This window comes from Oncorhynchus gorbuscha, linkage group LG16 (assembly GCF_021184085.1).
Source record: "Oncorhynchus gorbuscha isolate QuinsamMale2020 ecotype Even-year linkage group LG16, OgorEven_v1.0, whole genome shotgun sequence".
NCBI classification, from domain to species: domain Eukaryota; kingdom Metazoa; phylum Chordata; class Actinopteri; order Salmoniformes; family Salmonidae; genus Oncorhynchus; species Oncorhynchus gorbuscha.
Window position 1 is genome coordinate 88,560,143 of NC_060188.1, and position 288,358 is coordinate 88,848,500.

At 44.9% G+C, this 288,358-nt stretch overlaps 2 protein-coding genes across 3 annotated transcripts; one reads left to right on the plus strand and one right to left on the minus strand.

The window, feature by feature from the left end:
* Positions 1–19,509: 19,509 nt before the first annotated feature.
* LOC123999858 (CBP80/20-dependent translation initiation factor-like) lies at positions 19,510–159,497 on the minus strand. Its single transcript, XM_046305866.1, has 13 exons — positions 159,261–159,497; positions 158,773–158,964; positions 132,249–132,483; positions 130,833–130,904; positions 117,578–117,706; positions 114,849–114,922; positions 111,494–111,598; positions 109,817–109,895; positions 60,650–60,726; positions 45,767–45,847; positions 30,842–32,138; positions 27,244–27,543; positions 19,510–20,718 (listed from the first exon to the last, which is right to left on the minus strand). Exons 3-13 carry the CDS (start codon positions 132,426–132,428, stop codon positions 20,476–20,478), a joined length of 2,637 nt encoding a protein of 878 aa, XP_046161822.1. The 5' UTR covers positions 132,429–132,483; positions 158,773–158,964; positions 159,261–159,497; the 3' UTR covers positions 19,510–20,475.
* A 76,639-nt stretch (positions 159,498–236,136) lies between these two features.
* Positions 236,137–279,846, plus strand: LOC123998711 (zinc finger and BTB domain-containing protein 7C). Of its 2 annotated transcripts, none has more exons than XM_046303805.1 (3): positions 236,137–236,305; positions 276,995–278,332; positions 278,936–279,846. In XM_046303805.1, the coding sequence occupies exons 2-3, from the start codon at positions 277,023–277,025 to the stop codon at positions 279,657–279,659; spliced, it is 2,034 nt and encodes a 677-aa protein (XP_046159761.1). In that variant the 5' UTR covers positions 236,137–236,305; positions 276,995–277,022; the 3' UTR covers positions 279,660–279,846. The 2 variants fall into 2 exon arrangements, with proteins under 2 accessions (XP_046159761.1, XP_046159762.1); XM_046303806.1 differs by lacking the exon at positions 236,137–236,305 and adding an exon at positions 265,049–265,384.
* The last annotated feature ends 8,512 nt before the right edge of the window (positions 279,847–288,358 follow it).

The following is a 288,358-nucleotide window of genomic DNA, read 5'->3' on the forward strand; positions in this document are numbered from 1 at the left end:
TGCCAATCGGTTGTGCAGCCAGAGTACCCATTCCTTTTGCCTCATCCCTCTCAACCATACCCTTTTTCAATTCCTCATCAATCCACAGGGATTTAACAGTTTGTACAGTTCTTTTTATTTTAAATGGTGCATGCTTATTAGTAAATGGAATAAGCAATTTCATAAATGTGTTAAGTGCAGCATCTGTTTGCTTCTCATTACACACCATGGACCAACAAATATTCTTTACATCAACACCATAGGTATCACTCCAACACGTATTGTATGACCCCTTAAACACTATATCAAGCCCAGCCTTTGGATCTTTGGTTTTCCTAGATATGGCTACTATACTGTGATCACTACATCTGATGGATCTGGATACTGCTTTTAAACACATATCTGCAGCGTTAGTAAAGATGTGATCAATACATGATTTCATTCCTGTGCTGTTTGTAACTACCCTGGTCGGTTGACTGATAACCTGAACCAGGTTGCAGGTACTGGTTACAGTTTGAAGCTTTTTCTTGAGTGGGCAGCTTGATGAAAGCCAGTCAATTTTTAAATCACCCAGAAAATATACTTCTCTGTTGATATCACATACATGAGATCAAGCATTTCACACGTTATCTAGATACTGACTGTTAGCACTTGGTCTATAGCAGCTTCCCACCAGAACGGGCTTTATGTGAGGCAGATGAACCTGTAGCCATATTACTTCAACAGTATTTAACATGAGATCCTCTCTAATCTTTACAGGAATGTGATTCTGAATATAAACAGCAATACCACCACCACTTACATTTATTTGCCGTAAATGTTATAACCTTGTATTGCTATCACTGTATCAAAGGTAATGTCTAATTGAGTTTCAGAGAGTGTCAGGATATGAATGTGATCTGTTACTAGCAAGTTATACATTTCATGAACCTTGTTTCTTAAGCTACATATGTTAACGTGGGCTATTTTGAGTACTTTTCTGGGATGCTTGCTTGTTTTCATTTCTTTACTGAGAAGCTTAGCAGAAGTAGATATTATCATGTTATTTAATGTTACTGTGTGCAGGGTGAGCTGCACACAGTGGACATCCTACTAGGGCACACCGCCTTAGTGCTAGCAACATAAATCTGGTTCATAGACACATGATTGCTGCATACAATAGCTGTAGGATCAGCAGAGGCATTTAGGGCAGTTGGAGGTACATACATTAGGTTACTTACATTGTGTCTACCAACGCCACTGGTATAATGTACAATTACTGAAGCATTATGATGACTCAGCAACACAATGGTAGGGATTAACTGAGCTGGGGTCATTGATAAGTCATGGTCTCAACGCAGCCTTATAATGCAGTGAAAGGATCCAGGAAACCAAGTGGGTGGATCCCATCCTCCTAATAAGGTATCGATATTGTCAACAAAAAGTTACACCCATTGAGCTGCAAAATTCACGTAGCCATTTGTGAAGAGAAAAAAAATCCTGCTAAAGCGTTCAATGACGCAATTCAGAGAGGGCACATGGCCAGATATGATGGGTCTTATATTAGTGTCTAGCAGAGAGTCAATCAGCTCTTTGAAATCCAGTTTCAACTGCTTAGTAATATCATTTACCCGAGCTCCGTGGTAGGACATTGTTTCAGCACCAGGAACTGTCACATTCCTTACCATGGAGCTGCCCAAAACCATGGCTGGTGAGAATGACTTAGAAATCCAACCACTCCCACGCTTCACAGGATGGTGCTGGCATCCACAGCTCGTGACATGCAACCATCGTTGATTGTCATGCTCCTCTTGCTGTGCTCCTTCGACTCCGCTATCAGATGGGGGAGGAGAGGCAGGAGTTGGCTCCCCTGGCGAACCAACTCCGGGCAACACCGGCCAGTCGGTGCGAACACCATCCAAGGAACAGGCGTAGAAATTTCCTCAGTTTCTTATGTAGGCTGGCGACCTGTGTGATCAAGGAAGCCACATCAAGCCTATAATCCTCGGCAAGCAAACAATTATCGCACTGGAACTCTGAGTGATCCGGTTTGTCCCGAAACAAAGCGTAGTAGATACAGCTCCTACAGCCCAGGAACCATTCATTTACCTCTCCAGACAACTCATCAGGAATCATTCATTTACCTCTCCAGACAACTCATCAGGAATCATTCATTTACCTCTCCAGACAACTCATCAGGAATCATTCATTTACCTCTCCAGACAACTCATCAGGAATCATTCATTTACCTCTCCAGACAACTCATCAGGAATCATTCATTTACCTCTCCAGACAACTCATCAGGAATCATTCATTTACCTCTCCAGACAACTCATCAGGAATCATTCATTTACCTCTCCAGACAACTCATCAGGAATCATTCATTTACCTCTCCAGACAACTCATCAGGAATCATTCATTTACCTCACCAGACAACTCATCAGGAATCATTCATTTACCTCTCCAGACAACTCATCAGGAATCATTCATTTACCTCTCCAGACAACTCATCAGGAATCATTCATTTACCTCTCCAGACAACTCATCAGGAATCATTCATTTACCTCTCCAGACAACTCATCAGGAATCATTCATTTACCTCTCCAGACAACTCATCAGGAATCATTCATTTACCTCTCCAGACAAAGAGGGCTCCATTGGAACTCTAATCTGGAATCATTCATTTACTTCTCCATTGGAAAACTCATCTCTGACTTCATTAGCTTGATGGCTAACGTTAGCAGTTAGTTTATTTCACTTTTGCTTATTATGTATTTCACTGGCTTTGGCAATGTAGACATGTGTGTCCCATGCCAATAAAGTCATTTCAATTGAAATGAGAGAGAAAGAGCAAGATGTGAAATCTTGGCTCACTAACAGCTCAGTCCAAACAGAACAGGGTTGTAAAATCCAGTCAGGACCAAACTATGGTTGGGCGGTAGCTACCGAATGGCATATTTGGAGAGTTGGACATTTTACAAGCAAATGTGACTGAGAGATGATGTGCAAATGAACAAAGTTTTAACGCATGTAGTTCTGGCTCTCCAGCAGCATGTCTACATGCCTTTTCTATGTGTAGTCTGGAGTCACTAGGAGAAGAGGGGGGGCAGAAGGGTTGAGAACAAAGAGGAGAAAAAAAACAGCAAGGAAATCAAAATGGCCCCCGGCAGTAATACAAAAAACGAATCCAAAAAGGGCTTTGCCTTCAACACTGTGGACGACTACCGCCACCTTATTCATTCAGCCACTTAGTTACAGCAAGTTAGACTAGGAATTGTGCCTTTTACACACCAACAACAACAAATGGACACAAAGCATAAGAAATATCTTGCTGCCTTTTGTAAACACAGATCTAAAATGTTTCATATTGTTATTTCTGCTCAGCATTAGATTCACTTTGTTCATTTGCACAACATCTCTCATTCACATTTGCTTGTAAAATTTCCAAACTGCATCAAAGCAGGGACCGAGAGACTGAAAAACAGCTTCTATCTCAAGGCCATCAGACTGTTAAACAGCCACCACTAACATTGACTGGCTGCTGCCAACATACTGACTCATCTCCAGCCACTTTAATAATAAAAAAAATGTATCACTAGCCACTTTAAACAATGCCACTTTATATAATGTTTACATACCCTACATTACTCATCTCATATGTATATACTGTACCATGTACCATCTACTGCATCTTGCCTATGCCGTTCGGCCATCACTCATTCATATATTTTAATGTACATATTCTTATTCATTCCTTTACACTTGTGTGTGTACAGGGTAGTTGTTGTGAAATTGTTAGGTTAGATTACTTGTTAGATATTACTGAATGGTCAGAACTAGAAGCACAAGCATTTCGCTATACTCGCATTAACATCTGCTAACCATGTGTATGTGACCATTAACATCTGCTAACCATGTGTATGTGACCATTAACATCTGCTAACCATGTGTATGTGACCATTAACATCTGCTAACCATGTGTATGTGACCATTAACATCTGCTAACCATGTGTATGTGACCATTAACATCTGCTAACCATGTGTATGTGACCATTAACATCTGCTAACCATGTGTATGTGACCATTAACATCTGCTAACCATGTGTATGTGACCATTAACATCTGCTAACCATGTGTATGTGACCATTAACATCTGCTAACCATGTGTATGTGACCATTAACATCTGCTAACCATGTGTATGTGACCATGCTAACCATGTGTATGTGACCATTAACATCTGCTAACCATGTGTATGTGACCATTAACATCTGCTAACCATGTGTATGTGACCATTAACCATGTGTATGTGACCATTAACATCTGCTAACCATGTGTATGTGACCATTAACACCTGCTAACCATGTGTATGTGACCATTAACATCTGCTAACCATGTGTATGTGACCATTAACACCTGCTAACCATGTGTATGTGACCATTAACATCTGCTAACCATGTGTTTGTGACAAATAACATTTGATTTGATTTTGTGCTTCAGTTGCACTTCAAACTTGAATGAGAATTCAAGACCGGGCATTCTGTCAGTAGACAGTTCTCCTACTGATGTGTAGTTCCAGTACTTTTCTTGGTCTAGCCTATTTTTCCCTGGTAAAATGCAAGGTTATCTTTAGGCCTAAACATTAGAAATATGATGGACATGTGTCCTTTTTGCAAAAAAGAGCTCATTTATTTATGTGGCTGCCAGCCAAATAGCATTTCTGTTGTCTTCTGATGAAAATGAAGCTATTTTATGTCGAATGTGTTGCACTAATGTATTTTGTGTGAAGGGAAACTATAGTTGCACGTCCCTGATCACTCTATTGAAGCAGAAAACCACTTGACGTCCGTAATAAAATGCGACCCCTGACCCCTGTCAATGCACAGCTGCTTTCTCCTGCTATTAACAGACAAACACGTGACTGGCTCAACTGTGCTGGGGAACTAAGTAAGCTTCATAATGTCAAATAATGTGACAGGTGAAATAAGAATCTGCTTTATCTCCTAACGTATCGCACAAGTTGACTGCATGTATTTAATAAAAAACAATTAATAAAAAAAAAGAGTAAAAAAATATTAAAATGATTGAAAAACCATCCCACGGCTATTTACAAATATCCCTGTATATGGTACAGTATATGCGATATACCGCGTGGTTGTCTTGGCAGGTCTTAATTGGCTGCGTAACTATTACAGTACATTCAGACAGTATTCCTCCTCCTTGACTTGTTCCAAATGTTTTTAAGTTACAGCCTTAATCTAAAATGAAGAAAAAAATGTAATAAAAAGATCCTCAATCTACACACCTTATAAGAACAAAGCAAAAACGTTTTTTTTTAGACATTTTTGCAAATGTATAAAAGTACTCCGTACTTTGTTCAAGCATGTTGGCAGAGATTACAGCCTCGAGTCTTCTTGGGTGTGACCCTACAAACCTGGCACACCTGTATTTGTGGAGTTTCTCCCATTCTTCTCTGCAGATCCTCTCAAGCTCTTGTCAGGTTGGATGAGGAGCGTCGCTGCACAGCTATTTTTCAGGTCTCTCCAGAGATGTTCGATCGAGTCCAAGTCCGGGCTCTGGCTGGGCCACTCAAGGATACTCAGAGACTTGTCCCGAAGCCACTCCCGCGTTGTCTTGGCTGTGTGCTTTGGGTCATTGTCCTGTTGGAGGATGAACCCTCGCCCCAGTCTGAGGTCCTGAGCAGGTTTTCATCAAGGATCTCGTTGTACTTTTCTCCGTTCATTTTTCCCTCAATCCTGACTAGTCTCCCAGTCCCTCCCACTGAAGAACATCCTCACAGCATGATGCTGCCATCACTATATTTCACTGTAGGGATGGTGCCAGGTTTCTTCCAGACGTGACGCTTGGCATTCAGGCCAAAGAGTTCAATCTGGTTTTCATCAGAAAAAGAGAATCTTGTTTCTCATAGTCAGAGTCCTTTAGGTGCCTTTTGGCAAATGACAAGTGGGCTGCGCAGAACTCTAACCCGGAAGCTTATAAGAAATCCTGCTATGCCCGCCATGAACAATGAAACAGGAAAAGAGTCAATACAGGGCTAAGACTGAATCGTACTACACTGGCTCCGACATTCATCTTATGTGGCAGGGCCTGCAAACTATTACAGACTACAAAGGGAAGCACAGCCGCAAGCTGCCCAGTGACACGAGCCTACCAGACGAGCTAAATCACTTCTATGTTCCCTTTGAGGAAAGCAACACTGAGGCATGCATGAGAGCATCAGCTGTTCCGGACGACTGTGTGATCACGCTCTCTGAAGCCGACGTGAGTAAGACGTTTAAACAGGTCAACATTCACAAGGCTGCGGGGCCTGACGGATTACCAGGATGTGTGTTCTGGGCGTTTGCTGATGAACTGGAAGGTGTCTTCACTGACATTTTCAACATGTCCCTGATTGAGTCTGTAATACCAACATGTTTCAAGCAGACCACCACCACCGTGCCCAAGAACACGAAGGCAACCTGCCTAAATGACTACAGACCCGTAACACTCATGTCCGTAGCCATGAAGTGCTTCGAAAGTCTGGTCATGGCTCACATCAACACCATTATCAAAGAAACCCTAGACCCACTCCAATTTGCATACCACCCCATAACAGATCCACAGATGATGCAATCTCCATTGCACTCCACACTGCCCTTTCCCACCTGGACAAAAGGAACACCTACCTGAGAATGCTATTCATTGACTACAGCTCAGCGTTCAACACCAGAGTACCCTCAAAGCTCATCACTAAGCTAAGGATCCTGGGACTAAACACCTCCCACTGCAACTGGATCCTGGACTTCCTGACGGGCCGCCCCCAGGTTGTAAGGGTAGGTAGCAACACATCTGCCACGCTGATCCTCAACACAGGAGCCCCTCAGGGATGCGTGCTCAGTCCCCTCCTGTAATCCCTGTTCATGACTGCATGGCCAGGCACGACTCCAACACCATTATTAAGTTTGCAGACGACACAACAGTGGTAGGCCTGATCACCGACAACGACGAGACTATAGGGAGGAGGTCAGAGACCTGGCCGGGTGGTGCCAGAATAACAACCTATCCCTCAACGTAACCAAGACTAAGGAGATGATTGTGGACAACAGGAAAAGGAGAACTGAGCACGCCCACATTCTCATCGACTGGGTTGTAGTGGCACAGGTTGAGAGATTCAAGTTCCTTGGTGTCCACATCACCAACAAACTGGAATGGTCCAAACACACCAAGACAGTTGTAAGGAGGGCAAGCCTATTCCCCCCTCAAGAAACTAAAAAGATTTGGCATGGGTCCTGAGATCCTCAAAAGGTTCTACAGCTGCAACATCAAGAGCAGAGTAGGGGAGCAGAGTAGAGAGGAGCAGAGTAGAGGAGCAGAGTAGAGGAGCAGGTCAGAGCAGAGAGGAGCAGAGTAGAGGAGCAGGTCAGAGCAGAGGAGCAGAGTAAGTCGCTCTGGATAAGAGCGTCTGCTAAATGACTTAAATGTAATGTAAATGTAGAGAGGAGCAGAGTAGAGGAGCAGAGTAGAGGAGCAGAGAGGAGCAGAGAGGAGCAGAGTAGAGAGGAGCAGAGTAGAGAGGAGCAGAGTAGAGAGGAGCAGAGTAGAGGAGCAGAGTAGAGGAGCAGAGTAGAGAGGAGCAGAGTAGAGAGGAGCAGAGTAGAGAGGAGCAGAGTAGAGAGGAGCAGAGTAGAGGAGCAGAGTAGAGGAGCAGAGCAGAGGAGCAGAGCAGAGGAGCAGAGTAGAGGAGCAGAGAGAGAGGAGCAGAGAGGAGAGGAGCAGAGTAGAGAGGAGCAGAGTAAAGAGGAGCAGAGTAGAGAGGAGCAGAGTAGAGAGGAGCGGAGTAGAGAGGAGCAGAGTAGAGCAGAGAGGAGCAGAGTAGAGCAGAGAGGAGCAGGGCAGAGGAGCAGAGTAGAGCAGAGAGGAGCAGAGTAAAGAGGAGCAGAGTAAAGAGGAGCAGAGAGGTGAGGAGCAGAGAGGCGAGGAGCAGAGAGGCGAGGAGTAGAGAGGAGTAGAGGGGCAGAGTGTTCTTTCTATCAGAGAACAAAAGGAAATTGACGACTGTGCTGCCAAAAAGTTGAAAAAATACACACCACAGACATGCACTTCTCATGAGCTACGAGCCATAGCAGGAAAATAACGGTACGTAGTGCTGAAGAAGTTAAGTACACAAATTCCACCCTGAAAAAGTATGTGTCCCAAATGGCACCACATTCCTTATAAGTGCACTACTTTTGACCAGGGCCCACAAGGTTCTGGTTAAAAGTAATTCACTACGAAGGGAATAGGATGCCATTTGGCACACGTGCCAGAGATATTTTCCAAACACTAAAGACCATTAAGAGTGAAGTGGTTGGAGCATTATGCCTAAGCTGCTGAACCAATCCATGGCCAGCCCTCACAGAGACATTGACCTTTCACCTCTGAGGGATTTGTGTGGGTGGGAGCCGGGGAGATGGGGCCGCAGGGTCCAGAGATAATTGCCTTCCTAACTTAAACAGCGCCAGTTCAGAAAAAAATATCCACACGGAAGGGAACATCATTCATGAGCCGTGCAGAAGAAGTAGAAGAAGTGTGGTGATTGGTCAGGAAAGCACCAAGGGTGACGGGGTTGGGCTGAGGTGGGGGAAACAGAGGGTGAGGAACTATTTTGTACTAGAAAACACATCCTAATGTTGTATGTTTTTGTTGTGGGTGCTTATATTTGTCATATTTCACAAATACTAGTGTAATAACATGTAATTGTGCCCTTGCCTAGGCACACTCAAAGCCTTGCACTAGCTACTGGGCCTTATGAAATTCAAGTCAGCAGGAGAGACTAGCTTGGTGTAACTATGTGCTACAACAAACACACATTAAGCTCCATCGGTAGACATGGCTGGAAGGGCGGTAGGTCGCTTGGCACTAACCTTGGCATGTCCCCCAGGGTTGCTGGGCGGGGAGGTGAATGTTGTGTCTGTCTCTGAAATGGTACCCTATTTTCCTACAAAGTGCACTACTTTTGACCAGGGCCCATGGGTCATTACTTTCAGATGCAGGTTGAATCTCCTAGCTTGGACCTGAGGGAATTACTTGGCTGCCTGTTAACAGATGGTCTGGGCCTCATCACTCCATAATGTGCCACGCTGCAGCAGAGCGCCAAGCCACCGCTAAGCCCACCCTCCCTGAGCTTAGCTCCCTGCAGTTTGTCTGGGAGGGTGTGTGAGAGAGGAGCATCAGACAGGATAGCGAGGGGAGCATCAGACAGGATAGCGAGGGGAGCATCAGACAGGATAGCGAGGGGAGCATCAGACAGGATAGCGAGGGGAGCATCAGACAGGATAGCGAGGGGAGCATCAGACAGGATAGCGAGGGGAGCTTCAGACAGGATAGCGAGAGCAGAATCAGACAGGATAGCGAGAGGAGCATCAGACAGGATAGCGAGAGGAGCATCAGACAGGAAAGGGAGAGCAGAATCAGACAGGATAGTGAGAGCAGAATCAGACAGGATAGTGAGAGCAGAATCAGACAGGACAGCGAGGGGAGCATCAGACAGGATAGCGAGAGCAGAATCAGACAGGATAGCGAGAGCAGAATCAGACAGGATCGCGAGGGAAGCATCAGACAGGATAGCAAGAGGAGCATCAGACAGGATAGCGAGAGCAGAATCAGACAGGATAGTGAGAGCAGAATCAGACAGGATAGTGAGAGCAGAATCAGACAGGATAGCGAGAGCAGAATCAGACAGGATAGCGAGGGGAGCATCAGACAGGATAGCGAGGGGAGCATCAGACAGGATAGCAAGAGGAGCATCAGACAGGATAGCGAGAGCAGGAGCAGACAGGATAGCGAGAGCAGAATAAGACAGGATAGCGAGAGCAGAATCAGACAGGATAGCGAGAGCAGAATCAGACAGGATAGCAAGAGGAGCATCAGACAGGATAGCAAGAGGAGCATCAGACAGGATAGTGAGAGCAGAATCAGACAGGATCGTGAGAGCAGAATCAGACAGGATAGCAAGAGGAGCATCAGACAGGATAGCAAGAGGAGCATCAGACAGGATAGCAAGAGGAGCATTAGACAGGATAGTGAGAGGAGCATCAGACAGGATAGCGAGAGGAGTATCAGACAGGATAGCGAGAGCAGAATCAGACAGGATAATGAGAGCAGAATCAGACAGGATAGCAAGAGGAGCATCAGACAGGATAGCAAGAGGAGCATCAGACAGGATAGTGAGAGCAGCTTCAAACACTAACCGCTGTTCAGTAAACACACTATGCTACGGCACGGTGCTGTTCAGTAAACACACTATGGTGCAGTACGCTGCTGTCCAGTAAACACACTATGCTGCGGCACGGTGCTGTCCAGTAAACACACTATGCTACGGCACGGTGCTGTTCAGTAAACACACTATGGTGCAGTACGCTGCTGTCCAGTAAACACACTATGCTGCGGCACGGTGCTGTCCAGTAAACACACTATGCTACGGTACGCTACTGTTCAGTAAACACACTATGCTACGGTACGCTGCTGTCCAGTAAACACACTATGCTATGGTACGCTGCTGTTCAGTAAACACACTATGCTACGGTACGGTGCTGTTCAGTAAACACACTATGCTACGGTACGCTGCTGTCCAGTAAACACACTATGCTATGGTACGGTGCTGTTCAGTAAACACACTATGCTACGGTACGGTGCTGTTCAGTAAACACACTATGCTATGGTACGGTGCTGTTCAGTAAATACACTATGGTGCAGTACGCTACTGTTCAGTAAACACACTATGCTATGGTACGCTACTGTTCAGTAAACACACTATGCTATGGTACGCTACTGTTCAGTAAACACACTATGGTGCAGTACGCTGCTGTTCAGTAAACACACTATGGTGCAGTACGCTGCTGTCCAGTAAACACACTATGCTACGGTACGGTGCAGTACGGTGCTGTTCAGTAAACACACTATGCTACGGTACGCTACTGTTCAGTAAACACACTATGGTGCAGTACGCTGCTGTCCAGTAAACACACTATGCTATGGTACGCTACTGTTCAGTAAACACACTATGGTGCAGTACGCTGCTGTTCAGTAAACACACTATGGTGCAGTACGCTGCTGTCCAGTAAACACACTATGCTACGGTACGGTGCTGTTCAGTAAACACACTATGCTACGGTACGCTACTGTTCAGTAAACACACTATGCTACGGTACGCTGCTGTCCAGTAAACACACTATGCTATGGTACGCTGCTGTTCAGTAAACACACTATGCTACGGTACGCTACTGTTCAGTAAACACACTATGCTACGGTACGCTGCTGTCCAGTAAACACACTATGCTATGGTACGCTGCTGTCCAGTAAACACACTATGCTACGGTACGCTACTGTTCAGTAAACACACTATGCTACGGTACGCTGCTGTCCAGTAAACACACTATGCTATGGTACGCTGCTGTCCAGTAAACACACTATGCTACGGTACGCTGCTGTCCAGTAAACACACTATGCTACGGTACGCTGCTGTCCAGTAAACACACTATGCTACGGCAGTACGCTACTGTTCAGTAAACACACTATGCTACGGTACGCTGCTGTCCAGTAAACACACTATGCTATGGTACGCTGCTGTTCAGTAAACACACTATGCTACGGTACGGTGCTGTTCAGTAAACACACTATGCTACGGTACGCTGCTGTCCAGTAAACACACTATGCTATGGTACGGTGCTGTTCAGTAAACACACTATGCTACGGTACGGTGCTGTTCAGTAAACACACTATGCTATGGTACGGTGCTGTTCAGTAAATACACTATGGTGCAGTACGCTACTGTTCAGTAAACACACTATGCTATGGTACGCTACTGTTCAGTAAACACACTATGCTATGGTACGCTACTGTTCAGTAAACACACTATGGTGCAGTACGCTGCTGTTCAGTAAACACACTATGGTGCAGTACGCTGCTGTCCAGTAAACACACTATGCTACGGTACGGTGCTGTTCAGTAAACACACTATGCTACGGTACGCTACTGTTCAGTAAACACACTATGGTGCAGTACGCTGCTGTCCAGTAAACACACTATGCTATGGTACGCTACTGTTCAGTAAACACACTATGGTGCAGTACGCTGCTGTTCAGTAAACACACTATGGTGCAGTACGCTGCTGTCCAGTAAACACACTATGCTACGGTAAATGCTGTTCAGTAAACACACTATGCTATGTCATGCGCTATGTTCAGTAAACACACTATGGTGCAGTACGCTGCTGTTACAGTAAACACACTATGCTACGTATGTCATGCTGTTCAGTAAACACACTATGCTATGGTACGCTGCTGTTCAGTAAACACACTATGGTGCAGTACGCTGCTGTTCAGTAAACACACTATGGTGCAGTACGCTGCTGTTCAGTAAACGCATTTTGGAACAAAATATCATAAACGGTGCAATTTGAACAAGAGTTCTTCCATTGGCCATTTTCATACGTGTTGTAGGACTAGAGGTCCATGACCGTTTGGGTCCCACAGCTTAAAAAGGCTTCATAAACACTACATAAATGCTTTACAAATCTATAACCCTATGTCATGCTCTATAAACACTACATAAATTATTACAAATCTATAACCGTATGTCATGCTTTATAAACACTACATAAATGCTTTCCAAATCTATAACCGTATGTCATGCTTCATAAACACTACATAAATGCTTTCCAAATCTATAACCGTATGTCATGCTTCATAAACACTACATAAATGCTTTACAAATCTATAACCTTATGTCATGCTCTATAAACACTACATAAATGCTTTCCAAATCTATAACCGTATGTCATGCTCTATAAACACTACATAAATGCTTTCCAAATCTATAACCCTATGTCATGCTCTATAAACACTACATAAATGCTTTACAAATCTATAACCGTATGTCATGCTTTATAAAGGACTCATAAATGTGACATAACTGTGTGACATAAACCTGTTCTTTATAACAGGTGGCATAAGCATCACTTAATAAAGGCCTTATAGGTCATGTTAAATTGAGGCTTCACAAATAATTTATTACCTTGTCATCCATCTTGGCAGAGCATTGCAAGGCCAGGATATTGGGTTTGATTCCTGGGACCACCTACACGTAAAAATGTATCCACACGACTGTAAATCGCTTTTGGATAAAAGTGTCTGCTAAATGTTAGAATATTTCACTAAAACATTTCTAGGATGGCCCAATCTCTTTTGGATGCATAGTCAATATTAGACCGTACATTAACTTCCCCCATAATGGGGTGCTGCAGGATGACAGGAAGTGCAGTCATGCACAGTAGAAAACTGACTTCATATTTTCTGCCTACGTCTGTTTATTCCCAAATTAATTTTTTTTTGCTGAAAAGAAACCACTACTAAAGGACAGCAAAAGAAGAAGAGACTTTCTTGGGCCAAGAACCACAAGTAATGGATATTAGACTGGTGGAAATCTGCCCTTTGGTCTGATAAGAGCGTCTGCTAAATGACTTAAATGTAAATGTAAATGATGGGTCCAAATGAGATTTTTGGTTCCAACCGCCGTGTCTTCTGTGAAACGCAGAGTTGGTGAACGGATGATCTCCGCATGTGTGGTTCCCACCGTGAAGCATGGAGGAGCTGTGATACTGTGTGATTTATTTAGAATTCAAGGCACACTTAACCAGCATGGCTACCACAGCATTCTGCAGCGATACACCATCCCATCTGGTTTGCGCTTAATGGGACTATCATTTGTTTTTCAACAGGACAATGACCCAACACACCTCCAGGCTGTATAAGGGCTATTTGACCAAGAAGGAGAGTGATGGAGTGCTGCATCAGATGACCTGGCCTCCACAATCACCCAACCTCAAACTAATTGAGATGGAATAGGAAGAGTTGGACCGCAGAGTGAAGGAAAAGCAGCCAAATCCTTCAAGACTGTTGAAAAAGCATTCCAGGTGAAACTGGTTGAGATAATGCCAAGAGTGTGCAAAGCTGTCATCAAGACAAAGGGTGGCTACTTTGAAGAATCTAAAATCTTGATTTGTTTAACACTATGTTGAGGTCTTCACTATTAGTCTACAATGTAGAAAATAGTAAAATAAAGACAAATCCTTGAATGAGTAGGTGTCCAAACTTTGCCTGGTACTGTACATACACACTGACCGCCTGCAGTACCTCCACGCAGACCCAATGTTGAATATACCTGGTCTAGTAGTTAAGAATGCTAAGTGACCATGAAGCAGAAAGTTCAACCTTGAAAATGTATGGATTGATTAACTTTAGCAAGTTACTAAATGAAGCATTGTGTCAACAGGTTTCTTAGAATGTTGTGGGAAAACACCCCAGAGTTGACTATAATCAAAATATCTATTACTTTTAGATTCAAAAGTAACTGAGCAACTGCACTACAAGGGTTTACTGTCATACCAGTTTCCCAGTTGACTTCAGCTGCTGGAGGGCATGTGATCACTATGTTCATGTGTGAGATGAATTCTAGGAAGGATTCCTGGTGAACTGCAGTAATTAGTGAAGGCTTGTCATTCCTAGAATGTGCATCAGTGGGACTGGGGATGTAAGCTGAGACGTCCCACATAATGACACCCCTGGAGACGCACTACACTGACGTTTGCCAGGCTCTAACGTTACTGACACCACAGCCAACCTGCATAAGTGGCACAATCCCTCAACCACCCCTCCCACTCCCCCAGTCCCACCTCCTTTCCAAGGAACACTGAGAACTCCCAGACGTCCACAAACATTCCGCTCCGGAATCCTGTGTGAATTCTGACATCATCCATTATGGCATTGCCACTTCCCGGCCTGTGACCTTTATTCTCATTGGGAGGCTTTTCCTAGTTATACGTAGCAATACCACAAACACATATCATTCATTCTTTCACATCATTCAATCAAACAAGGCGTAGCATTTTCTTAACTTTTATAATTGTGGTTTGTGAAGCAGTTCCACCTAAAGTCCTCTTCGAAGACCATCCATTCAAACCCCATCATTCATACCTGGATTTAAATACATAATACTATACACCTGTCATGTTTTTTTAGTACCTCCAGAAACACACTCAACACACCTAAACCTGCTCTGCCAGTCCATAGACAGCCAAGAATATATAGGCTACATCACACCAGGCCTGCATTTGAGCGAGTGTAATATGTAATCTGACTGCCGTCAGCCAGACCCGTGTCTACTGCAACCTGGAGCGTTGCGCTAACAGCCCTCAGCCAGACCCGTGTCTACTGCAACCTGGAGCGTTGCGCTAACAGCCCACTGCAACCTGGAGTGTTGCGCTAACAGCCCTCAGCCAGACCAGTGTCTACTGCAACCTGGAGTGTTGCGCTAACAGCCGTCAGCCAGACCAGTGTCTACTGCAACCTGGAGTGTTGCGCTAACAGCCCTCAGCCAGACCCGTGTCTACTGCAACCTGGAGTGTTGCGCTAACAGCCCTCAGCCAGACCCGTGTCTACTGCAACCTGGAGTGTTGCGCTAACAGCCGTCAGCCAGACCGGTGGCAGCATGTTGCTCTAACAGCCCTCAGCCAGACCAGTGGCAGCATGTTGCTCTAACAGCCCTCAGCCAGACCAGTGGCAGCATGTTGCTCTAACAGCCCTCAGCCAAACCAGTGGCAGCATGTTGCTCTGACAGCCGTCAGCCAGACCAGTGTCTACTGCAACCTGGAGTGTTGCGCTAACAGCCCTCAGCCAGACCCGTGTCTACTGCAACCTGGAGTGTTGCGCTAACAGCCGTCAGCCAGACCAGTGTCTACTGCAACCTGGAGTGTTGCGCTAACAGCCCTCAGCCAGACCCGTGTCTACTGCAACCTGGAGTGTTGCGCTAACAGCCCTCAGCCAGACCCATGTCTACTGCAACCTGGAGTGTTGCGCTAACAGCCCTCAGCCAGACCCGTGTCTACTGCAACCTGGAGTGTTGCGCTAACAGCCCTCAGCCAGACCCGTGTCTACTGCAACCTGGAGTGTTGCGCTAACAGCCGTCAGCCAGACCGGTGGCAGCATGTTGCTCTAACAGCCCTCAGCCAGACCAGTGGCAGCATGTTGCTCTAACAGCCCTCAGCCAGACCAGTGGCAGCATGTTGCTCTAACAGCCCTCAGCCAAACCAGTGGCAGCATGTTGCTCTGACAGCCCTCAGCCAGACCAGTGTCTACTGCAACCTGGAGTGTTGCGCTAACAGCCCTCAGCCAGACCCGTGTCTACTGCAACCTGGAGTGTTGCGCTAACAGCCGTCAGCCAGACCAGTGTCTACTGCAACCTGGAGTGTTGCGCTAACAGCCCTCAGCCAGACCCGTGTCTACTGCAACCTGGAGTGTTGCGCTAACAGCCCTCAGCCAGACCCATGTCTACTGCAACCTGGAGTGTTGCGCTAACAGCCGTCAGCCAGACCAATGTCTACTGCAACCTGGAGTGTTGCGCAAACAGCCCTCAGTCAGACCAGTGTCTACTGCAACCTGGAGTGTTGCGCTAACAGCCCTCAGCCAGACCCGTGTCTACTGCAACCTGGAGTGTTGCACTAACAGCCCTCAGCCAGACCAGTGGCAGCATGTTGCTCTAACAGCCCTCAGCCAGACCAGTGACAGCATGTTGCTCTAACAGCCCTCAGCCAGACCAGTGGCAGCATGTTGCTCTAACAGCCCTCAGCCAGACCAGTGGCAGCATGTTGCTCTGACAGCCCTCAGCCAGACCAGTGACGGCATGTTGCTCTAACAGCCCTCAGCCAGACCAGCGACAGCATGGTGCTCTAACAGCCCTCAGCCAGACCAGTGGGAGCATGTTGCTCTAACAGCCCTCAGCCAAACTGATCCCAGTGTCCTCTAGGTCCTCCAGCCTGCTCCCAGCATCCTCTAGGTGCTCTGTCCTCCAGCCTGCTCCCAGTGTTCTCTAGGTCCTCCAGCCTGATCCCAGTGTCTTCTAGGTCCTCCAGCCTGATCCCAGTGTCCTCTAGGTCCTCCAGCCTGCTCCCAGCGTCCTCTAGGTCCTCCAGCCTGCTCCCATAATATATAATAATATATGCCATTTAGCAGACGCTTTTATCCAAAGCGACTTACAGTCATGTGTGCATACATTCTATATATGGGTGGTTCCGGGGATCGAACCCACTACCCTGGCGTTACAAGCGCCATGCTCTACCAACTGAGCTACAGAAGGACCACTAGTGTCCTCTCGGTCCTCCAGCCTGCTCCCAGTATCCTCTCGGTCCTCCAGCCTGCTCCCAGCGTCCTCTAGGTCTTCCAGCCTGCTCCCAGCGTCCTCTAGGTCCTCCAGCCTGCTCCCATAATATATAATAATATATGCCATTTAGCAGACGCTTTTATCCAAAGCGACTTACAGTCATGTGTGCATACATTCTATATATGGGTGGTCCCGGGGATCGAACCCACTACCCTGGCGTTACAAGCGCCATGCTCTACCAACTGAGCTACAGAAGGACCACTAGTGTCCTCTCGGTCCTCCAGCCTGCTCCCAGTATCCTCTCGGTCCTCCAGCCTGCTCCCAGTGTCCTCTAGGTCCTCCAGCCTGATCCCAGTGTCCTCTAGGTCCTCCAGCCTGCTCCCAGTGTCCTCTAGGTCCTCCAGCCTGCTCCCAGTGTCCTCTAGGTCCTCCAGCCTGCTCCCAGTGTCCTCTAGGTCCTCCAGCCTGATCCCAGTGTCCTCTAGGTCCTTCAGCCTGATCCCAGGGTCCTCTAGGTCCTCCAGCCTGATCCCAGGGTCCTCTAGGTCCTCCAGCCTGATCCCAGGGTCCTCTAGGTCCTCCAGCCTGATCCCAGGGTCCTCTAGGTCCTCCAGCCTGATCCCAGGGTCCTCTAGGTCCTCGAGCCTGATCCCAGGGTCCTCTAGGTCCTCCAACCTGATCCCAGGGTCCTCTAGGTCCTCCAGCCTGATCCCAGTGTCCTCTAGGTCCTCCAGCCTGATCCCAGTGTCCTCTAGGTCCTCCAGCCTGATCCCTGTGTCCTCTAGGTCCTCCAGCCTGATCCCAGTGTCCTCTAGGTCCTCCAGCCTGATCCCAGTGTCCTCTAGGTCCTCCAGCCTGATCCCAGTGTCCTCTAGGTCCTCCAGCCTGATCCCAGTGTCCTCTAGGTCCTCCAGCCTGATCCCAGTGTCCTCTAGGTCCTCCAGCCTGATCCCAGTGTCCTCTAGGTCCTCCAGCCTGATCCCAGGGTCCTCTAGGTCCTCCAGCCTGATCCCAGGGTCCTCTAGGTCCTCCAGCCTGATCCCAGGGTCCTCTAGGTCCTCCAGCCTGCTCCCAGTGTCCCTCCGTGTAACCCAGTATAATGGTAATAATACAGAGTATAGGAATGTGAGAGGTGTGCCTGCCTGCCTGCCCGTCACTGTTTAACAGCCCTACAGTCTATGGATGTGTTAGATTGCCTTGCTCCATGGGGAGTACCTGGCTGGCACATGCCACTGGTGTGTGTGTGTGTGGGGGTGGGGTGTATAGGCGGGGGTGGCAGGCTCCCTGTTGTGTGACCTTGAATGAACAGTAGAAGTGGGAGGTACAGCCTACACCTCTGCTCAATTCACGCTCCCACTCTCTGGCAGGCGTGTGCGAGTGACAGTCGCTGTAATGTCACTCCTCTGCTGAAAGGAGAGAAGCCTGACAGACTCGAGGTCGGCAACAGGAGGCTACTGTTTTTTTATTTGCCCAAAAAATATTTTTGTAAAAAAATAATCTAAATTGTGATTTAAAAAAAATACTAAAATCAGCAGGAATTCAGCTAAAATTACTTTAGTTTAGGAAATCTGTTCCCAAATATTCCCAAAAATAAAGAGACGTGTATCAGGAAGACCACGGCTGTCACTGCAGACACCAGAGAGCCTGCTGAAGTGCAGCGTGTGCGTGTGTCTGTGTCTGTGTCTGAGTGTGAGTGTGTGTGTGTGTGCGCGTGCGCGTGTGTGTGTGTGTGCTTGTGCGTGTGTGTGTGTAGTGTATTCAGATCCAGTGACTTTTTCCACATGTTGTTACATTGCAGCCTCATTCTAAAAATACATTCAATTTTTTTTTTCTGAATACTTTTTCAGAATGCACTGTATCTACACGAATGGCTGGATATAGGATGTCACCATGGAAACCGGATAAACACATCTTTCATCACTGAGATAGAGGGGGAGTACTGGCAGGGAGGGAGGCCGGCAGGCAGAGAAGCAGCTCTTTCTCCTCACACTAGCCCCCCCCCCCCCCCCCCCCCACTATAACATGTTATTGTATCACTGGCTAGGAATACAGAGGAACATTACTAGCCTGGAACCCAGATCTGTTTTGTACAGTCTTTCACAACACCTACGGTCAATTGTTTGACATGACATCAACTAGAAGTTGGCTATACTGCAGAAACTGATCCAGTGCCCTCTAGGATCCAGGCTATGATAGGCTAAATGCTGTACTGTCTTGGTTGCTTCTCTGGTAATTGATTTCATGCTAACCATTAATCTAAACCCTCTATGGGGCGGCAGGGTAGCCTAGTGGTTAGAGCGTTGGACTAGTAACTGGAAGGTTGCAAGTTCAAACCCCCGAGCTGACAAGGTACAAATCTGTCGTTCTGCCCCTGAACAGGCAGTTAACCCACTGTTCCTAGGCCGTCATTGAAAATAAGAATTTGTTCTTAACTGACTTGCCTAGTTAAATAAAGGTCAAAAAAATATATAAAAAAAATAAAATAAACCCTCCATGCTCCACTCACTGTTTTGACCACTTCTGCTTTCTCTACCGGATAAAGCCCCAGTTTATTACCGCGTCTGCCTGCGGTCTCTGGTTCCTATGGAAACGGTCTGAGCCAATGTGACAGACCTCCTCCGCTGATGGAAATTGGAACTCTGAGGTGAGGCAGGTGTTACCGGAATCATCTTCCCCCCAATTACCCAGAGTACTATGCTGTGCTGTGGGATTGACGGACGGATGGAGTGGCCTTCTGAATAAGGATGCTTTGTTATCGTAGTGAATTACTGGTTGAGGATATATCCACATAGCATGTGTGACACACCCAGTGACCGAGAGACAACCGAGTCTGTTCCAATATCCACATAGCATGTGTGACACCCAGTGACCGAGAGACAACCGAGTCTGTTCCAATATCCACATAGCATGTGTGACACCCAGTGACCGAGAGACAACCGAGTCTGTTCCAATATCCACATAGCATGTGTGACACCCAGTGACCGAGAGACAACCGAGTCTGTTCCAATATCCACATAGCATGTGTGACACACCCAGTGACCGAGAGACAACCGAGTCTGTTCCAATATCCACATAGCATGTGTGACACACCCAGTGACCGAGAGACAACCGAGTCTGTTCCAATATCCACACTAGAAATAATTTCCGGCCTATAAGTGGTACTGCTAGAGTGGATATAAGAAGATATCCAACATTATAGATTGTAGATTAGATGGCTACATAGTTGAGCAGAGGTGGAATGTCCGTGGGTGTGTGTGTGTGTTTACCCGGGACAAACCAATACCCTAAACGGTTCTCCAGGTGGAGGTGTGTAGGGAACAGGGGACTCACCTCTCGGAGACAGTTGTATATAGGACAGACCAACACCCTAAACGGTTCCCCAGGTGGAGGTGTGTAGGGAACAGGGGACTCACCTCTCGGAGACAGGTGTATATAGGACAGACCAACACCCTAAACGGTTCTCCAGCGCTGGACCTCATGGTTCCAAAAACCTCACACAGGAAGGTGATGAATCCCAACCAAAGCTCCACGTCAGACGCCTGCAGCTCCACCCGACGAGAGAAGTCCTTCTGCAGAGGACAGAGAGATGGGTGAATAACATATTAGCATAATGTAAAATCAGGTTCTCCTCAGAAAAGTCCTTCAGAGGACAGAGAGAGGGGTGAATAACATATTAGCATAATGTAAAATCAGGTTCTCCTCAGAAAAGTCCTTCAGAGGACAGAGAGAGGGGTGAATAACATATTAGCATAATGTAAAATCAGGTTCTCCTCAGAAAAGTCCTTCAGAGGACAGAGAGAGGGGTGAATAACATATTAGCATAATGTAAAATCAGGTTCTCCTCAGAAAAGTCCTTCAGAGGACAGAGAGGGGTGAATAACATATTAGCATAATGTAAAATCAGATTCTCCTCAGAAAAGTCCTTCAGAGGACAGAGAGATGGGTGAATAACATATTAGCATAATGTAAAATCAGGTTCTCCTCAGAAAAGTCCTTCAGAGGACAGCGAGATGGGTGAATAACATATTAGCATAATGTAAAATCAGGTTCTCCTCAGAAAAGTCCTTCAGAGGACAGCGAGAGGGGTGAATACTAGAGGTCGACCGATTATGATTTTTCAAAGCCGATACCGATTATTGAATTTTAAAAAATGTATTTGTAATAATGACAATTACAACAATACTGAATGAACACTTATTTTAACTTAATATAAAACATCAATAAAATCAATTTAGCCTCAAGTAGATAATGAAACATGTTCAATTTGGTTTAAATACACAGTGTTGGTGAAGTAAAAGTGCAATATGTGCCATGTAAGAAAGCTAACGTTTAAGTTCCTTGCTCAGACCATGAGAATATATGAAAATTGGTGGTTCCTTTTAACATGAGACTTCAATATTCTCAGGTAAGAAGTTTTAGGTTGTCCTTAATAGTATTTATAGGACTATTTCTCTCTATACCATTTGTATTTCATATACCTTTGACTATTGGATGTTCTTATAGGCACTTTAGTATTGCCAGTGTAACAGAAAAGCTTCCGTCCCTCTCCTCACCCCTACCTGGGCGCGAACCAGGAACACATCGACAACAGCCACCCTCAAAGCATCGTTACCCATGCAGAGCAAGGGGAACAACCACTCCAAGTCTCAGAGCGAGTGACGTTTGAAACGCTATTAGCGCACACCCAGATAACTAGCTAGCCATTTCACATCGGTTACACCAGCCATTAGGCTGATAGGCTTGAAGTCATAAACAGCGCTGTGCTTGCGAAGAGCTGCTGGCAAAACGCACAAAAGTGCTGTTTGAATGAATGCTTACGAGCCTGCTGCTACTCAGTCAGACTGCTCTATCAAATCAGACTTAATTATAACACAATAACACACAGAAATATGCGCATTAGGTCATTAATATGGTCGAATCCGGAAACGATCATTTCGAAAACAAGACGTTTATTCTTTCAGTGAAATACGGAACCGTTCCGTATTTTATCTAACGGGTGGCATCCATAAGTCTAAATATTCTTGTTACATTGCACAACCTTCAATGTTATGTCATAATGACGTAAAATGCTGGCAAATTAGTTTGCAATGAGCCAGGCGGCCCAAACTGTTGCATATACACTGACTCTACGTGCAATGAACGCAAGAGAAATGACCATTTCACCTTGTTAATATTGCCTGATAACCTGGATTTCTTTTAGCTAAATATGCAGGTTTAAAAATATATACTTCTGTGTATTGATTTTAAGAAAGGCATTGATGTTTATTGTTAGGTACAGTTGTGACGACCCTCCCACTCTGTCTGCCGTATTCTCTCTTTGTTCTGGTTTCCTTATTAGGATGCCGGTGGGCGGAGTTTGGAGGGTCGTCAGCTACATGGGAAACACCTGGGCCAAGTGTCTCCCAGGATAAATAGACCTCTTCCACATTCATGGAGGAGACTCTCTCCATGCAGACACCTTTTGTAGATTGTGTTGTGGTTCTTGGTGGCCTTTTGTTTGTTTGCTTTGGCACCTTTCATCACCCTGCATTATCACATTCATGCATGCAAAACACTCACTTACACTACTGATTACTGATTACACACACCAGTGTATATTATATATTATATTAGTTGCTTTAGTTAATAAATCTATATTTTGCTACTCCTTATCCCCACGTTGTCTCCCTTTGTTACGGGCTTTGAGCCGGTTCGTGACACAGTCGTTCAACTGTTGTGCTCTTTTCGCAAATGACCAAATCCCCCAGCGTTGATTATATGCAGCACAGGACACGCTAGAGAAACGAGTAATATCATGATGTATTGTTGTCTCTACCTTCTTGCCCTTTGTGCTGTGCCCAATAATGTTTGTACCATGCTTAGTGCTGCTACCATGTTGTGTTGCTACCATGTTACTGTCGTGTGTTGCTACCATGCCGTAAAGTTACGTGTTGCTGCCTTGCTATGTTGTCATCTTAGGCCTCTCTTTATGTCGTGTTGTATTGTCTATCGTCCAAAATTTGAATTTTTTTAAATCGAACCTTGTCTCCGCAGGAGGTCATTGTAAATAAGAATTTGTTCTTAACTGACTTGCCTAGTTAAATAAAAACTGTGTCTGGGAAGCAGAGAATCTGTTGGGAATGAAAGACACGGAGACAATAAACAAATAAAAAAAACGTTTTGAGAGAGAGAGAGAGAGAGAGAGAGAGAGAGAGAGAGAGAGAGAGAGAGAGAGAGAGAGAGAGAGAGAGAGAGAGAGAGAGAGAGAGAGAGACAGAGACAGAGAGAGAGACAGAGAGAGAGACAGAGACAGAGAGACAGAGAGAGACAGAGACAGAGACAGAGAGAGAGACAGAGAGAGAGACAGAGAGAGAGACAGAGAGAGAGACAGAGAGAGAGACAGAGAGAGAGACAGAGACAGAGAGACAGAGACAGAGAGACAGAGACAGACAGACAGAGACAGAGAGAGACAGAGAGAGACAGAGAGAGACAGAGACAGAGAGAGAGAGACAGAGAGAGACAGAGAGAGACAGAGAGACAGAGAGAGACAGAGAGACAGAGACAGAGAGACAGAGACAGAGAGACAGAGACAGAGAGACAGAGAGACAGAGAGAGACATACCTGGTTGGGTTATAGGGTGGCATCCTTGGCTGTACAACTCGATTCTGTTCGTCAATGAGGAGGTACAGGTGGTAATTGGTTCTGACAGATCTCCTACACACAGCTGTATGGTACAGTACCAGTACAGTGGTGGGACAGTCAAATGCAGGTTTATAAAACCAAAGTAATGCTCATGTCTTAGTGGGCAAAACATTTGCATAAAAAGACTAACCGTTGTGGGTGTTGCATGTTAACAGAAGTGAACTAATGGATAATAACTACACTTTAAATCAACTTGACAATGACAGAGTTCAGCATGAAACGATCTAATGTAAGAGTTAAACAACCTGTGCAGAGGTGTATACAGATCTAAGGTTAATGGCCACTATGCATTTATACAGACATGACATAAGAAGGGAGATATAGATGCTTAACATGAAATGCTCCTGTAGATGACAGAGAAACTGAAACGTGACACCAGGGTGAGGAAACAAGCATAGCACCCGCTTCCTAAAAGACAGGTACGGGCGCTTAGCAACCAGCCGACAAAACCAAACCACCGCCTGGCTACACACAGAATGACCACTGTAGGGGGAGAGGAGAGGGGGAGAGGAGAAGGGGAGTGATTGGGAGAAGGAGACTAGAGAGGGCGGAGTGAGAGGGGGAGAGGAGAGGTAATGGGGGAGAGGAGAAGGGGAGTGATTGGGAGAAGGAGACTAGAGAAGGGGGAGTGAGAGGGGGAGAGGAGAAGGGGAGTGATTGGGAGGAGAGTAGAGAGGGGGAGTGAGAGGGGGAGAGGAGAGGTAATGGGGGGAGTGATTGGGAGAAGGAGGGTAGAGAGTGGGGAGTGAGAGGGGAGAGGAGAGTGAGAGGGTAGAGAGGAAGGGGAGTGAAAGGGGGATTGTGGAGGGAGGAGAGTGAAGAAGGGGACAAGGAGAAGGGGGTAGTGAGAGGGGGTGGGGGAAGAGAGGAGGGGGGAGTAGAGGGGGAGGGGGGTAGAAGGGAGAGGGGAGGGAGGAGAGGAGGGAGGAGAGGAGAGTGATTGGGAGAAGGAGGGTAGAGAGGGGGAGTGAGAGGGTAGAGAGGGAAAGGAGGGAGGGGGAGAGGAGAAGGGGAGTGATTGGGAGGAGGGAAGAGAGGCGGGAGTGAGGTGGAGAGGAGGGTAAAGAGGGAGTGAGAGGGTGAGTGAGTGAGGGTAGAGAGGGGTAGTGTGGGGGAGACAGAGGGGGAGAGGAGGGTAGAGAAGGGGAGGGGAGAGGAGAGGGGGAGTGAGGGGGTAGAGGGGGAGAGGAGAAGAGGAGTGATTGGGAGAAGGAGAGTAGAGAAGAGGGGGAGAGGAGGGTTTAAAGAGTGGAGATTTGGCACCATATCCATCAGTAACAAGCTATTTGAGGAGCCATACTCTGCTTAGATCTGTGTCCCAAATGGCACCCATCACAAAGCCCTGACCTCAATCCCAGAAAGAATGTGTGGTCAGAACTGAAAAGCGTGTGTGAGCAAGGAGGCCTACAAACCTGACTCAGTTACACCAACTCTATCAGGAGGAATGGGCCAAAATTCATCCAACTTATTGTGGGAAGCTTGTGGAAGGCTACCAAAATGTTTGACCCAAGTTAAACAATTTAAAGGCAATGCTACCAAAAACTAATTGAATGTATGTAAACTTCTGACCCACTGGGAATGTGATGCAAGAAAGAAAAGCTGAAATAAATCTCGCTCTACTATTATTCTGACATTTCACATTCTTAAAATAAAGAGGTGATCCTAACTGACCTAAAACAGTTATTTTTTTAATAGGATTAAATGTCAGGAATTGTGAAAAACTGAGTTTAAATGTATTTGTCTAAGGTGTATGTCAACTTCCGACTTCAACTGTATCTTTCAGCACTTGACTTGCAGTGCATTCCGAAAGTATTCAGGCCCCTTGACTTTTTCCACATTTTGTTACATTACAGCCTTATTCTAAAATGGATCAAATTGATGAAGGAAAAAAACAATCTACACACAATACCCCATAATGACAAAGCAAAAACAGGTTTTTAGAAATGTTTGCAAATTTATTGAATCACCTTTGGCAGCGATAATAGCCTTGAGTCTTCTTGGGTATGACGATACAAGCTTGGCACTAGAGGTCGACCGATTAATTAGGGCCGATTTCAAGTTTTCATAACAAATCGGAAATCGGCATTTATGAATACCGATTATGGCCGATTATATTGCAACCCACGAGGAGACTGCGTGACCACCTGTTACGCGAGTGCAGAAAGGAGCCAAGGTAAGGTGCTAGCTAACATTAAACATATCTTATAAAAAATAATCAATCTTAACATAATCACTAGCTAACTACACATGGTTGATGATATTACTAGTTTAACTAGCTTGTCCTGCTTTGCATATAGTCGATGCGGTGCCTGTTCATTTATCATCATCGAATCACAGGCTAATTCAACTTCGCCAAACGGGTGATGATTTAACAAGTGCATTCGCGGAAAAAAGCACCGTCGGTGCACCAATGTACCTAACCATAAACATCAACGCCTTTCTTAAAATCAATACACAAGTATATATTTTTAAACCTGCATATTTAGTTACCATTACCTGCAAACATGAATTTATTTTAACTAGGTAAATTGTGTCACTTCTCTTGCGTTCTGTGCAAGCAGAGTCAGGGTATATGCAGCAATTTGGGCCGCCTGGCTCGTTGCGAACTGTGTGAAGACCATTTCTTCCTAACAAAGACAGTAATTATTTTGCCAGAATTGTACATAATTATGACATAACATTGAAGGTTGTACAATGTAACAGCAATATTTAGACTTATGGATGCCACCCGTTAGATAGCATACGGAACAGTTCCATATTTCACTGAAAGAATAAAACGTCTTGTTTTTGAAATGATAGTTTCCGGATTCGACCATATTAATGACCAACGGCTGGTATTTCTGTGCGTTTATTATATTATAACTAAGTCTATGATTTGATAGAGCAGTCTGACCGAGAGGTGGTAGGGCAGCAGCAGGCTCATAAGCATTCATTCAAATAGCACTTTCCTGTGTTTGCCAGCAGCTCTTAGCTTTGCTTCAAGCCTATCAACTCCTGAGATTAGGCTGGCAATACTAAAGTGCCTATAAGAACATCCAATAATCAAAGGTATATGAAATACAAATGGCCACTACCATAAAGGCCTGATTGGTGGAGTGCTGCAGGGATGGTTGTCCTTCTGGAAGGTTTTCCCCATCTCCACAGAGGAACTCTGGAGCTCTGTTAGAGTGACCATTGGGTTCTTGATCACCTCCATTCATTGGGTTCATGATCGCTGGGCAGCCAGCTCTAGGAAGAGTCTTGGTGGTTCATTAGCTGTCACATTTACCCCACAGCCACTGACAATTATGACCATCCACACCTAAACACTGACTGTGTGTGACTGGTGTCAGACGGACGGACGGACGGACAGGCAGACAGACAGGAATGCATGCACGCACACACCCCCTCCCTCCCTCACCCTCTCCTCTCACCTGTAACATGTTGAGCAGTAGTGACCTAAACTTGGTCCCCTCCACCATGAACAGGGCCATCTTGTCACAGAGCCTTGCAGCAGTAGCAGCAAAGCTCCTGTCGCTGAGGGCCTTGTCGTAGATGGTGCTGACTATCTGGGCCAGGGTCTCCTCTGACTGGGTGGAGCTCTGGGCCTCCTCCATGAAGGAGCTGAGCTGGCTGTCCACCCCGGCTCTGTTGCTCCTCATGCTGTTCAGGATCTCCAGCAGGCGGTGCATGCGGCTCCGCTGGGGCCCGACCGGAGACACCACAGCCTCCTCCTGGAGAACAAGCAGAATAAATAAAAAATCCTGATCAATGGAGAATCACAGCCTTTCAGTCTGGAGCTCATCTTAATTGTGTCTGGGACTCTGCCTGGTCATAAAACCCCCAGCTTTGTTATCATGTATTTGAGCTGACATATGAACACGCATGGTGTCTTTCTCTGCTCAAACCAAACCGCTTACACAGGAAGTGAAACCCCTGAGAGAGGAAATATGGTTTGACAACAGATACAGGATATGACATCATCAAAATGCTTCTTAACACCGTGTCAGTGAGTCTACAGGGGAGGGTCAGGGTATTGTCACCGTAAAACGCAGCACACAGAGCTAGCCTTAATGAGGAGCAGGCTACACTGCAGGGGGTAGAGGCAACCCTGGCCGTGTTTCTGATGTAACCAACCTGGAAGACTAGGTAGGTTGAATATAGGCAATCACTGAACTGACCAATTAGCTCAGTTGGTGAGGTGTGGGGCCTAGGTGAAACAGTACATGCTGCATTTCCAGGAACAGGGTTGTCTACCTCTGCTATAATGGTCTTATTCATTTGGCATCAAATGAAAGAAAGTGTCCTGAATCAGGTACTACCTGGAATTATTCAATTAGAAGCGCAGTTTTCGTTCTACGTTGCAAACAGTTTTGCTACGGTGTGCCTTAATGAATACAACCCTGAACCACAAACGTGACAGGGATCTGACTGTGGATAATGTCCCATGTTTCCTCCCATTTAGGTAAATTCCTGTCTCTGGTCTCGTTCCAAATTGCACGCTATTCCTTCTATAGTGCACTACTTGACTCGAGCCTATAGTCAAAAGGAGTGCACTACATAGGGAGCAGGCTTCCATCTGAGCCTCAGCCTGTGTTTGAAGCAGTCTGTTAATCTCTGTCTGGTTGTCGCAGGCTGTAAGGGGGAGAGGAGCGGCCGCGCCTTAGCTACTTAGGTTAAGAACTAAACAGACACAAGTAATGAGTCATGCTACAAGAGAAGTTGACCCACGACATCAGAGTCTACATACAAGCCTCCACTGTTTGTTTATGTTTAACCCCCTGTTTCATGATATCCAATTGCGATTCAATTTCAATCTTGTCTCATCGTTCCTACTCCCCAACGGGCTCGGGAGAGGTGAAGGTTGAGTCATGCGTCCTCTGACACATGACCCACCAAGCCGCGCTTCTTAACACCCACCCACTCAACCCGGAAGCCAGCCGCACCAATGTGTCGGAGGAAACACCGTTGAAAAATCAGGCCCCCGGCACGCCACAAGGAGTCAGCTTGCAGGCCCCCGGCCCACCACAAGGAGTCAGCCTGCAGGCACCCGGCCCACCACAAGGAGTCAGCCTGCAGGCACCCGGCCCACCACAAGGAGTCAGCCTGCAGGCACCCGGCCCACCACAAGGAGTCAGCCTGCAGGCACCCGGCCCACCACAAGGAGTCAGCCTGCAGGCCCTCGGCCCACCACAAGGAGTCAGTCTGCAGGCCCCCGGCACGCCACAAGGAGTCAGTCTGCAGGCCCCCGGCACGCCACAAGGAGTCAGCCTGCAGGCCCCCGGCCCACCACAAGGAGTCAGCCTGCAGGCCCTCGGCCCGCCACAATGAGTCAGTCTGCAGGCCCCCGGCACGCCACAAGGAGTCAGTCTGCAGGCCCCCGGCATGCCACAAGGAGTCAGTCTGCAGGCCCCCGGCACGCCACAAGGAGTCAGTCTGCAGGCCCCCGGCACGCCACAAGGAGTCAGCCTGTAGGCCCCCTGGTCCGCCACAAGGAGTCAGCCTGCAGGCCCCCGGCCCACCACAAGGAGTCAGCCTGCAGGCCCTCGGCCCGCCACAAGGAGTCAGTCTGCAGGCCCCCGGCACGCCACAAGGAGTCAGTCTGCAGGCCCCCGGCACGCCACAAGGAGTCAGTCTGCAGGCCCCCGGCACGCCACAAGGAGTCAGCCTGCAGGCCCCTGGCCCACCACAAGGACTCAGTCTGCAGGCCCCCGGCACGCCACAAGGAGTCAGCCTGCAGGCCCCCGGCCCACCACAAGGAGTCAGCCTGCAGGCCCTCGGCCCGCCACAATGAGTCAGTCTGCAGGCCCCCGGCACGCCACAAGGAGTCAGTCTGCAGGCCCCCGGCATGCCACAAGGAGTCAGTCTGCAGGCCCCCGGCACGCCACAAGGAGTCAGTCTGCAGGCCCCCGGCACGCCACAAGGAGTCAGCCTGTAGGCCCCCTGGTCCGCCACAAGGAGTCAGCCTGCAGGCCCCCGGCCCACCACAAGGAGTCAGCCTGCAGGCCCTCGGCCCGCCACAAGGAGTCAGTCTGCAGGCCCCCGGCACGCCACAAGGAGTCAGTCTGCAGGCCCCCGGCACGCCACAAGGAGTCAGTCTGCAGGCCCCCGGCACGCCACATGGAGTCAGCCTGCAGGCCCCTGGCCCACCACAAGGACTCAGTCTGCAGGCCCCCGGCACGCCACAAGGAGTCAGCCTGCAGGCCCCCGGCATGCCACAAGGAGTCAGCCTGCAGGCGCCCGGCACGCCACAAGGGTTCGCTAGAGATCGGTGAGCCAAGTAAAGCCCCGCCAAACCCTCCCCTAACCCGGACGACACTGGGCCAAGCCCTCCCCTAACTCGGACGGCGCTGGGCTAAACCCTCCCCTAACCCGGATGACACTGGGCTAAACCCTCCCCTAACCCGGACGACGCTGGGCTAAACCCTCCCCTAACCCGGACGACGCTGGGCTAAACCCTCCCCTAACCCGGACGACGCTGGGCTAAACCCTCCCCTAACCCGGACGACGCTGGGCTAAACCCTCCCCTAAACCGGACGACGCTGGGCTAAACCCTCCCCTAACCCGGACGACGCTGGGCTAAACCCTCCCCTAACCCGGACGACGCTGGGCTAAACCCTCCCCTAACCCAGACGACGCTGGGCCAAACCCTCCCCTAACCCAGACGACACTGGGCCAATTCTGCGCTTTATGGGACTCTCGGTCACGGCCGGTTGTGACACAGCCTGGGATCGAACCAGAGTCTGTAGTGACGCCTCAAACACTGCAATGCAGTGCCTTGCGCCGCTCGGGATGCCCCCACTGTTCTTTAATGAATTAGAGAGTTGCACCCCCAGCTACCAAACAGACTCAGCAACCCATGTGTGTGTGTGTGTGTGTGTATATGAATGTGTATTTATCTAAAATGATTACTGTGTGCATGTTTGTGTGTGTGTTTATGCATGTGTGTCGAAAGGGGAGGGCGTGGCCATGGCCTGCCTAAGACTGATGGTGATTGGCAGATAGATAAGACAGTAAAGATATTTAGTTTACCTTATCTTTTAGCCTCCTCCTCAGCCTCTCCTTGGATGACTGCAGCAGGCTAACTTTAGGGCCCTCGTCCAGCTGGCTGTCCCTGTGCTTGTCACTCCCCGTCGGGCTCTGGCCCTTCTCCTGGCCCCCAGGCTGGCTGGGAAGCCCCTCACTGGGGCCCCTGGAGCTCTCAGTCTCCAGCCTGGTGCTGGTCTCCTCTGCCTTCACATTCTTTGTCTCTTTGGTGTTTCTGAGTGGTGCCCCCCCTCGGTCCCTGTCTCCCGTTGGTGCCCCCCCTCGGTCCCTGTCTCCCGTTGGTGCCCCCCCTCTGTCCCCGTCTCCCGTTGGTGCCCCCCTCTGTCCCCGTCTCCCGTTGGTGCCCCCTCTGTCCCCGTCTCCCGTTGGTGCCCCCCCCCGTCTCCCGTGTCCCCCTTCTGTCCCCGTCTCCCGTTGGTGCCCCCCTCTGTCCCCGTCTCCCGTTGGTGCCCCCTTCTGTCCCCGTCTCCCGTTGGTGCCCCCCTCTGTCCCCGTCTCCCGTTGGTGCCCGCCCTCTGTCCCCGTCTCCCGTTGGTGCCCCCCCTGTCCCCGTCTCCCGTTGGTGCCCCCTCTGTCCCCGTCTCCCGTTGGTGCCCCCCTCTGTCCCCGTCTCCCGTTGGTGCCCCCCTCTGTCCCCGTCTCCCGTTGGTGCCCCCCTCTGTCCCTGTCTCCCGTTGGTGCCCCCCTCTGTCCCTGTCTCCCGTTGGTGCCCCCCTCTGTCCCCGTCTCCCGTTGGTGCCCCCCTCTGTCCCTGTCTCCCATTGGTTCCCCCTCTGTCCCTGTCTCCTGTTGGTGTCCCCCTCTGTCCCGGTCTCCCGTTGGTGCCCCACCCCTGTCCCTGTCTCCCGTTGGTGCCCCCCGTCTGTCCCTGTCTCCCGTTGGTGCCCCCCCTCGTTCCCTGTCTCCCGTTGTGGTTGCCCCTCTGTCCCTGTCACCTGCCGGGCCCCCTTGCCCATGCAGTCCCTGTCCTACCCCCTGCCCCTTCTGGTTGTGGTGCCAGCGGCGATTCTGGCTATAGCCGTGGTGGGGAGGTCCCTGACGCTGCCCGCCGTGGCCCTGGAACTGTTGCCCGTGGCTACCTCCACGCTGTCCTCCCTGCTGCTGCTGTTGGTCACGAGGGTATCTACCATGACCCCCCGGGACTGGCTGCTGCTGGTCATTCTGTTGCTGATTGACCGGTTGTTGTTGAGATGGAGGTTGTTGTCGTTGTGGCGACTGCTGCTGAGGATTCTGGGTCTTCCTGTCTCCTCCTCCTCCCGGAGGTCTCTGCTGCTGCTGTCTCCTGTAATGAGAGGAGCAGGGGGGGGGGGGGGGGGGTAAGGGTTCTGTTACCCACATGGCAAAGCGTGACGCGATGACGCTACTCTGCCTGGCAAGCCTGAACCAAGCCAGCCACCCCTGTCAGAATACCATGGCTGAATCCACACCCATCTGTTCTGTTCAGCTCTGTGACATCATCACTTCCTCTCTCTGTCTGTTCTCTGTTGACCGTCTATTGTAACAGTCCCACTCTCTCAGTCTGCCTGTTCAACACGCCTGGTCTCCCCGACACAGGTCTATCAGCCTAGTGGTCACTGCTTTCAGATAGGACAGACACTAATGATAGAACCCAACACCACAGACACTAATGATAGAACCCAACACCAGACACTAATGATAGAACCCAACACCAGACACTAATGATAGAACCCAACACCACAGACAGTAATGATAGAACCCAACAGCACAGACAGTAATGATAGAACCCAACACCAGACACTAATGATAGAACCCAACACCAGACACTAATGATAGAACCCAACACCACAGACACTAATGATAGAACCCAACACCACAGACAGTAATGATAGAACCCAACAGCACAGACAGTAATGATAGAACCAAACACCACAGACAGTAATGATAGAACCCACCAGCACAGACACTAATGATAGAACCAAACACCACAGACAGTAATGATAGAACCCACCACCAGACACTAATGATAGAACCCAACACCACAGACACTAATGATAGAACACCACAGACAGTAATGATAGAACCAAACACCACAGACAGTAATGATAGAACCCAACACCAGACACTAATGATAGAACCAAACACCACAGACAGTAATGATAGAACCCAACACCAGACACTAATGATAGAACCCAACACCACAGACACTAATTTACATTTACATTTAAGTCATTTAGCAGACGCTCTTATCCAGAGCGACTTACAAATTGGTGCATTCACCTTATGACATCCAGTGGGACAGCCACTTTACAATAGTGCATCTAAATATTTTAAGGGGGGAAGGGGGGGTGAGAAGGATTACTTATCCTATCCTAAGTATTCCTTAAAGAGGTGGGGTTTCAGGTGTCTCCGGAAGGTGGTGATTGACTCCGCTGTCCTGGCGTCGTGAGGGAGTTTGTTCCACCATTGGGGAGCCAGAGCAGCGAACAGTTTTGACAGTTATGACAGACCAGCTAGATCAATGGTCTCTATTATATTATGACAGACCAGCTATATCAATGGTCTCTATTGTATTATGACAGACCAGCTATATCCACCCACTCTATTATATTATGACAGACCAGCTATATCTACTGTCTCTATTATATTATGACAGACCTGCTAGATCTACTGTCTCTATTATATTATGACAGACCAGCTATATCTACTGTCTCTATTATATTATGACAGACCTGCTAGATCTACTGTCTCTATTATATTATGACAGACCTGCTAGATCTACTGTCTCTATTATATTATGACAGACCAGCTATATCTACACCCTCTATTGTATTATGACAGACCAGCTATATCCACCCACTCTATTACATTATGACAGACCAGCTAGATCTATTGACTCGATTATATTATGACAGACCAGCAAGATCTACTGTCTCTATTATATTATGACAGAGCAGCTAGATCTACTGTCTCTATTATATTATGACAGACCAGCTAGATCTACTGTCTCTATTATATTATGACAGACCTGCTAGATCTACTGTCTCTATTATATTATGACAGACCAGGTAGATCTACTGTCTCTATTATATTATGACAGACCTGCTAGATCTACTGTCTCTATTATATTATGACAGACCTGCTAGATCTACTGTCTCTATTATATTAATATACTTATACTATTATACTTATACTATATTATACTAATGATAGAACCCAACACCACAGACAGTAATGATAGAACCCAACAGCACAGACAGTAATGATAGAACCAAACACCACAGACAGTAATGATAGAACCCTATTATATTAATATACAGCACAGACATATTATACTAATGATAGAACCAAACACCACAGACAGTAATGATAGAACCCACCACCAGACACTAATGATAGAACCCAACACCACAGACACTAATGATAGAACACCACAGACACTAATGATAGAACCAAACACCACAGACAGTAATGATAGAACCCAACACCAGACACTAATGATAGAACCAAACACCACAGACACTAATGATAGAACACCACAGACACTAATGATAGAACCCAACACCACAGACACTAATGATATAGAACCCAACAGCACAGACACTAATGATAGAACCAAACAGCACAGACACTAATGATAGAACCCAACAGCACAGACACTAATGATAGAACCAAACACCACAGACAGTAATGATAGAACCCACCACAGACAGAATGATAGAACACAGCACAGCCACTAATGATAGAACCCAACACCACAGACACTAATGATAGAACACCCACAGACACTAATGATAGAACCAAACACCACAGACAGTAATGATAGAACCCAACACCACAGACACTAATGATAGAACCCAACAGCACAGACACTAATGATAGAACACCACAGACACTAATGATAGAACCCAACACCACAGACACTAATGATAGAACAAAACACCACAGACAGTAATGATAGAACCCAACACCACAGACACTAATGATAGAACCCAACAGCACAGACACTAATGATAGAACCCAACAGCACAGACACTAATGATAAAACCCAACACCACAGACACTAATGATAGAACAAAACACCACAGACAGTAATGATAGAACCCAACAGCACAGACACTAATGATAAAACCCAACACCACAGACACTAATGATAGAACAAAACACCACAGACAGTAATGATAGAACCCAACAGCACAGACACTAATGATAGAACCCAACAGCACAGACACTAATGATAGAACCCAACACCACAGACACTAATGATAGAACCCAACACCAGACACTAATGATAGAACCAAACACCACAGACAGTAATGATAGAACCAAACACCACAGACAGTAATGATAGAACCCAACACCAGACACTAATGATAGAACAAAACACCACAGACAGTAATGATAGAACCCAACAGCACAGACAGTAATGATAGAACCCAACACCACAGACACTAATGATAGAACCCAACACCACAGACAGTAATGATAGAACCCAACAGCACAGACACTAATGATAGAACACCACAGACACTAATGATAGAACCCAACACCACAGACAGTAATGATAGAACCCAACAGCACAGACACTAATGATAGAACACCACAGACACTAATGATAGAACCCAACACCACAGACAGTAATGATAGAACCCAACACCACAGACAGTAATGATAGAACCCAACAGCACAGACACTAATGATAGAACCCAACAGACAGTAATGATAGAACCCAACAGCACAGATAGGTCTTAAGCTATGACAAGGGAGGCCTGTTTGTTTATATAAACAGTAGGTGCGTCCCCATGTGACGTGGGTCTTCACTAGATGACTGACGCAACAGGATTAGGGACATTTCCTGCTGTTATCTTCATTAGTCTCAGTCCAACTGGCCCTTTACATTACATGTCTGCTTGGGGTCTAATAGCATGTCCTCTGTCAGGTATCAACCCGTTGACTGAAATGTATTAGTTTACAGTATGACATTCAACTGAAAAAATGACTTTTTCAACATGCCTTTATTTATTATTTATTTTTTAAACTATCAAACCATCCTGAAAGGCACTCCAACATCATTCTAACCCTTCAGGCCTAAACAACAACATCCAATATATCTGATCTTTCTACTGCTCGTCTTTAAATTCACCAGCGCGCCTACTCTTATAGAGATATGGAAAACATGAAGCAGACCAATCCAATCGCACATCAATTCTACTCTCCTTCTCTTTAAACATGGGCCAGCCAGGATGTAGCCTGTGTTTCCAGTACTGCAGTGATATACAACCAGCCAGTCTGTCTGTTTCCAGTACTGCAGTGATATATAGCCAGCCAGCCAGCCAGGCTGTCTGTTTCCAGTACTGCAGTGATATACAGCCAGCCAGCCAGTCAGTCTGTTTCCAGTACTGCAGTGATATACAGCCAGCCAGTCTGTCTGTTTCCAGTACTGCAGTGATATACAGCCAGCCAGCCAGTCAGTCTGTTTCCAGTACTGCAGTGATATACAGCCAGCCAGTCAGTCTGTTTCCAGTACTGCAGTGATATACAGCCAGCCAGTCTGTCTGTTTCCAGTACTGCAGTGATATGTAACAAGTCATCCAGTCAGCCAGTCAGTCTGTTTCCAGTACTGCAGTGATATACAGCCAGCCAGTCAGTCTGTTTCCAGTACTGCAGTGATATACAGCCAGCCAGTCTGTCTGTTTCCAGAACTGCAGTGATATGTAACAAGTCAGCCAGTCAGCCAGTCTGTTTCCAGAACTGCAGTGATATGTAACAAGTCAGCCAGTCTGTCGGTTTCCAGAACTGCAGTGATATGTAACAAGTCAGCCAGTCAGTCTGTTTCCAGAACTGCAGTGATATGTAACAAGTCAGCCAGTCTGCCTGTTTTTCCAGTGCTGCAGTGATATGTAACAAGTCATCCAGTCAGCCAGTCTGTCTGTTTCCAGAACTGCAGTGATATGTAACAAGTCAGCCAGTCAGTCTGTTTCCAGAACTGCAGTGATATGTAACAAGTCAGCCAGTCAGTCTGTTTCCAGAACTGCAGTGATATGTAACAAGTCAGCCAGTCTGCCTGTTTTTCCAGTGCTGCAGTGATATGTAACAAGTCAGCCAGTCTGCCTGTTTTTCCAGTGCTGCAGTGATATATAACAAGTCAGCCAGTCTGCCTGTTTTTCCAGTGCTGCAGTGATATATAACAAGTCAGCCAGTCTGCCTGTTTTTCCAGTGCTGCAGTGATATGTAACAAGTCAGCCAGTCTGCCTGTTTTTCCAGTGCTGCAGTGATATGTAACAAGTCAGCCAGTCTGCCTGTTTTTCCAGTGCTGCAGTGATATATAACAAGTCAGCCAGTCTGCCTGTTTTTCCAGTGCTGCAGTGATATACAGCCAGCCAGCCAGTCAACCTACCTGTGTTTCTAGTGCTGCATTGCCACTGCCTACCGTTCCCCCATGACCTTCATTCCATTCTCTAGGGGAGCCGGCTCCCTACGCGGCCGGCTCCCTACGCGGCCGGCTCCCTACGCGGCCGGCTCCCTACGCGGCCGGCTCCCTACGCGGCCGGCTCCCTACGCGGCATCTACAGCTTTTGATTAGTAGACCATTAGTATAATATTCTGGGTGCTCAGTCCTCTGCTCTGCTACCGTGTTATGTTTCTCTGGGCTATTTCTACCATTACGGGGCTAGGCAGCACCCAGAGCTATGTTAGCGTAGCCTAGCGTAGAGGAGGGGAGTTTCTACCATTACGGGGCTAGGCAGCACCCAGAGCTATGTTAGCGTAGCCTAGCGTAGAGGAGGGGAGTTTCTGCCATTACGGGGCTAGGCAGCACCCAGAGCTATGTTAGCGTAGCCTAGCGTAGAGGAGGAGAGTTTCTGCCATTACGGGGCTAGGCAGCACCCAGAGCTATGTTAGCGTAGCCTAGCGTAGAGGAGGGGAGTTTTTGCCATTACGGGGCTAGGCAGCACCCAGAGCTATGTTAGCGTAGCCTAGCGTAGAGGAGGGGAGTTTTTGCCATTACGGGGCTAGGCAGCACCCAGAGCTATGTTAGCGTAGCGGAGGAGAGTTTCTGCCATTACGGGGCTAGGCAGCACCCAGAGCTATGTTAGCGTAGCGGAGGAGAGTTTCTGCCATTACGGGGCTAGGCAGCACCCAGAGCTATGTTAGCGTAGCCTAGCGTAGAGGAGGGGAGTGCTGTGTGTGTGGTGGTTATTAAACTGATATGTGACAGTAGACATGAGGGTCACATGGAAGAGTCGTGGTGCCCTGTGTAACGGTAGTAGGTACTAGCTAGCTTCCTGAACCCACCATGTTTATATCAAACTATATTGAAACCGGAGCTCCGCCTGTCAAGGACACTCAAGCAGTACAGAGGCTATACATGTCACAACAACAGTCCAAATACAACCATGTCCTATAATCTAACACACAAAATGAACGTTGTTTTCGAAACACACTGGGTGTACAAAACATCAGGAACACCTTCCTAATACTGAGTTTCAACCCGTTCTCCCTCAGAACAGACTCCATGTGTCAGGGCATGGACTCTACAAGGTGTCGAAAGTGTTCCACAGGAACGCTGGCCCCATGTTGATCCAATGCTGGTCCAAATGGAATGCATGACCTTTGGGTGATGGACCATTCTTGACACACAAGGGAAACTGATGAGCATGAAAAACCCAGCAGCGTTGCAGTTCTTGACACACTCAAACCGGTGCACCTGGCACCTACTACCGTACCCTGTTCAAAGTCACACATCTTTAGTCTTTCCCATTCACCCTCTGAATAGCACACATACACAATCCATGTCTCAGTTGACTCCAGGCTTAAATATCCTTCTTTATCTTGACGGATTGAAGTGGATTGAACAAGTGACATCAATAAGGGATCATAGCTTTAACCTGGACAGTCTGTGTAATGAAAAGAGCAGGTGTCCATAATGTTTTGCAGTATATATCAAAACAATAACTGAATATCCACATCTCATTACAACTCTGATATAGAGCAGTACATTTCACAGAGACTAGTAGTTGTGGATGTGGTTGGTTCTAGTCTAGTATAAGATCCTAATACCATGTCTGTCTGTCTGTCTGTCACGCTGACCTTCTGTCAGATGTTTTGTGACAAGGTCCCCGGGACTGGAAAAGGAATCTTAACGATCACGTCTGACGGCCAGACAAGCAGAAACACATTGCAGCAAGCGTGCACATACAGACCTTAGTTCTCCTTCACTTGCATAATAATTATGACCATAATAATTTAATGAACTTACGTAACGCCCCCAGACACTCGTAGTGCTTAACATAATGAGGGGGATCCTCACCTGACCCTGCTTTAACATTGCTCCCGAGTGGCGCAGTGGTCTAAGACACTGCATCTCAGCGCAATAGGCATCACTGCTGTACCTGGTTCAAATCCAGGCTGCATCACATCCGGATGTGATTGGGAGTCCCATAGGGCGGATTGGGAGTCCCATAGGGCGGATTGGGAGTCCCATAGGGCGGATTGGGAGTCCCATAGGGCGGATTGGGAGTCCCATAGGGCGGATTGGGAGTCCCATAGGGCGGATTGGGAGTCCCATAGGGCGGATTGGGAGTCCCATAGGGCGGATTGAGAGTCCAATAGGGCGGATTGGGAGTCCCATAGGGCGGATTGGGGGGCGGATTGGGAGTCCCATAGGGCGGCGCACAACTGTCCAAGCGTGGTCCGGTTTTGGCCGGGGTAGGCCATCATTGTAAATAAGAATTTGTTCTTAACTCACTTGCCTAGTTAAAAAAAAAAGGTTCCATTAATATAAAAATGAATAAATGCATCTACCCCATCCTGTCCTTCTCAACACCAACAGCACTTAACCTTTGTGCCCTCCAGCCCTCTCTGTTCATGAAAACATGCACCTGCCACCCGGAACAATCTCAACCTTTTCACCCCAAAGCTTTATAGTGAGCTGTGAGTTTCGCCATTGTCAGACCAACGGAGGAGAGGCTGGGGGTGTCAGACCGACGGAGGAGAGGCTGGGGGTGTCAGACCGACGGAGGAGAGGCTGGGGGTGTCAGACCGACGGAGGAGAGGCTGGGGGTGTCAGACCGACGGAGGAGAGAGTGGGGGTGTCAGACCGACGGAGGAGAGAGTGGGGGTGTCAGACCGACGGAGGAGAGAGTGGGGGTGTCAGACCGACGGAGGAGAGGCTGGGGGTGTCAGACCGACGGAGGAGAGAGTGGGGGTGTCAGACCGATGGAGGAGAGGCTGGGGGTGTCAGACCGACGGAGGAGAGAGTGGGGGTGTCAGACCGACGGAGGAGAGGCTGGGAGTGTCAGAGCGACGGAGGAGAGGCTGGGAGTGTCAGAACGACGGAGGAGAGGCTGGGAGTGTCAGAGCGACGGAGGAGAGGCTGGGAGTGTCAGAGCGACGGAGGAGAGGCTGGGAGTGTCAGAGCGACGGAGGAGAGGCTGGGAGTGTCAGACCATTAGAGGAGAGGCTGGGAGTGTCAGACCATTAGAGGAGAGTCTGGGAGTGTCAGACCATTAGAGGAGAGGCTGTGAGTGTCAGACCGATGGAGGAGAGGCTGTGAGTGTCAGACCGATGGAGGAGAGGCTGTGAGTGTCAGACCGATGGAGGAGAGGCTGTGAGTGTCAGACCGATGGAGGAGAGGCTGTGAGTGTCAGACCGATGGAGGAGAGGCTGGGAGTGTCAGACCGATGGAGGAGAGGCTGGGAGTGTCAGACCGATGGAGGAGAGGCTGGGAGTGTCAGACCGATGGAGGAGAGGCTGGGAGTGTCAGACCGATGGAGGAGAGGCTGGGAGTGTCAGACCAATGGAGGAGAGGCTGGGGGTGTCAGACCAATGGAGGAGAGGCTGGGGGTGTCAGACCAATGGAGGAGAGGCCGTGAGTGTCAGACCGATGGAGGAGAGGCTGGGAGTGTCAGACCGATGGAGGAGAGGCTGGGAGTGTCAGAGCGATGGAGTAGAGGCTGTGTGTGTCAGACCATTAGAGTAGAGGCTGTGAGTGTCAGACCATTAGAGGAGAGGCTGTGAGTGTCAGACCGATGGAGGAGAGGCTGTGAGTGTCAGACCAATGGAAGAGAGGCTGGGAGTGTCAGACCAATGGAGGAGAGGCTGTGAGTGTCAGACCAATGGAGGAGAGGCTGTGAGTGTCAGACCGATGGAGGAGAGGCTGGGGGTGTCAGACCGATGGAGGAGAGGCTGGGGGTGTCAGACCAACTGAGGAGAGGCTGGGGTGGGACTGACAGGCTCAAAATGACGACGGTCCGAGGGCCCCAGGTTCCATGCTATTCTAAGACTTTATGAGCGTTGACCCCGACCCATCATGTGTGTGTGTGTGAGACTTGTAATTACATCTCCAGAGTGTTTCATGGTAATACTCAGACGAAGAAAGACAGCACATAGTCCATCACTGTCTTCAGCTAAACAAGCACTCAATTTACAGCATAAGGCCAAAGACACACCAGAAAAGCTTTTCAAAAGGTGTTCAGTGTTCCTGAGTGGTCTAGTCTCAGTCCTCGACAGTGTTTCATGGTTTGAATAGCCATGGGCAGAAAGATAAAGAGAGAAACCGCACACTGTCCAGTAGTCTTATGGATTCACCAAATAGACAGGAAGTGGAGAGGTGAGTCGCCATGCATAAAGATGGTCAGAGGATATTCAATAGGACGATTCACAATTTGAAGAAGAGGTGTTAAAATGTTTTTCACGTCACATGGTAGAAAGAGAAGTTCAGGTGCTGCCGTAGTTTTGATTTCAACTTTCCCACAAAAGGCTCCGTCTGAACCTTGAAACATTCAACTTTAATAACGCTTTTAACATTTTAACACTTTTCAACAGGAGATGAAAAGTCCGCTTTTTTACAGACGTTTTCCTTAACAAATGTTTTGGAACTTTTCTTAGCTTGTAAAAGCACACTGTCACTGTCTGGCAATATCAAAACAGAGGGAACATTTTAGAAGTGTCTTTTTTTTTAAGCCACTTGAGTGGTCAAAGGGAGAATTTTATAATAAGAGACCTTGAATATGTTCTCCTGATGTCAATACAACAGCATCACGTTGATGTCTTTATTGGCTGCCTGAAAAGTAATGATCTATCGAGCAGGACATTAAATAAAGTGCAGAATCATTCTGCCCACAACATTTATTGGGCTTTAAACTCAGCTGCAAATGTACAAAGACTCGGATGAATAAAGGTTGCTAACGTTCAACGCATAATAATAGGTCTCCAGGCCGACTACACCAGGAGGCCGACTACACCAGGAGGCCGACTACACCAGGAGGCCGACTACACCAGGAGGCCGACTACACCAGGAGGCCGACTACACCAGCAGGCCGACTACACCAGGAGGCCAGACTACACCAGGAGGCCAGACTACACCAGGAGGCCCGACTACACCAGGAGCCCGACTACACCAGGAGGCCAGACTACACCAGGAGGCCAGACTACACCAGGAGGCAGACTACACCAGGAGGCAGACTACACCAGGAGGCAGACTACACCAGGAGGCCAGACTACACCAGGAGGCCAGACTACACCAGGAGGCCAGACTACACCAGGAGGCCAGACTACACCAGGAGGCCGACTACACCAGGAGGCCGACTACACCAGGAGGCCGACTACACCAGGATGCCGACTACACCAGGAGGCCAGACTACACCAGGAGGCCGACTACACCAGGAGGCCGACTACACCAGGAGGCCGACTACACCAGGAGGCCGACTACACCAGGAGGCCGACTACACCAGGAGGCCGACTACACCAGGAGGCCGACTACACCAGGAGGCAGACTACACCAGGAGGCCGACTACACCAGGAGGCCGACTACACCAGGAGGCCGACTACACCAGGAGGCCGACTACACCAGGAGGCCAGACTACACCAGGAGGCCAGACTACACCAGGAGGCCGACTACACCAGGAGGCCAGACTACACCAGGAGGCCAGACTACACCAGGATGCCGACTACACCAGGATGCCAGACTACACCAGGATGCCAGACTACACCAGGAGGCAGACTACACCAGGATGCCGACTACACCAGTAGGCCGACTACACCAGGAGGCAGACTACACCAGGAGGCCGACTACACCAGGAGGCCGACTACACCAGGAGGCCGACTACACCAGGAGGCCGACTACACCAGGATGCCGACTACACTAGGACGGTGCTTCCGTGTCCCCTGAGGCACTAAGCTGAGCGAGAAGAGAGCAGGAGACAGGTGTCAAGGTGAAGAGAGAAAAAGAGAGGAGAGCTTTCTGTTATCTGGTTGGTGCTCTTAGGGGTGGGGGGGGCTAGACAGAAATGGGGTGGAAAAGGATGGTGTTGTAAAGAGATGCAGGTGATTTAGTCCTGAGCTCCAGACGGCTGTGTGTTTGAACATTTACAGCATGTCTATCCATCAGCCTCTCTGGTCCCCTCTCCTTGGGGGCCAGATCAGTGTATAGTATTCTAGTAGGTAGGTAAGATAAAAGCTTTGAGGGGGACGTGTGGAGTCCGTCTGCTCCTATTATTCATATACAGCAAAGACCCAGCCATGGGGATAACTCAGCAGGAACTGTTCTGGTCGAGTTAATGAACTAAAGCATAGGACCATGAATAATAGATCAGCAGGAAATGACATGACAGAGCCAATGATCTATGCATGCCCTGGATTCTAACTTACATACAGAACATGTACCATAGTGTTTCTTAGTCTGGTTAAGAGTCTAATCAGGTTTTTTCAATTGTTATCTCCCATGAGTCTGATGCTTATCATGCCGTGTGTGTGTGTCTGTGTGTGTGTGTGTGTGTTTCCATCCGGATAAAGAGGTTAATAAAAACTTGATGAAGATGCACTTCCCTCCTGTGCTATCTTCTCCCATCTACCCTCCTCTCCTGTCCTCTCCCATCTACCCTCCTCTCCTATCTTCTCCCATCTACCCTCCTCTCCTATCTTCTCCCATCTACCCTCCTCTCCTATCTTCTCCCATCTACCCTCCTCTCCCATCTACCCTCCTCTCCCATCTACCCTCCTCTCCCATCTACCCTCCTCTCCTCTCCCATCTACCCTCCTCTCCTCTCCCATCTTACCTCCTCTCCTCTCCCATCCACCCTCCTCTCCTCTCCCATCTTACCTCCCTCCTCTCCCATCTTCCCTCCTCTCCTCTCCCATCCACCCTCCTCTCCTCTCCTCTCCTATCCACCCTCCTCTCCTCTCCTATCCACCCCCCTCTCCTCTCCTATCCACCCTCCTCTCCTCTCCTCTCCTATCCACCCTCCTCTCCTATCCACCCTCCTCTCCTATCCACCCTCCTCTCCTATCCACCCTCCTCTCCTATCCACCCTCCTCTCCTCCTCTCCTATCCACCCTCCTCTCCTCTCCTCTCCTCTCCTATCCACCCTCCTCTCCTCTCCTCTCCTATCCACACTCCTCTCCTATCCACCCTCCCCTCCACCCTCCTCTCCTCTCCACCCTCTTCTCCTCTCCTATCCACCCTCCTCTCCTCTCCTCCCCTCTCAACCCTCCTCTCCTATCCACTCTCCTCTCCTATCCACCCTCCTCTCCTCTCCTATCCACCCTCCTCTCCTCTCCTATCCACCCTCCTCTCCTCTCCTATCCACCCTCCTCTCCTCTCCTCTCCTCTCCACCCTCCTCTCCTCTCCTCTCCACCCTCCTCTCCTCTCCTCTCCACCCTCCTCTCCTCTCCTATCCACCCTCCTCTCCTCTCCTATCCACCCTCCTCTCCTCTCCCATCTTCCCTCCTCTCCTCTCCCATCCACCCTCCTCTCCTCTCCTCTCCTATCCACCCTCCTCTCCTCTCCTATCCACCCCCCTCTCCTCTCCTATCCACCCTCCTCTCCTCTCCTCTCCTATCCACCCTCCTCTCCTATCCACCCTCCTCTCCTATCCACCCTCCTCTCCTCCTCTCCTATCCACCCTCCTCTCCTCCTCTCCTATCCACCCTCCTCTCCTCTCCTCTCCTATCCACCCTCCTCTCCTCTCCTCTCCTATCCACACTCCTCTCCTATCCACCCTCCCCTCCACCCTCCTCTCCTCTCCACCCTCTTCTCCTCTCCTATCCACCCTCCTCTCCTCTCCTCCCCTCTCAACCCTCCTCTCCTATCCACTCTCCTCTCCTATCCACCCTCCTCTCCTCTCCTATCCACCCTCCTCTCCTCTCCTATCCACCCTCCTCTCCTCTCCTATCCACCCTCCCTCCTCCCTCTCCACCCTCCTCTCCCTCTCCACCCTCCTCTCCTCTCTCTCCACCCTCCTCTCCTCTCCTATCCACCCTCCTCTCCTCTCCTCTCCTATCCACCCTCCTCTCCTCTCCTATCCACCCTCCTCTCCTCTCCTATCCTATCCACACTCCTCTCCTCCTCTCTCAACCCTCCTCTCCTCTCCTATCCACTCTCCTCTCCTCCCTCCTCTCCTACCCACCCTCCTCCTCTCTCAACCCTCATCTCCTCTCCTATCCACTCTCCTCTCCTCCCTCCTCTCCTACCCACCCTCCTCCTCTCCTCCCTTATCCACCCTCCTCCTCTCCTCCCCTATCCACCCTCCTCCTCTCCTCCCCTTCCCTATCCACCCTCCTCCTCTCCTCCCCTTCCCTATCCACCCTCCTCCTCTCCTCCCCTTCCCTATCCACCCTCCTCCTCTCCTCCCCTTCCCTATCCACCCTCCTCCTCTCCTCCCCTTCCCTATCCACCCTCCTCCTCTCCTCCCCTTCCCTATCCACCCTCCTCCTCTCCTCCCCTTCCCTATCCACCCTCCTCCTCTCCTCCCCCTTCCCTATCCACCCTCCTCCTCTCCTCCCCCTTCCCTATCCACCCTCCTCCTCTCCTCCCCTTCCCTATCCACCCTCCTCCTCTCCTCCCCTTCCCTATCCACCCTCCTCCTCTCCTCCCCTTCCCTATCCACCCTCCTCCTCTCCTCCCCTCCCCTATCCACCCTCCCCCTCCTCTCCTGGGCGTGTCTCTACTTTACCTGGTACTGACCAGTCGTTTCCCCCCGGGCGGCAGCAGCACGGTTAGGTCTAGATGGTCCTGGATGATGTGGTGCAACCCTCTAAAAGCAGCATGACAGTGTGTTGGAATGGAGGATGACCGAGGATGGAAAACACAAGAGGACACAAAGCAAGAGGGGAATGGAGAGGGAGGAGAGGGAATTGGGAGGGGAGGAATGGGAGGAGAGGGGAGGAGGAGGAGAGGGAATGGGGAGAGGAGGAGAGGGAATGGGGAGGAGAGGGGAGGAGGAGGAGAGGGAATGGGGAAAACCAGAGGGAATGGGGAGGAGAGGGAATGGGGAGGGCATATGGGATGGGGAGGGAATGGGGAGGAGAGGGAATGTGGAGGAGAGGGGGAGGGGATGGACAACAAAACCAACAGGCAAAACAACTACAGATTTAATTACACACTTCTACATGGCAACTAAAAAGTGGTATGAGAGATGACAGACAGACATAAACATGGATCTGCAGCTGGTTGCTGATAGCTGCTGTTGCCGTGACGACAGAGATCCGAGGCTTGCTGCCCTTACCCTTTGATTAGGAAACACCTTGGGTGTGACCAGAATGGCACCCTATTCCCTACATAGTGCACTACCGGGTCACTTCACTATATGGAAAAAGTTGCCATTTGGGACACAGCCTTCTTCTCTGACCCAGACCAGCCAATCGATCCAACCAGCAGAGGGGAACCACTCAATACAACCACCTCAACGTTTAGATGTTTTATTATGTTCCAGACAGGTGCTTTATCGACTGGATTCACTACATTTCATTAGCAGCAAAGACGGCTAACCTATTCCTGGTCCAATACTACTGTGTGTGTGTGTGTGTGTCCCCTCATGTGTCAACAAAGCAAACGGGAGGTCATCCTGGTTAGTCGGTAGTTGTAAGAGGAAAGGAGGCAGATTCAAACCATGTGGTGAGACAGACATTCAGAGAGACAGACAGGCAGAGAGACAGACAGGCAGAGAGAGACAGGCAGAGAGACAGACAGGCAGAGAGACAGACAGGCAGAGAGACAGACAGGCAGAGAGACAGACAGGCAGAGAGACAGACAGGCAGAGAGACAGACAGGCAGAGAGACAGGCAGAGAGTTCTACTCATCCACAACTCGTGCACACACCTGCATGCAGCACACACACAAATACACTGACATGCCAACCACCTGCCAACCAATCAAATCAACGTTTATTGGTCGCGTACACAGATTTGAGGATGTAATGGCAGGTGCAGTGAAACGCTTGTGTTTCTAGCTCCAACAATGTAGTAATAATACCTAGAAATACACACATAATACAAAAAGTACAAAGAAATTAAGAAATAGGATAGGATGGTGTGTATAGACAGTAGTTATATAGGATGGTGTGTATAGACAGTATAGACAGTAGTTATATAGGATGGTGTGTATAGACAGTAGTTATAGAGGATGGTGTGTATAGACAGTAGTTATATAGGATGATGTGTATAGACAGTATGGACAGTAGTTATATAGGATGGTGTGTATAGACAGTAGTTATATAGGATGGTGTGTATAGTCAGTAGTTATATAGGATGGTGTGTATAGTCAGTAGTTATATAGGATGGTGTGTATAGACAGTATGGACAGTAGTTATATAGGATGGTGTGTATAGACAGTAGTTATATAGGATGGTGTGTATAGACAGTAGTTATATAGGATGATGTGTATAGACAGTAGTTATATAGGATGGTGTGTATAGACAGTAGTTATATAGGATGGTGTGTATAGACAGTATAGACAGTAGTTATATAGGATGGTGTGTATAGACAGTATAAACAGTAGTTATATAGGATGGTGTGTATAGACAGTAGTTATATAGGATGGTGTGTATAGACAGTAGTTATATAGGATGGTGTGTATAGACAGTATAGACAGTAGTTATATAGGATGGTGTGTATAGACAGTAGTTATATAGGATGGTGTGTATAGACAGTAGTTATATAGGATGGTGTGTATAGACAGTATAGACAGTAGTTATATAGGATGGTGTGTATAGACAGTAGTTATACAGGATGGTTTGTATAGACAGTATAGACATTAGTTATATAGGATGGTGTGTATAGACAGTATAGACAGTAGTTATATAGGATGGTGTGTATAGACAGTAGTTATATAGGATGGTGTGTATAGTCAGTAGTTATATAGGATGGTGTGTATAGTCAGTAGTTATATAGGATGGTGTGTATAGACAGTAGTTATATACGATGGTGTGTATAGACAGTAGTTATATAGGATGGTGTGTAAAGACAGTATGGACAGTAGTTATATAGGATGGTGTGTATAGTCAGTAGTTATATAGGATGGTGTGTATAGTCAGTAGTTATACAGGATGGTGTGTATAGACAGTAGTTATATAGGATGGTGTGTATAGACAGTAGTTATATAGGATGGTGTGTATAGACAGTAGTTATATAGGATGGTGTGTATAGACAGTATGGACAGTAGTTATATAGGATGGGGTGTATAGACAGTAGTTGTATAGGAAGGTGTGTATAGACAGTAGTTATATAGGATGGTGTATAGACAGTATAGACAGTAGTTATACAGGATGGTGTGTATAGACAGTATAGACAGTAGTTATATAGGATGGTGTGTATAGACAGTAGTTATATAGGATGGTGTGTATAGACAGTATAGACAGTAGTTATATAGGATGGTGTGTATAGACAGTATAGACAGTAGTTATATAGGATGGTGTGTATAGACAGTATAGACAGTAGTTATATAGCATGGTGTGTATAGACAGTAGTTATATAGGATGGTGTGTATAGACAGTAGTTATACAGGATGGTGTGTATAGCCAGTATAGACAGTAGTTATATAGCATGGTGTGTATAGACAGTAGTTATATAGCATGGTGTGTATAGACAGTAGTTATATAGGATGGTGTGTATAGACAGTAGTTATATAGGATGGTGTGTATAGACAGTAGTTATATAGGATGGTGTGTATAGACAGTAGTTATATAGGATGGTGTGTATAGACAGTATGGACAGTAGTTATACAGGATGGTGTGTATAGACAGTAATTATATAGGATGGTGTGTATAGTCAGTAGTTATATAGGATGGTGTGTATAGACAGTAAATATATAGGATGGTGTGTATAGACAATAGTTATATAGGATGGTGTGTATAGACATGAATGGAAATAGGATGTACGTGATCTCAATTTTGAGTCTCATGGCATAGGGTCTGAATACTTATTTCAGTTTTTTATTTTTAATACATTTTCAAAAGTGGATAGGAAAAACATTTGTGTAATCAATTTTAGAATTGTGGAAAAGGGGAAGGGGGCAGAATGCTTGGCAAAAGCACTGTATATAATATCTGAAACATTGCAGTTTGGGGTTATATAATATCTGAAACGTTGCAGTTTGGGGTTATATAATATCTGAAACATTGCAGTTTGGGGTTATATAATATCTGAAACGTTGCAGTTAGGGGTTATATAATATCTGAAACATTGCAGTTAGGGGTTATATAATATCTGAAACATTGCAGTTAGGGGTTATATAATATCTGAAACATTGCAGTTAGGGGTTATATAATATCTGAAACATTGCAGACAGGGGTTATATAATTTCTCTGAAACGTTGCAATGGGACAACAGAAACAAATTTCCTGACAGGAAGATGAACATTCCTGTAAATCAGATCTAATCTCTACCCAGTTGACATGTCGGCAAAATTCAAAACACGTGTGTGTGTTTCCCCTACATGCACTTACCAGCGGCGCACCGAAACATGCCACCGCTAACACTGCCACCGCTAACACTGCCACCGCTAACACTGCCACCGCTAACACTGCCACCGCTAACACTGCCACCGCTAACACTGCCACCGCTGCTGAAAAAAATCCTAGGGGAAACACTGTGTCTCCCTTCAGAAAGCAGCCCGAGCAGCTTCCCCCTCCCTTCCTCTGCAATCCACCGCAACTTCCTTCCACTGAACATAAGCCAGCAAAACAAGCCTTTCAGCAGAGCCATGGTTATGATGGGGTGTACACGTTCCGTCTTACTGTCAAGCAACAAATCAGGAACAAATTGCATCTGTAAATCATTCTAGATGCATGTCCGTGTGTTTACTGTGTGTTTACTATGCACTGTGCGTGTACTGTGTGTTTACCGTTTACTGTGTGTTTAGTGTTTACTGTGTGTTTAGTGTTTACTGTGTCTTTACTGTGTGTGCTTAGTGTTTACTGTGTGTTTAGGGTTTACTGTGTCTTTACTGTGTGTTTAGTGTTTACTGTGTACTGTGTGTTTCAAATCAAGTCAAACTTTATTTCTCAGCGCCGAATACAACTAGTGTAGACGTTACCGTGAAATACTGAACACAACTGGTGTAGACCTTACCGTAAAATACTGAATACAACTAGTGTAGACCTTACCGTGAAATACTGAACACAACTGGTGTAGACCTTACCGTGAAATACCGAATACAACTAGTGTAGACCTTACCGTGAAATACCGAATACAACTAGTGTAGACCTTACTGTGAAATACTGAATACAACTAGTGTAGACCTTACCGTGAAATACTGAATACAACTAGTGTAGACCTTACCGTGAAATACTGAATACAACTAGTGTAGACCTTACCGTGAAATACCGAATACAACTAGTGTAGACCTTACCGTGAAATACTGAATACAACTAGTGTAGACCTTACCGTGAAATACCGAATATAACTAGTGTAGACCTTACCGTGAAATACCGAATACAACTAGTGTAGACCTTACCGTGAAATGCTTCCTTACAAGCCCTTAACCAACAGGGCAGTTCAAGAAGAGTTAAGAAATATTGACCAAATAAACTAAAGTTAAAAAATAAAAATAAGTAACACAATAACAATACTGTGTGGGGCTATACACAGGGTGTACAGGTTAGTAATGAGGTTATACACAGGGTGTACCGGTTAGTAATGAGGTTATACACAGGGTGTACAGGTTAGTAATGAGGTTATACACAGGGTGTACCGGTTAGTAATGAGGTTATACACAGGGTGTACCGGTTAGTAATGAGGTTATACACAGGGTGTACCGGGTGAGGTTATACACAGGTGTACCGGTTAGTAATGAGGATATACAGGTTAGTAATGAGGTTATACACAGGGTGTACCGGTTAGTAATGAGGTTATACACAGGGTGTACAGGTTAGTAATGAGGATATACACAGGGTGTACAGGTTAGTAATGAGGATATACACAGGGTGTACAGGTTAGTAATGAGGATATACACAGGGTGTACAGGTTAGTAATGAGGATATACACAGGGTGTACAGGTTAGTAATGAGGATATACACAGGGTGTACCGGTTAGTAATGAGGTTATATACAGGGGATACAGGTTAGTAATGAGGATATACACAGGGGATACAGGTTAGTAATGAGGTTATACACAGGGTGTACCGGTTAGTAATGAGGATATACACAGGGTGTACCGGTTAGTAATGAGGATATACACAGGGTGTACCGGTTAGTAATGAGGATATATACAGGGGATACAGGTTAGTAATGAGGATATACACAGGGGGTACAGGTTAGTAATGAGGATATACACAGGGTGTACAGGTTAGTAATGAGGATATACACAGGGTGTACCGGTTAGTAATGAGGTTATACACAGGGTGTACCGGTTAGTAATGAGGTTATATACAGGGGATACAGGTTAGTAATGAGGTTATACACAGGGTGTACCGGTTAGTAATGAGGTTATACACAGGGTGTACCGGTTAGTAATGAGGTTATATACAGGGGATACAGGTTAGTAATGAGGTTATACACAGGGGGTACAGGTTAGTAATGAGGATATACACAGGGTGTACCAGTTAGTAATGAGGTTATATACAGGGGATACAGGTTAGTAATGAGGTTATACACAGGGGGTACAGGTTAGTAATGAGGATATACACAGGGGGTACAGGTTAGTAATGAGGTTATACACAGGGTGTACCGGTTAGTAATGAGGTTATATACAGGGGATACAGGTTAGTAATGAGGTTATACACAGGGTGTACCGGTTAGTAATGAGGTTATACACAGGGTGTACCGGTTAGTAATGAGGTTATATACAGGGTGTACCGGTTAGTAATGAGGTTATACACAGGGTGTACCGGTTAGTAATGAGGTTATACACAGGGGGTACAGGTTAGTAATGAGGTTATATACAGGGGGTACAGGTTAGTAATGAGGCTACATACAGGCTAGTAATGAGGCTACATGAAGGTTAGTAATGAGGCTATATACAGGGGGTACCGGTTAGTAATGAGGTTATATACAGGGGGTACCGGTTAGTAATGAGGATATACACAGGGGGTACAAGTTAGTAATGAGGTTATATACAGGGGGTACAGGTTAGTAATGAGGTTATATACAGGTTAGTAATTAGGTTATATACAGGGGTACCGGTTAGTAATGAGGCTATATACAGGTTAGTAATGAGGTTATATACAGGTTAGTAATGAGGTTATACACAGGGGGTACAGGTTAGTAATGAGGTTATATACAGGGGGTACAGGTTAGTAATGAGGTTATATACAGGTTAGTAATGAGGTTATACACAGAGGATACCGTTTAGTAATGAGGCTATATACAGGGGGTACCGGTTAGTAATGAGGTTATATACAGGGGATACAGGTTAGTAATGAGGTTATACACAGGGGGTACAGGTTAGTAATGAGGTTATATACAGGGTGTACCGGTTAGTAATGAGGTTATATACAGGGTGTACCGGTTAGTAATGAGGTTATACACAGGGGGTACAGGTTAGTAATGAGGTTATATACAGGGGGTACAGGTTAGTAATGAGGCTACATACAGGCTAGTAATGAGGCTACATGAAGGTTAGTAATGAGGCTATATACAGGTTAGTAATGAAGTTATATACAGGGGGTACCGGTTAGTAATGAGGTCATATACAGGGGGTACCGGTTAGTAAAGAGGATATACACAGGGGGTACCGGTTAGTAATGAGGTTATATACAGGGGGTACCGGTTAGTAATGAGGATATACACAGGGGGTACAAGTTAGTAATGAGGTTATATACAGGGGGTACAGGTTAGTAATGAGGTTATATACAGGTTAGTAATGAGGTTATATACAGGGGTACCGGTTAGTAATGAGGCTATATACAGGTTAGTAATGAGGTTATATACAGGTTAGTAATGAGGTTATACACCGGGGGTACAGGTTAGTAATGAGGCTATATACAGGTTAGTAATGAGGTTATACACAGAGGATACCGTTTAGTAATGAGGCTATATACAGGGGGTACCGGTTAGTAATGAGGTTATATACAGGGGGTACAGGTTAGTAATGAGGTTATATACAGGGGATACAGGTTAGTAATGAGGTTATATACAGGGGGTACCTGTTAGTAATGAGGTTATATACAGGGGGTACAGGTTAGTAATGAGGTTATACACAGGGGGTACAGGTTAGTAATGAGGTTATATACAGGCTCGTAATGAGGCTACATGCAGGTTAGTAATGTTGTTATATACAGGTTAGTAATGAGGCTACATACATGGGGTACTGAGTCAGTGTGCGGGGGTACAGTTTAGTAATGAGGCTACATACAGGGGGTACTGAGTCAGTGTGTGGGGTACAGGTTAGTAATGAGGCTACATACAGGGGGTACTGAGTCAGTGTGCGGGGGTACAGGTTAGTAATGAGGCTACATGCAGGTTTCTAATGAGGCTACATACAGGGGGTACTGGTTAGTAATGAGGCTACATACAGGGGTACTGAGTCAGTATGCGGGGTACAGGTTAGTAATGAGGCTACATACAGGGGTACTGAGTCAGTGTGCGGGGGTACAGGTTAGTAATGAGGCTACATACAGGGGGTACTGAGTCAGTGTGCGGGGGTACAGGTTAGGAATGAGGCTACATACAGGGGGTACTGAGTCAGTGTGCGGGGGGACAGGTTGGTTGAGGTACATGTAGGGGGGGGTCAATGTAATAGTCTGGTGGTCATTTGATTAATTTACTGTGTATGTGTGTACTGTGTACTTTATGTGTACTGTGTGTGTAACAGGGCCTTCTAAGTCGCTCTGGATAAGAGCGTCTGCTAAATGACTTAAATGTAAATGTAAATGTGTGTACGAGAGGAGCATTTACATTTAAGTCATTTAGCAGACGCTCTTATCCAGAGCGACTTACAACAAACCCTATCAAATTAAATAAAAGCACTCCTTTCTCTTTCTTCTGAAAATAAATTTACATTCCCGCCCCCTTGGAGTTGAAACATGAAATATATACGGAACTAAACACTACATTTATTGTGTTGGTTCCGTGTTTCATCAGCTGAAATAAAAGACCCCAGACATTTTTCATAAGCACAAAAAGCTTATATCTCTCAAATTTGGTGAACAAATGTGTTTATATCCCTGTCAGTGAGCATTTCTCCTTTGCCAAAAGAATCTATACACCTGACAGGTGTGGCATATCAAGAAGCTGATTAAACAGTGTGATCATTACACAGGTGCACCTTGTGCTGGAGACAATAAAAAGCCTCTCTAAAATGTGCAGTTTTGTCATACAACACAATGCCACAGATGTCTTAAGTTTTGAGGGAGTGTGCAATTGGCATACTGACTGCAGAAATGTCCACCAGAGCTATAGGAAGAGAATTTCATGTTAATTTCTCTATTATAAGCCGCCTCCAATGTCATTTTAGAGAATTTGGCAGTACGGCCAACCGGCCTCACAACTGCAGACCACATGTAACCACACCAGCCCCAGGACCTCCACATCCGGCTTCTTCCCCTGCGGGATCGTCTGGGACCAGCCACCCAGACAACTGAAGAAACTCGAGATTTGCACAGAGACTGTCTCAGTAAAACTAATCTGCATGCTCGTCATCCTCACCAGGGTCGTGACCGGACTACAGTTTGGCTTTGTAATCAACTTCAGTGGGCAAATGCTCACCTTCGATGACCACTGGCACACTGGAGAAGTCTTCTCTACCTGGATGAATCACAGGTTCAACTGTACCTGGCAGATGGCAGACAGCGTGTATGGCATCGTGTGTGTTAGCGGTTTGAGTTCCCCATGGTGGCGGTGGGGTTATGGTATAGGCAAGTATAAGCTAAGGACAATGATGGCAATTTGAATGCATAGAGATACCGTGACTTGATCCAGAGTCCAGTTGTCGTGCCATTCATCCACCACCACCACCTCATGTTTCAGCATGATAATGCAAGGCCCCATGTCGCAAGGATCTGTATTCCTGGAAGCTATACATGTCCAAGTTCAGTCACCAGACATTGAGCATGTGTGGGATGCTCTGGATCAACGCGTACGACAGCGTGTTCCAGTTCAAGCGAAAATCCAGGAACTTCGCACAGCCATTGAAGAGTAGTGGGACAACATTCCACAGCCATTGAAGAGTAGTGGGACAACATCCCACAGCCATTGAAGAGGAGTGGGACAGCATTCCACAGCCATTGAAGAGTAGTGGGACAACATTCCACAGCCATTGAAGAGGAGTGGGACAACATTCCACAGCCATTGAAGAGGAGTGGGACAACATTCCACAGCCATTGAAGAGGAGTGGGACAACATTCCACAGCCATTGAAGAGGAGTGGGACAACATTCCACAGCCATTGAAGAGTAGTGGGACAACATTCCACAGCCATTGAAGAGGAGTGGGACAGCATTCCACAGCCATTGAAGAGTAGTGGGACAACATTCCACAGTCATTGAAGAGGAGTGGGACAACATTCCACAGCCATTGAAGAGGAGTGGGACAACATTCCACAGCCATTGAAGAGGAGTGGGACAGCATTCCACAGGCATTGAAGAGGAGTGGGACAACATTCCACAGCCATTGAAGAGGAGTGGGACAACATTCCACAGCCATTGAAGAGGAGTGGGACAACATTCCACAGGCCACAGTCAACAGCCTCAACAGCCTGTCCTGGAGGTCACACAGACACTGGCTGGTGTATGCCCCGCCCCTATTGTTATTCTTTCACTAACAGATGATGCACATCTGTATTCCCAGTCATAAAATCCATAGATTAAGTCCTGGAATTTATTTTTAATTGACTGATTCCCTTATGTGAACTGTAACTCAGTAAAAAATATTGCGTTTATATTTTTGTCCAGTGTACATTAGCAATCCTGTCTCTGTAACCAAATGTGATAGGAGAGATGAATATTCATTATCACAAGCGGAGGTACGCCATCATACCGAAAACATTCTGTTGGACTCTCTCTCTCTACCCTGCTGTCACGACCTCTGAATGCTCGGCTGTGAAAAGCCAACTGACATTTACTCCTGAAATACTGACCTGTTGCACCTCCTACAACCACTGTGGTTATTATTTGATTCTGCTGGTCATCTATGAACATTTGAACATCTTGAAGAACTATCTGGCCTTAATGACCATGTTCTCTTGTAATATCCACCCGGCACAGCCAGAAGAGGACTGGCCTCCCATCAGAGCCTGGTTCCTCTCTAGGTTTCTTCCTAGGGAAGCCTTTTCATCTACATCTGCATTGCTTGCTGTTTGGGGTTTTAGGCTGGTTTCTGTACAGCACAGGCAGGAATCAGCAGGCAGGCATCAGCAGGCAGGCATCAGTGGAGAAGAGGGACTGTATCCCAAATCACACTATTCCCTATATAGTACACTACAAATAGGCAATCGGGTGCCATTTGGGACTCTGAATATGCTGCTGTGTGTGTGTGTGTGTGTGTGTGTGTGTGTGTGTGTGTGTGTGTTTATATGCGGTGTGTTCTGCAGCAAAGTGTTCCTGCCAGGGGAAAGATTTGTCCTTTAGCCAGAAAACTCTGACAAACAAGACCGCAGTGTCCTCCCTGCAGCAGCACACACACACACACACACACACACACACACACACACACACACACACACACACACACACACACACACACACACACACACACACACACACACACACACACACACACACACACACACACACACACACACACACACACACACACACACACACACACACACACACACACACACACGCAGCAGTTCACACACACCTCACAGAGACACAGCAGTGTATGTTGAGTACACATTCATCACAAAGAGAGAGAGGAGAGAGAGAGGGGATAGAGGTGGGGGAGAGAGAGAAAGAGGGGAGAGGGAGAGAGGAGGTGAAATAGAGACGGGAGAGGAGGGCGAGAGAGAGAGAGAGAGAGAGAGAGAGAGAGAGAGAGAGAGAGAGAGAGGGGGAGAGAGAAAAGAGAGAAGAGAGAAAAGAGGAGAAGAGAAGAGGGATGAAAGACCCTGGTCCTTGGTCCTTCTGTAGCTCAGTTGGTAGAGCATGGCGCTTGTAACGCCAGGGTAGTGGGTTCGATCCCGGGACCACCCATACGTAGAATGTATGCACACATGACTGTAAGTCGCTTTGGATAAAAGCGTCTGCTAAATGGCATATATATATATATGAAAGACGAGAGAAGAGAATAGAAGAGGGAGAGGAGAGATTAAAGAAGAGACGAAACGAGAGAAGAGAAGACTGGAGAGAAGAGAGAGGAGAGAAGAAAGAAGAGAAGAGAGAGAGGAGCAAGGAGGGGAGGGGAGAGGAGAGAATAGCGAGAGAAAAGAGGAGAGAAAGAGGTGATGAGGGGGAGTGAGAAGGTCATAGAGAGTGAAGGAAGGAGAAGGGCCACAGATGACAGAAAGAATAGAGGAAAGGATCGAGAGAATTGAGGTAGAGAAGGAGAGAGAGTGCCACCAAAGTAAGTCAGCCAGCGATATGTGAACTGTAGAGAGATGACAGAGAGAGAGGAGGACATCTGGACAGGTGTACTAGTAGCGCCACACCAGAAACCGTTCAGCAGACACTTCCCGACACCTTTCTATACCGGCCCCCGTCTCTCTCTACCTCTTCCCCTACTACTACTCTCTCTCTCTCTCTCTCTACCTCTTCCCCTACTACTCTCTCTCTCTCTACCTCTTCCCCTACTACTCTCTCTCTCTACTACTACTCTCTCGCTCTACCTCTTCCCCTACTACTACTCTCTCTCTCTACCTCTTCCCCTACTACCTACCTCTTCCCCTACTACTACTCTCTCTCTCTACCTCTTCCCCTACTACTACTCTCTCTCTACCTCTTCCCCTACTACAACTCTCTCTCTCTACCTCTTCCCTACCTCTTCCCCTACTACTTACTCTCTCTCTCTCTACCTCTTCCCCCCTACTACTACTCTCCACCTCTTCCCCTACTACTACTCTCTCTCTCTTCCCTCTCTCTCTCTCTCTACTACCACTACTCCCTCTCTTCCTCTTCCTCTACTACTCTCTACTCTACTCTCTCTACTCTTCCCTACTACTACTCTCTCTTCTCTACTACTCTACCTCTTCCCCTACTACTCTCTCTACCTCTTCCTCTACTACTACTCTCTCTACCTCTTCCCTCTACTACTCTCTCTCTCTACCTCTTCCTCTACTACTACTCTCTCTCTACCTCTTCCTCTACTACCTCTCTCTACCTCTTCCCTCTACTACAACTCTCTCTACCTCTTCCTTCTACTCTACTACTACTCTACCTCTTCCCCTACTACTACTACTCTCTCCTCTACTCTTCCCTACTACTACTCTCTCTACCTCTTCCCTACTACTACTCTCTCTACCTCTTCCTCTATCTCTTCCCCTACTACTCTCTCTCTCTACCTCTTCCTCTACTACTCTCTCTCTCTACCTCTTCCCCTCTACTCTCTTCTTCTTCCCCTACTACTACTCTTCCTCTACTCTCTCTCTACCTCTTCCCCTACTACTACTCTTCCTCTACTACTACTCTCTCTCTACCTCTTCCTCTTCCTCTACTACTCTCTCTACCTCTTCCTCTACTCTCTCTCTCTACCTCTTCCTCTACTACTCTCTCTCTCTCTACCTCTTCCTCTACTACTACTCTCTCTACCTCTTCCTCTACTACTACTCTCTCTACCTCTTCCCCTACTACAACTACTCTTCCTCTACCTCTTCCTCTACTACTACTCTTCCTCTACCTCTTCCTCTTCCTACTACTACTCTCTCTACCTCTTCCTCTACTACTACTCTCTCTACCTCTTCCTCTACTACTACTCTCTCTACCTCTTCCTCTACTACTCTCTCTCTACCTCTTCCTCTACTACTACTCTCTCTTCCTCTTCCCTACTAGTCTAAGTAGTTTTTACATTGGATGTCAATCCACCACATCCCTGAAGTCTCTGCATCTGTGGTGAACGGTGACAGAGTCAGAGCGGTGTTCGTCAGACCATGAGGCATCCGGTAAAATCGGTAATTCTCACAAAAATGGTCTGTAGCGTCCGAACGGCTCGGCCAACAAATGATTATGACCCGTGTTTTGTTAAAAGGTGGTGGAAAACTCTGTCTCAGGCACCGCTCCAGAATCTCCCATAACAATTGAGTTGAGATCTGTGCACTAACACACACACACACACACACACACACACACACACACACACACACACACACACACACACACACACACACACACACACACACACACACACACACACACACACACACACACACACACACACACACACACACTTTAAACCCCCTGTGCTCCATTGAGACCCCTCTTTCAAAGGCATTAACACCTCTTCTTCTAGTCACGGAAGACAAGGTAATGGGCGACTGGGTGTTGTTATTCATGACCCTAAACATGATCACCTCATGTAAGTTGGGCTGCAGGAGTGACGCGCCTCACGTTTGACTAATTGTGGTTCTTTGTATAAAAAACTATATATATATATAAAAAAAATAAAAATATTTTAAAAACACACGTGGCATTAAGTTATTTTGGGAAACTGGTACTGTCAAGTTTCATTATTAAAAATAACCTAACAGATGAAATGATGAAAGATACCTACTTTATAAACTACCTAGTTCACAGGTTGACCGCAAGTATTTGTCAAAATAGTACTAATATTCACTTTTATTCTAAATGGAATTGGAAAATAATACCGAGGGTATTTGGAGAAGGCACATACGGTATGCCGTACAGCCCAGAGCCATAGAACTGCAGTAGTATCATCAGTCAATCTTTAAAAAGTCAATCGTATCCATCATGTTCAGCAACAACTACCTCATACGACCATGCAGTAGTACAAGACAAACCACGGGCAACATTACAATCTAACCACAGCTATTTAACCCACAACAACAACAACACACAATCACTGTTTGAAATCAATTACCTAACGCAGCTTAAAAAAGGGAAGAAAGGATAGAAAAAGAAGAGAAGAAAGAGTCAGTAAAATCTCTCTCTCTGTGGCTCAACTTTCCTCTTTTCACAGTCAGACACCCAAATATTTTCTTTCTCTGTTGTTTCTTAGCAACAGGGGAGAACTTTCCAGTGACGTCATGCAGAGACATTTTAAGCAGATTAAACTGCGATTAAACTCATTTAATTGAGTGAAGGAACGTTGAACGCTGCAGTGAGAGAGAGAGAACTCAGAGGCTCATGTCAACAGTCACGTGTGATTGGAGATGACAGCATTTCAATCCAAAATTGCACCCTATTCCCTATATAGTGCAATACTAAAAACCTTTGAGACACAGACATCTAGACTCACACACGCAGACCAGAAGACTTTTCTGTCTGTGTGTAAGAGAGTCTGGAACCAGGATAATTCCTGTTTTTACATTGCTTTGGCTGGAGAGAAGAGTTAAGGGTTCTGGGCTGACAGGGTTTCATCAGCGCTGCAACAACGCTCCTGGAGGAGTGTGTGTGTGTGTGTGTGTGTGTGTGTGTGTGTGTGTGTGTGTGTGTGTGTGTGTGTGTGTGTGTGTGTGTGTGTGTGTGTGTGTGTGTGTGTGTGTGTGTGTGTGTGTGTGTGTGTGTGTGCTTACCGTCGGTCGTTCCTCCTGCGTCGGAAGAGCGTTTTGGTGTGTGCGATCTCTGCTTCATTAGGCAGGGGCAGGAAACCCTGCAGACAGAGAGAGAACTAGGAAACACGTATCTAAAGCAAGTCACAGTACACCAACAGAGTGTGCAGTCTACAGCCACAACTTCATCCATTAAACAGTGCTACAGTATGGTTGTTGTGAGGCAGGACTGATCCGTCTGTCTGGTGTTGCCTTGGTTACAGATGCTGAACTACAAGTGTAAGGAGGAGGAAGGCCGAGGAAGGGTGTGTGTGTGTGTGTGTGTGTGTAAAAGTGTTGATAAGGTGTGTGCATAGTGTGTGTGTACGTCTGAGTAATATGTGGATAAAATTGTAATATATAATATATTTGAATATGTATGTGGTGGGTTGGTTGCCTGGCAACCCATCTACATTGCTCCGGCCAACTGACGTTTCTTCTCCACAATGAATCTGGATTTGCTTTTTGTCCCAGAAACCAATGGGTTGGGCCAGAGCAGGCCTATATGAAATTCAACTCTGATTGGTTAGATTTGATAGAGATGATCCAATCGCTGATAAAACTTTTTTATTTTTTACAATGTCCTCATTTTAAAGTCACACAAAATACTTATACTGTAGGATGGCCGTTTCAGACTAAATGTATGTAGCGATCGATGGAGCACCGGAATTCAATTCAAGGCGAGTCGTCAGGCAAGGTGAGTCGTCAGGCAAGGTGAGTCGTCAGGCAAGGTGAGTCGTCAGGCAAGGTGAGTCGGCAGGCAAGGTGAGTCGGCATTGCGGGTGTGAATGAGTGTAGAATGTGAGTTTAAACACCTGCAGTGTGACGGAGAAGTCCATCATTGGCTGCGGGCAGCATTTGGCACACTGACACACACACACACACACACATTCGTGCTCCGTTATCAGCTACGTTAACAATGTGGGTCGACAGTTAACTTCTCGTAGTACAGACATTGCACACTCTGTTCTTACTCCATGTCAGTAGGTTTGGGATTGTGTCAATGTGTTATATTGGTATATATTGTATCATGAGGAACGTGTTGTAATGTATATAATTCAGTATGTTTAGCTGAGTGGAAAATGTAGGCTTTGACGAAGGGAATTGCTTAATGAATTAGTGCTGGGTATGTTCTGAGGGTCTTCCCCTACAAAAGGAGCCTCTCTCTCAGGTCAAGGGGGAACCATATTGTATGGAGCTGGTGATGAGGCAGCGTTGTTTATTAGCTGGCCCCATAATGGTTACTTTGGATGGCAATACTGTTGTTTTTCTTCTGGATTCACTCTGTAAATAAACACCCTGGGATTCACTCTGTAAATAATCACCCTGGGATTCACTCTGTAAATAATCACCCTGGGATTGACTCTGTAAATAAACACCCTGGGATTCACTCTGTAAATAAACACCCTGGGATTCACTCTGTAAATAATCACCCTGGGATTGACTCTGAAAATAAACACCCTGGGATTCACTCTGTAAATAAACACCCTGGGATTCACTCTGTAAATAATCACCCTGGGATTCACTCTGTAAATAATCACCCTGGGATTCACTCTGTAAATAATCACCCTGGGATTCACTCTGTAAATAAACACCCTGGGATTCACTCTGTAAATAAACACCCTGGGATTCACTCTGTAAATAAACACCCTGGGATTCACTCTGTAAATAAACACCATGGGATTCACTCTGTAAATAAACACCCTGGGATTCACTCTGTAAATAAATCTGTACACCTGGGATTCAATCTGTAAATAATCACCCTGGGATTCAATCTGTAAATAATCACCCTGGGATTCACTCTGTAAATAATCACCCTGGGATTCACTCTGTAAATAATCACCCTGGGATTCACTCTGTAAATAAACACCCTGGGATTCACTCTGTAAATAATCATCCCGGGATTCACTCTGTAAATAATCACCCTGGGATTCACTCTGTAAATAAACAATCATCCCCTGGGATTCACTCTGTAAATAATCACCCTGGGATTCACTCTGGGATTCACTCTGTAAATAAACACCCTGGGATTCACTCTGTAAATAATCACCCTGGGATTCACTCTGTAAATAAACACCCTGGGATTCACTCTGTAAATAAACACCCTGGGATTCACTCTGTAAATAAACACCCTGGGATTCACTCTGTAAATAAACACCCTGGGATTCACTCTGTAAATAAACACCCTGGGATTCACTCTGTAAATAAACACCCTGGGATTCACTCTGTAAATAATCACCCTGGGATTCACTCTGTAAATAATCACCCTGGGATTCACTCTGTAAATAAACACCCTGGGATTCACTCTGGAAATAATCACCCTGGGATGCACAGAAGTCACTCTGTTTGAAATAATCACCCTGGGATTCACTCTTTTCAATAATCACCCTGGGATTCACTCTAAATAAACACCCTGGCTTCTCTGTAAACAAACACTCTGGGGTACTGTGTAAATGACACAGGATTCACTCTGTAAATAAACACCCTGGGATTCACTCTTGAAATAATCACAGTGGTACTGTTCACTCTGAAATAATCACCCTCTCTGATTCACTCTGTGAAATAAACACCCTGGGATTCACTCACCCTGCAGGGATTCACTCTGGTAATCACACTCTGGAAATAAACACCCTGGTGATTCACAGAAATCCCTGCAGTGGTACTTGTGTAAACACACAGGGATTCACTCTGGAAATAATCACCCTTGCACAGAAGTATTTTTATTTGATAGAGGTTAGGTTTTTTAGTTTAGCCTTCTGGTCTACTCTACGTGACTGTCTGGCTATCTCTGCAGTGTGACCTACAGGCTCTCTCTGCAGTGGTACTGTGTGTGACCACAGACTCTCTCTGCAGTGGTACTGTGTGTGACCACAGACTCTCTCTGTTACTGTGCAGTGGTACTGTGTGTGACAACAGAATCTCTCTGCAGTGGTACTGTGTGTGACCACAGACTCTCTCTGCAGTGGTACTGTGTGTGACCACAGACTCTCTCTGCAGTGTGACCACAGGCTCTCTCTGCAGTGGTACTGTGTGTGACCACAGACTCTCTCTGCAGTGCAGTGGTACTGTGTGTGACCACAGGCTCTCTCTGCAGTGTGACCACAGGCTCTCTCTGCAGTGTGACCACAGGCTCTCTCTGCAGTGTGACCACAGGCTCTCTCTGCAGTGTGACCACAGGCTCTCTGCAGTGTTACTGTGTGTGACCACAGGCTGACCACAGGCTCTCTCTGCAGTGTTACTGTGTGTGACTACAGGCTCTCTCTCTGCAGTGTACTGCAGTGTACTGTGTGTGACTGTGTGTGACCACAGGCTCTCTGCTGCAGTGTGACTACAGGCTCTCTCTGCAGTGTGACCACAGGCTCTCTCTGCAGTGTTACTGTGTGTGACCACAGACTCTCTCTGCAGTGGTACTGTGTGTGACCACAGACTCTCTCTGCAGTGGTACTGTGTGTGACCACAGACTCTCTCTGCAGTGGTACTGTGTGTGACCACAGACTCTCTCTGCAGTGGTACTGTGTGTGACAACAGAATCTCTCTGCAGTGGTACTGTGTGTGACCACAGACTCTCTCTGCAGTGGTACTGTGTGTGACCACAGACTCTCTCTGCAGTGTGACCACAGGCTCTCTCTGCAGTGGTACTGTGTGTGACCACAGACTCAGTGGTACTCTCTCTGCAGTGGTACTGTGTGTGACCACAGGCTCTCTCTGCAGTGTGACCACCATGCTGGTCATTTATGGCTCTCTCTGCAGTGTGACCACAGGCTCTCTCTGCAGTGTGACCACAGGCTCTCTCTGCAGTGTTACTGTGTGTGACCACAGGAACTCTGAACATCTTGGTCATGTTCTGTGACTCTCTCTGCAGTGTGACTCAGGCTCTCTCTGCAGTGTGACCACAGGCTCTCTCTGCAGTGTTACTGTGTTTTAGTGACCACAGACTCAGCTGATGTACTGCAGTGGTACTGTGTGTGACCACAGACTCTCTCTGCAGTGGTACTGTGTGTGACCACAGACTCTCTCTGCAGTGGTACTGTGTGTGACCACAGACTCTCTCTGCAGTGGTACTGTGTGTGACCACAGACTCTCTCTGCAGTGGTACTGTGTGTGACCACAGACTCTCTCTGCAGTGGTACTGTGTGTGACCACAGACTCTCTCTGCAGTGGTACTGTGTGTGACCACAGACTCTCTCTGCAGTGGTACTGTGTGTGACCACAGACTCTCTCTGCAGTGGTACTGTGTGTGACCACAGACTCTCTCTGCAGTGGTACTGTGTGTGACCACAGACTCTCTCTGCAGTGTTACTGTGTGTGACCACAGACTCTCTGCAGTGTGACAGTGTACTGTGACCACAGGCTCTCTCTGCAGTGTGACCACAGACTCTCTCAGTGCAGTGCAGTGGTACTGTGTGTGACCACAGACTCTCTCTGCAGTGGTACTGTGTGTGACCACAGACTCTCTGCAGTGGTACTGTGTGTGACCACAGACTCTCTCTGCAGTGGTACTGTGTGTGACCACAGACTCTCTCTGCAGTGGTACTGTGTGTGACCACAGACTCTCTCTGCAGTGGTACTGTGTGTGACCATGTCCCAGGACTACCTGACATGAGGACTCCTTGCTGTCCCCAGTCCACCAAGGCCATGCTCCTGCTCCAGTTTCAACTGTTCTGCCTTACTATTATTCAACCATGCTGGTCATTTATGAACATTTGAACATCTTGGTCATGTTCTGTTATAATCTCTACAGGCACAGCCAGAAGAGGACTGGCCACCCACATATGCTCTCTCTAATTCTGATCATCTTTTGGCTTTCTCTCTGCTGCCTGTTACTGGAGGACCTGAGCCCTAGGACCGTGCCCCAGGACTGTACCTGACATGATGGCTCCTTGCTGTCCCCAGTCCACCTGACTGTCTGGCTGCTGCTGCTCCAGTTTCAACTGTTCTGCCTTATTATTTTGCATTTGACCATGCTGGTCATTTATGAACATTTGAACATCTTGGTCATGTTCTGTTATAATCTCTCTGCAGTGTTACTTTGTGTAACACAGCCAGAAGAGGACTGGCCACCCCAGTGGTACTGTGTGTAACCACAGCCCTCTGGTTCCTCTCTAGGTTTCTTCCTAGGTTTTGGCCTTTCTGCAGGGTTTTGTGACCTAGTGGTACCACCGTGCAGTGTTTACACCTGCATTGTTTGCTGTTTGGGGTTTTAGGCTGGGTTTCTGGTACAGCACAGGCTTTGAGTGTTACCACAGGCTGATGTACGACCAGGGCTATATAAATAAATTTGATTTGATTTGAGTCTGTGTGACCACAGACTCTCTCTGCAGTGTTACTGTGTGTGACCACAGACTCTCTCTGCAGTGGTACTGTGTGTGACCACAGACTCTCTCTGCAGTGTTACTGTGTGTGACCACAGGCTCTGCAGTGGTACTGTGACTCTCTCTGCAGTGTGACCACAGGCTCTCTCTGCAGTGTGACCACAGGCTCTCTCTGCAGTGTGACCACAGGCTCTCTCTGCAGTGTGACCACAGGCTCTCTCTGCAGTGTGACCACAGGCTCTCTCTGCAGTGGTACTGTGTGTGACCACAGGCTCTCTGCAGTGTGACAGTGTGACCACAGGCTCTCTCTGCAGTGTGACCACAGGCTCTCAGTGTGACTGCAGTGTGACCACGGGCTCTCTCTGCAGTGTGACCACGGGCTCGGGGGATCCAATCTTGCAACCTTATACAGTCCAACGCAATAACGACCTGCATCGCTCTCGTTGCACTCCACAAGTAAGCCAAGGTAAGTTGCTAGCTAGCATTAAACTTATCTTATGAAAAACAATCAATCATAATCACTAGTTAACTACACATGGTTGATGATTTTACTAGATATTATCTAGTGTGTCCTGCGTTGCATATAATCTTACTGAGCATACAGTATCTAAGTATTTGACTGAGCGGTGGTAGGCAGAAGCAGGCGCGTAAACATTCATTCAAACAGGACTTTTGTGCGTTTTGCCAGCAGCTCTTCGTTGTGCGTCAAGCATTGCGCTGTTTATGACATCAAGCCCATCAACTCCCAAGATGAGGCTGGTGTAACCGAAGTGAAATGGCTAGTTAGTTAGCGCGCGCTAATAGCGTTTCAACCGTCACTCCCTCTGAGCCTTTGAGTAGTTGTTCCCGTTGCTCTGCATGGGTAATGCTGCTTCGATGGTGGCTGTTGTGTTCCTGGTTCGAGCCCAGGGAGGAGCGAGGAGAGGGACGGAAGCTATACTGTTACACTGGCAATACTAAAGTGCCTATAAGAACATCCAATAGTCAACGGTTAATTAAATACAAATGGTACAGAGGGAAATAGTTCTATAATTCCTATAATAACTACAACCTAAAACTTCTTACCTGGGAATATTGAAGACTCATGTTAAAAGGAACCACCAGCTTTCATATGTTCTCATGTTCTGAGCAAGGAACTGAAACGTTAGCTTTCTTACATAGCACATATTGCACTTTTACTTTCTTCTCCAACACTTTGTTTTTGCATTATTTAAACCATATTGAACATGTTTCATTATTTATTTGAGGCTAAATTGATTTTATTGATGTATTATATCAAGTTAAAATAAGTGTTCATTCAGTATTGTTGTAATTGTCATTATTACAAATAAGTTACTTTTTATTTTATTTAAATTGGCCGATTAATCGGTATCCGCTTTTTTGGTCCTCCAATAATCGGTATCGGCGTTAAAATCATAAATCGGTCGACCTCTACTACAGACACTTTAATCCCCCACTCTGCTGGGGCAGGCAGACGCCCTCAGTCCCACACTTTAATCGCACTTCAGTCATCAGAAATCAGGCGTGCCGCAGCGCCAGAGGAGCCAGCCAGGGTCGAGCAGAACCACGTCAGATGTTTTCCATCACAGTGTTCTTTCAGATTCCCCCTGCATCACTTTGACTGACAGCTCCAGTCACCAATGAGAGAGAGAGAGAGCCATATAAACACACCCAATACTCGTAGGCTTTACAGTCACACAAGTGTGATGCTAATGCTTGTCACCAGTAACACAATTCAAAACAAAACAGGTAATATTGAGTTTCATCCCGTTGGCCCTCAGAACAGCCTCAACTCATTGGGACATGGATGCTTGAGTCGAAAGCGTTCCACAGGGATACTGTCCCCATGTTGACTCCAAGTTGGCTGGATGTCCTTTGGGTGGTGGAGCTTGCTTAAGACACGGGAAACTGTTTTGTGTGAAAAACCCAGCAGCATTGTATTTCTCGACCCAAACCGTTGCGCCTGGCACCTACTACCATACCCTGTGGAAAGGAACTGAAATATTTGGTCTTGCCCATTTACCCTCTGAATGGTACAGATACACAATCCATGTCTCAACCCGTCTCAACCCCTTCATCTACACAAATCCTATTACTGTTTGCTTTAGAGTGACAGGTGAGGGTTTGCACTTTTCAGATGATTATTTCCATTGCTCAATCAAGCACCACTAAAGGGTTTGAAATGACTTCAATTCATATTTGAATCCAGGTCTGTTCAGTTCAGATCCATTCAGAAAGAAGTGAAACTTTCCAGAGAGTCTGGGCTCGGAGATCTGGAAAGTTCCATTTCTTTATGAATGACCTGGATTTGAATTGTACAGACTTGGGTTCCTTCCCTCCCAGAGTCCCCTGGGCCAGCAGAGAGAGAGAGTTGGACAGAGCAAGACAGAAAGAGACAGAGCGCGAGAGAGAGAGTTGGACAGAGCAAGACAGAAAGAGACAGAGCGCGAGAGAGAGAGTTGGACAGAGCAAGACAGAAAGAGAGAGCGAGAGAGAGAGAGTTGGACAGAGCAAGACAGAAAGAGAGAGAGAGAGAGAGAGAGAGAGAGAGAGAGAGAGAGAGAGAGAGAGAGAGAGAGAGAGATGGACAGAGCGAGAGAGACAGAGAGTTGGACAGAGCAAGACAGAAAGAGACAGAGAGTTTGACAGAGCAAGACAGAAAGAGAGAGCGAGAGAGAGAGTTGGACAGAACGAGAGCGAGAGAGAGTTGGACAGAGCGAGACAGAAAGAGAGAGCGAGAGAGAGAGAGTTGGACAGAGCAAGACAGAAAGAGAGAGCGAGAGAGAGAGAGTTGGACAGAGCAAGACAGAAAGAGAGAGAGAGAGAGAGAGAGAGAGAGAGAGAGAGAGAGAGAGATGGACAGACAGCGAGAGAGACAGAGAGTTGGACAGAGCGAGAGAGACAGAGAGTTGGACAGAGCAAGACAGAAAGAGACAGAGCGAGAGAGAGAGTTGGACAGAGCAAGACAGAAAGAGAGCGAGAGAGAGAGAGTTGGACAGAGCAAGACAGAAAGAGACAGAGCAAGAGAGAGAGTTGGACAGAGCGAGAGAGAGAGTTGGACAGAGCAAGACAGAAAGAGAGCGAGAGAGAGAGTTGGACAGAGCAAGACAGAAAGAGACAGAGCAAGAGAGAGAGTTGGACAGAGCGAGAGAGATAGTTGGACAGAGCAAGACAGAAAGAGACAGAGCGCGAGAAAGACAGAAAGAGACAGAGCAAGAGAGAGAGTTGGACAGAGCAAGACAGAAAGAGACAGAGCGTGAGAGAGAGTTGGACAGAGCAAGACAGAAAGAGACAGAGCGTGAGAGAGAGAGACAGAGCAAGACAGAAAACAGAAAGAGAGACAGAGAGTTTGACAGAGCAAGACAGAAAGAGAGAGAGAGAGAGAGAGAGGACAGAGACGATGCGAGAGAGAGTTTGACAGAGCAAGACAGAAAGAGAGAGCGAGAGAGAGAGAGTTGGACAGAGCAAGACAGAACGAGAGCGAGAGAGAGTTGGACAGAGCAAGACAGAAAGAGAGAGCGAGAGAGAGAGAGTTGGACAGAGCAAGACAGAAAGAGAGAGAGAGAGAGAGAGTTGGACAGAGAAAGACAGAAAGAGAGAGAGAGAGAGAGAGAGAGAGGAGAGAGAAGACAGAAAGAGAGAGAGAGAGAGAGAGAGATGGACAGAGCGAGAGAGACAGAGAGTTGGACAGAGCGAGAGAGACAGAGAGTTGGACAGAGCAAGACAGAAAGAGACAGAGCGAGAGAGAGAGTTGGACAGAGCAAGACAGAAAGAGAGCGAGAGAGAGAGAGATGGACAGAGCAAGACAGAAAGAGACAGAGCAAGAGAGAGCGAGGACAGAGCGAGAGAGAGAGTTGGACAGAGCAAGACAGAAAGAGACAGAGCGAGAGAGAGAGTTGGACAGAGCAAGACAGAAAGAGACAGAGCAAGAGAGAGAGTTGGACAGAGCGAGAGAGAGAGTTGGACAGAGCAAGACAGAAAGAGACAGAGCGCGAGAGAGACAGAGAGTTGGACAGAGCAAGACAGGAAGAGAGAGTTGGACAGAGCAAGACAGAAAGACAGAGCGCGAGAGAGAGAGTTGGACAGAGTAAGACAGAAAGAGACAGAGCAAGAGAGAGAGTTGGACAGAGCAAGACAGAAAGAGACAGAGCGTGAGAGAGAGTTGGACAGAGCAAGACAGAAAAAGACAGAGAGAGAGTTGGACAGAGCGAGAGAGAGAGTTGGACAGAGAGAGACAGAGAGTTGGACAGAGCAAGAGAAGAAAGACAGAGCAAGACAGAAAGACAGAGCGAGAGAGAGTTGGACAGAGCAAGACAGAAAGAGACAGAGCAAGAGAGAGAGTTGGACAGAGCAAGACAGAAAGAGACAGAGCGAGAGAGAGAGTTGGACAGAACGAGACAGAGAAAAGAACGAAAGAGAGTTGGACAGAGCAAGACAGAAAGAGACAGAGCGAGAGAGAGAGTTGGACAGAGCGAGAGAGAGAGTTGGACAGAGCAAGACAGAAAGAGACAGAGCGAGAGAGAGAGAGAGTTGGACAGAGCAAGACAGAAAGAGAGAGAGTTGGACAGAGAGAGAGTTGGACAGAACGAGAGCGAGAGAGTTGGACAGAGCAAGACAGAAAGAGACAGAGCGTGAGAGAGAGAGTTGGACAGAGCAAGACAGAAAGAGACAGAGCGAGAGAGAGAGAGTTGGACAGAGCAAGACAGAAAGAGACAGAGCGAGAGAGAGAGAGTTGGACAGAGCAAGACAGAAAGAGACAGAGCGAGAGAGAGAGAGAGTTGGACAGAGCAAGACAGAAAGAGACAGAGCGAGAGAGAGAGTTGGACAGAGCGAGAGAGAGAGTTGGACAGAACGAGAGCGAGAGAGAGAGTTGGACAGAGCAAGACAGAAAGAGACAGAGCGTGAGAGAGAGAGTTGGACAGAGCAAGACAGAAAGAGAGAGCGAGAGAGAGAGAGTTGGACAGAGCAAGACAGAAAGAGACAGAGCGAGAGAGAGAGAGTTGGACAGAGCAAGACAGAAAGAGACAGAGCGCGAGAGAGAGAGTTGGACAGAGCAAGACAGAAAGAGACAGAGCGAGAGAGAGAGTTGGACAGAGCAAGACAGAAAGAGACAGAACGAGAGAGAGTTGGACAGAGCAAGACAGAAAGAGACAGAGCGAGAGAGAGTTGGACAGAGCAAGACAGAAAGAGACAGAGCGAGAGAGAGAGACAGAGCAGGAGAGAGCAAGGACAGAGCAAGACAGAAAGAGAGAGCGAGAGAGAGAGTTGGACAGAGCAAGACAGAAAGAGACAGAGCGAGAGAGAGAGAGTTGGACAGAGCAAGACAGAAAGAGACAGAGCGAGAGAGAGAGTTGGACAGAGCAAGACAGAAAGAGACAGAGCGAGAGAGAGTTGGACAGAGCAAGACAGAAAGAGACAGAGCGAGAGAGAGAGTTGGACAGAGCAAGACAGAAAGAGACAGAGCGAGAGAGAGAGTTGGACAGAGCAAGACAGAGAGAGTTGGACAGAGCAAGACAGAAAGAGAGAGCGAGAGAGAGAGTTGGACAGAGCAAGACAGAAAGAGACAGAGCGAGAGAGAGAGATATGGACAGAGCGAGTCAGAAAGAGAGAGCGAGAGAGAGAGCGAGAGAGAGAGAGAGAGAGAGAGAGAGAGAGAGAGAGAGAGAGAGAGAGAGAGAGAGAGAGTTGGACAGAGCAAGACAGAAAGAGAGAGAAAGAGAGTTGGACAGAGCAAGACAGAAAGAGACAGAGCGAGAGAGAGAGAGTTGGACAGAGCAAGACAGAAAGAGAGAGAGCGAGAGAGAGAGAGTTGGACAGATCAAGACGGACAGAGCAAGAGAGCGAGAGCGAGAGTTGGACAGAGCAAGACAGAAAGAGACAGAGCGAGAGAGAGAGAGTTGGACAGAGCAAGACAGAAAGAGAGAGAGAGTTGGACAGAGCAAGACAGAAAGAGACAGAGAGCGAGAGAGTTGGACAGAGCAAGACAGAAAGAGACAGAGAGCGAGAGAGTTGGACAGAGCAAGACAGAAAGAGAGAGAGAGAGTTGGACAGAGCAAGACGGACAGAGCAAGACAGAGAGAGCGAGAGCGAGTGTGTATTGTGTATGAAGCCCCACAGCCCCCAGAAACACAGGGATTATACTTGGCGTAACAGAGAGACACACAGAGCACTGAGTCGTTCACCTGCACTGAAACACCATCACACTACTTGAAGTTACACCTTTAATAACACAGTCTGTCTGGGAGGTTTCAACTATAAAAGTGGAACTTTCAGCGTTTTAATTAGTAGCCAATATCAAATTAAAATTCCCAGTTTATGTTACAAAACCAACTTTATAAGAGGTTTTAAAAAATAGTTTCTATTTGACTCAGCGTTCCATGACGTACACTAAGGCATTGTTGGCAGAATAGATGGAATAGATGGATGCAGAATAGATGGATGCAGTTCAATGCATGATTAATATAATTCAGCAATACATGTCTTGGTAGTCCAAAACATATTGCTATCAGGTTGTAGATCACAGCTACAGCTACTGGTACATTGTTTACTGCCTCCACACATTCGGGATGCACTGTTTCACTTTAAATTACTCAATATTTTTTAACACAAACTGTAACTAAGGCTGGGAATGTCAATACAATCAAACTAGCAAGGGCAATGATCACAAGTCAGATTGGTGGAGACTGATTGGATACATGTGTGTGGAGGGAGGAGAAGGGAAGAGTGCTCTGCCCTGGGGACTGAGAGGAGGAGAGAGGAAGAGAGCTCTGCCCTGGTGACTGAGAGGAGGAGAGAGGAAGATAACTCTGCCCTGGGGACTGAGAGGAGGAGAGAGGAAGAGAGCTCTGCCCTGGGGACTGAGGAGGAGGATAGAGGAAGAGAGCTCTGCCCTGGGGACTGAGGAGGAGGAGAGAGGAAGAGAGCTCTGCCCTGGGGACTGAGGAGGAGGAGAGAGGAAGAGAGCTCTGCCCTGAGTACTGAGGAGGAGGAGAGAGGAAGAGAGCTCTGCCCTGGGGCCTGAGAGGAGAGAGGAAGAGAGCTCTGCCCTGGGGACAAGGGGCAGAGTTGCATGTTTAGCTACTGTTGTTTTCCTATAGGATATCATTAGCTGTAATCCAGCTTCCAGATGGTTACCAGGTGACTGTCTCAACTCCAGTATACTTAGTCATCAAAGCTAGAGGGAAAAAATGTCAATATTTAGACAAATGTTAGATTTGGGGGTTGCATGAGAATGTGTTGTGCCTCTTTCCATCATAATGTAAGAGTTTTAGGAAATAGAAGAAAAAAAATACCCTTTTCGATATTCCAACTCAGACTGCAGTATTTTGTTTATAGATAGACGTTATCTCCCTGAGCAGCTTTCAGACTCAGCAGACGGCAGTATTTTTTGCTGGAATAGCATTTTTCAAAACCTGTCATCGGTGCAGATTAAAATAAAGAAATAAACATTTGATGAGAAACGTAAGGTTTCTCTCCAGCCTCATTCAGACCAGACTTGATAGGAAAACAGTAACATAAAGCCTATAGGAACATGGTAACATATAGCCTATAGGAACATGGTAGCATAAAGCCTATAGGAACACGGTAGCATAAAGCCTATAGCAACACGGTAGCGGAACACGGTAACATAAAGCCTATAAACACGGTAGCATAAAGCCTATAGGAAAAGCCTATAGGAACATGGTAACATAAAGCCTATAGGAACATGGTAGCATAAAGCCTATAGGTAGCATATAGGAACACGGTAACATAAAGCCTATAGGAACATGGTAAAGCCTATAAACACGCCTATAGGAACATGGTAGCATAAAGCCTATAGGAACATGGTAACATAAAGCCTATAGGAACATGGTAACCCTATAGGAACATGGTAGCATAAAGCCTATAGGAACATGGTAGCATAAAGCCTATAGGAACATGGTAACATAAAGCCTATAGGAACATGGTAAAGCCTATAGCATAGCAAAAGCCTATAGGAACATGGTAGCATAAAGCCTATAGGAACATGGTAACATAAAGCCTATAGGAACATGGAACATGGTAGCATAAAGCCTATAGGAACATGGTATAAAGCATAAAGCCTATAGGAACATGGTGGTAGCATAAAGCCTATGGGAACATGGTAGCATAGCATAAAGCCTATGGTAGCATAAAGCCTATAGGAACATGGTAACATAAAGCCTATAGGAACATGGTAGCATAAAGCCTATAGGAACATGGTAGCATAAAGCCTATAGGAACATGGTAGCATAAAGCCTATAGGAACATGGTAACATAAAGCCTATAGGAACATGGTAACATAAAGCCTATAGGAACATGGTAACATAAAGCCTATAGGAACATGGTAGCATAAAGCCTATAGGAACATGGTAGCATAAAGCCTATAGGAACATGGTAACATAAAGCCTATAGGAACATGGTAGCATAAAGCCTATAGGAACATAAATGGTAGCATAAAGCCTATAGGAACATGGTAGCATAATAAAGCCTATAGGAACATGGTAACATAAAGCCTATAGGAACATGGTAGCATAAAGCCTATAGGAACATGGTAGCATAAAGCCTATAGGAACATGGTAACATAAAGCCTATAGGAACATGGTAACATAAAGCCTATAGGAACATGGTAACATAAAGCCTATAGGAACATGGTAACATAAAGCCTATAGGAACATGGTAGCATAAACATAAAGCCTATAGGAACATGGTAGCATAAAGCCTATAGGAACATGGTAACATAAAGCCTATAGGAACATGGTAGCATAAAGCCTATAGGAACATGGTAACATAAAGCCTATAGGAACATGGTAGCATAAAGCCTATAGGAACATGGTAGCGGTAGCATAAAGCCTATAGGAACATGGTAGCATAAAGCCTATAGGAACATGGTAGCATAAAGCCTATAGGAACATGGTAACATAAAGCCTATAGGAACATGGTAACATAAAGCCTATAGGAACATGGTAGCATAAAGCCTATAGGAACATGGTAGCATAAAGCCTATAGGAACATGGTAACATAAAGCCTATAGGAACATGGTAACATAAAGCCTATAGGAACATAACATAAAGCCTATAGGAACATGGTAGCATAAAGCCTATAGGAACATGGTAGCATAAAGCCTATAGGAACATGGTATAAAGCCTATAGGAACATGGTAACATAAAGCCTATAGGAACATGGTAGCATAAAGCCTATAGCAACATGGTAGCATAAAGCCTATAGGAACATGGTAACAAAGCCTATAGGAACATGGTAACATAAAGCCTATAGGAACATGGTAGCATAAATCCTATGGGAATATGGTAGCATAAAGCCTATGGGAATATGGTAGCATAAAGCCTATAGGAACATGGTAACATAAAGCCTATAGGAACATGGTAGCATAAAGCCTATAGGAACATGGTAGCATAAAGCCTATAGGAACATGGTAGCATAAAGCCTATAGGAACATGGTAGCATAAAGCCTATAGGAACATGGTAACATAAAGCCTATAGGAACATGGTAGCATAAAGCCTATAGGAACATGGTAGCATAAAGCCTATAGGAACATGGTAGCATAAAGCCTATAGGAACATGGTAGCATAAAGCCTATAGGAACATGGTAGGAACAAAGCCTATAGGAACATGGTAACATAAAGCCTATAGGAACATGGTAGCATAAAGCCTATAGGAACATGGTAGCATAAAGCCTATAGGAACATGGTAGCATAAAGCCTATAGGAACATGGTAGCATAAAGCCTATAGGAACATGGTAACATAAAGCCTATAGGAACATGGTAGCATAAAGCCTATAGGAACATGGTAATAAAGCCTATAGGAACATGGTAGCATAAAGCCTATAGGAACATGGTAGCATAAAGCCTATAGGAACATGGTAGCATAAAGCCTATAGGAACATGGTAGCATAAAGCCTATAGGAACATGGTAACATAAAGCCTATAGGAACATGGTAGCATAAAGCCTATAGGAACATGGTAGCATAAAGCCTAAATAAAGCCTATAGGAACATGGTAACATAAAGCCTATAGGAACATGGTAACATAAAGCCTATAGGAACATGGTAACATAAAGCCTATAGGAACATGGTAACATAAAGTAACATAAAGCCTATAGGAACATGGTAGCATAGGAACATGGTAAAGCCTATAGGAACATGGTAGCATAAAGCATGGTAACATAAAGCCTATAGGAACATGGTAGCATAAAGCCTATAGGAACATGGTAACATAAAGCCTATAGGAACACGGTAGCATAAAGCCTATAGGAACATGGTAGCATAAAGCCTATAGGAACATGGTAACATAAAGCCTATAGGAACATGGTAACATAAAGCCTATAGGAACATGGTAGCATAAAGCCTATAGGAACATGGCCTATAGGAACATGGTAAATAAAGCCTATAGGAACATGGTAACATAAAGCCTATAGGAACATGGTAGCATAAAGCCTATAGGAACATGGTAGCATAAAGCCTATAGGAACATGGTAGCATAAAGCCTATAGGAACATGGTAGCATAAAGCCTATAGGAACATGGTAGCATAAAGCCTATAGGAACATGGTAACATAAAGCCTATAGGAACATGGTAGCATAAAGCCTATAGGAACATGGTAACATAAAGCCTATAGGAACATGGTAGCATAAAGCCTATAGGAACATGGTAGCATAAAGCCTATAGGAACATGGTAGCATAAAGCCTATAGGAACATGGTAACATAAAGCCTATAGGAACATGGTAGCATAAAGCCTATAGGAACATGGTAGCATAAAGCCTATAGGAACATGGTAGCATAAAGCCTATAGGAACATGGTAGCATAAAGCCTATAGGAACATGGTAGCATAAAGCCTATAGGAACATGGTAACATAAAGCCTATAGGAACATGGTAACATAAAGCCTATAGGAACATGGTAGCATAAAGCATAAAGCATAAAGCCTATAGGAACACGGTGGTAGCATAAACATGCCTATAGGAACATGGTAACATAAAGCCTATAGCCTAAAGCCTAGGAACATGGTACATAAAGCCTATAGGAACATGGTAACATAAAGCCTATAGGAACATGGTAACATAAAGCCTATAGGAACATGGTAGCATAAAGCCTATAGGAACACGGTAACAAAGTGTTGTGAAAAAGTATTTCCCTCCTTTTTTGATACTGAATGTTATCAGATCTTCAACCAAAACCTAATATTAGATAAAGGAAACAAATACTTAATTTCTTTAATTAACTAAGTTATGCAACACCAAATTCCCCTGTGTGAAAAAATAATTCCCCCTTTTACAGTCAATAACTGGTTGTGACTCCTTAAGCTGCAACGACTCCAACCAAACTCTTCCTGTTAGTTGTTGATCAGTCTCACGTCGCTGTGGAGGAAATTTGTCCCTCTCTTCCATGCAGAACTGCACAGGTAGACGACAGACAGGGTATAGCTGATAAAATCAGTTGAGGATCAAGTTCGGTATGACAATATCATGTGTACTACATATAAAGACCCGCGTCTTTAGTGAACTCCAGCGACTTGATAAGAAACACTGTAGTATGGTCTCTCTCATAGTATAACCTTGTGTTACGTGAGCAGAGGAGCAAAGCCAGGCTCAGGCAGCAGACTCAGGCAGCAGACTCAGGCAGCAGACTGTAGATAGACAGGGGGGGGGCAGACTATAACAGGTAGAAAGGGCCAGACTGATCAGAGTATGCTCAGCACATCTCCCCCAGCTAGGCCAAGGAAAGAGAAGTCATAAGTCATTGAGAGCAAGAAAGCCTGTTATAATATATATTGTTATAATATATATTGTTATACACACATCTATATGTATTTTACCAGGGAAGTTGACTGAGAACACATTCTCATTTACAGCAACGACCTGGGGAATAGTTACAAGGGAGAGGAAGGGGGATGAGTGAATCAATTGGAAGCTGGGGATGATTATGTGACCATGATGGTATGAGGGCCAGATTGGGAATTTAGCCAGGACACCAGGGTTAACATCCCTACTCTTATGATAAGTACCATGGGATCTTTAGTGACCACAGAGTCAGGAAACCCGTTTAACGCAACATTGGAAAGACAACACTCTACACAGGGCAATGTCCCCAATTACTGCCCTGGGGCATTTTGAAATATATGTTTAGGCCAGAGGAAAGACCTCCTACTGGCCCTTCAACACCACTTCCAGCAGCATCTGGTCTCCCATCCAGGGACCAACCTGGACCAACCCTGCTTAGCTTCAGAGACAAGCCAGCAGTGGGATGCAGGGTGGTATGCAGGGTGGTATGCTGCTGGCAGGGTGGGATGCAGGGTGGTATGCAGGGTGGTATGCAGGGTGGTATGCAGGGTGGTATGCTGCTGGCAGGGTGGTATGCAGGGTGGTATGCTGCTGGTGTTTGGATAGGGACAGAGCATGTCATACACACATGACAAAATAATTATGAATTCCTACAATAGCCAATCCCCCATCAGAAATAGCAGGCAGAAAAGTTCTGAAATTCAGACCTCCCTACACTGGGTTGAGCTGAGAGGGACACGCGTCACAATGCATGTTCTGTTTCGGTCACAACTCTACTCTCTGCACATGATCGTGATGCTCCATGGCCAGGTCACAATGTGGGGTTGGCAGAGGAATTCCAGATCCCGACGACCTCTTAACCCTCACTGTGTAATGATCCTGCTCGATTAAGATTCATTCACAAAGCCCACAACTCCATTGTTCCTCTCTGCTTATTGATATTTGTTAAGTCTCTGTCCAAAAGCAATACATTAAGGAGAGACACAAAACGCTCAATGTAGGGTAACACAAAATCACTGTTTCTGTCTGCCGTCTCCAGTCAGCTCAAGGTGAAACGTGATAGAGATGCCATCCTCTCTGGGCAGGAAGGGAAAGAGTTGATTTATTCTTATTATTTGGTTTCTTAAAAGGGACCATGTTTTTAAAAAATTGTTATTGAGGAAAACTGGCACTGATTGACGACCGTCTGACACATGAGAATTTGGAAGGGAGGGGGGGGGGGGCAGGATTTTATATATTAAGAAAGAAAACATGGTCCCTTTGAAGAAACCAAAATATATATATATATATAAGGCCAATAAAGGTATTATAAATATGTATACACACACTAATGGGCCAATAAAGGTATTATAAATATATACACACACACACTATTGGGCCAATAAAGGTATTGTAAATATATACACACACACACTATTGGGCCAATAAAGGTATTGTAAATATATACACTGCTCAAAAAAATAAAGGGAACACTAAAATAACACATCCTAGATCTGAATGAATTAAATATTCTTATTAAATCCTTTTTTTTATATAGTTGAATGTGCTGACAACAAAATCACACAAAAATTATCAATGGAAAGCAAATTTATCAACCCATGGAGGTCTGGATTTGGAGTCACACTCAAAATGAAAGTGGAAAACCACACTACAGGCTGATCCAACTTTGATGTAATGTCCTTAAAACAAGTCAAAATGAGGCTCAGTAGTGTGTGTGGCCTCCACGTGCCTGTATGACCTCCCTATAACGCCTGGGCATGCTCCTGATGAGGTGGCGGATATGAGGTGGCGGTCTCCTGAGGGATCTCCTTCCAGACCTGGACTAAAGTATTCGCCTACTCCTGGACAGCGTTGGTGGATGGAGCGAGACATGATGTCCCAGAGGTGCTCAATTGGATTCAGGTCTGGGGAACGGGCAGGCCAGTCCATAGCATCAATGCCTTCCTCTTGCAGGAACTGCTGACACACTCCAGCCACATGAGGTCTAGCATTATCTTGCATTAGGAGGAACCCAGGGCCAACCGTACCAGCATATATGGTCTCCAAAGGGGTCTGAGGATCTCATCTAGGTAACTAATGGCAGTCAGGCTACCTCTGGCGAGCACATGGAGGGCTGTGCGGACCCCCAAAGACATGCCACCCCATGACTGACCCACCGCCAAACCGGTTATGCTGGAGGATGTTGCAGGCAGCAGAACGTTCTCCACGGCGTCTCCAGACTCTGTCACGTGCTCAGTGTGAACCTGCTTTCATCTGTGAAGAGCACAGGGCACCAGTGGCGAATTTGTCAATCTTGGTGTTCTCTGGCAAATGCCAAATGTCCTGCACGGTGTTGGGCTGTAAGCACAACCCCCACCTGTGGACATCGGGCCCTCATACCACCCTCATGGAGTCTGTATCTGACCGTTTGAGCAGACGCATGCACATTTGTGGCCTGCTGGAGGTCATTTTGCAGGGCACTGGCAGTGCTCCTTCTGCTCCTCCTTGCACAAAGGCGGAGATAGCGGTCCTGCTGCTGGGTTGTTGCCCTCCTACGGCCTCCTCCACGTCTCCTGATGTACTGGCCTGTCTCCTGGTAGCGCCTCCATGCTCTGGACACTACGCTGACAGACACAGCAAACCTTCTTGCCACAGCTCGCATTGATGTGCCATCCTGGATGAGCTGCACTACCTGAGCCACTTGTGTGGGTTGTAGACTCAGTCTTATGCTACCACTAGAGTGAAAGCACCGCCAGCATTCAAAAGTAACCAAAACATCAGCCAGGAAACATAGGAACTGAGAAGTGGTCTGTGGTCACCACCTGCAGAACCACTCCTTTATTGGGGGTGTCTTGCTAATTTCCTATCATTTCCACCTGTTGTCTATTCCATTTGCACAACAGCAAGTGAAATTTATTGTCAATCAGTGTTGCTTCCTAAGTGGACAGTTTGATTTCATAGAAGTGTGATTGACTTGGAGTTACATTGTGTTGTTTAAGTGTTCCCTTTATTTTTTTGAATATATATATATATATATATACCTTTATTGGCCCAATAGTTACATCATTAAATTAAACTTTTGTTCATTTTCAAATCAAATCAAATTTTATTTGTCACATACACATGGTTAGCAGATGTTAATGCGAGTGTAGCGAAATGCTTGTGCTTCTAGTTCCGACAATGCAGTGATAACCAACAAGTAATCTAACTAACAATTCCAAAACTACTGTCTTATACACAGTGTAAGGGGATAAGGAACATGTACATAAGGATATATGAATGAGTGATGGTACAGAGCAGCATACAGTAGATGGTATCGAGTACAGTATATACATATGAGATGAGTGTGTAGACAAAGTAAACAAAGTGGCATAGTTAAAGTGGCTAGTGATACATGTGTTACATAAGGATGCAGTCGATGTTGTAGAGTACAGTATATACATATGCATATGAGATGAATAATGTAGGGTAAGTAACATTATATAAGGTAGCATTGTTTAAAGTGGCTAGTGATATATTTACATCATTTCCATCAATTCCCATTATTAAAATGGCTGGAGTTGGGTCAGTGTCAATGACAGTGTGTTGGCAGCAGCCACTCAATGTTAGTGGTGGCTATTTAACAGTCTGATGGCCTTGAGATAGAAGCTGTTTTTCAGTCTCTCGGTCCCAGCTTTGATGCACCTGTACTGACCTCGCCTTCTGGATGATAGCGGGGTGAACAGGCAGTGGTTCGGGTGGTTGATGTCCTTGATGATCTTTATGGCCTTCCTGTAACAACGGGTGGTGTAGGTGTCCTGGAGGGCAGGTAGTTTGCCCCCGGTGATGCGTTGTGCAGTCCTCACTACCCTCTGGAGAGCCTTACGGTTGAGGGCGGAGCAGTTGCCGTACCAGGCGGTGATACAGCCCGCCAGGATGCTCTCGATTGTGCATCTGTAGAAGTTTGTGAGTGCTTTTGGTGACAAGCCGAATTTTTCAGCCTCCTGAGGTTGAATAGGCGCTGCTGCGCCTTCTTCACGACGCTGTCAGTGTGAGTGGACCAATTCAGTTTGTCTGTGATGTGTATGCCGAGGAACATAAAACTAGCTACCCTCTCCACTACTGTTCCATCGATGTGGATAGGGGTGTTCCCTCTGCTGTTTCCTGAAGTCCACAATCATCTCCTTAGTTTTGTTGACGTTGAGTGTGAGGTTATTTTCCTGACACCACACTCCAAGGGCCCTCACCTCCTCCCTGTAGGCCGTCTCGTCGTTGTTGGTAATCAAGCCTACCACTGTTGTGTCGTCCGCAAACTTGATGATTGAGTTGGAGGCGTGCGTGGCCACGCAGTCGTGGGTGAACAGGGAGTACAGGAGAGGGCTCAGAACGCACCCTTGTGGGGCCCCCGTGTTGAGGATCAGCGGGGAGGAGATGTTGTTGCCTACCCTCACCACCTGGGGGCGGCCCGTCAGGAAGTCCAGTACCCAGTTGCACAGGGCGGGGTCGAGACCCAGGGTCTCGAGCTTGATGACGAGCTTGGAGGGTACTATGGTGTTGAATGCCGAGCTGTAGTCGATGAACAGCATTCTCACATAGGTATTCCTCTTGTCCAGGTGGGTTAGGGCAGTGTGCAGTGTGGTTGAGATTGCATCGTCTGTGGACCTATTTGGGCGGTAAGCAAATTGGAGTGGGTCTAGGGTGTCAGGTAGGGTGGAGGTGATATGGTCCTTGACTAGTCTCTCAAAGCACTTCATGATGACGGAAGTGAGTGCTACGGGGCGGTAGTCGTTTAGCTCAGTTACCTTAGCTTTCTTGGGAACAGGAACAATGGTGGCCCTCTTGAAGCATGTGGGAACAGCAGACTGGTATAGGGATTGATTGAATATGTCCGTAAACACACCTATAAAGGCCTATAAAGTTTCAGGGGAGAGCGAGGAGGAAGGAGAGCATAGTCAGGGCCGTCTGATAACAGACCTTTGGGAATTATTTTAATTTCACTGCCGTGTGTGTGTGTGTGTGTGTGTGTGCGTGCGTGCGTGCGTGCGTGTGTAGCCAGCCAAGACAGCTCACCCTGCCAAGCAGCTATATTCCATTTGCTGCATCTTGCACTTCAGGCGGCAGACATTTTGTAATCTCTGTTTGCAGACTTTCCTCTTTGGGGGACCTTTATATCACTTACAAAAGGGACTGCGGGGAATGTGTGCATTATATAAAACATGTTCTTGAAATGACAGTACTGTACGTCTGCATTGAATTATTATAGTCCAATGACAAATAATGACCTATTCTAACACTGAAAAATACACTGGTAATATCCATCTTTGAACACAAGAATGAAGTCTGGTCAATAAATATCTTCTTAAAATGACAGACACGTGTATTGACAACACAAGAAAACAAGTGGAAGTTAAATGAACCAGTTCTTCATCTCTTGGAGGAGGATTTTCAGGGCTTTGGGCTACAAAAAGGCACAGAATCAGACACGCCTTGTTACTACAGCACGTGTCACTTCCTTTGACACATTTATGTGTTTTGAGACTAAGTCTATGTCCCAAATAGTGCACTACTTCTAACCTGGGCACAAACAGCCATTTAGGACACATCCTTGAACTATCCTCCCAGTTCAAATCAAATCTAATGGTCTTATACACATATTTAGCAGATGCTATTGCAGGTGTAGTGAAATGCCTGTATTCCTAGCTCCAACAGTGCAGTGATATGTAACACTACACAACAATAGAATTAAGAAATATATAAATATTAGGACGAGCAATGTCGGACTACCGGAGTATAAATATATACGAAGGAAAGTTGTAAAGTATTCAGACCCCTCAACTTTTTCCACAATGTTGTTACGTTACAGCCTTATTCTAAAATGGATCAAATATATTTTTCTCCCCCAGCAATCTACACACAATACCCTATAATGACAAAGCGAAAACAGGTTTAGATATTTTTTGCAAATGTATACAAAAATATAAAACTGAAATACCTTATTTACATAAGTATTCAGACCCTTTGCTATGAGACATGAAATTGAGCTCAGGTGCATCCTGTTTACATTGATCATCCTTGAGATGTTTCTACAACTTGATTGGAGTCCACCTGTGGTAAATTCAATTGATTGGACATGATTTGAAAAAGGCACATAACCGTTTACAGAAAAGCATGGATCTGGGGAAGGAACCAAAACATTTCTGCAGCATAGAAGGTCCAATAACACAGTGGCCTCCATCATTTTTAAATGGAAGAAGTTTGGAACCACCTAGACTCTTTCTAGAGCTTGCCGCCCGGCCAAACTGAGAAATCGGGGGAGAGGGCATTGGTCAGGGAGGTGACCAAGAACCCGATGGTCACTGACAGAGCTCCAGAGTCCCTCTGTGGAGATGGGAGAACCTTCCAGAAGGACAACCATCTCTGCAGCACTCCACCAAATCAGGCTGTTATGGTAGAATTGCCAGAAGCCACTCCACTCAATTGACAGAAGCCACTCCTCAGTAAAAGGAAGATGACAGCCTGCTGGGAGTTCAGGACCTCAGACTGGGGTGAAGGTTCACCTTCCAACAGGACAATGACCCTAAGCACACAGCCAAGACAATGCATGAGTTGCTTTGGGACAAGTCTCAGAATGTCCTTGAATGGCACAGCCAGAGCAAAGAATTGAACTTGATTGAACATCTCTGGAGCGACCTGAAAATAGCTGTGCGGCGACACTCCCCATTCAACCTGACAGATCTTGAGAGGATCTGCAGAGAAGAATGGGAGAAACTCCCCAAATACAGGTGTGCCAGACCTGTAGCATCATACCCAAGAAGACTCAAGGCTGTAATCGCTGCCAAAGGTGCTTCAACAAAGTACTGAGTAAAGGGTCTGAATACGTTCATTTATTTTAAATTAGCAACAATTTCTGAACCTGTTTTTGATTTGTTATTTTGGAATATTGTGTGTAGATTGAGAAGGGAAAAAACAAATTTTAGAATAAGGCTGTAACCTAACAAAACGTGGAAAAAGTCAAGGGGTCGGAATAATTTCCAAATGCACTATACTGTCCCCGTCCATATAGCCAGTGGGGTTCTCAGTACATCGCGCAGACAGGAATAAAGAACTCTCTGGGGAAAAGAAAAGCAGAGGTATAGGTTTAATGATTAACTACTCATGGTGTAACTTTTTATAAATGTACAGGAACTCAAGCCCTTTTGTTCACCCGACATAAAACACCTCACAATCAAATGCCGACCGCATTACCTCCCGAGAGAATTCTCTTCGGTCATCGTCACAGCCGTATATTTCCCCCCTCAAGTAGATTTTAAATGTTTAATACATTTGCACATTTTTCTAAAAACCTGTTTTTGCCATTTTGGAATAAGGCTGTAACGCAGAGGTGCCCAACCAGTCGATCGCAAGATGATTATACGTCTACTAAAATTCAGCCACACAAATCAATACCTATAATCTCTTTGTTTTAATATTCGACAGTCCTCCATTCACAGCAATTTACATAAAATGTGACCCGTCCTGCCCACTTAGTGATGTATGCCTAGTTAGCACGGTCAGATGCCGCCCGCCAACTCCAAATCAAGGTAGCGGTGATGCCAGGCAGGCAGCTAGCTAGCTAACTAACTTTGTAGCTAGATTCGTTCTTAAATTATTTTTAAGTTGTGTGGTCGACAGCAGCAATGAGTGAAGGATACAAAACAACTGGAAACGTATCATTTCTACAAGGAATGGGAGGATTATTTTTTCGTCATGTCGAACTCAAAAAGCGTGTGACTCATCTGCCACAATAGCGTCGCTATCCGAAAGGTAACATAGACCAACATTTAAACCACACACAAAACCCAGGAAAGAGATTTTCCAGCGAAGACTGAATTACGAAGGTACAAGAACTAAAAAAATCAACTGGCAGAGCAGCAGTCAATTTTCAGAAGGCCAGTGACCAAAGGGCAGAGCAGCAGTCAATTTTAACACGGCCAGTGACCAAAGGGCAGAGCAGCAGTCAATTTTCACAAGGCCAGTGACCAAAGGGCAGAGCAGCAGTCAATTTTAACACGGCCAGTGACCAAAGGGCAGAGCAGCAGTCAATTTTAACACGGCCAGTGACCAAAGGGCAGAGCAGCAGTCAATTTTAACACGGCCAGTGACCAAAGGGAAGGCGGCAACCATAGCATCTTATCGTGTGAGTCGCGTTCTTGCTAAGCATAAAAAGTAATTCAAAGATGGGGAGATGATCAAGGAAGCGTTTAATGAGGCTGTAGACTCGCTGTTTGGGGATTTTAAGAATAAGACTGAAATGATGGCTGCCATCAATGACATTCAGTTGTCCAGAAATACAGTGACAAGAAGATGTGAGGGAATAAGCGGAGAACCTCGAGGATCAACTGAAGAAGGATATTGACAACTGCTAGTGTTATTCCCTCCGGTTTGACGAGTACACAGATATGGTAGATGTGGCAGTTATGCATTTTCATCAGAACGGTATTTGACAACACGAGTACAAAAGGAGGAACTACTTGCCATTTCGCCACTGAAAGGACATACAAGGGTCGAATATATTTTTCAAGCTTTCGTGGAGTTTGCTAACAAATTCCAACTTCCCTTTTGTAAGCCGTCTCCATGACTACCGATGGGGCACCTGCTACAGTAGGCCGCACTAGTGGGTTCGTTGCATTGTGCAAACGGGATGATTCTTTCCTGGACTTTCTTAGGTATCACTGCGTAATTCATCAGCAAGCTTTGTGCAGGAAGATGGTAAACATGAAAGAGGTGATGGGATGCTGCGATGAAGATTTCTATTCGAGCAAGAAGCCTACGGCGGAGGCTATTTCGCGCTCACTTAGAAGAGACGGAAACGGAGCACACAGATCTGCTGCTGCACACGGATGTGCGTTGGCCGAGTCTAGGTACATTTTTTAGGGAGATTCAGTGAGTTGTTGCCTGAAATCAAGGGGTTTCTCAAGGTATCCAAACATGCACAGCTAGAGGACACAGTGGCTCCTGGATTGAGCTTCTCTCGCTGACCTAACTTACATGCTTAACGAATTGAATGTAGAGCTGCAAGGAAAAGGCCAACATGTCATCGACATGATCAGCTCTGTGAACACTATTAAATGCCAACTACAAGCTGCAACGTGAGGACCTGCACTTCTTTCAACACATGTATTCAGACCCTGAACGTCAAGGGCAAGGATACAGCACAGCTTGACAGTGGACGTTAGGTGGAGCAAGTCCAGAGCATCTTATCGGAGTTCGACAGTCGTTTCACTGACTTTGCATCACTTGAGCCGATTGTCACTTATATGTGCGTTCCGTTTGGCACAGACATAAATGTGGAAGTCATTGCTTCAAAAAATGTGATCACTTTTTCAGATGGACACAACTATAGCAGAAACTGATGTTCTCACTCTTCAAAATGACATTCAGCTTAAATCCAGGGCAACCTCTGAGATGAAGGAAGAGTTCAGGGAGATACTGCTAGAGGGGAAGTATCCCAACATAACAAGATGTGCTCTCAACTTATCAGCCCTTTGTGGATCAACCTTCCTCTGAGTCTGCATTGTCTCACATGAAGATAATTAAGTCCAAGTACAGACCTACTATGACTGATGACCACCTTGTGGCCTGCATGAGACCTGCAACAAGCTGCTACAGCCGTGACTATGAAAAACAGCTTGCCGCCACCCAATGCCAAAATTAAACGAGTTGCACTTATTTGTGTAAAACATGTTATTGGTCCACATTATATGTGGGTATCAAATAGTACTCGTAGCAGCAGGTCCATACTCAGTGGTGTGTTGTGTTTCATACATTTTGTTGGTTGGTTTAGATTTAAAGACTTGCCAGCCTGAAGAGATCTACCAATGAAAAAGTAGATCTGACGTCAAAGAAGGTAGGGCAGCCCTGATGTAACAAGATGTGGTAAAGGGGAAGGGGTCTGAATACTTTCCAAATGCACTGCATATCCAGGGAGAACCATGATTCCATGAAACAGAGTATCTTACAATCCCTGATGTCTCTCTGGAAGGAGATCCTCTCCCTGAACCCGTCTACTTTATAGTCCAGGGACTGAACATTATGTAGTAATATACTAGGAAGCCGTGGATGGTATGCACACACCTCCTGCTGTATTTAAAAAAATATATGTACATCTAGCAAGCCAGGCAACTAAAAGCAAATATAGACCATGTGTGTTTGTTGCTTGTTTATTAGCAAAATATCTAGCCAGCTCACATAATAACCAGAACATGGCTGACATGTTTCATTTAAACTGTAGCCAACTGTAATTCACCATAAAGAGGAAAATTAACACATTACAGGGTCATTATTTGCAAATGATTTACAAGTATGGCGAGCTGGCAACTTACTGTTAATGTGAAGAAATTAAAGCAGTGCATTGCATTCTGTCCTCCATGTTAGCAAAAGCAATTTTGGGTGACCCACTATTGGCTCCTTGATGTGCCGCTAGATAAAATGTTTCCTTTGCCACAACGATGTCACAGCACCAATTTGCCAAGCTGCGGCACAGCTACAGTCCACGAGGTAGCGTGGACCGAGGTAGCGTGAATTTAGAACTTAGTCAATATTGCTTGCTGCATCCGGTTACCATGACGGTCACAACAGGGTCAAAGTTGAATGTCTCTTGCTCAGTTGCTGCCAAATCAACGGCAATATAAAAAGGTGCATGCCGACAAGAAAGGGGTAAAGATGTGGCTGTTTGAAAAGGGAACATAAAGTTGTTTTTACAGACAACATACGGTGAAATCTATGTGAAAAACATATTAGTAAGGGCCAAGTCTTGATACGCAAAACTGCCAAGACGCCATTCATATTGGCTACAACTAGTTGCTTTTCTCAGAGATCCTAGATCATATCATTTCTTCTGTCACATGACCCGTTTGCTTGCCTTGCCCATTTCAAAACCTGTTCCAGTCTTTGATGTGTAATACATGTGGAACTCGTACTAATTTGCCACATTACTAAAGTGAACAGCCCGTGCTAAACAACTGGTGCTAGCCAACTGGCATCCTCCACACAGGCAGGCAGCAGAGAGATACACAGGGTACTGATGCTTAAGTACAGACATCCATCCAAGGTAGCATCCCAAATGGCACCCTATTCCTTATAAAATGCACTACTTTTAACCAGGGCCCCCCATAGGGCTCTGGGCAAAAGTAGTGCATGACGTAGGGAATAGAGTGTCATTTGGGATTGGGACCCAAGCCAAGTTTCCTCTCGGACCTCACAGCTCACATTATTTCATTAAGAGAGGTATTCCGGAGCGCAGAAGGCAGGCAGGCTGACAGGGTAAGAGAAGCGTAGCTCCAACTAAACAGGAAACTCTGTGGAATGTCTTTCCACCCAAGGCCAGGCAGGGCCTCCAATACCCGCTCTCTCCCTCGGTCTCAGTTCAAACCCTGGATCAACTCCAGGCGAGAATGCACACGCGCTAGTACAAAACGCTATACTGCTGCACTATTTGACAGCATCTTGACTGGCTGCATCGCCGCCTGGTTTGGAAACTGCTTGTCATCCAACCGCAAGGCACTACAGAGGGTAGTACGTACGGCCCAGTACATCAACGGGGTCTGAGCTCCCTGCCATCCAGGACCTCTATAACAGGCAGTGTCAGCGGAAGGCCCTAAATATTGTCAAAGACTCCAGCCACCAAAGCCATAGACTGTTCTCTCTGCAACCGCATGGCAAGTGGTACTGATGCACGAAGTCTGGAACCAACAGAACTCTGAACAGCTTCTACCCCCAAGTCATAAGACTGATAAATAGTTTACCAAATAGCTACCTGAACTCTCTGCATTGACCCCCTTTTGCACGGACTCATCACATACACTGCTGCTACTGTTTATGATCTATCCTGTTACCGAGTCACTTTACCCCTATAATCTATACTTACAGAACCAGTCAAAAGTTGACACCTAAACTATTGCAGGGTTGTTGTTTTACAGTTTTCTACATTGTAGAATAATAGTAAAGACATTACACTATGAAATAACACATATGGACTCATGTAGTAACTACAAACAAAAAAAGTGTTAAACAAATCAAAATATATTTTATATTTGGGATTCTTCAAAGTAGCCACCCTTTGCCTTGACAACTTCGCACACTTGGCACTCCCTCAACCAGCTTCAACTGGAATGCTTTTCCAACAGTCTTGACGTAGTTCCCACATATGCTGAGCACTTGTTGGCTGCTTTTCCTTCACTCTGCGGTCAAACTAATTCAAAACCATCTCAATTGGGTTGAGGTCGGGTGTTTGTGGAGGCCAGGTCATCTGATGCAATCTCAAATTTGGACTCAAATGACAGATTTCCCCCTGTTTAATGTGCATTGGTCGTGTTTCTTGACCCAAGCAAGTCTCTTCTTCTTATCGGTGTCCTTAAGTAGTGGTTTCTTTGCAGCAATTTGACCATGAAGGCCTGATTCACACAGTCTCTTCTGAACAGTTGATGTTGAGATGTGTCTGTAACTTTACTTCTGTGAAGCATTTATTTGGGCTGCAATTTCTGGGGCTGGTAAATCCAGGTGACAACGTCATGAAGCTGGTTGAGAGAATTCCAAGATTGTTGAAAGCTGTCATCAAGGCAAATGGTGGCTATTTTGTAGAACCTGTTCAACACTTTTTTGATTACTACATGATCCCATATGTGTTATTTCATAGTTTTGATGTCTTCACTATTATTCTACAATCTAGAAAATAGTACAAATAAAGAAAAACCCTGTCCAAACTTTTGACTGGTACTGTACATATCTACCACAAGGACCTCGTACCCCTGCACATCAACTCGGTACTGATACCCCGTGTATATAGTCAAGTTATTACTCTGGTTATTTATTCCTTGTTTTATTATCTTTATTTATCTCCTGTTGTTAAGGGCCAGTAAATGTGCATTTCACTGTTCGTCTATACCTGTTGTTTATGAAGAATGTGTTAAATAACATTTGATTTGATTTTGAACGTCAGTGTGAGTGGGCAGTGTGGGATTACAATGCCTCAGATATATAAACCAGACTCCGACCAACACAGAGACCAAAAACAATATGACAGTCTTGCAAAACAGCCATCAGCTTTTGCAAAAACAGCAAGGTTCTTTTACTCAGAATCCCAGGCATGTGCATAACAGCTGACCACAGAACTTGAGATGGCTGAGAAAATGTGATGTGCGTTTCCAATAGTACCGGTGGTAAAATACACATTACAACACACCAGAAAGAATCCTTCTATTCGAGAAGCATGAATACAAAGCTCTGAAACACAGTCTGCCAATGACCTTTCTCCAATCAGCCCAGGTCCGTCCAATAGGTCTGCTAGATGGATGATGAGTCAGAAATCCACTGCCTCGTCTCTCCAAGAGGGATACCACATTTCTATACAGAACATGCAGTTATTGTGGATCTGTCTGATTCCTTTCCAAAGGGTCACACATCGAAGATAAAAATTAGGCTCTAGTCTTATGGCTTATTGTTAACAGGCTCTAGTCTAGTCTAATGGTTTATTGTTAACAGGCTCTAGTCTAGTCTTATGGCTTATTATTAACAGGCTCTAGCCTAGTCTAATGGCTTATTGTTAACAGGCTCTAGTCTAGTCTAATGGTTTATTGTTAACAGGCTCTAGTCTAATGGCTTATTGTTAACAGGCTCTAGTCTAGTCTAATGGCTTATTATTAACAGGCTCTAGTCTTATGGCTTATTGTTAACAGGCTCTAGTCTAATGGTTTATTATTAACAGGCTCTAGTCTTATGGCTTATTGTTAACAGGCTCTAGTCTAGTCTAATGGCTTATTGTTAACAGGCTCTAGTCTAGTCTAATGGTTTATTATTAACAGGCTCTAGTCTAGTCTAATGGTTTATTATTAACAGGCTCTAGTCTAGTCTAATGGTTTACTATTAACAGGCTCTAGTCTAATGGCTTATTATTAACAGGCTCTAGTCTAATGGTTTAATGTTAACAGGCTCTAGTCTAGTCTAATGGTTTAATGTTAACAGGCTCTAGTCTAGTCTAATGGTTTATTATTAACAGGCTCTAGTCTAGTCTAATGGTTTATTATTAACAGGCTCTAGTCTAGTCTAATGGTTTACTATTAACAGGCTCTAGTCTAATGGCTTATTATTAACAGGCTCTAGTCTAATGGTTTAATGTTAACAGGCTCTAGTCTAGTCTAATGGTTTAATGTTAACAGGCTCTAGTCTAGTCTAATGGTTTATTATTAACAGGCTCTAGTCTAGTCTAATGGCTTATTATTAACAGGCTCTAGTCTTATGGCTTATTGTTAACAGGCTCTAGTCTAGTCTAATGGCTTATTATTAACAGGCTCTAGTCTTATGGCTTATTGTTAACAGGCTCTAGTCTAGTGTCTTATTATTAACAGGCTCTAGTCTAATGGTTTAATGTTAACAGGCTCTAGTCTAGTCTAATGGTTTAATGTTAACAGGCTCTAGTCTAGTCTAATGGTTTATTATTAACAGGCTCTAGTCTAATGGCTTATTATTAACAGGCTCTAGTCTAATGGTTTAATGTTAACAGGCTCTAGTCTAGTCTAATGGTTTAATGTTAACAGGCTCTAGTCTAGTCTAATGGTTTAATGTTAACAGGCTCTAGTCTAGTCTAATGGTTTAATATTAACAGGCTCTAGTCTAGTCTAATGGTTTATTATTAACAGGCTCTAGTCTAATGGTTTACTATTAACAGGCTCTAGTCTAATGGTTTACTATTAACAGGCTCTAGTCTAATGGTTTACTATTAACAGGCTCTAGTCTAATGGTTTACTATTAACAGGCTCTAGTCTAATGGTTTACTATTAACAGGCTCTAGTCTAGTCTTATGGCTTATTATTAATAGGCTCTAGTCTAGTCTAATGGTTTACTATTAACAGGCTCTAGTCTAGTCTAATGGTTTACTATTAACAGGCTCTAGTCTAGTCTAATGGCTTATTGTTAACAGGCTCTAGTCTAATGGTTTACTATTAACAGGCTCTAGTCTAATGGTTTACTATTAACAGGCTCTAGTCTAATGGTTTACTATTAACAGGCTCTAGTCTAATGGTTTACTATTAACAGGCTCTAGTCTAATGGTTTACTATTAACAGGCTCTAGTCTAATGGTTTACTATTAACAGGCTCTAGTCTAATGGTTTACTATTAACAGGCTCTAGTCTAATGATTTATTATTAACAGGTTGTAGTGTTCAGGCTCTACTCTAGAGTCTACTGGTTTATTATTAACAGGTTGTAGTGTTCAGGCTCTACTCTAGAGTCTACTGGTTTATTATTCCCAGACAGGCCAGTCAGAGAACCGGTGTTCTCTGGCCATAAGAAGCCTTTATGAGTGGAGCAGCCAGTCTACAGCGTCAGGCAGAAAGCCACAGCTTAAAGACAATGGGGGGAGAGAGAGAGAGAGATCGCTGGATGATTGGTGCTTTTGTAAAGCGGGAGAGCGGTGTCTTGCTTTTCTGGTTTTCAATCAGTTCAGTCAGAGGCGGGATGAGGCTGTCATCACAATGACAGACTGTTAGGGAACAACATTACCCCAGTCCCCACTTCCACATTCAGTGGGATACACACTTCAGAACTACATCAACAAATTATTATAACTAATAGTTAATATTGTATATACACTGTACATCAGTTATAACCAATGCTTATAAAGCCACTTGAATTGTTTTGATGGATAAAGGAGAATGATTTCACTTGGTCTTATTGATCAGCCTGGAAGGTAGAGAGCGAAAGCAGGACAGGATACTGCCTAATGGGCCCATGTCTGGCTGGTATATAATCACAAAGAGCCAGTACAGTCTGGTGGTCTAGTCTGGCTGGTATATGATCACAAAGAGCCAGTAGTCTGTCTGGTGGTCTAGTCTGGCTGGTATAGGATCACAAAGAGCCAGTACAGTCTGTTTGGTGGTCTAGTCTGGCTGGTATATAATCACAAAGAGCCAGTACAGTCTGGTGGTCTAGTCTGGCTGGTATATGATCACAAAGAGCCAGTAGTCTGTCTGGTGGTCTAGTCTGGCTGGTAGTCTGTCTGGTGGTCTAGTCTGGCTGGTATATGATCACAAAGAGCCAGTACAGTCTGTCTGGTGGTCTAGTCTGGCTGGTATATAATCACAAAGAGCCAGTACAGTCTGTTTGGTGGTCTAGTCTGGCTGGTATATAATCACAAAGAGCCAGTACAGTCTGGTGGTCTAGTCTGGCTGGTATATAATCACAAAGAGCCAGTACAGTCTGGTGGTCTAGTCTGGCTGGTATATAATCACAAAGAGCCAGTACAGTCTGGTGGTCTAATCTGGCTGGTATATGATCACAAATAGCCAGTACAGTCTGGTGGTCTAGTCTGGCTGGTATATGATCACAAAGAGCCAGTACAGTCTGGTGGTCTAGTCTGGCTGGTATATAATCACAAAGAGCCAGTACAGTCTGTCTGGTGGTCTAGTCTGGCTGGTATATAATCACAAATAGCCAGTACAGTCTGGTGGTCTAGTCTGGCTGGTATATAATCACAAAGAGCCAGTACAGTCTGTCTGGTGGTCTAGTCTGGCTGGTATATAATCACAAAGAGCCAGTACAGTCTGTTGGTCTAGTCTGGCTGGTATATAATCACAAATAGCCAGTAGTCAGTCTGGTGGTCTAGTCTGGCTGGTATATAATCACAAAGAGCCAGTACAGTCTGTCTGGTGGTCTAGTCTGGCTGGTATATAATCACAAAAAGCCAGTACAGTCTGGTGGTCTAGTCTGGCTGGTATATAATCACAAAGAGCCAGTACAGTCTGGTGGTCTAGTCTGGCTGGTATATAATCACAAAGAGCCAGTACAGTCTGTCTGGTGGTCTAGTCTGGCTGGTATATAATCACAAAGAGCCAGTACAGTCTGGTGGTCTAGTCTGGCTGGTATATAATCACAAAGAGCCAGTACAGTCTGTCTGGTGGTCTAGTCTGGCTGGTATATAATCACAAAGAGCCAGTACAGTCTGTCTGGTGGTCTAGTCTGGCTGGTATATAATCACAAATAGCCAGTAGTCAGTCTGGTGGTCTAGTCTGGCTGGTATATAATCACAAATAGCCAGTACAGTCAGTCTGGTGGTCTAGTCTGGCTGGTATATAATCACAAAGAGCCAGTACAGTCTGTCTGGTGGTCTAGTCTGGCTGGTATATAATCACAAATAGCCAGTAGTCAGTCTGGTGGTCTAATCTGGCTGGTATATAATCACAAATAGCCAGTAGTCAGTCTGGTGGTCTAGTCTGGCTGGTATATAATCACAAATAGCCAGTACAGTCAGTCTGGTGGTCTAGTCTGGCGGGGGCACAGATAGGGGGCTCTACAGCGGGGGGCTTTGGCCCACACAGACTTTGTTTACCTCCGCCATCCACAAAGCCCTCTTTTTCTACCTTCTCTTTTCCTCCCATCAGCCCCGTCTTTCTCTGGTCTCTCTTCCCCTCCCTCTACCCACCTCCCATCTCTTACCAGTACAAATCAGGTCAGTGTGGATTGGTTTTCCAGTCTCAAATACAGTGGAAGGAGTAAGAGCCATAATAGGGTTTAAGGGGCGTGGTATGCAGGATATCCAGGGCCATGTCCCAAATGGTACCCTATTCCCTTCGTAGTGCACTACTCTTGACCAGAGCCCATAGAAAATAGGGTGCCATTTGGGATGCAAGCCCCACGACTGGCTCCTAATCCCACAGGGGAGGTGCCTCTAACAGCTATCACCATGCAATCCTCCTCTGTCCGGTCAACCAATGAGATGGTCAAGACCAGACCACCAGAAGTGATGATTATGGAGTGGAGATGTTGATACTCAACATCCCAGATGTCTGCCGTTCATTCATGAACTTGGACGCGTTGTTGAATGTCAGATGGTGAATTCTGGTGTATATCATTTAGAGGTTTGGGGAATAAAGAAAGACATCCAGACATAACACATTAACCCATTCACACAGGAAGAGTTGCAGGCACATAACACATTAACCCATTCACACAGGAAGAGTTGCAGGCACATAACACATTAACCCATTCACACAGGAAGAGTTGCAGGCACATAACACATCAACCCATTCACACAGGAAGAGTTGCAGGCACATAACACATTAACCCATTCACACAGGAAGAGTTGCAGGCACATAACACATTAACCCATTCACACAGGAAGAGTTGCAGGCAATAACACATTAACCCATTCACACAGGAAGAGTTGCAGGCAAATAACACATTAACCCATTCACACAGGAAGAGTTGCAGGCACATAACACATTAACCCATTCACACAGGAAGAGTTGCAGGCAAATAACACATTAACCCATTCACACAGGAAGAGTTGCAGGCAAATAACACATTAACCCATTCACACAGGAAGAGTTGCAGGCACATAACACATTAACCCATTCACACAGGAAGAGTTGCAGGCACATAACACATTAACCCATTCACACAGGAAGAGTTGCAGGCAAATAACACATTAACCCATTCACACAGGAAGAGTTGCAGGCACATAACACATTAACCCATTCACACAGGAAGAGTTGCAGGCACATAACACATTAACCCATTCACACAGGAAGAGTTGCAGGCAAATAACACATTAACCCATTCACACAGGAAGAGTTGCAGGCAAATAACACATTAACCCATTCACACAGGAAGAGTTGCAGGCACATAACACATTAACCCATTCACACAGGAAGAGTTGCAGGCAAATAACACATTAACCCATTCACACAGGAAGAGTTGCAGGCAAATAACACATTAACCCATTCACACAGGAAGAGTTGCAGGCAAATAACACATTAACCCATTCACACAGGAAGAGTTGCAGGCACATAACAGATTAACCCATTCACACAGGAAGAGTTGCAGGCAAATAACACATTAACCCATTCACACAGGAAGAGTTGCAGGCACATAACACATTAACCCATTCACACAGGAAGAGTTGCAGGCAAATAACACATTAACCCATTCACACAGGAAGAGTTGCAGGCAAATAACACATTAACCCATTCACACAGGAAGAGTTGCAGGCAAATAACACATTAACCCATTCACACAGGAAGAGTTGCAGGCAAATAACACATTAACCCATTCACACAGGAAGAGTTGCAGGCAAATAACACATTAACCCATTCACACAGGAAGAGTTGCAGGCACATAACACATTAACCCATTCACACAGGAAGAGTTGCAGGCACATAACACATTAACCCATTCACACAGGAAGAGTTGCAGGCAAATAACACATTAACCCATTCACACAGGAAGAGTTGCAGGCACATAACACATTAACCCATTCACACAGGAAGAGTTGCAGGCAAATAACACATTAACCCATTCACACAGGAAGAGTTGCAGGCAAATAACACATTAACCCATTCACACAGGAAGAGTTGCAGGCACATAACAGATTAACCCATTCACACAGGAAGAGTTGCAGGCACATAACACATTAACCCATTCACACAGGAAGAGTTGCAGGCACATAACACATTAACCCATTCACACAGGAAGAGTTGCAGGCACATAACACATTAACCCATTCACACAGGAAGAGTTGCAGGCAAATAACACATTAACCCATTCACACAGGAAGAGTTGCAGGCAAACACATGAACCCATTCACACAGTATTCAGACCCCTTGACTTTTCCCAAATGTTGTTACATTACAGCCCTTTTCTAAACTGGATTACACTCATTGTTTTTCTCATCAATCTACACACAATACCCCATAATGACCAAGCAAAAACAGAGTTTTAGACTTTTTGCAAATGTATAAAGAAATGAAAATCTGAAATAGCTTTTAGTTTTCAGACCCTTTGCTATGAGACCGTAAATTGAGCTCAGGTGCTTCCTGTTTCCATTGATCTTCCTTGAGATTTTTCTACAACTTGATTGGAGTCCACCAATTGATTTGACAAGACTTGGAAAGGCACACACCTGTCTATATAAGGTCCCACAGTTGACAGTGCATGTCAGAGCAAAAACCACGCCATGAGGGTGAAGGACTTGTCCGTAGAACTCCGAGACAGGATTGTGTCGAGGCACAGATCTGGGAAAGGGTAGCTAAACATTTCTGCAGCATGGAAGGTCCCCAAGAACACAGTGGCCTCCATCATTCTTAGTAGAACAAGTTTAGAACCACCAAGACTCGTCCTAGAGCTGGCCGTCCGGTCAAACTGAGCAATCGGGGGAGAAGAGCCTTGGTCAGGGAGGTGACCAAGAACCCGATGGTCACTCTGACAGAGCTCCAGAGATCCTCTGTGGAGACGGGCGAACCTTCCAGAAGGACAACCATCTCTGCAGCACTCCACCAATCAGGCCTTTATGGTAGAGTGGCCATAACGGAAGCCCCTCAGTAAAAGTCACAGAACAGCCCGCTTGGAGTTTGTAAAAAGGCAACTAGAGAACTCAAAGACCATGAGAAACAAGATTCTCTGGTCTGATGAAACCAAGATTGAACTCTTTGGCTTGAATGCCAAGCGTCACATCTGGAGGAAACCTGACACCATCCCTACGGTGAAGTATGGTGGTGCAGCATCATGCTGTGGGGATGTTTATCAGCGGCAGGGGAGACTAGTCAGGATCGAGGGAAAGATGAATGGAGCAAAGTACAGAGAGATCCTTGATGAAACCCTGCTCCAGAGCACTCAGGACCTCAGACTGGGGTAAAGGTTCACCTTCCAACAGGACAATGTCCCTAAGCACACAGCCAAGACAATGCAGGAGTGACTTCGGAAAAGTCTCTGAATGTCCTTTAGTGGCCCAGCCAGAGCCCGGACTTGAACCCAATCGAACATCTCTGGAGAGACCTGAAATTAGCTGTGCAGCGACGCTCCCCAAGAAGACTCCAGGCTGTAATCACTTCAAAAGGTGCTTTAACACCTGAGTAAAGGAACTGAATACTTATGTAAATGTGATCAGTTTTATTTTTAATCCATTTGCAAAAATGTTTTTTTTTTTTACATTTTCTTTTTGTCATTATGGGGTATTGTGTGTATATTAATAAGGGGCAAAAAAAATATTAAATAAAATAATATTAAATAAAATATTCAATTTTAGAATAAGGCTGTAACGTAACAAAATGTGGAAAAAGGCAAGGGGTCTGACAACTTTCCGAAAGCAGTGTGTGTGTGTGTGTGTGTGTGTGTGTGTGTGTGTGTGTGTGTGTGTGTGTGTGTGTGTGTGTGTGTGTGTGTGTGTGTGTGTGTGTGTGTGTGTGTGTGTGTGTGTGTGTGTGTGTGTGTACGAGTCTTCTCCAGTTCCTGATCTCTAGAAGGTCAGTGTTCCTCTGTGGTCGGTCACTGGGAGCACACCTAACACAGACTCTCTCCTCTCTGACAATGGCAGGAAAAGGGTGTAGGAGGGGGCTGCTCTCCACGCTGACCTCATTGTTCTACAGTGGACGTGAAGGAGGGAGAATGAGGAAGACAAGGATGGAGGAGGGAGCAGGGCCAACTATTCCTTCAGCCCCAGACAGGCCTGTGTTAAGTACGGTCCCAGCACCCGGACCCCAGTCACCGACCCGAGTCCCGAGGGCTGGTTGGCTGACTGCCTCCCCTCTGAGGCTCCTGCTCTGGTGCACGTAGACTGAGCGGGCCAGCCAGTCTGAGGAGACATCTTGAGTCTGGTCCCCTGGTCGCTTTGTTCTGCAGGAAGGAACTGGAGCGGACCAGGCCGGATATGTCCTCAGTGACTCTGTGGCCCCTGCCTGGCCACCACCGGTCAGCCGGCCAGGCCCATAACTCAGGTCCCCAATGACTGACTGGATCAGTAGCACTATGGACTGTGGGAAGCAGAGGGGTGAGACTCCGTCAGATAGCCTGGTGCCAGATCTGTTTGTGCTGTCTTGACAGCTCCTGACAATGACCAGCAAGTAAGATCACAAACCAATCTGGGACCAGGCTATCTGACTGCCTCTCCATTGGGAAAACAACCAGAACTCAGCCAATCTGGGACCAGGCTATCTGACTGCCTCCCCATTGAGAAAACCACCAGAAATCAGCCAGTCTGGGACCAGGCTATCTGACTGCCTCCCCATTGGGAAAACCACCAGAAATCAGCCAGTCTGGGACCAGGCTATCTGACTGCCTCCCCATTGGGAAAACCACCAGAAATCAGCCAATCTGGGACCAGGCTATCTGACTGCCTCCCCATTGGGAAAACAACCAGAAATCAGCCAGTCCCACAAGGGACAGAGGACAGGAAGTCCTAGATATATACAGTATGTCACCCTGGATCTCCTCATCACTGACTCAAGACAGAGGAAACTACAATCCATCTACTATAATGTAACTTAACCACCATGATGTTTACCAACATGACTTCAGTCTTCATTAATTGGGGCGGCAGTGTAGCCTAGTGGTTAGAGTGTTGGACTAGTAACCGGAAGGTTGCGAGTTCAAACCCCCGAGCTGACAAGGTACAAATCTGTCATTCTGCCCCTGAACAGGCAGTTAACCCACTGTTCCCAGGCCGTCATTGAAAATAAGAATGTGTTCTTAACTGACTTGCCTGGTTAAATAAAGGTAAAATTAAAATTAAAATGAGCCAGGGCCGATATACTGTATATCCATCAGGCTGGAGTTGATGAGACCATGAGAGTTTATAAAGGACAACAAATGGGACGATGGAAATGATTTGCACAAGGACATGAGCAAACGTGCACATCCCACGCACGCGTACAGACGAGCCGGGCTCGAATGTCAATGAAAAAACATAGTCACCCATAGCAAAAGGAAGAACGTGATGAAAGGCAAGGAATAGCAATACCTATTGAAATCAAATGGGGCCGGATGACTTCCGCACATGGCAGCCAAGTTGCAGTCTCACAAAAAAGGCAACTGTTGTTAGGGTATTGAAAATATATCACACACCCAGAGTCATGCAAGCATTGTGTTGACATGCTCAGAATCCCCCAGAGCACGCAGAGATATACATATCACAATAACAATCTCATGTTGACTTCACCAACCCCGATGACTGAGACGTCTGTCACTATGAAAACATGAGAGGGCTATCCTGCCATCACTGTACCTCTCTGGCCCTGTCAGGCTCTTAAATCTGACATGAGAGGGCTATCCTGCCATCAGTGACTACTGTACCTCTGGCCCTGGCCCTGACATCAGCCATCAGTGACTACTGTACCTCTCTGGCCCTGTCAGGCTCTTAAATCTGACATGAGAGGGCTATCCTGCCATCAGTGACTACTGTACCTCTCTGGCCCCGTCAGGCTCTTAAATCTGACATGAGAGGGCTATCCTGCCATCAGTGACTACTGTACCTCTCTGGCCCTGTCAGGCTCTTAAATCTACTTCCGGCGCCGACAGAGATGGCCGCCTCGCTTCGCGTTCCTAGGAAACGATGCAGTTTTTTTTTTACGTGTTATTTCTTACATTAGTACCCCAGGTCATCTTAGGTTTCATTACATACAGTCGAGAAGAACTACTGAATATAAGATCAGCGTCAACTCACCATCAGTACGAACAAGAATATGTTTTCCGCGACGCGGATCCTGTGTTCTGCCTTACAAACAGGTCAACGGAATTGATTCCATGCAGCGACCCCAAAAAACGACTTCGTAAAAGAGGGAAACGTAGCGGTCTTCTGGTCAGACTCCGGACACGGGCACATCGCGCACCAATCCCTAGCATTCTTCTTGCCAATGTCCAGTCTCTTGACAACAAGGTTGATGAAATCCGAGCAAGGGTAGCATTCCAGAGGGACATCAGAGACTGTAACGTTCTCTGCTTCACGGAAACATGGCTCACTGGAGAGACGCTATCCGGGGCGGTGCAGCCAACGGGTTTCTCCACGCATCGCGCCAACAGAAACAAACATCTTTCTGGTAAGAAGAGTGGCGGGGGCGTATGCCTCATGACTAACGAGACATGGTGTGATGAAAGAAACATACAGGAACTCAAATCCTTCTGTTCACCTGATTTAGAATTCCTCACAATCAAATGTAGACCACATTATCTACCAAGAGAAATCTCTTCGATTATAATCACAGCCGTATATATCCCCCCCCAAGCAGACACATCGATGGCTCTGAACGAACTTTATTTAACTCTTTGCAAACTGGAAACCATTTATCCGGAGGCTGCATTCATTGTAGCTGGGGATCATAACAAAGCTAATCTGAAAACAAGACTCCCTAAATTTTATCAGCATATCGATTGCGCAACCAGGGGTGGAAAAACCTTGGATCATTGTTACTCTAACTTCCGCGATGCATGTAAGGCCCTGCCCCGCCCCCCTTTCGGAAAAGCTGACCACGACTCCATTTTGTTGATCCCTGCCTACAGACAGAAACTTAAACAAGAGGCTCCCACGCTAAGGTCTGTCCAACGCTGGTCCGACCAAGCTGACTCCACACTCCAAGACTGCTTCCATCACGTGGACTGGGACATGTTTCGTATTGCGTCAGATAACAATATTGACGAATACGCTGATTCGGTGTGCGAGTTCATTAGAACGTGCGTTGAAGATGTCATTCCCATAGCAACGATAAAAACATTCCCTAACCAGAAACCGTGGATTGATGGCAGCATTCGCGCGAACCACTGCTTTTAATCAGGGCAAGGTGTCTGGTAACATGACCGAATACAAACAGTGCAGCTATTCCCTCCGCAAGGCTATCAAACAAGCTAAGCGTCAGTACAGAGACAAAGTAGAATCTCAATTCAACGGCTCAGACACAAGAGGCATTGTGGCAGGGTCTACAGTCAATCACGGACTACAAGAAGAAACCCAGCCCAGTCACGGACCAGGATGTCTTGCTCCCAGGCAGACTAAATAACTTTTTTGCCCGCTTTGAGGACAATACAGTGCCACTGACACGGCCTGCAACGGAAACATGCGGTCTCTCCTTCACTGCAGCCGAGGTGAGTAAGACATTTAAACGTGTTAACCCTCGCAAGGCTGCAGGCCCAGACGGCATCCCCAGCAGCGCCCTCAGAGCATGCGCAGACCAGCTGGCCGGTGTGTTTATGGACATATTCAATCAATCCCTATACCAGTCTGCTGTTCCCACATGCTTCAAGAGGGCCACCATTGTTCCTGTTCCCAAGAAAACTAAGGTAACTGAGCTAAACGACTACCGCCCCATAGCACTCACTTCCGTCATCATGAAGTGCTTTGAGAGACTAGTCAAGGACCATATCACCTCCACCCTACCTGACACCCTAGACCCACTCCAATTTGCTTACCGCCCAAATAGGTCCACAGACGATGCAATCTCAACCACACTGCACACTGCCCTAACCCATCTGGACAAGAGGAATACCTATGTGAGAATGCTGTTCATCGACTACAGCTCGGCATTCTACACCATAGTACCCTCCAAGCTCGTCATCAAGCTCGAGACCCTGGGTCTCGACCCCGCCCTGTGCGACTGGGTACTGGACTTCCTAACGGGCCGCCCCCAGGTGGTGAGGGTAGGCAACAACATCTCCTCCCCGCTGATCCTCAACACGGGGGCCCCACAAGGGTGCGTTCTGAGCCCTCTCCTGTACTCCCTGTTCACCCACGACTGCGTGGCCACGCACGCCTCCAACTCAATCATCAAGTTTGCGGACGACACAACAGTGGTAGGCTTGATTACCAACAACGACAAGACAGCCTACAGGGAGGAGTTGAGGGCCCTCAGAGTGTGGTGTCAGGAAAATAACCTCACACTCAACGTCAACAAAACTAAGGAGATGATTGTGGACTTCAGGAAACAGCAGAGGGAACTCCCCCCTATCCACATCGATGGAACAGCAGTGGAGAGGGTAGCAAGTTTTAAGTTCCTCGGCATACACATCACAGACAAACTGAATTGGTCCACTCACACAGACAGCGTCGTGAAGAAGGCGCAGCAGCGCCTCTTCAACCTCAGGAGGCTGAAGAAATTCGGCTTGTCACCAAAAGCACTCACAAACTTCTACAGATGCACAATCGAGAGCATCCTGGCGGGCTGTATCACCGCCTGGTACGGCAACTGCTCCGCCCTCAACCGTAAGGCTCTCCAGAGGGTAGTGAGGTCTGCACAACGCATCACCGGGGGCAAACTACCTGCCCTCCAGGACACCTACACCACCCGATGTTACAGGAAGGCCATAAAGATCATCAAGGACATCAACCACCCGAGCCACTGCCTGTTCACCCCGCTATCATCCAGAAGGCGAGGTCAGTACAGGTGCATCAAAGCTGGGACCGAGAGACTGAAAAACAGCTTCTATCTCAAGGCCATCAGACTGTTAAACAGCCACCACTAACATTGAGTGGCTGCTGCCAACACACTGTCATTGACACTGACCCAACTCCAGCCACTTTAATAATGGGAATTGATGGGAAATTATGTAAATATATCACTAGCCACTTTAAACAATGCTACCTTATATGTTACTTACCCTACATTATTCATCTCATATGCATACGTATATACTGTACTCTATATCATCGACTGCATCCTTATGTAATACATGTATCACTAGCCACTTTAACTATGCCACTTTGTTTACTTTGTCTACATACTCATACCATCTACTGTATGCTGCCCTGTACCATCACTCATTCATATATCCTTATGTACATATTCTTTATCCCCTTACACTGTGTATAAGACAGTAGTTTTGGAATTGTTAGTTAGATTACTTGTTGGTTATTACTGCATTGTCGGAACCAGAAGCACAAGCATTTCGCTACACTCGCATTAACATCTGCTAACCATGTGTATGTGACAAATACATTTTGATTTGATTTGATTTGAATCTAACATGAGAGGGCTATCCTGCCATCAGTGACTACTGTACCTCTCTGGCCCTGTCAGGCTCTTAAATCTGACCTGAGAGGGCTATCCTGCCATCAGTGACTACTGTACCTCTCTGGCCCGGTCAGGCTCTTAAATCTGACCTGAGAGGGCTATCCTGCCATCAGTGACTACTGTACCTCTCTGGCCCTGTCAGGCTCTTAAATCTGACCTGAGAGGGCTATCCTGCCATCAGTGACTACTGTACCTCTCTGGCCCTGTCAGGCTCTTAAATCTGACCTGAGAGGGCTATCCTGCCATCAGTGACTACTGTACCTCTCTGGCCCTGTCAGGCTCTTAAATCTGACCTGAGAGGGCTATCCTGCCATCAGTGACTACTGTACCTCTCTGGCCCTGTCAGGCTCTTAAATCTGACCTGAGAGGGCTATCCTGCCATCAGTGACTACTGTACCTCTCTGGCCCTGTCAGGCTCTTAAATCTGACATGAGAGGGCTATCCTGCCATCAGTGACTACTGTACCTCTCTGGCCCTGTCAGGCTCTTAAATCTGACCTGAGAGGGCTATCCTGCCATCAGTGACTACTGTACCTCTCTGGCCCTGTCAGGCTCTTAAATCTGACCTGAGAGGGCTATCCTGCCATCAGTGACTACTGTACCTCTCTGGCCCTGTCAGGCTCTTAAATCTGACCTGACGTAAACAAGCACACACACAGACCTTGGCATAGACCTAAAGCATTGCTAGGGTGAGGTGGGTGTAAACTATGTCAGAAATGGGACTGAATAGAGGGAAGGGGAAGGGGCTTGACTCATCCTTAATGAAGCACGTCTCACTCCAGACCCAGCTCCATAGAATCATCCTGCAGGAATCTCATAACATGGGGGGTGTAGAGGATGCTGGTCCTCCCCTGTGCCCTGCCTTTCCTGTCCTCCCAGGTTCTTTTACCTAGTGGGCCTTGGTGCTGCTATTCTGGTTGTGAATTAGTCTGTTTCCCCAGAGTAGCCCTGGAATCTGAGGGTGAAAACATTTTCAAATCGAATCGTATTTGTCACATGCGCTGAATACAACAGGTGTAGCCTTTACCATGAAATGCTTACTGACAAGCCCTTAGCCAACAACTCAGTTCAGTAGTGAGAACAGTAACACTAAATAATGAGGATATCTACAAAGGAGTAGCGGTACCGAGTCAATGTGAAGGGGTACCAATAGTTGAGGAAATATGGACATGCAGGTAAAGGTGACAAGGCAATTATTATATTATTAAAAAACGTGACAAGATCACAAATGTGTGAGTGTGGCATCAATATGCATGTATGTGTTGTGTGTGCATGAGCATATTTAGTGTGTGTGTGTGTGTGTGTGTGTGTGTGTGTGTGTGTGTGTGTGTGTGTGTGTGTGTGTGTGTGTGTGTGTGTGTGTGTGTGTGTGTGTGTGTGTGTGTGTGTGTGTGTGTGTGTGTGTGTGTGTGTGTGTGTGTGTGGGAGTGTGGGAGTGTGTGCGTGCACGTGTGTTGGAGTGTGTGCTGGAGTGTGTGTGCGGGAGTGTGTGTGTGTGCGCGCGCATGTGTGTGCGTGTGTTGGAGTGTGTGTGCTGGAGTGTGCGTGTGTGTGTGTTGGAGTGTGTGTGTGCTGGAGTGTGTGCTGGAGTGTGCGTGTGTGTGCTGGAGTGTGTGCTGGAGTGTGTGTGTGTTGGAGTGTGTGTGCTGGAGTGTGTGTGCGTGTGTGTTGGAGTGTGTGTGTGCGTGCGCATGTGTGCGCGTCTTGGAGTGTGTGTGCGCTGGAGTGTGTGTGCGTGCGTGTGCGTGTGTTGGTGTGCGTGTGTGTGTTGGAGGTAGAAGCTGTTCAGCAGTCTGATGGCTTGAGGGGTAGAAGCTGTTCAGCAGTCTGATGGCTTGGGGGTAGAAGCTGTTCAGCAGTCTGATGGCTTGGGGGTAGAAGCTGTTCAGCAGTCTGATGGCTTGGGGGTAGAAGCTGTTCAGCAGTCTGATGGCTTGGGGGTAGAAGCTGTTCAGCAGTCTGATGGCTTGGGGGTAGAAGCTGTTCTGCAGTCTGATGGCTTGGGGGTAGAAGCTGTTCAGCAGTCTGATGGCTTGGGGGTAGAAGCTGTTCAGCAGTCTGATGGCTTGGGGGTAGAAGCTGTTCAGCAGTCTGATGGCTTGGGGGTAGAAGCTGTTCAGCAGTCTAATGACTTGGGGGGGGGAGCTGTTCAGCAGTCTAATGACTTGGGGGGGGGTCGGAGCTGTTCAGCAGTCTGATGGCTTGGGGGTAGAAGCTGTTCAGGAACCTTTTTGTTCTCTCTGCTACTGGGAAAGATCGTCTATGAATTGTGTGTCCTGGAGTCTTTGACCATTTTTAGGGCCTTCCTCTGACACTGCCTGGTGTAGTCCTGGATGGCAGAGCTCGGCTTTGGGATCCACCCATTCCTCTCCCCGACCTCCCCACCCCAAAATAATTACATATCTCTCCCGATATCCCCCAGCCCCAATAATCAATCTTCTCTCCCTAAAACCCCTCCCCAATAATCCATCTTCTCTCCCTAAAACCCCTCCCCAATAATCCACCTTCTCTCCCTAAAACCCCTCCCCAATAATCCACCTTCTCTCCCTAAAACCCCTCCCCAATAATCCACCTTCTCTCCCTAAAACCCCTCCCCAATAATCCACCTTCTCTCCCTAAAACCCCTCCCCAATAATCCATCTTCTCTCCCTAAAACCCCTCCCCAATAATCCACCTTCTCTCCCTAAAACCCCTCCCCAATAATCCACCTTCTCTCCCTAAAACCCCTCCCCAATAATCCACCTTCTCTCCCTAAAACCCCTCCCCAATAATCCACCTTCTCTCCCTAAAACCCCTCCCCAATAATCCACCTTCTCTCCCTAAAACCCCTCCCCAATAATCCACCTTCTCTCCCTAAAACCCCTCCCCAATAATCCACCTTCTCTCCCTAAAACCCCTCCCCAATAATCCACCTTCTCTCCCTAAAACCCCTCCCCAATAATCCACCTTCTCTCCCTAAAACCCCTCCCCAATAATCCATCTTCTCTCCCTAAAACCCCTCCCCAATAATCCACCTTCTCTCCCTAAAACCCCTCCCCAATAATCCATCTTCTCTCCCTAAAACCCCTCCCCAATAATCCACCTTCTCTCCCTAAAACCCCTACCCAATAATCCACTTTCTCTCCCTAAAACCCTCCCCAATAATCCACCGTCTCTCCCTAAAACCCCTCCCCAATAATCCACCGTCTATCCCTAAAACCCCTCCCCAATAATCCATCTTCTCTCCCTAAAACCCCTCCCCAATAATCCATCTTCTCTCCCTAAAACCCCTCCCCAATAATCCACCTTCTCTCCCTAAAACCCCTCCCCAAAAATCCACCGTCTCTCCCTAAAACCCCTCCCCAATAATCCATCTCATAAAAATGTAAAACATCTCCCCGAAAAATGTAAAAACTTCGTTGCCATTTAATCAACATCATGCGCGTTTGATTCCCATTGTATGTTATGTAAGTCCTGACTACAAGCATCACACACACTGAGCCAAGTAGTCAAGACACACACATTCTCAAACACACAAACACATTTTGTCGTCGTCGTCCACACACACACACACACACACACACACACACACACACACACACACACACACACACACACACACACACACACACACACACACACACACACACACACACACACACACACACACACACACACACACACACACACACACACAGAGCTCCAGTCAGAGGCTTAGCGGCGCGGCGCCGTCTGCTGCTATATTTAGTCAGGTTATCAGTGAGGTGAGGTAAACCTGGGGACTGACTGACTGGTCCTGGCCCCTGAGAGCCTGCTAGGGGATAATAGACAGCTTTATGTGCCACTGAGGCCAACAGGGCAACGGGTATCACACACACTGAATGTCACTACTGACAAACACTGGGGAACAGGACCGGCATTCCCAGGTCTCAAGAGATATTTATTATCAGCCACTGTAAAGGAAACATGATTATAAACACTAGTATTTCAGTCATCTTGAGGAGGTACTTTCTTTGGTCTATTTTCAACTTTGAGTTTTACTTTCAGGGTCGTCCTCGTCCTCACAGTCAGTTCCTTCCCATGCGTTGTGGTGAGTTATTTACAAAGCAGTCAGTCAAAGGAGATGGCGATCACAATGAAACAATGAACTGGAGACTGGCTGGGCCTGGCGTGGGGTCATGGCTGGCTGACTGGCAGGCAGGCAGAGTGATGACGTGGGCAGGGGGGGGAAGACTCCCTGGTGGCCAGTCTGGACATGAGACCAGACATGTGGGGGTGGGGGTGTGTGTGTGTGTGTGTGTGTGTGTGTCTCTCCTGCCCTCCAGACCCTCCAGTGCCAACATCCTGCCTGTCAGCAGACCAGACATGTGGGGGTGGGGGTGTGTGTGTCTCTCCTGCCCTCCAGACCCTCCAGTGCCAACATCCTGCCCGTCAGCAGACCAGACGAACCCAGACGGGAACACTGGTACACAGTGCCGTAGTCCTGTAGACATGCGAGACAGACCCACCCTATAGCTGGATCAGGATCCTATTCCTGACCTGCTAGGAATCATTTCCCCTCTGGGATGAAGAAATCTTCTTAGAATTGAATTCCAAAGTTCTACAGTCATATATATATATATATATTTGGACATTGGTAGGTTTTACAGCCAGAGACATTTTTCCATTTTTATTAAGTTTAACCTTTAACTAGGCAAGTCAGTTTAGAACAAATTCTTATTTACAACGACGGTCTACTCCGGCCAAACCCGGACGATGCTGGGCCAATTGTAAGCCGCCCTATGGGACTCCCAATCACGGCCGGATGTGATAGAGCCTGGATTCGAACCAGGGACTGTAGTGACGCCTCTTGCACTGAGATGCAGCACCTTAGACCGCTGTGCCACTTGGGAGCCCGAAAAAAAATTCAAAATAGTCTTGCTAGAGAACAGAGAGAAATATATATATTTGTAATACATAGAGAAAAGTGATTTATTTTGTTTTTTTAAGGGACAGAAAACCAGCAAAGATTTAGTCTGAGCAAGACCTTATCTAGTGTTTTATGAGAAATTATGGAACTCAAGGAAAAGTACCTTAAAACGACCACTGGGCGCCAGTATTGGCCCTTTAACATGGTCAGAGGTGAATGGACAACGTTTCATCACAAGATGTCAGACTTCACTCACATAAAGGACAAGACTATTCCTTACAATTCTTAGTATGAAGTTCCATCTTTGAGCCACCAGATGGAGCTCCCTACCATTAGTAGGTATGTGGTCTTGTTAGAAAGCAGATAGAGAGGACCGAGACAAAGAAAGAGGTTAACTTACAGTAAGGCCTGGCAGGAACTTCTCCATGTCATTCAGGTCGATGCCATCATCATCATCTTCAAACTTGCCTTTCATCATCCTGAGAGACAGAGAGATAAGGGATGAGTAGGCGGGATAGGTGGGCTCTGATTGGCTTATACAAGGGACAATTTCTCTTCTATTCCTGACATTTTCTCTCCTCACCTTCTCAAAACTCATTGGAGAAGAAGGTTAGAGGGGAGGGACCTTGGACCTTCTCCTCCAAAATGGTGAGCAGGAGGTGATGAGAGGTTGTGAGCAACGGTGGAAAGACCATTTGAGATTGAGTTTATGTGATGATAACCCAGTAGTGAGACTGAGGCCTAGGGGTCAGTATGAGTGTAGCAGAGGCTACAGACACCAAGTAGTAATGGAATGGACCAGCATCATTTTCATGTCTATCCCATAGGAGAGGATTAATGGGAGGGATGTATAGGCCTTCAAATCTGCAAAGTGGAAACATTGAACAACATGGAAGGGTTAGGGCCAGGTAGCAAGGTTAGGGCCAGGTAGAAGGGTTAGGGCCAGGTAGAAGGGTTAGGGCCAGGTAGCAGGGTTAGGGCCAGGTAGCAGGGTTAGGGCCAGGTAGAAGGGTTAGGGCCAGGTAGAAGGGTTAGGGCCAGGTAGCAGAGTTAGGGCCAGGTAGCAGGGTTAGGGCCAGGTAGTAGGGTTAGGGCCAGGTAGCAGGGTTAGGGCCAGGTAGAAGGGTTAGGGCCAGGTAGAAGGGTTAGGGCCAGGTAGAAGGGTTAGGGCCAGGTAGAAGGGTTAGGGCCAGGTAGAAGGGTTAGGGCCAGGTAGCAGGGTTAGGGCCAGGTAGAAGGGTTAGGGCCAGGTAGAAGGGTTAGGGCCAGGTAGCAGGGTTAGGGCCAGGTAGAAGGGTTAGGGCCAGGTAGAAGGGTTAGGGCCAGGTAGCAGGGTTAGGGCCAGGTAGCAGGGTTAGGGCCAGGTAGCAGGGTTAGGGCCAGGTAGCAGGGTTAGGGCCAGGTAGCAGGGTTAGGGCCAGGTAGAAGGGTTAGGGCCAGGTAGAAGGGTTAGGGCCAGGTAGAAGGGTTAGGGCCAGGTAGAAGGGTTAGGGCCAGGTAGAAGGGTTAGGGCCAGGTAGCAGGGTTAGGGCCAGGTAGCAGGGTTAGGGCCAGGTAGCAGGGTTAGGGCCAGGTAGAAGGGTTAGGGCCAGGTAGCAGGGTTAGGGCCAGGTAGCAGGGTTAGGGCCAGGTAGCAGGGTTAGGGCCAGGTAGAAGGGTTAGGGCCAGGTAGCAGGGTTAGGGCCAGGTAGCAGGGTTAGGGCCAGGTAGCAGGGTTAGGGCCAGGTAGAAGGGTTAGGGCCAGGTAGAAGGGTTAGGGCCAGGTAGAAGGGTTAGGGCCAGGTAGAAGGGTTAGGGCCAGGTAGCAGGGTTAGGGCCAGGTAGCAGGGTTAGGGCCAGGTAGCAGGGTTAGGGCCAGGTAGCAGGGTTAGGGCCAGGTAGAAGGGTTAGGGCCAGGTAGAAGGGTTAGGGCCAGGTAGAAGGGTTAGGGCCAGGTAGAAGGGTTAGGGCCAGGTAGAAGGGTCAGGGAGAGAACTGGGACAATGTTTCTCTATGCTCATGTCAAGGAGTCGCTGGACACGCACTTCCTTTCTCAGTAACTTGTTATTTCTTTAATTGAACGACTAGATGCCCTCACCCCTCTCTGTCGATGTGTGGCAGATGCTTTGGTTTTCCTCTGAAGGGTGTCCTGTGGAACTGACTGAAGTCTAGCTTCTCAGGCTGGAGGTCCCATGTCGCCCCCCTACAAACACAACATTGGACAAGAAGATGACATAAACAAATCGAAAATCGGTCGCAACACACATCTGCAGATGATACCGCAGGTGCAAAAATATGCTTGTTTCTCGAGCTCTAATACCTAGCAATACACACAAATCCCAAAAAATGTATTAGTATGCATGTATGTGCGTACAGTGGGGCAAGTAAGTATTTAGTCAGCCACCAATTGTGCAAGTTCTCCCACTTAACAAGATGAGAGAGGCCTGTAATTTTCATCATAGGTACACTTCAACTATGACAGACAAAATGAGAAGAAAATCCAGAAAATCACATTGTAGGATTTTTAATGAATTTATTTGCAAATTATGGTGGAAAATAAGTATTTGGTCAATAACAAAAGTTTCTCAATACTTTGTTATATACCCTTTGTTGGCAATGACAGAGGTCAAACGTTTTCTGTAAGTCTTCACAAGGTTTTCACACAATTGGTGGCTGACAATTGGTGGCTGACTAAATACTTTTTTGCCCCACTGTACCTAGCTATCAGGTTACATAATATATTTAGACTTACGGTATTTAACACACCTACCTAGCTATCAGGTTACACGATATATTTAGACTTACGGTATTTAACACACCTACCTAGCTATCAGGTTACATAATATATTTAGACTTACGGTATTTAACACACCTACCTAGCTATCAGGTTACATAATATATTTAGACTTACGGTATTTAACACACCTACCTAGCTATCAGGTTACATAATATATTTAGACTTACGGTATTTAACACACCTACCTAGCTATCAGGTTACACGATATATTTAGACTTACGGTATTTAACACACCTACCCAGCTATCAGGTTATATAATATATTTAGACTTACGGTATTTAACACACCTACCTAGCTATCAGGTTACATAATATATTTAGACTTACGGTATTTAACACACCTACCTAGCTATCAGGTTACACGATATATTTAGACTTACGGTATTTAACACACCTACCTAGCTATCAGGTTACATAATATATTTAGACTTACGGTATTTAACACACCTACCTAGCTATCAGGTTACATAATATATTTAGACTTACGGTATTTAACACACCTACCTAGCTATCAGGTTACATAATATATTTAGACTTACGGTATTTAACACACCTACCTAGCTATCAGGTTACATAATATATTTAGACTTACGGTATTTAACACACCTACCCAGCTATCAGGTTACATAATATATTTAGACTTACGGTATTTAACACACCTACCCAGCTATCAGGTTACACGATATATTTAGACTTACGGTATTTAACACACCTACCCAGCTATCAGGTAACACGATATATTTATCCCTAACTGCATGTTTTTACTGCATCCCAAAAGGGGGAGCTTTGGGATGCGGTAACATGTATTTGTGATGACAGAATGTGTCACAAACAGGCCCCTACGTCCCCAAATCTGAATATCAGGCGGCATTCCCAAATGGCACCCTATTCCCTATATAGTGAACTGTTTTGACCAGGGCCCATATGGCTCTCATCAACAGCAGTGCACTATATTATAGGGAATAGGGTGCCATTTGGAAAGCATCCTCAGAAAGGTGACATTCCCTTCATGTGTCTAGACAATAGAGAACATGAGATAATTAAACATGTGGCTAAAAACACCCAGGATTCATAAAACAATACTGATATTGATACATATATATACATATACATGTGTATGTATGTATGTATGTATGTATGTATGTATGTATGTATGTATGTATGTATGTATGTATGTATGTATGTATGTATGTATGTATGTATGCATGTATGCATGTATGCATGTATGCATGTATGCATGTATGCATGTATGTATGTATGTATGCATGTATGTATGTATGTATCAGAACAAACCACATGTTCTCTGAACACACACTGTTTGAGGGCCAGAAGACGTCACCAATGAAAAAAATAAAAACAGCTGGCTGTTTCTGAAAGAAGACGTGGCTGTAAATGAATTGAATTAAACCCGAGGCTAAGATGCTGCCAATGTAGTTCTTTTTGGTAAAACTGTGTGGTCCCTGTGGTTGTGTTGTTCCATTTCCTGTCCGACAACAACTACTCAGGGGCTGAACAGTTCATCAAATGACCACCGGACTATTTACATTGACCCCCCCCTCCATTTGTTTTGTACACTGCTGCTACTCACAGTTTAGTATCTCTGCATAGTCACTTCACCCCCACCTACATGAACGAAAGGCCTCAACCAATCTGTACCCCCGCACACTGACTCAGTACCGGTACCCCCTGTATATTGTTACTTTTTATACTTTTTAACTTTAGTTTATTTGGTCAATATTTCTTAACTCTTCTTGAACTGCCCTGTTGGTTAAGGGCTTGTAAGGAAGCATTTCACGGTAAGGTCTACGCTAGTTGTATTCAGTATTTCACGGTAAGGTCTACACTTATTGTATTCAGTATTTCACGGTAAAGTCTACACTTATTGTATTCAGTATTTCACGGTAAAGTCTACGCTTATTGTATTCAGTATTTCACGGTAAGGTCTACGCTAGTTGTATTCAGTATTTCACGGTAAGGTCTACGCTAGTTGTATTCAGTATTTCACGGTAAGGTCTACGCTAGTTGTATTCAGTATTTCACGGTAAGGTCTACACTTATTGTATTCAGTATTTCACAGTAAGGTCTACGCTTATTGTATTCGGTATTTCACGGTAAGGTCTACACTAGTTGTATTCAGTATTTCACGGTAAGGTCTACACTTATTGTATTCAGTATTTCACAGTAAGGTCTACGCTTATTGTATTCGGTATTTCACGGTAAGGTCTACACTTATTGTATTCAGTATTTCACGGTAAGGTCTACACTTATTGTATTCAGTATTTCACAGTAAGGTCTACGCTTATTGTATTCAGTATTTCACGGTAAGGTCTACACTTATTGTATTCGGTGCAGGTGACTAATAAACTTGGATTTGAACCCATCATCAGGTTGTCTGGCTAAGATAGCAACACCACAGTACAGGAATAAGACAGAAGTTAGTACTATTACTAACCTCTCCTTTATATTCATCCCATAATACAATGCCATGGGAGAAGGCTATTCAAGTAAACACTCAACTAGCTGTATCAGTGTGAGCTAGAGATAGAATTCATATGTAATGAGTCATCATCTGTGTGTGTGTGTGTGTGGTGTGTGGTGTGTGGTGTGTGGTGTGTGTGTGTGTGTGTGTGTATGAGTCAACAGTGTGCATGACATACCCATGAGAGTCCATGGTGTTAGCAGCCCAGATATCAGTACCCAGGATGTCAAATGACCCTTCTCTGTTGCCGTTCTGAAAGACAACACACAACCTATTACAGTGCATTACCTGCACACCACAATATGGAACACGTTTACTACTCTACAGCTTAATAGTGATCAAGACAGCTCTCTTGTCACCGTGCTAAACTTTTTTTTAAATACTCAACCTGCATGCTAACACACCCTGACATTGAGGAAGCATTAGTTAAAGTCCCCTTCAGTGGAAAAATAATAAGTGACAGGATGATTATTACTACTTGAGGCAGTGGAGGCTGCTGAGGGGAGGACGGCTCATAATAATGGCTGGAACGGAGCTAATGGAATGGCATCAAACACCTGGGAACCATGGAAACCATGTGGTTAATGTATTTGATACCATTCCACTGATTCCACCCCAGTCATTACCAGGAGCCCCTCCTCTCCAATGAAGGTGCCACCAACCTGTGTTGAGTGGGATGAAAGGGGCATTATTTCTATAAAAACATTTCTGGGGACACAAATAGTGTTTAGCTGGTCTGTCAACATGTACTGTATTTGGGTAAATGGACTGATGCGTTTTCCCTGTGGGAAGGAATGCCATTATGACATCTAGGGTCCTCTATGTATCTCTATGGAGCAGACACACAACTCCTCTGGGAGAGATATCCTGGAGCCTGACAGAAGAACCAGAGGACAACCCCCTCTGCCCCAAACACTGCATGAACCCCACATTACATAACGTGGAACAAGGTAAGCCAGAACCATTGAGGACTTTTCATGCACATCATATTACAGTATACCCCTCTCCAGTAAGGTGATGCATGCTAAAAGAGGGTGGTGAGGGTTGTCCTGACGACCCCTGATGACCTCATAGTAAAATCACGTGGTGGAATTCTGGAGCAGCCATAAGCCTGCAGTATCTTTCTTAGGGTCCCTTGGGACAAAAGAGAGTGAAACAGGACTTGGATACGTATGACTGTGTGGGACAGTGGTGGCCGGGGGAGGATGAAACCAGACGATGCTCTCATACTGCGGTAATGGCTGGAAGAGAGTCCGTCCTCCCATTTCTTCCTCCACGATCCACAGCTGCTGTGGGGGTTCTGTGGTGATGGTGGTGGTCTGATATAACAGCTGTAGTTTGTTTTGGTAGTTACCTGTACCTTGATAATACTGTGTTTCTGGGCGTTAAGGTTGGGGAGAGGTGATATAACAGCTGTAGTTTGGTTTGGTAGTTACCTGTACCTTGATAATACTGTGTTTCTGGGCGTTAAGGTTGGGGAGAGGTGATATAACAGCTGTAGTTTGGTTTGGTAGTTACCTGTACCTTGATAATACTGTGTTTCTGGGCGTTAAGGTTGGGGAGAGGTGATATAACAGCTGTAGTTTGGTAGTTACCTGTACCTTGATAATACTGTGTTTTTGGGCATTAAGGTTGGGGAGAGGTGATATAACAGCTGTAGTTTGGTTTGGTAGTTACCTGTACCTTGATAATACTGTGTTTCTGGGTGTTAAGGTTGGGGAGAGGTGATATAACAGCTGTAGTTTGGTTTGGTAGTTACCTGTACCTTGATAATACTGTGTTTCTGGGGGTTAAGTTTGGGGAGAGGTGATATAACAGCTGTAGTTTGGTTTGGTAGTTACCTGTACCTTGATAATACTGTGTTTCTGGGGGTTAAGTTTGGGGAGAGGTGATATAACAGCTGTAGTTTAGTTTGGTAGTTACCTGTACCTTGATAATACTGTGTTTCTGGGGGTTAAGGTTGGGGAGAGGTGATATAACAGCTGTAGTTTAGTTTGGTAGTTACCTGTACCTTGATAATACTGTGTTTCTGGGGGTTAAGTTTGGGGAGAGGTGATATAACAGCTGTAGTTTAGTTTGGTAGTTACCTGTACCTTGATAATACTGTGTTTCTGGGGGTTAAGTTTGGGGAGAGGTGATATAACAGCTGTAGTTTAGTTTGGTAGTTACCTGTACCTTGATAATACTGTGTTTCTGGGGGTTAAGTTTGGGGAGAGGTGATATAACAGCTGTAGTTTAGTTTGGTAGTTACCTGTACCTTGATAATACTGTGTTTCTGGGCGTTAAGGTTGGGGAGAGGTGATATAACAGCTGTAGTTTAGTTTGGTAGTTACCTGTACCTTGATAATACTGTGTTTCTGGGGGTTAAGTTTGGGGAGAGGTGATATAACAGCTGTAGTTTAGTTTGGTAGTTACCTGTACCTTGATAATACTGTGTTTCTGGGCGTTAAGGTTGGGGAGAGGTGATATAACAGCTGTAGTTTGGTTTGGTAGTTACCTGTACCTTGATAATACTGTGTTTCTGGGCGTTAAGGTTGGGGAGAGGTGATATAACAGCTGTAGTTTGGTTTGGTAGTTACCTGTACCTTGATAATACTGTGTTTCTGGGTGTTAAGGTTGGGGAGAGGTGATATAACAGCTGTAGTTTGGTTTGGTAGTTACCTGTACCTTGATAATACTGTGTTTCTGGGGGTTAAGTTTGGGGAGAGGTGATATAACAGCTGTAGTTTGGTTTGGTAGTTACCTGTACCTTGATAATACTGTGTTTCTGGGGGTTAAGTTTGGGGAGAGGTGATATAACAGCTGTAGTTTGGTTTGGTAGTTACCTGTACCTTGATAATACTGTGTTTCTGGGGGTTAAGTTTGGGGAGAGGTGATATAACAGCTGTAGTTTAGTTTGGTAGTTACCTGTACCTTGGCTGGCCCTCTGAACTGGTTGTTCCTCCCTCTGCTGCCGGACCTAGAACCTGAACCAGGCCTTGAACCAGAGCTGGGCCTGGACCCCGTACTGCCATTACTACTGTGATCCCACTCATCCTGCAGACAGAGGGGGTGGAGAGAGAGAAAGAGAGAACAAAATCAATACCATATCAACTCCTCCACTGCAGAGAATGCAGAACATGTCATACAGAACGCTGATATTAATGTCAAGAAGACGTATCTCTAATATCTATGAGGGAGGAGAATGTACAGTAAGGGGTAATAAATAGAGATGGGTCTGCGACTGCTGCCGAGTCGAGGCCATTTACATGATGAATGTCTAACCACCAATGCTGCAAGCGGAGGGGGCAGTGGAGAAAGTGTGTGTGAGAGTGAGACAGAGAGGGAGACAGAGAGGTTTAATATTTATTGGTATCCCCATTAGCTTTTGCCGACACAGCAATTCTTCCTGGGGACCACAAAAACACAACAACACTGATAGACAAGGAAAGTCACACAAATACAATGATATACAAACAACACAACTAGAATAATACAAACACCACAACTAGAATAATACAAACACCTAGAATAATACAAACACCAGAACTAGAATAATACAAACACCACAACTAGAATAATACAAACACCTAGAATAATACAAACACCAGAACTAGAATAATACAAACACCACAACTAGAATAATACAAACACCTAGAATAATACAAACACCACAACTAGAATAATACAAACACCACAACTAGAATAATACAAACACCTAGAATAATACAAACACCAGAACTAGAATAATACAAACACCACAACTAGAATAATACAAACACCTAGAATAATACAAACACCAGAACTAGAATAATACAAACACCACAACTAGAATAATACAAACACCAGAACTAGAATAATACAAACACCTAGAATAATACAAACACCAGAACTAGAATAATACAAACAACTAGAATAATACAAACACCAGAACTAGAATAATACAAACAACTAGAATAATACAAACACCTAGAATAATACAAACACCAGAACTAGAATAATACAAACACCACAACTAGAATAATACAAACACCTAGAATAATACAAACACCAGAACTAGAATAATACAAACACCTAGAATAATACAAACACCAGAACTAGAATAATACAAACACCAGAACTAGAATAATACAAACAACTAGAATAATACAAACACCTAGAATAATACAAACACCACAACTAGAATAATACAAACACCAGAACTAGAATAATACAAAAACCACACCTAGAATAATACAAACACCAGAACTAGAATAATACAAACAACTAGAATAATACAAACACCACAACTAGAATAATACAAACACCAGAACTAGAATAATACAAACACCACACCTAGAATAATACAAACACCAGAACTAGAATAATACAAACAACTAGAATAATACAAACACCTAGAATAATACAAACACCACAACTAGAATATTACAAACACCACAACTAGAATAATACAAACACCTAGAATAATACAAACACCACAACTAGAATATTACAAACACCACAACTAGAATAATACAAACACCACAACTAGAATATTACAAACACCTAAAATAATACAAACAACTAGAATAATACAAACACCACAACTAGAATAATACAAACACCACAACTAGAATAATACAAACACCACAACTAGAATATTACAAACACCACAACTAGAATAATACAAACACCACAACTAGAATATTACAAACACCACAACTAGAATATTACAAACACCACAACTAGAATAATACAAACACCACAACTAGAATATTACAAACACCACAACTAGAATAATACAAACACCTAGAATAATACAAACACCACAACTAGAATAATACAAACACCTAGAATAATACAAACACCACAACTAGAATAATACAAACACCACAACTAGAATATTACAAACACCACAACTAGAATAATACAAACACCACAACTAGAATATTACAAACACCACAACTAGAATATTACAAACACCACAACTAGAATAATACAAACACCTAGAATAATACAAACACCACAACTAGAATAATACAAACACCTAGAATAATACAAACACCACAACTAGAATAATACAAACACCTAGAATAATACAAACACCACAACTAGAATAATACAAACACCTAGAATAATACAAACACCACAACTAGAATAATACAAACACCACAACTAGAATAATACAAACACCACAACTAGAATAATACAAACACCTAGAATAATACAAACACCACAACTAGAATAATACAAACACCACAACTAGAATAATACAAACACCACAACTAGAATATTACAAACACCACAACTAGAATAATACAAACACCTAGAATAATACAAACACCACAACTAGAATAATACAAACACCACAACTAGAATAATACAAACACCACAACTAGAATAATACAAACACCTAGAATAATACAAACACCACAACTAGAATAATACAAACACCACAACTAGAATAATACAAACACCACAACTAGAATAATACAAACAACTAGAATAATACAAACACCACAACTAGAATAATACAAACAACTAGAATAATACAAACACCTAAAATAATACAAACAACTAGAATAATACAAACACCACAACTAGAATAATACAAACAACTAGAATAATACAAACACCACACCTAGAATAATACAAACACCACAACTAGAATAATACAAACACCTAGAATAATACAAACACCAGAACTAGAATAATACAAACAACTAGAATAATACAAACACCTAGAATAATACAAACACCACAACTAGAATAATACAAACACCACAACTAGAATAATACAAACACCACAACTAGAATAATACAAACACCACAACTAGAATAATACAAACACCACAACTAGAATAATACAAACACCACAACTAGAATAATACAAACACCACAACTAGAATATTACAAACACCACAACTAGAATAATACAAACACCACAACTAGAATAATACAAACACCACAACTAGAATAATACAAACACCACAACTAGAATAATACAAACACCACAACTAGAATAATACAAACACCACAACTAGAATAATACAAACACCACAACTAGAATAATACAAACACCACAACTAGAATATTACAAACACCACAACTAGAATATTACAAACACCACAACTAGAATAATACAAACACCTACAAACACCTAGAATAATACAAACACCACAACTAGAATAATACAAACACCACAACTAGAATAATACAAACACCACAACTAGAATAATACAAACACCACAACTAGAATAATACAAACACCACAACTAGAATAATACAAACACCTAGAATAATACAAACACCACAACTAGAATAATACAAACACCACAACTAGAATAATACAAACAACTAGAATAATACAAACACCACAACTAGAATAATACAAACACCTAAAATAATACAAACAACTAGAATAATACAAACACCACAACTAGAATAATACAAACACCACAACTAGAATAATACAAACACCTAGAATAATACAAACACCACAACTAGAATAATACAAACACCTAGAATAATACAAACAACTAGAATAATACAAACACCACAACTAGAATAATACAAACAACTAGAATAATACAAACACCACAACTAGAATATTACAAACAACTAGAATAATACAAACACCACAACTAGAATAATACAAACACCACAACTAGAATAATACAAACAACTAGAATAATACAAACACCACAACTAGAATAATACAAACAACTAGAATAATACAAACACCACAACTAGAATAATACAAACAACTAGAATAATACAAACACCACAACTAGAATAATACAAACACCTAGAATAATACAAACACCTAGAATAATACAAACACCACAACTAGAATAATACAAACACCTAGAATAATACAAACACCTAGAATAATACAAACACCTAGAATAATACAAACACCTAGAATAATACAAACACCTAGAATAATACAAACACCACAACTAGAATAATACAAACACCACAACTAGAATAATACAAACACCACAACTAGAATAATACAAACACCACAACTAGAATAATACAAACACCACAACTAGAATAATACAAACACCTAGAATAATACAAACACCTAGAATAATACAAACACCACAACTAGAATAATACAAACACCACAACTAGAATAATACAAACACCACAACTAGAATAATACAAACACCACAACTAGAATAATACAAACAACTAGAATAATACAAACACCTAGAATAATACAAACACCTAGAATAATACAAACACCTAGAATAATACAAACACCACAACTAGAATAATACAAACACCACAACTAGAATAATACAAACACCACAACTAGAATAATACAAACAACTAGAATAATACAAACACCTAAAATAATACAAACACCACAAGTAAAATATAATTCAAACACAACTAAAGAATAATGTGGGTGTATATTGTGGGTGTTCGAGTTTAACCAGTTGCCCTCGGAGCGGTTGCTTTGGGCCCTGTTACAGGGCCGGTGAATTTGGGGGAAAGATTTTTATTTTATTTATTTATCCGAAAATAGAACGTGACAACCCTTTTACAAAAGCTTCAGGCCTTGTCTTTTTGGAAATCTTACTCAAATCTTACTGCTGGCAATGCCATAAGAATCTCCCCGCTCTCCCCCATACAGGCCATAAATCATGCACTATGGTTAAATTCATAGAGTACGCAATGTAGGTCAAGTCGTCAAAAGTGTAAACATGTAGTATGCATGGAAAGGGTACTCTCTGATGGTCATTGTCAAGCAATGCATTTCCTTCTCCAGCTACATATATCATTCACATGCAGCGTTTCGCTAGCTCTTCGTTTACGACAGAAAAAGTGAATGGGAAAAGAGGTTTGAAGTTTCCTCACCGTTCTGTGTCTTATTTCAACATCAAAAAAACTCAACCTGAAAGCCCTGATTGCTAAAAGGTCACTTGAAAATCCGTTAAGCCATTTTGCCACAGTGACTCACAACCCAAACCGGACGAAACTGGTTTCAAGTCGCCAAGAGACATCATGTGATCTCCTTACTGATATCTAGTGGACAAATTGGAAACCAGACAGAGTTTGTGCGTGTTTAGAACGCAACCATTAGGTAAAAGATCGGATCTTTTTTTTTTTATAGCTCAAACCTAAACTTTCAGATCTCGTGTTCCCGAACACGGAGGAAATTACATGCTGTTCATGTTAGTTCTGGATGTGCAGTTAGGGGAAAGGCATGTTGCTCTGTTTTTAGCCAGATGCAGCTTTGGTAGGTTGAAGACCAGTGACAAATCAGTTGTAGAAATAGAGGAGATTAAGGGACACCACACTGTACATGCCTGATGTTAGAGAAGCTTTCACTAAAGAACAGTCTCTGGGTTCTACTGGATAAACAACTCTCCAGTAATGGTCGGTGATGTAAAACCATAGCAAATGACTTTAAAACAATAGAGGACCAATAACATCAAAGGCTGCACTGAAATCTAACAATGATCTCCACCTATCATCTGATTATCCATTCATTTTAACCAATCATCAGTCATCTGAGTCAGTACAATAGAAGTTCAGTGGCCTTCTCTATACTCATGCTGAAAGTCAGTAGTTCTCTGGGGGGGGGGGAAGCGTTGTATTTGGTCAAAACACAATTCTCTCCATCAGTTTACCAGGAACAGGCAGCAAAACTGATTCGTTTCACATTAAGGAAGTCTATACCTGGTGGCTTATCATTATTGATGCATAACAGTTGTTCTACCGCTCTCACACTGACTTGCCCAAATTCAAAACAGCAATCCTTCTCTTTCATTACGACACCTTTAAAAACAACAATAGGATGGTTCAATGCTGTCATTTCACTTGAGGTTTTCCACTTTATTAGTGAAATAGTCATTGAAAGTTTTTGTTCTAAATGACACATCAACTTCAAGGAACGATGGAGATTAATTGGGTTTTCTGCCCATGATATCATTTAAGGTACTCCAAATTAGGGGGGGGGGGGGCATTGGCTGTGTTGGAGAGCCAGGGCCATTCTGACTGTGTGCTGTTGAGCTGAGTAGAGAGAACCGCCTTCTCTATGACTGAAACAAGTTGACTACAGTCAGTGTTTTGATCCAGTGGTCACAGTCAGTCACACACACACACACCTCTCTGCCACAAACCCTACTACAGACTCTGCCTTCTGGCTGGGGGATTCTAGACTGGTGTCCCCTTCCCTCCCAGACAACCGCAAGGGAGGGATTGAATGTAACGTTCAGGTTTGTGTCATTTGATGATTTCATCAGTCTCAAATCATTTGTCAGACTTAATGCAGCCGCCTCATTCACCTCAACGACAGCCTTGGGTTACCGTGTGTGAGAAGCAAGGGTTGGAACCGGTTCAGGGAACAGAACAGAAAACCGGAAGATAACAAAATGTTTCAAGAACAGAAACGGAACCGAGAAAGAAAGTGATCCATACTGTTGCGGAACAGAAGTTATTTTAAAAGTATGGAAAAACGGTTAATAATGTTTTTCTAGAGCCACCAAAAAAAAACCAGCAGCAAATGCCCTATGCAAAGCCCTCCCTTACTCACAAACGTATTCCAGCCTCTGCCTGCAAGCTGGAAATCTTTGTCAGTGTGTGTTTAGGTTACTCGTCCCTCACCCATCTGAAACATACTGTAGACTACTGCACTGACGTTAGAAGCATCAGATCGGGAGAGAGATTTTTTAATTAGCTAGATTAGAATGGATTAACTTTTCCAATGCTTGTTAAGGATACTATAGGCCGAGTTATCACGTTTCACGTTGGGAAAAAAGGTAAGACGTGTTTTTAATTCTTGGTCCGCAATGAGCTAGCCAGCTCAAAGGACATTCAAAGTTCCTTCATAGAAGCCGCTCCTCCTAGATATAATTCTGTGGACCTAATTCAGATTATGTCATAAAAAGATGCCCAGCGCTTCAAGCCTGCTCCTCAACCCTCTCTCACTACCCATACAATTTCAGACACATCTTGCGCAATAGGCAACAGTTGTCTGTCTATCACGCATGTAAACAACCTCACTGATTGGTGAAGTCATTTCATGAGCTAAAAAAGGCTAAACACATTATTTCACAGGTTAAAAAATGAACAGGGGTTCGAACTAGAGGTCAACCGATTATGATTTTTCAACGCCGATACCGATTATTGGGGGACTAAAAAAAGCCGATACCGATTAAAACCGGCAGGTTTTCTTTTTCTCGTAATAATGACAATTACAACAATACTGAATGAACACTTATTTTAACTTAATATAATGCATCAATAAAAATCTATTTAGCATCAAATAAATAATGAAACATGTTCAATTTGGTTTAAATAATGCAAAAGCAAAGTGTTGGAGAAGTAAAAGTGCAATATGTGCCATGTAAGAAAGCTAACGTTTCAGTTCCTTGCTCTGGACATGAGAACATATGAAAGCTGGTGGTTCCTATTAACATGAGTCTTCAATATTCCCAGGTAAGAAGTTTTAGGTTGTAGTTATTATAGGAATTATAGGACTATTTCTCTCTATACCATTTGTATTTCATTAACCTTTGACTATTGGATGTTCTTATAGGCACTTTAGTACTGCCAGTGTAACAGTATAGCTTCTGTCCCGCTCCTACCTGGGCTCGAACCAGGAACACATCGACAAGTCACCCTCAAAGCATCGTTACCCATCGCTCCACAAAAGCTGCGGCCCTTGCAGAGCAAGGGGAACAACCACTCCAAGTCTCAGAGCGAGTGACGTTTGAAACGCTATTAGCGCACACCCTGCTAACTAGCTAGCCATTTCACATCGGTTACACCAGCCTAATCTCGGAAGTTGATAGGCTTGAAGTCATAAACAGCTCAATGCTTGAAGCATTGCGAAGAGCTGTTGTCAAACGCATGAAAGTGCTGTTTGAATGAATGCTTACGAGCCTGCTGCTGCCGACCATCGCTCAGTCCGACTGCTCTATCAAATCATAGACTTTATTATAATATAATTAACGCACAGAAATACAAGCCGTAGGTCATTAATATGGTCGAATCCGGAAACTATCATCTCGAAAACAAGATGTTTATTCTTTCAGTGAAATACGGAACCATTGCGTATTTTATCTAACGGGTGGCATCCATAAGCGTAAATATTCCCATTACATTGCACAACCTTCAATGTTATGTCATAATTACATAAAATTCTGGCAAATTAGTTAGCCCAAACTGTTGCATACACACTGACTCTGCGTGCAATGAACGCAAGAGAAGTGACAATTTCACCTGGTTAATATTGCCTGCTAACCTGGATTTCTATGCAGGCTTAAAAATATATACTTCTGTGTATTGATTTTAAGAAAGGCATTGATGTTTATGCTTAGGTACACATTGGAGCAACGACAGTCCTTTAACACGAATACGCACCGCATCGATTATATGCGACGCAGGACACGCTAGATAAACTAGTAATATCATCAACCATGTGTAGTTAACTAGTGTATATGATTGTTTTTTATACGATAAGTTTAATGCTAGCAGGCAACTTACCTTGGCTTACTGCATTCGCGTAACAAGCAGTCAGGCTCCTCGCGGAGAGCAATGTAATCAGGTGGTTAAAGCGTTGGACTAGTTAACCGTAAGGTTGCAAGATTGAATCCCGGAGCTGACAAGGTAAAAAAATCTGTCGTTCTGCCCCTGAACAAGGCAGTTTACCCAACGTTCCTAGGCCGTCATTGAAAATAACAATGTCTTAATAACTGACTTGCCTCGTTAAATAAAGATTAAATAAAAGGTGTAAAAACCTTTTTTTAAATAAATAAAATTGTCCAAATCGGTGTCCAAAAATACCGATTTCCGTTTGTCATGAAAACTTGAAATCGGCCCTAATTAAATCGGTCGACCTCTAGTTCGAACCGGTTCAGAACTTTATTTTGCTGGTCAGAAACAGTGGATCAGAGACACACAAAAAAATGGTTCTGTTCAGAACGAAACGATTGATAAATAATTTTGATTCCAACCCCTGGTGGGAAGGTAGATATGAAAGATATTTAGCAATGACAGGAATAATAATATATCTCCCTTTCTTGTGATTCCACAGTAACAGCTGAGAGGAAAAAAAGACAAGGGCTGTGTCCCCCTATGGGCCCTGGTCAAAAGTAGCACACTTTATCCAGGCTCTATCACAATTGGCCGTGATTAGGAGACCCATAGGGAGGCGCACAATTGTCCCAGCGTCGTCTGGGATTGTCCGGTGCAGGCAGCCATTGTATATAATAATTTGTTCTTAGATGACTTGCCTAGTTAAATAAAGGTTATATATTTATTTTTTTTAAATTACATTTATAGGGAGGGATTTGGGTGCCATTTGGTCCTCCGTTTAGGCTAAAATCAATACATCCTTAAAGTGCCGGATCAGCATATGAATAGCTCTCGGTTGCTTGGAGAAATATAGGAGCAACATGAGACATAACAGATTGAGATTAAACAGGACTAGATCCTCTGTGATCCCAGACAAAAAGTAAAAGCATTAAGTTACAATGCTGCCCTTAAATAGTTCCCTCAGAAAGTGACACAGGCACAGATGCACAACGCCACACATTAACCTATATCCCTCTAACAGACATGTCTTTACCAGACTTGGAACAACCCAGTCCTCCACAACTTATTGCTCTCCAGCGTGAGCCACTGTCTTATTGCCTCAAGCACTCTGTGTGCAAACAAGGGCTTAGAAAGGACTCTAACTGCTTCGTTGAAATGAAAGTGAAGCACAAACGCAGGCAGCAGAGGATGAAGTGTGTACCCAGAGGACCAGAGGACCAGAGGGCCAGAGGACCAGAGGACCAGAGTGCCAGAAGGGCCAGAGAGCCAGAAGGGCCAGAAGGGCCAGAAGACCAGAGAGCCAGAGTGCCAGAGTGCCAGAGGACCAGAGGACCAGAGGACCAGAGGGCCAGAGTGCCAGAGGACCAGAGTGCCAGAGGACCAGAGTGCCAGAGGACCAGAGGACCAGAGTGCCAGAGGACCAGAGTGCCAGAGGACCAGAGTGCCAGAGGACCAGAGTGCCAGAGGGCCAGAGGGCCAGAGGACCAGAGGGCCAGAGGACCAGAGGGCCAGAGGGCCAGAGGACCAGAGGACCAGAGTGCCAGAGGACCAGAGGACCAGAGAGCCAGAGGACCAGAGGACCAGAGTGCCAGAGGACCAGAGGACCAGAGGACCAGAGTGCCAGAGGACCAGAGGACCAGAAGGGCCAGAAGATCAGAGAACCAGAGTGCCAGAGAACCAGAAGGGCCAGAAGGGCAGACTGACTCATGTCCTGGAGCAGCCTTGTGGTGCTCTGCGTTCTCCTCTAACACCTAGTCACTTCATCTCTGTGTGACAGTATCACCTAACCTCTTCTCTCTGCCTTTATCACCTATAGAACAAACTATTCATACTGACCCAGGATGAAATCTCTTTCATTACACCTATGGAAAGTCTACTAATGTAGACCCATTCTGATGGACCAAACCTCAAAAAGGTCAATCCAGTTGAAGCCACTTGTCAGAGGAGGAAGTGATCTCTCATCTTTGTTATTGAAAGTGGCAGGGGGAGGGGCTTGGTGTGTGTGTGTAAACAGAGAGGAAGAGGTGAAACAAGAGGTTTCACTCGCGAAAAAATCTGTCCACGAATGTGTTTCTTTCGGGCTTATTTTAGCCCTAAACTTGTCACCTGCCTTCCCGCCTTTGGGACAACGACTCCCATTGTTAGAGTGGAGACATGAGCATCTCATCATTATATACAGATCTCTGGTGTAAGTGGGAAGGTGCACAGGAATCAGCACATGAAACCTGATCTGGCAGCCCAGGTGGGGAACAGAGGGCTTACCCTGGGCAAGCAGTGGGCCTTGTCTTACACAACCACAATAAGATTGGAACACAACCACAAGTCATTGGTTGAGACAGGCAATGACAGCGGGAGCCAGTGAGATGGGTGTGTCTCCCTCCACCCTGTGCCAGCATTCACGGTCAAACCCACTCTGCCAGGTCATCGTGCCAACAGGCGCAGACACAAAGCCAGAGGCGGCACATGGGAGAAAGCACACACTCTGGACTAGCACCCTGTGATATCAGAAGACACTTGTCCAATAAGAATGTTTATTTTCTGTTACAAAATGTTTTGCTACTGTGGTGTACCCTTTTGCAACAGTTATACACTGCTCAAAAAATAAAGGGAACACTAAAATAACACATCTGAATGAATGAAATATTCTTATTAAATCATTTTCTTCACATAGTTGAATGTGCTGACAACAAAATCACACAAAAATTGGGGTGGCCGGGTTAGAGCGTTGGACTAGTAACTGGAAGGTTGCGTGTTCAAACCCCCGAGCTAACAAGGTACAAATCTGTCGTTCTGCCCCTGAACAGGCAGTTAACCCACTGTTCCCAGGCCGTCATTGAAAATAAGATTGTGTTCTTAACTGACTTGCCTGGTTAAATAAAGGTAAAAATAAAAATAAAAAATAAAAATATATTTTTTTAAATCAATGGAAATCAAATTTATCAACCCATGGAAGGTCTGCATTTGGAGTCACACTCCAAATTCAAGTGGAAAACCACACTACAGGCTGATCCAACTTTGATGTAATGTCTTTAAAACAAGTCAAAATGAGGCTCAGTAGTGTGTGTGGCCTCCACGTGCCTGTATGACCTCCCTACAACTCCTGGGCATGCTCCTGATGAGGTGGCGGATAGTCTCCTGAGGGATCTCCTCCCAGACCTGGACTAAAGCATCCGCCTACTCCTGGACAGCGTTGGTGGATGGAGCGAGACATGATGTCCCAGATGTGCTCAATTGGATTCAGGTCTGGGGAACGGGCAGGCCAGTCCACAGCATCAATGCCTTCGTCTTGCAGGAACTGCTGACACACTCCAGCCACATGAGGTCTAGCATCGTCTTGCATTAGGAGGAACCCAGGGCCAACCGCACCAGCATATGGTCTCAATGGGTCTGAGGATCTCATCTCGGTACCTAATGGCAGTCAGGCTACCTCTGGCGAGCACATGGAGGGCTGTGCAGCCCCCCAAAGAAATGCCACCCCACACCATGACTGACCCACCGCCAAACGAGTCATGCTGGAGGATGTTGCAGGCAGCAGAACGTTCTCCACGGCGTCTCCAGACTGTCACGTCTGTCACATGTGCAAAGTGTGAACCTGCTTTCATCTGTGAAGAGCACAGGGCGCCAGTGGCGAATTTGCCAATCTTGGTGTTCTCTGGCAAATGCCAAACGTCCTGCACGGTGTTGGGCTGTAAGCACAACCCCCACCTGTGGACGTCGGGCCCTCATACCACCCTCATGGAGTCTGTTTCTGACCGTTTGAGCAGACACATGCACATTTGTGGCCTGCTGGAGGTCATTTTGCAAGGCTCTGGCAGTGCTCCTCCTGCTCCTCCTTGCACAAAGGCGGAGGTAGCGGTCCTGCTGCTGGGTTGTTGCCCTTCTACGGCCTCCTCCACGTCTCCTGATGTACTGGCCTGTCTCCTGGTAGCGCCTCCATGCTCTGGACACTACCGCCCCACGTACTACCATTACCGCCCCACGTACTACCATTACCTCCCCCCGTACTACCATTACCTCCCCCCTACCATTACCTCCCCCCCCATACTACCATTACCTCCCCCCGTACTACCATTACCTCCCCCCGTACTACCATTACCTCCCCCGTACTACCATTTACCGCCCCCGTACTACCATTTACCGCCCCCGTACTACCATTACCGCCCCCGTACTACCATTACCGCCCCTGTACCGCCCCCGCGCTACCATTCCCGCCCCCCGCGCTACCATTGCCGCCCCCGCGCTACCATTCCCGCCCCCGCGCTACCATTTCCGCCCCCGCACTACCATTACCCCCCGCCCGTACTACCATTACCCCCACCCCCGTACTATCATTACCGCCCCGTACTACCATTTACCGCCCCCGTACTACCATTACCGCCGCCGCACTACCATTACCTCCCCCGTACTACCATTACCGCCCCCGTACTACCATTACCGCCCCCGTACTACCATTACTGCCCCCCGTACTACCATTATCCGCCCCCCGTACTACCATTATCCGTCCCCCCGTACTACCATTACTACCATCATCATCTGGTTGGGTTAGAACACGGACAATGATGTTTTGTGATAACTGCACTGTGATTCAAATTTAGTGGGGGGAAAAAAAATACTTAAAATCATTGTTTATCAGTAAGGAACTCACCGGTTTGGTGGAGCCCCTCCCCCGTGAGGATGACCAACTCCCATCTTTCCTGTCATTGCAGTCCTCTGTCCACTAGGTGAGAGTGAGAGGAGGGAAAGGAAGTTACAAAGGGCAGGAAGAGAGAATTACTATTTTTACACAATCCTGTCCTGGTGAAATGAATGACATTTACAAATCTCTCCTCCTCCCTCCACTTACCAGCTGGTTCGTGTGGTCCACTAATTTTAGCTTGGCTATTTTGTGAATGCTGCTCAGCTTGGAATATATCCCATGGGGTAAACTACCCCAGTTTACTGTGTATTTATGTATGGGAGCAGCCAGGTTTGGGTTTCAGTGCAATAGGAAGTTCAGCAGAAATGTTAACAGCTGCATTATCATAACAGCATGACCTTGATTATTTCCAGTACTTTTAATGCTTTGCACATTTGCATTTATTGAAGCCATGTTGGCTCTGGTTCATCAGCCATGACCTTTATCATTACTGTAGCCATGTTGGCTCTGGTTCATCAGCCATGACCTTTATCATTACTGTAGCCATGTTGGCTCTGGTTCATCAGCCATGACCTTTATCATTACTGTAGCCATGTTGGCTCTGGTTCATCAGCCATGACCTTTATCATTACTGTAGCCATGTTGGCTCTGGTTCATCAGCCATGACGTTTATCATTACTGTAGCCATGTTGGCTCTGGTTCATCAGCCATGACCTTTATCATTACTGTAGCCATGTTGGCTCTGGTTCATCAGCCATGACGTTTATCATTACTGTAGCCATGTTGGCTCTGGTTCATCAGCCATGACCTTTATCATTACTGTAGCCATGTTGGCTCTGGTTCATCAGCCATGACCTTTATCATTACTGTAGCCATGTTGGCGCTGGTTCATCAGCCATGACCTTTATCATTACTGTAGCCATGTTGGCGCTGGTTCATCAGCCATGACCTTTATCATTACTGTAGCCATGTTGGCTCTGGTTCATCAGCCATGACGTTTATCATTACTGTAGCCATGTTGGCTCTGGTTCATCAGCCATGACCTTTATCATTACTGTAGCCATGTTGGCTCTGGTTCATCAGCCATGACCTTTATCATTACTGTAGCCATGTTGGCTCTGGTTCATCAGCCATGACCTTTATCATTACTGTAGCCATGTTGGCTCTGGTTCATCAGCCATGACCTTTATCATTACTGTAGCCATGTTGGCTCTGGTTCATCAGCCATGACGTTTATCATTACTGTAGCCATGTTGGCTCTGGTTCATCAGCCATGACCTTTATCATTACTGTAGCCATGTTGGCTCTGGTTCATCAGCCATGACCTTTATCATTACTGTAGCCATGTTGGCTCTGGTTCATCAGCCATGACCTTTATCATTACTGTAGCCATGTTGGCTCTAATCCCTTTCAGCTTCAGCGAACCTGTGAGATGTGGGACTGGGGCTTGTCTCCGTCCAGGTCTGCCTCGTTCTTATCTCCCAGCAGGCCTTGCACCTGGTACTCCAGCACGTAGCTGTCGATGAAGCGCTCCAGCTCCTCAATCTCCTGCGAGCTCGTGCTGCCAGCCTCTGAGGACGCTGACGCCACAGACGAGTTCTCCATGGCAACCTGCTGCCTGCCACCTGGCGGGGGACGGAGGGAAGGAGGAGGGAGGGACCTGCAGAGAGAAATGTCGTATTTGTAAACAAAACAAAACCAGGCAACGACCTGTTCACCTCACTTCACCATGTTGAGTCAAGAATTGTTACGTTAGTGAGTCATTCAGATAGTAGGATTTTGTTTTCATTCATGACAACGTAATTTCAGGAAAACAGCTAAGAAAAGTCTGATTAACGTGAATGCCAAATCAACACCCCCGCCCATTGACTAGAGGGCAGTTGTGTTTACAATACTCTGCAGGCAGGGGAGAGACACTGTGTTTACATCCAGACAGTTGTGTTTACAATACTCTGCACAGTTGTGTGTGTTTACATCCAGACAGTTGTGTTTACAATACTCTGCAGGCACACACTGTGTTTACATCCAGACAGTTGTGTTTACAATACTCTGCAGGCAGGGGAGAGACACTGTGTTTACATCCCAGACAGTTGTGTTTACAATACTCTGCAGGCAGGGGAGAGACACTGTGTTTACATCCAGACAGTTGTGTTTACAATACTCTGCAGGCAGGGGAGAGACACTGTGTTTACATCCAGACAGTTGTGTTTACAATAGTCTGCAGGCAGGGGAGAGACACTGTGTTTACATCCAGACAGTTGTGTTTACAATACTCCAGTGTTTACATCCCAGACAGTTGTTTTTACAGGCAGGGAGAGACACTGTGTTTACATCCAGACAGTTGTGTTTACAATACTCTGCAGGCAGGGGAGAGACACTGTGTTTACATCCCAGACAGTTGTGTTTACAATACTCTGCAGGCAGGGGAGAGACACTGTGTTTACATCCCAGACAGTTGTGTTTACATCCAGACAGTTGTGTTTACAATACTCTGCAGGCAGGGGAGAGACACTGTGTTTGCATCCTAGACAGTTGTGTTTACATCCAGACAGTTGTGTTTACAATACTCTGCAGGCAGGGGAGAGACACTGTGTTTACATCCCAGACAGTTGTGTTTACATCCAGACAGTTGTGTTTACAATACTCTGCAGGCAGGGGAGAGACACTGTGTTTGCATCCTAGACAGTTGTGTTTACATCCAGACAGTTGTGTTTACAATACTCTGCAGGCAGGGGAGAGACACTGTGTTTACATCCCAGACAGTTGTGTTTAATACAGGCAGGGGAGAGACACTGTGTTTACCAGACAGTTGTGTTTACAATACTCTACAGGCAGGGGAGAGACACTGTGTTTACATCCCAGACAGTTGGCCGTAGACAAAGGAGTCTGCATAATTCACAGCCGAAACAATTCGGAACAGTTTGTGCATATATTATGAGGACATTTTGTGATGTTTTGTGAGATTTGGACCTTGACAAAGGGTTTCTTCAACTGAACGGCACAACTTTTTCTTGGGGAAAACGAAGTCAGTAGCCAAAGTCTATGCCCCCTCCTCAAAGCCAATCCGCATTCACTACTCCACCCATGCCCAGTCTAATTCTAGTCTGTCTCACCTACCTAACCCTGTCCCCAGCCCAGACAGAGTCAGTTATGAAACAGGACAGCTTGTCTTACCCAGCATCTATCACCCCTTTCTCCCAGTCTGTGATGTGACAGTTAAGTGCCTGTGTTGGTGGTCACATGACTGAGGCCTGCTGCTAAGCTTATTTACATCACTACCCTGCCTGAGCACTGGCCAGATCCTGCCAGGCCACCCCAGGCCATGAGGATGTATTATGGGAGCAGAGCAGCCTGCATCGTGATGTAGTGGTAGGCTTGCCTGAGGCTTTTGTTTTGGTTTAAGTTTAGCTAATCAATGCACACAACTTCTAAATCAAGACCGCTAATACATGTCTCACATCAAATAGGAGCATATAGTGTAGCCTACATACACACAACCAATGAACAGGGGAGGAATAGCACACAGTAATATCACTACACCACAGACTGATAAATGCCCCTTGTTCCTGTGCCTTGTAGTAATAATGCTCTTATCCCCACACTATAGCTGCTGGGCCTAGGGGTTTTAAATCACACTGTCAATATGAACCAGGCATACCATGGCCTGATTAGTCTAGCAGGATGAGGCTAATGCTAACTCCACTGATGGCTCGTCTCATTTTCCAGTTGAGTTGAGAGTTGAGAGAGGAAGCCTGGAAGACAAAGCTAACTATAAGGCTAACACAAGGTAAGCTACGTCAAGCACAAGGCTAAAACATGGCTTCTTATCCACAGAGGACCGGTGTGGGTACAGGGTTGTGTTGCATGGTTTCTTATCCACAGAGGACCGGTGTGGGTACAGGGTTGTGTTGCATGGTTTCTTATCCACAGAGGACCGGTGTGGGTACAGGGTTGTGTTGTATGGTTTCTTATCCAGAGGACCGGTGTGGGTACAGGGTTGTGTTGTATGGTTTCTTATCCAGAGGACCGGTGTGGGTACAGGGTTGTGTTGCATGGTTTCTTATCCAGAGGACCGGTGTGGGTACAGGGTTGTGTTGCATGGTTTCTTATCCACAGAGGACCGGTGTGGGTACAGGGTTTGTGTTTCTTATCCAGCATGGTTTCTTGTGTTGCATCCACAGAGGACCGGTGTGGGTACAGGGTTGTGTTGCATGGTTTCTTATCCACAGAGGACCGGTGTGGGTACAGGGTTGTGTTGCATGGTTTCTATTCACATTTGGAAGTGAATTAAATTGGATTATTTGAGAGGTGGGCTGATTTGGAACACACGTGGGCTTAGAGTACACTCAGTACTCATTATTAAGCACAGTTCACATATTTTATCAAATGTTGTAAGTTATAAAACTTCCCAAACCTTTCATTTTATCTCCACTTTTCTTAGAAAAGTTTGGGTAGTATGTTAGAAATGTTTAAACTTAGATTTCAGTGGGATTCATTTAATTATACCTTTATTTAACTAGGCAAGTCAGTTCAGAACAAATTCTTATTTTCAATGATGGCCTAGGAACAGTGGGTTAACTGCCTGTTCAGGGGCAGAACGACAGATTTGTACCTTGTCAGCTCGGGGGTTTGAACTTGCAACCTTCCAGTTGCTAGTCCAACTCTCTAACCACTAGGCTACCCTGCTGCCCCATATGACAGTTGTAATTGTGGGGAAAACTTTGAAAACAACTACTGTTACTGTTGTTATAAAGAGGGGAGAGTCTGCTTTCTGTCAGCATAAACTATCATTTCTTAACACTTCATATTTAGGAAATAGCCCCATTTTACAAACAGAGAATGTATTGTGATGATGCGCTAGCGGGACAGAACGGATCACGCCATTTGCAGTGAATACAGTTGATATATAGGCCTACCAATGGACAGTTTCTGTTGGACATTAATAAATGTACCTACTGTTAGCTCAATTACATGGCCATCTAGAAACAAAAAGTATTTCATACATCTCGATTTTGCAGGTTTTCCAACTTACACAGCATGTAGAGGTCTGTAATTTTTATCATAGGTACACTTCAACTGTGAGAGACGGAATCTAAAACAAAAATCCAGAAAATCACATTGTATGATTTTTAAGTAATTAATTTGCATGTTATTGCCTGACATAAGTATTTGATACATCAGAAAAGCAAAACTTAATATTTGGTACAGAAACCTTTGTTTGAAATTACAGAGATCATAGGTTTCCTGTAGTTCTTGACAAGGTGTGCACACACTGCAGCAGGGATTTTGGCCCAATTCTTCAGGTTCCGGGGCTGTCGCTGGGCAATATGGACTTTCAGCTCACTCCAAAGATGTTCTATTGGGTTCAGGTCGGGAGACTGGCTAGGCCACTCCAGGACCTTGAGATGCTTCTTACGGAGCCACTCCTTAGTTGCCATGGCTGTGTTTCGGGCCGTTGTCATGCTGGAAGACCCAGCCACGACCCATCTTCAATGCTCTTACTGAGGGAAGGAGGTTGTTGGCCAAGATCTTGCAAAATGGCCTCATCCATCCTCCCCTCAATACGGTGCAGTCGTCCTGTCCCCTTTGCAGAAAAGCATCCCCAAAGAATGATGTTTCCACCTTCATGCTTCACGGTTGGGATGGTGTTCTTGGGGTTGTACTCATCCTTCTTCTTCCTCCAAACACGGCGAGTGGAGTTTAGACCAAAAAGCTCTATTTTTGTCTCATCAGACCACATGACCTTCTCCCATTCCTCCTCTGGATCATCCAGATGGTCATTGGCAAACTTCAGATGGGCCTGGACATGCGCTGGCTTGAGCAGGGGGACCTTGCGTGCGCTGCAGGTTTTTAATCCATGAAGGCGTAGTGTGTTACTAATGGTTTTCTTTGAGACTGTGGTCCCAGCTCTCTTCAGGTCATTGACCAGGTCCTGCCGTGTAGTTCTAGGCTGATCCCTCACCTTCCTCATGATCATTGATGCCCCACGAGGTGAGATCATGCATGGAGCCCCAGACCGAAGGTGATTGACCGTCATCTTGAACTTCTACCATTTTCTAATAATTGCGCCAACAGTTGTTGCCTTCTCACCAAGATGCTTGCCTATTGTCCTGTGGCCCATCCTAGCCTTGTGCAGGTCTACAATCTTATCTCCTTACACAGCTCTCTGGTCTTGGCCATTGTGGAGAGGTTGGAGTCTGTTTGATTGAGTATGTGGATAGGTGTATTTTATCCAGGTAAGTTCAAACAGGTGCAGTTAATACAGGTAATGAGTGGAGAACAGGAAGGCTTCTTAAAGAAAAACTAACAGGTTTGTGAGAGCTGGAATTCTTACTGGTTGGTAGGTGAGCAAATACTTATGTCAGGCAATAAAATGCTAATCAATTACTTAAAATCATACAATGTGATTTTCTGGATTTTTGTTTTAGATTCCGTCTCACACAGTTGAAGTGTACCTATGATAAAAATTACAGACCTCTACATGCTTTGTAAGTAGGAACACCTGCAGAATCGGCAGTGTATCAAATACTTGTTCTCCCCACTGTATTTAGGGTTAGCAATCTAGCTAATGTGTTTTGAGTGCACACTTCCTCATCAGGTGGTGAAGTATAAAGAAAATAGGCCAATATGAACAAACAAGATGCAGGCAAATTCATCTCTTAAGAGCAACTAATCAGCCTGCTAATGATATCAATTCACATCACAGCACTATCAGCCTGCTAATGATATCAATTCACATCACACCACTATCAGCCTGCTAATGATATCAACTCACATCACAGCACTATCAGCCTGCTAATGATATCAACTCACATCACAGCACTATCAGCCTGCTAATGATATCAACTCACATCACAGCACTATCAGCCTGCTAATGATATCAACTCACATCACAGCACTATCAGCCTGCTAATGATATCAACTCACATCACAGCACTATCAGCCTGCTAATGATATCAATTCACATCACACCACTATCAGCCTGCTAATGATATCAACTCACATCACAGCACTATCAGCCTGCTAATGATATCAACTCACATCACAGCACTATCAGCCTGCTAATGATATCAACTCACATTACAGCACTATCAGCCTGCTAATGATATCAATTCACATCACAGCACTATCAGCCTGCTAATGATATCAATTCACATCACAGCATTATCAGCCTGCTAATGATATCAATTCACATCACAGCATTATCAGCCTGCTAATGATATCAATTCACATCACAGCATTATCAGCCTGCTAATGATATCAATTCACATCACAGCATTATCAGCCTGCTAATGATATCAACTCACATCACAGCACTATCAGCCTGCTAATGATATCAATTCACATCACAGCACTATCAGCCTGCTAATGATATCAATTCACATCACAGCACTATCAGCCTGCTAATGATATCAATTCACATCACAGCTTCACCACAGCACTATCAGCCTGCTAATGATATCAACTCACATTACAGCACCATCAGCCTGCTAATGATATCAACTCACATTACAGCACTATCAGCCTGCTAATGATATCAACTCACATTACAGCACTATCAGCCTGCTAATGATATCAACTCACATCACAGCACTATCAGCCTGCTAATGATATCAACTCACATCACAGCACTATCAGCCTGCTAATGATATCAACTCACATCACAGCACTATCAGCCTGCTAATGATATCAACTCACATCACAGCACTATCAGCCTGCTAATGATATCAACTCACATCACAGCACTATCAGCCTGCTAATGATATCAACTCACATCACAGCACTATCAGCCTGCTAATGATATCAACTCACATCACAGCACTATCAGCCTGCTAATGATATCAACTCACATTACAGCACTATCAGCCTGCTAATGATATCAACTCACATCACAGCACTATCAGCCTGCTAATGATATCAACTCACATCACATCACTATCAGCCTGCTAATGATATCAACTCACATCACATCACTATCAGCCTGCTAATGATATCAACTCACATCACATTTAGCTGTATACAGTCACAGCACAAGAGTTCTCTTATAGGCGACCAATTCAAAACACAAAAAATGGCCACATGACATGATACAAATACAATAATAGTCAATAGAATGACACAGAAAGTGATGTTTATGTTCGTTAACCGCTGCCCTTGACATGTCGGTCTGCCTGAGGCCAAACTTCCAACAAACAGCACTATCACTGCCCTATCAACTCACAGCACCACTATCAGGCTGGTCAGATATCAACTGGGATCACAGGCATCTGGTCAGAGATGGGACTGGGAGGGAGGGAGGCATCTGGATCAGAGATGGGACACTGGGAGGGCTAATGAGGCATCTGGTCAGAGATGGGACTGGGAGGGAGGAGGCATCTGGTCAGAGATGGGACTGGGAGGGAGGGAGGCATCTGGTCATGATATGGGACTGGGAGGGAGGGAGGCATCTGGTCAGAGATGGGACTGGGAGGGAGGGAGGCATCTGGTCAGAGATGGGACTGGGAGGGAGATATCATCTGGTCAGAGATGGGACTGGGAGGGAGGGAGGCATCTGGTCAGAGATGGGACTGGGAGGGAGGGAGGCATCTGGTCAGACATGGGACTGGGAGGGCTAATGATATCATCTGGTCAGAGATGGGACTGGGAATGAGGGAGGCATCTGGTCAGAGATGGGACTGGGAGGGAGGGAGGCATCTGGTCAGAGATGGGACTGGGAGGGAGGGAGGCATCTGGTCAGAGATGGGACTGGGAGGGAGGGAGGCATCTGGTCAGAGATGGGACTGGGAGGGAGGGAGGCATCTGGTCAGAGATGGGACTGGGAATGATATCAGGCATCTGGTCAGAGATGGGACTGGGAGGGAGGGAGGCATCTGGTCAGAGATGGGACTGGGAGGGAGGGAGGCATCTGGTCAGAGATGTATCACTGGGAGGGACATCAGGCATCTGGTCAGAGATGGGACTGGGAGGGAGGGAGGCATCTGGTCAGAGATGGGACTGGGAGGGAGGGAGGCATCTGGTCAGAGATGGGACTGGGAGGGAGGGAGGCATCTGGTCAGAGATGGGACTGGGATGGAGGGAGGCATCTGGTCAGAGATGGGACTGGGAGGGAGGCAGGCATCTGGTCAGAGATGGGACTGGGAGGGAGGCATCTGATCAGAGATGGGACTGGGAGACTGGGAGGGAGGGAGGCATCTGGTCATAGATGGGACTGGGAGGGAGGGAGGCTGGCATCTGGTCAGAGATGGGACTGGGAGGGAGGCATCTGATCAGAGATGGGATTGGGAGACTGGGAGGGAGGGAGGCATCTGGTCAGAGATGGGACTGGGAGGGAGGGAGGCAGGCATCTGGTCAGAGATGAGACTGTGGGACTGGGTGGGAGGGAGGCATCTGGTCAGAGATGAGACTGTGGGACTGGGTGGGAGGGAGGCATCTGGTCAGAGATGGGACTGTGGGACTGGGAGGGAGGGAGGCATCTGGTCAGAGATGAGACTGTGGGACTGGGTGGGAGGGAGGCATCTGATCAGAGATGGGACTGTGGGACTGGGAGGGAGGCATCTGATCAGAGATGGGACTGTGGGACTGGGAGGGAGGCATCTGGTCAGAGATGGGACTGTGGGACTGGGAGGGAGGCATCTGGTCAGAGATGGGACTGGGAGGGAGGCATCTGGTCAGAGATGAGACTGTGGGACTGGGTGGGAGGGAGGCATCTGATCAGAGATGGGACTGGGAGGGAGGCATCTGGTCAGAGATGAGACTGTGGGACTGGGAGGGAGGCATCTGGTCAGAGATGGGACTGTGGGACTGGGAGGGAGGCATCTGGTCTGAGATGGGACTGGGAGGGAGGCATCTGGTCAGAGATGGGACTGGGAGGGAGGCATCTGATCAGAGATGGGACTGGGAGGGAGGCATCTGGTCAGAGATGGGACTGGGAGGGAGGCATCTGGTCAGAGATGGGACTGTGGGACTGGGAGGGAGGCATCTGGTCAGAGATGGGACTGGGAGGGAGGCATCTGGTCAGAGATGGGACTGTGGGACTGGGAGGGAGGGAGGGAGGCATCTGGTCAGAGATGGGACTGGGAGGGAGGCATCTGGTCAGAGATGAGACTGTGGGACTGGGTGGGAGGGAGGCATCTGATCAGAGATGGGACTGTGGGACTGGGAGGGAGGCATCTGGTCAGAGATGAGACTGTGGGACTAGGAGGGAGGGAGGCATCTGATCAGAGATGAGACTGTGGGACTGGGAGGGAGGGAGGGAGGCATCTGATCAGAGATGGGACTGTGGGACTGGGAGGAAGGCATCTGATCAGAGATGGGACTGGGAGGGAGGGAGGCATCTGGTCAGAGATGGGACTGTGGGACTGGGATGGAGGGAGGCATCTGATCAGAGATGAGACTGTGGGACTGGGAGGGAGGGAGGCATCTGATCAGAGATGGGACTGTGGGACTGGGAGGGAGGGAGGCATCTGGTCAGAGATGAGACTGTGGGACTGGGAGGGAGGGAGGCATCTGGTCAGAGATGAGACTGTGGGACTGGGAGGGAGGGAGGCATCTGGTCAGAGATGAGACTGTGGGACTGGGAGGGAGGGAGGCATCTGGTCAGAGATGAGACTGTGGGACTGGGAGGGAGGGAGGCATCTGATCAGAGATGGGACTGTGGGACTGGGAGGGAGGCATCTGGTCAGAGATGGGACTGTGGGACTGGGAGGGAGGCATCTGATCAGAGATGGGACTGGGAGGGAGGGAGGCATCTGGTCAGAGATGGGACTGTGGGACTGGGAGGGAGGCATCTGATCAGAGATGGGACTGGGAGGGGAGGAGGCATCTGGTCAGAGATGAGACTGTGGGACTGGGAGGGAGGGAGGCATCTGGTCAGAGATGAGACTGTGGGACTGGGAGGGAGGGAGGCATCTGGTCAGAGATGAGACTGTGGGACTGGGAGGGAGGGAGGCATCTGGTCAGAGATGAGACTGTGGGACTGGGAGGGAGGGAGGCATCTGATCAGAGATGGGACTGTGGGACTGGGAGGGAGGCATCTGGTCAGAGATGGGACTGTGGGACTGGGAGGGAGGCATCTGATCAGAGATGGGACTGGGAGGGAGGGAGGCATCTGGTCAGAGATGGGACTGTGGGACTGGGAGGGAGGCATCTGATCAGAGATGGGACTGGGAGGGAGGGAGGCATCTGGTCAGAGATGGGACTGTGGGACTGGGAGGGAGGGAGGCATCTGATCAGAGATGGGACTGTGGGACTGGGAGGGAGGCATCTGATCAGAGATGGGACTGGGAGGGAGAGAGGCATCTGATCAGAGATGGGACTGGGAGACTGGGAGGGAGGCATCTGATCAGAGATGGGACTGGGAGGGAGGCATCTGCAGGTATCCCACCGAGGCTCCTGGCTGACACTCCAGACAGAACTATCTTTTCACATCTGATTTGTCACATGCGCCGAACAAAACAGGAGTCGACCTTAGCCTGAAATGCTTACTTACAAGCCCTTAACCAACAATGCAGTTAAGAAAATATTTACAAAATAAATTAAAGAGAAAATGAAATAACATTAACAAGGCTTTATATACAGCGGGCACCAAGTTAAAATGTGTGGGGGTACAGGTTAGTGGAGGTAATATGTACATGTAGGTAGGGGTTACTGACTGCACCTGACTGCACTATACTATGCTATGCTAGACTCCTGTCTGACAGTTACTGGAGCTCCTGTTCTACAGCAGAGCAGTAAGGAGTTTGCCTACATACTGGTTGTTAATGCCTTCTATTTTATGTCCAACAGTAACCATTCATCGCATGCTGCATGCTCCACGTCTAACTACCTCACTGCTGCAAATGACTGTGTGTGTGTGTGTGTGTGTGTGTGTGTGTGTGTGTGTGTGTGTGTGTGTGTGTGTGTGTGTGTGTGTGTGTGTGTGTGTGTGTGTGTGTGTGTGTGTGTGTGTGTGTGTGTGTGTGTGTACACACTGCACAAACCCCACAGAACACGATGTGCAGCATATGGCTAGCGATCTCCTCTAATGGGACCGAGGCAGCAGAGCAGAATAACTATTACTACCAGCATCAGTACTGCAGTCCAGGCAGCATGGGCTGAGAGGAGGTCCAGGAGAGACATACACCCACTGCACAAAGAGAGGGAGAAGGTGAACCTATGAGAACGCAGGAGAACAAGACAAAGGAGGGTGGGGCAAGATGCCCTTTGTGATGACCAATGAGCAAGTGACAGAGAGAAAGAACAAAGGAGCGTGTGTATGTCCGTCTTTCTCTCTCACTCTCTGTGCTTTGTTGTCACCCTCAGTGCTGCTGTGAAATGTGCTCTACTGCTCTGCTCTCCTCCATGTGGTGTTTATGGAGGACCTAGCCACGTGGTTGGTTACTAAGTCCACCCCCGACCTCCCCTTCCACACAGCCCAGCTGTTCCAACAAAGAGATGCCTGCCACACCCAAGCCAGAGAAGCATTAGCTCCACTCCCTTGCCAGGCTAGCTACACTATAGTTCAGGCTTAGTTACAGTAGTCAGAACACCAGAACAGCTACCAGCCAGCCAGCCAGAACACCAAAGAACAGCTACCAGCCAGCCAGCCAGAACACCACCAGCCAGAACAGCTACCAGCCAGCCAGAACACCACAGAACAGCTACCAGCCAGTCAGAACACCACCAGCCAGAACAGCTACCAGCCAGCCAGTCAGAACACCAAAACAGCTACCAGCCAGCCAGTCAGAACACCAGAACAGCTACCAGCCAGCCAGTCAGAACACCAGAACAGCTACCAGCCAGCCAGTCAGAACACCAGAACAGCTACCAGCCAGCCAGTCAGAACACCACAGAACAGCTACCAGCCAGCCAGTCAGAACAGCTACCAGCCAGCCAGTCAGAACACCACAGAACAGCTACCAGCCAGCCAGTCAGAACACCACAGAACAGCTACCAGCCAGCCAGTCAGAACACCACAGAACAGCTAGCTACCAGCCAGCCAGTCAGAACACCACAGAACAGCTACCAGCCAGCCAGTCAGAACACCACAGAACAGCTACCAGCCAGCCAGTCAGAACACCACAGAACAGCTACCAGCCAGCCAGTCAGAACACCACAGAACAGCTACCAGCCAGCCAGTCAGAACACCACAGAACACATTTACATTACAGCTACCAGCCAGCCAGTCAGAACACCACAGAACAGCTACCAGCCAGACAGTCAGAACACCACAGAACAGCTACCAACCAGCCAGTCAGAACACCACAGAACAGCTACCAGCCAGCCCGTCAGAACAGCTACCAGCCAGCCAGTCAGAACACCAGAACAGCTACCAGCCAGCCAGTCAGAACACCAGAACAGCTACCAGCCAGCCAGTCAGAACACCAGAACAGCTACCAGCCAGCCAGTCAGAACACCACAGAACAGCTACCAACCAGCTAGTCAGAACACCACAGAACAGCTACCAGCCAGCCAGTCAGAACACCACAGAACAGCTACCAGCCAGCCAGTCAGAACACCACAGAACAGCTACCAGCCAGCCAGTCAGAACACCAGAACAGCTACCAGCCAGCCAGTCAGTCAGTCAGAACACCAGAATAGCTACCAGCCAGCCAGCCAGTCAGAACACCACAGAATAGCTACCAGCCAGCCAGCCAGAACAGCTACCAGCCAGCCAGAACAACCAGCCAGCCAGCCAGAACAGCTACCAGCCAGCCAGTCAGAACAGCTACCAGCCAGCCAGTCAGAACAGCTACCAGCCAGCCAGTCAGAACAGCTACCAGCCAGCCAGTCAGAACAGCTACCAGCCAGCCAGCCCACCACAGAACAGCTACCAGCCAGCCAGTCAGAACACCACAGAACAGCTACCAGCCAGCCAGTCAGAACACCACAGAACAGCTACCAGCCAGCCAGTCAGAACAGCTACCAGCCAGCCAGTCAGAACACCACAGAACAGCTACCAGCCAGCCAGTCAGAACACCACATAACAGCTACCAGCCAGCCAGCCAGAACACCACAGAACAGCTACCAGCCAGCCAGTCAGAACACCACATAACAGCTACCAGCCAGCCAGTCAGAACACCACAGAACAGCTACCAGCCAGCCAGTCAGAACACCACAGAACAGCTACCAGCCAGCCAGCCAGACCACCACAGAACAGCTACCAGCCAACCAGTCAGAACACCAGAACAGCTACCAGCCAGAACACCAGAACAGCTACCAGCCAGCCAGCCAGAACACCACAGAACAGCTACATGTTCTTCATGAAATGAGTTTCCATGGCCGAGCAGCCATACACAAGCCTAAGATCACCATGCACAATGCCAAGCGTCGGTTGGAGTGGTGTAAAGCGCACCGCCATTGAACTCTGGAGCAGTGGAAACGTGTCCTCTGGAGTGATGAATTATGCTTCACCATCTGGCTGTCCAACGGACAAATCTGTGTTTCGTGGATGCTAGGAGGACACTACCTGCCCAATCTGTGTGGAAGAACTTGATTGGCCTGCACAGAGCCCTGACCTCAACCCCATCGAACAACGTTGGTATGCCGACCGTGAGCCAGGCCTAATCGCCCAACATCAGTGCCCGACCTCACTAATGCTCGTGGCTGAATGGAAGCAAGTCCCCACAGCAATGTTCCAACATCTAGTGGAAAGCCTTCCCAGAAGAGTGGAGGCTGTTATAGCTGCAAAGGGTGGACCAACTAGATATTAATGTCCATGATTTTGGAATGAGATGTTCGACGAGCAAGTGTTCACATACCTTTGGTCAGGTAGTGTATTTAGGCTTGCCATAACAAAGGGGTTGAATACTTGACTCAAGATATTTCAGCATTTCATTTTTAACTCATTTGTAAGCATGTCACACCAAAGACTAGAGGCTCAGATTAGCCCTACCTGCCATGCCGTGTGTGTCTGTGTGCTGGATAATAAAGACAATCCCTAGAAGTAGATTATTCCCAGACACCCTGTTCTCTCTCACACACACACACACACACACACACACACACACACACACACACACACACAGCAGATGAAGTTTGAGGCAGCGTGCAGACTAACTGGTTCTCTCCGGAGGAGTGATGACTGATGATGTGAATTGGAGCATGCCCAGTTTGATCATCATGAGGTCCCGAGATCGATTGGAGCACAGCGAGCACAGAGAAACTAGACACAGGATGAGACATCATGAGATAACAGAACAGTCAGGTGACAAGTAGAAAAACGGAAAGTGGAGCCACATGATGTAGTGGAGATGGGAGACACTGCACGACGATGGGAGACACTGCAATGACGATGGGAGACACTGCACGACGATGGGAGACACTGCAATGACGATGTGAGACACTGCAATGACGATGGGAGACACTGCACGACGATGGGAGACACTGCACGACGATGGGAGACACTGCACGACGATGGGAGACACTGCACGACGATGGGAGACACTGCACGACGATGGGAGACACTGCACGACGATGTGAGACACTGCACGACGATGTGAGACACTGCACGACGATGGGAGACACTGCACGACGATGTGAGACACTGCACGACGATGGGAGACACTGCACGACGATGTGAGACACTGCACGACGATGTGAGACACTGCACGACGATGTGAGACACTGCACGACGATGTGAGTGCAGTGTGAGACACTGCACGACGATGTGAGACACTGCACGACGATGTGAGACACTGCACGACGATGGGAGACACTGCACGACGATGGGAGACACTGCACGACGATGGGAGACACTGCACGACGATGGGAGACACTGCACGACGATGGGAGACACTGCACGACGATGGGAGACACTGCACGACGATGTGAGACACTGCACGACGATGTGAGACACTGCACGACGATGGGAGACACTGCAATGACGATACAGACATAAGACTCAAACATGTATTGCAAAGCCACAGAACAGCCCCATTATGCCAACAGTAGATGTTAGATACAGCACGCACAGTCACTCTACAGCAGTGGTATTCAAACCTTTTCAGCACGGACTTCAGCCACAATTTCTGGGTCACAAATTTCACACGACCCGACCCAACCCCAAATCTAAGACACAACCTTTAAAAAACTGCTTTTTTTTTTTTTTAAACACGTTTATTTTTTTATTTTTTTAGAGGCGACCCCACTGCCTTTCCCCGTCGTGACCCCGACTTTGAATAGCGCTGCTCTACAGAGAGTCTTCAAGTGTGTGGAGGTGGGAAGGCTGCAGTGCAGAGGCGCTGGTGACGAGCGTAGCTCACAGATGAAGGTCTCTCCTCCTCGCTAGAGGTCCATGTAGAGTAGGACTGACACTAATGGAAGTGGGTGTCTAATGACAGAGACAACACACATGTCAATTCCATGACACACTTCAACAATGACTACAGCTAATACACATCATTACACAATACTCTACTCGTTATCTGTTCGATTAGGACCAATTTGAAAAATGTCTGCAGTCATTGGCTGTAAAAAATACAATCAATTAGGACTAGCCTATGACAATGAGAGAGAAATGCCATCGCAGAGTAAAAATAGATGAAGTAATGACAGGCATTTCATCACGTGTTTGCTTGTTCACCACAGTGGATAACCTCATTGTGGCGCACACAGACACACACACAGACACACACTCACACACACGCACGCTAGGGCTGGGAATTGACCCCATGATACGATATTATCACGATACTTAGGTGCTGATACAATGTGTATTGCAATTATATGTATTGTGATTCGATACTGTGATTTTATTGCGATTCGATGTTCCAAACATATTGCTCACCATATGTCTGCTGCAGAGGGACAGCTAGATCATTGCTATACTGAACAAAAATGTTTTATTAAAGATTTTAAAAAGATTTTACTGAGTTACAGTTCATATGAGAAAAATCAGTCAATTGAAATCATTTCATTAGGCCCAAATCTATGGATTTCACATGACTGGGAATACAGATATGCATCTGTTAGTCGAATTCTCTGGCAACAGCTCTGGTGGACATTCCAGCAGTCAGCGTGCCGATTGACGCTCCCTCAAATGTTGAGACGTCTGTGGCATTGTGTTGTGTGACAAAACTGCACATTTTACAGTGGCCTTTTAGTGTCCCCAGAACAAGGTGCTGGTGTGTAATGATCATAGTGTTTAATCAGCTTCTTGATATGTCACACCTGTCAGGTGGATGGATTATCTTGGTGAAGGAGAAATGCTCACTCAATTTGTAAAACAAATTTGTGCCAATAAAAATGTAGAGAAATAAGCTTTTTGTGCATATGGAACATTTGAGTTTTTATTTCAGTTCATGAATCCAACACTTCACATGTTGCCAATTTAAAACACATTGTGTAGTTTGGCTAGTTAACCATTTAGTCAGCCGGGGCGGTATACCGGGGGAATTGGGAAAAGCCACAGGATGGTTTTTCAAGAAACGCTGTAGTCAACTTATGCAATACTTGAAGACGTAAAGCAGATTGTGTTCCTCATTTCACCTGTCATTATGATGCTTACCATAGTCCCCCCCCCCCCCCAGTAAAGTTGAGCCAGTCACATTATGAAGCTTACCATAGTCCCCCCCAGTAAAGTTGAGCCAGTCACATTATGAAGCTTACCATAGTCCCCCCCCAGTAAAGTTGAGCCAGTCACATTATGAAGCTTACCATAGTCCCCCCCAGTAAAGTTGAGCCAGTCACATTATGAAGCTTACCATAGTCCCCCCCCCAGTAAAGTTGAGCCAGTCACATTATGAAGCTTACCAGTAAAAGTTGAGCCAGTCACATTATGAAGCTTACCATAGTTCCCCCCCAGTAAAGTTGAGCCAGTCACATTATGAAGCTTACCATAGTCCCCCCCAGTAAAGTTGAGCCAGTCACATTATGAAGCTTACCATAGTCCCCCCCAGTAAAGTTGAGCCAGTCACATTATGAAGCTTACCATAGTCTCCCCCAGTAAAGTTGAGCCAGTCACATTATGAAGCTTACCATAGTCTCCCCCCAGTAAAGTTGAGCCAGTCACATTATGAAGCTTACCATAGTTGCCCCCCCCAGTAAAGTTGAGCCAGTCACATTATGAAGAGTCTTACCAGGTGATGTTACCCCCCTAGTAAAGTTGAGCCAGTCACATTATGAAGCTTTTTGTCCATGTGCTTCCTAGTTCCCCCCTGTGTTCTTCTCCCTCTGCTCCAGTAAAGTTGAGCCAGTCACATTATGAAGCTTACCATAGTTCCCCCAGTAAAGTGAGCCAGTAGTAGAGTTCTACCTTCAGAAAAAACCATAAATTCACTACTAAATGTTTGCACAATATCTTACAATGTTTCATCAAAGAGCTCTGGATGAGTTCTGTAAAGCTGCCATTTTGTCCATGTGCTTCCTACTAGAGTTGTTTCCCCTCCTGTGTTCTTCTCCCCTCTGCTCCATGTACACATGTTGCTCTACCTTCAGAAAACCATACAGCACAACTTTGTTCATTTGCACAATTTTTCATTCACTTTCGCTTGTAAATGTTTACACACCAAAAATGACATTCGGTAGCTAATAGCTATGCTTGTATTACTTTATGAGATGGATTTGCAATTAGTTTGTCCGTTTTCGCTCCTTAGCTAACAGCTTCTATGTAATTTCAATATTAGTTTGTGCTAATTTTGTTAGCCTTCTAGTAATAGAGGCCCAATGGGCTTTTTAGCGCCCCCTTGTGTGGTATGCCAGTCACATTATGAAGCTGGATACCATAATCTAGTCATATTTTTACCCCCTCGTATGCTGTCAAGATTTCCTTTGAAAACTGAATATTTTAGCTTTACAAATGGGTAAACATCTTGGCCATTTAATAATACCTGGTTCATTGAATGACAGAATTATTTTATAAAAGACAGTCTTTGGTTGTAATTGTAATGTTTACAACCCTCCAGGAGAGCTCAGAAGAGCTACTGGGTGTGCAGGCTTTAGCTCATGTCCTGCTCTAACACACAACATTGTAAAAAAAAAAATGAAAAAAAATGAAAAAAAAATCAGCTGCTCAATAGTACCTTGATTTGCTGACTGATGTGTTTGAGCAGGGTTTGTTCAAAATCCTGCACATCCAGTAGCTCTCCAGGTGGAGGGTTGAAGGACCACATGTTTTATACAGAGCAGTATTTTACTTTGTGGTGTGTTAAAATGCCTTGCTTCAAGGCCACAACGGCAGGAGGTATAATACATGGGATCAGAGACCAGCAGCAGCCTTCCATTGTCAATAGCAGTGATAATTGTATTCCTTGCATCATTACAGTTATGGACACTGCCAGGATAAATAAATAGACCTAAACTCCCATCCGTGCTGCGAGCAGAGGGAGATACAGGGTCAACCCCAGGACAAAACTTCATCACTCTGGTGAATGAATGGGCATTAATGAGACAGTGTTATACAATCATGAGGATAACTTAAGGATAGGCCTTCGTCTGTCATGGCTGGCTTCTTTTTCAACGCTGATACGATTCCACAGAAGAGCATTATCAGTGACAGTCTATAACCTAGCACCAGCACTAGTCTCTAATACGATTCCACAGAAGAGCATAACAGCCTATAAACTGAGCCAGTCACATTATCCACAGAAGAGCATTATCAGTGACAGCCTATAAACTCCCAGCCTAGTCTCTAAAGTTCCACAGAAGAGCATTATCAGTGACAGTTATGACCAGCACTAGTCTCTGAGAAGCCACTAGCCACTCCAGCTAAGAGTTTGTTAACCTGTTACTCCTACCCCCTACTTTTTTGAACATTCGCAAACATTTCAGCACCCTGCTTCTCATGCCAGGAATATAGTATATGCATATGATTAGTATGTGTGGATAGAAAACACTCAGACGTTTATAAAACTGGTTAAATCAGTCTATAACAGAACGTTATGAAAAATCTGATCACTGAAAATGGAAATATATATTCCCCCTTCAACCCATTGATAAAGTTAAATGGGGCTGAGGTTGCCAGCTCACGTGTTAAATTTGCCTAGGCTTTGTTTCTGGAAACGTGGAGACAAGCCATTTGTTCAGGTCTCCGACCGGATATTTTGCTGAGATTTACGGCTAGCGGCTTCTCAGACACATATGAAGTATGTGTGAGCTATATAGAATATACATCCGCCACTTCAACCCATATAAAGGCAATTTGATTGCGCTTCCATTAACAGTGCTGGTGCTTACAAAAGTAGGTTAAAGTTTAGGCTGTTTTTCAATTTTATAAAACGTTATAAGACGCTATTTTTTTTTGTTTATCACACAGTCTTCATAGATCGATATCTAGGCTAATATGGACCGATTTAATCGGAAAAAAGACCCAATAGTGATTATGGGACATCTAGGAGTGCCAACAAAGAAGATGGTCAAAGGTAATGAATGTTTTATATTTTATTTGTGCTAGGTTATAGGCTGTCACTGATAATGCTCTTCTGTGGAATCGTGTGTATTTTAGAGACTAGTGCTGGTGCTAGGTTATAGGCTGTCACTGATAATGCTCTTCTGTGGAATCGCTGGATTAGAGACTAGTGCTGGTGCTAGGTTATAGGCTGTCACTGATAATGCTCTTCTGTGGAATCGTATTAGAGACTAGTGCTGGTGCTAGGTTATAGGCTGTCACTGATAATGCTCTTCTGTGGAATCGTATTAGAGACTAGTGCTGGTGCTAGGTTATAGGCTGTCACTGATAATGCTCTTCTGTGGAATCGTATTAGAGACTAGTGCTGGTGCTAGGTTATAGGCTGTCACTGATAATGCTCTTCTGTGGAATCGTATTAGAGACTAGTGCTGGTGCTAGGTTATAGGCTGTCACTGATAATGCTCTTCTGTGGAATCGTATTAGAGACTAGTGCTGGTGCTAGGTTATAGGCTGTCACTGATAATGCTCTTCTGTGGAATCGTATTAGAGACTAGTGCTGGTGCTAGGTTATGCAAGCACTCTCACAGCACATACATACACATACACACACACAACAAACACACACAGAGGACAGTTTATGGTGTGCAGGTATGTCAGTGGACTGCACTCCACTGGCAGCACACAACACAATACGCCCCAGCCAGTCCATCACTCAGTGGAGATTTCACTCCCAGGCACACTGACTACAGACTTACTACAGATGCATAGAGACAGCAGCACAGTATGTACACTATTTAGCCTTTCCCCGTATGTCCTGAGAGAATATTGATTGAATATTATATAAATTCTATGAATTGAAAAGGACAATTTGGGTTCAATCAATTAGCTTAATTTCAAATTATCTTTCAACTAAATGATGTTGCAGGAATGCTTATCTGTTTCTAACTACAGAAACCATTTCAGAACAATCTGAGATGGTGGGTGTCACAGGCTGCTGAAATGACATGACTCTACAGTGTGGGTAAACAGTTCTGTGTGAGCTGAATGTCAATCTGCTATCCTAGGTAGAGAAGAGGCTGAATGTCAATCTGCTATCCTAGGTAGAGAAGAGGCTGAATGTCAATCTGCTATCCTAGGTAGAGAAGAGGCTGAATGTCAATCTGCTATCCTAGGTAGAGAAGAGGCTAGAATCTGCTATCCTAGGTAGAGAAGAGGCTGAATGTCAATCTGCTATCCTAGGTAGAGAAGAGGCTGAATGTCAATCTGCTATCCTAGGTAGAGAAGAGGCTGAATGTCAATCTGCTATCCTAGGTAGAGAAGAGGCTGAATGTCAATCTGCTATCCTAGGTAGAGAAGAGGCTGAATGTCAATCTGCTATCCTAGGTAGAGAAGAGGCTGAATGTCAATCTGCTATCCTAGGTAGAGAAGAGGCTGAATGTCAATCTGCTATCCTAGGTAGAGAAGAGGCCGTCATGGCTACACTGAGGGGCTTGTGGGGGCGACGGGAGAGAGGAGGACCCCATCTTAACATAAAGGCTTGGGGATGACAATGGAACCATTGTACCCCTGGCTTGACCCTGGTGAGTCATTGGTAGTAGGGGCGGGGACTGGGACAGGGGCGTGCAGGGATAGCATAGGCCCTCTAGGCTGCCCTCACTGCCTGGCTCACCATGAAAGCCTCAGGCTTGATGCACAAGGTCTTCTCTTACAACCAAGCCTGAGTGTGCATGACATGCAGAACATCATACATCTAGTGGGCCTATGGGGGCACTAATACATGCATTTTCAGCCAAGACAGGAAAGCTAGTCTAAGGCCTCAAAGCTTTCTGTCAAAAACAGATGAGATCACAAAAACAACTTTGTTAGGAGTAGTAAGCTCTCCAGGACTAGCTACAGTGGCCAATGAACAAAGATACAAGAACAAAGATAAGCAGAGGACTTTCGGTGTCATTAGTGAAAGTATTACCAGTCACCAACAAAGCCATGAACAACATCTATTGGCTAAACCACAACAACCTGCTGAAAGATATATTCCAAGGCAAATACTGACCAAATAACAGAAGCAACATTAGGTGGTTAAAAGTATTGACTGGAGACAAACTACCAAAGCCAGGTCATTTAGGTCCGTTGTTCCTAGCCAGGGGTACTAGCACCTCTGGGGGTACGTGGTCTATCCACAGGGGGTACTTGGTCTATCCACAGGGGGTACTTGAGACCATAGGTCTACTGATAAAATGCACATGAGGGGGTTTCTTCAGGGATACTCTGGGAAGAGCAAAGTTCAGTTGGTGGTACAGTAAACAAAAAAGGGTGGGAACCGCTGAGTTAGATCATCATCTCAGGTCTCGTCGTGACAGAGGGCCATAGGTTGTGACCTCAGGACTGCATTAGTAGGCAGCAGATATCAACACAGAGAGCACTTAGATTAGATAACTGACTGGGGCTTTTTCCACAGCTGACCTGACACAAAACATTACAGCCTAAGTTGACACAACACTGCCCAGACACTGATGAGAGAGGCCCAGGCAGGCTGTGCATAGAATAACAAGAATCCCAGTACATATAGAATAATACATTATATGATCTCTATAGGGCTGGTGTTTCATCCGAGGAAGATGTTTCCTACCCTCTGCTCTCGTTCACTACCCTTCACAATCTGATGACTGGATTTATGAAAGCAATATGGCAGAAACTAGGTGAATTGTCTTGACATCATGCAGATAACCACTGTACTCTCTCTCAGATGATTGTGTCTCAATGAGAGAGAAAAAAGGCAGAGGACACTGGTTAAACCGGACCTACCATGGACAACAGACACAGCATACCGGCAGCAGGTGTTTTCACATTAATGTCTTCAAATACCATTGTTTGGTGCTATAGATCCATGAGCTTGTTAGTGACAGCAATAATATTTTCAAATGCATCCTATTATGTGTATGCAACAACCCTTTATCAGTCACTCGGGGGGGGCAACCTGATTGAAAGTCAGCCCCCACATACCCCAGCCATGCACATAGATAGACACATACATACATCGCAGGAAAAAACGTTTGTTCCTCAGATACCATGCCAACTGAACATGTATGGGCTTGCCTCAATTTCAACTCAGCAATAATGCAGACATTTATTTTCATTGTATTTGATTGGTGTGGCTCGGACATAATCTCTTTAGAAATCAAAGGAAACCAGGCTAGTGAATAACCTGGAGGAGCTTCTGTAACTGTTAAATGAAGCAACGCCTTCATGGTGTGACAACAACAAGACATGTAATTAGTAAGTACTAATCTTACTTACTAGTTAGCTAGGTTAAAGATATCTAAAAATATATATTTTTTAATACATATTTTTTTTAAACAGTTTCCCTTTTATCTGTGGCTAGGTAGCTAACTAGCTAAATGACCAAATAAATGTGTTCTGATCAAAAACTCAGCTAGCTAATGGGCTTCACTCACCTGACTGGCTATGTTGGCACTGTATAGGCCAGGGCTAGCTGGTACAATATAGCATCTAGCTATATAGCATCTAGCTATATAGCTGGTATAATATAGCATCTAGCTGGTACAATATAGCATCTAGCTGGTACAATATAGCATCTAGCTGGTACAATATAGCATCTAGCTGGTACAATATAGCATCTAGCTGGTACAATATAGCATCTAGCTGGTACAATATAGCATCTAGCTGGTACAATATAGCATCTAGCTATATAGCTGGTACAATATAGCATCTAGCTATATAGCTGGTACAATATAGCATCTAGCTATATAGCTGGTACAATATAACATCTAGCTATATAGCTGGTACAATATAACATCTAGCTATATAGCTGGTACAATATAGCATCTAGCTATATAGCTGGTACAATATAGCATCTAGCTATAGCATCTAGCTATATAGCTGGTAGAATATAGCATCTAGCTATATAGCTGGTAGAATATAGCATCTAGCTATATAGCTGGTAGAATATAGCATCTAGCTATATAGCTGGTACAATATAGCATCTAGCTATATAGCTGGTACAATATAGCATCTAGCTATATAGCTGGTACAATATAGCATCTAGCTATATAGCTGGTACAATATAACATCTAGCTGGTACAATATAACATCTAGCTGGTACAATATAACATCTAGTTGGTACAATATAACATCTAGCTGGTACAATATAAACATCTAGCTATATAGCTGGGTACAATATAACATCTAGCTATATAACTGGTACAATATAACATCTAGCTATATAGCTGGTACAATATAACATCTAGCTGGTACAATATAACATCTAGCTGGTACAATATAACATCTAGCTGGTACAATATAGCATCTAGCTATATAGCTGGTACAATATAACATCTAGCTATATAGCTGGTACAATATAACATCTAGCTATATAGCTGGTACAATATAGCATCTAGCTATATAGCTGGTACAATATAGCATCTAGCTATATAGCTGGTACAATATAGCATCTAGCTATATAGCTGGTACAATATAACATCTAGCTATATAGCTGGTACAATATAGCATCTAGCTATATAGCTGGTACAATATAGCATCTAGCTATATAGTTGGTACAATATAGCATCTATAACAGCTGGTACAATATAACATCTAGCTATATAGCTGGTACAATATAACATCTAGCTATATAGCTGGTACAATATAACATCTAGCTATATAGCTGGTACAATATAACATCTAGCTATATAGCTGGTACAATATAACATCTAGCTATATAGCTGGTACAATATAACATCTAGCTATATAGCTGGTACAATATAACATCTAGCTATATAGCTGGTACAATATAACATCTAGCTATATAGCTGGTACAATATAACATCTAGCTATATGGTACAATGGTAACATCTAGCTATAGCATCTAGCTATATAGTTGGTACAATATAACATCTAGCTATATAGTTGGTACAATATAACATCTAGCTGGTACAATATAGCATCTAGCTATATAGCTGGTACAATATAACATCTAGCTATATAGCTGGTACAATATTTACATTTACATTTAAGTCATTTAGCAGACGCTCTTATCCAGAGCGACTTACAAATTGGTGCATTCACCTTATGACATCCAGTGGAACAGCCACTTTACAATAGTGCATCTAAATATTTTAAGGGGGGTGAGAAGGATTACTTTATCCTATCCTAAGTATTCCTTAAAGAGGTGGGGTTTCAGGTGTCTCCGGAAGGTGGTGATTGACTCCGCTGTCCTGGCGTCGTGAGGGAGTTTGTTCCACCATTGGGGAGCCAGAGCAGCGAACAGTTTTGACTGGGCTGAGCGGGAACTGTACTTCCTCAGTGGTAGGGAGACGAGCAGGCCAGAGGTGGATGAACGCAGTGCCCTTATTTGGGTGTAGGGCCTGATCAGAGCCTGGAGGTACTGAGGTGCCGTTCCCCTCACAGCTCCGTAGGCAAGCACCATGGTCTTGTAGCGGATGCGAGCTTCAACTGGAAGCCAGTGGAGAGAGCGGAGGAGCGGGGTGACGTGAGAGAACTTGGGAAGGTTGAACACTAGACGGGCTGCGGTATATAACATCTAGCTGGTACAATATAGCATCTAGCTATATAGCTGGTACAATATAACATCTAGCTATATAGCTGGTACAATATAACATCTAGCGGGTACAATATAACATCTAGCTGGTACAATATAACATCTAGCTGGTACAATATAACATCTAGCTGGTACAATATAACATCTAGCTGGTACAATATAACATCTAGCTGGTACAATATAACATCTAGCTATATAGCTGGTACAATATAGCATCTAGCTGGTACAATATAGCATCTAGCTGGTACAATATAACATCTAGCTATATAGCTGGTACAATATAGCATCTAGCTATATAGCTGGTACAATATAACATCTAGCTATATAGCTGGTACAATATAACATCTAGCTGGTACAATATAGCATCTAGCTGGTACAATATAGCATCTAGCTGGTACAATATAACATCTAGCTGGTACAATATAACATCTAGCTGGTACAATATAACATCTAGCTATATAGCTGGTACAATATAACATCTAGCTATATAGCTGGTACAATATAACATCTAGCTGGTACAATATAACATCTAGCTGGTACAATATAACATCTAGCTGGTACAATATAACATCTAGCTGGTACAATATAACATCTAGCTATATAGCTGGTACAATATAACATCTAGCTGGTACAATATAACATCTAGCTATATAGCTGGTACAATATAACATCTAGCTGGTACAATATAACATCTAGCTATATAGCTGGTACAATATAACATCTAGCTATATAGCTGGTACAATATAACATCTAGCTATATAGCTGGTACAATATAACATCTAGCTGGTACAATATAACATCTAGCTGGTACAATATAACATCTAGCTGGTACAATATAACATCTAGCTGGTACAATATAACATCTAGCTGGTACAATATAACATCTAGCTGGTACAATATAACATCTAGCTGGTACAATATAACATCTAGCTATATAGCTGGTACAATATAACATCTAGCTGGTACAATATAACATCTAGCTATATAGCTGGTACAATATAACATCTAGCTATATAGCTGGTACAATATAACATCTAGCTGGTACAATATAACATCTGGCTATATAGCTGGTACAATATAACATCTAGGTATATAGCTGGTACAATATAACATCTAGCTATATAGCTGGTACAATATAACATCTAGCTATATAGCTGGTACAATATAACATCTAGCTATATAGCTGGTACAATATAACATCTAGCTATATAGCTGGTACAATATAACATCTAGCTATATAGCTGGTACAATATAGCATCTAGCTATATAGCTGGTACAATATAACATCTAGCTATATAGCTGGTACAATATAACATCTAGCTGGTACAATATAACATCTAGCTGGTACAATATAACATCTAGCTGGTACAATATAACATCTAGCTGGTACAATATAACATCTAGCTGGTACAATATAACATCTAGCTGGTACAATATAACATCTAGATATACTGCCAACTGTCTCAGCTGGGTCTATCGTTCATAGTTTATGAGAGTAACACAAATCTGCGAATAATAACAACAAAGACGGATTTCGGGATCCCAACCCGTTAGATATCGAAATCGGTCGGTGTTCTATCGTGCAGTGCGCGAGCCAGAAAATATGTTGAACGAAAACATCTGTCCGGTCTCCGGTGCTTCCACGCCCTACACTGGCTGACTAGCCCCATTGCCTGCCTGGCTGGATCTGCCGTCTGCATCTAACAAAGGTGATGCAACCGAGGCTGACGAACTAGCTACTAAAATGTCAACAGGTTTGTCTGGCTAGGAAGTCTGCATAGGACATTTTGATAATCAACTAATGCAAATGTAATTTAGTTGAATTATAACCCTCAAAGTTAAAGCCAAATGTTGCCTGTAATAATTTTAGTTATACAAGGCAGTCACAGTTTTACCGCAAGCCACAATCAGTTGAAATGTACTCAAACGTTATTTAGCCACAGGGCGCAGTGCATTACACACCCGTAGCTAACTATCTACCCTACTGTAGTTTAACACTTAACCGGCAAAAACATCATTTCAAAATAAGACAGAAAGCAATAGATCCTCACCCAAATCTTGGATTCGGACAGCTGGGGATAATCCTGAAGAACCTCCTGATATTAAACCCGCCGTGTCATCGGTGTATTTCTCCGGAGAGAAATGTGTTCGGAAAGAAAAGATTACGCTTCCAGACACCGGGGAATGCAGGAATGTGACGTTTAGGCCGGTAAAAGGAGGCTTGGATTCTGGGAGCCGTAGTTCTGTATGGCAGTGAGATTCCATTCAGTCACAGTGTCAGGAGCTGTCATTTTATTTGTTTGGAATAATACAGACTTGTTCAAATAGTTGAGAAGGGTCAATTCATTCATGGCAAACATTGAGTTTGTTCTTATTTCTGAAGTAAATTTCAATTGATATCCGCGCTTATAAACCCAGGGTCGTTTTCTATTGTCCCTGTGGGCCGAATTGATGGTTATTTTAAAAACATTTAAATAATGTAAACTTTATTTAACTAAGCAAGTCAGATAAGAACAACGTTTTATTTATGACAGCCTACCCCCGACGACGCTGGAAGTCTCCAGTTAACGTGCACGCAGACTCAAACAGAGAGAATGGGCGCGTTTGAGCGGATCATTTTTGTCAAGTTGATGATTCCCTGCATTTCAAAGGGTGTTGTATTATATGGGGTTTTATTAATACAAATTGTCCGATTTACGCCTAGCACTGAGGAATAATAAGAATTGAAGACTCCGTTCAAGATGTCCGACCGTTGTTCTCAAGGTAATCTACTAACATTCCCATAAACCAATTCATAGATTTCCTATATCTGGGTTGCATCCGGTTTATACTGATCAATATTACATGTGCACTTGGCACTCAGTGCACACAAGGAGCAGCGACGAGGTCATCACCTCATCCAAAAACATGGCAGACATTGGATGAATATAACATTTTAATATCTTCAGGTGTGAGTGATGTAATAAAATAAGCCTCAGCGATAATTATTTGAATAATTCAATGGATGTTTTGTGCACGAAGGCAGTACTTGACTCGAGCCAGCCTGAATGCTCATGACGAGCTATTCCAAGTTGTCAAATTAGGGTTTGTAAAGTCATGAAAGGTCATGGAAATTAGTTTAATAATTATTGTTAATGGCATTCATGAAGACACACTTAAATATTATCAATCACTTAAAAATCGACATATCAGCAATCATTGGAATGACCCTCCTGAGTGACGCAGCGGTCTAAGTCACTGCATCTCAATGCTAGAGGTTTCACTACAGACCCTGGTTCGATCACAACCGGCCCATGATTGGGAGTCCCATAGGGTGGCGCACAACTGGCCCAGCGTCATCCGGGATAGGCTGACGTAGGCCATCGTTGTAAGTAAGAATTTGTTCATAACTGACTTGCCTAGTTAAATAAAATAAACAATGTCTGTGTGTGCCAGTGTAAGTGGGCCATTGTCCGAGGAGAGAGAGCAGCACATTTCAGAAGCAGGTATAAAATAACGACGAACAACAGACTAAATAGATAGCTAATTCAAAACGTAACTTGTAGCAGTTATCTGGTTAGTATAGTATAGCTAACGAAGCGTTCGTGTCGTTGTCGCCTTGCCACCGGCACTGTAGAGCCTAAATAAATCTGCACCGTTGGAAAACTGGGATTCGCCTCTATTAAACAGTAGCCATGTAATTGTACCAACGTTACAAATATTCTAAGAATAGCCTAATTGACAAATAACTTGCGGTGCATAGATCTCCCCTGAAACATTAAGAGCCTCATATACACTGATTTTCTTTTAAATACAACATGTAAAGTGTTGGTCTCATGTTCCATGAGCTGAAGAAAAAACATCCCAGAAATTTTCCATACGCACAAAAAGCTTACTTCTCTCAAATTTTGTTCACACATTTGTTCACATCCCTATTAGTGAGCATTTCGCCTTTGCCAAGATAATCCATCCACCTGACAGGTGTGGCATATCAAAAATCTGATTAAACATCATGATCTTTACACAGGTGCACCTTCCTATGGGGACAATAAAAGGCCACTTTAAAATGTGCAGTTTTGTCACACAACACAATGCCACAGATGTCTGCGTCTGCTAAATGACTTAAATGTAATGTCTCAACTTTTGAGGGTTGTGTGCAATTAGCATGCTGACTGCAGGAATGTCCACCAAAGCTGTTGCCAGATAATTGAATGATGATTTCTCTACCATAAACTGCCTGCAACGTTGTTTTAAAGAATTTGGCAGTAAGTCCAACCGGCCTTACAACCGTAAACAAGTGGAAGCTGCTGAGGGGAGGATGGCTCATAATAATGTCTGGAACAGAGCGAATGGCATAAAACCGTGTGTTGGATGTATTTGATACAGTGACGATTTTAGCATGCAAACCTGGGTTGGGCAAACTCCAACCAAAACAATGTGGATGAATGCCAGCAAAGCCACAACACAACACTAAACAATACATTAATTGCACTATAACGGTTACAAAAGGTGCCCACAAACTGTTAGGGCCTAGGAGCTTTCTTTTCAGCACCATGTAGTGAATCCTTACCACTGCTACACCTGGCTATCAGCAGAGCCTGGCAGCGAAACAGTTAATTCAGCCTCATTTACTGCCTTTTAATAAAACATAACTGATATGGCTGACTTGCTTAAACAAATGTGGTTTCTACTAACAAGAGAGATGTGCAAACTATGGCATAAGGGGAGGACGAACGGATAAGCGCGTTCATTGGCTATCTAGCTAGCTTTGTTAGACCCCGATTGGTGCTTATTTGACAAAGATACAGTCGATCAAATGAAGACCGGCCGCGTTGTTGGCGTGCCATGAAGGCGTCACTCTCTGACCAAATATGGTGTCCTATAGGACATACTACACCCCTAATGATATAGTGAAGTCTGGTTACGTTCTAGGATCTTTGAGCAATACATACGAATGTGATTTGACTGTTTGAAACAACGTTTAGGGTTAGATTTTCACAGATTTCTTTCTTTGCAAATTGAACGAGTGGAAATACAAAATCAATTGTCCATGCTATATGACCCTTTCTAGGGTATGAAAAAGGATTGTATCTAACAAAACAACACTTCATGTTATCTCTGGGACATTTGGAGGATAAATCAGAGCAAGATTTCAGAATGTAAGTACACATTTCACCTTTAGAGGTGAATTTATCAAACCCATCGAGGTGAAAAAATGTGTTTTGTTGTTAGGAGCTCTCCTCAAACAATAGCATGGCATTTTTTTTGCAGTAATAGCTACTGTAAATTGGACAGTGCAGTTATATTAACAAGAATTTAAGCTTTCAGCCGATATAAGACACTTATATGTACCGACATTTGTTGTTTCTCTAAAATCTGCGATCATGACACAAGGCGCTGCGTGATTTACAACTGTCCCGTTAACGGGACGCCTATCCCTAATTAACCTCTCTGCGCACGGAACCCGCTGAAATTACACAACATACGGTGCTCGCTACATAAATATCATATTAAACTCATGAAAATACAAGTGTCTCACATGTATCGAAAGCCTAGAATTTTGCTAATCCAACTGCGTTGTCAGATTTAAAAAAGGATTTACTGCGAAAGAATGCGATGCGATTATCTGAGCATAGAGCCCCATAAAAATAAATAAAAATTAACCAGCACAGGCGTAACATAATCACAAACTGCATTAAAATAAATCGTTTACCTTTGACGATATTCGTCTGTTTGCAATTCCAATGCTAATTGTTACACAATGAATGATCTTTTGTTTGGTAAAATCTGTTTTTATAGCCTAACACTAAACATTTTGTGAACCGCTTGTGTCGTGAATTCCGTCTCATTCCATTTTCGACGACACATTCCAGGTAAATAACCCACACAGAACGTGACTTTTCCAGTCATGTTTGGTTTCACTGCAATCAACTGGTTTGTTTGTAACACAATCAAACCTGATGGGTCATTTCGCAGGACGTATTGACTGAAAGAAACCGATTTGAAGACAACAAGTAATGACATCATTGTGCACCAATGATTTGCCCACTGTTTCGTTGATTGACTGTCTTTTAACCCAATGACCACTGATCGTCTTGAAATCTATCTGGGTAGATAGCCAATGAGCTGAGCTCAACGGCAATATGCCATGTTTATGTGTTGCAAGACCAACCCATGTAGTAAGCTCCAGCGTAAAGAGAGTCATTCGCTATTGAATTTTCATACCGGAAGAAGCTATGCATATTACGCACTGCATTGTTTGGTGAATACGCAGATTCAGCTATTTAAATATCAATCATTATGGCGACTAAGTCAGGGAAAGCTAAATCTAAGTCTCGATATACAGATGTACACACAACTTTAGAAAAAATTGATTGGGAAGGTGTGTTGTAACTTTAATGTGTTAGAGTTAATGTTTAAGTTTATTCTTTGAGCTGTATCTAAAGATATTTCTTTAGATTTATTTGCATATGTAATTGTATTGGGTTGTGTTGAATTGCGCTTTTTGACTGAAAGTCCCAGACTGACTTGCGAGAGGAATGAGTGATAACGCGCCAATTATGTGCAGGTGCTAGTGATTGTGGCTGACTTTCCGACAGCATCTTACCTGCATTGCTCTGTACCAAAACAATTGTTGTTAAATGTAATGTAAACAAGCTTTCGTATCAAACCCGACGTCCCGAGTCATTACTTTGAAGTTAGTTAATCTAAAAAGGTGAGACAGAGATTGTTGTAGGACACTTCATTTAGCGATTGTGGAGGAATATTTTTTTGAAAGGGAGAGGTCATTGTTTTGGACTGGTAATTTCTTATCATGCTAATAATGCCCTTGTTTGAAATTAATAATATAAAATATTTTTGTGATTTTTTTATTTATTTTAGAAGCAATATATAAACATTTAATGTCATGAAATATGAGATGCGTGTGTCTGCCGCCCCACCCCAACCCACATGAAATAGCCTATTTGAGGCTGTTGAGGAGAGGGCAGGACCACATCAATGGCCAAAGTGAAATGGAGACAGTAGATACAGCTGGTCTGTTGTAAATATAATAAAGACAGTAGATCTAGCTGGTCTGTCATAATATAATAGAGACAGTAGATCTAGCAGGTAATAATAATATAATAATATATTCAAACTTCAACTCTCTCTATATATATATGTTTATTATACCTGTTGATACAGGGCTCATATGTGAAACTATTCTAACTGAACATTTTCTTTGACAGTGACACTGACTCCGAGTGGGAGTCTTATCCGGTGTCCTGTGTGAATTTAAGTATGTTCTCTCTAATTCTCTCTTTCTCTCTCTCGGAGGACCTGAGCCCTAGGACCATGCGTCAGGACTACCTGGCATGATGACTCCTTGTTGTCCCCAGTCCACCTGGCCGTGCCGCTGTTCCAGTTTCAACTGTTCTGCCTGCGGCTATGGAACCCTAAACTGTTCATTTTTACTCTTGAGGTGCTGTCCTGTTGCACCCTCTACAACCACTGTGATCTCAGCACAGCCAGAAGAGGACTGGCCACCTCTCATAGCCTGGTTCCTCTCTAGGTTTCTTCCTAGGTTTTTGCCTCTCTAGGGAGTTTTTCCTAGTCACCGTGCTTCTACACCTGCATTGCTTGCTGTTTGGGGTTTTAGGCTGGGGCTATATAAATTGATTTGATTTGATAAAGGACTGAGGGTCATCCAAATATTGAAAGTGTGTAAAATAAGTTATTTTGTAAATGTATATATATATATTTTTTATATATTTTAATCAATAATTATTATCATTTTCAATTTTTGTTATTTTTTTCATGTATTTTTCTCAATTCTTGGGGGGGGGTGTTAGAATACCATTTTGGCATTTTGTATATAGTTATTTGTTTCAAAATGTATACCTTCACCAATTTGACCACTTTGGTACATTTGGGCTACTTGTGTGGGACACCTAGGTGACTTCATGATAAATGTCATGTAAGCACACTCATTTTGGAAGTTATCATTCTGAAACTTTGCACAAGTGCTGTTACCCTCTTATATTCTTCACTGAAATTGTCCCCATCATCCTATCTGAATATTTGTTTTGTCTTGTTCATTTTAAAGATGATGATACAAAAAGGAAAAGAAAAACGTATGGTTCTTTTCATTGTTTTATCTAAACCAGATCTATTGTGTGTTATTCTCCTACATTCATATTTACACAAACTTCAGTGTTTTCTTTCAAATGGTACCAAGAATATGCATATCCTTGCTTCTGTGCCTGAGCTAGAGGCGGTTAGATTTGGATATGTCTTCAGGCGGAAATTGCACAAAGTCGGGGGGAGGAGGAGCTGCAAGAGGTTTTAAGGAACTGAGAATGACATTTACATTACATTTAAGTCATTTAGCAGACGCTCTTATCCAGAGCAACTTACAAATTGGTGCGTTCACCTTATGACATCCAGTGGAGCAGCCACCTTACAATAGTGCATCTAAATCTTTTAAGGGGGGTGAGAAGGATTACTTTATCCTATCCTAGGTATTCCTTAAAGAGGTGGGGTTTCAGGTGTCTCCGGAAGGTGGTGATTGACTCCGTTGTCCTGGCGTCGTGAGGGAGTTTGTTCCACCATTGGGGGGCCAGAGCAGCGAACAGTTTTGACTGGGCTGAGCGGGAACTGTACTTCCTCAGTGGTAGGGAGGCGAGCAGGCCAGAGGTGGATGAATGCAGTGCCCTTGTTTGGGTGTAGGGCCTGATCAGAGCCTGGAGGTACTGAGGTGCCGTTCCCCTCACAGCTCCGTAGGCAAGCACCATGGTCTTGTAGCGGATGCGAGCTTCAACTGGAAGCCAGTGGAGAGAGCGGAGGAGCGGGGCGACGTGAGAGAACTTGGGAAGGTTGAACACCAAACGGGCTGCGGCATTCTGGATGAGTTGTAGGGGTTTAATGGCACAGGCAGGGAGCCCAGCCAACAGCGAGTTGCAGTAATCCAGACGGGAGATGACAAGTGCCTGGATTAGGACCTGCGCCGCTTCCTGTGTGAGGCAGGGTCGTACTCTGCGGATGTTGTAGAGCATGAACCTACAGGAACGGGCCACCGCCTTGATGTTAATGACAAAACGGGCTCCGACCAAGGATGGGTTGGAATGGGGGGAATTGATGAGGAGGAACTCTATGGTCTAATTGTGGTTTCCTGATACACGTACAGTGGGGCAAAAAAGTATTTAGTCAGCCACCAATTGTGCAAGTTCTCCCACTTAAAAAGATGAGAGATAAGAGAGGCCTGTAATTTTCATCATAAGTACACTTCAACTATGACAGACAAAATGAGAAGAAAAAAATCCAGAAAATCACATTGTATGATTTTTTAAATGAATTTATTTGCAAATTATGGTGGAAAATAAGTATTTGGTCAATAACAAAATTTTATCTGAATACTTTGTTAAATACCCTTTGTTGGCAATGACAGAGGTCAAACGTTTTCTGTAAGTCTTCACAAGGTTTTCACACACTGTTGCTGGTATTTTGTCCCATTCCTCCCTGCAGATCTCCTCTAGAGCAGTGATGTTTTGGAGCTGTTGCTGAGCAACACGGACTTTCAACTCCCTCCAAAGATTTTCTATGGGGTTGTGATCTGGAGACTGGCTATGCCACTCCAGGACCTTGAAATGCTTCTTACGAAGCCACTCCTTCGTTGCCGGGGTGGTGTATTTGGGATCATTGTCATGCTGAAAGACCCAGCCACGTTTCATCTTCATTGCCCTTGCTGATGGAAGGAGGTTTTCACTCAAAATCTCACGATACATGGCCCCATTCATTCTTTCCTTTACACGGATCAGTCATCCTGGTCCCTTTGCAGAAAAACAGCCCCAAAGCATGATGTTTCCACCCCCATGCTTCACAGTAGGTATGGTGTTCTTTGGATGCAACTCAGCATTCTTTGCCTCCAAACACGACGAGTTGAGTTTTTACCAAAAAGTTCTATTTTGGTTTCAACTGACCATATGACATTCTCCCAATCTTCTTCTGGATCATCCAAATGCTCTCTAGCAAACTTCAGACGGGCCTGGAAATGTACTGGCTTAAGCAGGGGGACACGTCTGGCACTGCAGGTTTTTGAGTCCCTGGCAGCGTAGTGTGTTACTGATGGTAGGCTTTGTTACTTTGGTCCCAGCTCTCTGCAGGTCATTCACTAGGTCCCACCGTGTGGTTCTGGGATTTTTGCTCACCGTTCTTGTGATCATTTTGACCCCACGGGGTGAGATCTTGCGTGGAGCCCCAGATCGAGGGAGATTATCAGTGGTCTTGTATGTCTTCCAATTCCCAATAATTGCTCCCACAGTTGATTTCTTCAAACCAAGATGCTTACCTATTGCAGATTCAGTCTTCCCAGCCTGGTGCAGGTCTACAATTTTGTTTCTGGTGTCCTTTGACAGCTCTTTGGTCTTGGCCATAGTGGAGTTTGGAGTGTGACTGTTTGAGGTTGCGGACAGATGTCTTTTATACTGATAACAAGTTCAAACAGGTGCCATTAATACAGGTAACGAGTGGAGGACAGAGGAGCCTCTTAAAGAAGAAGTTACAGATCTGTGAGAGCCAGAAATCTTGCTTGTTTGTAGGTGACCAAATACTTATTTTCCACCATAATTTGCAAATAAATTCATAAAAAATCCTACAATGTCATTTTCTGGATTTTTTTTCCTAATTTTGTCTGTCATAGTTGAAGTGTACCTATGATGAAAATTACAGGCCTCTCTCATATTTTTAAGTGGGAGAACTTGCACAATTGGTGGCTGACTAAATACTTTTTTGTCCCACTGTATATGAACGTATATGAAGTGCTATGGGTGACTCTCCCAATAGAGCAGCCATCCAGTACCCTTGCCTCCATGGGGACAGAGAGAAGTTGAGTGGGAATACCTAATTCAGAAATCATGGTAGCATCCATAAAACCTTCATCAGCCCCAGTCAATGAGCACCCGGGGAGACTTAGACTGGTCTCCCCACAACAGAATCACAAAAAAAGGTGGGCTGGTGACATAAAGGAGGGGACTCCCAGTCTGGCTCACCAGAGTACTTGTACCCACTAAAGACAAGTTTGTTTTAACAGGGCTATATAATGTCCTGCCCCTCCACAGTACAGGCAACAGTTAGATTGGCGCCTACGTGGTCGTAACTTAGCTCTTCCCAGTTGCATGGGTTCAGGAGTATCCAACTCACCCATCTCCGATGATTTTCGGCTCTCCTCGGAAATACACACTTCAGGGATTTCCAAATTCCTTAGCACGTGCGCCAGCATCAGCAGACGAACCAGTGTTCCTGAGAACTGACCTCCTCTCACATGACGTTCTTGTAGGCACCCATCAATCCTAATCGCCAGGGCGATGAGGGAATCGAGGTTCAGTGGTATTTCCCGAGCTGCGAGCTTGTCCTTTATCCCCTCCGACAGTCTGTGGAGGAAGGTGTCAACCAGAGCCTCCAGATTCAAGGAACTCTCTGCGGCAAATGTGCGACAATCTGCTGCGTTGTCTGCCACAGTACGGGAGTTCTGATGTACCTGCAGTAGCTTTCGAGCCGCCTCCCTCCCAGGCACAGAAGAAACGAAAACCTTCCTCACTTCTGCCATGAATTCCTCCAGGCTATGGCACACAGCAGATTGCTGCTCCAACACAACCGTTGCACAGGAGAGCACCCTTCCGGACATTAGCGTGATTAAATACGCTATCTCCGATTGGTCCGACGGGAACGAAGAGGGCTGGAGTTCGAAAATAAGGGAGCACTGGGAAAGGAATGCCAGGAAGGTACCAGGATCGCCTGCATAACGCTCCGGAGGAGGTACACAGGGTTTTCGGGGAGTCGGGGTATGTTAAACGCTCCGGAGGAGGTATGCAGGGTTTTCGGGGAGCCAGGGTATGTTGAGGAGCCGGGGTAGTTTGAACCAATCCACTAGTAGTAGAAATGTTACTGGGTGGTTGGGAGGTCTCAGATGTGGCAGGCTGCCTATAACTCATGCTCCGTTATCAATCAATCAAATGTATTTATAAAGCCCTTTTTACATTAGCCGATGTCACAAAGTGCTGTACAGAAACCCAGCCTAAAACACCAAACAGCAAGTAATGCAGATTGCTTTGAACCCTTGGTCGTGGTGTTCCGTCAGGGAACGAAGCCCTTCCAAAAGGTCCCGCAGTAGCTCTTCATGCCTCCCAATGGTGGCTCCCTGCAGGGAGACAGCGTGGCGGAGCTGGTCCAAGCCTGCTGGGTCTATCATGGCCAGTTCGTACTATAAGGGCACAAGGCGAGACCCAAATGTAGACACTGGAGGCAATTGGTTGATATTTCCGACATTTATTATAACAAAAGGGGTAGGCAAAAGGCGAGAGTTCATAAACCAGGTCAGAGTCCAAACAGTACCAGGCTAGAGGTCATAGGCAGGCTAGAGGTCAGGACAGGCAGGGTTCAGTGATCAGGTCCGAGTCCAAACCAGACATAGCTGTTCTGTCCTACCAATGAACGGAAAACCCAGCCAACTGTATATTATCTGTGTCGTCGTTCAGCCACGATTCGGTGAAACAGAAGATATTACTGTTTTTAATGTCCCGTTGGTAGGATAGTCTCAAGCGGAGATCATCCAGTATATTCTCCGGTGATTGCACTAGCATAAAAATTGTGGATGGAAAAATGGTTACAGTCCAACTTTCGCAGATGTACCTCCCCTGACTTTTTTAACCTTCATTTAACTAGGCAAGTCAGTTAAGAACAAATTCTTATTTACAATGATGGGTTACCAGAGAACAGTGGGTTAACTGCCTTGTTCAGGGACAGAACAACAGATTTTTTACCTTGTCAGCTATGGGATTCAATCAAGCAACCTTTTGGTTACTGGCCCAACACTCTAACCACTAGGCTATCTGCCGCCCCAACTTCACTCCTCGGCAGTTGGTTGCTTTAGCCTTACCACTCAAACAAACCCCTTCTATTTGTCCAAGGTGAAGTCAATGTATGTTGATTTTTTTGTTTATTTTTTATTTAACCTTTATTTAACCAGGAAAAGCCCATTGAGACCCAGAGTCTATTTCTCAAGGGAGACCTGGCCAAGAAGGCAGCAACAATCAGTACATTACAGAACTACAACATACAACAATACAATACAACAACATGATCCAGGATAAGAAAAGCATTTACACTCCTCTGTAACAGAGTCTCCCATCAATATATTAAATTCATTCAGTGGCACTAACAGATCTAGATGAAGCATGGATTGTAGATTATTCAATGCCTCTGGTGCACAAGAAGAGAAGGCAGTCTTGCCTAATACTGTGAATGTCCTGGGGACTTACCTAGCAGACCGGGTATGGTAACTGCTGGTGGTGAAGGAAACCAAACTACAGAGGTGAAGAAGGAGTTGACCCAAAAGGACTTTGTAGATGAACACATACAAATGTATCTTTCTGCGCATATAAATTGAGGTCCAACCTACCATTTGGTAGAAGGTGCAATGGTGGGTGAGTGACTTGGCATTTGTAATAAAGCGCAAGGATGATTGAGAAAAAGAGTCCAGTCTCTGTAAGACGGGAGGAGGTTGCATGCATATACAACAAGTCACCATAAACCATTACAGAGAGAACAGTGGCCTGAACAAGCTTCTTTCTAGCCATAAGCGGGAAGCAAGCCTTATTACAAAAATAAAAACCCAATTTCAATTTAAGCATTGTCACAAGTTATCCACATGAACTTTAAAGGACAACTTGTCATCCAACCAAATACATACAGTTGAAGTTGGAAATGTATATACACTTAGGTTGGAGTCATTAAAACTTGTTTTTCAACCACTCCACAAATTTCTTGTGAACAAACTATAGTTTTGGCAAGTCGATTATGACATCTACTTTGTGCATGACATAAGTCATTTTTCCAACAATTGTTTACAGACAGATTATTTCACTTATAATTCACTGTATCACAATTCCGGTGGGTCAGAAGTGTATATACAGTAAGTTGACTGTGCCTTCCAGAAAATTATGTCATGGCTTTAGAAGCTTCTGATATGCTAATTGACCACATTTTAGTCAATTGGAGGTGTACGTGTGGATGTATTTCAAGGCCTACCTTCAAACTCAGAGCCTCTTTGCTTGACATCATGGGAAAATCAAAAGAAATCAGCCAAGACCTCATATTTGTTTTTTTAGACCTCCACAAGTCTGGTTCATCCTTGGGAGTAATTTCCAAACGCCTGAAGATATGATGTTCATCTGTACAAACAATAGTGCGCAAGTATAAACACCATGGCACCACGCAGCCGTCAAACCGCTCAGGAAGGAGACGCGTTCTGTCGCCTAGAGATGAACGTACTTTGGTACGAAAAGTGCAAATCAATCCCAGAACAACAGCAACGGACCTTGTGAAGATGCTGGAGGAAACAGGTACAAAAGTATCTATAGCCACAGTAAAACGAGTCCTATATCGACATATCATGAAATGCAGCTCAGCAAGGAAGAAGCCTCTCCTCCAAAGCCAGACTACAGTTTGCAACTGCACATGGGGACAAAGATCGTACTTTTTGAGAAATGTCCTGTGGTCTGATGAAACAAAAATAGAACTGTTTGGCCATAATGACCATCGTTATGTTTGGAGGAAAAAGGGGGGGTTTGCAAGCTGTGAAGCACGGGGGTGGCAGCATCATGTTGTGGAGGTGCTTTGCTGCAGGAGGAACTGGTGCACTTCACAAAATAGATGGCATCATGAGGTAGGAAAATCATGTGGATATATTGAAGCAACATCTCAAGACGTCAGACAGGAAGTTAAATCTTGATCGCAAATGGGTCTTCCAAATGACCTTAAGCATACTTCCAAAGTTGTGGCAAAATGGCCTAAGGACAACAAAGGCAAGGTATTGGAGTGGCCGTCACAAAGCCCTGACCTGAAACCTATAGAAAATTTGTGGGCAGAACTGAAAAAGTGTGTGCTTGCAAGGAGGCCTACAACTGTAGGTACAGTATTTGTAGGATGACACTTTTTCAATGGATAAGCCACCAGATGTGACAATGTTGACCTTTTCAAGTTCTAGCCCTGGTAATTTAGTTTTTTGTACATTCAAGACCAGTTTGAAACCATAAAGGGAGGCCTTCAGTGACTGAAAAGCAGTCTGGAGCTCTTCAACAGCCTGAACCAGAGAAGGAGCACTTATGACTGTATCATCTGCATATAGATGAACTTTTCTGGTTGCATCCCATTTCCCAGATCAAGGCAGGGCGGCAGGGTAGCCTAGTGGTTAGAGCGTTGCACTAGTAACCGAAAGGCTGCAAGTTCAAATCCCCAAGCTGACAAGGTACAAGTCTGTTGTTCTGCCCCTGAACAGGCAGTTAACCCACTGTTCCTAGGTTGTCATTGAGAATAAGAATTTGTTCTTAACTGACTTGCCTGGTTAAATAAATAAATGAAAACAACACAGGAGCTAAAATGGAACACTGGTGCACACCTCTATTAATCTCTTGACAGCTAGACTTGTGATTGTCAGTATATAACACATTATGTTCTGTCAGAAAGATAGTTCCTAAACCAATTTACTGCCCCTTCACTGAGACCAATGTTACTGAGTCTAGCTAACAACAATTCATGGTCAACTGAATCAAAGGCCTTTGATAAATCCACAAACAGAGCAGCACAACGTTGCTTTTTATCAAGTGCATTAATGATGTCGTTTGCCACGGCCATAGCTGCAGTTGTGGTGCTGTGTCCCGATCTAAAGCCTGACTGAACCCTGCTCAGTATGTTATTTGCCACGGCCATAGCTGCAGTTGTGGTGCTGTGTCCCGATCTAAAGCCTGACTGAACCCTGCTCAGTATGTTATTTGCCACGGCCATAGCTGCAATTGTGGTGCTGAACCCCGCTCAGTATGTTATTTGCCACGGCCATAGCTGCAGTTGTGGTGCTGAACCCCGCTCAGTATGTTATTTGCCACGGCCATAGCTGCAGTTGTGGTGCTGAACCCCGCTCAGTATGTTATTTGCCACGGCCATAGCTGCAGTTGTGGTGCTGAACCCCGCTCAGTATGTTATTTGCCACGGCCATAGCTGCAGTTGTGGTGCTGAACCCCGCTCAGTATGTTCTACTCAATTAAGAAGTTTAACTATGAGTTTACTAGGGATTCATAGATTTTGGCCAGGATAGGGAGTTTAGACATTGGACGATAGTTATTAGCATCTGAGGGATCTCCACCCTTTAGCAGTGGGAGGACATAAGCTGATTTCCAAATGCCGAGTATGGAATTGGTCAAGAGACTCAAGTTGAAAATGTGTGCCACAGGTTCAGTAATAATACCAGCTGCTATCTTTAAGGAGGTAGGGGTCCAGGTTGTCTGGACCTGCAGACTTTTTAGTGTCTATCACCTTTTAGAGCTTTATAGAACTCAGTATAAGAAACAGGCTCAAAGTTAAAATGGTTCACATGAGGGCCTAAATCATAGTTGACTGTAACAGACCTTACATTAGAGGCCTGGGCCACATCATGGTCTAAAACTGAATCAGCTGATATGAAGTGCTTGTTAAAAACCCCTACAATATCGGCTTTATCCTTCACTTCATCAGAATCCATCATGGTCAGGAAGGCCAGAGTAATGTACAGATTAAAGTTCTGTAATATTTTACTTCTGCAGTAAGTTCACAAGTGACACCTTGTGGATACTGGGTGAAATATAACTTGTGCACTAATGGTGCAATGAATAACATTCTACCAGGCAGTTTAAATGTCTGTTCAGCTGTAATGTCAACCTGGTGTCATAGACTAGATGTAAATCCTGGACATTCAAATTAGTATGATATGTTATGTTTGGTATAGTTACATAAGACAGACGTTGCGAGTTTGAATCTCATGATGGACATCTTTAGCATTTGACCTAATTAGCAACTTTTCAACTACTAGCAACTACTTAGCATATTAGCTAAGCCTAACCTTAACCCTTTAATCTAACCCATCCCCTAGCCCTAACCTAACCCTTTAACCTAACTCCTAAACTTAACCTTAACCCCTATCCCCTAGCCTAGCTAACATTAGCCAGCTTGCTAATGTTAGCCACCTAGCTAGAATTTGTAACATATCATATCTCCTGTAGTCCAAATTTCAGCTTTTTCATTTTGTTGGCGATGAGAGAAAGGTTATTTTCCTGGCACCACTCCGCCAGGGATCTCACCTCCTCCCCGTAGGCATGTTTTGTTGTTGTTGGTAATAAGACTTACCACTGTTGTCTAATTGGCAAATTTGATGATTTAGTTGGAGAAGTGTGTGGCCACGCAGTCATGGGTGAACAGATAGTGCAGGAGGGAGTTGAGCACCTACCCCTGTGTGGCCCAAGTGTTGAGGATCAGAGTGGAGGAGGTGTTGATGCATACTTTCCCCACTTGGGGTCAGCCTGTCAGGAAGTCCAGGACCCAGTTGCACAGGGAAGGGTTTGGAACCAACGCTCTGAGCTTAGTGATGAGCTTGGAGGGCACTATGGTGTTGAAAGCTGATTTTGAGTCGATGAACAGCATTCTTACGTAGATATTTCTCCTGTTCAGTTGGGATAGGGAAGTGTACAGCGCAATGGCGATTGCATCGTCTGTGGATCTGGTGGGGAGGTATGTAAATTGTAGTGGGTCTAGGGTGACGGTAATATATAATAATATAATAATATAATAAGGTGGAGGTGATATGATCCTTAACTATCCTCTCAAAGCACTTAGCGTTAGTCATTTAGGAAGGTTGCAAGTTCAAGTTCAAACCCCCGAGCTGACAAGGTACAAATCTGTCGTTCTGCCCCTGAACAGGCAGTTAACCCGCTGTTCCTAGGCCGCTGTTCCTAGGCCGTCATTGAAAATAAGAATTTGTTCTTAACTGACTTGCCTGGTTAAATAAAGGTAAAATAAAAAATAAAAGTTCAGTTACCTTTGCTTTCTTGGGTACAGGAACAATGTGGACATCTAGGCAGCTTGATGTTGCTTTTCTTGAAGCGGGCGAAGAAGGTGTTTAGCTTGTCCAGGAGCGAGGCGTCGGTGACCGCAACATGGCTGGTTTTCCCTTTATAATCTGTATTTGTTTGGAGTCACTGCCACATACGTCTCGTATCTGAGCCGTTGAATTTCGTCTCCATTATGTCCATGTACTGTTGTTGTGCCTCTATAATTTCCTTACGAAAGTCATAGATGGTCTTTTCATACATGTCCATGTTCCCAGTCACCAAGCCATTGTTAAATGTGATGGTTTGCGCTTTCAGTTTTGTGCAAATTCTGCAATCTATCCACAGTTTTTGGTTTGAATAAGTTCTAATCGGGAATAACATCCTCTACGCACTTCCTGATGAACCCAGTCACCAAGTCAGTGTATACTTCTATAGTGTTCTCAGAAGCGACCCAGAACATTTCCCCGTCCGTATGATCAAAACCCATCTTGAAGTACCAGTAGTCTCCCCTTCTCCCACACTTCTCCAGCAGGTTGCATGCAGCGCCCACCAATAGTCACCATATCTGCCTCCCAGCACACACCAACAGCTGCCCCCCCCACCTTCCACCCCAAATTCCACCCTCACACCAGGCTACACGAACTATGACCTCCACCTCCAATGAGTAGGAAGAAACCCTTTGAACTATGACCTCCACCTCCAATGAGTAGGGAGAAACCCTTTGAACTATGACCTCCACCTCCAATGAGTAGGGAGAAACCCTTTGAACTATGACCTCCACCTCCAATGAGTAGGGAGAAACCCTTTGAACTATGACCTCCACCCGCAATGAGTAGGGAGAAACCCTTTGAACTATGACCTCCACCTCTAATGAGTAGGGAGAAACCCTTTGAACTATGACCTCCACCTCTAATGAGTAGGGAGAAACCCTTTGAACTATGACCTCCACCTCTAATGAGTAGGGAGAAACCCTTTGAACTATGACCTCCACCTCTAATGAGTAGGGAGAAACCCTTTGAACTATGACCTCCACCTCTAATGAGTAGGGAGAAACCCTTTGAACTATGACCTCCACCTCCAATGAGTAGGGAGAAACCCTTTGAACTATGACCTCCACCTCCAATGAGTAGGGAGAAACCCTTTGAACTATGACCTCCACCTCTAATGAGTAGGGAGAAACCCTTTGAACTATGACCTCCACCCGCAATGAGTAGGGAGAAACCCTTTGAACTATGACCTCCACCTCCAATGAGTAGGGAGAAACCCTTTGAACTATGACCTCCACCTCCAATGAGTAGGGAGAAACCCTTTGAACTATGACCTCCACCTCTAATGAGTAGGGAGAAACCCTTTGAACTATGACCTCCACCTCCAATGAGTAGGGAGAAACCCTTTGAACTATGACCTCCAACCCCAATGAGTAGGGAGAAACCCTTTGAACTATGACCTCCACCTCCAATGAGTAGGGAGAAACCCTTTGAACTATGACCTCCAACCCCAATGAGTAGGGAGAAACCCTTTGAACTATGACCTCCACCCGCAATGAGTAGGGAGAAACCCTTTGAACTATGACCTCCACCTCCAATGAGTAGGGAGAAACCCTTTGAACTATGACCTCCAACCCCAATGAGTAGGGAGAAACCCTTTGAACTATGACCTCCACCCGCAATGAGTAGGGAGAAACCCTTTGAACTATGACCTCCACCCTAATGAGTAGGGAGAAACCCTTTGAACTATGACCTCCAACCCCAATGAGTAGGGAGAAACCCTTTGAACTATGACCTCCACCTCCAATGAGTAGGGAGAAACCCTTTGAACTATGACCTCCAACCCCAATGAGTAGGGAGAAACCCTTTGAACTATGACCTCCACCCGCAATGAGTAGGGAGAAACCCTTTGAACTATGACCTCCAACCCCAATGAGTAGGGAGAAACCCTTTGAACTATGACCTCCACCTCCAATGAGTAGGGAGAAACCCTTTGAACTATGACCTCCACCTCCAATGAGTAGGGAGAAACCCTTTGAACTATGACCTCCACCTCCAATGAGTAGGGAGAAACCCTTTGAACTATGACCTCCACCTCCAATGAGTAGGAAGAAACCCTTTGAACTAGGTACCACTTGAAATTGTGCAATTAGAACACAGATGTAGAACTGTATTATATTTAGTGTATTTCCTTCAAAGTACCATTAAAGGTTGGGAACTTTGTGAGTCATTCGAACAGTAGGTGTGGTAGCAGGGGTGGGTGTGTGCTCCTGTTTGAATGTAGGTGAATGGTATGTTGAATTGCACAGCTGTGTTTTGCACTATAAGGTCTAGTTGTGGAGTGCTATATTTGGATAACCTTCTGTGGTATGACGCTAAGGTCAATTTTGTTTACACAAAAAAGTTTGAGAGACTAGAGTAGAGTAGAGAACCTTTATTTACTCTCATAGGGGCAATTTGCTTTACATCTGTCAGTCAATCAAATAATGTAAACATTGGGTGAAGAGTTACTACTGGTACAGTATGTAGCCACTAGCCAGTATACTTTTTTTTAAATGGACTACGCCCAAGGTGCTACGAATATGTACATTCACCTTTAAAGTTGTAGAGTAGATATCTCCCTAGCCGTACAGAATTAGGGAGCTACCAGGCGAGTAGATGTCTCCCTAGCCGTACAGCATTAGGGAGCTGCCAGACGAGTAGATGTCTCCCTAGCCGTACAGCATTAGGGAGCTGCCAGACGAGTAGATGTCTCCCTAGCCGTACAGAATTAGGGAGCTGCCAGACGAGTAGATGTCTCCCTAGCCGTACAGAATTAGGGAGCTGCCAGACGAGTAGATGTCTCCCTAGCCGTACAGAATTAGGGAGCTGCCAGACGAGTAGATGTCTCCCTAGCCGTACAGAATTAGGGAGCTGCCAGACGAGTAGATGTCTCCCTAGCCGTACAGCATTAGGGAGCTGCCAGACGAGTAGATGTCTCCCTAGCGGTACAGAATTAGGGAGCTGCCAGACGAGTAGATGTCTCCCTAGCCGTACAGCATTAGGGAGCTGCCAGACGAGTAGATGGTACTCAGGGATGAATGAGCAGGAGCGCTAGTAGTCATAACATTCTGTGTTATGGCAGTAGAGTATAGAGAGCTGGTCAATAAAAGTTAATCTACAAACAACATTGGATGAAGAGTTACTATAATTTGTCCATGTTGCCCTAGCTGTACAGAGCTAAGAAGCTGCCAATTTGGTTCTCTATTCTCTACACAAGGCATCAATTAGCAGAGTAAAGGAGGGTTATGAGTGGGCCTTAAGCATAATGATATTTCCGTGTGCCTGTGGCCAGCAGGGCAGTCCCCTCTCTTTCTCTGTCTCTCTCTCTCTGTCTCTCTCTCTCTCTCTCTCTCTCGCTCTCTCGCTGTCTCTCTCTCTCTGTCTCTCTCTGTCTCTCTCTCCTCTCTCTCTCTTGCTCTTGCTCTCTCTCGCTCATATATATTATAAAGGCCCTAACCATAAACATGGAATTAAACAGTACAGCCCAAACCTTCCACTCTGCGTCCCTGATGTGTTATGGTGTGATATAAACAACGTTCACTATTCCAAGATGTCATTATGTGTGCTATTTATAGAGTAGTAACTTAGTAACTGATATGTAGACATAGGCATGTTAACATCATCATGACATTGGTGCTGCCTTTCACCGTAGTGTTGTGTCACAAAATGTAATTGTCTGTCTAGTTTACACACACACACACACACACACACACACACACACACACACACACACACACACACACACACACACACACACACACACACACACACACACACACACACACACACAACACACACACACACACACACACACACACACACACACACACACACACACACACACACACACACACACACACACACACACACACACACACACACACACACACACACACACACACACACACACACACACACACACACACACACACACACACGTATTACAATAAAATAAATCCTACCAGCAGGTGGGGGCAATACACCAATCATGTCACTTTTCTGACTATAAATGCTGCTACAGTGCCGTGACATTTCTCTGTGGTGAGGCCACACATAGATATCAACCTGAAACAGTGGCCCCCTTCATCTTATTGTCTCATGGTTCATAGATATTGCAGTGTAATAAACAAATATACAGCTATATTGTATTGTCGTTAATTTACTGCCATGTGTGAATTCACATTTAATCAAGACATATTATCTTAAATACTTTATATATCATACTTTATATATCATACTTTACATATATTGTGAATGGTAATTTACATGTTAGATTTACGGTGTTTCAAATGTCACTCTTCACTTTCTCCTCAATGTTTTGTTTCAGGTGCAGACTGAGACAGGGACACCGAGAGTGGACTCCCCTATTGGTGTGCTGTGGTACTGCAGTGGGACCCCTGTGGAGCGCCTTGACAGTTTTGTGCAGTGTGTGTCTGGGTGTGTGTGAGCACCCGTTGAGTAGGTGGGTGAGCTGGACGGGAGTGGGAGAGGTGGGAAGGGTGCAGATGGCCTGCAGAAGGAAGTTCAGGAGGGACAGAGGGGCTACCTCCCAATTCTCCACCCTACTCCCAAAGTATACACTTGCTCACTCCCCCCTATAGCATAGGTTTGGGGTAAAGATTGACTGGAGGGACTTTCCACCACTGCTAATTCAATGCAAGAAAGTGTACAAATTCAAAAACCAGCATGAAGACAGGGTGTCAGAAAGAGTGGAGGGAGGGTGGGAGGGAGGGAGGGAGGGAGGGTGGGAGGGTGGGAGGGAGGGAGGGAGGGAGGGAGGGAGGGAGGGAGGGAGGGAGGGAGGGAGGGAGGGGGAGGGAGGGAGGGAGGAATGCTGCGGTAGGTATGGACTGTCAGGTCCTGGGGTAGGAATGGACTGTCAGGTCCTGGGGTAGGTATGGACTGTCAGGTCCTGGGGTAGGAATGGACTGTCAGGTCCTGGGGTAGGTATGGACTGTCAGGTCCTGGGGTAGGTATGGACTGTCAGGTCCTGGGGTAGGTATGGACTGTCAGGTCCTGGGGTAGGAATGGACTGTCAGGTCCTGGGGTAGGTATGGACTGTCAGGTCCTGGTCCTGTCAGGTCCTGGGGTAGGAATGGACTGTCAGGTGCTGGGGTAGGAATGGACTGTCAGGTGCTGGGGTAGGAATGGACTGTCAGGTGCTGGGGTAGGAATGGACTGTCAGGTCCTGGGGTAGGAATGGACTGTCAGGTACTGGGGTAGGAATGGACTGTCAGGTGCTGGGGTAGGAATGGACTGTCAGGTCCTGGGTAGGAATGGACTGTCAGGTCCTGGGGTAGGAATGGACTGTCAGGTCCTGGGTAGGAATGGACTGTCAGGTCCTGGGTAGGAATGGACTGTCAGGTACTGGGGTAGGAATGGACTGTCAGGTCCTGGGTAGGAATGGACTGAGTGTTAGGTCCTAATCCAGACACTTGCCATCTCCCATTTGAACTACTACAACTCGCTGTAGGCTGGGATTCCTGCTTGTTTCATCAAACCCATGAAACTTATTTTGAGACATGACATTTAAATATTTTTAAATATTTATTTACTGAATGCTTTTCTCACAAAAACACAGTGGTGGAAAAAGTACCCAAATTGTCATACTTGAGTAAAAGTAAAGATACTTTTATAGAAAATGACTCAGTAAAATACTACTTGACTAAAAGTCTAAAAGTATTTGGTTTTAAATATACTCAAGTATCAAAAGTAAAAGTAATTTCTAAACTATACTCTAGTAGTAAAAGTATAAATCCTTTCAAATTCTTTATATTCTTTTATTTTATTTACGGATAATCAGGGGCACACTCCAACACTCAGACATCATTTACATGTGTGTTTAGTGAGTCCTCCGGATCAGAGGCACTAGAGATGACCGAAGATGTTTTCTTGATAAGTGTGTGAATTGGACCATTTTCCTGTCTGGCTAAGCATTCAGAATGTAATGACTACTTTTGGGTGTCAGGGAAAATGTATGGAGTAAAAAGTACATTATTTTCTCAAGGAATGTAGTGAAGTAAAGTTGTCAAAAATATAAATATTTATGTACAGTCTGGACACTTCATCAACAGCAGGTCTTGGACTCCATGTACCTTGTTTAAAACAAAAGACACCAATTGTCTGCACATCTGTATTGTAGAGGACAACAAAGAGAACACAATAACCCCCATTAAATACAAGAGATCACTTTAACACAAACACCACCCAAAATAATGGCAACAATTAAACCAATATACACATTTGAAGTGAAGTACAGCACTTTATTTGTGGGCAAGGCATGACAGGTGAAAGTGTTGTCTGAAAAACAGACTGCAAAGTGTATCAGAACAGGTTAGATACAGTACATGACATCACAAAGGTCAGATGAGGTCATAAACTGTACATACAGTGCATGACATCACAAAGGTCAGATGAGCTCATAATTATGCACATAGAACTACATACGTGAGTGGCATTCACAAGTCCTCTCCTGTTGTATCATCTGTGAGACCCAGGTCCAGTAAGATGCCGACCTAGAGAAGAAGTAGGAGGCCAGACTAGACCAGACCAGACGTGGAGGTTGACTGGGGGCCAGGGGTGGATGCCGGTGCCCTCCTCCTCTCTCTCCTTCTTTTATCCCTCTCTTTCTCCCTGCTCGGGGAAATGGTGGTGAGTTCTTAGCAATAAGCGGCTGTCCTGGCTCATTCTGGGCTATGAGGTTGGGAGGTTGGGAGGTTGGGAGGTTGGGAGGGAGGGAGGGAGAGGTGCGATCTGGTCTCAAGAAGAGGGTGGGGATGAGAGCTGCTGGACTGACTACTGACAATCGCTCCGTTTCCATGCTAACTGGGTCTGGCGGTTAGGATATGGGGGAGGATGGTAAAAAGCAGGCAACACCCTTGTGTGAAGCTTTGTTGTGTGACACATATGTAGCCCACCCCATTCCACATCCTAGATTGCATGTTTGAGAGTGACAAATGGGACAGAGTCGGGCTCAGCTGAGGACAAAGGAAAAGTTGGAATCATATTTATACTGTAGAGGGATGTAGGGAGATGTACTGTAGAGAGATGGACTGTGGCATTATAGACTGTAGGGAGATGGACTGTAGAGTTATATACTGTAGAGAGAGAGACTGTAGAGAGATAGACTGAAGAGAGAGAGACTACAGTTATATACTGTAGAGAGATAGACTGTAGAGAGATAGACTGAAGAGAGAGAGACTACAGTTATATACTGTAGAGAGATAGACTGTAGAGAGATAGACTGAAGAGAGAGAGACTGTAGCGTTATATACTGTAGAGAGATAGACTGTAGAGAGAGAGACTGTACCGTTATATACTGTAGAGAGATAGACTGTAGCATTACAGACTAGAGAGATAGACTGAAGAGAGAGAGACTGTACCGTTATATACTGTAGAGAGATAGACTGTAGAGAGATAGACTGAAGAGAGATAGACTGAAGAGAGAGAGACTGTACCGTTATATACTGTAGAGAGATAGACTGTAGCATTACAGACTAGAGAGATAGACTGAAGAGAGAGAGACTGTACCGTTATATACTGTAGAGAGATAGACTGTAGAGAGATAGACTGAAGAGAGATAGACTGAAGAGAGATAGACTGTAGCATTATATAGACTAGAGAGATAGACTGTAGCATTACAGACTAGAGAGATAGACTGTAGCATTACAGACTAGAGAGATAGACTGTAGCATTATAGACTAGAGAGATAGACTGTAGCATTACAGACTAGAGAGATAGACTGTAGCATTATAGACTAGAGAGATAGACTGTAGCGTTATAGACTGTAAAGAGATAGACTGTAGCATTATAGACTAGAAAGATAGACTGTAGCATTATAGACTAGAGAGATAGACTGTAGCATTATATAGACTAGAGAGATAGACTGTAGCATTATAGACTAGAAAGATAGACTGTAGCATTATAGACTAGAAAGATAGACTGTAGCATTATAGACTAGAGAGATAGACTGTATCATTACAGACTAGAGAGATAGACTGTAGCATTATAGACTAGAGAGATAGACTGTAGCATTATAGACTAGAGAGATAGACTGTAGCATTATAGACTAGAGAGATAGACTGTAGACTAGAGATAGACTGTAGCATTATAGACTAGAGAGATTGACTGTAGCATTATAGACTAGAGAGATTGACTGTAGCATTATAGACTAGAGAGATAGACTGTAGCATTATAGACTAGAGAGATAGACTGTATGTAGCATTATAGACTAGAGAGATAGACTGTAGCATTATAGACTAGAGAGATAGACTGTAGCATTATATAGACTAGAGAGATAGACTGTAGCATTATAGACTAGAGAGATAGACTGTAGCATTATAGACTAGAGAGATAGACTGTAGCATTATAGACTAGAGAGATAGACTGTAGCATTATATAGACTAGAGAGATAGACTGTAGCATTATAGACTAGAGAGATAGACTGTAGCATTATAGACTAGAGAGATTGACTGTAGCATTATAGACTAGAGAGATTGACTGTAGCATTATAGACTAGAGAGATAGACTGTAGCATTATAGACTAGAGAGATAGACTGTAGCATTATAGACTAGAGAGATAGACTGTAGCATTATAGACTAGAGAGATAGACTGTAGCATTATATAGACTAGAGAGATAGACTGTAGCATTATAGACTAGAGAGATAGACTGTAGCATTATAGACTAGAGAGATAGACTGTAGCATTATAGACTAGAGAGATAGACTGTAGCATTATAGACTAGAAGAGATAGACTGTACTGTAGGATAGAGGACATTATACAACAGGAAGCACTTTTACAGTAGAATAATGGTTATCATGTTTGTTACAGTAAATATGAGTCCATATCGGTATTTGTGTTAGTCCACTATTTCTGTATAATAAGAGCTATTGTTTGTTTGTCCATGGTGCACAGTGTATAACATGCCTGCGTGTGTGTGTGTGTGTGCGTGCTTGTGTGTGCGTGTGTGTGTGTGTGTGTGTGCGTGCGAAAGAGTGTGCATGTGTGCGTCTTTGCGTCTGTGCGCGTGTGTGTGTGTGTGTGTGTGTGTGTGTGTGTGTGTGTGTGTGTGTGTGTGTGTGTGTGTGTGTGTGTGTGTGTGTGTGTGTGTGTGTGTGTGTGTGTGTGTGTGTGTGTGTGTGTGTGTGTGTGTGTGTGTGTGCGTGTGTGTGCACGTGTGTGCGTGTGCGTGTGTGTGCGTGCGAAAGAGTGTGCATGTGTGCATGTGTGGTAATTACATAGCAGGACCCGCGGCAGGTCCCTGGTCAATAGCAGTGCACTATGTAGGGAATAGGGTGCCATTTGGGAGAAACATTGCACTGCCCCGCCGGCAGAGTTCCTCAATCAAACAGGATTTTAGGGTGTGAAGGAGGGACAGGGACACTGCTCTAAGTCAACTGCTGTCGTCAGATAAGACTGGCCACTAGTTCTGCCATCCTTCTATTAAAAAGACCCCAGACTTTTCTCTGTTTGCTCCGGCATTCTCAGTCCACATTCATTCTGTCATTTTGACTTGATGGCCCCGTCTTGAAAAGCACTCAACTTTAATTATACACGTACATGCACACACACACACACACACACACACACACACACACACACACACACACACACACACACACACACACACACACACACACACACACACACACACACACACACACACACACACACACACACACACACACACACACACACACACACACACAGCTCAGGTGAGTTGACTCTAGGCGTGGCTGTGCTACAGGCCTGAACCCTGCCAACACACAGAACGTGACTACAAAGTCCCATCACAGCCCAGGCATGTGCCAACATGAGTCAAAATCACACCATGCACGCAGGGGTACACATACACAAACACATACACATTTACACACAAACACACACACATACACACACATACACATTTACACACACACAAACACATACACATTTACACACACACACACACACACACACACACACACACACACACACACACACACACACACACACACACACACACACACACACACACACACACACACACACACACACACACACACACACACACACACACACACACACACACACACACACACACACACACACACACACACACACACGTTCTCTCTAGCTCTTTCTAGCTCTCTACTTCTCTCCCTCCCTCTTCACTCACCAAAACAAAGATACAACTCCTAACCCTACACCCTCCGTCCCACACCCTCCGCCCTACACCCTCCGCCCTCCACCCTCCATCCTACACCCTCCGCCCCACACCCTCCACCCTACACCCTCCACCCTACACCCTCCACCCTACACCCTCGACAATATATTGGGACAATAGACACAATCAACTATCCATTGCCACAGACGGAAATACATTCACAGGCGCATAGCGTAGAAAAACAAACATATTTACATCTGTAATTACAAGGAGAGAAGCCCCAGCCTCAAGGTTGGTATGATCAAATGGAATATAACTACAATGAATCCATGAAACATATGAACGGGAAGTGTTCATTTTAAATGTACATCACCATGCTTTAAAACCCAAGCGTCTCTCAGCGGCGTGTGGAACGCTGTTTGGCTGGAGATGAACCCACCAAGTCTCAGACGAGCGATGGGCACATGTTTTAAAACCATTACGTTCAGATCAGGGATTCAGAGAGGACACTAATGTCAATTCAAATAAAGACACCCGGGTGTCAGTGTGTTGTGGTTGGGTCGTTTAAGCACCTTCGGTCTGAGCACTTACCCAAGCCCCCAACCCCTGTCTCAGAGCCTCCACCATCCACCCTCACCCCTGTCTCCCCCTCACCCTTGTCTCACACTCACTCCTATCTCACCCTCAACCCTCTCTCGCCCTCACCCCTGTCTTCACCTCACCCCTGTCTCAGATGTCTCACCCATCTCTCCCTCACCCCTGTCTCAGAGATCTCACCCATCTCTCCCTCACCCTTGTCTCAGAGATCTCACCCATCTCTCCCTCACCCCTGTCTCAGAGCCCTTACCACCACCCCTGTCTCAGAACCCTCACCCCTGTCTCAGAGCCCTTACCATCACACCTGTCTCAGAACCCTCACCCCTGTCTCAGAGCCCTCACCCCTGTCTCAGAGCCCTTACCATCACACCTGTCTCAGAACCCTCACCCCTGTCTCAGAGCCCTCACCCCTGTCTCAGAGCCCTTACCATCATACCTGTCTCAGAACCCTCACCCCTGTCTCAGAGCTATCACACCTGTCTCAGAGCCCTCACCCCTGTCTCAGAGCTATCACACCTGTCTCAGAACCCTCACCCCTGTCTCAGAGCTATCACACCTGTCTCAGAGCCCTCAGCCCTGTCTCAGAGCCCTTACCATCACCCCTGTCTCAGAGCCCTCACCCCTGTCTCAGAGCCCTTACCATCATACCTGTCTCAGAACCCTCACCCCTGTCTCAGAGCTATCACACCTGTCTCAGAGCCCTCACCCCTGTCTCAGAGCTATCACACCTGTCTCAGAACCCTCACCCCTGTCTCAGAGCTATCACACCTGTCTCAGAGCCCTCAGCCCTGTCTCAGAGCCCTTACCATCACCCCTGTCTCAGAACCCTCACCCCTGTCTCAGAGCTATCACACCTGTCTCAGAACTCTCACCCCTGTCTCAGAGCAATCACACCTGTCTCAGAACCCTCACCCCTGTCTCAGAGCCCTTACCATCACACCTGTCTCAGAACCCTCAGCCCTGTCTCAGAGCTATCACCCCTGTCTCAGAGCCCTTACCATCACCCCTGTCTCAGAGCCCTCACCCCTGTCTCAGAGCCCTCACCATCACCCCTGTCTCAGAGCCCTCACCATCACCCCTGTCTCAGAGCCCTCACCATCACCCCTGTCTCAGAGCCCTCACCCCTGTCTCAGAGCTATCACCCCTGTCTCAGAGCCCTCACCATCACCCCTGTCTCAGAGCCCTCACCCCTGTCTCAGAGCCCTCACCATCACCCCTGTCTCAGAGCTATCACCCCTGTCTCACCCTCTAACCACTAGGCTACGAACCCTGAACCGTAGGCCCCCTTTTTGTTATACAGTAGAAACATCAGTAGCCTTTAATGTTGAGAGATATAAATGATGATGGTTCCTGTGCCAGGGCGTCCTGGTCGAACAACCACAGAGTGACTATGGTTCCTGTGCCAGGGCGTCCTGGTCAAACAACCACAGAGTGACTATGGTTCCTGTGCCAGGGCGTCCTGGTCGAACAACTACAGAGTGATGATGGTTCCTGTGCCAGGGCGTCCTGGTCAAACAACCACAAAGTGACTATGGTTCCTGTGCCAGGGTGTCCTGGTCAAACAACTACAGAGTGATTATGGTTCCTGTGCCAGGACGTCCTGGTCAAACAACTACAGAGACCCACTCAGTCATAGAGTCATAGAGGTCAGAGTCTTGATATACACACATAGACACATGCAAGAATGCACACACACGCACACACACACACACACACACACACACACACACACACACACATTGTCCTATACTACCAGTGACCCCTGACTAACTGGCATGTTGCTCTCCATGCTAAGGGATGGATGATGTTCTATACATAAGGTCATGATCGCTGTATAAGGGCTGGATGATGTTCTATAGATAACATCATGATCGCTGTATAAGGGATGGATGATGTTCTATACATAAGGTTATGATCGCTGTATAAGGGATGGATGATGTTCTATACATAAGGTCATGATCGCTGTATAAGGGATGGATGATGTTCTATACATAAGGTCATGATCGCTGTATAAGGGATGGATGATGTTCTATAGATAACATCATGATCTCTGTATTAAGGGATGGATGATGTTCTATACATAAGGTCATGATCGCTGTATAAGGGATGGATGATGTTCTATACATAAGGTCATGATCGCTGTATAAGGGATGGATGATGTTCTATACATAAGGTCATGATCGCTGTATGTTGTTGAAGCTCTGTTATCATTGAATTGCCATCCGTCAGAGATTTACGTTTCAGACAACACCTTGCAACTAAAACATTTTTCCCTAACTGTTTTACAGCCAACAACAACCTCTCTCACAGGAAGAACAATGCCCCTGACAAGGACATGAGAGGATAATTTGTCTGATGAAAAGGAGAGGAGGGAGGTGTATGTCCGTCACACCCAGTTCTGAGCCCTCCACCCTGTGATGAGGCAGCTGAAATATGCAGGTGTGTGCTATGTGTGTGTCGTGTGTGTGTGTGTCGTGTGTGTGTGTGTCTGTAGGTTTGTGCAGGGCGCTGGCCTGTCATCTCCACTCCACCTGTGAATCACCAGCGCATGTTCGTCCGTACCCTACGTGTGTGTGTCCGCGCCCCTGGGATGGCCGTCATCTGTTAGACCCCCCCACCCCGTCAGCTCACCCTCCAGGGGGAGGGGGGCTGGAGAGGAGGAGGTGAGAGACACCACCCGCATGGTTTAATTTGCACCTCCTCCACCGCGTCTCCAGCCAGGCAATTGGTGACATGGGTGCACTGTGGAGCTCTCTCTCTCTCTCTCTCTGTCTCTCTCTGTCTCTCTCGCTCTCTCTCTCTCTCTCTGTCTCTCTCTCTCTCTCTCTCTCTCTCTCTCTCTCTCTCTCTGTCTTTCTCTCCCTCTCTCTCTCTCTCTCTCTCCGTCTCTCTCTCTCTCTCTCTCTTTCTCTCTCTGTCTCTCTCTGTCTCCCTCCCTCCCTCTCTCCCCCTTTATCTCTCCCCCATCTCTCTCTCTATCTCTGTCTCTCTCTCTGTCTCTCTCCCTCTGTCTCTCTCCCCCTTTCTCTCTGTCTCTCTCTCACTCTCTCCCTACCCCCCCCCCTCTCTCTCTCCCCCTCTGTCTCTCTCCCCCTTTCTCTCTGTCTCTCTCCCCCTTCTATCTCCCTACCCCCCCCCCCCTCTGTCTCTCTCTCTCTGTCTCTCTCCCTCTCTCTCTCTCCCCCTTCTCTCTCCCCCTTCTATCTCCCTACCCCTCCCTCTCTCTCTCCCTCTGTCTCTCTCCCCCTTTCTCTCTGTCTCTCTCTCACTCTCTCCCTACCCCCCCTCTCTCTCCCCCTCTGTCTCCTCTCCTCTGTTGCTCTCAGTCATAGCAGATGTCTGTTCTCCTAGACACAGTCAAGCTTGTACTGTAATGTAGCAGTGCAGAACTTTACGGAGAAATTTGGCCTACTAGGAAATTTGGCCTACTACCGGTTTGGCCTACTAGGAAACTAAATGATTAAATGTAGGTGATAGGTAGGACACCGGATAATAAGTAGGCTACAATAGTGTACCATATGTATGCAGATGGGGTGAGATGACTATATGTTTGCCTGTGCATTGGGGTGAGGTGTGTGTGTGTGTGTGTGTGTGTGTGTGTGTGTGTGTGTGTGTGTGTGTGTGTGTGTGTGTGTGTGTGTGTGTGTGTGTGTGTGTGTGTGTGTGTGTGTGTGTGTGTGTGTGTGTGTGTGTGTGTGTGTGTGTGTGCGTGCGTGCGTGCGTGCGTGCGTGCGTGCGTGCGTGCGTGCGTGCGTGCGTGCGTGTGTGTGTGTGTGTGTGTGTGTGTGTGTGTGTGTGTGTGTGTGTGTGTGTGTGTGTGTGCATTGGGATGAGGTGTGTGTGTGTGTGTGTGTGTGTGTGTGTGTGTGTGTGTGTGTGTGTGTGTGTGTGTGTGTGTGTGTGCGTGCGTGCGTGCGTGCGTGCGTGTGTGTGTGTGTGTGTGTGTGTGTGTTACTATGTTAGTGTTGCTTTGAGACGCTGGCAGTAGCACCAGCAGAGTGTCTGTCTCATCAGCTGATGGGGTGTTTACAGGGTGTGTGTGTGTAGCCTGGAGCGAGCCCGAGCAGGGTGTTCTGCTTCCTGCCAGGGTTGAATTGTAATAGGACTTCCCAATGCAAAAAGCTTAATTAACTGCACAATGATTTGCAATGCAGAGTCTGCTGCTACAGGTTTGTATTGGAAATACCCCCCATCTACAAGTGATATGGACTGAATGCAGAAACACTTTGGTCCGATATTCAGATTTTTGTTGGAGGGAAATGAACATGAAGTTATTTGAAACTATCTATTTTATTGAAGGAAATAGTTAAGCTGTACATCTGCATGTGTGTTGGGTTCCCATTTACAGGAATCTCAGTATAATCCTACAACCACAATTATCATTGTGTGAGAGTCAGAGTAGCATTGTGTGAGAGTGGGTAGGTGAGTTGACTTTGGCATGCTAGTCTACTCTGTGCCTGCCCAAGCAGGGTGGGCATCCGACGCTAGCTAATAGGTAGAACAGGATTTTTAGAATGAACAACTGGTTTTATTTTAAGGATAAAAGGTGGCAGTGGGTGAGAGAGCAGGAAGTGAGGAAAAAAATGTCACGTGATGTCTCCATGTTGAGGTCAGTATTGGGCCCTGGTTGGTCGGTTGGTTGGTTCCCAGGGCTGATGGGAAAAGACGAGAGGAAATTACTGGGTTCTCTCTGGCCCTAGGTGAGAGGGTGTGCTGGCCCAACACACACACACACACACACACACACACACACACACACACACACACACACACACACACACACACACACACACACACACACACACACACACACACACACACACACACACACACACACACACACACACACACACACACACACACACACACACACACACACACACACACACACACACACTTATCAGCCTGGCCCTGTGAAGTCTGCTCCAGGAGGAAGTGAAGAGGAAGTGCTTGTGAGTCACCGTGGAGATAACGCTGCTCGATCTCATTTCCGTGTGCTGCGGTAACCATCCGCCATCCACTAAAATATCTGCTTAACACCCCAAAGATGACACACTTTCGCCAAACTACCCCCTCTTGGAAATGTTCTTAGTACAAACGGTGAGAAGGCTGAACTTGTGAGTGACATCTCTGACACCACCTGAGAAATGAACATTGGGATACAGAGTAGGCGAGTTAGATTTGGTTACCATTGCTTTAGTCCTGGGCAAAATGGGAAAAATCCATTTAAGTCTGTTTGTTTTGATATGGATAACTTGAGTTACTGGATAAAACGGCAATCAACGCCGATTTAGATGTGAAATGTGAAAAGATATATATTGACGTCGGCTGTATACTTTAGCCTGCTGTGCATTTTGCTCATAGCCAAGTAAATCTGACAATGTAGGCTATTATTAAACGCCACAAATTACACCTCTTCCTCTCACAGAAACAATGGCTGAGACGAAACGTTAACAAACTACTGCAACAGGTTTTACCAAATGTCTGTTGTTTTCACAAATATCCTACTCCTTTACATGATGTTGTTCTGAATGGTACCATGTAGAAACTGGGCTGGGATCTATTGAAAAGGCAACTTGGTCACAGTAGACGTGTATAATATACGTGTGACATTTCGCTTTTTGTTTCAAAGATTCAATCTAGTTACACCTCGCACGGACACCATGACTGCTTTATGTTTTGCTTTATTATTTTGATGGCCACTGCCCAGCTAGCACATTTGGTTCCTTGGACGTTGTAGGAATGTACGTTTTTTGTTTCTGGAAATGAAGCCGTAAGTTTCCTGACCAGTAAACTGAAAGTTTTTTAAACGTTCTGAGACCGGAAGTGAATATTTTGTCTGTTTTGGGAACTTACATTTTTAGGGTGCAGGGAAGCTCTGAGAACGTTTTACTATGGTTCCAGGGAAGCTCTGAGAACGTTTTACTATGGTTCCAGGGAAGCTCTGAGAACGTTTTACTATGGTTCCAGGGAGATTCTGAGAACATTTTACTATGGTTCCAGGGAGGTTCTGAGAATGTTTTACTATGGTTGCAGGGAGGTTCTGAGAATGTTTTACTATGGTTCCAGGGAGGTTCTGAGAACCTTTTACTATGGTTCCAGGGAGGTTCTGAGAATGTTTTACTATGGTTCCAGGGAGGTTCTGAGAATGTTTTACTATGGTTGCAGGGAGGTTCTGAGAATGTTTTACTATGGTTCCAGGGAGGTTCTGAGAACCTTTTACTATGGTTCCAGGGAGGTTCTGAGAATGTTTTACTATGGTTGCAGTGAGGTTCTGAGAATGTTTTACTATGGTTCCAGGGAGGTTCTGAGAACATTTTACTATGGTTCCAGGGAGGTTCTGAGAACCTTTTACTGTGGTTCCAGGGAGGTTCTGAGAACCTTTTACCGTGGTTCCAGGCAGGTTCTGAGAATGTTTTACAATGGTTGCAGGCAGGTTCTGAGAATGTTTTACTATGATTGCAGGGAGGTTCTGAGAATGTTTTAATATGGTTCCAGGGAGGTTCTGAGAGCGTTTTACTGTGTTTCTCTGAAAGTTTTCCTGGGAGGTTTTATTAACATTCTGAGAAGGGAAATTAAAAGTTATCTTTAGGTAATTAAATAACGTTCTGAGAACATTCTCTAAATGTTGCAAATGTTTTGAACAAAATGTAAAGGTTATTTCAAATCAAATTTTATTTGTCACATGCAGCGAATACAACTGGTGTAGACCTTACCGTGAAATGCTTACTTACAAGCCCTTAAAACTTCTTCAGGATTGGTGGGTCCCCTGCGGGACGGTTGAGCTAACGTAGGCTAATGTGATTAACATGAGGTTGTAAGTAACAAGAACATTTCCAAGGACATGGACATATTGGCAGAAAGCTTAAACTCTTGTTAATCTAACTGCACTGTCCTATTTACAGTAGCTATTACTTTGAAAGAATACCATGCTATTGTTTGAGGACAGTGCACAGTTTTGAACATGAACATTTATTAATAAACAAATTAGGCACATTTGGGCAGTCTTGATACAACATTTTGAACAGAAATGCAATGGTTCATTGGATCAGTCTAAAATGTTGCACATACACTGCTGCCATTCAGTGGACAAAATCTAAATTTCACCTGGGCTGGCATAATACATTATGGCCTTTCTCTTGGCACACAAAATACACAAAAAAAATGTTTTTTTTTTCTTTGTATTATCTTTTACCAGATCTAATGTGTTATATTCTCCTACATCCCTTTAACATTTCCACAAACTTCAAAGTGTTTCCTTTCAAATGGTACCAAGAATATGCATATCCTTGCTTCAGGACCTGAGCTACAGAGATTTGGGTCATTTTAGGTGAAAATTGGGGAAAAAGGGGCCAATCCTTAAGAGGTTTTTAAGCAACAAGCAGTTTTATCTTGAGGTTTTTGAAAAACTTCCTTAACTTTCACTGACTGTTTCAATAAGACTTTTAATAACACTGCTTTGTTTGGGTTCACTGTTTGGGTTAACTGTTTTGGGTTAACTGTTTGGGTTTACTATTTGGGTTCACTGTTTGGGTTCACTGTTTGGGTTAACTGTTTGGGTTCACTGTTTGGGTTCACTGTTTGGGTTCACTGTTTGGGTTCACTGTTTGGGTTAACTGTTTGGGTTCACTGTTTGGGTTCACTGTTTGGGTTAACTGTTTGGGTTCACTGTTTGGGTTCACTGTTTGGGTTCACTGTTTGGGTTAACTGTTTGGGTTCACTGTTTGGGTTCACTGTTTGGGTTAACTGTTTGGGTTAACTGTTTGGGTTAACTGTTTGGGTTCACTGTTTGGGTTAACTGTTTGGGTTAACTGTTTGGGTTAACTGTTTGGGTTCACTGTTTGGGTTCACTGTTTGGGTTCACTGTTTGGGTTCACTGTTTGGGTTAACTGTTTGGGTTCACTGTTTGGGTTAACTGTTTGGGTTCACTGTTTGGGTTAACTGTTTGGGTTAACTGTTTGGGTTAACTGTTTGGGTTCACTGTTTGGGTTCACTGTTTGGGTTAACTGTTTGGGTTAACTGTTTGGGTTCACTGTTTGGGTTCACTGTTTGGGTTCACTGTTTGGGTTCACTGTTTGGGTTAACTGTTTGGGTTAACTGTTTGGGTTCACTGTTTGGGTTCACTGTTTGGGTTCACTGTTTGGGTTAACTGTTTGGGTTAACTGTTTGGGTTAACTGTTTGGGTTCACTGTTTGGGTTCACTGTTTGGGTTCACTGTTTGGGTTCACTGTTTGGGTTAACTGTTTGGGTTAACTGTTTGGGTTAACTGTTTGGGTTAACTGTTTGGGTTCACTGTTTGGGTTCACTGTTTGGGTTCACTGTTTGGGTTCACTGTTTGGGTTCACTGTTTGGGTTAACTGTTTGGGTTAACTGTTTGGGTTCACTGTTTGGGTTAACTGTTTGGGTTCACTGTTTCGAACTCCAAGCACAGTCAGGACACATGGAAGTGTGTTCGCTCAGGCATTAATCACTCATCTCATATGTATATACTGTACTCGATACCATCTACTGTATGCTGCTCTGTACCATCACTCATTCATATGTATATACTGTACTCGATACCATCTACTGTATGCTGCTCTGTACCATCACTCATTCATATGTATATACTGTACTGGATACCATCTACTGTATGCTGCTCTGTACCATCACTCATTCATATATCCTTATGTACATGTTCCTTATCCCCTTACACTGTGTATAAGACAGTTTTGGAATTGTTAGTTAGATTACTTGTTGGTTATCACTGCATTGTCGGAACTAGAAGCACAAGCATTTCGCTACACTCGCATTAACATCTGCTAACCATGTGTATGTGACAAATACAATTTGATTTGATTTGATTTGATTTGATTTGCAAACACATTTCTTTTTTATTGTGGCAAAGCTTCAGTGAGATTCAAACCTATGATCTTCTGTTCTCTATTCATGGAATTAGTCCACTGCACCACGAGGACGGAGCTAGCGTGCCATGTAAACTTTTTTACTCATACAAATCTGTTCATTTTAGTTTGAGTTAGTTTTAGTTTATTCAAACTCCATTTCAGCTACAGAGCTACAGGCAGGTAGATTTGAGTATGTCATTTCAGGCGAAAATTTAAATAAAAGGGCGGATCCTTAAGAGGTTTTAAGAACAAATTATTTTTTTACAATAAAGGCCTACCCCGGCCTACGCTGGGCCAATTGTGTGGCACCCTATGGGAGTCCCAATCACGGCTGGATGTGATACTGCCTGGAATTGAACCAGGGACTGTAGTGACGCCTCTTGCACTGTGATGCAACATGTAACCATGTAACCATGTTTGAACGTTCAGATAACATTCAGTTAAAGTATTTTTAAAAAACAATAAAATAACGTTGTTTTGTCAAGTTCTTAAAATGTGCTGAGAGTGTTCCAAAGCCCAGCAACTATCCTGCACCATTACCAGAACGTTGTGGGAAGGTTGTATCCAAAATAACCATAGGACAACCACACTCTCACCAAGCTCCAAGAAACGTATGGTTCTCAGAACGTTAAGTGCTAGCTGGGTGTCCATTGTCCATTAGAATGTGTATTTGCAGTAACAAGTCTTGCTGAAGTGTCTGTTTTTTGTGTATACATTTTTTAGGCTAGAACACAACGACAACGACAACTTGACTTTGGCCTGCCAGGATACACACTACAACTCTCTGTCAAACCTATCTAAAGAGATCATCTCATACACACTGGCTCCTGATCTTTACCATCTCTGTCTCAGTCGCTCATACTGAGAAATGGAGCGTAGTGGCCAAGCCGAGGGTGGACAGACAACGACCCAGAATCCCCTGTGTTTGCCAATCATTTATCTACAAAGACAACACACATAGTCTGAAACTCTGGCAGGGAATTGTTACGTTACTTAGAGATAATACTTTCCCAAATAATGTCTTAAATTGAAATGATTTAATAAATTCACACATTGTGATGACTTCAATCTGTATTCATTGTCTTGCCAGTTGTTTTCTTGTTATTAGTGATTAAATAAACTTTAAATCTTGAAAGGTTATTTTGAAGATCTCTAGAACCACAGTGTGCGCATGTAGCTGGCCTCAATCTGCTATCAGTGGTTTGAACAGAGGAACATTCTCCATCAGTAACCAGGTAGCTGGTCTCAGTCTGCTATCAGTGGTTTGAACAGAGGAACATTCTCCATCAGTAACCAGGTAGCTGGTCTCAGTCTGCTATCAGTGGTTTGAACAGAGGAACATTCTCCATCAGTAACCATGTAGCTGGTCTCAATCTGCTATCAGTGGTTTGAACAGAGGAACATTCTCCATCAGTAACCAGGTAGCTGGTCTCAATCTGCTATCAGTGGTTTGAACAGAGGAACAATCTCCATCAGTAACCAGGTAGCTGGTCTCAGTCTGCTATCAGTGGTTTGAACAGAGGAACATTCTCCATCAGTAACCAGGTAGCTGGTCTCAATCTGCTATCAGTGGTTTGAACAGAGGAACAATCTCCATCAGTAACCAGGTAGCTGGTCTCAGTCTGCTATCAGTGGTTTGAACAGAGGAACATTCTCCATCAGTAACCATGTAGCTGGTCTCAGTCTGCTATCAGTGGTTTGAACAGTGGAACATTCTCCATCAGTAACCAGGTAGCTGGTCTCAGTGTGCTATCAGTGGTTTGAACAGAGGAACATTCTCCATCAGTAACCAGGTAGCTGGCCTCAATCTGCTATAAGTGGTTTGAACAGAGGAACAATCTCCATCAGTAACCAGGTAGCTGGCCTCAATCTGCTATCAGTGGTTTGAACAGAGGAACATTCTCCATCAGTAACCAGGTAGCTGGTCTCAGTCTGCTATCAGTGGTTTGAACAGAGGAACATTCTCCATCAGTAACCAGGTAGCTGGTCTCAATCTGCTATCAGTGGTTTGAACAGAGGAACATTCTCCATCAGTAACCAGGTAGCTGGCCTCAGTCTGCTATCAGTGGTTTGAACAGAGGAACATTCTCCATCAGTAACCAGGTAGCTGGTCTCAGTCTGCTATCAGTGGTTTGAACAGAGGAACATTCTCCATCAGTAACCAGGTAGCTGGTCTCAATCTGCTATCAGTGGTTTGAACAGAGGAACATTCTCCATCAGTAACCATGTAGCTGGTCTCAGTCTGCTATCAGTGGTTTGAACAGAGGAACAGTAACCTATCTGGATTGATCTCACAGCATTTGTCATGAAAAGACACGCAGGGCCCCTATAGCTCTGTTGTCTATCACAGATAACTCCATCGCTATTTTTCCACTGGCTGACCAACCCAGAGGTTCTCTGTGTGTGTGCTTATCTGTCTGTCCGTGTCCATGCTCTGTGCCTCTGTCTGTTGATCTGGTTGCTGAGTCAGCTCTGGTGTGTGTCCCAGTCAGCTGTGATGAGGGGTTAGCTGTGCAGTGTCCCAGTCCCCTGTGATGAGGGGTTAGCTGTGCAGTGTCCCAGTCCCCTGTGATGAGGGGTTAGCTGTGCAGTGTCCCAGTCAGCTGTGATGAGGGGTTAGCTGTACAGTGTCCCAGTCCCCTGTGATGAGGGGTTAGCTGTACAGTGTCCCAGTCCCCTGTGATGAGGGGTTAGCTGTGCAGTGTCCCAGTCCCTGTGATGAGGGGTTAGCTGTGCAGTGTCCCAGTCCCCTGTGATGAGGGGTTAGCTGTGCAGTGTCCCAGTCCCCTGTGATGAGGGGTTAGCTGTGCAGTGTCCCAGTCCCCTGTGATGAGGGGTTAGCTGTGCAGTGTCCCAGTCAGCTGTGATGAGGGGTTAGCTGTGCAGTGTCCCAGTCAGCTGTGATGAGGGGTTAGCTGTACAGTGTCTCAGTCCCCTGTGATAAGGGTTTAGCTGTGCAGTGTCCCAGTCAGCTGTGTTGAGGGGTTAGCTGTGCAGTGTGGGATGTCTAACCCAACCTCCTCACTTCTATTTATCATGCAGCTGACATAATGACATGGTGGCTTTCTGTGGAGCTTGAGGTCATTCTGACACTTACAGTTCTGTGGAAAAATAGAATATACTTTTGTTTCTCTTATCCTGTAAACAAAAAGTTCTCTATCATTTAAAAACTGTTGCAAAATGCATGAAAATGCAAAATCCAAAATCCATTAAAATAGTAGACAATAGTAGGGAAAGTATAAAAGTATAAAACATTATACAAAAAATACAATATTTAATTTTGAATGCTTTCAAAAATGAACATCACATATTGTAGCCTAGTGGTGTGAGTCATATCTTCTGCCTCTTCAGTATGACTCTAGAGTGAACAGAGCTGAGTCGGTGACTGTACTGCTGAAATGAGAGGCAGCCAGAGTATGTCCCTGGGTGGTCCCAGTATGCCCTGTTATGCCTATAGGCAGGAGTAGTTGCCCTAGGAGACGGACTGATTAGATTCACATCCCATTAGATATCTGTTACAGAGCTATGTGTCATTTACTGTAAGACCTGTGTTTATACATTACATTAGATCCAGTATATGCCTACTGCAGGTGCAGTCAAATGGAACCCATTGACCTATTTTTCTAGTAACAGTCTCATAACTCTTGAAAACTGATATGTTATGTTCGTGCCCAATTAAGGCATTATGTAGGCTACCGAAACCTATACTTCCTGTACTGCATGTGATTGCCTGAAGCCAATGGGGTGAGTTGGTGCTAGGCACTCAGTATTTTTTTATATTTTTTAACCTTAACCCTTACCTTAACCATTCATAACCTTATCTCAAACCTTAACCCTTACCTTAACCATTCATAACCTTATCTCAAACCTTAACCCTTACCTTAACCATTCATAACCTTATCCCAGACCTTAACCCTTACTTTAACCATTCATAACCCTATCCCAGACCTTAACCATTCATAACCTTATCTCAAACCTTAACCCTTACCTTAACCATTCATAACCTTATCTCAAACCTTAACCCTTACCTTAACCATTCATAACCTTATCCCAGACCTTAACCCTTACTTTAACCATTCATAACCCTATCCCAGACCGTAACCATTCATAACCTTATCCCAAACCTTAACCCTTACCTTAACCATTCATAACCTTATCCCAGACCTTAACCATTCATAACCTTATCCCAAACCTCAACCCTTACCATAACCATTCATAACCATATCCCAAACCGTAACCATTCACAATCTTAACCCTTACCTTAACCATTCATAACCTTATCCTTAACCTTAACCATTCATAACCTTATCCCAAACCTTAACCATGTATAACCTTATCCTTAACCTTAACACTTACCTTAACCATTCATAACCTTATCCCAAACCGTAACCATTCACAACCTTAACCCTTACCTTAACCATTCATAACCTTATCCTTAACCTTAACACTTACCTTAACCATTCATAACCTTATCCCAAACCGTAACCATTCACAACCTTAACCCTTACCTTAACCATTCATAACCTTATCCTTAACCTTAACCATTCATAACCTTATCCCAAACCTTAACCATGTATAACCTTATCCTTAACCTTAACCCTTATCTTAACCATTCATAACCTTATCCTTAACCTTAACCCTTACCTTAACCATTCGTAATTAATGCCTAAACTTAAGCTTCGAAATGTGATGTTTATGGACAAAAGATTCTGAAGTGAGACCGTGAGAGCTTGTTGGAGAGAGAAACACCGCACCGCACAGCACAGTCAGTGCCCCAAGCGCTGTCAGGTCAGGACCCCTCCCACCTCCCACTCCTTATTTCCCATGCTGCCTAGCATGCTGACATCAGCCATAGATGAGCGCTGAGCTACAGGCGAGTGGGCAGCACTTCTAAGGTGAGGCAAGGGGTTATCCTGATGTTCATCATTATCTCTCTATGTGTGATTGGTTTCCGCGGGAACAGACTGGTGGATTTGGCTAATTTTGTTGTTTCTCAACCCACTTGTCACTGTCAGTCTGTCATGGGGGAGAGCAGAAGGAGTCGTTCCCCAAATAAGGGTACAACAAGCCTGTCTAAGTTCACCTGATGGCTAACTGACTCTGATTCTGGAGGGAGGTGGGCGGTTAGCAACGAGAATGACATTTTATTTTTGAGTACTGAAAGAATGACAGTTGGGTCAGCATTATCTAAGCCGATGAATGACAGTTGGGTCAGCATTATCTAAGCCGATGAATGACAGTTGGGCCAGCATTATCTAAGCCGATGAATGACAGTGGGGTCAGCATTATCTAAGCCGATGAATGACAGGTGGGTCAGCATTATCTAAGCCGATGAATGACAGTTGGGCCAGCATTATCTAAGCCGATGAATGACAGTTGGGTCAGCATTATCGAAGCCGATGAATGACAGGTGGGTTATCTAGCATGAATGATTGGGCCAGCATTAAGCCGATGAATGACAGTTGGGCCAGCATTATCGAAGCCGATGAATGACAGTTGGGTCAGCATTATCTAAGCCGATGAATGACAGTTGGGTCAGCATTATCTAAGCCGATGAATGACAGTTGGGCCAGCATTATCGAAGCCGATGAATGACAGTTGGGTCAGCATTATCTAAGCCGGTGACATCTGTTGTTTTGACCTGGGTTTCTGATAGTCAGTTCTATGCTTTTGTTCATTATCTCTCACATCTCGTGATTAAATCACCGTGTCAGTAGAAATAGGTAGACGTTTCTAAGAATTTCAGGGGAAAAGGACTGTGAGAGGAAGTGTACTGATAAAGAAGGTGTATGTTTAGAGGAGTGATTCTAGTAGGTTGACAGGATGCGTGTCCCACCTATCTGGGTCTATCTGCATGATCACTGTCGCCTATAGAGCAAAACTATTGTGCAATAATATATGCAACTTTCTACACTGGGACAACTAACATCATGAGTTGTTGAAAGTTCCCAAAGAACAGAGAGATTGAAGATTGCTGCAAAGAGGAACTCGTGGAAGGACTGTAGTTCAGGGAGCATGTATGAAGAGACCAGTGAGGGAAAAAGAGATATATCCAATCAAATCAAATGCTATTTGTCACATGCTTCGTAAACCACAGGTGTGGACTAACAGTGAAATGCTTACTTACGGGCCCTTCCCAACAATGCAGAGAGAAACAACAGGTGTGGACTAACAGTGAAATGCTTACTTACGGGCCCTTCCCAACAATGCAGAGAGAAACAACAGGTGTGGACTAACAGTGAAATGCTTACTTACGGGCCCTTCCCAACAATGCAGAGAGAAACAACAGGTGTGGACTAACAGTGAAATGCTTACTTACGGGCCCTTCCCAACAATGCAGAGAGAAACAACAGGTGTGGACTAACAGTGAAATGCTTACTTACGGGCCCTTCCCAACAATGCAGAGAGAAACAACAGGTGTGGACTAACAGTGAAATGCTTACTTACGGGCCCTTCCCAACAATGCAGAGAGAAACAACAGGTGTGGACTAACAGTGAAATGCTTACTTACGGGCCCTTCCCAACAATGCAGAGAGAAACAACAGGTGTGGACTAACAGTGAAATGCTTACTTACGGGCCATTCCCAACAATGCAGAGAGAAACAACAGGTGTGGACTAACAGTGAAATGCTTACTTACGGGCCCTTCCCAACAATGCAGAGAGAAACAACAGGTGTGGACTAACAGTGAAATGCTTACTTACGGGCCATTCCCAACAATGCAGAGAGAAACAACAGGTGTGGACTAACAGTGAAATGCTTACTTACGGGCCCTTCCCAACAATGCAGAGAGAAACAACAGGTGTAGACTAACAGTGAAATGCTTACTTACGGGCCCTTCCCAACAATGCAGAGAGAAACAACAGGTGTGGACTAACAGTGAAATGCTTACTTACGGGCCCTTCCCAACAATGCAGAGAGAAACAATAGGTGTGGACTAACAGTGAAATGCTTACTTACGGGCCCTTCCCAACAATGCAGAGAGAAATAATGAAAATAAAAATAACACAGAGAATAAATTGTAACACAAAGAATAAATACTGTATACAATGAGTAAGGATAACGTGGCTATATACAGGGAGTACCAGTACCAAGTCTATGTCCAGGGGTACAAGGTAATTGAAGTTGAAGCGTATATATAGGTAAGTATAAAGTGACTAGGCAACAGGATAGATAATAAACAGTGGCAGTGTATATTATGTCAATAGAGTTAGTGTAAAAAGGGTCAACTCAGATAGTCTGGGTAGCTGTTGGTTAACTACTTAACTATTTATCAGTCTTATGGCTTGGGGGTAGAAGCTGTTCAGGGTCTTGTTGGTTCCAGACTTGGTGCATCGGTACCACTTGCCGTGCGGTAGCAGAGAGAACGGTCTATGACCCTGGCTAGAGTATTTGACCATTTTTAGGGCCTTCCGCTGACACCGCCTGGTATAGAGGTCCTGGATGGCAGAGAGCTTGGCCCCAGTGATGTACTGGGCTGTACACACTGCTCTGTAGCACCTTGCGGTCGAATGCCAAGCAGTTGCCATACCAAGCGGTGATGCAGCTAGTCAAGATGCTCTCAAAGGTGCAGCTATACAAACTTTTGAGGATCTGAGGGCCCATGCTGAATCTTTTCAGCCTCCCGAGAGGAAAGATGCAGTTTCGTGCCTTCTTCACAACTGTGTTGGTGTGTGTCGGACCATGTTGAGACCGAGGAACATGAAGCTTTCGACCCGCTCCACTACAGCCCTGTCAATGTGGCTGGGGGATGAACCGGAGCAGTGTATGTGATGTCAAAAGAGTTATTGTAAAAAAGGGTCAACTCAGATGGTGCAGAGATGGCCGTCTTATCGTCTCTTAACCAATCATGCTATTTAAAAAAAAAGATTTTTTTCGCATTGTTCGTAACTTGTTTGTACGTAATGTTGCTGCTACCGTCTCTTATGACTGAAAACAACTTCTGGACATTAGAACTGGGATTACTCACCTCAAATTTGACGAGGAGTTATTTTTCAATGAGTCGGACTCGAGGGATATACTACGGACACCCGAACATGTCCAGATCCCCGTGATTCGCTGGAAAAGGAAACGTAGGATTCGCAGAAAGAGATCAGGATGCTTTGTGAGGATCAGGCCACGAGTGGCTAATCTGCCCTTGCCTTCCATTCTGCTAGCTAACGTTCAATCGCTGGAAAATAAATGGGACAAACTGAAAGCACGTATATCCTACCAAAGGGACATTAAAAACTGTAATATCTTATGTTGCACTGAGTTGTGGCTGAACGACAACATTAAGAACATACAGCTGGCGGGTTATACACTCTATCGGAAGCACAGAACAGCAGCTTCTGGTAAGACACAGGGCGGGTATATTTGTAAACAATAGCTGGTGCACGATATCCAATGAAGTCTCAGGGTTTTGCTTACCCGAGGTAGAGTATCTCATGATAAGCTGTAGACCACACTATCTACCTAGAGAGTTTTCATCTGTATTTTCCGTAGCTGTCTACATACCACCACAGACCATTTACATTACATTACATTTACATTTAAGTCATTTAGCAGACGCTCTTATCCAGAGCGACTTACAAATTGGTGCATTCACCTTATGACATCCAGTAGAACAGTCACTTTACAATAGTGCATCTAAATCTTAAAGGGGGGTGAGAGGGATTACTTATCCTATCCTAGGTATTCCTTAAAGAGGTGGGGTTTCAGGTGTCTCCGGAAGGTGGTGATTGACTCCGCTGTCCTGGCGTCGTGAGGGGGTTTGTTCCATCATTGGGGGGCCAGAGCAGCAAACAGTTTTGACTGGGCTGAGCGGGAACTGTACTTCCTCAGTGGTAGGGAGGCGAGCAGGCCAGAGGTGGATGAACGCAGTGCCCTTGTTTGGGTGTAGGGCCTGATCAGAGCCTGGAGGTACTGAGGTGCCGTTCCCCTCACAGCTCCGTAGGCAAGCACCATGGTCTTGTAGCGGACCGAGGCTTTTAGTGCCAGACCGAGGCTGGTACTAAAACCTCACTCAATGAGCTGTATTCCGCCATAAGCAAACAGGAAAATTCTCATCTAGAGGCGCTGCTCCTAGTGGCCGGGGACTTTAATGTAGGGAAACTTAAATCAGTTTTACCTAATATCTATCAGCATTTTAAATGTGCAACCAGAGGGAAAACAATTCCAAACCACCTTTACTCCACACACAGAGATGCGTATAAAACTGTCCCTCGCCCTCCATTTGGCAAATCTGACCATAACTCTATCCTCCTGGTTCCTGCTTACAAGCAAAAATTAAAACAGGAAGCACCAGTGACTCAGTCTATAAAAAAGTGGTCAGATGAAGCAGATGCTAAACTACAGGACTGTTTTGCTATCACAGACTGGAACATGTTCCGGGATTCTTCCGATGACATTGAGGAATACACCACATCAGTCACTGGCTTTATCAATAAGCGCATTGAGGACGTCGTCCCCACAGTGACTGTACGTACATACCCCAACCAGAAACCATGGATTACAGGAAATATTCGCACTGAGCTAACGGATAGAGCTGCTGCTTTCAAGGAGCAGGACTCTAACCCGGAAGCTTATAAGAAATCCCCCTATACCCTCCAATGAACCATCAAGCAGGCAAAGCGTCAATACACTAAGATTGAATCATACTACACCGGCACCGACAAACTATTACAGACTACAACGGGAAGCACAGCCAAGAGCTGCCCAGTGCACGAGCCTACCAGACGAGCTAAATCACTTCTATGGTCGCTTCGAGGAAAGTAACACTGAAACATGCATGAGTGGACCAGCTGTTCCGGACAACTGTGTGATCACGCTCTCCGCAGCCGATGTGAGTAAGACCTTTAAACAGGTCAACATTCACAAGGCCGCTGGGCCAGACGGATTACCAGGATGTGTACTCCGTGCATACGCTGACCAGCTGGCAAGTGTCTTCACTGACATTTTCAACGTCTCCCTGTTTGAGTCTGTAATACCAACATGTTTCAAGCAGACCACTATAGTCCCTGTGCCCAATAACACTAAGATAACCTGCCTAAATGACTACCGACCCGTAGCAGTCATCTCCGTAGCCATGAAGTGCTTTGAAAGGCTGGTAATGGCTCACATGAACACCATTAACCCAGACACCCTAGGCCCACTCTAATTTGCATACCACCCCAACAGATCCACAGATGACGCAATCTCCACTGCACTCCACACTGCCCTTTCCCACCCGGACAACCGGGACATCTATGTGAGAATGCTATTCATTGACTACAGCTCAGCGTTCAACATCATAGTGCCCACAAAGCTCATCATTAAGCTCAGGACCTTGGGACTGAGCACGCAGACCCTCCACACGGGGACCCCTCGGAGGTGCGTGCTTAGTCCCATCGTGCACTTCCTGTTCACCCATGACTGCGTGGCCATGCATGACTCTAACACCATCATCAAGTTTGCTGATGACACAGCGGTGCATGGCCTGATCACAGATGACGATGCGACAGCCTATAGGGAGGAGGTCAAAGACCTGTCAATATGGTGTCAAGACAACAACCTCTCCCTCAATGTCAGCAACACAAAGAGCTGGGCCTCCTGAGTGGTGCATCAGTCTAAGGCACTGCATCACAGTAGTAGAGGCATCTCTAAAGACAAAAAAAATATGGGAAAAAAATATATACATACAGGTAGGTATTACAGACTGGGTCAGTGAAGACACTTGCCAGCAGGTCAGCGCATGGTCTGAGTATGTGTCCTGGTCATCCATCTGGCCCTGCGGCCGTGTGAATGTTCACCTGTTTAAAGGTCTTACATTGGAGAGCTTGATCACACAGTCATCCGGAACAGCTGGTGCTTTCATGCATGGTTCAGTTGCTTGAAGGAATCTAGTTTGTCTGGTAGGCTTGCATCACTGGGTAGCTTGTGGCTGGGATTTCCTTTGTAATCTGTGATAGTTTGCAAGCCCTGACACATTCAACGAGCATCAGAGCTGGCGTAGTAGAATTCGATAAGGTCCTTTATTGAAGATTTCAATGTTTGATGGCTTGTCGGAGGTCGTAGTGGGATTTCTTGTAAGCGTCCGGATTAAGTTTGTTTCTTGTAAGTGTCCCGCTCTTTGGAAGTGGCAGATCTAGCCTTAAGCCCAGAGAAGATTTTGCCTGTAATCAATGGCTTCTGGTTGGGGTATGTGCGTACGGTCACTGTGGGTACGACATCATTGAGGCACTTATTAATGTAGCTGGTGACTGATGTGGTAAACGCCTCAATGTTATCAGATGAATCCCGGAACATATTCCAGTCTGTGCTAGCGAAACAATCCCATTTTCTTAATCGGACCACTTCAGTATTGAACGCATCACTGGTACTTTCTTGAGTTTTTGCTTCTTAGCAAGAATTAGGAGGAAATGTGTTATGGTCAGATTTGCAAAATTGAGGGTGAGGAAGAGCTTTGTATGCATTCCTTTGTGTGGAGTAAAGGTGATCTAGCGTTTTTTCAATTGTAGTTTCACAGGTGACATGCTGGTAAAAATGAGGTAAAACAGATTTCAGTTTCCCTGCATTAAAATTACTGGCCACTAGGAGCCTGGCCTCTGGATGTGCATTGTCTTGTTTGCTTTTGGCCCTATGCAGCTCGTTGAATCCGGTCTTAGTGTCAGCATCTGTTTGTGGTGAAAAACATACAGCTATGAAAAAAACACATGAAAATGATCTTGGTAAATAGCATGGTCTGCAGTTTAACACGAGGTATTCTAACTCAGGAGAGCAAAACCTCAACGTTAGAGATTGTGCAACAGATGTTGTAAACAGAGACACACACCTCCCCCCTTAAACTTACCCGAAGCTGCTATTCGGTCTTGAAGAGGCATGAAAAAGCAGCTAGATGTATAATATCCATGTCATTGTTCAGCCGCGACTCCGAGAAACATAGAAGATTGAAGTTCTTCAGGTTTCCTGTCATCGGATGGACCTTTTTCAGTTTGTTCTTTAGTGGTTGTGCATTACCCAATAGAATGGAGGTTAGAGGCGGTTTATTTACTCGCCATCGTAGTTTCATCAGCGAGCTCATTTGCCCTACTTGCGCCGTGTCTTCCTCTCGACTCCAGAGGATTAGGGCCGGGATGAGCAGGACATCAGCAGTTGGCAGACTTGTTGCAGTAGAAATCTTCATCCAAATGGAGGTCAGTGATTTCTGTTCTGATGTCCAGAAGCTGTTTTTGGTCATAGGAAATGAATGCGGAAATATAATGTTAAAATAAAAAACCACACAAAATAGCAGAATTGATCAAGAACCCTTAAGACAGCAGCTATCATTCTCTGCAGCACCATATGTTTTCTGTGTCTTTTTTATATACAGTATATGTATGGAGTGGGAGAGAAGGATGGAGGGAGGGAAGGAGAGAGCGAGAGATGGAGGGATGAAGAGAGATGGAGAGAGATGTAGAGAGAGAAAGATGGAGAGAGACGGTGGTATGGGGATAGAGAAAACTGGATGGAGAGAGAGAGATGGAGGGATGGAGAGAGCGAGAGATGAGAGTGAAGTGTGAGGTTGCTTCAGAGAGAGCAGCTGTATAGAGGACATGGTGGGTGGAAGTGGTGCATCCTGCTCTCCTCTCCTCTTCTCTCTGCTCTCCTCTGCTCACCTCGCTGCTCACCTCTCTGCTCTCCTCTCTGCTCTCCTCTCTGCCCTCCTCTCTGCTATGCCCTCCTCTCTGCCCTCCTCTCTGCTATGCTCTCCTCTCTGCCCTCCTCTCTGCTTTCCTCTCCTCTCTGCCCTCCTCTCTGCTATGCTCTCCTCTCTGCTCTCCTCTCTGCCCTCCTCTCTGCTATGCTCTCCTCTCTGCCCTCCTCTCTGCTCTCCTCTCCTCTCTGCCCTCCTCTCTGCTATGCTCTCCTCTCTGCTCTCCTCTCTGCTATGCTCTCCTCTGCTCTCCTCTCTGCCATCCTCTCTGCTATGCTCTCCTCTCTGCCCTCCTCTCTGCTCTCCTCTCTGCCCTCCTCTCTGCTATGCTCTCCTCTCTGCCCTCCTCTCTGCTATGCTCTCCTCTCTGCTCTCCTCTCTGCTATGCTCTCCTCTGCTCTCCTCTCTGCCATCCTCTCTGCTATGCTCTCCTCCCTGCCCTCCTCTCTGCTCTCCTCTGCTCTGTTCTCCTCTCTGCCCTCCTCTCTGCTATGCTCTCCTCTCTGCTATGCCCTCCTCTCTGCTCTCCTCTGCTCTGCTCTCCTCTCTGCCCTCCTCTCTGCTATGCTCTCCTCTCTGCCCTCCTCTCTGCTCTCCTCTGCTCTGCTCTCATCTCTGCCCTCCTCTCTGCTCTCCTCTGCTCTGCTCTCCTCTCTGCCCTCCTCTCTGCTATGCTCTCCTCACCTCTTCTCTTTGCTATGCTCTCCTCTCCTCTCCTCTCCTCTCCTCTCCTCTCCTCTCCTCTCCTCTCCTCTCCTCTCCTCTCCTCTCCTCTCCTCTCCTCTCCTCTCCTCTCTGCTATGCTCTCCTCTCTGCCCTCCTCTCTGCTCTCCTCTGCTCTGCTCTCCTCTCTGCCCTCCTCTCTGCTCTCCTCTGCTCTGCTCTCCTCTCTGCCCTCCTCTCTGCTCTCCTCTGCTCTGCTCTCCTCTCTGCCCTCCTCTCTGCTATGCTCTCCTCTTCTCTTCTCTTCTCTTCTCTTCTCTTCTCTTCTCTTCTCTTCTCTTCTCTTCTCTTTGCTATGCTCTCCTCTCCTCTCCTCTCCTCTCCTCTCCTCTCCTCTCCTCTCCTCTCCTCTCCTCTCCTCTCCTCTCCTCTCCTCTCCTCTCCTCTCCTCTCCTCTCCTCTCCTCTCCTCTCCTCTCCTCTCCTCTCCCCTTCATCTCCTCTTGGTTTTACTATCAATCGTCCATGTATCTGTGAACTGACAAACTGTCTCGTACTTTACACACACTTCACTCTACTGTACAGGTCTAGCCTGGTCTCAGATCAGTTTGTGCTGTCTTGCCAACTAATCGGTCACTGTCACATCTGTCGGTCATTGTTCTACATGCCAGTCGCCACACGGGAACTGTATTCCTCATCCTCATGCAGACCACTGACGCTATAGGGTTACCTCTATGGTTGTGTTTGTATTGACAAGTAGTTATGCAAAGCAATACTGGTTAGTTGTGTGGTGTGTAAACGTAAGGCTTATGGGTGTTAAAACTCACATCTTGGTTTAGTGTTATCTGCCAGTGCGTTCGGTGAGGTTTGGGCGGGACACAGATCTGGCAGTGGGGTTGAGTGGGAGGGTTGGCCTCGGTTGGGTCGGCGAGGGAAGGAGTGAGGCTTGGCCTGCCTGCCCATCTGCACCCATTCAATTGTAGGTTGGTGCATCGTGCGGAGAGACTCAAACTATGATAAATAATGAGAACGGCGGTTCCTGAAATAGCCGCCCCCTCTTCTCTGTGGTCCGCTCTTGTGAAGCTCTCGTCCAGCCGTTACTTTCCAGCTGAACCCTCCCTTCTGCCTCCTCCGTTCTGGTTAGCATCCTGGCTAAATCTGTTGCCGTGTGCCTGTAATTAGGCCCTCTGTTGGAGAGCGCTCCATACACCAGCTAGGCTAAACACGGCTAGGCTATACACGCTGGCAGCTGGTTGGCTGAGGGGAAAGAGAGAACAACACACTGCCACTGGGGAGAGCCAGGAGAGGAAGCTGATTGGTTAACAAGGTGATGTGTCAAAGTTCAGAGGTGTCCATGTGTTTCCCAACCCTGGTCCTCCAGTACCGCCAACCCTGGTCCTCCAGTACCACCAACAGTACACATTGGAGGTACTGGAGGACCAGGGTTGGCGGTGTGGAGGTTGGAGGCGGTACTGGAGGAACAGGGTTGGTGGTACTGGAGGAACAGGGTTGGTGGTACTGGAGGACCAGGGTTGGAGGTACTGTAGGAACAGGGTTGGTGGTACTGGAGATCAGAGTTGGTGGTACTGGAGAACCAGGGTTGGTGGTACTGGAGGACCAGGGCTGGTGGTACTGGAGGAACAGGGTTGGTGGTACTGGAGGACCAGGGTTGGTGGTACTGGAGGACCAGGGTTGGTGGTACTGGAGGAACAGGCTTGTTGGTACTGGAGGACCAGGGTTGGTGGTACTGGAGGAACAGGGTTGGTGGTACTGGGGGAACAGGGTTGGTGGTACTGGAGGAACAGGCTTGTTGGTACTGGAGGACCAGGGTTGGTGGTACTGGAGGAACAGGGTTGGTGGTACTGGAGGACCAGGGTTGGTGGTACTGGAGGACCAGGGTTGGTGGTACTGGGGGAACATGGTTGGTGGTACTGGAGGACCAGGGTTGGTGGTACTGGAGGACCAGGGTTGGTGGTACTGGGGGAACAGGGTTGGTGGTACTGGAGGAACAGGGTTGGGAAACACTGATGTGTATTATAGGCCTACATGTATTTCTGTAGAAGAAGCTTATCTATGAACTGTATCTCCCTCTCCTCCTCGCTTCCTCTCTTTCTCTCTCTCTCTCCTCGTTTCCTTTCTCTCTCCCTCCCTCTCTCTCTCTCTCTGTCTCTCTCTCTCCCTATCCTCCTTGTTTCCTCTCTCTCTCTCTCTCTCTCTCTCTCTCTCTCTCTCGTTTCCTCTCTCTCCCTGCCTCTCTCTCTCTCCCTCTCCTCCTCGCTTCCTCTCTCTCTCTTTCTATCACTCTCTTTCTCTCTCTCCATCACCCTCTCTCCCTCCCCTACATCCCCAGTTTGCCACCCTTGAATACAGAGTAGGCAGTAGGCTGTGTGTGTTAAAGATTTTAGGAGATGTAAGAGCTTTGTACTTGCTATATAAAAACATCTGAGTGATATTACCTCAGTTCTCCGTCCTCCATCCGCCCAAAGGAAGAGAAGGGGCTAACTAGCTGGTGAAACACAGGCGGGGACTCATATTTTTTCCATTCCCCTCACTAGTGATTCATAAATTGCATAAGAGAACAGAGTGCGAGCCATCCTATGTCCGTCTGAACACTACTGAGACCCCGATGCTGCTGTCCTGTTATCAACCCTGCATTAAATTAACACTAACCTCTTCTTCATTGACTTGCCTGTATAAATAAAGGTTAATTAAATACCTCTTTTTCTTTTTTTAAACACACAAGACTATAGTGACCAGTAAACAGAGCATCTCATCATGGAAGCACACATGAAATGAAGGGAATGTACTCATATGATACCATGTCTGTATGGTAATGGTATTCCTAGAACAAATACAAGAGAACACCTCATGTATGTGCGACGTGTACATGACTCATTTTAAACTGAGATGTTACGGGGTGTCCAAGGTTGCAGACAGATCTTGCAAAGTGCCAAACACAGGGTTGTTCTGAGATGTAGTAACGTAGCTTTAATACAAGGTTTCTGTCAGTCCTCACACACACACCCACAGACTGAGATGTTGTCCTCCCTGTGTACCGACCACAATATAGATATTAAGTAGAACAGAATACAGTGCATCTCAATGGGCCACATGACCTGGCCAGCACCAGTCAGTAATCACCTGCCAAGCCTCGTCCTCAAGTGGCATGTAGTTATGCTTTCTGACAGGTTGTTTGATTCTGAAGGCAGATAAAAAGCACTGGGGCAAGTCATTTCTGCCAGCGCTGGCCTCGGTCCGGGTGGTTTGATAGACCCTGCCAGATCCATGCAGATGCACTTGTTGCCTTTCCATGACTGCTCTCTCTCTCTCTCTTTCTCCCCCTCTCTCTCTCTCTCTCTCTCTCTCTCTCTCTCTCTCTCTCTCTCTCTCTCTCTCTCTCTCTCTCTCTCTCTCTCTTTCTTTCTCTCTCTCTTCTAACCTCTCTTTCTCCCTCTCTCTCTCTCTCTCTCTCTCTCTCTCTCTCTTTCTTTCTTTCTCTCTCTCTTCTAACCTCTCTTTCTCCCCCTCTCTCTCTCTCTCTCTCTCTCTCTCTCTTTCTTTCTTTCTCTCTCTCTTCTAACCTCTCTCTCCCTCTTCTAACCTCTCTTCTCTCCCTCTCTCTCTCTCTCTCTCTCTCTCTCTCTTTCTTTCTTTCTCTCGCTCTTCTAACCTCTCTTTCTCCCCCTCTCTCTCTCTCTCTCTCTCTCTCTCTCTCTCTCTCTCTCTCTCTCTCCTCTCTTTCTCTCCTAACCTCTCTTTCTCTCTCTCCTCTCTCTCTCTCTCTCTCTCTCTCTCTCTCTCTCTCTCTCTCTCTCTCTCTCTCTCTCTCTCTCTCTCTCTCTCTCTCTCTAACCTCTATTTCTCTAACCTCTTTCTCCCTCTCTCTCTCTCTCTCTCTCTCTCTCTCTCTCTCTCTCTCTCTCTCTCTCTCTCTCTCTCTTCTAACCTCTCTTTCTCCCCCTCTCTTTCTCTCTTTCTCGCTCTCTCTCTCTCTGTCTGTCTCTCTCTCCGTAGCTAGCTACTCCTCGCTCTCTTTGCCTGGCTATTTTAACAGCTTTCCACAGCTAACCCACAATCATTCACTGACCAGCCCAGCCCTCTACTCTCCTCCTCCCCATAATCATTATGTAGGATATTGATAGTCTACACTGATGATTATGTACTGAATATATATTATATTGTCCCCACATGGTCACTTCAATCTGGAAAACAGTAAACAAGTAATCATGGGTAACTGTTTGATAACGACTAAGGTAAGTTGAAGTCCTTGTTGAATGACCTACAGTGCTAGGTTATTTAATATATATATATTTTTTCTACACACAATACCCCATAATGAGAAAGCAAGAACTGGTTATTAGAAATTTTTGCAAATATCACATTTACATAAGTATTCAGACCTTTTACTCAGTACTTTGTTGAAGCACCTTTTGGTAGTGATTACAGCCTAGAGTCTTTTGGGTATGCCCCTACAAGCTTGACACACCTGTATTTGGGGAGTTTCTCCCATTCTTCTCTGCAGATCCTCTCAAGCTCTGTCAGATTGGATGGGGAGCGTTGCTACACAGCTATTTTCAGGTCTCTCCAAAGATGTTCGATCAGGTTCAAGTTCGGCTCTGGCTGGGTCACTCAAGGACATTTAGAGACTTGTCCCGAAGCCACTCCTGCATTGTCTTGGCTGTGTGCTTAGGGTCATTGTCCTGTTGGAAGGTGAACCTTCGCCCCAGTCTGAGGTCCCGAGAATTCTGGAGCAGGTTTTCATCAAGGATCTCTCTGTACTTTGCTCCGTTCATCTTTCCCTCGATCCTGACTAGTCTCACAGTCCCTGCCGCTGAAAAACACTTCCACAGCATGATGCTGCCACCACCAAGCTACATCATAAGGATGGTGCCAGGTTTGCTCCAGACGTGACACTTGGCATTCAGGCCAAAGAGTTCAATCTTTGTTTCATCAGACCAGATAATCTTGGTTCTCATGGTCTGAGAGTCCTTTAGGTGGCTTTTGGCAAACTCCAAGCGGGCTGTCATGTGCTTTTTACTGAGGAGTGGCTTCAGTCTGGCCACTCTACCATAAAGGCCTGATTGGTGGAGTGATGCAGATATGGTTATCCTTCTGGAAGGTTCTCCCATCCCCACAGAGGAACTCTGGAGCTCTGACAGAGTGACCATCGGGTTCTTGATCACCTCCCTGACCAATTACACATTACAGAACAGAAAATGTTACAACAACCCCTTCTCAAAGGGTGATACTTCCTCTCATGTGGGGACAAATGAGTTGTGGCTATCACTTTCCTCTTTTCTGAAAAGTATGTTTAGTAGATTAGTGCAGCAGCTCTGAGAAAAATCTGTTGAGATAAAGGTGCTGTGATAGACCTCACCTTTCCTCTTGGGCCTGTTTCTAAGCCACAACAATGAGGTGATGATACACTGAGGCCTGATAACAAATACTATAACCTTTTAGAGTCTGTTTCTCTATTAACCCAGACACACATCCTGTCTCCCCCACATCAGCATATTCTCAAACACAACTGAGAAAAAAAACAGAGTGAATGAGTACATATAGAAAAAAAAACTTTGATCATCAAGCAGATTCACCAAAGTATTGAAGTCACATGTTTTTTTTAAGAAGAAGTTGACCTTTTTCATAGGATAGATGCAGTATACTCCCTGTCTGGAAATGGGAGTGATCTTCGTCTGTCAATTACAAGATTATGGGAGGGACTTCCATATGACTGATGATTGGCTGAGAGAAATTGATGATACAATTATTGTGAGGGTTGTCTTGTTAGACTTCAGTGCAGCTTTTGACATTATTGATCATAGTCTGCTGCTGGAAAAACATATGTGTTATGGCTTTAAACACACTGTTATAATGTGGATAAAGAGTTACTTGTCTAACAGAACACAGAGGGTGTTCTTTAATGGAAGCCTCTCAAATATAATCCAGTTAGAATCAGGAATTCCCCAGGGTAGCTGTTAAGGCCCCTTTGTTTTTTTCCATCTGTAGCTCAGTTGGTAGAGCATGGCGCTTGTAACGCCAGGGTAGTGGGTTCGATCCCCGGGACCACCCATACGTAGAATGTATGCACACATGACTGTAAGTCGCTTTGGATAAAAGCGTCTGCTAAATGGTATATATTATTATTATTATATATTACTAACGACATGCCACTGACTTTGAGTAAAGCCAGAGTGTCTATGTATGCGGATGACTCAACACTATACACGTCAGCTACTACAGCAACTGAAATGACTGCAACACTTAACAAAGAGTTGCAGTTCGCTTCAGAATGGGTGGCGAGGAATAAAACTAAAAGCATTGTATTTGGTGACAAAACATTCACTGAACCCTAAACCTCAACTACATCTTGTAATAAATCATGTGAATTTTGAGCAAGTTGAGATGACTAAACTGCTTGGAGTAACCCTGGGTAGTAAACTTTCATGGTCAAAACATATTGATGGAACAGTAGCTAAGATGGGGAGAAGTCTGTCTATAATAAAGCACTGCTCTGCCTTCTTAACAACACTATCAACAAGGCAGGTCCCACAGGCCCTAGTTTTGTCGCACCTGGATTACTGTTCAGTCGTGTGGTCAGGTGCCACAGAATAGGACTTAGGAAAATAGCAATTGGCTCAGAACAGGGCAGCACGGTTGGCCCTTGGATGTACACAGAGAGCTAATATTAATAATATGCATGTCAATGTCTCCTGGCTCAAAGGAGAGCTTGACTACACCTACTTGTATTTATGAGAGGAATTGACACACACAGCACACAGCTCGGACACCCATGCACACCCCACAAGACATACCACAAGAGGTCTCTTCACAGTCTCCAAGTCCAGAACAAACTATGGGATACGAACAGTACTAAATAGAGCCACGACTACATGGAATTCCACATCAAGTTACTCATGCAACAGTGAAATTAGATATAAAAAACACCTTAAGGAACAGAGGGGACTGTGAAGCAACACAAACATTGGCACAGACACATGCATACACACACACACACACACACACACACACACACACACACACACACACACACACACACACACACACACACACACACACACACACACACACACACACACACACACACACACACACACACACACACACACACACACACACACACACACACACACACACACACACACACACACACACACACACGATAACATACACACTATACATACATACACATGGATGTAGTACTGTAGATATGTGGTAGTGGTGGAGTAGGGGCCTGAGGGTACACAGTGTGTTGTGAAATCTGTGAATGTATTATAATGTTTTTGAAATTGTATAAACTGCCTTAATTTTGCTGGACCCCAGGAAGAGTAGCTGCTGCCTTGGCAGGAACTAATGGGGAGCTATAATAAACTCCAGGAAGTGTAGCTGTTGCCTTGGCAGGAACTAATGGGGATCCATAATAAATACAAATATTTCCTCTTTCTTCCTGGTTATGTAACATGTTTGTCACATTGTATATCTAAATACTGTACATTAACTCCTCTTCATACATTCAAATAACTCCAGCCTGGTTTATATATTCTCTCTACCCCATGCAGTGACAGGGTTAAGTTGACAGAAGTGCTCCCTCCCTCCCTCCCTCCCTCCCTCCCTCCCTCCCTCCCTCCCTCCCTCCCTCCCTCCCTCCCTCCCTCCCTCCCTCCCTCCCTCCCTCCCTCCCTCCCTCCCTCCCTCCCTCCCTCCCTCCCTCCCTCCTGCAGCTGCCCACCCACCCACCCACTCACTCCCTCCTCCTGCTACAGGGTGGGTAGGATGTACAGTATGTTGAGAGAGGAGTTCTGTGAAACTGTGTAGGAGAGGCTAAGAAAAACATTCCGGCCTGGCAGCAATATCGTTGAAGAGGAGGAGTGGAGGAGGGGGAGAACAAGGGAGAGAGAGAGGGTCGAGTTGGTGGATGGAGGGGTGGGGGGGTGAGGCGAATGAGGGTGTGGGTGCGGGGGGTGAGGTAATATATCTCTGGGAGAGAGCGTGTGGTTAGATCACATTCCTCTCCCTGTCTTCTCATGCCGTGGGTTGAGGGCCTGACTGGGAGGGAGGGAGGGAGTGGGGGAGAGAGCTGCTCGTGTGAACCAGTCCGACCGCTCCAGGGGCGTAGCCTTGGCATGGCCTCACTTAGAACCACGGACACGCAGCTCTATTTCGGCTCTATCTTACCTCTTGCTCCCTCCTTCCATCTCTCTCTCTTTCTCTCTCTCTCTCTGTCTCTCTCTGTCTCTCTCCCTCTACTTCTTTTGTGAGTGAGGTATTGGTTTCCTAGCCAGACTTTGCCTGTGGTGGGTGCCGGGTTTTGCCAGTTCTATGGAGTTTATGGTACATGGCACAATGTCTATGGTACATACCGATACATAGCGTTTCTTGGCAGAGATGTGAACTGGTTTCACCCCTACTCCAACAGCAACACACCCTGTATAACGTTAGAGTTAATACCAAGTCACAGAACTCTCAAGGACAGGGAGTTCTTAGGGTGCGTTCCACTTCATTTGTGTATCGGTTAAGGAGGATTATGTGCTTTGTTATAACCAATACCAACTCATGAAAGACATAGCCTACCAACTTCGGAAAGACAGCCAACTTCTGAAAAACAACCCTGTTAACCTCTGAAAGACATTTTTAACAGACTGAAAAGTCTAAATCGTGTTTTTCATGAAATTGGATAATATTTGGATGAAAAAAAGGCTGAAGTGTGATGACTGTTTCTTCTACATTGATAAAGTTTGATCATAAAGTGACTGGTCCCCTCCTCTGTGACAAACACTTAAGGAGACGGCATTATTAACACCCTGAGAATCGATTGGCGCACACGCACACAAAAAAATCCATCGGTTTAAGCTAGAGATATCTGTCTCAATTCACAACATCCATCAGTTTAAGCTAGAGATATCTGTCTCAATCCACAATATCCATCAGTTTAAGCTAGAGATATCTGTCTCAATCCACAACATCCATCAGTTTAAGATAGAGATATCTGTCTCAATCCACAACATCCATCAGTTTAAGCTAGAGATATCTGTCTCAATCCACAACATCCATCAGTTTCATACTTCCGCATCTGTGGTGAAAGATGGCTAGAGTGGTGTTTGTCAGACCATGAGACATCCTGAAAATCGTCCTTCTCACGAAAAACGTCTGTAGCGTAATCTATTATTAACTATTACCACTCTATATACCACTATATTACCACTCTATATACCTCTATATTACCACTCTATATACCTCTATATTACCACTCTATATACCTCTATATTACCACTCTATATACCTCTATATTACCACTCTATATACCTCTATATTACCACTCTATATACCTCTATATTACCACTCTATATACCTCTATATTACCACTCTATATACCTCTATATTACCACTCTATATACCACTATATTACCACTCTATATACCTCTATATTACCACTCTATATACCTCTATATTACCACTCTATATACCACTCTATATACCACTATATTACCACTCTATATACCTCTATATTACCACTCTATATACCTCTCTATATACCACTATATTACCACTCTATATACCACTCTATATACCTCTCTATATACCACTATATTACCACTCTATATACCACTATATTACCACTCTATATACCACTCTATATACCTCTATATTACCACTCTATATACCTCTATATTACCACTCTATATACCTCTATATTACCACTCTATATACCACTCTATATACCACTCTATATACCTCTCTATATACCACTATATTACCTCTCTATATACCACTATATTACCACTCTATATACCTCTATATTACCACTCTATATACCACTCTATATACCTCTATATTACCACTCTATATACCACTATATTACCTCTCTATATACCACTATATTACCACTCTATATACCACTCTATATACCACTATATTACCACTCTATATACCACTATATTACCACTCTATATACCACTCTATATACCACTATATTACCACTCTATATACCACTATATTACCACTCTATATACCTCTATATTACCACTCTATATACCTCTATATTACCACTCTATATACCACTCTATATACCACTATATTACCACTCTATATACCACTATATTACCACTCTATATACCACTCTATATACCACTATATTACCACTCTATATACCTCTATATTACCACTCTATATACCACTATATTACCACTCTATATACCACTCTATATACCTCTATATTACCACTCTATATACCTCTATATTACCACTCTATATACCACTCTATATACCTCTATATTACCACTCTATATACCTCTATATTACCACTCTATATACCACTCTATATACCACTATATTACCACTCTATATACCACTATATTACCACTCTATATACCTCTATATTACCACTCTATATACCACTCTATATACCACTCTATATACCTCTATATTACCACTCCATATATTACCACTCTATATACCTCTATATTACCACTCTATATACCACTCTATATACCTCTATATTACCACTCTATATACCACTATATTACCACTCTATATACCACTATATTACCACTCTATATACCACTATATTACCACTCTATATACCACTATATATACCACTATATATACCACTCTATATACCACTATATTACCACTCTATATACCTCTATATTACCACTCTATATACCACTCTATATACCACTCTATATACCACTCTATATAACACTATATTACCACTCTATATACCACTATATTACCACTCTATATACCTCTATATTACCACTCTATATACCTCTATATTACCACTCTATATACCACTCTATATACCTCTATATTACCACTATATATACCACTATATTACCACTCTATATACCACTCTATATACCACTATATTACCACTCTATATACCACTCTATATACCACTATTACTATATACCACTCTATATACCACTCTATATTACCACTCTATATACCACTCTATATACCACTATATTACCACTCTATATACCACTCTATATACCACTCTATATACCACTCTATATACCACTATATTACCACTCTATATACCACTCTATATACCACTATATTACCACTCTATATACCTCTATATACCACTATATTACCACTCTATATACCTCTATATACCACTATATTACCACTCTATATACCACTCCACTATATTACCACTCTATATACCACTATATTACCACTCTATATACCACTCTATATTACCACTATATATACCACTCTATATACCACTATATTACCACTCTATATACCACTATATTACCACTACCACTCTATATACCACTATATTACTATATTATATTACCACTCTATATACCACTCTATATACCACTATATTACCACTCTATATACCACTCTATATACCACTCTATATTACCACTCTATATACCACTCTATATACCACTATATTACCACTCTATATACCACTCTATATACCACTCTATATACCACTCTATATTACCACTCTATATACCACTCTATATTACCACTCTATATACCACTATATTACCACTCTATATACCTCTATATACCACTATATTACCACTCTATATACCACTCTATATACCACTATATTACCACTCTATATACCACTATATTACCACTCTATATACCACTCTATATACCACTATATTACCACTCTATATACCACTCTATATACCACTATATTACCACTCTATATACCACTCTATATACCACTATATTACCACTCTATATACCACTATATTACCACTCTATATACCACTCTATATTACCACTCTATATACCACTCTATATACCACTATATTACCACTCTATATACCTCTATATTACCACTCTATATACCACTATATTACTATATACCACTATATACCACTATACCACTCTATATACCACTATATTACCACTCTATATACCACTATATTACCACTCTATATACCACTCTATATACCTCTATATTACCACTCTATATTACCACTATATTACCACTCTATATACCTCTATATTACCACTCTATATACCACTATATTACCACTCTATATACCACTATATTACCACTCTATATACCACTATATTACCTCTCTATATACCACTATATTACCACTCTATATACCACTATATTACCACTCTATATACCACTATATTACCACTCTATATACCTCTATATTACCACTCTATATTACCACTATATTACCACTCTATATACCTCTATATTACCACTCTATATACCACTATATTACCACTCTATATACCACTATATTACTATATACCACTATATTACTATATACCACTCTATATACCACTATATTACCACTCTATATACCACTATATTACCACTCTATATACCTCTATATTACCTCTCTATATACCACTCTATATACCACTATATTACCACTCTATATACCACTCTATATACCACTCTATATACCACTCTATATACCACTATATTACCACTCTATATACCACTATATTACCTCTCTATATACCTCTATATTACCACTCTATATACCACTATATTACCACTCTATATACCACTATATTACCACTCTATATACCACTATATTACCACTCTATATACTTCTATATTACCACTCTATATACCACTCTATATATCACTATATTACCACTCTATATACCTCTCTATGGAAAGGAGAGACTCTCGTGAACACGACGGTGTTCTCTGTTTTACTCTACGACCCCCACAGGGGTCACGGGACTTGTCTAACGGTAACCGGTACCGTTTTCTGTAACGAATGGAAGGATGAAGGTAGTTTTGTGCCTAGCCAAAAAACAAGAGTTAATATGTGTAAAATATATATATATATATATATATATAAATCTCTATATATATATACAGTACCAGTCAAAAGTTTCTACATTGTAGAATAATAGTGAAGACAACATAACTATGAAATAACACATATGAAATTATGTAAACTCAGCAAAAAAAGAAACATCCCTTTTTCAGGACCCTGTCTTTCAAAGATAATATGTAAACATCCAAATACACAGATCTTCATTGTAAAGGGTTTAAACACTGTTTCCCAATGCTTGTTCAATGAACCATGAACAATTAATGAACATGCACCCGTGGAACGGTCGTTAAGACACTAACAGCTTACAGACGGTAGGCAATTAAGGTCACAGTTATGAAAACTCAGGACACGAAAGAGGCCTTTCTAATGACACTGCAAAACACCAAAAGAAAGATGCTCAGGGTCCCTGCTCATCTGTGTGAATGTGCCTTAGGCATGCTGCAAGGAGGCATGAGGACTGCAGATGTGGTCAGGGCAATAAATTGCAATGTCCGTACTGTGAGATGCCTAAGACAGCGCTACAGGGAGACAGGATGTACAGCTGATCATCCTCACCACATGTAACAACACCTGCACAGGATATGTACATCCGAACATCACACCTGCTGGACAGGTACAGGATGGCAACAAAAACAGCCCAAGTTACACCAGGAATGCACAATCCCTCCATTAGTGCTCAGGCTGTCCGCAATAGGCTGAGAGAGGCTGGACTGAGGGCTTGTAGGCCTGTTGTAAGGCAGGTCCTCACCAGACATCACCGGCAACAACGTCGCCTATGGGCACAAACCCACCGTCGCTGGACCAGACAGGACTGGCAAAAAGTGTTCTTTCTCTGACGAGTCACAGTTTTGTCTCACCAGAGGTGATGGTCGGATTCGCGTTTATCGTCGAAGGAATGAGCGTTACACCGAGGCCTGTATTCTGGAGAGGGATCGATTTGGAGGTGGAGGGTCCGTCATGGTCTGGGGCGGTGTGTCACAGCATCATCGGACTGAGCTTGTTGTCATTGCAGGCAATCTCAACGCTGTGCATTACAGGGAAGACATCTTCCTCCCTCATGTGGTACCCTTCCTGCAGGCTCATCCTGACGTTACCCTCCAGCATGACAAAGCCACCAGCCATACTGCTTGTTCTGTGTGTGATTTCCTGCAAGACAGGAATGTCACTGTTCTGCCATGGCCAGTGAAGAGCCCGGATCTCAATTCTATTGAGCACGTCTGGGACCTGTTGGATCAGAGGGTGAGGGCTAGGGCCCTTCCCCCCAGAAATGTCCGGGAACTTGCAGGTGCCTTGGTGGAAGAATGGGGTAACATCTCACAGTAAGAACTGGCAAATCTGTTGCAGTCCATGAGGAGGACATGCACTGCAGTACATAATGCAGCTGGTGGCCACACCAGATACTGACTGATTTGGACCTCCCCTATGTTCAGGGACACATTATTCAATTTCTGTTAGTCACATGTGGAACTTGTTCAGTTTATTTCTCAGTTGTTGAATCTTGTTATGTCCATACAAATATGTACACATGTAAAACGCAGTTGACAGTGAGAGGACGTTTCTTTTTTTGCTGAGTTTAGTAACCAAAAAACTGTTCAACAAATTATAATATATTTTATATTTGAGATTCTTCAAAGTAGCCACCCTTTGCCTTGATGACAGATTTGCACACTCTTGGCATTCTCTCAACCAACTTCATGAGGTAGTCACCTGGAATGCATTTCAATTAACAGGTGTGGAATTTGTGGAATTTCTTTCCTTCTTAATGAGTTTGAGCCAATTGTTTGTGTTGTGACAAGGTAGGGTAGGTCTATTTGGTAAAATACCAAGTCCATATTAGGGCAAGAACAGTTCAAATAAGTAAAGAGAAACGACAGTCGATCATTGCTTTAAGACATGGAACATTTTCAAGAACTTTGAAAGTTTCTTCAAGTGCAGTCGCAAAAACCATCAAAAAAAACTGGCTCTCATGACTGCCACGGGAAAGGAAGACCCAGAGTTATCTCTGCTTCAGAGGATAAGTTCATTAGAGTTAACAGCCTCAGAAATTGCAGCCCAAATAAATGCTTCAAGTAACAAACACATCTCAACATCAACTGTTCAGAGGAGACTGTGTGAATCAGGCCTTCATGGTCGAATTGCTGCAAAGAAACCACTACTAAAGGACACCAATAAGAAGAAGAGACTTGCTTGGGCCAAGAAACACAAGCAATGGACATCAGACCAGTGGAAATCTGTCCTTTGGTCTGATGAGTCCAAATTTGAGATTTTTGTTTCCAACTGTCGTGTCTTCGTGAGAGTCAGAGTGGGTGAACGGATGATCTCCGCATGTGTGGTTCCCACTGTGAAGCATGGAGGAGGAGGTGTGATGTTGTGGGGGTGCTTTGCTGGTGACACTGTCAGGGATTTATTTAGAAATCAAGGCACACTTAACCAGCATGGCTACCACAGAATTTTGCAGCAATACGCCATCCCATCTGGTTTGGGCTTAGGGGGACTATCATTTGTTTTTCAACAGGACAATGACTCAACACACCTCCAGGCTGTGTAAGGGCTATTTGACCAAGAAGGAGAGTGATGGAGTGCTGCATCAGATGACCTGGCCTCCACAATCACCTGACCTCAACCCAATTGAAATGGTTTGTGATGAGTTGGACTGCAGAGTGAAGGAAAAGCAGCCAACAAGTGCTTTATCAAATGTGGGAACTCCTTTAAGACTTTTGGTAAAGCATTCCTGGTGAGGCTGGTTGAGAGAATGCCAAGAGTGTGCAAAGCTGTCATCAAGGCAAAGGGTTACTTTGAAGGATCTAAAATCTAAAATCTATTCTGATTTCTTTAAAACTTCTTTGGTTACTACATGATTCCATATGTGTTATTTCATAGTTTTGATGTTATCACTATTATTCTACAATGTAGAAAATTGTAAAAATAAAGAAAAACCCTTGAATGAGTCCGTGTGTCCAAACTTTTAACTGGTACTGTAGGTGTTTCAAAGAGCTGCCAGTCAAGGTGAGCTCATGAATATAAGCTCCCCACCGACTCAGCCTGTCTATTCAAACTTCCTGGTCATTAAAACAATATATATGTTTTTCTCAAATTATGAGCATTTCTACCCCCCCCCCCCCAATGTTTTTATATATTTATTAATATTGATATTTAATTACTCAAAAGGCTATTTTACATGGGAATCAGAATGAATTTTCGGGACCTTTAAACTTTTTGTTCAGTCTGTCATTTTACATGTGTCTGTTATGTGATCTCCAGAATAACTAAGCCTATAGAGAGGGAATAGTCAACCGTATCTGACCTGTGTGTACACAACCATACTCTATTCCTCTCGGATAACTGGACATTCCTTTCATCTATACAGAGTTAGGTATATCAGCTTTTAGTTGTTTTTTTTGCATCTTATTTGTGAAACAATCTTCAAAATGTTCTGAATTTTGATGTTTTGGTGCTTCTAGGACAATTCAGAAAGATGATTGAGGACCTTATTACTGATGAATGTGTTTGGTTTTATTGACCCTGTTTTTCTTTCTGTTTGCATTTTGTATTTCTATTTTGATGTGTGTATTTTCTGTCATTTCTGTCATTTAGGGGTAATCTGTAAAGACATCTCAGTATGACTAAAATACTCCAGGCAACTATACTTCCTCTTCTCTACCTACTCTACTCTACCTAACCTGTGCCCCCGCACATTGACTCAGTACCGGTTCCCCCTGTATATAGCCTCGCTATTGTTATTTTACTGCTGCTCTTTAATTATATTTTACTTTTATTTCTTATTTTTCTTTAGGTATTTTTCTTAAAACTGCATTGTTGTTTAAGGGCTTGTAAGTAAGCATTTCACTGTAAGGTGAATACCTGTTGTATTTGGCGCATGTGACAAATACAATTTGATTTGATTTGATAACATGACATGACACGACACCTACAATCTTAACATAGTCAGACAGCCTGACACCACTTTAATTCACATAAACCTGGTTAATAGTTACAGTGAGACTAGATAAGAATGTAGGAATTAAAGTGGTGGCAGGCTGTCTGACTAGATAAGAATGTAGGCACAGCGCTTCACAGGTAATGCCATCCCAAAGGCCAGGTTGTCTGAATACAACCTGCAGTCAATATCAGGTGAGGCCAGGTGAGGCCAGATGAGGCCAGGTGAGGCCAGGTGAGGCAAGGTGGGACAATCTGCAGTCAGTCTCAGGTGAGGCCAGATGAGGCCAGATGAGGCCAGGTGAGGCCAGGTGAGGCCAGATGAGGCCAGATGAGGCCAGGTGAGGCCAGATGAGGCCAGGTGAGGCCAGATGAGGCCAGGTGAGGCCAGGTGAGGCCAGATGAGGCCAGGTGAGGCCAGGTGAGGCCAGGCGAAGGTGGAACAATCTGCAGGATCTCAGGTGAGGCCAGATGAGGCCAGGGGAAGGTGGGACAGGACAGCTGGCAGGTACAGTATGGGAATGAGGAAGGCAAGGAGCAGGATGTTTGCCTTGGGTGTGTCTGTCAGCTCGACAACCTCCTGAGGCACAAGGGCCTAACCTCACCCACCCTTAACATATACCCTACAATGATCTACCCCTACGCTCTCCCTACCACTTACCCACCCTTACCTTATACCCTACCCTGACCCTACCCTCTCCCTACCACTGACCCACCCTTAACATATACCCTACCCCTACGCTCTCCCTACCACTTACCCACCCTTAACATATACCCTACCCTGACCCTACCCCTACACTCTCCCTACCACTTACCCACCCACCCTTACCTTATACCCTACCCTGACCCTACCCCTACGCTCTCCCTACCACTTACCCACCCCACCTTACCTTATACCCTACCCCTACGCTCTCCCTACCACTTACCCACCCATACCGGTATACCCTACCCTGACCCTCACCCTACCCCTACACTACCACTCAACCACTCTCACCGTATACCCTACCCCTACGCTCTTCCTACCCCTCACCCACCCTTACCTTATACCCTTACCCTAGCGGGGTGGGGGTATAACTGTGGCAACAATTCCCAAGCATGTGCAGACAATTAAAGAGTTTATTTTCTCGTCTATAGGCTACACTCATTGCACAGAGTTAATAATAGCATTCTTCCCCAAGTAACATTAGCCTATCGAAAATGAACGATTACCCCTCTGAAATGAAATCAAAAGTTCAGTACTACCTTACAACATTACAAAAAAAACATGCTTAATTTGTATCAATATCATGCAAATCATTGCATGTGGTAAAAGCTCATTGCTAGTGAAAATGTGGGTATTAGTGAATTCAAATCAAATGTTACAGAATACAACAGGTGTAAACATTACTGTGAGATGCTTACTTACAAGCACTTAACCAACAATGCTGTTCAAGAAATAGAATTAAGAAAATAATATATGCCATTTAGCAGACGCTAAATAAACTAAGGTAAATAAACTAAGGTAAAAAAATATATATATTTTTAAAAGTAACACAATAAAATTACATAACACTAATGAGGTTATATAGGTTAGTCGAGGTCATTTGTAAATGTTGGTAGGGATGAAGTGCCAATACATAGATAATAATCAGCGAGTAGCAGCAGTGTAAAAACATGGGGGGTGGGGGGTGGGGGTCAATGCAAAAAGTATGTGTGGCCATTTGATTAATTATGGCTTGGACGTAGAAGCTTTTAAGGAGCCTTTTGGACCTAGATTTGGCACTCCGGTACCGCTTGCAATGCGGTAGCAGAGTGAACAGTCTTTGACTTGGGTGAAGTATTTGACCATTTTAGGGCCTCCTCTGACACCGCCTGGTATATAGGTCCTGGATGGCAGAAAGCTTGGCCCCAGTGATGTACTGGGCCGTATGCACTACCCTCTGACACCGCCTGGTATATAGGTCCTGGATGGCAGAAAGCTTGTCCCCAGTGATGTACTGGGCCGTATGCACTACCCTCTGACACCGCCTGGTATATAGGTCCTGGATGGCAGAAAGCTTGGCCCCAGTGATGTACTGGACTGTACGCACTTCCCTCTGTAGCGCCATATGGTCGGATGCCGAGCAGTCGCCATACCAGGCGATGATGCAACCAGTCAGGATGCTCACGATGGTGCAGCTGTAGATCTTTTTGAGGATCTGAGGACCGAAACCAAATCATTTCAGTCTCCTGAGGGGGAAAGGTGTTGATGTGCCCTCTTCACTACTGTCTTGGTGTGTCTGGACCATGATAGTTTGTTGGTGATGTGGACCCAAGGAACATGAAACTCTCGACCCGCTCCACTACAGCCCTGTCGATGTTAATGGGGGCTTGTTCGGCTCTCATTTTCCTGTAGTCTGCAATCAGCTCCTTTGTCTTGCTCACATTGAGGGAGAGGTTGTTGTCCTGGCACCACACTGACATGTCTCTGACCTCCTCCCTATAGGCTGTCTCACCGTTGTCTGGGATTAGGCCTACCACTGATGGTGTTGGAGCCGTGTTTGGCCACACAGTCATGAGTGAACAGGAAGTACAGGAGGGGACTAAGCACGCACCCCTGCGGGGCCCCGGTGTTGAGGATCAGCGTGGCAGATGTGTTGTTGCCTACCCTTACCACCTGGGGGTGGCACGTCAGGAAATTCAGGATCCAGTTGCAGAGGGAGGTGTTAAGTCCCAGAGTCCTTAGCTTAGTCATGAGGTTTGTGGGCACTATGGTGTTGAATGCTGAGCTGTGGTCAATGAACAGCATTCTCACATAGGAGTTCCTTTTTTCCGGGTGGGAAAGGGCAGTTTGGATTGAGATTGAGTCATCTGTGGATCTGTTGGGATGGTATGTGAATTGGAGTGGGTCTAGGGTTTCCGGGATGATGGTGTTGATGTGAGCCATGACCAGCCTTTCAAAGCACTTCATGCATACCGACGTGAGTGCTACGGGGCGGTAGTCATTTAGGAAGGTTACCTTTGCATTCTCTGGTACAGGGACTATGGTGGTCTGCTTGAAACATTTAGGTATTACAGACTCGGTCAGGGAGAGGTTGAAAATATCAGTGAAGACACTTGCCAGTTGGTCCACACATGCTCTGAGCACCCATCCTGGTAATCCGTCTGGATGTGTACTCAGTGCTCACGGCTGGGTTTTCCTTTGTAGTCCGTAATAGTTTGCCACATCCGATGAGCGCCAGAGTTGGTGTTTTAAGATTCAACATTTGTCCTGTATTGACGCCTTACCTGTTTGATGGTTCGTCTGAAATATTCAGCAGGATTTCTTATAAGCGTCCTGATTGGTGTCCTGCTCCTTGAAAGTGGCAGCTCTAGCCTTTAGCTCAGTGCACATGTTGCCTGCAATCCATGGCTTCTGGTTGGGATATGTATGTACTGTCACTGTGGGGACGGTGTCCTCGATGCACTTATTGATGAAGTCGGTGACTGAGGTCGTATAGTTCTCAATGTCATTGGATGAATCCCGGAACATATTCCAGTCTGTGCTAGAAAAATAGTCCTGTAGTGTAGCATCCGCTTCATCTGACCACTTCTGTATTGAGCGAGTCACTGGTACTTCCTGCTTTAGTTTTCGCTTGAAAGCAGGAATCAGGATAATAGAATTCAGGTTCATATTTGCCAAATGGATGGCAGGGGAGAGCTTTGTATGCGTCTCTGTGTGTGGTGTAAATGTGGTTTAGAGTTGTTTTTTTTCATCTGGTTGCACATATGACATGCTGGTAGACATTAGGTAAAACGGATTTAATTACAACTTCTTAGGGTTTAGGCCCCTTTTCCCCTCAATTTCCGCCTGAATGACGTGCCCAAAGTAAACCGCCTGTATCTCAGGCCCTAAAGGATATGCATATAATTGGTATCATTGGAAATAAAATATTTTAAAGTCTGTAGAAATGTGAAAATAATGTAGGAGAATATCACACAATAGATATGGTTGGAGAAAATCCTAAGAAAAAACAATCGGAAATATAATTTTTTGGGGGAGACCATCGTCTTACAATAGCAATAGTAAGGTCATACTGAAAAGTAGCTCCCTGGATGCAATTCCTATGGGGTGTCAACAGTCTATGTTCAAGTTTTCAGGCTTGTAACTTCAAAAATGAATAGGAAATAACAGTTTTAGTAGAAGGACACAGTCTTCGGAAATTTGTATTTGCATGCCATGAAGACAGGACGCACCTGCTAAAATCGGTTTCCTATTGAACATACTTCTTTCCATAAAAAAATATTATAGTTTAATTACATTTTAGGGTATCTGAGGAGTATATAGAAATTTAATTTGACTTGTTGAAACAAAGTTTAGGGGAAGATTTCCGGATTCCTTTCTCTGCATTATGAGCGAGTGGATTGCTCAAATCGATGGTGCCAACTAAACAGACTTTTTGGGATATAAAGGATTTTATCTAACAAAACAACACTACATGTTATAGCTGGAACCCTTTGGATGACAAATCAGAGGAAGATTTTCAGAAAGTAAGTGAACATTTAATCGCGATTTGTGAATTTATGAAACCTGTGCCATTGGAAAAATGTTTTGATGTGGGGTGCCATACTCAACCCCCCCCCCGTTTCATTGAAAGTTGTCCCGCTAGCGCACCCGTTAATTGAAATACATTCCAGGTGACTCCCTTGTGATAAGGGTTGAGAGAATGCCAAGGGTGGCTACTTTGAAAACAATGAGAAATCCCTGTTTTAGGTCAGTTAGGACCACCACTTTATTTTAAGAACGTGAAATGTCAGAATAATAGAGAGAATGATTTATTTCAGCTTTTATTTCTTTCATCACATTCCCAGTTGGTCAGAAGTTTACATACACTCAATTAGTATTTGGTAGTATTGCCTTTAAATTGATTAACTTGGGTCAAACGTTTTGGGTAGCCTTCCACAAGCTTCCCACAATAAGTTGGGTGAACTTTGGCCCATTCCTCCTGACAGAGCTGGTGTAACTGAGTCAGCTTTTTTGGCCTCCTTGCTCGCACATGCTTTTTCAGTTCTGCCCACAAATTATTTATAGGATTGAGGTGATTGTGATGGCCACTCCAATACCTTGACTTTGTTGTCCTTAAGCCATTTTGTCACAACTTTGGAAGTATGTTTTGGGTCATTTTCCAGTTGGAAGACCCATTTGCCACCAAGCTTTAACTTCCTGACTGATGTCTTGAGATGTTGCTTCAATATATCCACATAATTTTACTTCTTCATGAGACATCTATTTTGTGAAGTGCACCAGTCCCTCCTGCAGCAAAGCACCCCCACAACATGATGCTGCCACCCCTGTGCTTCACGGTTGGGATGGTGTTCTTTGGCTTGCAGGCCTCCCCCTTTTTCCGCCAAACATAACGATGGTCATTATGGCTAAACAGTTCTATTTTTTATTTCATTTTTATCCAAAAAGTACAATCTTTGTCCCCATGTGCAGTTGCAAAACGTAGTTGGCCTTTTTTATGACGGTTTTGGAGCAGTGGCTTCTTCCTTGCTGAGCGGCCTTTCAGGTTATGTCGATATAGTTATGTCGGTAAACTTCCAAATTCAACTGTAAGTGTTCAGTCCCTTTGCTATGAGACCCAACATGTTGCTCGGGTACATCCTGTTTCCATTGATCTACCCTGAGATGTTTCTACAAGTTGATTGGAGTCCACCTGTGGTAAATAAAATTGATTGGACATGATTTGAAAAGGCACACACCTGTCAATATAAGGTCCCACAATTGCCAGTGCATGTCAGAGCAAAAACCAAGCCATGAGGTTGAAGGAATCTGTCTGTAGAGCTCAAAGACAGGATTGCGTTGAAGGCACAGATCTGGGGAAGGGTATCAAAAAATGACTTCTTTATAGAACTGGCTGCCCGGCCAAAATGAGCAATCGTGGGAGAAGGGCCTTGGTCAGGAAGGCCTTTCTGGTAGAGTGGCCAGATGGAAGCCACTTCTCAGTAAAGGGCACGTGACAGCCCGCTTGGAGTTTGCCAAAAGGCACCTAGAGGACTCTCCATGAGAAAGAAGATTCTCTGGTCTGATGAAACCAAGATTGAACTCTTTGGCCTGAATGCTAAGTGTCACATCTGGAGGAAACCTTGCACCTCCCCTAAGGGGATGCGACTGGGAGACTAGTCAGGATCGAGGGAAAGATGAATGGAGCAAAGTACAGAGAGATCCTTGATGTAAACCTGCTCCAGAGCGCTCAAGACCCCAGACTGGGGTGAAGGTTCGCCTTCAAACAGGACAACGACCCTAAGCACACATCCAAGAAAATGCAAGAGTGGCATTTGGACAAGTCTCTAAATGTCCTTGAGTGTCCCAGTCAGAGCCCGAACTTGAACTCGATCGAACATCTTTGGAGAGACCTGAAAATAGCTGTGCAGAGACGCTCCCCATCCAATCTGACAGAGCTTGAGAGGATCTGCAGAGAAGAATGGGAGAAACTCCCCAAATACAGATGTGGCAAGCTTGTAGGGGCATACCCAAAAGACTCTAGGCTGTAATCACTACCAAAAGGTGCTTCAACAAAGTACTGAGTAAAAGGTCTGAATACTTATGTAAATGTGATATTTCGGAGCTCTATGGACAATTCCTTCGACCTCACGGCTTGGTTTTTGCAAAGACATGCACTGTCAACTGTGTATCAAATCATGTCCAATCAATTGAATTTACCACAGGTGGATTCCAATCAAATTGTAGAAACATCTCAACGATGTTCACCACAGAAAAGGATGAACCTGAGCTCAATTTTGAGACTCATAGCAAAGGGTCTAAATACTTATGTAAATAAGGTATTTCTGTTTTTTTATTTGTCATAAATGTTTTACACTTTGTCATTATGGGGTATTGTGTGTAGATGATGATGACATGTTTTCTTTATTTAATCCATTTAAATATAAGGCTGTAACGTAACAAAATGTGGAAAAGGGGAAGGGGTCTGAATACTTTCCAAATGCACAGTACATGTATACTTACATATAATAATATGCTGCTACTGCACTGTACACTATTCCACTCCAGTCACATGGGAAAACCATGTCCATACAAAATTGTGGCTTTAAAAAAAAAAGGTATTTTCAGTTATATTTTATTTTATCTGCATGCCTCTTGTACTTGATTTAGTTAATGTTGTCCTTTTCATTAGGCCCTACGCTGTTATATATTTACACTTTCGCTTATTTGCTTGCTTCCCTGTGTTACTTATTTGATTACTTTGTCACTTTTGTCACCATTGCACTACTGTGTGAGAAGCCTGCAAATACATTACAATAACATTTGATTTAGGTGGATTCGTTGTCACTAGTGGATCCACGTGACCATGACTGGCCCTTGTTATCTGATATATTACACACATTAACAGTATTTTTCCACAAACCATTTTTAAATGGACATGGCATACAATGTATCTTAAATAATAAATATAAATATATAAGAAATAAGTGGTGACAGGGTGTACGCATACCGCTGGCTTGACACTCCAACTGGTAGCTGTAGTGTACCCGGGAGAAGGGCGGGTACTTGTCAGCCGCTTGACAAGTTGGCATATTCGCGGGCGCCCGGTGAACGTGAGGCGATGGGCAAAAAAACCTGTCGCATGGCGCTCGACCACTTTGTAGGAATGCCGGCGTCCCGAGTGCTCATTGCAAATTGGGTCTTTGTCTGCTGTGTAAAGGGTTTTAATGTTTTCATCCTCCTAAGGGCCAGGAGTTTTTCCAGGAGTAAAAACAAAAAAAACGTATGACCTGATTAGAAAAATTATCTGGTCCCATCATACATAGCCTAAATAAAACCTTGTTGTTTATTCCACTGATTTATGACTAAGTCATAAGCTACAACTAGGGTCCAGAGTTGGTTTGGTTACCTTACTACCAGATCAGGAAAAACTCTGTGCACCAGGAAAATACCCCCCCCCCCCCCCCCAACCGCTCTGGGACCTGTGGTGCCACCTCTGAAATCAGTACACAATGTTTCAAATGAAAGAAACCTATCCTACTTGTGAGCTACATCAACAACAAGAGCTTCCATAGTTTTACATGGCTCAGTGCAGCCAGCAGCTACTGCGACTTTTTCAAAATGTAACAGGCTGTTACTGCAATTTCAGGTAAAAACGAAATAAAACGAGTCTCAAATATCAAGAAAAGGTCTTTACATTCAGCTGTTTAAAAAACATGGCTCTACTATTTACCATTTACCAGTGCTTTACTTAGACATATATAGGTGCCCGGTAACCTATTCATTTTAGGTGCCGGTAGGCTACTGTTTAAATGCACAGGAGCTCCACAATACTTTTACAGGCTACAGTAATGGTCTATGAGGAACAGGAGCCCAGTAGAGAATTGGAGGTGCCGGTAGCCTACTCAGCTCTGGTAAACTCCGGCCTAAATCAAGCACTGCCATTTACGTTTAGCCTACTGAGTGTTGGCTCAACATGACACAACTGTCGGGTGACACGACAAAACTTGTCGTGCGCTACCACGAGGTAGCGGTTGAGACGTAGCAAGTCCGCAAATTTACATTTGAGTAATATGTGTAGCCGACGGTAGGCTATTTTTACGAAAGGTGTAGCAAGAGTGAAACGGCTCTGTCTTTCTGCCTGTCAGCGCTGCGCATATGAGCCAACCAGACAGAAAAATGATGATGTAGGCTAAATCAAGTGTTAATCGAATGTTATGCTGATGTGGCAGTACCGTTGATTTTTAAACTAGGTAGCTTGATAGCAAGAGACACTCGACCGGTGACCGCATTTCTCAGACAATACATGTTTGGATACCGGGCGCGCGCAATCTCCATACAAAGCAGACTGGGGAACGGCGCAACCGGTCTCCCTGTCTCCGCAACCAGCGGACGGTTGATATTTATACAAAAACTAATATTTTTGTGAAAAATTATACCACCAACCAAAAGGGCACTTTGGAGACTGAAATGGCAATGGGGAATGTGCTCTGTACAGGTAAAGTCCAATCTGTGCACGTGCCTTCCCTACACCTACCCTCTCCCTAACCCCTCTCCCACCCACCCACACCTTATACCCTACCCTGTCCCATCCCCGTACCTACCCTTACCTCACCCACCTTACCACTACCCTCACCCACCTTACCACTACCCTAACCCACCTTACCACTACCCTTACCACTACCTTAACCCACCTTACCACTACCCTCACCCACCTTACCACTACCCTCACCCACCTTACCACTACCCTCACCCACCTTACCACTACCTTAACCCACCTTACCACTACCCTTACCACCATACCACTATCCTCACCCACCTTACCACTACCCTCACCCACCTTACCACTACCCTCACCCACCTTACCACTATCCGTCACCCACCTTACCACTACCCTCACCCACCATACCACTACCCTAACCCACCTTACCACTACCCTTACCACTACCTTAACCCACCTTACCACTACCCTCACCCACCATACCACTACCCTAACCCACCTTACCACTACCCTTACCACTACCTTAACCCACCTTACCACTACCCTTACCACCATACCACTATCCTCACCCACCTTACCACTACCCTCACCCACCTTACCACTACCCTCACCCACCTTACCACTACCCTCACCCACCTTTTTTATCTAAATGTTTTTATTGAAACTTTATTTAACACCTTCACCCCACCCTCACCCTATCCTGAGCTGTTCTTATAAATTAATATTCTGTATTATGTCATGTTTTTATGTTCTGTGTGGACCCCAGGAAGAGGAGGTTCTTTATGTTCTGTGTGGACCCCAGGAAGAGTAGCTGCTTTATGTTCTGTGTGGACCCCAGGAAGAGGAGGTTCTTTAGGTTCTGTGTGGACCCCAGGAAGAGGAGGTTCTTTATGTTCTGTGTGGACCCCAGGAAGAGGAGCTGCTTTATGTTCTGTGTGGACCCCAGAAAGAGGAGGTTCTTTATGTTCTGTGTGGACCCCAGGAAGAGTAGGTTCTTTATGTTCTGTGTGGACCCCAGGAAGAGGAGGTTCTTTATGTTCTGTGTGGACCCCAGGAAGAGTAGCTGCTTTTTGTTCTGTGTGGACCCCAGGAAGAGGAGGTTCTTTAGGTTCTGTGTGGACCCCAGGAAGAGGAGGTTCTTTATGTTCTGTGTGGACCCCAGGAAGAGTAGGTTTTTTAGGTTCTGTGTGGACCCCAGGAAGAGGAGCTGCTTTATGTTCTGTGTGGACCCCAGAAAGAGGAGGTTCTTTATGTTCTGTGTGGACCCCAGAAAGAGGAGGTTCTTTATGTTCTGTGTGGACCCCAGGAAGAGGAGCTGCTTTAGCAACAGTTAGTTGGGCTCCTAATAAAACACAGAAAAGAGTGAATGTCTTCCCTTTTAATTATCTATTCTCTGTCCAGTCATTGTCCTTGGTTTGTGATCAGAATGAAAAGCCAACAGCAATTAGCCAGGCGTTTGAGACCTTGCTGAGGGGTTTTATGGTAATCAGTGTAGTAGTAGTGGCCACTGCTAATTGCATTGTTTTAAATCACTGTGTTGAGAGGGACTCATTACGTTTTCAATGATATTTCAAATTAAAATGACTCAACGTATGCATGTGTTTGTAGAAGTTAAAACAAGCAGCAATTGTGTAACAGCATATTTAACTTGAAGCAGACATTCTTGTTTGTGTGCTATTGTATTACTGTAAGTATTTTAATAGTGCACAGCACACCTGTTTTCTAAGGCTGGTTCTTCACAAGCAATGAAAACCAAACATCCGTTTTTGGGGCCATTTAATTGCAGTGCCCAACCTGATACTTGGGCCCCTCCCTTATACGCCTCTGTGCTTTCGGAGGGTAATACTGGGAGACATGGATGTTGACAAATTTTCAAAAATAGTGGACACATTTACAAATTTGAGACAAAAATAAACAAGCAAGGAAACAAGAAAGATTTGTAGCTACTCTTTTAATACTGTACAGCTAAAAAGAAGAAAAAAACCTCAGCAGGCCATATGAGGTCTGAGGCCCAACCTTGATTGACCCAAAGAATATAGGTATACAGTAGGTCTATACTTGGTAATTGACATCACTGATTACACCTTTTCATAATGTTCTCAATACGAGTCTAAAGAGCCTTCACAATGATGTGTGTTTCTACCTGCCACCAGGTACCAACCGACACACACCAGCACACACCCAACGCGATCACACAATCAGATAGCCCACCACACCACAGCACACACCCTGACCCAACATAAAAACAAAGATAGCCCACTTATGTCATTGCCTTTCTTCACTGTTATTTGCCTTTGTAATATTATATTGCTTAATTCCTGGCAGCAAGGGCTTTGTATTGAGCCCCTACCACAACCTTAGACAACCCCAGTCCTAGCCCCAGTTCTAGAGCACCAATTTCAGCCTTAGCTCCAATCCCAAACCCAGTCCCAGTTCTAGAGACCCAGTCCCAGTTCTAGAGACCCAGTCTCAGCTTCTATTTCAGTTCCAGCCCCAGTCCAAACATACCCCAGTTCTATTCCCACCCAAAGTCCCAGACCAGACCCACCTGGGTTTCAGAACCAGCCCTAGCCCCAGCTATTGTTTCAAACCCAAGCCACAGACCTGGCCATAGCACCAAGCCTTATCATAATCCCCAAACAAATCCAGTTCTTGTCCCAGGCCCAGCCCCAATGCCATTACTGTGTGAGCAGGTTGATTTGTAGGCTTGGCCTGTGTGTGCGTCACTCTCCTACCCTCCACACAGCACAGGTGGACGTGTGGGGAACACTGCCAAATAGTTGGGCCTGGAGAGAGGGAGGGGTTTTGGTAGGTAGGTGGGTGGGTGTTCACATTTTAACTGTTGGTACTGTTCAATTTCCCCACACTTCCTAAATCAGTGACACACCTTCAGAGCAAAGTCGAGCTCTTCTGTCTCTGTCTACCTCTCTTTGTTTCTCTCTCACTTTCGCATGCCTGCCACAGAGGACAGGACTCTGCTTCCTGACAGACAGGGACTGAGAGTAGCGTGAGAGGAAGAAACTCAAATACAAAACGCCTATCTGCTAAAAGGTCAGTAACATCTTTCGTTCACACCAACTCATTAGTAAAGATCTCTGTTGAAGTGAGTAGAGTTCAGTGTTCACATTATGATACATCCTCAGGGTTTATTTTACATTAAAGGGTCTGCATGTACCCCACACTTACTGCCTAAACTGTGGCTGGTCTCATTTCAACAAGTCTCTCCTTTACTAGAAAGTCAAACTGTACTAAGGAAGCAGTACAATTGATGATGACTTGTTGACTAGATTGCAGTGCAGTCACTCTGTTGTGTGTTGGTTATTGTCAGAAGCATGTAATGTCTTAGTAATTACATCACACAATCATGCACATGCATGCACTTGTGGTAATATAATGCCTTGGCATGACAGTGACATCTCCTTGTTGTCTTGAGACTTCCTCAAGAGCATCTTCAATGGAATACTGGAACGGGTTTGAAAAAGGGCAACGTAATAATAAAGTGACCGAATAGCACCTTCAAACAGTTATATCAGAAAATTATACAACAACATTTTAGTAAATCTTACAGATTTTACATAACAGAAATGTATATATTTTTATTAAACACCTGCAACAACATTACACCCTCATAATCATGCCCAGAAATAGAGAGAATCCAGCGGGCCGGCTCTCAATGGTCAAAGCTAAATCAGGTTATATCAGGTTATATTAGGTTATATTAGGCTATATCAGGTTATATCATTCTATATCAGGTTATATTCGGCTATATCATTCTATATCAGGTTATATTAGGCTATATCAGGTTATATCATTCTATATCAGGTTATATTAGGCTATATCAGGTTATATCATTCTATATCAGGTTATATTAGGCTATATTAGGTTATATCATTCTATATCAGGCTATATCAGGTTATATTAGGCTATATTAGGTTATATCATTCTATATCAGGTTATATTAGGTTATATCATTCTATATCAGGTTATATTAGGCTATATTAGGTTATATCAGGTTATATTAGGCTATATCAGGTTATATCATTCTATATCAGGTTATATTAGGCTATATTAGGTTATATCATTCTATATCAGGCTATATTAGGTTATATCATTCTATATCAGGCTATATCAGGCTATATTAGGTTATATCATTCTATATCAGGCTATATCAGGTTATATTAGGTTAAATCATTCTATATCAGGCTATATCAGGTTATATTAGGCTATATCAGGTTATATTGGGCTATATTAGGTTATATCATTCTATATCAGGCTATATCAGGCTATATTAGGTTATATCATTCTATATCAGGTTATATCAGGCTATATTAGGTTATATCATTCTATATCAGGCTATATCAGGTTATATTAGGCTATATTAGGTTATATCATTCTATATCAGGCTATATTAGGTCATATCATTCTATATCAGGTTATATCAGGTTATATCAGGCTATATTAGGTTATGTCATTCTATATCAGATTATATCAGGTTATATCAGGCTATATCAGGTTATATCAGGTTATATCAGGCTATATCAGGTTATATCAGGTTATATCAGGTTATATCAGGCTATATCAGGTTAATTCAGGCTCAGGCTATTACATCCCCTATCAGGCTATATCAGGCTATATCAGGCTATATCAGGTTATATCAGGTTATATCAGGCGATATCAGGCTATATCATGTTATATCAGGTTATATCAGGCTATATCAGGCTATATCAGGTTATATCAGGCTATATCAGGTTATATCAGGCTATATCAGGCTATATCAGGCTATATCAGGTTATATCAGGCTATATCAGGCTATATTAGGTTATATCAGGTTATATCAGGCTATATCAGGTTATATCAGGCTATATTAGGTGTGTAGGTCGGCAGATGACTGACAGATTCATTATTCTGCCCCCGTCACAATGCATCTGTTGTAGATGCATGCTAGCCTGAGATTTCCTTTCAAACCATAAGTGAGAATGGGTTTGGATCAGGGCTCCTTCATTCTCTCTACATGTCAGTCATTAGTCAATGATTGATATCTGATGATGATTACACCAGTAGACCCACCCTGCAGAGAAAGGTGTGTGTGTGTGTGTGTGTGTGTGTGTGTGTGTGTGTGTGTGTGTGTGTGTGTGTGTGTGTGTGTGTGTGTGTGTGTGTGTGTGTGTGTGTGTGTGTGTGTGTGTGTGTGTGTGTGTGTGTGTGTGTGTGTGTGTGTGTGTGTCAACACACGAAAAGGGTTACTTAAGCAATAAGGCCCGAGGGGGTGTGGTATATGGTCAATATACCACCGCTAAGGGCTGTTCTTATGAATGACACAACGCGGAGTGCCTGGATACAGCCCTTAGCCATGGTATATTGACCATATACCACAAACCCCTGAGGTGCCTTATTGCTATTATAAACTGGTTACTAACATAATTAGCACAGTAAAAATACACATTTTGTCATACCAATGGTATACGGTCTGATATACTACGGCTTTCAGCCAATCAGCATCCAGGGCTCGAACCACCCAGTTTATAATTGTGGATAGCCAACATGTGCCACCGTAGCGCACCACACCTCTGTCTATTGAATAAAACTACCAGGGCTCTTTCATTTCAGTCACTCACTGGGACAACAAGGTTTATCACAGTTGAACCTGATCCCAGAGGTTGTTTTGTTACAGCATTCCGGATACTTTTACATCAGTGTGTTAACAATACAACCCAGGCACAGCCAGCCTCTTTCGCGTGTGTGTGCGCAGCTCTAGTGTGTGGGAATGCAACAGGCAGTACAATGCTCAGACAGGCATGTTTACAGTGGAGTACCAACATCCCACATGGCAACAACCCTGCCATGTCTCTTTCTACCCTCCCCTGCCTTTGCAAAACCACAATCTAGATCAAGGTGGGCACTTCAATCCATCCCGCAAGACATATATATATATTTTAAATACTTATTTAATATATATATATATTTTTTTACACATTTTTATCCCCAATTTCATGGTATCCAATTTGAAGTAGTTACAGTCTTGTCCCATCGCTGCAACTCCCGTACGGACTCGGGAGAGGCGAAGGTCGAGAGCCGTGTGTCCTCCGAAACACAACCCAGCTAAGCCACACTGCTTCTTGACAATGCCCATCCAACCCAGCTGCACCAATGTGTCGGAGGAAACACCGTACACCTGGCGACCACGTCACCGTGCATGTGCTTGTCCCGCCACAGGAGTAGCTAGAGCGCCGTGGGACAAGGAAATCTCAGCCTGCCAAACCCTCTCCTAACCGGACGACGCTGGCCAATTGTGCGCCGCCTCATGGGTCTCCCGGTCACAGCTGTGACACAGCCTGGGATCGAACCCGGGTCTGTAGTGACACCTCTAGCACTGCGATGCAGTGCCTTAGACCGCTGCGGTACTCGGTAGGCCCCTGCAAATAGATTTTAACAAGCAATTGGTCCCCCCAAAAATGCGTCCCTCCGTTGAATTTCAAAATCCCAAAGTGTCCCTCGAGCCAAAATGTTTGTCCACCCTGATCTAGACGGCCATTTAACTATAACAGTACAAGCTACACGATAATCCATTCATACAATACTGAGGTGTAATAATGGCAGCTAATTATCATCCATAGTCCCATAGTGGACAGGTAAATGATACCCTGAGGCCCTGTCCTATAGTGTTATAATGCCTGCTGAGGCCCTGTCCTATAGTGTTATAATGCCTGCTGAGGCCCTGTCCTATAGTGTTATAATGCCTGCTGAGGCCCTGTCCTATAGTGTTATAATGCCTGCTGAGGCCCTGTCCTATAGTGTTATAATGCCTGCTGAGGCCCTGTCCTATAGTGTTATAATGCCTGCTGAGGCTCTGTCCTATAGTGTTATAATGCCTGCTGAGGCCCTGTCCTATAGTGTTATAATGCCTGCTGAGGCCCTGTCCTATAGTGTTATAATGCCTGCTGAGGTCCTGTCCTATAGTGTTATAATGCCTGCTGAGACCCTGTCCTATAGTGTTATAATGCCTGCTGAGGCCCTCTCCTATAGTGTTATAATGCCTGCTGAGGCCCTGTCCTATAGTGTTATAATGCCTGCTGAGGCCCTGTCCTATAGTGTTATAATGCCTGCTGAGGCCCTGTCCTATAGTGTTATAATGCCTGCTGAGGCCCTGTCCTATAGTGTTATAATGCCTGCTGAGGCCCTGTCCTATAGTGTTATAATGCCTGCTGAGGCTCTGTCCTATAGTGTTATAATGCCTGCTGAGGCCCTGTCCTATAGTGTTATAATGCCTGCTGAGGCCCTGTCCTATAGTGTTATAATGCCTGCTGAGGCCCTGTCCTATAGTGTTATAATGCCTGCTGAGGCTCTGTCCTATAGTGTTATAATGCCTGCTGAGGTCCTGTCCTATAGTGTTATAATGCCTGCTGAGGCTCTGTCCTATAGTGTTATAATGCCTGCTGAGGCCCTGTGGCCCTGTCCTACAGTGTTATAATGCCTGCTGAGTCTCTGTCCTATAGTGTTATTATGCCTGCTGAGGCCCTGTCCTATAGTGTTATAATGCCTGCTGAGGCCCTGTGGCCCTGTCCTATAGTGTTATAATGCCTGCTGAGGCCCTGTTCTATAGTGTTATAATGCCTGCTGAGGCCCTGTTCTATAGTGTTATAATGCCTGCTGAGGTCCTGTCCTATAGTGTTATAATGCCTGCTGAGGCCCTGTCCTATAGTGTTATAATGCCTGCTGAGGCTCTGTCCTATAGTGTTATAATGCCTGTTGAGGCCCTGTGGCCCTGTCCTATAGTGTTATAATGCCTGCTGAGGCCCTGTTCTATAGTGTTATAATGCCTGCTGAGGCCCTGTGGCCCTGTCCTATAGTGTTATAATGCCTGCTGAGGCCCTGTCCTATAGTGTTATAATGCCTGCTGAGGTCCTGTCCTATAGTGTTATAATGCCTGCTGAGGCCCTGTCCTATAGTGTTAAAATGCCTGCTGAGGTCCTGAGGCCCTGTCCTATAGTGTTTTAATGCCTGCTGAGGCCCTGTCCTATAGTGTTATAATGCCTGCTGAGGCCCTATCCTATAGTGGTATAATGCCTGCTTAGGCCCTGTGGCCCTATCACAGTAACATGACGAGAAACTAGCTCATGGTCTGCGGGCTTTAAGGGGCTGTCTCTGCAGTGTGTGTGAGTGTGTGATCGTGGTCATGTGTGAGTACCATCCTCTTCCACCTCCTCATCAGGTTGTGTTGTGTGTGAGTAAGCAGCCATCACAGAGCAAAGCAGCTGAACAGAGGAAGTGGGAGGATACTTGAAAAGGGTGGGAGGAGACTTGAAGAGGGTGGGAGGAGGCTTGAAGAGGGTGGGAGGAGGCTTGAAGAGGGTGGGAGGAGGCTTGAAGAGGGTGGGAGGAGGCTTGAAGAGGGTGGGAGGAGGCTTGAAGAGGGTGGGAGGAGGCTTGAAGAGGGTGTCGTGGGTGGGAGGTCTGATCACTGCCAAAAAATCAAGTTGGGGGGATTTGTGTACTCTGTGTTACTCACGAACAAACGCTGTTTTCAAATCGTCAGGCATACACACACACCCAGAGGTCTCATCCTCCCTCTCTTTCTGTCCCTCTATCTATTTATGTTCCTCACACACACACACACACACACACACACACACACACACACACACACACACACACACACACACACACACACACACACACACACACACACACACACACACACACACACACACACACACACACACACACACACACACACACAACCTATCTCTCTCCCCTTCTCTCTATTCAATTTAAATTGAGCTATCTTTCTCTCTCTCACTCTCTCTCTCTCTCTCTCTCCCTCTTGCCTTCTCTCACTCTCTCTCCCTCTTGCCTTCTCTCTCTCTCCCTCCCTCTTGCCTTCTCTCTCTCTCTCTCTCTCTCTCTCTCTCTCTCTCTCTCTCTCTCTCTCCCTCTTGCCTTCTCTCTCTCTCTCTCCCTCCCTCTTGCCTTCTCTCTCTCTCTCTCTCTCTCTCTCTCTCTCTCTCTCTCTCTCTCTCTCTCTCTCTCTCTCTCTCTCTCTCTCTCTCTCCCCCTCTTGCCTTCTCTCACTCTCTCTCCCTCTTGCCTTCTCTCTCTCTCTCTCCCTCCCTCTTGCCTCCTCTCTCTCTCTCTCTCTCTCTCTCTCTCTCTCTCTCTCTCTCTCTCTCTCTCTCCTCCCTCTTGCCTCCTCTCTCTCTCTCTCTCTCTCTCTCTCTCTCTCTCTCTCTCTCTCTCTCTCTCTCTCTCTCTCTCTCTCTCTCTCCCTCCCTCTTGCCTCCTCTCTCTCTCTCTCTCTCTCTCTCTCCCTCCCTCTTGCCTCCTCTCTCTCTCTCTCTCTCTCTCTCTCTCTCTCTCTCTCTCTCTCTCTCTCTCTCTCTCTCTCTCTCTCTCTCTCCTCTTGCCTTCTCTCTCTCTCTCTCTCTCCCTCTTGCCTCCTCTCTCTCTCTCTCTCTCTCTCTCTCTCTCTCTCTCTCTCTCTCTCCCTCTTGCCTCCTCTCTCTCTCTCTCTCTCTCTCTCTCTCTCTCTCTCTCTCTCTCTCTCTCTCTCTCTCTCTCTTTCTGTCTCTCTCTGTCTCTGTCTATCTCTCTCGCTCACTCCCCGTCTCTGTCCCTGTCCCTGTCCCTGTCTCTCTCTCTCTCTCTCTCTCTCTCTCTCTCTCTCTCTCTCTCTCTCTCTCTCTCTCTCTCCTCCCTCTTGCCTTCTCTCTCTCTCTCTCTCTCTCTCTCTCTCTCTCTCTCTCTCTCTCTCTCCCTCTTGCCTTCTCTCTCTCTCTCTCCCTCCCTCTTGCCTTCTCTCTCTCTCTCTCTCTCTCTCTCTCTCTCTCTCTCTCTCTCTCTCTCTCTCTCCCCCTCCCTCTTGCCTCTCTCTCTCTCTCTCTCTCTCTCTCTCTCTCTCTCTCTCTCTCTCTCTCTCTCTCTCTCTCTCTCTCTCTCTCTCTCTCTCTCTCTCTCTCTCCCTCTTGCCTTCTCTCTCTCTCTCTCCCCTCCCTCTTGCCTTCTCTCTCTCTCTCTCCCTCCCTCTTGCCTTCTCTCTCTCTCTCTCCTCCCTCTTGCCTCCTCTCTCTCTCTCTCTCTCTCTCTCTCTCTCTCTCTCTCTCTCTCTCTCTCTCTCTCTCTCTCCCCTCCCTCTTGCCTTCTCTCTCTCTCTCTCCCTCCCTCTTGCCTCCTCTCTCTCTCTCTCTCTCTCTCTCTCTCTCTCTCTCTCTCTCTCTCTCTCTCTCTCTCTCTCTCTCTCTCTCCCTCTTGCCTTCTCTCTCTCTCTCTCTCTCTCTCTCTCTCTCTCTCTCTCTCTCTCTCTCTCTCTCTCTCTCTCTCTCTCCTCTTGCCATCTCTCTCTCTCTCTCCCTCCCTCTTGCCTTCTCTCACTCTCTCTCCCTCTTGCCTTCTCTCTCTCTCCCTCCCTCTTGCCTCCTCTCTCTCTCTCTCTCTCTCTCTCTCTCTCTCTCTCTCTCTCTCTCTCTCTCTCTCTCTCTCTCTCTCTCTCTCTCTCTCTCTCTCTCTCTCTCTCCCTCTTGCCTTCTCTCTCTCTCTCTCTCTCTCTCTCTCTCTCTCTCTCTCTCTCTCTCTCTCTCTCTCTCTCTCTTGCCTCTCTCTCTCTCTCTCTCTCTCTCTCTCTCTCTCTCTCTCTCTCTCTCTCTCTCTCTCTCTCTCCCTCTTGCCTCCTCTCTCTCTCTCTCTCTCTCTCTCTCTCTCTCTCTCTCTCTCTCTCTCTCTCTCTCTCTCTCTCTCTCTCTCTCTCCTCTTGCCCTCTCTCTCTCTCTCTCTCTCTCTCTCTCTCTCTCTCTCTCTCTCTCTCTCTCTCTCTCTCTCTCTCTCTCTCTCTCTCTCTCTCTCTCTCCCTCCCTCTTGCCTACTCTCTCTCCTTCTCAAGTGAAATAGATAATAAACAAGTGAAATAAACAATAAAAAAATAAACAGTAAACATTACACTCACAAGTTTTAAAAGAATAGACACATTTCGAATGTCATCTCTCTCTCTCTCTCTCTCTTGCCTCTTCTCTCTCCCTCTCCATCTCACACTCTCTCTCTCTCTCTTGCCTCTTCTCTCTCCCTCTCCATCTCACTCTCTCTCTCTCTCTCTCTCTACTTGCTCTAAAGATTGAATAGACTGACATGCAATAGTGTATGGCTTAGTCAATCACTTGAGACCGTTTCCCTCCAATCCCACACCGTCTTTCCCCCAATGCTAAAGGAATCTAAAATGACATACTGGTAATAGGCTAGTGTGAACCAAGTCTTTATACGGCCAAAAAAACAAACAAATATATAATGGATCAGTTTAGGGATTTACAGTAAACTACTTATGATCATTTTATCTGAACTAGAATATCAAACCTCAAATATGAATGTTGTACAGTAATTGTCTTGAACACAAAGCATACCGTATGTGACATGATGGTGTTAAAGTCCTTGAGAAGAGAATCTTTCTACTGTTAGTTATGTAGGAGTTTCCTGTGTGGACAAGCGAGCTCATCATAAATAGTCCTGGTAACCACTGGCAACCCCCTGAGCAGAGCTCACTTTCCACCTAGCCTCTCCTAGCCTGCACAGTCACGACTCTCAGACGATCAAGTGAAATGAACTCAAAGTAAATCAACAAGACAACAACAGTTGGAGCGCTGGAAGAACAGAAAATTAGACCACATCATTTGATACGTCTTTCGAAGATCTGTGTTGAAGAAGTGGGCCTACCGACCTGTGTGATGCGGGACATGGGGAGGGAAGGGATGTCCGTTTAAAGAAGACATGAGTGTGTGTGCTTGTACTTCGGAAGGCTGCAGTGATCTTCCCACCTACCCCAGACACACAGCAACTTGTATGGGTCTGGTTCATGAAAGCAGATTACTATACAGTACATTCCCATGCTCAGAGAGACATGCTGACAATACATTCCCATGATCAGAGACACAGTGACAGTCTGAAGATTGACAAGGCTAGCCACTAGACTAGGATGGTCCAACCTGTACAGTATCTGATAGACACAGAGCACCTGCTACGGGCCAGACTGTGTGAGTGCATGTTTTAGAGTGTGGGTGGGGGCGCTATGTACATACTTGTATACACGGATGTCTGTGTGTGACCATGTGCGTGCCTGTACTGTATGTGCATACTTGTGTCTATCTCTGTCTGTGTGCATGTGTATTTCTGGCTGTCTGTTGTGTACCGGTCTCTGTGTGCCTGCACTGTAAGTGTGTGTGTGCCTTGGCGTGACAAGCATCTGTCTGCCCTGCCCTACAGCCTGGCTGCTTTTAATTAGGAGGTGCCAGAGCGCCCCAGGGCAGACAGAGGCTCTCCGCCTCTCCCTCCTCTACTCTCGTCTCTCCTCCCTCCTCCCTCCTCTACTCTCCTCCCTCCTCCCTCCTCTTCTCCCTCCTCTTCTCCCTCCTCTTCTCCCTCCTCTTCTACTCTCCTCCCTCCTTTCCTCTCTCCTTCCTCCTCTCTCCTTCCTCCTCTCCTCTCTCCTCCACCCTCTCTTCTCTCCTCTCCTCCTCTCCTCTCTCCTCTCATCTCCCCTTGTCTCCCTCCCTAGTCTCCCTTTTCTGTCCTATCCACTTCCTCCTCTCTCCTCTCATCTCCCACATTTCCTCTCTCCTTTCCTCTCCCCTCCACCCCCTTATCTCTCCTTCTCTTCTCTCGCTCCTCTCCTCTATCCTCCTCTCCCTTCCTCCTCTCTCCTCTCCTTTCTCCTCTCATCTCCCACCTTTCCTCTCCTTTCCTCTCCCCTCCACCCCCTTATCTCTCCTTCTCTTCTCTCACTCCTCTCCTCTATCCTCCTCTCCATCCCTCCTCTCCCTACTCTCTCCTCTCTCCTCCTCTCCCTCCTCTATCATCCTCTCATCCCTCCTCTCTCCTCCTCTCCTCTCTCCTCCTCTCCTCTCCCGGCTCTATCCTTCTCTCATCCCTCCCCTCCCTTCTTTACTTCTCTATTTTCTCCTCTCCCTGCTCCTCTCCTCTCTTCTCCTCCTCCCCCTCTCCCTCATCCCACTCTCTCTCTTCTCCTCCTGCCCCTCCCTCCTCTATTCCTCTCCCTCTTATCCTCCCCCTCCTCCTCCCCCTCTCCCTCATCCCACTCTCCCTCTTATCCCCCCCCCCCCCTCCCCCTCCCCTCTCCTCCCTCCATTCCTCAGCCTGGCCTCCCCCTCGTTATCATCAGCAGAGCCAGGAGATGTCCTCACTCACCCCACAGACCCACACACACACACACACACACACACACACACACACACACACACACACACACACACACACACACACACACACACACACACACACACACACACACACACACACACACACACACACACACACACACACACACACATACAACTACGACCACCTGTGAAATAAGCCAGCCAAAGTATAGCTATCTCTCTGTCTGGCTGGTTATACTCATATATGGTTGTGAATAGATTGTGTATTACAGTACATCTCTCCAGAACATGTATATTTATGGTAATTTAAAAAAACTCCCAACCAGATTAGGATGTTTAGAAACAGACAAAACAAGTGGAATAGTTTTAGTATGTCAGCAGAAAAACAGCTCTGAACCTCAACTCATCCTGAATAGTGGGCTACTTAGAGGTGAGCTGGTCTAATGACCTTGCTGTGTGTGTGTCTACTGTACTGTACTGCCTGTAAGCTGTCCTTGGAGATGGTTTTTAAGGAGGTCTGTCTGTCTGGTCTGGCAGGTGGGAGATGCGGGGTCTATCTACAGTGGGCATAATAGCTGGCAGAGCTGAACTGTGTGGGGGGCTCCCCCCCTGCCTCGGCCCACGTCTGCTTCTTTCCCACAGCAACCTTGTCCTCCAGACAACAAGAGCCACATGGTGTGGAGTGGGTTGGGTTGGGGGGTTGTGGCAGGTGGGGTGGTGGGGGGCAAGATGGCTGGCCTCTGAGTTGGCCTACTCTTACCCATGAAACTGCACTAGCAGCAGAACAGCCCAAACCCACAAGCCTCATTGGTTTACTTTAAGAGGCTGTAGAACATATTTCTTTCCCCTTTGACCCCTACAGTACAAACAGTAACAACGCAAACAGAAACACACATTTAGGCCTAAAGGCCTTGTCTCCCTTCAAATCAGTTCAGCTGTCGATGATCGAAAGAGCCTTGTTTGCTTAACTAATTTTATGTAAGATCTATGCCAGTCTCTGTGCCAGTCTGCCCCTCCTCATGGGTAAGAGATTGAGAGCCGATCTGCTGCTGAGAGCTGAGTATGGCATGCTGGGAACACAGCGGGTGGAAGCAAACAGGTACTGCAGTGCCCAACACTTACTCAGACCCAGCCTCCTGTGCAGTGCGAACAGACTGCACGAACCCTTAAAGACAAGTCCAACTGAGATGGACCAGTATTTAACCCCTTGTTAGGGAAGCTCTTCAGAGATGGACCAGTATTTAACCCCTTGTTAGGGAAGCTCTTCAGAGATGGACCAGTATTTAACCCCTTGTTAGGGAAGCTCTTCAGAGATGGACCAGTATTTAACCCCTTGTTAGGGAAGCTCTTCAGAGATGGACCAGTATTTAACCCCTTGTTAGGGAAGCTCTTCAGAGATGGACCAGTATTTAACCCCTTGTTAGGGAAGCTCTTCAGAGATGGACCAGTATTTAACCCCTTGTTAGGGAAGCTCTTCAGAGATGGACCAGTATTTAACCCCTTGTTAGGGAAGCTCTTCAGAGATGGACCAGTATTTAACCCCTTGTTAGGGAAGCTCTTCAGAGATGGACCAGTATTTAACCCCTTGTTAGGGAAGCTCTTCAGAGATGGACCAGTATTTAACCCCTTGTTAGGGAAGCTCTTCAGAGATGGACCAGTATTTAACCCCTTGTTAGGGAAGCTCTTCAGAGATGGACCAGTATTTAACCCCTTGTTAGGGAAGATCTTCAGAGATGGACCAGTATTTAACCCCTTGTTAGAGAAGCTCTTCAGAGATGGACCAGTATTTAACCCCTTGTTAGGGAAGCTCTTCAGAGATGGACCAGTATTTAACCCCTTGTTAGGGAAGCTCTTCAGAGATGGACCAGTATTTAACCCCTTGTTAGGGGAGCTCTTCAGAGATGGACCAGTATTTAACCCCTTGTTAGGGGAGCTCTTCAGAGATGGACCAGTATTTAACCCCTTGTTAGGGAAGCTCTTCAGAGATGGACCAGATTTTAACCCCTTGTTAGGGAGCTCTTCAGAGATGGACCAGTATTTAACCCCTTGTTAGGGAGCTCTTCAGAGATGGACCAGTATTTAACCCCTTGTTAGGGAAGCTCTTCAGAGACTTGCAGAGAACAAACATTAGAAGATTATAGGAAATACTTGTTTTTAAGCATTACGTTTTTAAGCATTAAAACAAACCTTAGATATGTGTCGCTAGTAAGTAATTTGACAAATTGTAGCTATTTGTTTTAAAAATCTATACACAGGGCCTTCAGAAGTGATTCACCCCTAACCATATTCCACATTTTGTTGTGTTACAGCCTGAATTCAAAATGGATTACATTTCCTTTTTATACTTTTATTTATTTATATTTTTTACCTTTATTTAACCAGGAAGGGCTCATTGAGATTTAAAACCTCTTTTTCAAGAGCGTCCTGGCCAAGATTAAGAGCACCAAGTCATTACAAACACTACAGACAAACAACATGAAAAACTACAAGTAATCTAGTAAAAAACATAGAGTTCTCACCCATCTACACACAATACCACATAATGATAAAGTGAAAACATGTTTTCGATTTTTTTTTGCAAATTTATTGAAAATGAAATACAGAAATATCTCATTTACTTAAGTATTCACACCCCTGAGTGTTAGCATCACCTTTGGCAGCGATTACAGCTGTGAGTGTTTCTGGGTAAGTCTCTTAAGAGCTTTGCACATCTGGATTGTACAATATTTGCACATTATTCTTTTTTAAATTCTTCAACCTGTCAAGTTGATTGTTGATCATTGCTAGACAGCTATTTTCAAGTCTTGCCATAGATTTTCAAGCCGATTTAAGTCAAAACCGTAATTAGGCAACTCAGGAACATTCAACGTCATCTTGGTAAGCTACTCCAGTGTATATTTGTGTTTAAGGTAATTGTCCTGCTGAAAGATGCATTTGTCTCCCAGTGTCTGTTGGAAAGCAGACTGAACCAGGTTTCCTCTAGTATTTTGCTTGTGCTTAGCTTTATTCCGTTTCATTTTTTTTTTACTCCTGAGTCCTTTCCAATGACAAGCATACCCACAACATGATGCAGCCACCACCATACTTGAAAATATGAAGAGTGGTACTCAGTGATTTGTTGTGTTGGATTTGCCCCAACATAACGTTTTGTATTCAGGACATAAAGTTAATTTCTTTGCCACATTCTTTGCAGTATTTCTTTAGTGCCTTATTGCAAACATTTAAGTCATTTAGCAGACGCTCTTATCCAGAGCGACTTACAAATTGGTGCATTCACCTTATGACATCCAGTGGAACAACCACTTTACAATAGTGCATCTAAATATTTTAAGGGGGGGTGAGAAGGATTACTTTATCCTATCCTAGGTATTCCTTAAAGAGGTGGGGTTTCAGGTGTCTCCGGAAGGTGGTGATTGACTCCGCTGTCCTGGCGTCGTGAGGGAGTTTGTTCCACCATTGGGGAGCCAGAGCAGCGAACAGTTTTGACTGAGCTGAGCGGGAACTGTACTTCCTCAGTGGTAGGGAGGCGAGCAGGCCAGAGGTGGATGAACGCAGTGCCCTTATTTGGGTGTAGGGCCTGATCAGAGCCTGGAGGTACTGAGGTGCCGTTCCCCTCACAGCTCCGTAGGCAAGCACCATGGTCTTGTAGCGGATGCGAGCTTCAACTGGAAGCCAGTGGAGAGAGCGGAGGAGCGGGGTGACGTGAGAGAACTTGGGAAGGTTGAACACAAACAGGATGTATGTTTTTGAGTATTTGTATTCTGTACAGGCTTCCTTCTTTTCACTCTGTCATTTACAGTAGGTTGGTATGATGGAGTAACTACAATGTTGTTGATCCATCCTCAGTTTTCTCCTCTACTCTGTAGCTGTTTTAAAGTCACCATTGGCCTCATGGTGAAATATCTGAGCGGTTGCACTCCTCTCCGGCAACTACCAATATTTGCCATTCTTTTCGAGGCATTGGAAAAACTTCCCTGGCCTTTGTGGTTGAATCTGTATTTGTAATTCACTGCTCTACTGAGGGACCTTACAGATGTGTGGGGTACAGAGATGAGGTAGTCATTCATTATTGCATAGAGAGAGTTCATGGACCTTATTATTATATTACACATTTTAAGCTGCTGAACTTATTTAGGATTGTCATAACAATACTTACTTAATACTTATTGATTTAAAACATTTCAGCTTTTCATTTTTAATTCAAAAATTATAATAATTCTAAAAACATAATTCCACTTTGACATTATGGGGTATTGTGTGTTGGTCAGTGACACAAGATCTCAATGTAATCCATTTTACATTCCGGCTGTAACAACAAAATGTGGAAAAAGTCAAGGGGTGTGAATACTTTCTGAATGCATTGTATGGCGTGATTATTCTATGTATATATTGTACAGTTATATAACAGAGAAATCTGCAGAGAGTTTATATGACAACAGCAGACAGAGAATTTGGATAAGCAGTCCTCCTGTGCAGGTTGGGATTGTTGCTTGACTCGCCGGCTGGTTGGTCTGCTAATATTTAGTGGCTTTCCTGTTTATATATACCAAGACTCCCTCTCTGTTTATATATACCAAGACTCCCTCTCTGTTTATATATACCAAGACTCCCTCTCTGTTTATATATACCAAGACTCCCTCTCTGTTTATATATACCAAGACTCCCTCTCTGTTTATATATACCAAGACTCCCTCTCTGTTTATATATACCAAGACTCCCTCTCTGTTTATATATACCAAGACTCCCTGTCTGTTTATATATACCAAGACTCCCTCTCTGTTTATATATACCAAGACTCCCTCTCTGTTTATATATACCAAGACTCCCTCTCTGTTTATATATACCAAGACTCCCTCTCTGTTTATATATACCAAGACTCCCTGTCTGTTTATATATATACCAAGACTCCCTCTCTGTTTATATATACCAAGACTCCCTCTCTGTTTATATATACCAAGACTCCCTCTCTGTTTATATATACCAAGACTCCCTCTCTGTTTATATATACCAAGACTCCCTGTCTGTTTATATATATACCAAGACTCCCTGTCTGTTTATATATACCAAGACTCCCTGTCTGTTTATATATACCAAGACTCCCTCTCAGTGTACTTAAACTCTCACAAGGTAGGCTACAACACATTGCAACCACCAGGAATAAGGCTGTGGTCTCGCTAGACACTCCTAAGGGGACGTTGGCCTACGGTATGCATGAGGGCAAGTCTATCTTGCTACAGAATGTGAGGAAGCATGTGAGCATTCAAGTACTAACATAACACAAGTTCCTATAACGACACAATAATTCACTATAAACAGACCCATCTAGGTTTTGGCAAGAACATTTTTGGGATGTTGATTTGATTGAAACAATATAGGGTTGTTTAACAAGCTTTATTCTGCTATGCCAAACGCCAACTTGTACCATTTTAGTAGTAACCTTGACATGAGTAGAAGTCCATCATAGAGAATGGGGAGATCTGAGTTAAACATCCTTATGTAACTAACTCATATTACTTGTTGTTATTGGCTTAGAGGTTTGGAACTCTTTCTTATTGGTCTACTAACTAATTTACCTCTTGGTGATGTCACCACCCACCAAAACAGGCTGAAATTTCAGGCGGCCTTTTCAAACAGCTCTTACACTGAAAGGGCATTATCATAATTTTCACAATTTCACAGTATTATTCCAACCTCATAGTGTAGATAAATCACAGGAAAATACATATTCATTGACTGCACTGGGTCTATAATAACATAATATCAATGGAATTTAAACATATTTGTTTTACAAGATTCATTTGACTAAACCAAACTCTGGTACTGTCATGCAGGTGAAAGAGGACCCAAAAGCGACTTAACAGAAACAGAGTTTATTCAAGTCCAAACAGGGAATAACAGACATCCTCTAGTCTGTAGAGGGGAATAACAGGAGAAGCGGCCACAGACTGCAGGTCGCTTCGGGTAGGCGCAGGCCGTAGTTGACAGAGACACCTGCTCACACGCAGCATCTGATGAAGGCAAAAAACACGACAGGACAGGGCGAAACACAATCACAGCACGGTGAATACTAAACAAGGAACCGACGGGACAGGAACGGAACACAAAGGAATAAGTAGGGACTCCAATCAGGGGAAAGGATCGGGAACAGGTGTGGGAAGACTAAATGATGATTAGGGGAATAGGAACAGCTGGGAGCAGGAACGGAACGATAGAGAGAAGAGAGAGCGAGAGAGTGAGAGAGGGAGGGGGAGAGAGAGGGATAGAAAGAGGGAAAGAACCTAATAAGACCAGCAGAGGGAAACGAATAGAATGGGGAGCACAGGGACAAGACATGATAATAAATGACAAACATGACAGTACCCCCCCCACTCACCGAGCGCCTCCTGGCGCACTCGAGGAGGAATCCTGGCGGCAACGGAGGAAATCATCGATGAGTGAACGGTCCAGCACGTCCCGAGACGGAACCCAACTCCTCTCCTCAGGACCGTAACCCTCCCAATCCACTAAGTATTGGTGACCCCGTCCCCGAGAACGCATGTCCATGATCTTATGTACCTTGTAAATAGGTGCGCTCTCGACAAGGACGGGAGGGGGGAGGGAAGACGAACGGGGTGCGAAGAAAGGGCTTAACACAGGAGACATGGAAGACAGGATGGACGCGACGAAGATGTCGCGGAAGAAGCAGTCGCACAGCGACAGGATTGACGACCTGGGAGACACGGAACGGACCAATGAACCGCGGAGTCAACTTACGAGAAGCTGTCGTAAGAGGAAGGTTGCGAGTGGAAAGCCACACTCTCTGGCCGCAACAATACCTTGGACTCTTAATCCTGCGTTTATTGGCGGCTCTCACCGTCTGTGCCCTGTAACGGCAAAGTGCAGACCTCACCCTCCTCCAGGTGCGCTCACAACGTTGGACAAACGCTTGAGCGGAGGGAACGCTGGACTCGGCAAGCTGGGATGAGAACAGAGGAGGCTGGTAACCCAGACTACTCTGAAACGGAGATAACCCGGTAGCAGACAAAGGAAGCGAATTGTGAGCGTATTCTGCCCAGGGGAGCTGTTCTGCCCAAGACGCAGGGTTTCTGAAAGAAAGGCTGCGTAGTATGCGACCAATCGTCTGATTGGCCCTCTCTGCTTGACCGTTAGACTGGGGATGAAACCCGGAAGAGAGACTGACGGACGCACCAATCAAACGACAGAACTCCCTCCAAAACTGTGACGTGAATTGCGGGCCTCTGTCTGAAACGGCGTCTAACGGGAGGCCATGAATTCTGAATACATTCTCAATAATGATTTGTGCCGTCTCCTTAGCGGAAGGAAGTTTAGCGAGGGGAATGAAATGTGCCGCCTTAGAGAACCTATCGACAACCGTAAGAATCACAGTCTTCCCCGCAGACAAAGGCAGACCGGTAATGAAGTCTAAGGCGATGTGAGACCATGGTCGAGAAGGAATGGGGAGCGGTCTGAGACGACCGGCAGGAGGAGAGTTACCCGACTTAGTCTGCGCGCAGTCCGAACAAGCAGCCACGAAACGGCGCGTGTCACGCTCCTGAGTCGGCCACCAAAAGCGCTGGCGGATAGACGCAAGAGTGCCTCGAACACCGGGATGACCAGCTAACTTGGCAGAGTGAGCCCACTGAAGAACAGCCAGACGAGTGGAAACAGGAACGAAAAGGAGGTTACTAGGACAAGCGCGCGGCGACGCAGTGTGCGTGAGTGCTTGCTTAACCTGTCTTTCAATTCCCCAGACTGTTAACCCGACAACACGCCCATAAGGAAGAATCCCCTCGGGATCAGTAGAAGCCACAGAAGAACTAAACAGACGGGATAAGGCATCAGGCTTAGTGTTCTTGCTACCCGGACGGTAAGAAATCACAAACTCGAAACGAGCGAAAAACAACGCCCAACGAGCTTGACGGGCATTAAGTCGTTTGGCAGAACGGATGTACTCAAGGTTCTTATGGTCTGTCCAAACGACAAAAGGAACGGTCGCCCCCCAACCACTGTCGCCATTCGCCTAGGGCTAAGCGGATGGCGAGCAGTTCACGGTTACCCACATCATAGTTGCGCTCAGATGGCGACAGGCGATGAGAAAAATAAGCGCAAGGATGAACCTTATCGTCAGACTGGAAGCGCTGGGATAGAATGGCTCCCACGCCTACCTCTGAAGCGTCAACCTCGACAATGAATTGTCTAGTGACGTCAGGAGTAACGAGGATAGGAGCGGACGTAAAACGTTCTTTTAGAAGATCAAAAGCTCCCTGGGCGGAACCGGACCACTAAAACACGTCTTGACAGAAGTAAGAGCTGTGAGAGGGGCAGCAACTTGACCGAAATTACGAATGAAACGCCGATAGAAATTAGCGAAACCTAAAAGCGCTGCAACTCGACACGTGACCTTGGAACGGGCCAATCACTGACAGCTTGGACCTTAGCGGAATCCATCTGAATGCCTTCAGCGGAAATAACGGAACCGAGAAAAGTAACGGAGGAGACATGAAAGAGCACTTCTCAGCCTTTACGTAGAGACAATTCTCTAAAGGCGCTGTAGAACACGTCGAACGTGCTGAACATGAATCTCGAGTGACGGAGAAAAAATCAGGATATCGTCAAGATAGACAAAAACAAAGATGTTCAGCATGTCTCTCAGAACATCATTAACTAATGCCTGAAAAACAGCTGGCGCATTGGCGAGACCGAACGGCAGAACCCGGTACTCAAAATGCCCTAACGGAGTGTTAAACGCCGTTTTCCACTCGTCCCCCTCTCTGATGCGCACGAGATGGTAAGCGTTACGAAGGTCCAACTTAGTAAAGCACCTGGCTCCCTGCAGAATCTCGAAGGCTGATGACATAAGGGAAGCGGATAACGATTCTTAACCGTTATGTCATTCAGCCCTCGATAATCCACGCAGGGGCGCAGAGTACCGTCCTTCTTCTTAACAAAAAGAACCCCGCCCCGGCCGGAGAAGAAGAAGGCACTATGGTACCGGCGTCAAGAGACACAGACAAATAATCCTCGAGAGCCTTACGTTCGGGAGCCGACAGAGAGTATAGTCTACCTCGAGGAGGAGTGGTCCCCGGAAGGAGATCAATACTACAATCATACGACCGGTGAGGAGGAAGGGAGTTGGCTCGGGACCGACTGAAGACCGTGCGCAGATCATGATATTCCTCCGGCACTCCTGTCAAATCGCCAGGTTCCTCCTGAGAAGTAGGGACAGAAGAAACGGGAGGGATGGCAGACATTAAACACTTCACATGACAAGAAACGTTCCAGGATAGGATAGAATTACTAGACCAATTAATAGAAGGATTATGACATACTAGCCAGGGATGACCCAAAACAACAGGTGTAAACGGTGAACGGAAAATCAAAAAAGAAATAGTCTCACTGTGGTTACCAGATACTGTGAGAGTTAAAGGTAGTGTCTCAAATTTGATACTGGGAAGATGACTACCATCTAAGGCAAACATGGGCGTAGGCTTGTCTAACGGTCTGAAAGGAATGTTATGTTTCCGAACCCATGCTTCGTCCATGAAACAACCCTCAGCCCCAGAGTCAATCAAGGCACTGCATGTAGCACCCGAACCGGTCCAGCGTAGATGGACCGACATAGTAGTACAAGATCTAGATGAAGAGACCTGAGTAGTAGCGCTCACCAGTAGCCCTCCGCTTACTGATGGGCTCTGGCCTCTTACTGGACATGAATTAACAAAATGTCCAGCAACTCCGCAATAGAGGCACAGGCGGTTGGTGATCCTCCGTTCCCTCTCCTTAGTCGAGATGCGAATCCCTCCCAGCTGCATGGGCTCAGTCTCAAAGCCAGAGGAGGGAGATGGTTGCGATGCGGAGCAGGGAAACACCGTTGATGCGAGCTCTCTTCCACGAGCCCGGTGACGAAGATCTACCCGTCGTTCTATGCGGATGGCGAGAGCAATCAAAGAGTCCACATCTGAAGGAACCTCCCGGGAGAGAATCTCATCCTTAACCACTGCGTGGAGTCCCTCCAGAAAACGAGCGAGCAGCGCCGGCTCGTTCCACTCACTAGAGGCAGCAAGAGTGCGAAACTCAATAGAATAATCCGTTATGGACCGTTCACCTTGGCATAAGGAAGCCAGGGCCCTAGAAGCCTCCCTACCAAAAACTGAACGGTCAAAAACCCGAATCATCTCCTCTTTAAAGTTCTGGAACTTGTTAGAGCAATCAGCCCTTGCCTCCCAGATAGCTGTGCCCCATTCTCGAGCCCGGCCAGTAAGGAGTGAAATGACGTAAGCAACCCGAGCTCTCTCTCTAGAGTATGTGTTGGGTTGGAGAGAGAACACAATCTCACACTGCGTGAGAAAGGAGCGGCACTCAGTGGGCTGCCCGGAGTAGCAAGGTGGGTTATTAACCCTAGGTTCTGGAGGCTCGGCAGGCCAGGAAGTAACAGGTGGCACGAGACGTAGACTCTGGAACTGTCCAGAGAGGTCGGAAACCTGAGCGGCCAGGTTCTCCACGGCATGGCGAGCAGCAGACAATTCCTGCTCGTGTCTGCCGAGCATGGCTCCTTGGATCTTGACGGCAGTGTAACGAGCGTCTGAAGTCGCTGGGTCCATTCCTTGGTCGGTTCCTTCTGTCATGCAGGTGAAAGAGGACCCAAAAGCGACTTAACAGAAACAGAGTTTATTCAAGTCCAAACAGGGAATAACAGACATCCTCTAGTCTGTAGAGGGGAATAACAGGAGAAGCGGCCACAGACTGCAGGTCGCTTCGGGTAGGCGCAGGCCGTAGTTGACAGAGACACCTGCTCACACGCAGCATCTGATGAAGGCAAAAAACACGACAGGACAGGGCGAAACACAATCACAGCACGGTGAATACTAAACAAGGAACCGACGGGACAGGAACGGAACACAAAGGAATAAGTAGGGACTCCAATCAGGGGAAAGGATCGGGAACAGGTGTGGGAAGACTAAATGATGATTAGGGAATAGGAACAGCTGGGAGCAGGAACGGAACGATAGAGAGAAGAGAGAGCGAGAGAGTGAGAGAGGGAGGGGGAGAGAGAGGGATAGAAAGAGGGAAAGAACCTAATAAGACCAGCAGAGGGAAACGAATAGAATGGGGAGCACAGGGACAAGACATGATAATAAATGACAAACATGACAGGTACCACATAAAAACAACAACATTCAGAACCTGTTTAGATTCTAATTTTGATGAGCTAAATTGCAAGAATTGACCTAAATCCTATAATACTGGTCATTACATATTAGGGCAATAGGGTTGATCTAGGAAATGATGTCCTAATGGGCCAGTCTGTCAGTAACAGAAGCTATCCTGTGAAAGTGTCCTATCATGGTAAAACAAGGGGCTTGTAAAATTCAGGAAACACTGGGAGAGAATGAGATCTACATTGTTATGTTTGTCCTGGCTGTGATGCCATAGACACCGAGCAGTGAGGTCATTGTTATGAGACAAGGAAAAATGACTTCCTTTGCCATCTCACTTCTTCATTGCCTTTGACGTTCAGTGAAGCCCACCCCTCTGAGAGTGTGTGAGGTTTTTCACTCTCTCTATTGCCCTCTTTCACTCTCTCTTGCCCACCTATCAAAGTCCACATGCCAGACAGATACTTTCCCTTTCTAAATTAAAAAAGAAGAGGGTGGCCACATCTTTTCTCTTTTTTTGTTCTATGTCAACACCCTGGTCTTAGGAGTCTGTCCTCCACCTCTACAGACAGGCTGAGCAGTATAATATAGCTGAGCAGTATAATATAGCTGAGCAGTATAATATAGCTGAGCAGTATAATATAGTAGAGCAGTATAATATAGTAGAGCAGTATAATATAGCAGAGCAGTATAATATAGCTGAGCAGTATAATATAGCTGAGCAGTATAATATAGTAGAGCAGTATAATATAGCTGAGCAGTATAATATAGTAGAGCAGTATAATATAGTAGAGCAGTATAATATAGTAAAGCAGTATAATATAGTAGAGCAGTATAATATAGTAGAGCAGTATAATATAGCTGAGCAGTATAATATAGCTGAGCAGTATAATATAGCAGAGCAGTATAATATAGCAGTATAATATAGCTGAGCAGTATAATATAGTAGAGCAGTATAATATAGTAGAGCAGTATAATATAGCTGAGCAGTATAATATAGCAGAGCAGTATAATATAGTAGAGCAGTATAATATAGTAGAGCAGTATAATATAGCTGAGCAGTATAATATAGTAGAGCAGTATAATATAGTAGAGCAGTATAATATAGTAGAGCAGTATAATATAGTAGAGCAGTATAATATAGCTGAGCAGTATAATATAGCAGAGCAGTATAATATAGCTGAGCAGTATAATATAGTAGAGCAGTATAATATAGCTGAGCAGTATAATATAGTAGAGCTGTATAATATAGCTGAGCAGTATAATATAGCAGAGCAGTATAATATAGCAGTATAATATAGCTGAGCAGTATAATATAGCAGTATAATATAGCTGAGCAGTATAATATAGCAGTATAATATAGCTGAGCAGTATAATATAGCAGAGCAGTATAATATAGCAGTATAATATAGCTGAGCAGTATAATATAGCAGTATAATATAGTAGAGCAGTATAATATAGCAGTATAATATAGCTGAGCAGTATAATATAGCAGAGCAGTATAATATAGCAGTATAATATAGCTGAGCAGTATAATATAGCAGTATAATATAGTAGAGCAGTATAATATAGCTGAGCAGTATAATATAGCTGAGCAGTATAATATAGCTGAGCAGTATAATATAGCTGAGCAGTATAATATAGCTGAGCAGTATAATATAGTAGAGCAGTATAATATAGCTGAGCAGTATAATATAGCAGAGCAGTATAATATAGCAGTATAATATAGCTGAGCAGTATAATATAGCAGTATAATATAGCTGAGCAGTATAATATAGCAGTATAATATAGCTGAGCAGTATAATATAGCTGAGCAGTATAATATAGCTGAGCAGTATAATATAGCTGAGCAGTATAATATAGCTGAGCAGTATAATATAGTAGAGCAGTATAATATAGTAGAGCAGTATAATATAGTAGAGCAGTATAATATAGTAGAGCAGTATAATATAGTAGAGCAGTATAATATAGCAGAGCAGTATAATATAGTAGAGCAGTATAATATAGTAGAGCAGTATAATATAGCTGAGCAGTATAATATAGCTGAGCAGTATAATATAGCTGAGCAGTATAATATAGCAGAGCAGTATAATATAGCAGTATAATATAGCAGTATAATATAGCTGAGCAGTATAATATAGCTGAGCAGTATAATATAGCAGAGCAGTATAATATAGCTGAGCAGTATAATATAGTAGAGCAGTATAATATAGCTGAGCAGTATAATATAGTAGAGCTGTATAATATAGCTGAGCAGTATAATATAGCAGAGCAGTATAATATAGCAGTATAATATAGCTGAGCAGTATAATATAGCAGTATAATATAGCTGAGCAGTATAATATAGTAGAGCAGTATAATATAGTAGAGCAGTATAATATAGCTGAGCAGTATAATATAGCAGAGCAGTATAATATAGTAGAGCAGTATAATATAGTAGAGCAGTATAATATAGCTGAGCAGTATAATATAGTAGAGCAGTATAATATAGTAGAGCAGTATAATATAGTAGAGCAGTATAATATAGTAGAGCAGTATAATATAGCTGAGCAGTATAATATAGCAGAGCAGTATAATATAGCTGAGCAGTATAATATAGTAGAGCAGTATAATATAGCTGAGCAGTATAATATAGTAGAGCTGTATAATATAGCTGAGCAGTATAATATAGCAGAGCAGTATAATATAGCAGTATAATATAGCTGAGCAGTATAATATAGCAGTATAATATAGCTGAGCAGTATAATATAGCAGTATAATATAGCTGAGCAGTATAATATAGCAGAGCAGTATAATATAGCAGTATAATATAGCTGAGCAGTATAATATAGCAGTATAATATAGTAGAGCAGTATAATATAGCAGTATAATATAGCTGAGCAGTATAATATAGCAGAGCAGTATAATATAGCAGTATAATATAGCTGAGCAGTATAATATAGCAGTATAATATAGTAGAGCAGTATAATATAGCTGAGCAGTATAATATAGCTGAGCAGTATAATATAGCTGAGCAGTATAATATAGCTGAGCAGTATAATATAGCTGAGCAGTATAATATAGTAGAGCAGTATAATATAGCTGAGCAGTATAATATAGCAGAGCAGTATAATATAGCAGTATAATATAGCTGAGCAGTATAATATAGCAGTATAATATAGCTGAGCAGTATAATATAGCAGTATAATATAGCTGAGCAGTATAATATAGCTGAGCAGTATAATATAGCTGAGCAGTATAATATAGCTGAGCAGTATAATATAGCTGAGCAGTATAATATAGTAGAGCAGTATAATATAGTAGAGCAGTATAATATAGTAGAGCAGTATAATATAGTAGAGCAGTATAATATAGTAGAGCAGTATAATATAGCAGAGCAGTATAATATAGTAGAGCAGTATAATATAGTAGAGCAGTATAATATAGCTGAGCAGTATAATATAGCTGAGCAGTATAATATAGCTGAGCAGTATAATATAGCAGAGCAGTATAATATAGCTGAGCAGTATAATATAGCTGAACAGTATAATATAGCAGTATAATATAGCAGTATAATATAGCTGAGCAGTATAATATAGCTGAGCAGTATAATATAGCTGAGCAGTATAATATAGCTGAACAGTATAATATAGCAGTATAATATAGTAGAGCAGTATAATATAGTAGAGCAGTATAATATAGCTGAGCAGTATAATATAGCTGAGCAGTATAATATAGCTGAGCAGTATAATATAGCTGAGCAGTATAATATAGTAGAGCAGTATAATATAGTAGAGCAGTATAATATAGTAGAGCAGTATAATATAGTAGAGCAGTATAATATAGTAGAGCAGTATAATATAGTAGAGCAGTATAATATAGTAGAGCAGTATAATATAGTAGAGCAGTATAATATAGCTGAGCAGTATAATATAGCTGAGCAGTATAATATAGCAGTATAATATAGCAGAGAAGTATAATATAGCTGAGCAGTATAATATAGTAGAGCAGTATAATATAGTAGAGCAGTATAATATAGCTGAGCAGTATAATATAGCAGTATAATATAGCAGAGCAGTATAATATAGCTGAGCAGTATAATATAGTAGAGCAGTATAATATAGCTGAGCAGTATAATATAGTAGAGCAGTATAATATAGCTGAGCAGTATAATATAGTAGAGCAGTATAATATAGCTGAGCAGTATAATATAGTAGAGCAGTATAATATAGTAGAGCAGTATAATATAGTAGAGCAGTATAATATAGCAGAGCAGTATAATATAGCTGAGCAGTATAATATAGCTGAGCAGTATAATATAGTAGAGCAGTATAATATAGCTGAGCAGTATAATATAGTAGAGCAGTATAATATAGTAGAGCAGTATAATATAGTAGAGCAGTATAATATAGCAGAGCAGTATAATATAGCTGAGCAGTATAATATAGCTGAGCAGTATAATATAGTAGAGCAGTATAATATAGCTGAGCAGTATAATATAGCAGAGCAGTATAATATAGCAGTATAATATAGCTGAGCAGTATAATATAGCAGTATAATATAGCTGAGCAGTATAATATAGCAGTATAATATAGCTGAGCAGTATAATATAGCAGAGCAGTATAATATAGCAGTATAATATAGCTGAGCAGTATAATATAGCAGTATAATATAGTAGAGCAGTATAATATAGCAGTATAATATAGCTGAGCAGTATAATATAGCAGAGCAGTATAATATAGCAGTATAATATAGCTGAGCAGTATAATATAGCAGTATAATATAGTAGAGCAGTATAATATAGCTGAGCAGTATAATATAGCTGAGCAGTATAATATAGCTGAGCAGTATAATATAGCTGAGCAGTATAATATAGCTGAGCAGTATAATATAGTAGAGCAGTATAATATAGCTGAGCAGTATAATATAGCAGAGCAGTATAATATAGCAGTATAATATAGCTGAGCAGTATAATATAGCAGTATAATATAGCTGAGCAGTATAATATAGCAGTATAATATAGCTGAGCAGTATAATATAGCTGAGCAGTATAATATAGCTGAGCAGTATAATATAGCTGAGCAGTATAATATAGCTGAGCAGTATAATATAGTAGAGCAGTATAATATAGTAGAGCAGTATAATATAGTAGAGCAGTATAATATAGTAGAGCAGTATAATATAGTAGAGCAGTATAATATAGTAGAGCAGTATAATATAGCAGAGCAGTATAATATAGTAGAGCAGTATAATATAGTAGAGCAGTATAATATAGCTGAGCAGTATAATATAGCTGAGCAGTATAATATAGCTGAGCAGTATAATATAGCAGAGCAGTATAATATAGCAGTATAATATAGCAGTATAATATAGCTGAGCAGTATAATATAGCTGAGCAGTATAATATAGCTGAGCAGTATAATATAGCTGAACAGTATAATATAGCAGTATAATATAGTAGAGCAGTATAATATAGTAGAGCAGTATAATATAGCTGAGCAGTATAATATAGCTGAGCAGTATAATATAGCTGAGCAGTATAATATAGCTGAGCAGTATAATATAGCTGAGCAGTATAATATAGTAGAGCAGTATAATATAGTAGAGCAGTATAATATAGTAGAGCAGTATAATATAGTAGAGCAGTATAATATAGTAGAGCAGTATAATATAGTAGAGCAGTATAATATAGTAGAGCAGTATAATATAGTAGAGCAGTATAATATAGCTGAGCAGTATAATATAGCTGAGCAGTATAATATAGCAGTATAATATAGCAGAGAAGTATAATATAGCTGAGCAGTATAATATAGTAGAGCAGTATAATATAGTAGAGCAGTATAATATAGCTGAGCAGTATAATATAGCAGTATAATATAGCAGAGCAGTATAATATAGCTGAGCAGTATAATATAGTAGAGCAGTATAATATAGCTGAGCAGTATAATATAGTAGAGCAGTATAATATAGCTGAGCAGTATAATATAGTAGAGCAGTATAATATAGCTGAGCAGTATAATATAGTAGAGCAGTATAATATAGTAGAGCAGTATAATATAGTAGAGCAGTATAATATAGCAGAGCAGTATAATATAGCTGAGCAGTATAATATAGCTGAGCAGTATAATATAGTAGAGCAGTATAATATAGCTGAGCAGTATAATATAGTAGAGCAGTATAATATAGTAGAGCAGTATAATATAGTAGAGCAGTATAATATAGCAGAGCAGTATAATATAGCTGAGCAGTATAATATAGCTGAGCAGTATAATATAGTAGAGCAGTATAATATAGCTGAGCAGTATAATATAGCAGAGCAGTATAATATAGCAGAGCAGTATAATATAGCAGTATAATATAGCTGAGCAGTATAATATAGCTGAGCAGTATAATATAGCTGAGCAGTATAATATAGCTGAGCAGTATAATATAGCTGAGCAGTATAATATAGTAGAGCAGTATAATATAGCTGAGCAGTATAATATAGCTGAGCAGTATAATATAGTAGAGCAGTATAATATAGCTGAGCAGTATGATATTATCTCACTGCTGTGATCTCTGACTCAAACTGAAGAACCTGTCACCTCTCTGATCGTCCTAATTAGACTTTGAATCACTTGCAGGAAGTCAAACAAGGGATCATATCATTAAATGTCATTGCATTAAATACATATGCAGTTCAACTCTTTAGATTCTGTTTTGGATGTATTCTTGTACAAAATGTATTTATATTTTGTACATACAAAATACTTATTCAAATATGTATTCGTACAACATCTTCTAAAAATGCTCCAATAAATCCGAGTGAGCGACGTAGTGGAGTTTGACTAGACATGAATCAACAGGAAACAGACAGGTTGTTAAAGAGAGCTGCTCCAGATTATAAACTCAGATTAGCATAGCGTGTCTCCCAGCACATAGTGAGCGTTTACGAACGGACTGAGTTTGCGGTGTGATGGAATATGAGGTGCGATACGGTTGAATGACAGAAAATGGTTGGAATTGAGACCGTAGTCACTGAAGGGCTACAGGACTGTAAATGTATCACATCGTATTTGACAAAGTAAAACATACCAATCATATTTTGGGGTTTTAATCTTAAATCTTGAAGTTGTTGCTTCACATCTGATCTCTACTCTGTTGCTTCATCTCTGATCTCTGTTGTAGTGACCAGTGGAGGTTCATAAATAGCATTTTTAAAATTTAATTTTTTACATTTCTTTCCTTCATTTTTTTGTTATACCCTAAACCCTTAGTGCTTCACCCCTCTCCTTCCATAATGCAATTCACTCTAACAAAACAACAAATTAATTTTGTCTGACCTAAATCAGAGGGTGTCTGAGCCACGAGTTTATAACACACTGTGCTTAACTTGTGTTGTGGAGGAGGGCTGGGGTATTATTATCTTTCAGCTACCCACCCTGCTATAAAAACTAGTGGTGCAACATCTCCACATAGCAGTAATGCTGCTCTGCTCTCCCTCCCTACTGTGAATCTGACAAGCCTTCCTTCCCTGCCTGCCGTCTCTCAACTTCTCTGTTGCTCTGCTCACCAGCCTGTTTACGTCTGCCAGAGACACACACACCTCTCTGCGCTCCGGTCCGGTCTGGCGGTCCACTGTTAACCTCCTTTAGCTGCTACTTTTCTTTGTATTGGTTTTTGGAAGTGTTGGATATTTCCTGGTTTTTGTGAATGGGCGGCCGATGCGAGGTGGCTGTGACTGTGAATGGACTGACTGACTGTCAGCTCTGGGTACACTATTCTGAAGAGGCAATGTGACAGGTCTCTGGACACCACTGGTAGACTCTGAATTATAAACAAACGGAAAGAAAGGAATTAAGAAGGTAGGTAATGAGGATTCCGTTTAGAATTCTAAGGATTCTTGTTTTTAAATTCTGCTGACTTGTGGCATGCTGAAAATTCTGTATCTAGTTTGGATACGTTTGTGTTTGAGTGAGTGTGCCTGCTTATCGCTGCAGTGAATGAGTCTTTATTTTCTACAGTACGTGTGTACAGTGCACCTGTTCAGTGTGTGTATGTGTTTGTGTGTGTGGAGTTAGGTGTTTTAGGTGTTTAGAGCGTTGTCTGTTGTGTGCAACACTCTGAAAGTGCCTCATCTCCAGGTGTGGATGCATTCATTTATGACTCACATAATTGTTTTGGATATAGCACTATGAGACACCGTCGTGAGAAAATTAGGTTTTGCCAAGAACTCTTTCGCAATAAAAATGTGGAGACAACACGAACAGGAATGTATTTTACTGGGTAGAAGAAATGTTAAATACAGTATTTTGGCTTTTAACGTTTTAACATCGTATTGTATTCTCCTGATGGGGTTTCATTGAATTCATTATTTAGCCAAAACACACACTTGTGCTGCTGGATTTGTGGCAAAGAAAAGCTGAATAAAATGTGTAAGAGAATTGAACTCTTACATAGCACTGGGGCTAAGATATAACTCCTAAAACAAACGTTGAAGTTTTTTAAAGTTGAAGATGACTGTTTGTGACACTCTTATCCCCTCAAAACATAGGCATTAGGCTAGCTTGTCTTACAACAAATGTTTGTTGTCTACTTTTTAAACAATGATTGGAGTACTGTATATATATATAAAAGAGATGATGAAACATTCAAGTCAAATTAGCTACAAGGATTTGTCCTACAGAGAAGCAAATATGAAAATATATTTTGTAAAGCCATTATCCGTTGACAGTAGCCTCATCTGCTATCTGGTTGACTCTTAATGAGACTGTCTGAATTATAATTCATTTGTCATAAATCACTTAAACTCACAAACAGGAGGACAGGTTGTGAGATTGATCAAAGTGGTTGTCAAGGAGACACCAACAATTCTTTAAAAACTACCATCTCTGCCTTGGGATCATCAATAAGTTCATTAAAAGCATCAGTGGTCAAAATTGAACTCATTAATTCAAACTGAAATATTGCATTATCATAAGTAAATTAATATCTATTAATGATTTATAATGGTTCTATAACTGAATAATAGTAGCCAATGAACTAATTATAAACCCTTTATTAATACAAACTTATTGTAAAGTATGATATCTTGCTAAATCCTATTTAATAAAGTGGATACTCTTTTACATAAAAAGTTACCAGAATGGATTCAATGAAACCAAAGGTTGTCCTCTGAGACCTAATAAAGTACCAAAACAATGTATTGACCGGTGCAGATAATGGTGTGAACCTCGGGGCTCTCCTGGAGGCTCAGTGGATGGCTCCATAAGAAACTCCTATAGGATTGGTCTTTATTTCAACAAACAAACTATACGATGGCTTATAGGTTTAATGAGCTTTCAATTCACTAGTGCAAAACATTGACTGTTTCTAGTACATTCTCATTACACATTCCATACACAAAAATAAATCATTGGAATTAACATAAATATTCAGATTGTCAATATGTTTTTCTGTAGCGCACCAGCCGATAATATGTATGCTATACTGTAGGTTAAAGTAGGCATCAGAGATGTCTCAATATACAGTATACAGTATCAACTATTTATATATTTCAATTCATTTGTCCTCCACAATAATTCACTATTTCTATATGAACATTTTGTCGATAGAAAAAAGCCACTTCATCAACTGTATGTCACAGGTGTCGTCGATCCAGACGAGTAGTTTCATATCAATATCCTTTATATTCCGTGACTCTAGTAGTTTCATATCAATATCCTTTATATTCTGTAACTCTAGTAGTTTCATATCAATATCCTTTATATTCTGTAACTCTAGTAGTTTCATATCAATATCCTTTATATTCTGTAACTCTAGTAGTTTCATATCAATATCCTTTATATTCTGTAACTCTAGTAGTTTCATATCAATATCCTTTATATTCTGTGACTCTAGTAGTTTCATATCAATATCCTTTATATTCTGTGACTATTCAGTTAAGAATACATTTGATTTAAAACAATCAACAACAAAAAAACACAAAATCATAAATGAATCATATATAAGTTATGAACTTTGGTCGAGTGTATCTGTGGATGGTTCTGTGTTCACCTGCATTATTCTTATTGGGAGTCTGATAGTGTACGACAATCTATATATATATTTTTAAATCAGTGGTGGAAAAAGTACTCAATTGTCATACTTGAGTAAAAGTAAAGATACCTTAATAGAAAAAATGGCTCAGGTAAAAGTGAAAGTCAACCAGTAAAATACTACTTGAGGTAAAGTCTAAAAGTATCTGGTTTGAAATGTACTTAAGTACATTGGAAAAGGTGGAAGGTGGAAGGTGGAAAAAAGGTGGAAAAAGTACTAAATTGTCATACTGGAGTAAACATTACAAGTTAATAGTAAATGCTATAGTAAATGCTATAGTAAATGCTATGTAAATGCTATAGTAAATGCTATTGTAAATGCTATTGTAAATGCTATAGTAAATGCTATGTAAATGCTATAGTAAATGCTATGTAAATGCTATAGTAAATGCTATAGTAAATGCTATTGTAAATGCTATAGTAAATGCTATTGTAAATGCTATTGTAAATGCTATAGTAAATGCTATGTAAATGCTATGTAAATGCTATAGTAAATGCTATAGTAAATGCTATGTAAATGCTATAGTAAATGCTATGTAAATGCTATTGTAAATGCTATAGTAAATGCTATGTAAATGCTATTGTCAATTCTATACATCAAATTCCTTTTATTGAGCAAACCAGATGGCACAATGTATGTTTTTTGTTTATTTTTACGGACACACAGGGGACCAACACTCGGACTTAATTTACACACACAGTGTTTGTGTTTAGTGAGGCCGCCAGACAGGGATGACAGTTTACACACACAGTGTTTGTGTTTAGTGAGGGGTAGGGTTAGGGTGAGGGTGAGGGTGAGGGTGAGGGTGAGGGTGAGGGTGAGGGTGAGGGTGAGGGTGAGGGTGAGGGTGAGGGTTAGGGTGAGGGTGAGGGTTAGGGTTAGGGTTAGGGTTAGATAGGGATGACTGTGCACTTTATTGGTATACGTGTGAATTGGACCATGTTGCTGTAGGGTTAGGGTTAGATAGGGATGACTGTGTACTTTATTGGTATACGTGTGAATTGGACCATGTTGCTGGGTTAGGGTTAGATAGGGATGACTGTGTACTTTATTGGTATACGTGTGAATTGGACCATGTTGCTGTAGGGTTAGGGTTAGATAGGGATGACTGTGCACTTTATTGGTATACGTGTGAATTGGACCATGTTGCTGTAGGGTTAGGGTTAGATAGGGATGACTGTGTACTTTATTGGTATACGTGTGAATTGGACCATGTTGCTGTAGGGTTAGGGTTAGATAGGGATGACTGTGTACTTTATTGGTATACGTGTGAATTGGACCATGTTGCTGTCCTGAGCATTCGAAATGTAACAAATACTTTTGGGAGTCATATTTTCTTCAGGAATAAGTTGTCAAAATATATAAATATAATATAATATAAATATTAAAGTAAAGTCCAGACACTCCCCCCCTAAAAAATATGTTTTACTTGAAGTACTTTACACCACTGAAACAATGAATAACCAACTCATTCTAAACACAGTAAGTTTGGCTCTAAATGCCATTGTACAATCTTCTGAGTTAACTAAGTCTCCCAGCTAACACATTTACTTTGCTATATACGGCATAGCTCAGTCCAGACAAGTGTTTCCCCCAGACAGTGGAGCTTGGTGGCCCTTGGTAGCCTTTGGGGGAGCTTGGTGGCCTTTGGGAGAGCTTGGTGGCCTTTGGGGGAGCTTGGTGGCCTTTGGGAGAGCTTGGTGGCCTTTGGGGGAGCTTGGTGGCCTTTGGGAGAGCTTGGTGGCCTTTGGGAGAGCTTGGTGGCCTTTGGGAGAGCTTGGTGGCCTTTGGGAGAGCTTGGTGGCCTTTGGGAGAGCTTGGTGGCCTTTGGGAGAGCTTGGTGGCCCTTGGTAGCCTTTGGGGGAGCTTGGTGGCCTTTGGGAGAGCTTGGTGGCCCTGGGGTCACTAATCAGAGGTGGTGATGGGGAGTTTGGAACACAGAAAGAGAACTATGTTACTGTTAGCCCCTGTCTGTCTGGCCCCTTGGCAGCCTCTAATGATGACACTGCCTGCCACAGCACTAGAGGTGAGCGAGGACACAGTGTCAGTGGTGATTTGGGATGGGGGGTACATAGTGACTGAGGGGTCGGAGGGAAGCAGAGGAGCTGTGGATCCTGGATAGACCAACCTGCTCTCTCATTGTGACATCCTCTTCTGCTTTTCCAAACCTCGTGTTCTTCCTGCTCGTTAGCAATGATATACAGCACTATTAGGATTATTAGAATTCAAATCAGGTAAAAAATGTTTTACATGTTTTAATCCAAAATAGTACGTGATAGTCTTTAATTATTTTTTTTTTTACATATTTGATTGTAATAGTTGCCCTGTACGCATTATCTGGGACTATTTGACATTATCTGGGACTATTTGACATTATCTGGGACTATTTGACATTATCTGGGACTATTTGACATTATCTGGGACTATTTGACATTATCTGGGACTATTTGACAAAGCAGAGTGGAAAAGCTACTCTATGGGCTCTATTGAGAACACTGGATCGACGCTGTCTTTCCATGGGCTGACAGACAGACAGGACAGGCAGAGTCTGCCAGAGCAAATCACACAAAAATAAGGGGTTATCAGGTCCTTTGACAAGAGTTTACAAATGTCCCCACCCTGAGGGAGGGAGGGGTTAAATTAAGGAAGGAGTTGTGTGATGAAACAGTGATCTATTGCAGGACTGTGAGGTGGGAAAGCAGTGTTCTCCTCTCCTCTCCTCTCCTCTCCTCTCCTCTCCTCTCCTCTCCTCTCCTCTCCTCTCCTCTCCTCTCCTCTCCTGTCCATGTGGCACATCCTCCAAGACATAGTAATTAGCCCGGGTGTGTTAGCGTTAGCTAGCGTTAGTGCTGGAGCAGAGAGAGAGAAAGAGTGGGGTGGAGCGTTGGCTACTGCCTGGCTAGCAGCCCATGTTCCCAGGGAGACAGGCTAAATCCTAGACGGCACCCAATTCCCTATATAGGGCACCACTTTTGAGCAGGGCCCATTGGGCTCTGACCTAAAGTAGTGCACTATAAAGGGAATAGGGTGCCATTTGAAAACAGATAGAGACCAACAGCGGCCTCCCTCCCAGGTCCTCTCAGGCCCCTCTCTTATCCACTCTGTTGTTCTAAGCGCCACACCAATTGTTTGACTTGGCTGGGTATTCCAGGGAGGGGCTCCTGGTCCTACACAGCGCTGGTTTTAATGCAGCCTGTCAGGGAGGGGCTCCTGGTCCTACACAGCGCTGGTTTTAATGCAGCCTGTCAGGGAGGGGCTCCTGGTCCTACACAGCGCTGGTTTTCATGCAGCCTGTCAGGGAACTTTGATGAACATTCGATACCTTTTTCTCTCTCTCTCTCTCTCTCTCTCTCTCTCTCTCTCTCTCTCTCTCTCTCTCTCTCTCTCTCTCTCTCTCTCTCTCTCTCTCTCTCTCTCTCTTTCTCTGTCCCCCTCTCTCTCTCTCTCTCTCTCTCTCTCTCTCTCTCTCTCTCTCTCTCTCTCTCTCTCTCTGTCCCCCTCCTCTCTCTCTTCCTCTCTCTCTGTCCCCCTCCCTCCCCTCTCTGTCTCTCTGTCCCCCTCCTCTCTCTCTCTCTCTCTCTCTCTCTCTCTCTCTCTCTCTCTCTCTCTCTTCTCTCTCTCTCTCTCTCTCTCTCTCTCTCTCTCGCTCTCTCTCTGTCCCCCCCCTCCTCTCTCTCTCCTCTCTCTGCCCCCTTCTCTCTCTCTCTCTCTGTGTCCCCTCCCCTCTCTCTCTCTCTCTCTGTCCCCCTCTCTCTCTCTCTCTCTCTCTCTCTCTCTGCCTCTCCTCCTCTCTCTCTCTCTCTGTCCCCCTCTCTCTCTCTCTCTCTCTCTCTCTCTGCCTCTCCTCCTCTCTCTCTCTCTCTCTCTCTCTCTCTCCTCTCCTCCTCTCTCTCTCTCTCTGTGTCCCCTCCCTCTCTCTCTCTCTCTCTGTCCCCCTCTCTCTCTCTCTCTCTCTCTCTCTCTGCCTCTCCTCCTCTCTCTCTCTCTCTGCCCCCCCCTCCTCTCTTCCCTCTGTCTGTCCTCTGTGTTGAACGAATGCTGAGTGTTACACTTACGGAAATCTGGTGAAGTCAAGACCTTAAAGCCCACGAATCCGATCCCTCTTGTCTCCTTTCCTTGTATTGTTACAGAGCTGACCTTTGACCTTTGACATGCCATCTCTTCCTTACCAAGACCTAGAAGATGATTAGGTCCCTTGTGTCAACATCAGCTGCTTCCAAGAATAATGTTAATATGGTTCAGCCGATGAAATATATGCTAGACCTTATTGATCTAATGTCCATGAAGGTTATTAGTACTGTATGGATACATATTTTATAATGAAGCAACTTGCTCTTTCTATGAACTGACAGAACAGAAACAATAATCTCAAGTTGCTCATCAAAGATTCTTCATCCTCCACTGTATATCTGTAACGTATATATTCGCCTATAGGTCTTCCACTGTCTACATCTGTACCATAATCATAGCAACTGTTCCTTAGCAACAAGATCGAGAACACATTTGATTGGTAACTGAGCACAATGCCACCTGGAAATGATTTAGGGAGATGTTTTAAATATTTATCCTATGTGACGTATAGAGAGAGTGTTAATATGGGGTCGGAAACTCATAGCGTACATACACAGATTCTTCTGTAATGTTAACTATGGACCATTGAGATCCAATCACACAAGAAGCCATCTGAAAGCATCTATCCACATACCCATTCTAACCGCTGAGGAGCGGACAGCTAAGTTTAACCTCTATTCATAGACAAGACATGAATGGAAGAGAAACTGTCCCAAACCGTTTTTTCACTCACTGTAAACATTACCTAGAATGAACAAGACCATTTAGGATAGCATTCAACACCACTTTGACTATAATCAAAAGACAATGAATGGATCGTTAGCCATGGTCCGTGCAGCTCTGTTGTGTCTCTATGTGCTCTGAATGAACTTGCCTGGTGAAAGAATGTTTTATACATTTAATAAATTAAATTAAATGTTTACCTCTTTGCCACTGGGTTTCTGCTCCCTCTTTTAGATCTAGGCAGGGTTACTGTAAAGCTCTTTGGGATCTAGGCAGGGTTACTGTAAAGCTCTTTGGGATCTAAGGAGGGTTACTGTAAAGCTCTTTGGGATCTAGGCAGGGTTACTGTAAAGCTCTTTTAGATCTAGGCAGGGTTACTGTAAAGCTCTTTTAGATCTAGGCAGGGTTACTGTAAAGCTCTTTGGGATCTAGGCAGGGTTACTGTAAAGCTCTTTTAGATCTAGGCAGGGTTACTGTAAAGCTCTTTTAGATCTAGGCAGGGTTACTGTAAAGCTCTTTGGGATCTAGGCAGGGTTACTGTAAAGCTCTTTTAGATGTAGGCAGGGTTACTGTAAAGCTCTTTGGGATCTAGGCAGGGTTACTGTAAAGCTCTTTTAGATCTAGGCAGGGTTACTGTAAAGCTCTTTGGGATCTAGGGAGGGTTACTGTAAAGCTCTTTGGGATCTAGGCATTGTTACTGTAAAGCTCTTTGGGATCAATGCAGGGTTACTGTAAAGCTCTTTGGGATCTAGGCAGGGTTGCTGTAAAGCTCTTTTAGATGTAGGCAGGGTTACTGTAAAGCTCTTTGGGATCTAGGGAGGGTTACTGTAAAGCTCTTTGGGATCTAGGCATTGTTACTGTAAAGCTCTTTGGGATCAATGCAGGGTTACTGTAAAGCTCTTTGGGATCAAGGCAGGGTTACTGTAAAGCTCTTTGGGATCTAGGCAGGGTTGCTGTAAAGCTCTTTGGGATCAAGGCAGGGTTACTGTAAAGCTCTTCGGGATGTAGGCAGGGTTACTGTAAAGCTCTTTGGGATCTAGGCAGGGTTACTGTAAAGCTCTTTTAGATCTAGGCAGGGTTACTGTAAAGCTCTTTGGGATCTAGGCAGGGTTGCTGTAAAGCTCTTTGGGATCAAGGCAGGGTTACTGTAAAGCTCTTTGGGATCAAGGCAGGGTTACTGTAAAGCTCTTTGGGATCTAGGCAGGGTTACTGTAAAGCTCTTTGGGATCAAGGCAGTGTTACTGTAAAGCTCTTTGGGATCTAGGCAGGGTTACTGTAAAGCTCTTTGGGATCTAGGGAGGGTTACTGTAAAGCTCTTTGGGATCTAGGCATTGTTACTGTAAAGCTCTTTGGGATCAATGCAGGGTTACTGTAAAGCTCTTTGGGATCTAGGCAGGGTTGCTGTAAAGCTCTTTTAGATGTAGGCAGGGTTACTGTAAAGCTCTTTGGGATCTAGGGAGGGTTACTGTAAAGCTCTTTGGGATCTAGGCATTGTTACTGTAAAGCTCTTTGGGATCAATGCAGGGTTACTGTAAAGCTCTTTGGGATCAAGGCAGGGTTACTGTAAAGCTCTTTGGGATCTAGGCAGGGTTGCTGTAAAGCTCTTTGGGATCAAGGCAGGGTTACTGTAAAGCTCTTCGGGATGTAGGCAGGGTTACTGTAAAGCTCTTTGGGATCTAGGCAGGGTTACTGTAAAGCTCTTTTAGATCTAGGCAGGGTTACTGTAAAGCTCTTTGGGATCTAGGCAGGGTTGCTGTAAAGCTCTTTGGGATCAAGGCAGGGTTACTGTAAAGCTCTTTGGGATCAAGGCAGGGTTACTGTAAAGCTCTTTGGGATCTAGGCAGGGTTACTGTAAAGCTCTTTGGGATCAAGGCAGTGTTACTGTAAAGCTCTTTGGGATCTAGGCAGGGTTACTGTAAAGCTCTTTGGGATCTAGGCAGGGTTACTGTAAAGCTCTTTGGGATCGAGGCAGGGATGCTGTAAAGCTGTTTGGGATCAAGGCAGGGTTACTGTAAAGCTCTTTGGGATGTAGGCAGGGTTACTGTAAAGCTCTTTGGGATCTAGGCAGGGTTACTGTAAAGCTCTTTTAGATGTAGGCAGGGTTACTGTAAAGCTCTTTGGGATCTAGGCATGGTTACTGTAAAGTACTTTGGGATCTAGGCATGGTTACTGTAAAGCACATTGTTATTTAGGCAGGGTTCCTGTAAAGCTCTTTTGAATCTAGGCAGGGTTATTGTAAAGCTCTTTGGGATCTAGGCAGGGTTACTGTAAAGCTCTTTGGGATCTAGGCAGGATTACTGTAAAGCTCTTTGGGATCTAGGCAGGGTTACTGTAAAGCTCTTTGGGATCTAGGCAGGGTTACTGTAAAGGTCTTTGGGATCTAGGCAGGGTTACTGTAAAGCTCATTTGGATCTAGGCAGGGTTACTGTAAAGCTCTAAGGGATCTAGGCAGGGTTACTGTAAAGCTCTTTGGGATCTAGGCAGGGTTACTGTAAAGCTCTTTTGGATCTAGGCAGGGTTACTGTAAAGCACATTGTTATCTAGGCATGGTTACTGTAAAGCACTTTGTTATCTAGGCATGGTTACTGTAAAACACTTTGGGATCTAGGCATGGTTACTGTAAAGCACTTTGGGATCTAGGCATGGTGACTGTAAAGCACATTGTTATCTAGGCATGGTTACTGTAAAACACTTTTATCTAGGCATGGTGACTGTAAAGCACATTGTTATATAGGCATGGTTACTGTAAAACACTTTTATCTAGGCATGGTTACTGTAAAGCACTTTGGGATCTAGGCATGGTTACTGTAAAGCACATTGTTATCTAGGCATGGTTACTGTAAAGCACATTGTTATCTAGGCATGGTTCTTGTAAAGCACTTTGGGATCTAGGCATGGTTACTGTAAAGCACTTTTTTTTATCTAGGCATGGTTATTGTAAAGCACTATGGGATGTAGGCATGGTTACTGTAAAGCACTTTGTTATCTAGGCATGGTTACTGTAAAGCACTTTGGGATCTAGGCATGGTGACTGTAAAGCACATTGTTATCTAGGCATGGTTACTGTAAAACACTTTTATCTAGGCATGGTGACTGTAAAGCACATTGTTATATAGGCATGGTTACTGTAAAACACTTTTATCTAGGCATGGTTACTGTAAAGCACTTTGGGATCTAGGCATGGTTACTGTAAAGCACATTGTTATCTAGGCATGGTTACTGTAAAGCACATTGTTATCTAGGCATGGTTCTTGTAAAGCACTTTGGGATCTAGGCATGGTTACTGTAAAGCACTTTTTTTTATCTAGGCATGGTTATTGTAAAGCACTATGGGATGTAGGCATGGTTACTGTAAAGCACTTTGTTATCTAGGCATGGTTACTGTAAAGCACTTTGGGATCTAAGCAGGGTTCCTGTAAAGCACTTTGGGATCTAGGCATGGTTACTGTAAAGCACATTGTTATCTAGGCTTGGTTACTGTAAAACACTTTCATCTAGGCATGGTTACTGTAAAGCACTTTGTTATCTAGGCATGGTTACTATAAAACACATTTATCTAGGCATGGTTACTGTAAAACACTTTGTTATCTAGGCATGGTTACTGTAAAGCACATTGTTATCTAGGCATGGTTACTGTAAAGCACTTTGTTACCTAGGCATGGTTATTGTAAAGCACTTTGGGATCTAAGCAGGGTTCCTGTAAAGCACTTTGGGATCTAGGCATGGTTACTGCAAAGCACATTGTTATCTAGGCTTGGTTACTGTAAAACACTTTCATCTAGGCATGGTTACTGTAAAGCACTTTGTTATCTAGGCATGGTTACTGTAAAGCACTTTGGGATCTAAGCAGGGTTCCTGTAAAGCACTTTGGGATCTAGGCACGGTTACTGTAAAGCACATTGTTATCTAGGCTTGGTTACTGTAAAACACTTTCATCTAGGCATGGTTACTGTAAAACACTTTGTTATCTAGGCATGGTTACTGTAAAGCACTTTGTTATCTAAGCATGGTTACTGTAAAGCACTTTGTTACCTAGGCATGGTTACTGTAAAGCACTTTGTAATCTAGGCATGGTTACTGTAAAACACATTTATCTAGGCATGGTTACTGTAAAGCACTTTGTTACCTAGGCATGGTTACTGTAAAGCACTTTGTAATCTAGGCATGGTTACTGTAAAACACATTTATCTAGGCATGGTTATTGTAAAGCACTATGGGATGTAGGCATGGTTACTGTAAAGCACTTTGTTATCTAGGAATGGTTACTGTAAAACACATTTATATAGGCATGGTTACTGTAAAACACTTTGTTATCTAGGCATGGTTACTGTAAAGCACTTTGTTATCTAGGCATGGTTACTGTAAAGCACTTTGGGATCTAAGCAGGGTTCCTGTAAAGCACTTTGGGATCTAGGCAGGGTTACTGTAAAGCTCTTTGGGACAACTGTTGCTGTAAAGAGGACTATAAATATGTAATAAATGGGATGTTTTGTCCCTGTGCTATAAATCAGTATATTGCCTGATTTAACAGAATTGTCTACCTTCATACACTATTAGTTCATGTCTGTCTCCCTGTTCTGTAGATCAGTGAGAGGAGAAGGAGAGTCGAGGATGGGCCACAGTGAAGATGACCTGATTGGGATTCCGTTCCCCAACCACAGCAGCGATGTCCTGTGCTGCCTTAACGAACAGCGACGCGCCGGGTTGCTCTGCGACGTGGTGCTCATCGTACGCGACCAGGAGTACCAGACCCACCGCTCGGTCCTCGCCGCCTGCAGCCTGTACTTCAAGAAGCTCTTCACCGTGGCCTCGGACGGAAGGGACAAGCACAGTGTGTATGAGATAGACTTCGTGGCCCCGGAGTCACTGACGGCCATCTTGGAGTTCGCCTACACATCTACGCTAACGGTGACGGCGTCCAACGTGAAAGACATTCTTGGAGCGGCTCAGATGTTGGAGATCCCCTGCATCGTCACCGTCTGTCTGGAGATTATGGACTCTGGCAAGGGAGGAGGAGAGGGAGATGAGGAGGAAGACGAAGAGGAGGAGGAACAGGAGGAGGAGGAAGAGGAAGAGTCGAGGAAGGACGAGCAGGAGGTTCATGAGGAGGACAACGCCAGTGAGTGGTCAACGAGGTCGTCAGAGAGTCAGGACCAGGCCGAGTCGGAGAGAGGAGCACCACCCAGTACCTCTCAGTACCAGCACCAGTATGAGCTGCAGAGGAACAGGAAGTGCACAGACAAAGACTCTCAGTGTGAGAAACCCAGCCCGGAGCATGAGCGCATGGAGAGCCGAGCCCTCAAGGACTTTTCCATTGAGTCTCTGCTACAGGAAGGGCTGTACCCTAAACTGCCATCAGTCCTGGACAGGAGGGACAACTTTTCCCCTCTGCTCCCTGGCTTCTACCCTCCCATGTGGGCTGCAGAGTTCCCAAGATTCCCCCCGCAGGTCCTAGATCCCAGCCACCACGCCCAGACCCCGACCCTCCACCGTTCCTCCCACCCTTCTCAACTGGACAACCGACCCTTAGACCTGGCCGTGAAGAGAGAGGTCGTCAAGGAGGAGCTGAAGGAGGAAGTCCCTCCCAGCATGCTCCACAGTGACTTCCTGAAAGACTTAATGACCTCCGGCCTGGGGGTGGGGGTGGTACGGTCCGAGGGGCCTCACCTCCACCCGGGTCAGATAAAGCAGGAGGAAGACTTCCGCTCATACCTGAGCTTCCTGAGTGCATCAAGCCACCTGGGGGCACTGTTCCCTCCCTGGCAGATGGAGGAGGAGAGGAAGATGAAGCCCAAAGCATCCCAGCAGTGTCCCATCTGTAACAAGGTGATCCAGGGGGCGGGGAAACTGCCCAGACACATGAGGACTCACACAGGAGAGAAACCATACATGTGCACCATCTGTGAGGTGCGCTTCACCAGGTATGACAAACACTCTTGATACTGTAGGTCTTACCATCTTCTGCAAGGAGATGATAAAAGCCACTAAACACAGTTCTGACACACACAGTATCCGTTAGTGATGCCACGTATGTGGATAAGTGGCTAAGTGATTAGGTAAAAGTGTTGCCTGATCATATTCTAAGATAATAATCTAAATGCCTACATGTAAAAAAATATATTAAAAAAATAAAAGATATCAATCGTTAACCCGTGAAATTGAGAGGGGTTTTTTTGGACAAAGATTATAGTATTACGGTAAGGGAGTGTTTCTGTGGTTAAGGCGCTAGATTTGTATCCTCTCAGCTGAATATCATCCGAGACCTAAAAAGTGGAAACCCCCTGTCTTTCTTTCTAGTCACTTCCTGCCTCTGCTCTGGCATGATTGTTTCACCGGGCACATCTAATACGTACCCCAGAGTATACCCACCGACAATGCTTTCATCTCTGATACATCTTTCAGAACACATACAGTTGAAAGGACAACACATTGAAAAAATATATATTTTAACCTCAGTGGGACAACCTGGTAACATAAAAGTGAACTAAATTAAATAATATAAGCTTCTATTTTTTTCTTTTCAGGCAAGACAAGCTGAAGATCCACATGCGGAAGCACACAGGAGAGCGGCCCTACGTCTGCCTCCACTGCAACTCTAAGTTTGTCCACAACTACGACCTGAAGAACCACTTGCGTATCCACACAGGGGTGCGGCCCTACCAGTGTGAGCACTGCTACAAGAGCTTCACACGCTCAGACCACCTGCACCGACACATCAAGAGGCAGAGCTGCCGCGTCTCACGCCCTCGACGAGGCCGCAAGCCCGCCGCATGGCGCTCAGCCAACAACTTCCTGCAGGTCCCTCCTGACTCGGCCAATCACCACGAGGATGGCAAGGGCGGCTGCCGGCTCCTGCCCTCTTCCCATCGAGGCGTTAGAGGTCACGGTCTGGGCCTAGGGGAGAGAGAGAGACAGGCCCTGGGTGGTAAGGGCCTGGGCTATAAGGACTTGGACAGTGACAGCAGAGAGAGCCGGGAGGGCAGGGAGGCCAGAGAGGGCCGGGAGGGCCGGGAGGCTAGAGAGGCCAGAGAGGGCCGGGAGGCTAGAGAGGCTCGGCATCACCAGTCAGACAGGAAGCATGTGGTTGACAAGGTGGAGCTGGAGAGACAGAGGGGCGTGTTCACCTTTGCCCTGGCGGGGCCTGGGGGGGAAATCCTTACCCACCCTCCATTTTACACCCCGACCCCTGACCCCTGGACCATTAGACTGGAGAACCACGCCTCTCCCATCCCTGAGCCGACCAACTGACACAGATTAAAGATGATAGAACAGAGACAGTGCCAACTGACACCTGAACAGAGAGAGAGCCGGCCAACTGACACCTGAACAGAGAGAGAGAGCCGACCAACTGACACCTGAACAGAGAGAGAGCCGACCAACTGACACCTGAACAGAGAGAGAGCCGGCCAACTGACACCTGAACAGAGAGAGAGCCGGCCAAATGACACCTGAACAGAGAGAGAGCCGACCAACTGACACCTGAACAGAGAGAGAGCCGGCCAACTGACACCTGAACAGAGAGAGAGCCGGCCAACTGACACCTGAACAGAGAGAGAGCCGGCCAACTGACACCTGAACAGAGAGAGAGAGCCGACCAACTGACACCTGAACAGAGAGAGAGAGCCGACCAACTGACACCTGAACAGAGAGAGAGCCGGCCAACTGACACCTGAACAGAGAGAGAGAGCCGGCCAACTGACACCTGAACAGAGAGAGAGAGCCGGCCAACTGACACCTGAACAGAGAGAGAGCCGGCCAACTGACACCTGAACAGAGAGAGAGAGCCGGCCAACTGACACCTGAACAGAGAGAGAGAGCCGGCCAACTGACACCTGAACAGAGAGAGAGAGCCGGCCAACTGACACCTGAACAGAGAGAGAGAGAGCCGGCCAACTGACACCTGAACAGAGAGAGAGCCGGCCAACTGACACCTGAACAGAGAGAGAGCCGGCCAACTGACACCTGAACAGAGAGAGAGAGCCGACCAACTGACACCTGAACAGAGAGAGAGAGCCGGCCAACTGACACCTGAACAGAGAGAGAGCCGGCCAACTGACACCTGAACAGAGAGAGAGCCGGCCAACTGACACCTGAACAGAGAGAGAGCCGGCCAACTGACACCTGAACAGAGAGAGAGAGCCGGCCAACTGACACCTGAACAGAGAGAGAGCCGGCCAACTGACACCTGAACAGAGAGAGAGCCGACCAACTGACACCTGAACAGAGAGAGAGAGCCGACCAACTGACACCTGAACAGAGAGAGAGCCGGCCAACTGACACCTGAACAGAGAGAGAGAGCCGGCCAACTGACACCTGAACAGAGAGAGAGCCGACCAACTGACACCTGAACAGAGAGAGAGCTGACCAACTGACACCTGAACAGAGAGAGAGCCGACCAACTGACACCTGAACAGAGAGAGAGCCGACCAACTGACACCTGAACAGAGAGAGAGAGCCGGCCAACTGACACCTGAACAGAGAGAGAGCCGGCCAACTGACACCTGAACAGAGAGAGAGAGCCGGCCAACTGACACAGATTAAAGATGATAGAACAGAGACAGTGCCAACTGACACCTGAACAGAGAGAGAGCCGACCAACTGACACCTGAACTGAGAGAGAGCCGACCAACTGACACCTGAACAGAGAGAGAGCCGGCCAACTGACACCTGAACAGAGAGAGAGCCGGCCAACTGACACCTGAACAGAGAGAGAGCCGACCAACTGACACAGATTAAAGATGATAGAACAGAGACAGTGCCAACTGACACCTGAACAGAGAGAGAGCCGACCAACTGACACCTGAACAGAGAGAGAGCCGACCAACTGACACCTGAACAGAGAGAGAGCCGGCCAACTGACACCTGAACAGAGAGAGAGCCGGCCAACTGACACCTGAACAGAGAGAGAGCCGACCAACTGACACAGATTAAAGATGATAGAACAGAGACAGTGCCAACTGACACCTGAACAGAGAGAGAGCCGACCAACTGACACCTGAACAGAGAGAGAGCCGACCAACTGACACCTGAACAGAGAGAGAGCCGGCCAACTGACACCTGAACAGAGAGAGAGAGAGCCGGCCAACTGACACCTGAACAGAGAGAGAGCCGGCCAACTGACACCTGAACAGAGAGAGAGAGCCGGCCAACTGACACCTGAACAGAGAGAGAGCCGACCAACTGACACCTGAACAGAGAGAGAGCCGACCAACTGACACCTGAACAGAGAGAGAGCCGACCAACTGACACCTGAACAGAGAGAGAGCCGGCCAACTGATACCTGAACAGAGAGAGAGAGCCGGCCAACTGACACCTGAACAGAGAGAGAGCCGGCCAACTGACACCTGAACAGAGAGAGAGCCGACCAACTGACACCTGAACAGAGAGAGAGCCGACCAACTGACACCTGAACAGAGAGAGAGCCGGCCAACTGACACCTGAACAGAGAGAGAGCCGGCCAACTGACACCTGAACAGAGAGAGAGAGCCGGCCAACTGACACCTGAACAGAGAGAGAGCCGACCAACTGACACCTGAACAGAGAGAGAGCCGACCAACTGACACCTGAACAGAGAGAGAGCCGGCCAACTGACACCTGAACAGAGAGAGAGCCGGCCAACTGACACCTGAACAGAGAGAGAGCCGACCAACTGACACCTGAACAGAGAGAGAGAGCCGACCAACTGACACCTGAACAGAGAGAGAGCCGGCCAACTGACACCTGAACAGAGAGAGAGAGCCGGCCAACTGACACCTGAACAGAGAGAGTCGACCAACTGACACCTGAACAGATAACTGATGCTTCATCTCAGACTTCTAAGAACAATACAGAACAGAAAGTTCTCTGCCTGATAGATGTTCTACCTGCTGTTCAGAGATAGAAGGATATTAGGCTGAGGAGATGAGAGTTTGAGGGGAGCGATGTCTGGGGAATATAAATGTATAGAAAACAGGGGAATTACTGGAAAACAGTTGATTTTAGACATCTCAGATCAAAATCACAAGGATTTTTATAAAACATTTCATTTGTAGAAATAAAACTGGATGAATCGATTTTGTATGTTGCAAAAGTACACACACACAAAAGAATACTCTCAGGACATGATATAATTGTTTATCATTTGGATTGTAATTGTTTATCTTTGGATTCACTACAATCAATGTAAATGTCTAATTCATAGCATAATTCATAGTATACTTAATATTAGCAATAGGTTGTTTCTCAAATTCACAGTCTATAAAAAAATAAACCGATATCAGCCGTTATTTATAAACGACAAACAGATTCCAAATCCATCCAGAGTTGTAGACCAATATCAGTTCTAATAGGCAGGGTAGTGTAAGCCAACGAAGAACATTCAAAACCAGGACAAATTATTCACTTGACTTAAAATATTAATATAATATAGATCCAAAACTTGTTTTCCCCCTTGTATTGCCTTGTTCTCAGGTTTTGTAAATATCTACCAAATGTTTGAAAGTTTTTGACCAGAGTAATATTGATTATTGTTGTATTGTACCACCCATCCAAAGGTGCCGTTTGATATTTCACACATTTTTCACAAGCCTTGTGTTACATATGGTATCTGTGTTTCTTCTAAAGACCAAGACGTGTACAATTCGTTAGACTGATATACACTGAATTATTGCTTTAGCTATATGCCCTGCTCCTGATTGGAGTGTTAAGACCTTGAAAGAGGATTCTACCCTATGTTCATATAGTGCTCTTAACTGATCTATGTACAAATATTGCTATTCAGAATTGTTTGAATTGAAATGGGAAACTATTTTCTTGCTATTTATGCATATTTAAATGAGCCTTGGCTATATTTAGCAAATATGTTGTTTTATAAAGACACTAAATGTTGTACTCCTGTGAGTCTAGGAGTCTCATTTTCTGTTGTGTGTGTGTGTGTGTGTGTGTGTGTGTGTGTGTGTGTGTGTGTGTGTGTGTGTGTGTGTGTGTGTGTGTGTGTGTGTGTGTGTGTGTGTGTGTGTGTGTGTGTGTGTGTGTGTGTGTGTGTGTGTGTGTGTGTGTGTGTGTGTGTGTGTGTGTGTGTACGCACCTTTGTTGCAAATCTTTCAGAAATGTAAATATGGTTTAGATGCCATTTTAGAGAACGGATATTTGACACACAATTAAATTAGGACTCTATTCAATCAGATCTGCTTTAGCTGACATCTGTATAGTGACTGTTTTGGCGGTGTCTGAGGTGTCTGAGGTGGAGCTGTCAAAATTTAGATAGATATAATCTACACCTCCATTAGGATTATAGGTGTAATCTACTCCTCCATTAGGATTATAGATGTAATCTACTCCTCCATTAGGATGATAGATGAGAGATGTAATCTACTCCTCCATTCGGATGATAGATGTAATCTACACCTCCATTGGGATGATAGATGTAATCTACACCTCCATTAGGATTATAGATGTAATCTACACCTCCATTAGGATGATAGATGTAATCTACTCCTCCATTAGGATGATAGATGTAATCTACTCCTCCATTAGGATGATAGATGATAGATGTAATCTACTCCTCCATTAGGATTATAGATGTAATCCCCCATTAGGATGATAAATGTAATCTACTCCTCCATTAGGATGATAGATGTAATCTACACCTCCATTAGGATGATAGATGTAATCTACTCCTCCATTAGGATGATAGATATAATCTACACCTCCATTAGGATGATAGATGTAATCTACTCCTCCATTAGGATGATAGATGTAATCCCCCATTAGGATGATAGATGTAATCTACTCCTCCATTAGGATGATAGATATAATCTACACCTCCATTAGGATGATAGATGTAATCTACACCTCCATTAGGATTATAGATGATAGATGTAATCTACTCCTCCATTAGGATTATAGATGTAATCCCCCATTAGGATGATAGATGTAATCTACTCCTCCATTAGGAGGATAGATGATAGATGTAATCTACTCCTTCATTAGGATGATAGATGTAATCTACACCTCCATTAGGATTATAGATGTAATCTACACCTCCATTAGGATGATAGATGATAGATATAATCTACTCCTCCATTAGGATGATAGATGTAATCTACACCTCCATTAGGATGATAGATGTAATCTACACCTCCATTAGGATGATAGATGTAATCTACACCTCCATTAGGATTATAGATGTAATCTACTCCTCCATTAGGATGATAGATGATAAATGTAATCTACACCTCCATTAGGATTATAGATAATAATAATATATAAATAATAATAATATATGCCATTTAGCAGACGCTTTTATCCAAAGCGACTTACAGTCATGTGTGCATACATTCTACGTAATCTACACCTCCATTAGGATGATAGATGATAGATGTAATCTACACCTCCATTAGGATGATAGATGATAGATGTAATCTACACCTCCATTAGGATTATAGATGTAATCTACTCCTCCATTAGGATTATAGATGTAATCTACACCTCCATTAGGATTATAGATGTAATCTACACCTCTATTAAATCAAATCAAATCAAATCAAATCAAATCAAATCAAAATCAAATCAAATCAAATCAAATTTATTTATATAGCCCTTCGTACATCAGCTGATATCTCAAAGTGCTGTACAGAAACCCAGCCTAAAACCCCAAACAGCAAACAATGCAGGTGTAAAAGCACGGTGGCTAGGAAAAACTCCCTAGAAAGGCCAAAACCTAGGAAGAAACCTAGAGAGGAACCGGGCTATGTGGGGTGGCCAGTCCTCTTCTGGCTGTGCCGGGTAGAGATTATAACAGAAAATGACCAAGATGTTCAAATGTTCATAAATGACCAGCATGGTCAAATAATAATAAGGCAGAACAGTTGAAACTGGAGCAGCAGCACAGTCAGGTGGACTGGGGACAGCAAGGAGCCATCATGTCAGGTAGTCCTGGGGCACGGTCCTAGGGCTCAGGTCCTCCGAGAGAGAGAAAGAAAGAGAGAATTAGAGAGAGCATATGTGGGGTGGCCAGTCCTCTTCTGGCTGTGCCGGGTGGAGATTATAACAGAACGTGGCCAAGATGTTCAAATGTTCATGAATGACCAGCATGGTTGAATAATAGTAAGGCAGAACAGTTGAAACTGGAGCAGGAGCATGGCCAGGTGGACTGGGGACAGCAAGGAGTCCTCATGTCAGGTAGTCCTGGGACATGGTCCTAGGGCCCAGGCCAGTTGAAACTGGAGCAGCAGCATGGCCAGGTGGACTGGGGACAGCAAGGAGTCATCATGTCAGGTAGTCCTGGGGCATGGTTCTAGGGCTCAGGTCCTCCGAGAGAGAGAAAGAAGGAGAGAAGGAGAGAATTAGAGAACGCACACTTAGATTTACACAGGACACCGAATAGGACAGGAGAAGTACTCCAGATAAACAAACTGACCCTAGCCCCCCGACACATAAACTACTGCAGCATAAATACTGGAGGCTGAGACAGGAGGGGTCAGGAGACACTGTGGCCCCATCCGAGGACACCCCCGGACAGGGCCAAACAGGAAGGATATAACCCCACCCACTTTGCCAAAGCACAGCCCCCACACCACTAGAGGGAAATCTACAACCACCAACTTACCATCCTGAGACAAGGCCGAGTATAGCCCACAAAGATCTCCGACACGGTACAACCCAAAGGGGGGAAACCCAGACAGGCCGACCACAACAGTGAATCAACCCACCCAGGTGACGCACCCCCCCAGGGACGGCACGAGAGAGCCCCAGCAAGCCAGTGACTCAGCCCCCGTAACAGGGTTAGAGGCAGAGAATCCCAGTGGAAAAAGGGGAACCGGCCAGGCAGAGACAGCAAGGGCGGTTCGTTGCTCCAGAGCCTTTCCGTTCACCTTCCCACTCCTGGGCCAGACTACACTCAATCATATGACCCACTGAAGAGATGAGTCTTCAGTAAAGACTTAAAGGTTGAGACCGAGTTTGCGTCTCTGACATGGGTAGGCAGACCGTTCCATAAAAATGGAGCTCTATAGGAGAAAGCCCTGCCTCCAGCTGTTTGCTTAGAAATTCTAGGGACAATTAGGAGGCCTGCGTCTTGTGACCGTAGCGTACGTATAGGTATGTACGGCAGGACCAAATCAGAGAGGTAGGTAGGAGCAAGCCCATGTAATGCTTTGTAGGTTAGCAGTAAAACCTTGAAATCAGCCCTTGCTTTGACAGGAAGCCAGTGTAGAGAGGCTAGCACTGGAGTAATATGATCAAATTTTTTGGTTCTAGTCAGGATTCTAGCAGCCGTATTTAGCACTAACTGAAGTTTATTTAGTGCTTTATCCGGGTAGCCGGAAAATAGAGCATTGCAGTAGTCTAACCTAGAAGTGACAAAAGCATGGATTAATTTTTCTGCATCATTTTTGGACAGAAAGTTTCTGATTTTTGCAATGTTACGTAGATGGAAAAAAGCTGTCCTCGAAATGGTCTTGATATGTTCTTCAAAAGAGAGATCAGGGTCCAGAGTAACGCCGAGGTCCTTCACAGTTTTATTTGAGACGACTGTACAACCATTAAGATTAATTGTCAGATTCAACAGAAGATCTCTTTGTTTCTTGGGACCTAGAACAAGCATCTCTGTTTTGTCCGAGTTTAATAGTAGAAAGTTTGCAGCCATCCACTTCCTTATGTCTGAAACACATGCTTCTAGCGAGGGCAATTTTGGTGCTTCACCGTGTTTCATTGAAATGTACAGCTGTGTGTCATCCGCATAGCAGTGAAAGTTTACATTATGTTTTCGAATAACATCCCCAAGAGGTAAAATATATAGTGAAAACAATAGTGGTCCTAAAACAGAACCTTGAGGAACACCGAAATGTACAGTTGATTTGTCAGAGGACAAACCATTCACAGAGACAAACTGATATCTTTCCGACAGATAAGACCTAAACCAGGCCAGAACATGTCCGTGTAGACCAATTTGGGTTTCCAATCTCTCCAAAAGAATGTGGTGATCGATGGTATCAAAAGCAGCACTAAGGTCTAGGAGCACGAGGACAGATGCAGAGCCTCGGTCCGATGCCATCAAAATGTCATTTACCACCTTCACAAGTGCCGTCTCAGTGCTATGATGGGGTCTAAAACCAGACTGAAGCATTTCGTATACATTGTTTGTCTTCAGGAAGGCAGTGAGTTGCTGCGCAACAGCCTTCTCTAAAATCTTTGAGAGGAATGGAAGATTTGATATAGGCCGATAGTTTTTTATATTTTCTGGGTCAAGGTTTGGCTTTTTCAAGAGAGGCTTTATTACTGCCACTTTTAGTGAGTTTGGTACACATCCAGTGGATAGAGAGCCGTTTATTATGTTCAACATAGGAGGGCCAAGCACAGGAAGCAGCTCTTTCAGTAGTTTAGTTGGAATAGGGTCCAGTATACAGCTTGAAGGTTTAGAGGCCATGATTATTTTCATCATTGTGTCAAGAGATATAGTACTAAAACACTTGAGCGTCTCTCTTGATCCTAGGTCCTGGCAGAGTTGTGCAGACTCAGGACAACTGAGGTTTGGAGGAATACGCAGGTTTAAAGAGGAGTCCGTAATTTGCTTTCTAATAATCATAATCTTTTCCTCAAAGAAGTTCATGAATTTATCACTGCTAAAGTGCAAGTCATCCTCTCTTGGGGAATGCTGCTTTTTAGTTAGCTTTGCCACAGTATCAAAAAGGAATTTCGGATTGTTCTTATTTTCCTCAATTAAGTTAGAAAAATAGGACGATCGAGCAGCAGTAAGGGCTCTTCGGTACTGCACGGTACCATCCTTCCAAGCTAGTCGGAAGACTTCCAGTTTGGTGTGGCGCCATTTCCGTTCCAATTTTCTGGAAGCTTGCTTCAGAGCTCGGGTATTTTCTGTGTACCATGGAGCTAGTTTCTTATGAGACATTTTTTTAGTTTTTAGGGGTGCAACTGCATCTAGGGTATTGCGCAAGGTTAAATTGAGATCC

Coding starts and splice junctions, on each gene's coding strand:
- LOC123999858 (XM_046305866.1), bottom strand. CDS start 132,428: ATGGAGAACTCGTCTGTGGCGTCAGCGTCCTCAGAGGCTGGCAGCACG. Junction 60,727..109,816: donor AGTTCCTGCCAGGCCTTACT/GTAAGTTAACCT, acceptor CTCTGTCTGCAG/GGTTTCCTGCCCCTGCCTAA. Junction 27,544..30,841: donor GGAGGAGGCTAAAAGATAAG/GTAAACTAAATA, acceptor CTTGTTCTCCAG/GAGGAGGCTGTGGTGTCTCC.
- LOC123998711 (XM_046303805.1), top strand. CDS start 277,023: ATGGGCCACAGTGAAGATGACCTGATTGGGATTCCGTTCCCCAACCAC. Junction 278,333..278,935: donor TGTGAGGTGCGCTTCACCAG/GTATGACAAACA, acceptor TTTTCTTTTCAG/GCAAGACAAGCTGAAGATCC.